General features: G+C 39.3%; 2 protein-coding genes across 7 annotated transcripts; one reads left to right on the forward strand and one right to left on the reverse strand.

The window, feature by feature from the left end:
• Positions 1-7,813: 7,813 nt before the first annotated feature.
• Positions 7,814-74,047, forward strand: si:dkey-178k16.1 (protein 4.1). 6 transcript variants are annotated; one of them, XM_059527416.1, is made up of 23 exons: positions 7,814-8,157; positions 42,511-42,578; positions 42,738-42,902; positions 49,103-49,207; positions 51,986-52,028; positions 52,116-52,191; positions 58,392-58,610; positions 59,140-59,227; positions 60,224-60,388; positions 61,313-61,410; positions 62,201-62,376; positions 63,180-63,376; positions 63,827-63,865; positions 65,206-65,241; positions 65,824-65,973; positions 66,591-67,799; positions 69,638-70,027; positions 70,391-70,636; positions 70,826-70,885; positions 71,068-71,154; positions 71,250-71,330; positions 72,897-73,013; positions 73,364-74,047. In XM_059527416.1, the coding sequence occupies exons 2-23, from the start codon at positions 42,528-42,530 to the stop codon at positions 73,367-73,369; spliced, it is 3,804 nt and encodes a 1,267-aa protein (XP_059383399.1). In that variant the 5' UTR covers positions 7,814-8,157; positions 42,511-42,527; the 3' UTR covers positions 73,370-74,047. The 6 variants fall into 6 exon arrangements, with proteins under 6 accessions (XP_059383399.1, XP_059383398.1, XP_059383400.1 ...); XM_059527415.1 differs by having other exon boundaries at positions 7,815-8,157; positions 65,821-65,973; XM_059527417.1 differs by having other exon boundaries at positions 7,815-8,157; positions 60,224-60,376; positions 65,821-65,973.
• Positions 74,048-77,408: 3,361 nt separating this feature from the next.
• Positions 77,409-178,858, reverse strand: LOC132117981 (contactin-4-like). Its single transcript, XM_059527421.1, has 22 exons — positions 178,722-178,858; positions 169,508-169,640; positions 160,894-161,069; positions 129,323-129,418; positions 120,692-120,895; positions 120,491-120,593; positions 120,150-120,334; positions 118,153-118,292; positions 102,819-102,948; positions 101,053-101,203; positions 89,186-89,313; positions 86,876-87,051; positions 86,632-86,749; positions 86,345-86,503; positions 85,433-85,582; positions 82,606-82,676; positions 82,035-82,269; positions 81,294-81,409; positions 80,767-80,953; positions 80,086-80,198; positions 78,733-78,901; positions 77,409-78,472 (listed from the first exon to the last, which is right to left on the reverse strand). The coding sequence occupies exons 1-22, from the start codon at positions 178,774-178,776 to the stop codon at positions 78,381-78,383; spliced, it is 3,087 nt and encodes a 1,028-aa protein (XP_059383404.1). The 5' UTR covers positions 178,777-178,858; the 3' UTR covers positions 77,409-78,380.
• Between the last annotated feature and the right edge of the window lie 86,779 nt (positions 178,859-265,637).

Consider the following 265,637-nt stretch of genomic DNA (forward strand, 5'->3'; position numbering starts at 1 on the left):
AACATGCTTAATGTAATTGAGCCCCGTTACAATATTCCTTCACGAGCCCATTTCAGACAGACCGTAATTCCTGCTTTGTTCCAAAAAACATAAGCCCTATAGAGAACCAATTGAGTAAAAACACACTCGATATAAAGAGTTATAGAGTTCCATATAAAAAGTTACATCTTTGTATTTGTTCATAACTAATATAACATTTTCATTTTTTTTTATAAGGAGCTGTTTTTGTTTTATACATTATGCTGCTAAGAAAACACCATAGAAGATGGGTAAAGAATAGCTCCATCATTGTTCAATGTAAAAAAACTATTAAAACTACTTTGTTAGTTTTAATAAATAAAACATTTTTTAAAAATTAAGGAAATTTATCTGCCAATTTTTTCTTTTTGCTGTATCTAAAACGTACCGAACCGTACCGAACCGAACCGTGACACCAGTGTATTGTATCGAACCGAACCGTGAATTTTGTGAACCGTTACACCCCTAATTAGAAGCTGTTGCCCACATCAAATTTAAAAAGGACAGAGAAAAATATACTGTTCCATGGTATAACAGTAATACCCACTCTCTCAAGAAAGAAACTCGCCTTCTTGAACGCAAATGGAGAAAAATTAACTTGGAAGTTTTTAGGATTGTGTGGAAAAACAGTATGTCCAGCTATAAACAGGCTCTAAAACCTGCCAGAGCCGAGCATATCCACAAACTCACTGAAAATAACCAAAACAATCCAAGGTTTTTATTTATCAAAGTGGCTAGATTAACAAATAACCAGACGTCACCCAATTTAAATATTCCCTCACAGTTTCATAGTAATGACTTCATGAATTTCTTCACTGATAAAATAGATCAAATAAAAAATACAATAACAAATGTAGATTCTACAGCGTCTAATACTTCAGTTTCATCCATCGCACCCAAAGATAAACAGCAGCACTTTACAACTATAGGAGAGGAAGAGCTAAATAAACTTATCACTGCATCTAAACCAGCAACATGTTTATTAGATCCTGTACCCTCTAAATTACTGAAAGAGTTATCACCTGCAGAAAGACCGCTTCTCAATATTATTAATTCATTGTTATCTTTAGGTCACGTCCCAAAACCATTCAAGCTGACGTTTTTTAAGCCTTTTATTAAGAAACCACAACTAGATCCTAGTGAACTGGCAAATTATAGGCCCATTTAAAATCTTCCATTTATGTCTAAAATTTGATAAAATGTTGTCTACTCAATTGTGCTCCTTCCTGCCAAAAAAGGCCCCACCATAGCACAGAAACGGCACTTATTAAAATTACAAATGACTTCTTGCGTCAGATTAAGGATGCATCTCACTGCTCGTTTTACTTGATCTTAGTGCTGCGATCGACACCATAGATCATGACATATTCATAGATTGATTACAAAACTATACAGGTATTCAAGGACAGGCTTTAAGATGGTTTAGATCATACCTGTCTGATCGCTACAACTTTGTTTATTTAAATGGGGAGTCATCTCATTTATCACCAGTAAAATATGGAGTGCCACAAGGATCTGTCCTAGGTCCTCTGCTATTTTCAATATACATGTTGCCCCTTGATAATATTCTTAGAAAATATGGGATTAGTTTCCACTGTTATGCTGATGATACTCAGCTATACAGTATATTTCAACAGGACCAGATGAAACTTTTAAATTATCTAAACTAACTGAGTGTGTTAAAAATGTAAAAGATTGAATGACCAATAATTTTCTTCTATTAAATTCGGATAAGACAGAGATATTACTTACTGGACCAAAAAACAGTACACAGAATCTCGTAGATTACAGTTTGCAACTAGACAGATGCACTGTTTCTTCCTCTACAGTCAAAAATACGTGTGTTATATTAAGACAGCAACTTGTCTTTTGAAAACCATATTTCCCATGTTATAAAAACAGCATTCTTCCATCTTAGAAACATAGCCAAGCTACAAAACATATTACCTGTTTCTGATGCAGAAAAGCTAGTTCATGCATTTATGACCTCTAGACTGGACTATTGTAATGCACTGCTAGGTGGTTGTCTTGCATATTCAACAAAAAAGCTACAGGTAGTCCAAAATGCAGTGGCTAGAGTTCTTACCAGGTCAAGAAAATATGATCATATTACCCCAATTCTACAGTCTCTTCACTGGCTACCTATTAAGTTTCATATCAGTTACAAAATATTATTATTTACCTATAAGGCCCTAAATGGTTTAGCTCCTGCTTACCTAACTAGTCTTCTACCACGCTACACTCCATCACCCTCCCTAAAGTCACAAAATGCTGGACTTTTGGTAGTACCTAGGATAGTAAAGTCCACTAAAGGAGGTAGAGCTTTTTCACATTTGGCTCCCAAACTCTGGAATAGCCTTCCTGATAATGTTCGGGGGTTCAGACACACTCTCTCTGTTTAAATCTAGATTAAAAACACATCTCTTTCGCCAAGCATTCAAATAATACATCTCATAATCTGATCTGATGTTACATCTGATCAAATGCGCATTATTATTCTTTAGCTTGGGTTTAACTAATTAATTTTACTTGGTTGGAACAGCAGCTACGCTAATTATGTCTCTATTTGTTTCTCTGTTTTGCCACGGGATGTAACCAGGGCAACCAGGGCTTGTTCATACAAGTTCCAGTCTGGATCCAGAACACCTGAGAAGAGATGACGTCACCCCCCTCAGAGGACCTCAGATGTTGCCAACCCTGAAACAACATACAGAACTAACAAATTTAGCTATAAGTGTGATTGCATCATATAATAATTGCTGTTAATAGTGTTAATCATCTGTTTAATTATGTCTTTAATTGATTTTTCTGTACATTTCTGCCATATGCACATAAACTGACAGGTACCCCCTGATAAGCTACTACTAAATATTGTAGAAATTTAATTTTGCGAGGTGTGCTCTGATTGGCCAGATATCCACTGCGTTGTGATTGGCCGAAAGCGTTAGACAGAAATGTTACGGCCCTTGTCATATTGTGATGCTTCTACTGGTCCAAACCATAGACTGTATAAAAACATGGACGTAATGTCACCCATAGGTTTCTGAAGAGAGTTTTTGAAACCAAAAGTGTGCAGAGCGGGCTGTCGCCAACTTGGCAGCGCATCACTCCGGGGTAATCGAAAATAGTCAAAAAGGCGGGAGCTGGTTGCTGAAGCCACGCCCACCTAGCGTGACGGCGGTGACATCAGTGGCAATCCACCTGTCGCTAAAGTGGACACGCCCTTAATTAATGCAGAACTTTAAGGCTTAATATAATTTAAATGGATGAGTTATAAAAAATTCACCAGCCTCACAGTTGTCATGAAGGGCAAAATTAGCCAAAATAATTTTTTGCACTAGGCTGTAAACATGTTTTTTCCTGCTTTTAAAGTTGGGCATTTTAACGTGGGCAGTCTATGGGCCTGACTCCCTTTTGCAGCCAGCCTCAAGCGGCCAGTCGATGAATTACAGTTTTAGTTCCTTGTTGGCTTCATGAGAGAGAGCGGGAGGTTGCCGCTTGGTCCGAACACTGGCGCTACTTAAAAACAATAAAACCCATTCAAACAAGCCATTTGAGCAACAGAAATACATTTTAATGTATTCATATTGACATCAGCTACATAGGCCCCACAATATGCAAAATTATTATCCTGACAGTAGTTTCATGCTGTCGTTATTTTAAACAAACCATATTTATCCTGTAATTGAATCCATATTAAATATGTCTGTTTTATTTTTTTATTTAACTTTACATACTTTCATGCAACCTGTAGATGTTGCCATCTGCCTCACTTGGCTATAGCTTCTACAAAATGTCAAATGAATTTGAGTCAAAATACTACTGGATGCTTTTGACATCAGCAATAAAAGATATGTTAATTTTTTTCTCCTCCAATTTAAAGGCTGCTAAACAAATGTATTTTATGCACATGGTTAGTTGAATTGTATTATTTGCTTTTAGCATAAATTTCCCTGCTGTGCTCAAAACCCGTGGCTCATATTTTGGTTGCAGCTTTCCATTTTAGGTGGCTTTTGAATAATGTTATGATGTTATGACAAACATCTCAAATCCCTATCTTTATTCCCCAACTATCTGATTTTATCTCTAACATGACAAATGAACTTTTCATGATATTCTCCCCAAACCACAAAGGACTGAAAACAAGGGTGTTGTTTTCCAGTAAAATACGCATAATGATGGTAATTACTCGAAAGATCGCCCTCATCGCCGACAATGATTTTACCACATATTCTGTTCGAGTATATATTTCATATCAAGCCTCTGTTAACAAAACACAAAAGCCTGTGAATGAAACATGGTCAGAAAAAAATAATGCTGCCATCCTCTGGTTGAAATATTAATAGCAACATTCCCAGCTGTACCAAACACATTGGGTGCTTCTCAATATCCCTCCTCATCTTCTCGCTCCTCCGTCCTCCATCCTATGACCCGGAAACCGATCGAGCACAGCCATCTTGAAGGACATCTCAATTCTCTAGCTGTGTCTCATTTAGAAGGCTGCGCCCTCCGAAGGTTGCATTCAAAGGCTGCATACGTCATCGAGGTTGTCTCATTTCAGAAAAGCAAGTAGCACACTCCGAATGAGACCTTCGAATGCAACCTTTTTTCACAGGAGTTCGAAGGATACATGAGGTGTATCCTTCGCTGCTACAGATAACCCACAATTCTTTGCCTTCGCAATAAATAACCGTTGTTTATTTGAAAAAATGGCGGCGGCAGATCTACACACAAGCGGAGCTGTGGTGTTTAAATGTAAGTATTTTAAAGTTCTTCATTTTTTAAAAATTGAATTACAAGTGTGGTCAACATGATTACAAGTGTTTAGCTCCTCAAACATTGAATAAAATAAAACAAGTAAAAACATTTTTTTTTCTAATTACTTTCCAAATTTAGAAATTATTTTCCTAATATTTCTTTCTTTAACAAGTGTGAGAGCGCAACGACGCTATGTGTTGGCATAGCAACGTGATCCTTCCTGTATCCTTTTCCTTCTATCCTACGAAGGCCGTCTCGTTTAATCCCAGGGTTAAGGACACTCCGTATACGCATCCTAGAGAGGAGTCGACCTCCAGAGGATGCGACCTCCGGAGGACGTGGCCTTCTAAATGAGACACAGCTTCTAATTGCACCACGAGGAGGCGAGGAGGCGAGGATCGAGGAGGGAGGAGGCTTCAGGAGGAGCGATGAGCGAGGATACACAGGTGTATCCTATGCGGAAGTCTTTTATCGACTTAACGTGACGCACGTATAAATTCTCCTCCCCCTTCACATCTGTTTTAATAATTTTTATTTATATTTTACCTTTTCACTTCAAATAAACCATTCATGTCATATATTTCTAACAAGGCATCTTGTTTTATTAATATTTATTATGAATGTCTTAATTAACAAACTTAGAAATAGAAAAATACTTTTCAGATGTATTCTTATGTGGTTATAAATTCAGAGCTCATCCAGATTTTAAACTTAAAAAAAAAAAAGAATTCAGACTGCAGGCCTTCATTTAACATCATGGTGCTTGAATGGACATTTAATAACTCTCTAATTACATTCAGTTTCATCAGCAGTGCACTTAAGACTGTTCCCTTAATTCAGAAGTGAGGGATATCTATCAGCAGCTGTCTGTAGGCAGAAGGGCTGTCAGTAAACCGGTTGTGCACACAGGGTTTTTTTTTTTCTGTTTGCGTGGGGTTGGGATTCTTTCTATGCTATAAGATGTTTGGATTTCTGGAGGAGGATGTGGATTCAAAGTGTTTGAATATGCTGAACTAAGTTTAACTAAGATTAAAGTCCTCTTTCTCATCATTTTTGCGTCATGGATGATGGATTGTGGAAATGACAGCTTTTTATTAATAATTAATAATTTTTTTGTTATTAATTCTTACAGGTGCATCTCAGTAAATTAGATTGTCATGGAAAAGTTCATTTATTTCAGTAATTCAACTCAAATTGTGAAAGTCGTGTATTAAATAAATGCAAAGCACACAGACTGAAGTACTGTAGTTTAAGTATGAGGATTGTCAAGCAAAATTGATTCAAGAATTTGAGTAAACTTCACAAGAAATGCACTGAGGCTGGGGTCAAGGCATAAAGAGCCACCACACACAGACGTGTCAAGGAATTTGCTGAACCACAGACAACATCAGAGGCGTCTTACCTGGGCTAAGGAGAAGAAGAAGTGGACTGTTGCCTAGTGGTCCAAAGTCCTCTTTTCAGATGAGAGCAAGATTTGTATTTCATTTGGAAACCAAGGTCCTAGAGTCTGGAGGAAGGGTGGAAAAGCTCATAGCCCAAGTTGCTTAAGTTTCCACAGTCTGTGATGATTTGGGGTGCAATGTCATCTGCTGGTGTTGGTCCACTTTTTTTTGAAAACCAAAGTCACTGCACCCATTTACCAAGAAATTTTGGAGCACTTCAATGCTTCCTTCTGCTGACCAGCTTTTTGAAGATGCTGATTTCATTTTCCAGCAGGAATTGGCACCTGCCCACACTACCAAAAGCACCAAAAGTTGGTTAAATGACCATGGTGTTGCTTGACTGGCCAGCAAACTCAACAGACCTGAACCCCATAGAGAATATATGGGCTATTGTCAAGAGGAATATGAGAAACAAGAGACCAAAAAATGCAGATAAGCTGTCTGTCAAAAGGCCACTGTCAAAGAAACCTGGGCTTCCAGACCACCTCAGCACTGCCACAAACTGATCTCCTCCATGCCACGCCGAATTGAGGCAGTAATTAAAGCAAAAGGAACCCCAACCAAGTATTGAGTACATGTACAGTAAATGAACATACTTTCCAGAAGGACAACAATTCTCTAAAACCAATTTTTATTGGTCTTATGAGGTATTCTAATTTGTTGAGATTTGTGTTCATTGAATTTATTTAATACACGAGTTTAACAATTTGAGTTGAATTACTGAAATAAATGCATTTTTCTATGGCATTCTAATTTATTGAGATGCACCTGTAGGTTCATTGCAGTTTGTTTGAGGCTAACTTATTTCAAATTCACTTAATTAACTCATATTGTCCCAGACCTGTATGAATTTCTTTCTTTTGTGAAAAATAAAATGAGATATTCTGAGGAAAAGTGTGTTTGTCATTGGTTACTAAAACTGTTTGGATACCAACATTCTTCAAAATATCTACTTTTATTTTAAAAGTAAGAAAATAAATGCAAGAAAAAACTAATATTAAAAATAATAAATAAATAAATTTACAAACACTACACTTCACAAGAAAGAAAGGAAATTTGTTCTGTGGAACATAAACATTTATTTTGAGAAAAGTGTGTTTTGTTTTTGGACATTCAAAGAAAGTCGATGGTTACAGACAATATTCAAAATATCTCATTTTATATTCTACAAAGATTATGCATGTATGTATTTTTATTATTAATAAATTAGTTTGTTTGTTTGTTATACTTAAATTTTTTTTTTTTTTTTAATGATTCTCCCAAATCCCAAACTCTGAAGCGCATTGGCCCTCCTGGACAAGATTTGAGGAACCCTACAGTAGAGTGTCAATACTATTTTAACTTATATAAAACTCATTTAAATACTGTATTACCACATGAAGCACATTTGTAAGTTGCCTGATAAAACATTTTTAACTTGTATTGGAGAAATTTGTCTGTAGGCTATAAGGGCAAAAAAGTATTCAATTCTATTCTGGTGTAGCCTATTTTTATAATATTTATTGTTACTCACGCACTCCCACACTATATAGCCTACAGTGTGCTCTAACATTTATATGTGTTTCTTCATTTCTTCACTGAATAACAGGAATACGCTAGTGCATATGGACGGACATAAAGCGGAACCGAGGCTCACAGCGCATTCGTGGTGATGAAATCGGTGCGTGTTCAGTTGAGCGCTGCTCTCTCAGCGGTGAGGAAGGAGTTTGGTGTATTCCAGCGCGCATACGCCCCCTACGCTCCTCTCCTCCTCCTCCTCTTCTTTTCCTCTCCTCTCATCCACCCACCCGAAAGAGCAGCTCTCCCCCCTCCGCTCATTCATCCTCTCGGACAGCCTCCATCCTTTGACGGGGAGCAGAAGCAGCAGGGCGGTGGCAATCGCAAGCCCTCAATGCTCGGCATTTGGACGGAAATCCGCGCGTCAATCCTGGAGAGACAGGTAGGGCTCTTTGTTGCGATGTCATCCCGTGTATGCTCACTATCCGTGAAGTGTGCACCGTGAACAGGCTAAATGTGTCCTCTCAGCGCTTGCAGGGGGGGCTCAGCCTATGCCCTTGTGGTGAGCCTAAAATCTTGCGTTATTCTGGCATTTTGTGCGGCGGGCCGGTCTGTTAACAAGGGTTTGCTACCGCTTTTGGTCATGTGGCCATTTTTTAACTGGGTTTAGTGGAGAGGACAGTTAAAGGATGCCGTTGTTATACTGAACAATAGCCTACGTGCAGTGTCAGTGCAGGTAGACTAACCTATGTCACTTATAGCGGAGGAGAGCGCTTATATTTAACTCAATTTATGTTTCATATATTGCATAAAGCAAGCTTTCAGTTGATGTGTTTCTTACCCGTTGGCCGTGTTATGGTATCACGTGCAGAATAACATCTATCTTCGCTGTGTGAATAGGTTACCTGGAGCTTCACTATAATTTAAATGTTGCTTATTGGTGACTCAGATGTAAGTGAGGTGTCAAGGCTGTTTAATGAAAAGAGGGTGTGGCACCAGGGGCAGTCGCGCGCTCTTCGTGTGGCTCGAGAAGTCAATTAACTGAAAGCTGTTGAGACTTGTGGAGAGCGCGGGAGTACAGTACGTATGCTCCAGTGCGCGCCGTGTTGGTTTGCTATAATAGCGATGAAGGAGCACGCTGGGAGAAGAATGAACATTTGCCAGCACATTTCCGAAAACAACTGGACTTGTTTTGTATTTGTTTGCGTGTTTGTATTGTGTGGCTTGTTTATACTACAGCATCCAAGGTTCTTTACTGGCATCGGTGGTTTCTTTGAGAAGCTTTAACATCCATGGAACCTTTCCAAATTGAACCATAAAAATATTTTTTTTTGTCTTTAATGACTTACCCTCATGTTGCTCCAAACCTGTAAGACCTTCATTCATCTCTGAAACACAAATTAAGATATATTTGATGAAATCCGAGAGCTTTCTGACCCTCCATAGACAGCAACACAACTGAAATGTTCCCAGACCCTGAAATGTAAAATTTTTCGCTTTTGTTAAAAATCAAACTTGCTTGGTAATCTCTGATTTGAATCATTATGTAAATGTTCTTATCCAGTGATCATAAATGACTGGAAAGGTCATGGAAAAGTCAAAAGGTGCCCTGGTTTATTAATCAAAGTGGATGACTGAAATCCAAGTCGGACACATTCAAGTAAACCATAAAAAACGGGACACAAATTTAGTTGAACAATAACTTAATTTTTCCTGTAAGTAATGAATGGATCTGTTGCCAAACCACAGAAGTGCATTGGTCTGGATGGGACTATCATTTATCACATGTGAATTTTGGCATTGTTCCTTTCTATGTCCAGATTAAAGTTATTAACAGTTGAAAAACACCTTCGTTTTGAACCTTTTTTAACAACCATTCATGTTTTGGACAATTTTGTTAATTGTGCTTCTTACTGCCTTTGATTTTTAATACATTTTAGCATATTCAGAAGAAAATGTGTGTTCTATTGGCCATATAAAAGTTGCCGTTATAATGCTACAGGCTTCCCATAGGATCCTATAGCTTTGTTAGCTACTGTACTGTATATGGTTGCTGGGGTATTCAAAAAAGCCCACTCACAAGTATTTAAACCTTCCTTTAATGCAAGGTATTGGTATTTTATTGTCCACCAGACAAAAATAGTAAGTCTGATCACTCAACCCTTGTGCATACTTTCACACCGGTTTTATTAGAATATCACATGACCACCTGCTATATTCCAATCTGTGTTCACCCTTTGGTGCTGAACCAAAGAGAGCCCAGAGAGAGCTCATCCCTTGTCATATATTCCAGCTGTTCAATGTTTTCACCTACATAATGTTTGTCATTTTTTCCCTGACATTTAAATACATATAAGTACTAGCAATGATGTCTATTGAAATCTTTTAAACATAATTTAATGATGTGTATTTTTCACATCAGAAACACATTGTGTAGGTAACTATAAAGTTTTCTCTATTCTACATACACATAATTGAGAAACGTGTGGATATTTTAAATTAAATGGAACAATGAAATAAAACCAGTACATTTGTTATAAAGTGTTAATGTGGCTGCAGTGTGTCATGTGACAAGCTTGAAGTGTAGTCCTAGAAATAGTAAGGTGATGCATTCTAAAATAAGTGTAACTCACTCCTGGGGCTCAGCTTGAATATTTGAAACTTACATGTGAAAGGGTTAAATAGGTAATAGCACACCTCCTCAACAAGCTGCACGATTTGAGGTATCATTTTTTTTTAGCAGAAACTGTGGATGAGTAATGTGCCAAAGTGTAATACTTTGACCTAGAGGTATGCTGAGTTCTGTTTTTTTTAAACCCTAGGAAAGAGCAATAGTAAAAAAGCATGCACCGCTAATAAGCCAAAAACCAACTGTATAATTCATGTCAAGGCTGTAGAAATACAAAGTGGCAAAAATTCTGCAAGCTATTCCTGTAGCATGTTGTTTGGACTAATTGAACACAGCATGCTATTAATGGCAAACTGTAACCGTTCCATCCTACACATGCCTCCATCATGCTCTCAGCATTCCTATATAACATCCTATGAGTTCCCCTGATGACAGTATGCTGACATGCATTGCATTGTGCTGCTTTTGGCAGTTCTGTAAGAATAAGATTCTGTTTTCACAGCCCTTTTTCCCCATGAGCACAACCGAGGGCGAATGTGTTGCACAGGTAAACTGGAGTTAATCAGCCAAACATGCACTCTCAATAAACACAACATTTAGACTGAGTCTGAAAACAAAGGTACGATGGCTGCATTGTTGGCTTGGTGGCCAGACAGTCAATGGCTCTGTCCCAAATGTTAGCTTAAACCAATGCAGTCCATTTCTGAGCCCACATTTTGGTGACGTAATGCTGCATAAACTGTCGGGTATAGCAGTCCAACATGGAACCCGCATCAGCTTGGACCCGGCAAAAATATGCATCGAGGAGGCTTATGAGAACTGTTGAGGACAGGGTTCGAAATGACTTAGGACTCTTGGGGGGTCCCCTAAAATTTAATTATTAAAGGTTCTGAAGACTACCTTGCTATACGATATATTGTAGGCAAAATTATATGGACCAGTGTTGAAGGTGGGATAATGGTCTTGGGATGTTTTCCCTTGCCCTGCTGCAAATATCTAGATACTTACATTGCCAACAACCCCTGCCATCCCACCCCTATAGGCACATAGAGTAAAATGAAATTTTGAAAAACTATCACTTCTTCTTGCTTTAATACTCCTTCCTCTTCTTCCTGAAAACAAGTTCACCTGATGATTTGAGTAGCTCTTTTTATAAAGTTCTAGGATGATTGGGGTAATTTTGTAGGGTAGGCCTAGTGCCTCTGCATAAAAAATAATAAACAAAGTACAAGCATAATAAATGCAATAGAACAAAAATACATGTGAAATAAAGCAGTGCTTTTGGTTTCTCGGGTAAGTTAACTGTAGTTACAGACATTGAATAATCAAATGTAAAATAACACTGCCTTCACTGTATACATTAAATATGGTTCATACTATTAATACAGTTTACCTATCTACAGTATTTTCTTTCTCTGACTGCGTTTATGGGGAAATTCTTTGAAACGGACACTTTGACTTATTTTTTCGAGCACATCGTTATTTTTTTTTTTTCGTTCAAACACAAATTGATAAGAAAGACAAGGGAATTCGGTATTCACGAACTTCAGGTGCTGTGACTGCGTGGCTCTGTGCGCCGACAGACAGACCAGTCTACATTTGGATGTTTAACATAAATATATAACCTACTGATACAGCAAAGACAACGTCGGCAGTATTGACGGCAAAATTGGCTACAGCATATTTTGTTCTGTATTGACATAAGCACAATTTACCCTTGAAAAAAGTCGGTGATATTTCTTTTTCCTCTTTTTCTCTCCATGTGCAGGATTCCAAATTAAGAAAAATAATATTAGCTTCTTTACCAAGCTCTCATGTACATTCATACTCAAATCACATTCACTTTAATCACCTCATAGACTTGAATTAAGTCCTGGTTATCTTTCGTAATCACTGACTGGACAAGTAGATTGTTAAGCTAGCTTTGAATAACTAGTCTAGCTGGTCGTTCTGCTGTTAGCTGGCAGATCATTTGGCTTCATACACATAAGTTACAGCTAGCAAGAAACATTGACAAACGTACTCTTCTAATCATTACACTGGGTATCTAGTTAATGCAACTTTTGATATAGGAACTCGAACTCCTAATATTTTACTATAAGCAATTATGGAGATATAAACACAATCTAAGCACTTACAGGATTTTCATTCAGGATTTCACTCTTGTGATGTCTCGTTTTGCCGCGTTCATCTAGTACGTGTCTGCGGGAGCACCACAACAACAACCTGTGATGCTGAACTCACATTTAGCTAATAGCTGCCCTGATTGCTGCCTCGCGCTAGGAAATAAATTAATTACTGTTATAAATACAAAACGTCACTAAAACCTATAATTTTCACAATAATTTTTGATGTAAAAATATTTTTTTGGGGACCCCCCAAAATCCAAAAAGGAATTCTTATAGGGGATCCCTAATGACTCATTTCGAACCCTGGTTGAGGATCAGAAAATGGTAAGTGGAACACCTTACTATCTCCTGGACTTCACAAATGGTCTATTGCAGGACTTCAAATTCACATTTCTGACAGGGCCAATGTGAAAATTCTCTCTAGGAGTCAGATTTTTGGCGCTGATTTTAAGAATTTTTTTGGAGTTATTGGTCATTTTCTAAACCAGTTTGCCAATAAAATAAATTAAAAGCATTTAAAGAGTTTTTCTCAGAGTCCTTTTTGTTAGTAATTTTGACATTTCATTTGTATACCAGACATACATATCGGTTCAAAATATTGGTTATCTGTTTACTTGATCTGTAATAGCTGTAAAACTGTTCCTGTGGCTCAGTGGTAGAATATTGCATTAACAGCGCAAAAGGTTGTAGGTTCAATTCCCAGGGAACACACATACTGATGGATGCACTGTAAATTGCTTTGGATAAAAAAATATGATAGTTCTTATCATTTACTTATCATTTTGCCATCCTAGATGTACATTATATGACTTTCAGAATGTCAATGTTTATGTCAAGTGTGAACTCATGAGCCCATGTATGACTGTTGTTTTGAAGCGATGGTTTTATACAGTAGTTTGAAAATGTAAAAATATTTAAGTAGTTTTTTTTACCTATGCCTACCATTTCTCTTTAGAAATAAATTCAGTGTTTCATCAAATGGAGTCGAATGGATATTTGTTTGTTTTGTGTAGTTTTTGAAGCATCAAGTTTGATGGATTTTTCCACTTGCATCACCGTATTTTCCGGACTATAAGTCGCACTTTTTTTCATAGTTTGGCTGGTCCTGCGACTTATAGTCAGGTGCGACTTATTTATCAAAATTAATTTGACATGAACCGAGAGAAATGAACCAAGAGAAAACATTACCGTCTCCAGCCACGAGAGGGCGCTCTATGCTGCTCAGTGCTCCTGTAGTCTACACTGAAGATATAGAGCGCCCTCTCGATGCTGGAGACGGTAATGTTTTTTCTTGGTTCTAAATAAGTGCGACTTATTGTCCAGTGCGACATACAGGTCCTTCTCAAAATATTTGCATATTGTGACAAAGTTCATTATTTTCCATAATGTAATGATAAAAATTAAACTTTCATATATTTTAGATTCATTGCACACCAACTGAAATATTTCAGGTCTTTTATTGTTTTAATACTGATGATTTTGGCATACAGCTCATGAAAACCCAAAATTCCTATCTCAAAAAATTTGCATATTTCATCCGACCAATAAAAGAAAAGTGTTTTTAATACAAAGAAAGTCAACCTTCAAATAATTATGTTCAGTTATGCACTCAATACTTGGTCGGGAATCCTTTTCCAGAAATGACTGCTTCAATGCGGCGTGGCATGGAGGCAATCAGCCCGTGGCACTGCTGAGGTGTTATGGAGGCCCAGGATGCTTCGATAGCGGCCTTAAGCTCATCCAGAGTGTTGGGTCTTGCGTCTCTCAACTTTCTCTTCACAATATCCCACAGATTCTCTATGGGGTTCAGGTCAGGAGAGTTGGCAGGCCAATTGAGCACAGTAATACCATGGTCAGTAAACCATTTACCAGTGGTTTTGGCACTGTGAGCAGGTGCCAGGTCATGCTGAAAAACGAAATCTTCATCTCCATAAAGCTTTTCAGCAGATGGAAGCATGAAGTGCTCCAAAATCTCCTGATAGCTAGCTGCATTGACCCTGCCCTTGATAAAACACAGTGGACCAACACCAGCAGCTGACATGGCACCCCAGACCATCACTGACTGTGGGTACTTGACACTGGACTTCAGGCATTTTGGCATTTCCTTCTTCCAGACTCTGACACCTTGATTGAAAAAAGTACTTTGGACCACTGAGCAACAGTCCAGTGCTGCTTCTCTGTAGCCCATTTCCTGCACACGCCTGTGCACGGTGGCTCTGGATGTTTCTACTCCAGACTCAGTCCACTGCTTCCGCAGGTCCCCCAAGGTCTGGAATCGGTCCTTCTCCACAATCTTCCTCAGGGTCCGGTCACCTCTTCTCGTTGTGCAGCGTTTTTTGCAACACTTTTTCCTTCCCACAGACTTCCCACTGAGGTGCCTTGATACAGCACTCTGGGAACAGCTTGTTTGTTCAGAAATTTCTTTCTGTGTCTTACTCTCTCGCTTGAGGGTGTCAATGATGGCCTTCTGGACAGCAGTCAGGTCGGCAGTCTTACCCATGATTGCGGTTTTGAGTAATGAACCAGGCTGGGAGTTTTTAAAAGCCTCAGGAATCTTTTGCAGGTGTTTAGAGTTAATTAGTTGATTCAGATGATTAGGTTAATAGCTCGTTTAGAGAACCTTTTCATGATATGCTAATTTTTTGAGATAGGAATTTTGGGTTTTCATGAGCTGTATGCCAAAATCATCAGTATTAAAACAATAAAAGACCTGAAATATTTCAGTTGGTGTGCAATGAATCTAAAATATATGAAAGTTTAATTTTTATCATTACATTATGGAAAATAATGAACTTTATCACAATATGCTAATTTTTTTGAGAAGGACCTGTATATGTTTTTATCCTCGTCATGACGTATTTTTGGACTGATGCGGCTTATACTCAGGTGCGACTTATAGTCCGAAAAATACGGGTATATGGGCTCAAAGAGATGGATTCATTTTCTAAAACAGGCACCTTTCAAGGAAAAATGTTGTTTAATGTGCAATCTGATGATCTACAAATACAAATTGGCTATATTAAAAAATATTTCAGAATAAAATGCGTGTATATATATATATATATATATATATATATATATATATATATATATATATATATAATTGTGTTTCAGTTCATGTTTATTTTATTTCAAGTTATGAAAATGTTTTTATGGTTTCAGTTAACTAAAATAATCCTGAGCTGCATTGTGGGGATCCACTGTGCTGCCCTCAAAACCAGACCAGACAGAGGCATCTAGATACACAGGATGTTGCACTATGACATAACGTCTTCTTCTTTTAAAATAAGCATCTTTTTGTGGCCTTTTTTCCTCTCTCGGCCCTAACCCAGTAAGATCCATCCTCTCTGCTCTGTCTGCTCTTATGGCCTCCAGGGCTGACAAACTGAAGAAATGACCCCCTCTTTTTTCTCTACCCCCATCGCACGGCTCAGCGAGTGCAAATCACTCTTCATTCATGTTTAACAGTGTCCTGTTTGCTTTGTGTGTCTGAGAGGACAGTGTCTGTGCTTTAGAGTCAGGGTTGGGAAGGTTTTGATGCTCACAGAAGAGCTGCCTCCCACGGGAGCTTATTTGCCTGTATATGAGTCGGTTGTATGTATGAAGTTCTGCCCTGATCGTAAAGAAGAATGTAAATTATTCAGAAGGCAGTTAAGCTTTGTGGTCTTGTGGGTGACAGCATGACTCGGTTTGATTTCTGTGAGTCAGCGCAGTTTTCTCTTGCCGCTTCATCAGACCCCCTTTCACATTCATTGGATTCACTGACATCTTTTAAATGGACAAGAGGTGGAAAATGAAGGAGTAGGTGGTGATGCCTTCCAGCAGACACTGATACATTGGAGCTAAAAGCAGTTTTACTTCTCTCAGTATCGAATCTGGCTTTCACTTTGTTTATTTCCTAGGAGAACCTTTTATACTTTCCATCATTGTTATTATTGCTTATACTTTGTTCCAAGCCATAAGTGTTAAACTTTAAGGGGGGTAACTCATCCTGTTTGTGCTACATGAATACATGCAAAATGAATAAAAGAAAAATCGTGAGATTGTGTTACTTTTTAGTTTTTCTGGCACAAATGATCTTCCATAGGATCCTTAGCAATATCTAGAAGACAGAGTATCATGACTTGGTGCAGTTTTGTTAGGAGCCTCGCACATGGCATGGAGGAAAAAAGTAGGCTAAATCGTGCGCACAAATTACTATTTTATTCCCTCGATTTATAAATCATCCGCACGTTTTACTAGTTCATTCCCTCGATTTGCTAATTTGTGTACACGATTTATAAATCGAGAGAACGAATTAGTAAATTGTGTGCACAATTTAGCAAATTGAGGGAACTAAATAGTAATCGTGTGCACGGTTTTGGACACAGAGGGAACGAATTAGTAAATCGCGTGGACCATTTATTTATTTTTTCTTGAATGTCATGTTCGGGGCTCCGTAGTTTTGTTATTGTTAAACTAACTATATTTAATATTGTTTTCATTCATTTAAATAATACTGAAATAAAAAATAAAAAAACAATTTTATGAAAAACTTAAAAAAAATTAAATACTAATATACTGTGAAGTACTAAAAGTATTCAAATAAAAACACTAATATATTAATGTAATTAAAGCTACATCCATCCATCCATCCATCTTCTACCGCTTATCCGGGGCCGGGTCGCGGGGGCAGCAGTCTAAGCAGAGAACCCCAGACTTCCCTCTCCCTAGACACTTCCTCCAGCTCTTCTGGCGGGACGCCGAGGCGTTCCCAGGCCAGCCGGGAGACATAGTCTCTCCAGCGTGTCCTAGGTCTCCCCCGGGGTCTCCTCCCAGTGGGATGTGCCTGGATCACCTTCCCGGGAAGGCGTCCAGGAGGCATCCGGAACAGATGCCCGAGCCACCTCAGCTGACCCCTCTCGATGTGGAGGAGCAGCGGCTCTACTCTGAGCTCCTCCCGGGTGACTGAGCTTCTCACCCTATCTCTAAGGGATCGCCCAGCCACCCTGCGGAGAAAGCACATTTCAGCCGCCTGTATCCGGGATCTTGTCCTTTCGGTCATGACCCAAAGCTCATGACCATAGGTGAGAGTAGGAACGTAGATTGACCGGTAAATCGAGAGCTTCGCCTTGCGGCTCAGCTCTTTCTTCACCACGACAGACCGGTACATCGACCGCATTACTGCAGAAGCTGCACCGATCCGTCTGTCAATCTCCCGTTCCATCCTTCCCTCACTCGTGAACAAGACCCCAAGATACTTAAACTCCTCCACTTGAGGCAGGAACTCTCCACCAACCTGAAGTGGGCAAGCCACCCTTTTCCGACTGAGGACCATGGCCTCGGATTTGGAGGTGCTGATTCTCATCCCAGCCGCTTCACACTCGGCTGCAAACCGTCCCAGTGCATGCTGAAGGTCCTGGCCTGATGAGGCCAACACGACAACATCATCCGCAAAGAGCAGAGACGAAATCGTGTTGTCACCAAACCTGACCCCCTCCGGCCCCTGGCTGCGCCTAGAAATTCTGTCCATAAAAATCATGAACAGAACCGGCGACAAAGGGCAGCCCTGCCGGAGTCCAACACGCACCGGGAACAAGTCTGACTTACAGCTGGCAATACGAACCAAGCTCCTGCTCCGTTCGTACAGGGACCGGATAGCCCTTATCAAAGGGCCCCGGACCCCATACTCCCGGAGAACCCTCCACAGGCCGCCGCGAGGGACACAGTCGAATGCCTTCTCCAAATCCACAAAGCACATGTGGACTGGTTGGGCATACTCCCATGAACCCTCCAGCACCCTGTAGAGGGTATAGAGCTGGTCCAGTGTTCCACGGCCTGGACGAAAACCACACTGTTCCTCCTGAATCCGAGGTTCTACTATCGGCCGGATTCTCCTCTCCAGTACCCTGGCATAGACTTTCCCAGGGAGGCTGAGAAGTGTGATCCCCCTGTAGTTGGAACACACCCTCCGGTCCCCCTTCTTAAAAAGAGGGACCACCACCCCGGTCTGCCATCCCAGAGGCACCGTCCCCGACTGCCACGCGATGCTGCAGAGGCGTGTCAGCCAAGACAGCCCCACAACATCCAGAGACTTGAGGTACTCAGGGCGGATCTCATCCACCCCCGGTGCCTTGCCACCGAGGAGTTTCTTGACTACCTCGGTGACTTCAGCTTGGGTTATGGACGAGTCCACATCTGAGCCCTCAGCCTCTGCTTCCTCAATGGAAGACGTGACAGCGGGATTGAGGAGATCCTCGAAGTATTCCTTCCACCGTCCAACGACATCCCCAGTTGAGGTCAACAGCTCCCCACCTCTACTGTAAACAGCGTTGGTAGGGCACTGCTTCCCTCTCCTGAGGCGCCGGACGGTTTGCCAGAATCTCTTCGAGGCTGACCGATAGTCCTTCTCCATGGCCTCACCGAACTCCTCCCAGGCCCGAGTTTTTGCCTCCACAACCACCCGGGCTGTAGTCCGCTTGGCCTGCCGGTACCTGTCAGCTGCCTCTGGAGTCCCACAAGCCAACCAGGCCCGATAGGACTCCTTCTTCAGCTTGACGGCATCCCTTACTTCCGGTGTCCACCACCGGGTTCGGGGATTACCGCCTCGACAGGCACCGGAAACCTTACGGCCACAGCTCCGAGCGGCCGCTTCGACAATGGAGGTGGAGAACATGGTCCACTCGGACTCAATATCTCCAGCCTCCCTCGGGATCCGGTCGAAGCTCTGCCGGAGGTGGGAGTTGAAGATCTCTCTGACAGGAGACTCGGCCAAACGTTCCCAGCAGACCCTCACAGTACGTTTGGGTCTGCCGAGTCTGTCCAGCTTCCTCCCCCGCCATCGGATCCAACTCACCACCAGGTGGTGATCGGTTGACAGCTCCGCCCCTCTCTTCACCCGAGTGTCCAAGACATACGGCCGGAGGTCGGATGAAACGACCACAAAGTCAATCATCGACCTACGGCCTAGGGTGTCCTGGTGCCACGTGTACTGATGGACACCCTTATGCTTGAACATGGTGTTCGTTATGGACAAGCTGTAACTAGCACAGAAGTCCAATAACTGAACACCGCTCGGGTTCAGATCAGGGGGGCCGTTCCTCCCAATCACGCCCCTCCAGGTGTCACTGTCGTTGCCCACGTGGGCGTTGAAGTCCCCCAGTAAAACGACGGAGTCCCCAGTCGAAGCACTTTCCAGCACCCCTCCCAGAGACTCCAAGAAGGCTGGGTACTCTGCATTGCCGTTCGGCCCGTAGGCACAAACGACAGTGAGAGACCTATCCCCGACCCGAAGGTGCAGGGAAGCGACCCTCTCGTTCACCGGGGTAAACTCCAACACATGGCAGCTGAGCTGGGGGGCTATAAGCAAACCCACACCAGCCCGCAGCCTCTCACCTTGGGCAACTCCAGAGTGGTGAAGAGTCCATCCTCTCTCGAGGAGTGTGGTACCAGAGCCCAAGCTGTGCGTAGAGGTGAGTCCGACTATCGCTAGTCGGAACCTCTCTACCTCACGCACAATCTCGGGCTCCTTCCCCGCCAGTGAGGTGACGTTCCACGTCCCTAGAGCTAGTTTCCGTGTCCAGGGATCGGGCTGTCGAGGCCCCCGCCTTCGACTGCCACCCGATTGTCTAAGCACCGGCCCCTTACGGTCCCTCCTGTAGGTGGTGAGCCCACGGGAAGGCGGCCCCACGTCGCTCCTTCGGGCTGAGCCCGGCCGGACCCCGTGGGGGGAGGCCCGGCCACCAGGCGCTCGCATACGAGCCCCAACCCCGGGCCTGGCTCCAGGGTGGGGCCCCGGCTGCGCCATACCGGGCGACGTCACGGTCCTTTGATTGTTCCTTCTCATAAGGGGTTTTGAACCGCTCTTAGTCTGACCCGTCGCCTAGGACCTGTTTGCCTTGGGAGACCCTACCAGGGGCATATAGCCCCGGACAACATAGCTCCTAGGGTCATTCGGGTACTCAAACCCCTCCACCACGTTAAGGTGGCAGTTCAAGGCAGTACATAGATATCTAATTAAATAAAAAAAGTATGAAAACATTTAAAAATAAAAAAGTATGTAAACTGAAAATAGAAAATTGAAACTTGAAATATTGACAAATTAGTGAAAAAGATGCATCAAGGGTGCTTATAAGAAAGGTTCAAAATAACGAAAACAAGTCCATTTTTATTTTAATGTTATTTTATATATATTTTTGTTAATCTACATCTATGTTGCCTTACCAACAAACTGAAATAAAAAGCACATAATACTAAGTTTAAATTAAAATGAAAAATGTAAATATAAAAACAAAAGCTAAATCAAAATATAGAAAAACTATAATAATATATAAATACTACTAAATGAACACTGCTTGGTGGTTGGCTCTTTTGACTTCAGTCAGAAAGCAGCATCTAAACCACACAGGACACATTAGCATTCGCATATCAATGGCCTGACCTGAGTTTTGCACAGATGAGTTTTGCAAGCACCTCTGACATTTTGTTCAGATGAAATAAGGAGCTTTATTAAATTTAAATTCTAACATTCTTGTGTATTATCATTGTGGTTAAAGAATCTAATTAAACAAGACAGACATAGTTATTCAGATTTTTTTCTGACAGAGATAGGATTCTGTCTCTCTGTGTCAGTGTGGAAGAGTGTGTTTGTTTGTAACACACACACACACACACACACACAAAACTAATTTGCATAACCCTAATGAGTCTGTCTACCTATACGCTCATTACAAAGTCTATATTTGATCTCCCAGTCTAGCATTACATCTTAGCCATTGCTGAAACTGTTGAATCGGTGAGGTAAGTGGGACAGATGTATTGATAAGTGAATGAGGCTGGCAAAAAAGAAAGGCTGCCATTTTAAGAAATTACTTTAATCAGTAAATGAGCATTTTGTTACTCCAGGATTTACTCCAGAACTGCCATTGTACTTATCAGGGACTGACAAGGGCTAATTTATGAGCTTTCATTGTACAAATCATACAGTTTCTGTTGGGTCTAAGAAGCAGACGTCCTTCTAGATGCAGCTTATTTACTTCAAACCCTTCCTACTTTGAAAATCATAGGCTTATATGTAAAATTCCAGAGTTAGATGTATTAAGTGCTTTGAAATTCATCCCTGCATGTCTATTTCAAGTTCCTCTCCATTAGAATTAACCATCTTCTGTGGTAAAAGCTTCAATGCCGCACAGTTGTTTGGGTCTTTCCGTTTACATGGCTTAGATGATTCCCTTGATGAGTCACAAGCTCATCAAGTCACTAGCAATGCTAATATCTGAAGCTCGTTTTAGATTATTCCGAGAATTAAAAAAATTATGACCCAACTGATTAACCTTTAATGTCAGTCATCAAGAGGATACCCACTGGCTGAACGCGCATTAAATTTTTTATTCGGTGGAGTTTTCTCCATAGACAGTTCGTGTTTGTATCACCATGACAACAGAACTTTACAAAGAGCACCCTTTTTTCCTCTTTACCTCGACGTTGCATATCTTTTTGCTGTCATTTTCCCGTCTTTAGAGAAGGGTTCATAAAACAGGCCACAATCAGTGTGTCAGACTGAGAGTTTGTCATTGTGTCATGGTGGATGTTTTAAAGGAGCTTTGTGACAGTGATGGTTGTGGAGGTAGTAAACACAATTTGGTCGCTCAAGCACGATTTAAATACATCGGATTGAAGACAATACTCAAAATGATTCAGCCTGTAGCATAGCGACTCAAATGGTGGCCAAGAGAGATACATTAAATTTGGGAGAAGCCTATCAAATACAGATTTAGTTGTATTTGTGTTTGAGCTCTGAGGAACGTCATAAAAAAAAGGTAGTTTTGCAGCATTGATCAATGTAGCCAATCACAAACATGTCTGTTGAGCTCATGACTGCAATATCCAGTCACTCTACACAACTTACAGAGTCTGGAGTCAGTGCTGCTTGCCAAATATCAGAGCCAGTCTGCAGATATTGGGTAGTCTAAGTACATGATGTCACAGACTTTTTAACTTAAAGGGATAGCACACTTGAAAATGAAAATTCTGTCATCTTTTCCTCACCATCCACTTGTTTCTTTCTTCTGTTGAACACAGAAGAAGACATTCTGATCCTACAATAGATATTATGTGTTGGTAACCAAACAGTTGATGGTAGCCATTCACTTCCATAGTATGGAAGAAATACTACGGAGGTCAGTGGTTACCCTGAACTATTTTGAATTGAACTCAATGGCATTTTTGCTTGAACTGTCCTGTTAAGACTATGGGTCTGTCCAGTCTGGGATAAAAATCTACCTCAGCTTATGTACTATAAGGTTAAAATTAACAACAGAGCCCAAACTTAAATTGAATTACTATTTATAAGTATAATGCTCAACACCCACCTTAAATTAAATGCAAACATGTAAATTGCATAGAATGCAGTTTTTAAATTAACTTCTAAATCATAACATGTCTATTGTTGAAATATATTGATTTATACAGTCACTTTCATAACTTGTCTCGTAACAGATTTATTTAAACATTAAATAATTAAGACATCAATAACAGGTACAGTAAAATATGAGTATATAGTCTAATATTTGGTGAAATGTCTTCTTTGCACCTCATGTGATTACATGAGGCATGAGATGTTCGTTCATGTTTATTTCATGTTAAAACTAGTAATAAAAGAAGAGATGATCACGCTCATTTGCACTGCTGCTGTTGGAGTTGAGGCATTTATACAGTGATCTGTCATGCCTCAAAGAGCCTCAAAACGACATTTATAGTTTGAATTTCCTGAAAAATAGACATAATTTGAAAGATGACACTTTGTTTCAAATCAAAAGTAACAATATATAAAACCGAATGATTCTAATAACGTTACACTCATGCAGTGGAAAAAACAATGCTGTATTTGTTCGGTACACATGCGTACTGAACCGAAAGACCCATAACGAACATTTTCAGTGCAAATACATGTACTGTTACACCCCTAATTCCCAGCTTTTAAAATCTGTTTCATTTTTAAAAGTCTTGTAATTTTTAGCCTTCAGTTCAGAATTTAGTCAGAATTTTCGCAATAGTGCAAAAGTCACGCTGAACTAAAGTGATTGACAGCGAAAGTGAGCGCTCTTCGGTTGCTTTCTTTATATAACACATTCACAATTTAAATAAAAGTTATACTTTTCATTGTACTAACAGGACCAGCAACCAAATTCAGCGTGCAAAGTGTCAGGACTGACAAAATTAAAATATCACTGCAAAATAAAAATATGTTCACATGGCAATACCAGTTTCCTCCCAAGAGTGCCAGTAATCTGGCTAAATTATATGACAGAATCCTCACCTTCTAATTATTTGTGTCCTTATCTGTTTGTGAACGTGCCATAAAGAGTCATATTTCATTAGAAATGTATGGCATGTCCTTGAAAGAGAATCTATGTCTAATTCAATATGCAGTTATCTGCATGCCCTTGAACTGCTCAGCGATGCGAGATGGCACGTTCTTAAAAGATGATGTCTGCATCTGTGGATCCTTACTTTCCCCTGCAGAATTCTCCAATAGGAAATGTCCACTTTCCTTATTGCCTTAATGTATTTATCTGTGGTACGGATAGAGGCAGATGTTGTAACACAACAAAGGCTGTTTCACAGGATTTTCCTCAACTTGCTGTGATGCTCCTGCATTTTTATCGCAGCCGAGCAATAAAAGGCCTCTCTGGTTTGAGGTTTTACACTCTCACTGAGAACCGTACATGCTTGGCAGCCTTTCAATTTAACTCCTGTTGCTTCATAGGATGCCTTTCAGAAACTCAGGCAACATCCTTCAAGTCGATTTGAATGTGTTTTAGCTTTAAACCATGGACAGAATAGTCTCATTCTTAGTTTCCATGCTGGAATGAAAGCCGCTCCATTGCATCAGCAAAATTTCACTCAGGACAGGTTGATGGATTGGAGGTAAACAGCATTAATATGAATGCTCCAATTAATTTGAGAGGGGCCGTGTATGACGTGCATGCTAACTAATGGCCCTGAAGAAAACCTGCTTGCCTTTCTTCATCACGCTCCTCCTCTCTTCCTGTATACCGCTCTCGCAGACTGATTGCACCGGTGACGTCACCACTTCTTCTATGCCACCATTTGAAGGCTCATTGGGGCTTGGGGCTACGAATGAATCTCGGGTTGATATGTTTTTCTTGCACATGAGCACCCGTGTTTTTGTATTTGTTTATTTGAAGGCTGTTCTATGCCTTATACTATTATGACAGTGCTGTTTAAACAGATTTGTTCCAAGATGGTAAGTAGATCTTGCAAAACTGAGCTGTCAGTCTTTTCATAAATTCGCTCAATTTATATAAGACCCAGCTGATGTTCGGTTGTTTTTGTTCTTTTTTTTTTTTTTTTTTTTTTTTTTACAGTGGAGTGCATTCATGCATTGAACAAGGGGGGGTTTGTGCCTTCTGAAAGGGCACCACAGCCCCCTTAAAAAGAAGTCTTGCCATCACCGTAGCTCTGTTCCAAAATGTAGTGAGCTGAATCTGTAGGCTACATTTTAACTCAAATGTTCCTATTCTCCAGCTTTGATTTTTTTTTTTTACTGAGCTTGTCGCATTACATTGCATTATCTCAAAAAACAAATATGATTTTGCCTTTGACTTTGAACAAGAGGAAGCAACATAATTATGTTGACTACATTTTGGAACAGCCATTGCATCAGGAGTGTATATAGTGCTTTAAATTATTGATTTTAGATACAATTCATGCAATACTGAAAATTATTAGTAATAGTCTATGTATACTATAAATATTTATGCAGATTAAAGGAGTAATTCACCCAAAAAATTAAGTCAGTTATTGTACTCACTCTAATGTTGTTCCAAAATTGTATTACTTGCAAAAAGTGATACATAAAAAATGGTTACACTTTATTTAAAGGTGTCCTTGTTACAGTGTAATTATACATTTATGTACTGAGTAATATTAATTAACTACTGTACATGTACTTACTATATTGTTAGGGTTAGGATTAGGCTTTGGTTTAGGGTTACTTACATGTAATTATGCACATTTGTTGTTATTATAATAGTATGTAATGTGTAACAAGGACACCTTAAAATAATGTGTTACCTAAAAAATAAATGAAAGTGGATGGGAGCTGGGACAGTTGGTTATCATTCACTTTCATTGTAAGAGCAAAAGCTTCTGCTTTTGAATTCTATGAAAGGAAGAAAGTAATACAAGTTTGGAATGACATGAAAGTGAAATTTTCTTGAAAAATGTATTTACCCCAATATATAATTTCTAATGCCTCTAAATGATCAAAACTGAAAAACATTTTGACTAAATTTTTACAGATTTTTAACCTGTATAGGTACAGCAGCTGCAACATATTTTATAATTTTTCCTGAATAAAAAGTTTTAAAATAAAAAAAATTTGTTTATGAACTAAATGTTTCCCTATATAAAGTATGAACCATAAAAAGATATAAGAAAGTGGACTGAAACCATTTTTCTTCCTCTCCCCTTAATAATTACTGTTTTTATTTAAGATCATACCAGATTTTATGTAATCAAAAAATTTATGTAGTTCATATATTTCATTTAGTATATCAGCACATGGTTTCTTTTCATTAAAAAGTTTCAAAACAAAGAACATTGTAGAAATACCAGAATAAATATCTTTTGTGTTTTTTACAAGTCAAAAAGGTTGATGGCCACTGCTTTAAAGTATTTGATCATCACTGTTGTTTCTCCTTTCATAAAATTAATAATTGACACACAGACACTCACATTCAGAATCAATCCCTAATGAGCTTCCATTGTTGTTTGGATGCAACCTAGGATAGTGTGTACGTAGGCAGTAGGCAGCTTGCCAAGTTATGGACCATAGCTCCTGTCTTCATGCATGAGAAAATATGGAGAGGCTTTCCCTCATTGCTTTTTTTCTCATGCACATTTTGTCATTTTCCTGAAATCGTTTTTGTGTGAACTGTTGACATGTTTGTCTTGAGTTACTAGAGCCTCTGCCCTGTGCCTTTCTTCTGCTAGCATGCGTTCTGCCATAAATGATGGATTCCTTTAGCAGACTGCACTACAGATGAGTGATTGTGCTTGGGGCTACGAAGAACTGGTCGCCAAGTGTAGATCCATTTTCCAACAGCAAAGCTGCAGGGAGAGAATGAAGGGGAAGATACTCAATGACAAATGGCATGGTACGGCCGTCATTTTGCAGGAAATTATGCCCAATCATTTTGCTGGCTTTAGGGGAATTTATCTAAGCAGGCTGGCATGCTGAACTACACTCCAAATGGCTGCTATAAAAAGGTTTTGGTGCTTGATTTTAATGAGTGTTATGTACAAGAACGGTGTCTTAGCTAAAAATAAGATTTTTTTTTTCTTTTCAGTTTTAGCTTTAATTACACTTTTCAAGTTAGCACATAAAGAGATAGGCTAATTGTGAAATGGCAAGTGACAGGATAAAAATAATACAAGAACAGTGAGCATTGCAGGGAACTACACTAACTTTTTCCACTGGTGGCACTTGTGCTACTAACTTTTTCATTTACTGGCACAAAACATGATTTGGTCGCACACATTATTTATAGTAAGCCACTCTGGATAATAATAAACAATAATGAAACTGTATTGCATACAGATGTGCTTTTTATTTTACTTGCCATCTTTTAAACCACATGTCTTGTTTTATTTCTTACACACAGTGCATTGCTCCGTCTTGGTACCTTAACCCAGGGCCGCAGCGGGGGTTAGCGTGGCCCCGGTGCAGGTTGTACAGTGGGCCCTGTTTGAAATGGTTTAATTTGTACTGTATGTCCATTCTGTTTATTTATTTGTGCTATTTACACAATGTTTACGTTTTTTACATTTGTTTTTGTTAATTTAAAATAGCACTGCATAGTCTTCACTGTAAAATAAAATAGACAGTTAAACCAAAATGTATTCAGACACCTTCAACATTTCTCATATTATCACAGTTTATTTGCTATAGTTTAGAAATTGGTAATAAAATATGACAAGAACTCAGAGTTAAACTGTCAGAGCAAATTCCTCTTGATTATGTCAGATAACTTTGATAGAAAGATATGTAATGGAATCAACCAAAACTTCAGACATATGTCAGTATGACAATATTTACACAACTATCCATACTTTGTTGAACAGTTACCAAGCAAGCAATGCTTAATTTTGTTCAGTCGGTGGTGTGAAAAGGTTGCATTAGCAATTAAAGAAAGCAAAACATGGTCAGGTCCCTAATTAATTTTTTTTTTTTTTTAATCAATTTCACTGGTAGTCTACAGTATGAAGAATTTCTGGGTATAATATTTCACAGATCACTGTATTTTGCTATACTCACTTACATAAATGAACTAGTGTCCTGCACCCACTAGTAATACAATATAACTGTGTATATTGACTGTGGATAAATTCTTGTTAAAACTACAAGTAATTTAATCAAGAGCAGTGAGTGATTTACTTTCATTTTCATACATTAAAGACACTGACAGCAGAGCTAGTAAATTAGACGCGGTCACTAAGAGACAATGCATCTGTTATAATGATACACATCCGATTTCTTTCCAACTCTTTACTTTCACTTAAGGCATAACCGCAGACTTTCGAACACACTTTCCAAGACGGGTATTTTGACATATTTTGTATGTATTTGTTGTCAGTACAAAAGCAAGAAGACTTTGAGATGCGTCTCTACGTGCACCCTGAACACCAGAACACCGCGGTGCTGAATTAAGCTCTTTCGCTTTTCGCTCTTTTTTCAGTTTGTTCAAACTGCGATTTGTATTTGTTCATTCAGGTGCAGGAGGACGCGAACGTCCTGAAGGAGAGCTCGGTTCAGTGTTGCTGTCCGTGAGACGTGGCTCTCTCGTGCGCACCGAACACAGCGCGTGAGTAACCAGCTGCTCAGTTCAGCTTTACCACATCTTTTATTTGAATACTTTAAACTCTTTTGAATGTTTAAATTGGCAAGCCAACTTGATGTGTTGAATGCTCGGAGCACGTTATAAAACGTATTCTTAAAATACACATTTCTGTTTTAATAAATGCTCATATTAAATCATAGCATAAAACATAAGTAGGTACAAAAATAATCAGTGATACATTTGCGACCACACAAAAACTAAGGTCGCAATGGCATTTCAGAAGGTCGCATATGCGACCATTTTGGTCGCAGTGTAGTTCCCTGCATTGGTAGCATGTGGTAGAAGATGACGTATAGCAGAGGACGCAGGTTTGAATCCAGGCTTTGTCACGTCACAATCCTGTTAATACACAACTGGAACTTAGATGTCGATTTGGCCTTACAGAAATTAGAAGAGAAAGATAATTGCCAATGCAGAAAAATTTAGCTTGCCATTTTATGATAACATATCAGCCTATTAAAGAGCTGTGCTTACCTAACAGTGTCAATAAAACTACATTTTTACATTTTATTAAAAAACGTGAGTGGCGTTAGTGTAGGGCATTACTATACAGTTGGTAGTATATATTCTTTACTTTACAAATGAAAGTGTATAGCAGGGGGATTGTTATATTTAGTTGTTCTTGGTATTAAAAAAAAAAAAAAAAAGCATAGGTGGTTACTTACTGGTCCAGATCAAGAGAGCTCACTGCCAGGAATACTGCCATATCTAGATGGAAAATCAGAGCAGGACATTCATTTTAAACTCTTTGTCTCCCTCCAAAAAAATCCTCCCGTCAAAGGCTTGTCAGATTTCACAGCGAAGGTCAATGTGCAGCATATTACATGTTGGACATAGAGTACAGTACATGCTTTAGGGTTATTTGGTTGTCCTTGAGCGTAATTATGCAGCTATCAATAGCAAGTACTTTTATCATGCTGTCCACCTTTTTTGGTTTACCAGAAAGCTACCCATTTTTGCAGAATCCAAAACTTTCATTTATGAAATAATTTATGAAATCCACACATCCCTTGGTCTTTGTGTGTTCAATAAATATTTTAGATTTTGCTTTTAGCTAGCAATATGAGTGAAGTTCAATTCACATTTCCATATTAACCCTGTAAAGCCTGACATATAAAACTATAGTCAGAACACCTGAGGTATTTATGATTAATACAGTATAGAATATGAAACATGTACTTAAGAAACAAAAAATACCCTAGTTTTATTCAGAGACATAAACTGAATAACAATATGTTCAAAACCAGGCTCACTGGTAATATGTGTCTCTAAATAAATTTTATACATTTTTATTACATTGGTACAGGCACGTATTCCTGCATTTTATTACGCTGCTTGAGGTACGTATTGCGGCTGTTTAGAATTCAAAAATCCGTGGAGTGTCGCTAAAAGTTAATGCACTATTGTTTTGGAAATATCCACAAAGGTCTGCCAAGAATATGTACTGTTGAACTTTTCCTGAGTTGTTTGTTATGCTTTAGCACATGAAGGTTGCTGTTCTGATAGCACCATTCGACTGATTAAAGTGTACGGCTTGTCACTGGTTACATCAGGTTCACTTCTCCATATGTCCATATGGGCTGGGGCAGTGCCAGCTCACTACTGCGCTCCCAATGTGCATCATGGCAGAACTGGGAAATTTAGCAAATGCCATCTTAAGGCAGGTTTGTTCCATAATTTCGGCTCTCAATAATCTCATGATCACTGCATAGATATTTTGCAGCATTTGTTAGTTCTTACTACTACTACACACACTAATTAACTGCTTTTATTAGAGCCCAAGTCATCTTCTTCAGCATCACTGAGTCACTGGGATTATCCCTGATCAAACTCGGCCTCTGACTTGATAATAAACAAAGACATGGTTACATGTACAAACAACATTATAGTTGCTGATCAGCTTTAATTCTGAGTGCAACAAGATAAGGCTGCTTGATCTCTGTTTGGGCATTTTAATTATCCATCATCGTCTGTGTCAAATGCTGTTTTGATCATGGTGAGCGCTTTAGTCAGAGGAACCACTTCACATGAAAGCTACTACCGGTACATAAAGGTCAAAGTGTGCATCTAATCACTGCTGTTCATTAAGAGCGTCAGGCAATTCATTATTTAACTTTTAATTTCAGAGTTGATGTTTTCAAAATACCACTTGTTTTAAATGTTTGGGTAATCCAAAAAAATTAAAAAATATAATCATGTTATTACAAATCTACTTTCTACCGTGGAACACAAAAGAAGCAGTTTAGCAGAATGTTAACGCTGCTCTTTTCCATGCCATGAAAATGAAAAGGTAGGGTGCAAAGCATCATAAAAGCAGTCCTTACAGTATGTATTATGCACTGAATTTCAAGTCTTCATGACATTTGTCTCATATTGTATGATATAAGACAATATGAAGATTACAAATTGATGCAGTTGCTGATATTTACAGTATATGTCCAAAAAGTAAGATGTACTTTGGTTTAAAAGTTACGGTTCAATATGCTTTCAACAGAGCTGAATTTTCAAGTCTGAATTTGAGCAAAGATTCACTTTGCATTATTTCAAAATGGAAATACGTGAATTGCAAACTTTTACAGATACAACTGTATGATGCAAGCTGTGTGCTGATGAAAACGAGTCTAAAAAAGCATTAAAGAGTTAGTTCACCCAAGAATGAAAATTCATCTTCTACTCACCCTCAAAGCATCCGGCGTATGTGACTTTCTTCTTTCAGAATAATCTAATCGGAGTTATTTAAAAATTGTCCTTGCTCTTCCAAGCCTTTCAATGGGGTAAGCGGATGTTTTTTGTCAACAGTTCAGAAGACGTGAAATAAAGTGCACACATCTACAATAAAATGTCCCTCACATGACTCCCGCGGGATAAATAAAAGTCCCCCTGTTGTGAATGCATGGATTATTCTGAAAGAGGAAAGTTACATACACCTAGGATGCTTTGAGGGTGAGTAGAAGATGGACGACTAACCCTTTAAACAACACATCTGACAGTAGGATAAGCCGCTTAAAAACTGAAGGCTTGTAAGACGGATTGAATTCCTCAATAAAGCATGTTTAAAGAAAGTAATGTGGGTTTGGGAGGACATGAGGGTAAGATAAATAATGACAGAAGTTTTCTTTTTAGGTGAACTATGCTTTTAATTCCATATTAGAAATAAATGTAGCGCATCAGTTTACTTTCCAACATGCCCCAATTTACAAGTTACTGTATATGCTATGATTGGCGCTGACATTTTGTGTATTGGCTGAGAAAAGTGTAATATAGACATGACTTATTCACAAAAATTGTGTGAATTAGACACATACGATGATACAATTCAAAAGAAGAGACAAATGATGTAAGCTTATTTGAAGTGTAAACAAATTCCACTGCCATTTTTTTCAAAGTGATTCACTGATGATCCATGAAGTATTGGCTAAATAATTTACTGTACAATCTTGCAATACTTGTGAAAAAACCGTGTTTTATAAGTTTACAAAAACCTAAGATGCCATTGATCTAAACAACATCCCCAATGGTGCAAATTTTCACACTCTGACATCAACAAGCATACATATGAGCAAACTCCTTGAGGAGAAACATCTAAACAAGAGCGAGAAAAGAAAAAGACAGGAGCAGAACCGCCCCATGTCAGATTCTTTATTATCTCTCTCGGCCTGCTGATTATGTGTATTGACCAGAACAGTCATCCATGTATAACGATCAGGAGTGAAACAGATGAAATCAGAGAAACAAATCTACTGCTTGTTATTTCATTAACTGAGAGGTCGATCTCTGACAATGCATTTTATCTCGTCGCCTTGGAATTATAAGGTTTTATCTGTCATTTTTGTCAAAATGTAGTTATTCAAATATTTTTCAACTTATTTACATTATGTGATGTTCAGTGAAACATTTTTCAATGTTTATTTAGGCTGTATAGGGTTGGTAGCAACCTGAGGTAGGCTACAAAATAGTGTAAGTATTTTATTTCTGCACAACAATAAATAAATGTCTGATGACTAAATATGTGCAATAGACCTTTTTTCCTCAAAGTGGCACTGCTTGATACACAATGATGACGTGATTTTCATTTGTAATTATCACAGGCATAAAACGAATGATATCATCTCCAAAAATGTTACTGGCTTGAATGGCTTTAGAATGGCTTTTATGCCGAGCAATTACTGTATGCAGTGAAATATAAGTGTCACTGTCATTTGATGGTGGATGTTGTGAATAGTGATCAAAATGTTTTTGAATCATTGAGAATGATAGTTTTGAGAATATGTTTGAAATCGTGAATATGAGCCAGATGCCGGATGTACTGGGGAAATGCGCTCTGAAGATGACAGCGATAGTAAAATCATCTGCTTAAATTGAACGCCTCGAAGTTTTTAAAAACTAACAACATTTTGTTTATTTTATTCTTTTATAATTGTTATTAAAATATCAGGAGTGTTTTATGCTATTGCAGCAGATAGAGATCAGTTTGTGTTAGATATAGCCTTGGTCCGGGTCCCTAAAGACTTGAATATGTAATAAATGGCAAAACATTCATGCATTTAAGTGTTAGTCTTTGTTAAACAACTTAAGCATTGTCTGTTTTCTTGCAGTTTAAAGTTTGAAAATGTCTTAAATTTTACAAGATAGACAACAATCTAATTGATGGGATCTTAATGACAACAGTGAAAGTTAGCAGTTTATCTCAGACATACTGATCTTTAGAGAGAAAGCAGATTTACCTGTTCCACTTTCTATAGAATAAAGTCCTGGTCAGGTGTATTACAGTAGCTACTTAAACAGTTCCTGCAATGATGTGTTTAATTACCCACCATATTCCTACCTACAATTAACATCTGCACTGGACAAAATATTTAGCACTGCCTTTTATGCTTAACTTGAACAAGAAAAAATGATTCATCCTAAAATATGAAAAATGTCATAGGAAGCATTAAATGTACATGTTGATACAACAATAAATTTATGTTTTAAAACAAATGATAAGCAAACTGTTTGTATTTCTTGATAATTGTTCATTAAATTAATATTTTGCAAGATAGAACCTTATAATTCCAAGTGTAACATTTTTCTAATTAACGTTTTATGATTAGAAGGCTCTATCTGCATAAAAAAAGCATGGCTGCCATTTCTTTATTGAACCTTACTTATGATGTCACTGGCTTGATGTCATACTTTTGCATTATCAGTCAAAAATGGGCTTTTCCTTAGCAATCACACCAAAGGTAAAAGCATGATTAAGGCATTTTTATGTTTTTTTTTTTTTCATCTCAGAATAATAGTAGTCCAATCAGTATAATATGCTATATGTTAATAATGTTGATTAGGGACATCAAATCATGAAAAGATATAAAAAAGATTGGTAACTCTTTAGTATGTGGACCGATTCTCACTATTAACTATAGTGCTTATTAACTGCTTATTAACACATTGTCTGTTTATTAGTACTAATAAAGCATATATTCTGCATGGCAGTTTTCCACATCCCCGATTCCTACCCAATACCTAAATTTAACGACTACCTTACTAACTATTAGTAAGTAGCAAATTAAGAATTTGAGGTGAAAGTGTCACGGCAGGGATCCAATGAGGCACGGAGATAGAACCAATTGCAGGTAAGTCATTTATTAAAGGGTAATCCAAAGGGGTAAACAGTCCAGGCAGGGTCAAAACCAGAATATCAAACATAAACAAGACACGAAGACAAGGCAAAGCAAGGCAAGAAGCGACGGACATGAATAACTATAGGACATTAAACAAGGACTCCGTAACACAGACTCAGACAGACCGGGTATAAATACACAGAAGGATAATGAGGGAACAGGAGACAGGTGGGGAACAATCAATTACTAAACAGCAGGAAGGTGACCAAATAAGGGAACAGGAAGTGATAAGGAGACAGACACCGTGAGAAAGGAGGACACCTAGTGGAAACCCAGGGAACACAACCCAGACACTGTGACAGGACCCCCCCTCTACGGAGCGGCTCCCAGACGCTCCACGACAAGACACAACACAAACCAGGAAGGAGGCGGACAGATGGAGGCTCAGGGGGAGGGACGGAGGGCCAGACTCACTGAGGGGAACAGACAGAAACATAACAGAAACCAAGAAACACAAAACAGAAATCCATAAGGACATCATGTGGCACCCCCCAGGGTGGAGCAGAAGACCGCCACAGCCGTGTGGTCAAGGCGGAAGCCCCCCAGGGCGGAGCAGAAGACCACCACAACCGTGTGGTCAGGACGGAAGCCCCCCAGGGCGGAGCAGAAGACCACCACAACCGTGTGGTCAGGACGGAAGCCCCCCAGGGCGGAGCAGAAGACCACCACGTCCTTGTGGACGAAGCCAGAGTCCTCCAGGGCGGAGCGGAAGACCCCCACAGCCGTGTGGTCAGGGCGGAAGGCCCCCAGGGCGGAGCAGAAGACCACCACAGCCATGTGGTCAGGACCAGAGCCCCCCAAGGCGGAGCAGACCTCCGTGCGGCTGGACCAACGGGACGACGAAACTCTGGTAATTCCCTGGTGTCCTTAATGGACTCCAAAAGATTGGTGCTGGCCTGACCCTGCTCATGAAGATCATTGGTGATTTGTATTTGCTCATGAAGATCATTGGTGATTTGCCTTTGCTCATGAAGATCATTGGTGATTTGCCTTTGCTCATGAAGATCATTGGTGACTTGCCTTTGCTCATGAAGATCATTGGTGACTTGCCTTTGCTCATGAAGATCATTGGTGACTTGCCTTTGTTCATGAAGATCAATGGTGACTTGCCTTTGTTCATGAAGATCAATGGTGACTTGCCTTTGTTCATGAAGATCAGAGGTGACTTGCCTTTGTTCATGAAGATCAGAGGTGACTTGCCTTTGTTCATGACGATCAGAGGTGACTTGACTCAGTCCTTGACGATCAGAGGTGACTTGACTCAGTCCTTGACGATCAGAGGTGACTTGACTCAGTCCTTGACGATCAGAGGTGACTTGACTCAGTCCTTGACGATCAGAGGTGACTTGACTCAGTCCTTGACGATCACCGGTGACTTGACTCAGTCCTTGACGATCACCGGTGACTTGACTCAGTCCTTGACGATCACCGGTGACTTGACTCAGTCCTTGACGATCACCGGTGACTTGACTCAGTCCTTGACGATCACCGGTGACTTGACTCAGTCCTTGACGATCACCGGTGACTTGACTCAGTCCTTGACGATCACCGGTGACTTGACTCAGTCCTTGACGATCACCGGTGACTTGACTCAGTCCTTGACGATCACCGGTGACTTGACTCAGTCCTTGACGATCACCGGTGACTTGACTCAGTCCTTGACGATCACCGGTGACTTGACTCAGTCCTTGACGATCACCGGTGACTTGACTCAGTCCTTGACGATCACCGGTGACTTGACTCAGTCCTTGACGATCACCGGTGACTTGACTCAGTCCTTGACGGTCAACGGTGACTTGACTCAGTCCTTGACGGTCAACGGTGACTTGACTCAGTCCTTGACGGTCAACGGTGACTTGACTCAGTCCTTGACGGTCAACGGTGACTTGACTAGCCCTGACTCTGAAAGGTCAACGGTGACTAGCCCTGACTCTGGAGAGCTCACTGGCACCCGACTCGACTCTGGAGAGCTCACTGGCACCCGACTCGACTCTGGAGAGCTCACTGGCACCCGACTCGACTCTGGAGAGCTCACTGGCACCCGACTCGACTCTGGAGAGCTCACTGGCACCCGACTCGACTCTGGAGAGCTCACTGGCACCCGACTCGACTCTGGAGAGCTCACTGGCACCCGACTCGACTCTGGAGAGCTCACTGGCACCCGACTCGACTCTGGAGAGCTCACTGGCACCCGACTCGACTCTGGAGGGTCAACTGGAATCTGACTCGACTCCGGAGGGTCAGCTGAGACTCTCATCCAGTGCAGCGGCGCTGGGCAAGCAGCCATCTTGGGCCATGACTCTGGACAGGCGGCCATCTTGTACTGTGGTGCTGGGCTGGCGGCCACCTGGGGTTGTGGCGCTGGACCGGCGGCCATTTTGTACTATGGCGCTGGACTGGTGACCAATTTGAGCATTGGCGCTGGGTTAGCGGCCATCTTGCGCTGTGGCGCTGGACTGACGGCCATCTTGTGCTGTGGCGCTGGACTGACGGCCATCTTGGGGTGTGGAGCTGAACCGGTGGCCAATTTGGGCATTGGCACTGGGCTGGCGGCCATCTTGGGCTGTGGCGCTGGAACGGTGGCCAATTTGGGCATTGGCGCTGGGTTAGCGGCCATCTTGTGCTGTGGCGCTTGGCTGGTAGCCATCCTGGGCAGTGGTGCTGGACTGGCGGCCATCTTGGGTTGTGGCGCTTGGTTGGTAGCCATCCTGGGCAGTGGTGCTGGGCTGACGACCACCCCGCCGGAAGAGACAGAAGTGGCTGGGGCATCCCACGGAAGCCGATGCTGCAGGTAGCGCACGAATTCCCAGAATTCCAGTGTCTCTAACTGCGCCATCTCCTCCTGAGACACTGGATCATCCAGCCCGCCATTGAAATAGTCCTTGAGGGCCGCATCATTGTAGCCCATGCCCTCGGCCAGGGACCAGAACACCTGAGCCAGGGCACCCACTTCATTTCCCTCTTGGCGGAGGGCGATCAACCTAAGATACTTGGCTCGCCTCTCCGCCATCTTGGCTGGGGAACGGAAAGACGACATACCGCTGGTTCCTAGAATGACGGAGTCCTTCTGTCACGTTCGGTGTTATGGAAAACACAGGAGAGAGAACCAATTGCGAGTATGTCTTTAATAAAGGGTAATCCAAAGGGGTAAACAGTCCAGGCAGGGTCAAAACCAGAATATCAAACATAAACAAGACACGAAGACAAGGCAAAGCAAGGCAAGAAGCGACGGACATGAATAACTATAGGACATTAAACAAGGACTCCGTAACACAGACTCAGACAGACCGGGTATAAATACACAGAAGGATAATGAGGGAACAGGAGACAGGTGGGGAACAATCAATTACTAAACAGCAGGAAGGTGACCAAATAAGGGAACAGGAAGTGATAAGGAGACAGACACCGTGAGAAAGGAGGACACCTTGTGGAAACCCAGGGAACACAACCCAGACACTGTGACAGAAAGTCATAGTTAATGGTTTATTAATAGCAAGAATTGGACCTTAAAATAAAGTGTGCTGTAAAGATTTTTTGCTTGAAGCTCTCAAGTGGTGAGTAAACTGAGTAGAATTGTATATTCAAAGTTATCTATAAAGTAATTACCTTTTTTACTTTTGGATGTAGTATATATTATTATAATTTTGATTACAAATTCAACAAATGTATTTTGTGTATATAGCTGTAGCTGGTCATGTATTGACACTGCTGTGCAATTATTTTAACAAGTTTTTCCCACACCAGACTGCTAATGTGTTAATCGGCAATTTTCAAATAAATCACACATTAAACAGCACATTAAAACAAAGCAAGCTGTGACTGTTTTTTTCTTTTCTCAATCAGTCTATTCCTGTATGAGGTGGTGGTTCTTGGCCCAAAATTAGCTGCACCTGAAAGAGATGATAGTCAGAAGTCTGGCTTCTCAAAGCTTGCTTTAGGCCTTTGTCTGGGGTTAAAAGATAGTTCACAGAACTTCACACCAATTTGAAAGGTTCATTTACTCATCCTCATGTTGTTCCAAACATCTATTACTTTATTTCTTTAGTGTACCTTTTGAAGAAACTGTTTTTGACCATATAATGAGAGTCACTGGGGTCTCAAGTCCTCACTGACTTTAACTGTATCGGCGAAAATATGACAAAATTAAATTTTTTGTGTGAACTATCTCCAGATAACATTCTCATGAACCGTTATTATTTCTTTTGATGTTAGAGCTAGGTTACAGTTAGAAAAAGGTTGAGGTTAATTGACTTCCAGGAGATGTTAAAGAACACATACTTGAAAAAAAGCACAGTTGGTATTTCTTTATTGAACTTTGTGTAAACTTACCGTGAGTGTCATATGTTTAATAAAGTACATCTTTATCTCAGAATAATGGTAGTCCAATCAGTATAATATACTATTGCTAACCCTATCCCCAAAAAGACTGCATATCACAATTGTGTTATATTCTTTGAACTGACGTATTTAAAGATCTCAGATGGCGCTTTACAATGGGCTGATTTCCCCCAGAACCGTCCCAGGAGTAGGAACTCAAAAGAGACCCATTACAGTCAAGATGTTTCTGCATTTGTGTAGCATTTGAGCCGAGGAGGATCTGTAGCTCTCTGAATGTTAGGAACAAGGGATGGTGGGCCAGATGTTCTGCAATTCATCCTGTGCTCTTTTCAAGAGCTGCAGTTTCCTGAATATTGGGAGTTTTTCGGCACTTATGTACATCCATACAGTGTCATCTTCTGAAGTGCTTAGTTATTGGTCTTTTTAATCTCCTCAGATATGTTTCTTGTAGTGCAAATTGACATGCATTTGGTTCGAAACTCGACAGCATTAAATCCCAATACAAGCATCTGGATGTAGAATGTTAATCTTGGCTTTTCAACACTACGGTTACTAATGCCACATTATCCTTCATCTATTCCTTCATCTATACAAGGAAGATGTAATTATGCAGAGGAATTAAAGTCTCACTTATTAGGTAACAATAATTTGGTTGGCATTTTTCTCCTTGTCTATCTGAACTGCACCCGTCTCCCCTCCACCTGTCTAGTATTTCTTCTGAAGCTTCCCATATGTTCGAAGGAGCATACATTATCTTTTTCTATTTAATGAATGCATAATCAGAATCAGAGTCATTTTATTTGTTATTGTAAGTAAAGCAGAGACCCGGGGCAAGTGCAACAGATCAAGTGCCATCTTTTGGCAAAAAAAAAAGCATTTATATGCACCAGTAATAAATAAATAAATAATAAATAAATAATTAATAAATTAATAAATAAATATATATATATATATATATATATATATATATATATATATATATATATATATATATATATATATATATATATATATTATATATTTGGACATTTTTTAAATCTATTAAATAGATTTAAACATGGTAAAATGTGTCAAATATAACTGGGTGAATTATGCTATTATAATGTTAAGCTATGTGTCTCATATGTGACATTTCATTTAGTTGCACTTTGTGATAGTGTGATCCATTTATTCCTATTGGTTTTCTTCAGGCTGTTGTGCTATGGACACATTAAAGTGTTTGCTGTTTATTTTCTTGAGCTCCAGCTGGGTTGACTTCAGCAGAGATAGGTTTGTTTCTTTAAGCCACTGGCTTTACTGAGCCTTTAGTGTATGTCACTAAAGGCTCAGTAAAGCCACACATACACTTATATATTTTTAAATAGAGGTTTTTATTTTTTCACATTTTTTTTTATTTTGTCATATAGTATAATTATTATCATTTTAGTCAAACATTAAAATATTGTTGTACAAACATTGATTTGTGATAACTTAAATGGCTAGCACATAAATTCATTTCTAGACCATAAACTGACTTTCTTAGCCCAGTAAAAGACCTCATCAATATATTGATCTGAACACACATTAACTGAAAGAGAAGGAGCTGGAAAAGCAACTGACTGTTACTCTTCTGGGGCTTCATATCTTTCTGTAGCTGCCATTTAATTCAGCTCAACTCATTTTTAGTAGATGAGATGTAACTATAGCTTATTTCTGCCATGGAAGAAAAAAAATAAATGTAAAGATAATTGTGATGTTTTTATCTCATACTGTAATTCAGACTTATATTTCTGACTTTCTTCTTTATATTGAGTTTATATCTCACAATTTGAACTTTGTTTCTCATTCTGAGAAAAAAATCAGAATTGCGATATAAAAAAGCAACTTCTCACAATTCAGAATTTTTTACCCCCATGTAAGAAAAAAACTAAAAACTAAATTGTGAGATAAAACATTGCAATTACCATTTTAACAAAACAAGCTCACACACACACACACACACACACACACACACACACACACACACACACACACACACACACACACACACACACACACACTCATATATATATATATATATATATATATATATATATATATATATATATATATATATATATATATATATATATATATATATATCATATTATTGTAACATTAGTTGTAATGGCCCATTTGAAATGGTTGGGTGTGGGTGGAGCATGTCAAAAGGCTTGGCCCAAATTTTTTTTTAAAATAGCCAATAGGTTTTATTTACATCATAACTATGACTCATGATTTGATACTTTACTATCTGGCAGCAAATGGTTTTAGAGGGAGGGGCATTCTTGTTCTAGAGAGCATTTGATTGGACAGAATTCAATATTTGTAGCCCATTTTGATGTAAATTTGAAATGTGTAATATGCTAAGTGAATTTGATCAATGTTTGGCTTTAAAGCTAACATAGATATTGTCTTTCAGGGGTTTTCTCTTCATATTTCTTTAAACTGTATCTTATTTTTGATGCTGTATCTCCCGTCAGCATGTATTGGGAAAGTCGTGGCCTTGTGGTTAGAGAGTCGGACTCGTAATTGAAGGGTTGTGAGTTCGAGTCTCGGGCTGGCAGGAATTGTGGGTGGGGGTAATGGATGTACAGTGCTCTCAAAACCACGACTTAGGTGCCCTTGAGCAAGGCATCGAACCCCCAACTGCTCCCCGGGTGCCGCAGCATAAATGGCTGCCCACTGCTCTGTGTGTGTGTTCACTGTGCACTTCGGATGGGTTAAATGCAGAGCACGAATTCTGAGTATGGGTCACCATACTTGGCTGAATGTCACTTCACTTCACTTAAACTCCCTATCAATAAACTCATGTGTGTTTTGCTCACATGGACAGTTTGTTTAGATCTGACTTGAGATATTTCACGATCTTGATCTTTTCTCCATCATTTCTTGTCCTCTGTTCTATGAATTAATGCATCAAAAAAAGCTCAAACCCTCAAGGCTGTAACAGTTCAGCTGAAATAATTAAAGCACTAAGTCCTCCATTACGGCAAAATGCAGAGCTTCAGTTAAAACCAGTTAATTGGTAGAAGAGATAAGTCAGCAACCAGAGTTAAATGTATAGATTAGCCATTTAATAGACTGGCTGTTTGTCTTCTGACTGAATCATGGGTACATTTGCCGATACTTAAATAGCGAGCGATAAAATGAGCATGGTCAAATGGGGAGGTTTGTTTGTTTGAACAGCGATGCTTATATCGAGTGATATTTGGAGAATTTCTGTGGGGGAGATGTTTGGGGCTTTTAGTAGCACAGCGTGGTGCAAGTGAATGAGATGGAAATGAAGGTAATTAGCATATTCACAGTGGTGTCACACTGTCAAGCTGCGACACCTAAACACCATTAAACACAGAGAAGTTTATTGACTAAAAAGGATTGCATATTTAGCCAGGTTTTAAGCGTTTTACTGTTTTTAGATGCATGCTTCTACATCCATCTGTCTTAATTTAACAGAGATCACAAAGATTTCTATTCTGGAGAAAGACAGATAGCTTATTTAATAAATGCTTTCATTGTACTCATAATAAATCTGTTTACTCAAACTGTGTATCACAGTTTGTTAATTTATTAATATGAGATCATCACTAGCTAATTATACTTATGCTCCAGACATGTAATGTAATGTTTTAGATGTTTCTCATGACCACATGTCAATAAACACATTCCCTGCACTGTCCTTTTACAGGAGCTTCAGTAGCTTCAAGAAACAGTCAAACAGATTTTGTTCTGGCCATTTGGTGACTAATTATGAAACGTTTGCTCTGCAGACCGCATGAACATATCGCAGCACGGCTCATTAGATAAACCCGCAGAAGTGTTTGTTTGTTCTTCATCTATTGAATCATATTAAAGGGAAAGCTCACAATAATTTAATAACAATGTGTTGCTCTAAACCAGCTTATTTTATGGCATGTAAAAGATTATTTAGGTTAAAAAAACCTCTTTAATGCTATCAAAGTGATTTAAGAGCCAGTAGTCAAATACACAGCATTTATATGTTCATTAGACCTGTTAGGCCTATAAGAAGTTAATATGAAATTAATATGGTGAAGCAAGAGGAAAGTTTAATCTGTTTATTGAGTTTTATTCAAATCTTTTGTATTACTTTAGGACTGCAAGTGATTGCTATGTCAGAGAGCAGTTCAGCCGTAAAGAATACAGCAGACGGAGGTTACACGGTAAGCCTAAGATCTATCATTTATTAAATATCAAGCCTTATAATATGTTTGACTATGCCATGAAGCTTTCTATCATTTGGAATTCATTCATGAAACCTCCTTTCACGCATTGTTTTTGAGCAGTTCATGATTTTTACACTTTTGATCACTTCTATCCAGGATCACGATTCAAAGATGTCGGATGAGCACAGAGACACAGATGATTCGTCAGAGAAAACACCTAGTAGGATGTCCAGATCGCCACAGAAATCTTCCAAAAGACCAAAGACAGTAGCTGTGAAAGTGACACTGCTCGATGGATCTGCCTATGAGAGCGGGGTGGAGGTACAGTAGTTGCTGGCGTGTGCTAAATCTAATTTGTGTTGTTCTGTAGAAACATGGTCCCGGACCTCCAGGGCTCTCGGGATTTCACATACTGTTCTCCAGTAGTGCTGTATTCCTCTGTCAAGTCAACCACATGCCTGCAGACTGCTTAAACAGCTAGATTAGTTGAGATTTTTCCAGCAGAGCCAGACAGTGTAGCTGAAAAATTCTATTGGAAATACTGTATGATGTTACATAATATTTCTACAATTTCAGAAAAAAAGGTACAAAATATACAACGTTTTTACTGGATTGATCTGTGGTACAAAAGCTAAAATGTGCATCTTTGTAATTTATTTACCTTTTTTTCTGAGAGTGTATTTGTAAAAAAAATGACATTCTGAAAAATATCAATATTTCCAAAAAAGTATAGTAATAAGAAATGTTTCTTAGATATTGATTGCTGAAGGATCATGTGACATTGAAGACTGAATTAATGATGCTGAAAATTCAACTTTACATCACAGGAATATTTTTAATGTTAAAATATATTCAAATAGAAAAGTTATTTTATTAAGTTATCTTTATTAATTTTAAAATCCAATAGTTATTTAAAATTATATTTCACAATATTTCTGGTTTTATGTATATTTGACCAAATCAATGCAGCCTTTGTGAGCGTAAGAGATTTCTTTCAAAAACATTAAAAATCTTACTGACCCCAAAATCTTTGGTAGTGTAATTTAAAATTATATATTTATCCTAACATTTTTTCAGACAAATTTTTTCAACAAATTTTTCATTTTTTCAGACAATGTCAGTTATATACAGTATTTGCAATGATGAATTCTCTTAAAAGTGTAATTATTTTTAATCATAAGAAATTGTAAGCATCATTTAGAAGTAATCTCCTCGACATAATCAAAAATGTTCAAAAATCTAGTTTAACATATCTAATCATTAGAATAAATTTGCATCAAAATGACAATATATACATGTTTATATTTACAAAAATGTTTTTAAACATAAAATTGCACAGGGACACTTCTTTGAGTTCATCCGCTCAGTTTTTTTTAAATCAGTGATTTACTCAAAGGGTTTGTGGATATGAATCAAACATCCCAACTCTGTTTGTACTTTCACTAATGATATTTAAATTAGAGTTGTTTATAAAAAATATCTCAGTTTTAGCACTCACATACTTAAGAGAGTATGTGTGAAACTTTAATTAATGGTGTTGGGTATTTTTACAGTATCTCTAATAACAAAGTACATCTCAAATATTTAATGCATTTTATGGCGCTAAATTAAGACTTTTCCAAACTATTACGTTTGACACATACAAACCAGCAGCTGTATTTACAGTAATAATATGCATAGATATTAGAATAGTGTCGAACAATAAATCCCAGTGATGTACCTCACATTTCAGTCCCTCATTGGAATTTTCACAGCTCCATGTTGCTGCTTTTGGGAATTACAGCACAGGGTGGGGGGGGGGGGTGTTGGGGGGGGGGGTCATTGATAGGTGAAAAGCCCTCCCACACTAGTAGCTCTCCAGGGAGCTCCACATACTGCTCTGAGATCAGTGCCACGTCTGCCTGTGTGCCCCAGGGGTCTGCCGGCTGATGGATTTCCAGGGTGTTTTCAGACAGGGCTGTCCTCTGGGGTGTTATTCGTGGCTCTCTGGTAGCTTTTCCCATCCGTTTGCCATTACGGATGCTGCAACACCTACTGAGAGAGACAGACTGTCCAGTCTAAAGGTCAAAGGCCGCCTATACTTCTAGTCTTCTACGCTTGGCTGAAGGGGAGGAGGATGGGAAATCTATAATGGTGACATATTAGTGGTCCCATGGAGTAAATAATAGTACAGCCTTTCAGAGGAGGGTATGCCAGGCTTGTGCGTTTGTCACCCTTGGCTAAAGTTCACGGAGATTTAAAAAATGTTTCATTTATTTCATTTCAAATTTGTGTGACTTTATTTCCTCCACAGAACACAAAAGAGGAGGTATTATGCCCAAGCTGCTCTTTTCCATATAAGAAAAAAATAAAATAAAAATTCATACTTACTGCACTTCAAAAGGACAAATAGTGACAATAGGAGAAGTGGCTGCTTTTGGACGCTCACATGCATGTTTGCATGTTAATTTTTTTAGCCATAATAAACCATCTAAATCAACGCAAAGTTAGGCTTAAAAAACAATTTTACTGCTGCGATTTTCTGCCTAGTTTCAAATGTCTGCTTTTCTGTTGTTTGTAGGCTATTTGCTTCTTATTAACCACATCATCTCTGGGGACCCACCGGTGGGTCCAATATTGCATATGCCTAACTCTCAAAAAATCAAAATAACAGCTCAAGTGGTTAACTTTGATTATTTGTACTTAATTGTAAAACATAGTCTTTGTACATTATTATTTTTACTTAATTAAAACTTGAAAGCTACAGTACATGGCGTTTTGAAGGTATAGGTGTAGTTCAAGAATGACATTTTTCATCCTGTATGACTTTCATTCTTCATTTTTTTTAGAAATGTCTTTGTTTTTGTTTTTTTTCCTGTATGTTCAATGGAAGTTAATGGCCACCAAAACTGTTCGGATACCAGGTTTCTTTGAAGCCTGTTCTTTTATACTCCACACAAGAAAGAAAATCATACAGGTTTGGAACAACATGAGGCTGAGTAAAATGACAGAGTTAGATTTTTGGGTGAACTATCCCTTTAATATATTAATTTAATGTAACAGTTGTGATAGGAAGTTTATTTATTACAATCATCAGCCTGTCCTGTCCCCATTCACTTTTAATATTTAGGAAAAATAATAAAGGTGTGCTCAAAATTCATCATACCTTAGGTAAATATGATCAAAGAAAGATCTGAAAATAAATCTGTATCATTAATCCTTTTGATCTTTTATTTAAAACATTTACAGAAATTTTACTTTTTCCTTGGAGAATAAGAATTTAAAATGGGAGTTAAATCTCATTATAAAATAAATGTTTTCCACCAATACACACTGGCCACAATAAATCAAATTCTTTTATGTTTTCAGTTTTTATTTTCTAGATTCTTCTACCAAACAACATGTGTTGATGTAGATGCTGTTTAATATGTTTTTCTGGCTTTCTGACCCCAATATTGTTTTAACTGCAGTTCTCCAGCTGTGATCCTTGGAGAGTTGTTGGCTACTCAAACTCTCCTCCTTGCCTTGCTTTAAGACAAAATAGACCCACATCCTCTTCCAGGCAGATTTGTTATATTTTCTGTTGATTGTAATTTTTTAATTAATGCTATGATGTTTTTTCCCTTTGTATTTCATCATATTTCATAATGTGATTTTGCTCCACTTTTACCTTTTTTACTTCAATTAAATGTTATGTTTTTTTATGAGATATCAAATAGATAAACAATGCAGACTTATTTTCACAGCCTTCTTTGTTCATATTTACTATGAACAATTCTGAGCATGACTGTAGCTAAATATCTCCTTTTCTGTTCCACAGATGAAAGAAAGTTGAGTTAAGCATGTGTGAACTGTTCCTTTAAATATCTGATGTCTTCGCTGGAACAATGGCTTATTCTTGAGTTGATCAAAAAGCAAAAAGAAATCTCTCTGTGAATTAAATTTCATTAATTCATGTCACATCATCAATATTAAAAATCTACCCCCTAAATAAACACAGCAGAGCACTTCTCATCACAAGCAAGTTGTGAACATACTGTACCAGCTAAAATCACAAATGGCAACAAGGACACTACTATTGTTAGTCAGAACTCGGAGTACATTTCTGCACCCGGGGATCTATCAAAATTAAGTCTTGAAGTACATTATGTTGGGTTAAAAACTATGAAATTGCCTTTACATACAAATATAATATGCTGGTGTAATTGAGGGCCTCCATGGGTAACTTAAGAAGCATTTTTATGGTAGCACACCCACTCTCTCTTTCTCTCTGCCTCTTAAAAAAACCTTGTGTTTCAGCCATGAGAGGCCAGGGAAGTGACACACACACACACACACACACACACACACACACACACACACACACACACACACACACACACACACACACACACACACACACACACACACACACACACAGACATGCACACATAAAACCTCACCACTTCTGTTGCCATGGAAACAGCTGAGCTGTATCCCTGTCGCCGCGGGAAACGGGCTCCCTGGGCGGCGAGTGATCAGTGTTTCTGTAAAAAGGCAATGCCAGAGCCGAGTCTCAAGCGTGTTGCATATGCCACTCTATTGTGCAGAATGACAGGGTGTGGTCAGAAAGACACACAGATGCTTAGCTATGACTGAAGATTATATGAATATAGAATATAAGACTGAGGTTTTCTAGAAACAGCACGTAAGTGTTCATTTCTTGAGTATTCATTGAAGCATTTAATGTAATAAAGGGTAGATGATTTCATTATTTCAATCTCTTATCTTTAAGACTGTTAAACAAATTATTATTTTATATATTATCTCCCTGCTCTTTAAATAAGATGGATATAGAAGTTATATATACACACACACACACACACACACACACACACACACACACACACACACACACACACACACACACACACACACAATCTAAATTTAAAAAGTTTAAATCTAAATTACTTGATTGTTTCTATTGTTTCAAAATATTTAACTGTACTCTTGCTTTGTAAACTCACAATAAGCGATACATACTTTATATCAGATCTCAGTCTTGATTTCTTGTGTCATTATAAAAAAATAGAAACTACATTATTATCCACCTCTAATCTGCTGAATTTGAAAGGCACCAAGAAATTGAGATATTCTAAACATCATGATTTTCATGTAAAACTGCTTCGTAACAATTTGGGGGACATTTTACTTGACTTGATTTACAGGTTCATCTCAATAAATTAGAATGTCATGGAAAAGTTCATTTATTTCAGTAATTCAAGTCAAATTGTGAAACTATTGTGTTAAATTAAGTGCACACAGACTGAAGTAGTTTATGTCTTTGGTTCTTTTAATTGTGATGATTTTGGCTCACATTTAACAAAACCCCACCAATTCAACAAATTTAAATTTAGTGACATGCTAATCAGCTAATCAACTAAAAACACTTGCAAAGGTTTCCTGAGCCTTCAAAAGGGTCTCTTAGTTTGGTTCACTGGGCTACACAATCATAGAGAAGACTGCTGATCTGACAGTTGTCCAGAAGACAATCATTGACACCCTTCACAAGGAGGGTAAGCCACAAACATTAATTGCCAAAGAAGCTGGCTGTTCACAGAGTGCTGTATCCAAGCATGTTAACAGAAAGTTGAGTAGAAGGAAGAAGTGTGGAAGACAAATATTCACAACCAACGAGAGAACCACAGCCTTATGAGGATCGTCAAGCAAAATCAATTCAGGAATTTGAGTGAACTTCACAAAGAATGGACTGAGGCTGGGGTCAAGGCATACAGACGTGTTAAGGAGTATGGCTACAGTTGTCGTATTCCTCTTGTTAAGCCACTTCTGAACCACAGACAACATCAGAGGCGTCTTACCTGGGCTAAGGAGAAGAAGAAGTGGACTGTTGCCCAGTGGTCCAAAGTCCTCTTTTCAGATGAGAGCAAGATTTGTATTTCATTTAGAAACCAAGGTCCTAGAGTCTGGAGGAAGGGTGGAGAAACTCATAGCCCAAGTTGCTTGAAGTCCAGTGTTAAGTTTCCACAGTCTGTGATGATTTGGGGTGCAATGTCATCTGCTGGTGTTGGTCCACTGTGTTTTTTGAAAACCAAAGTGACTGCACCCATTTACCAAGACATTTTGGAGCACTTCATTCCTTCCGCTGGCATTCTAATTTATTGAGATGCACCAGTACTTGCTAATCTTCACCTTATCATTGACCCAGTAAATAGATGGAAATTACATGGATTTATTACATAAATCATTGCTTATTCACAGCATATTTGGGGACTTTTTGAGCCTCTTGTACAGCACAAATATTGCATTTAATCAGCATCTTACTGGTTGAAACTTAAAATCATAAAAACACCATAGCATTGCATGATCGAAACCCAGGTATCATCATATTCTCAAGGGAATGATACCGTGTGCCAGTCAAGAGATTAGAGACACTCCCGACTTTGATTAAAATCTGAAAGATGGCATTTTCTGCATTGACAAACACTAAATCAGTCTTTTTTCTCTTGTGCTCTTTCTCTGTATTTGTTCTTCTGTCTATACAGAAGCTCTGTAAAGGACAGTTGTTATTGGATATGGTTTGTGAACATCTCAACCTCTTGGAGAAGGACTACTTTGGCCTGACCTTCAGTGACACAGAGAGCCAAAAGGTCAGAGTTCACCTCTTATGTCATCCCATTGTACTATTTTTTATATAATTGCTATAATTACTTTTAACTTAGAGCACATATTGGTGAGAATTTTTTTATTTATTATTATTCCTGCCTTGTGTAACTTGAATGTACGAGTCTAATAGTGTCATATGCTTCCAGTTATTTTACTTTTACAAAAACAGGCTGCTATGCTGTGTTATATTGCAAACTGGTATTTTTTATGTCAGAAACATGCTGGAAATTGTGTCAATAGGCCTATGTTAAACAATGCTAGCAACATCAAGAAAACTATTACGAAAAATAGAAAAACATGTTAAAAACATGTTAGCAACTTGTTTAAACTTTACAATATGTAAAATAATGCTAGAAACATTTAAAATCATAGCAAAATTGTATAGCATATTAGCAATGAGTTAAAAATATTATATTTACAGCTAATATGTTAGTAATGTTCATGTTAACAAAACATAAATAAACATGATAAAACATGTTAACAAAATGTTAAATCATGGTAGATTCATGTTAGCAAAATGTGAACATGCTAGCAATTTGCTGAAACATGTTAAGAAACTAAAACTTCCAGCAGGTGGCGTTAAATGTACTTGAGTCTTTCTTTTGATTTGTTCAAATGACTGATTTATTCAGGAATGAAGTAAACTCACTTTATGAATGGACATCTGAATCATTGATTCACATGATCCGTTCGAAATGCAGATTCATTCTACTTTTTTGAGCCCTTGAAGGGAATGTCGGGAAGGGGACGCCATTCGTAGGGATGTTCCAAACGAAATGAACAACTGATTCACTTCACGAAGGGTCCTTTCAGAAGTCCACTTTTGAAGGGAACATGTGATGGCCATTTTCCGAAAGTGATTTCCGTTTGTGATCATGACCTTCAGTTAGGAGATCTTACGATGCTTTTTAAAGCAAAGTTAGGGTTAATTTACAGTTGACATACAAACGTCAATAGAATAGGTTAATTAAATTGGTCTATTTTAATGTAAGACAACATATTTTTCGACAGTGATAGAATTATGATTTAAAATTGTTGTCATGGTCCTCCTACTGTGGTGAGCCGCAGACGGCCGACATGGTCCCGCCAGCTGGCGGAAGGGTTCTGGACCGGGAACGGAAACTCTCCAGACAGATGAATGTCTCCTGTCAGTTGAGGTCGGTGGTGTCTGGGAGCTCCGTGGGATGATCAAATGTCATTACAATCTGGAACAGCATTGCAAGGGTTTCCCCCTCGAGAGAGCTGGCGAGGGCGAACGGCACAAAACACCCTCGCGAAGAAGGGGTTGAGGCTCGCCTGATCCACGGATATGAATCTCGCTCGTTCCTCCATTCTAGCACGGCAGAACTAGCAGGAAAAACAAAAGCTTCTCAAAAAATGGAAAATAAATGCAGGGAAAGTGGGTGCCACTTACGTTCATTCTTATCTTACCATCTATATGTACAAAAGTTTATTTTAAAAATGTAAACTACTTCTTAACATCTTCAAACGTAAAGCCTTTTAAACTACTTCATACATTCAAGCCAACATAAAGTTTGTCTCCAGACTTTAGCATCTACATAAGTTTTAATTCATTATCGTAGTTGTAGGCACTGATGTGTAGTGCATATAATCTTTCTGGTTTCCTGCACTTTGTTATTATTTTAGTTATTTACCTAGAGAGCTAACAAATGAAGTCTCAAATGTTCAAAGAAAACATTACTTCCATGTTGCAAAATAAGGATAACTGCTATAGTTTAATTTATCAATTGCTCACTTGGTTAACTTTAAATGCGAACATCCAAAAGCATTCTTATGTTTTCTTCATTTGTAAGTAGGAAACGGATATTTTGCTCCGTTAACAAGAGCATTCTTGTGTTTTCCATCTATTCCCATGCACTACAGTGACCTCTCAATATACACATACACATAATTGAGTTGAAATCATGGGGCTCTGCGTCCTTGTGATTGGGACTGTTGGAGGTAGGGTTTGACTGATGGAAATGCTCTGAGGATCTCCCCAGTCCTAGTTTAACCATAAGGACCCTGCTTGCACCACCACAGCTGTCCCAGTCTAGTTCCACTTAGCTCTTTTTCCCAGCTGAGGCTCCTTTGCCTGCTGCTATGATCAGCGGGATTGTTCCCGGGCCAACAAATCTGCAGTTTGAAAGGTGAATGATTTCGGTTTGAAGGCCACATGTGTCAAGCATGGGAAGTCAGACCTGCTGAGAACTCAGGGTTTGTTAGAAACACTTGTAAAGACAGTAACAGATCCAGAAACAGAAAATGGACCATTTATCAAATGGAGAAGATTTATGTTAAAGTATGAAGACATTTGCAAGCCTGGTGGGCAGATAAAAATAACCAGGCTTTCAGTGCAAATATCTTTGGTGTGACTTGTCTGTACAGCAAATGAAAGCGATTTCTGAGATGATTTCACTCCCGGTCCTATATTTTACATGTATCGGTGGCATTTATGAAAGCTGGTACTGTGAGATGTGAATAAGGCAGTGCTTCTCATCTCCTCTGGACCGAGGTGAGCTGGCATTAAACGTTTTCGAGTGTCACCAGGTTTTGGGTGACCTTACTGGATTGCATTGTGCTGGAGATGGCATTTATCTACTCTTTAAGTGCTCCTGTGGCTGCAGAATATTAATGTACTGACCATTTTACAGAATATGTATGAGGTGATTGCTCCTGCCGTGGAGGTGACAGTGCTGAAACTGCAGCATTTGCTTATCAATTTGTCCTGGCTGATAGAGGAATTTTGTTCTTTCTTTTAGAATTGGCTGGATCCTTCGAAAGAAATCAAAAAACAAATCCGTGGTAAGTGTTGGTAAATAAGACACTTGGGCTTTGTAACCTTGGTTGCTTGAATCTGATAAATGTGAGTCTATGTCTGATTGTTTTTAGTGGGTCCCTGGCATTTCTCCTTTGCTGTCAAATTCTATCCTCCCGATCCGTCTCAGCTGATTGAAGACATCACACGGTGAGTGCATTGTTCAAACGTTTTAAAGCTGAAATGTGTAATTTCTATGCCACTACCGTCATCAGACATCAAGACTGTCTACAAATAAGTTTGTCAAACACACTCACTGTCTGGCACTGGTCAGCAAACCAAACAAATTAATGCTATTGGTTGAGCCGGTGTTGCCATGCCGGTTGGACGTGATGTTTTGATAGTGAAACTATTTGAGGAAATGGAACCAGAGCTGTCATCTGCATATTAAAGAGATCGTTCTCCCCAAAATTACAGTTGCCATCACCCTCGACTTGTTTCAAACCTGTGTGAATTATTCTTTCAGCTGTTGAATAAAAAATAAGATATTTTGAAGTATACTGGCAATCAAACAGTTGACAGTAGGGCTGCACGATGTGTCGTTTAAGCATCGATATCGCGATGTACGAATCCACGATAGTCACATCATAGTTGATCCGTTATTCATTAACTGTACGGGCCAGCTGCTCCCGGTCCTTTATGAATGTGATTCGCGGAGAGTGAGAGAGAGAGAGAGAGAGAGAGAGAGAGAGAGAGAGAGAGAGAGAGAGAGAGAGAGCGCGCGAGAGAGAATTAAATTTGAAAACACATTTTATTACAATCAAGAATAAAACATTATTTTATAACATCATTCTACCTTTAGAAAACAAAAACATAATAAAACCACTCTTTCTACTTCTATTCATGAATAACACTATAAAATACTCAATATCAAAAATTAATATCCCTTCATTCACAGAACATAAAACCTCTCCACTACACCATTTAATTTCAAAACATGGCAAATCTTTCATAGACTTGAAAAAATTAAAATCTGTAATTATCCTTGACTTGATTACATTGGAAAAAAACCCTCAGTACATCTTGTCCTGAAGTGTTTTCAATCTTATTCTTCCTACTCACATAAATAGCCATCTTTGATTGGCCCAAAACAAAATTCACCAAAGAAAAAAAAAACTGACACACCGAAGCTTTTCTTTTAACATATTTAAAACCACAAATAAACATTTGCATAGAGAAATTGTCATTAAATTCCTTAAAAAAAGACTCTACAACAGAAAATAAAGGTCTCAATCTTTCACACTCTCTGAGAGCAAAATGGACAATCAGCACTTATCTCTGGATTTATTACAGAAATAAAAGCATTCACAGCTACAACCCCATGTAAGATTCTCCATTGCATGTCACTCGCTCTCTTAGGTAACGGTGACTTATATAGTGCTCTCCATTGTGGTCTAAAAACTCTACTAAGCCCAATGACATCACGCCATGGTGTATCACTCCTTTTATGTAAAACCTTTCTGTTAAAAACTTTCACACAATTTGTATACACATCTTTCACATTAAATGAATCAGCATTGAAAAATACATCTTTCTTTTCCAAAAAAGGACCTTCACACTCATCCATTTTAGGTGACAGAATTAAAGAAAAGAAAGGGTTATCCTCGTTTGGTGTTATGACCCCTCTACAAAAATCTTTGATGGTTTTCAACTCCTCTTCCACAAGAACTGACCTCCACTTCATTAAAAGTTGATGAACCAGCCTAAAAGATTTAAGTCCCAACTTCGCCGCTGTCTTCTCAAAGTTGTCCAAGTCCTGTCCAGCATTATTTACTAAATGTCCCACTGTCGTAAAACCTGCTTTAATTAATAGTCCAGTGTTTGCATTTGAATAAGACCTGTTTACTACATTTTCAAAACAAGTTCCATAAAACAGTGGTTCTTGAAGTAACCAAAACAAACTTGAATTTGGTCCGATATTAACATCAATCAAATTCCAAACTTTAAAAATGTTCTGATAAAAAATTGGTGCCTTCAGTGTATTAATATTTGGGAGTTCTATCAAAAACAGAGACTTATCAAGACCTAGTCCTCCCAGGTTCTTCAGAATCTCACAAGCTACAACCTTCCAATTTGAATTGGATGCTCCATGCAAAAGTCTGTGTACAAAACGCATTCGAAAAGCTGCAACTCTACTTTGCACATTTATAAGACCCTGCCCTCCTTCATCCTTAGATAAAAACGTACACTTTTGGATACCCAGTGTAACTTTTCCCCCCAAAAAATCTATCAAAACTTTCTGAATATCAGAGAGTAAACACAGAGGAGGGTCCACACATGCTAAACGATGCCACAAAGTAGAAGCTACAAGGTTGTTAATAATTAAAGTGCGTCCCCTATACGACATCTTTGGAATCATCCACTTCCATTTACTCAATCTTCCTTTTACTTTTTCAAAGGCATCATCCCAGTTTTTTTTAACCATAGAATCATCTCCCAGAAATACACCCAGATATTTAAAACCTCCCGTGGACCACTTTAAGTCATTTGGGAGCTTTGGTGCACCCTGTAACCAATGGCCGACCAAAAATCGCTTCACTTTTGGCCCAATTTACCTTAGCTGAAGATATTTTTTAAAAATCATTTAAAATATTAACCACTATATCAATGTCTTTTTGGTTACTACTTAAAACCACTACATCGTCAGCATAAGCTTAAAGTGAAACAGTTTTACCAGAAAAAGGTAACTTTAAACCTTTTGTATGTTCTCTAATTTTGCATAAAAATGGTTCTATTGCAATAGAAAATAAAATACCAGATAAAGGACATCCTTGTCGTACACCTCTTTCCACTTTACAAGGAGCACATAAGCCACCGTTAACCTTTAGAATACTTTCAATATCATTATATAAAACCTTAATTTTTCCAACAAAATCATTAGTAAAACCAAAAGCCTCTAGAGTTTTTAACAGATATTGGTGTTCAACCCTATCAAAGGCCTTCTCCTGATCTAAAGAGATTAGGCCAACATCCAGCTCTTTCATTTTAGTCAAGTCAAAAATATCGCAGATAAATTATATATTATCAAAAATAGACCTCTCCGGGATGCAATATGTTATGTCAGAGTACCTGCTCTAAAACCCCTGAAAGTCTATTAGCAAGGGCTTTAGAGAGTATCTTATAGTCAGTACACAACACTGACACTGGTCTCCAACATTTAATTTCTGTGAGGTCTCCTTTTTTTGGTAGAAGGGTTAGGACAGCTCTACGACAGCTGAGAGGCAAATGGCCATTTGTAAAACTGTCATTAAAAACCTCAAGCAAGTCTTCTCCAACCACAGACCAGAAGGCTTTAAAAAACTCAACCGGCAGACCATCTATACCTGGGGTCTTCCCAAGTGCCATACTCTGAAGTGCTTTTTCCAGCTCTTCCAGACGTCGCTCACCACTAAGATCCCCATTAGACTCAATAGAAACTTGCGGTAGCTTTTAAAAAAAAAAATACTTATGTTTTGTTCTTCTTTTAGCTCACTTTTATATAAGTCTTTATAAAAACTAGAAATTATTTTTCGAATTTCATTAACATCATTCAACATTATCCCAGATTCAGATCGCAATGAATGAAAGAATCTTTTTTGACCATTCTTTTTCTCCAGGCCAAAAAAAAAACTTAGATGGTACATCCATTTGGTCCACGTTTAAATCATCTAACTTTGATTTTTTTCTCTGAAATACCCCTGATAAGGGTCCAATGTCCATTAGATTGTAACTGCTCTTGCAATTGTACAATTTTCATCTCTAAAACTTTCATGGACCTGTCTATATTTGCTGTAACCTTTTTTTTGTTTACTGCTGACTTAACTGTTTAATTTGGGCTTTTCCATAGTCCCACCACTGCTGTAATGAGCTAAAAGCTGATTTCGAGCCACTAAAATCCTTCCAAAAAAATTCAAAAATACCCTTAAATACTTTATCATTTAAAAGTGCATTGTTAAAATGCCAATAGGCACTCTGTGGTTTTACACAACTCAAGAAAACAGAACATTGAACTATACAGTGGTCAGAGAAAGAAACTGGCAAAATACAGCAACTTTTAAAACATTACTCTGATGACTATAACAATATAATCTGTCTAACCTTGCTGAAGACACAATCTTATCTCGAACATGTGTCCATGTATATTGTCTACAATCCCTATGAAAAGCCCTCCATATATCACTAAGTTCATGTGTGTTAATAAGTTTTATAAGCCTTATACGTGACAACATGTGAGGTTCAAGGTGATTCCTATCAATGTTTTTTTTCGTACAATTAAAATCACCACCAAGAATTAAAATATCATCATTAGTACACTTTTGTAAAGCCAAGCATAGGGAGTCTAAAAAAACTATTCTGTCTGTAGTTGCAGTTGGAGCATATACACACATAAAAACAAAAACTTGATTCTCTACAACAGCTCTAATTTTTAAAATTCTTCCCTTTATAATCTCATCTACTTCATAAGTAAAAGGGGTAACATTTTTGGAGAAAAGAATAGCAACTCCAGCGCTAAGTGAATTATTATGGCTCAAAACAGAAAGCCCATCCCATTCCATGGCCCAATTTACTTCATTTTGTACGTCGCTATGGGTCTCTTGAAGTAACACAACATCAAAATGTTTTTGCTTAACAAACTCGTAAATGTCTGCCCTTTTTTTGCTTTCCCTTGCACCATTCACATTCAGGGATGCTATATTGATGTTACTCATGTTTGATAATATAGACAACAATAAAAAGCCCCATACAAGCATTACAGCAGGGACCATGGAATCCAACATTTTAAACCCCATCATTGCTTCCTCTTTCCATGCTAGTTTTCCTCACAAATTTCTTCAGTCGGTACACCTCTCTGTCAGTAAAACCACCTTCACTCATTAAACTCCGCGATCTTTCCACAAATAACTGAGCATTCGGGAAATGATCTTCAACATTTACATTCCGCTCATTTTTTGTAATTCTCAGAAAATGTTTAATGTTTTGCACATCATAACCCCGAATATGATAATCCGACTGAGAATAAACACTACTAAAATCAGATGAATCATCCTCACTTTCATCTTCCTCTCCATTTGACAACTCATTTGTATCTGCTTTTTTCACCATCTTTAAGTTCCCATCACCTTTCATCTTTCTTTTCATAGGCACCTTAAAAGACTGTGAATCCACTGTTCCTGTGAGAGATATATCAGAAACCACTTCAGATGATTTTATATCACATTCAGTAGGCCTACAACTATTCTGCATTTCACCTTCCAACAGTCTAGCTATTTCTTCCATTGGTTCTTCAGCCCCAGAAAGGCTAGTCTCAGCCACCCTCTTATCAACAGCCACATCTGGCTCTTTTTCAGCACCCTCTGAAACATTCACATTGGCCCTGGACCCCTCATTTTCCACCAACGCTACTACAGATATCTGTGGTCTAACCTCATCATTCTCACGCTTATCTGGGCATGTACGCACCAAATGTCCTACCCTACTGCAGCCGAAACATCTCATTTTATCAGTAGTTGCATAAAACAAGTAATCAAAATGATCCATTCGAAAATTAAAAGACACTTCAAGTTCAGCATTAGGGCTATCCTTTAGTATCATATATGCATATCTCCTAAAGGAAACAACATGCTTCAAGAGTGGATTAACATTTCCAAGTGGAATCTTTTTAATTGGTGAAACTAACTTTCCATACCGCGACAGCATGTTTACTAAGAACTCATCCTTTACGAAAGGTGGCACGTTTGACAAAGTTACTCTTTTAGACGGCATTGAAAGCAGAAGCACGACCGTAAAAGCATCATTTATCACTAAACCACGTTCCACTAATTCATTGGCTTTTTCCACAGAGCTCATAAACATTACTATGGCATTATTCATTCTAGAAGCCGACAACACCAACTCATAACCAACCAATTCTCCTGCTGCTAAACAACACTCTTCTATACTCGACGCTGACACAACTTTCACTCCATTGCGCCGCGTGAGAGACTCTAAAACTTCTGAACCGGCGCCCGCCATGAGCGCTGTCTTGCTCTCTCTCCCTCGCGCATATTAATCAATTGACACGATGGTGTCGATGTTTAAATCATTTAAAATGAGAATGTAAGTGTGCTCACCCCATTTTTGTTTGTAAGATAAAATTCGCAATATATATCGCAGAAAAATAAAATAACGCAATGTAAAATAAAATAGCGCAATTTTTCCCAATATTGTGCAGCCCTAGTTGACAGTAGCCATTGAGTTGCTTCAGATTGATTGCCCCTTTAGCATATATATATATATATATATATATATATATATGCTGATGTTATGTTATGTTGATATTCTATTTAATTGCCAATGTAATTTTAATTGATTTACTAACTTTGGTTGGGCAGGTATTACCTGTGTCTGCAGCTGAGGGAGGACATACTGTCAGGTTGTTTGCCCTGTTCATTCGTCACTCATGCTCTGCTTGGCTCGTATGCCATTCAGGCTGAGCTGGGAGACTATGACCCAGAGGAACATGGGCCAGACTACATCAGTGAGTTCCGCTTCGCCCCCAATCAGACCCATGAGCTGGAGGAGAGGGTGATGGAGCTGCACCGCAACTACAGGTGAGACCAGCTGACCCGCATAGGGAGCAGTGATTACCAGAGCTGTCAATTAATTACGATTTTTAGTCATATTAATTACATGATATGCTGATTAATTCAATTAATCCTAATTTATCCGAGTTTTCTGAGCAAGTCCCCCAAATTAAGATAAACTTAATTCATTACATTATTATGACAGAGGATAAAAGCTTTAAATAGACTTTAGTATCTTTATTAGTTTTATATCCTTGATTATGTCAGTCTGTCCGTGTCTGTGCTCAAAATACCAAATTTAAATTTCTTTGACGGTAAGAAAAATTCCTTAATGCATAATTTACTTATGGATCATGGGGCATGATTAATTGTACTAATTTTTTTTTATCACTTAATAATGATAAATATACACAAAATATTAAATTACACTAAATTAAAACACTGAATTGATAGCTCTAGTAATTACAGATACTGATAACAAGCAGTACAACGATCAAATAATAAAATATTCTGCAACATATGTTTATTTATTAATACAATGATGACCTATGATCAGGGGCATGAGTCCTGCAGAGGCTGAAATCAACTTCCTGGAAAACGCCAAGAAACTCTCCATGTATGGCGTTGATCTCCATCATGCTAAGGTATGATGATACTATTTGTTTTTTTTTAGTTGTACTGCTAGAATAGAAGTGTCTACGTTGAACGTAATATTATGAACTGTATGTTTGGTTCCTAGGTGATTCTAGTCCTTGTTTAGGAGGGCTTCAGCCCACTGTTTTACATCTCAGCCCCCGCATAAAAATAATGCTGGGATTCTGCAGGCCTTTAATAGGCTTCATTCATTGTTCCACAATTTAAGACATTATCCACCTTATTCCTGGAGAGCCTACTGCATTTTGAATTATGGGTAGCACTTCGGTTTGGGGAATCACCATTCAAAAAGACTGAAACTAATCATATCAAATCTGTTGATTTTCCTTCATGTTTTATTTTCAGACATCAAGAGTATAACGCAACACTTGGTATTTTAAAGTGACATGTTATAACAAGGATATCTATGGCAAGAGTTCTTTACAGTCGCTGCATTCTTTTCTTTTTTTTCGCTTTGCATTACGAAGTAATAGTATGAAAAAGGACAATGTATACTGCTCATCTGTGGTCTGTTCTCCCGATTTTACTTACAATATATTCCATTAATCACTGAACTGCTCAAAGAATCTCGTGTTTTTCTCCTCAAATCCACACGTCTCTATCCAGGTTGAAAATTGCATCTATATTAGTTTTATTACTAAGTAATATGAATTTGCACCAAAATGCCTTACATGTTGATTGAACGCACCCTTTGCAAATGGGTCAAAAAACAAAAAACAAAAAAAAAACTATTTTGAATGTAGATTTACTTTTGCCACCCTAAATTGCATGATTATACAGTTATTTGTATTTTATTTTTTGGATTTAACAATGTTTTCCCTGTGGTGTAGAATGCCATTAGAAAAGACCTGTGATCCAATTATGCAATTTTACATGCTTAGACCCCTTAGGATAAAATCCTAGAATCACCCCTGGTTTGAAAGTTGATTGTTTGAAAATGTGACTGAAAACCTGAGCGTCTGAATGTATCTGTGTGTGTTTTAAAGGACTCTGAAGGCATTGACATCATGCTGGGGGTGTGTGCCAGTGGCCTCTTGATCTATAGAGACCGGTTGCGTATCAACCGATTCGCCTGGCCCAAGATCCTCAAAATATCTTACAAGAGAAGCAACTTCTACATCAAAATCCGACCTGGAGAGGTAGAGAAAAAGGTCTTTTGAGATTTTCCAGGTTTTTCTTGTTAGATTTCGCTCGTAGATGCATGTTGAAGCATTAGCTAGATAAGGATGCCGTACTGAGACTAATGCTGTGGGCGAGAAATGGGTGGATAATCTACATGATGTGGTTTTATTTGTGGTTTTAGTGCTGTGAAGACCAATGTAGGAGTTCTTCCACTGTTTTGCATAAAGAAACAGAATAATTTTAAGTGTATTGCTAATGCGTTTAAAAATGCCTTTAATTATGTCTCAACAAACACTAGTTATATTGTTTGAGGTTCTGTTCTTTAGTGGTTGTAAGCTTGGTGAGTGCGGAATGGATGAGGAGGGTTTTAAAACATTAGGCTGAGCTGTGAATTTTTTTTTTTTTTTGCCTAGTGGGCACAGAGACAGAGAGAAGCAGAAAATGATTAGAGAAGGGGTGAGGAGAGAATTCAATCCAAAGAAAGGGAAGAAAGCAAGCAAAACCAGTTGCAGAGGTCTTTATCAAGTGTTAAGGATTCTGCAGTCTACAGTTATGGGGTTATTTCTTTGATTTTCCTCTCACAATGGAATTCTCGTCTTTGTTTAGCACAAAAGCATAGCATTTCTTTGAATATGCTCGCTATGTGCGAGGGTCAGATATGAATGTTAAACAATATCTTAATGCCTTTAATCGAGATGCCTCACTGTTCTGCATCTTATCAACACAACAGGCTCCATTCTGTGGACTTTGAGCTTTTAGATATTAATATTTACTCTAATTCTTATGCAGTTTCTCTGCAGCATTCTTTAGAAATTCTGGTTACGTTCTGTTTGGATAAATAAAAGCATGCAGAATTGTGCCCTGTCAGTTGATTTGAGCTTTAGCAGCACACAGATTTTACACCTCGTCAAATCTCCTCCCCATCACATGCCCACACTCCCCTGCACCCCCAGTACGAGCAATTCGAGAGCACCATTGGCTTCAAGCTGCCCAACCACCGTGCCTCTAAGCGCTTGTGGAAGGTCTGCATTGAACATCACACATTTTTCAGGTAGGCGCTCACAGTCCTACAACTTCTGCCACAAAACTGGGCACAGTCTTTTTTAAATGTGAGAATGCAGGTGTCTTGGTCTTGTTTGTTTCTTTGTGCTTCCATTAGCAGAGTTGGAGGCTCAGAATGTGGGCCTTAACCTTCTACTGTACGTTTCATTATCTAGTGCCATGGTTTAAATCTGAAAACCATTTATTAACCATTTTATATTTTTAGTTAATTTCCAATTGATATTTTTATGTATTTAAAACCAAATAAAGAATATATATTCTTTTTAAATTCTATTACATTAAAACTTAATTGTTGGACCAACAGGTCTTGGCCTTTATGAGTCTAGTTTTAATCTGAGGGAGTCTTAATGTTTGTCTTGGAGTTTCTGGTTTGATTTCAAATCTGTTCATAGAGTTGTCCAGGTATGACATCAGAACTCTGAAGTCTGATTCGCAGCTGGTTCTTTTAAGATTTCCTTATGGGGTTAATGTTATAAGTTATGTTTAAAGTCAAGCCTGTGGTAACTAGATAAGACAGTTTGGGGTGTGAGTTTGTGCAGTTACGTTGTAGAATAAAACACCAAATTAATGTTATGTTTATCACAGGCTTTATTTTACTCATAAATTGAAAAAACCCATTATAAAACCTCACAGGAAAATCGTCATACCTGCACCACTCTATTAAAAAGTGCTGACACACTTCACTTGTGCTTTAACAATTATAATGTTCAATCCACTCTCATTCTGTCACATTTGGTCACATTTTCTTCTTGCACCATTTCTGTTTTTTTCTCCTACAGGTTGGTCTCTCCTGAGCCTCCTCCCAAAGGTTTTCTTGTGATTGGCTCAAAGTTTCGCTACAGTGGGCGGACCCAAGCCCAGACTCGCCAAGCCAGTGCTTTGATTGACAGGCCAGCTCCGCAATTTGAACGATCAATTAGTAGGAGGTACCTGCTGTCCCGCAGTATAGATGGAGGTAAGTAACTCTGACACCACCACAAAATACATTAATTGCCCAAATCATACTTCTGTTAGCACCTCTTTAATAGGTTTGATTTACAATTTTGCAAACGTATAATGTAAAATGTTATTGTTTCAAAAATGTGACTTCAAAAAGTGAAAGCTTTCACATTCTCCTGTTAATATTCTCTGTTCACAATACTTGTAAGGTAAATTTGTGTTTACTACAGTGGGATCTGGAAGTCTTAATAAGCATTAATAAAAAATGCTTCTAGAATTGCAGGTTTAATATTTAATACAGACTTTACACTGCAAATTATAAACAGCTGGAGTGAAGCACTGAATTGAAAAATAAACATGATAAACAAATAAACATTTGATTTGTCTCCCTTTTGCTTTAATAACAGCAGCCCTCAAACTGCATGAATTCCACATATTTGAGAATGATTCAAAGAACATCTGTTGCTTCAATGGAAAGAAGAACATGGAAAAGAAATAGGACAAGAAAAGTTAGTTTATTTATTTAAATCAGATTTGTCCTAGATGGCCCTGAATTCTAGATTTGTGGTCTTTGTTATTTCGATAGGATTGTGAGTTTCCTGTGGAGGTGAAATAGTTTCCCATGCAGGTTTTGCTCATGCTCAAGTTGGTCACACAAATTTTCTGTTCTTCACAAACTGACCACACTTTTCACTTTTGTACACTACTGTATACTGTATTTGTCATTTCATCTACTTTATTTTTAGATTTGAAGGTGAAAGTGGAGGAATAGGGTACCACATCTTTCTTACCCTACACAATTTGTTTCTTCTGTTTCAGAGTCTGCTTTAGGGGACACTATGGACCGAATCTCTCAGCACACCGCCAGCGAGCCTGTGCCTAGTCTTCCCAGAGATGAGCTGGACCAGGACTACCTGGAGCCCAGTCTGGATCAGGACCTGGACCAAGACCACGAACAAGCTGAAGACCAGCGACTTGAAAGTGACTCCACTCCATCTAAGACTGTGGAGCTCAAGGTTCTGTGCACACAACAGTGTTTAGTCTCGGCTTCTTCATTTAGTTTTCTAATAAGTATTTTATTGAAAAGAACCAGGTTGGGGTTTATACCATCTTTACGTTATGGGTGGCAGTATGTAACTGTTCTTCTGAGCAGATTTAAACAACTAGTTGCAAGAATTCCAAACACATTTTAACTAACACTACCCTTGCCATCCCGTCTGATTAAAACAGTCTCCCACTCCAAAACCTTTTCCTAACTTTGCCTTTCTTCTCTGCACCTGACTTAATATTAAATATATTTCTATGCCTGCCTGTTTTGTTGACATCCCCTCTGAATTTAACTTTCCAACCTCTCTACAAATCTGCCTCTACACGTTTAATTCAAATTCTGCACAGTTCTTCCTGCTTCTAACCCTTCACTGCTGTCCTATTAACTATCGCTTCTTTTTTCATCTTCTCGTGGACAGAGGGAGGAGGCAGTCTCTCCTGTAGACTCTAAGACGGAGGTATTTTTAGTGTGATTTATCTATCTGTGTGTCTAATTGTCTGTCTGGCTTTGTCTCAGTTGCAGTTTAAATCTGCATACACACTGCTAGCATGGCTTTAGAGTGCCTCGAAAAAATAGCAACATGATTGCTATGTTGTTAGCCACATGGCAGATCTAATTTTCCAGCCTTTATGGGTTTTCTTGAGATCCAGATGAGACTATTGTTCATAACTGGCTCATATAATGGTTATTTGTCAAGTATTTAAAGGAGAACTGTGATAGATAATGTACTTTGATTGGCTTTGTTTTTTTGTCCCGCTTAAGTCAATATGAATTTACTGCTGATACTGTATTTCCTTAATACACATTCCTGGTCCTACTGTATGCCATTCATCAGTGCACATTATTCCAAAAAATACTTTAATCCTAAGTCAAAATGCAAAAGGTAGCTTCATTACTTTCCTTTTTGGTTGCACAGGCTGTACTAGCGCAGAAAATAACTATTTAGGCTTTGTTTTAGGATACTGTTGTACAGAATGGAGGCTTTCAAAAACACTTACCAGTAGTTTATGCAATAATGCAAAGTATGTAGCTAACATTATATTAATTAAGATTATTATAGGTTATAGCTGTATTAATTAGTAACAAACAAAACTTATGCTTACAAATAACACTTAAAAAGGTACAGATTTACAACTTCTCCACATTCCAGTGTTTTTCCTCAATGAATATCCTGTTTCATTCCCAAATATACGGTAAAATATGTTATATGTGCAATATGCAATATGTGTTTTAAAATCAAGCACTTGATTTAAGGAACATATCTATGCATGTAGGCATCTGTTGTGAATTTGGCTGAAATTTTGCACTTTTTGTGAACAAAGTACAATATTTTTAATGAATAAGACCCACTTTTTTCCATCTGTTTTCATAAATCGAAGGAACACTTGTTGAACAGCCCATGTATTGATTTGTGCTGGAAAGGTTTTGCAAAGATTAAAAATATAATTGGTGTATCGTTTATCCATGCTCACAGATAATTTCCAGAACATGCCAGTCTGCACCTCATAAGACATGTATGATGAAAGAAAGCTCAGGAGATTTGTGTCACTGAACTTGATACAGTATGCCATGTTGCTCAATGTGACTACGACAAGCACAGTGACACAACCTCTTCCACTCTCTGTACTTCCATGGCTGACATCAACGTCTGTATGAGAGTAGCTCTCTCTGTTTGGCTGCCTGCTTTATGAATTCAACCATGCTATGCCTCTCTGTCTCCACTACCTCACTTTGCCTCTGCCTCTGTTCCTTGGCTTGCACCACCATCCTCCTTCCCCCACCACCCCTTTATCCCAGTCGGACCAGGACTTGGCCCCCCGTCCTAAACAGGAGGTACTGCCTGAGCTGTCACTCTCTGTAACTACACGTGTTGCAGTTTCTCTTTCTTTCTGTAATTGTTTTCTAGAGGAAGTAACAGAAAACAGAGCCAAGAGGGCAGTTCATCTGACATCTGTTACCAACACCAGCATGTTTCATGTTTTATGTGCTGCTTTGTTGTCTTAAATGTTGACAACGTAGTGATTCATAAAGAAGAGGGCTCAAATCATATATACAGATGTTTGTCGTGATATGTAGGCATCACCGTATTTACTGTACACAGCATGTTAAGTGTATAAGACTAAAATGATGTTGTGTCTAAAATGTTCTCTTGAAAAGAAGGATCTACAGTCTAAAGTGATGGAACTGATCTTTTTATTTATATTGGTTTATTTTTATTTTTTTATATTATTTCAACATGCTTATTCATGTATTTCAAGAACAGAACATGTGCCTGGTGTTTGCATTTGCAACTTATTATGTACTTAACACGGTTAGATAAATATTTGTAAACAGCTGTGCTCTCCAGAAAGCCCTTACTTAAGTAATTTCTGAAGGTAAGTGGTTCTACCGATTGACCTGTTTGTTTTATAGCAGTTCCTGGATAAACCAGAGGATGTGTTGCAGAAACATCAAGCCAGCATCAATGAGCTGAAAAGAGCGCTGAGAGAGCCCAACAGCAAACTGGTCCACAGAGAGAAACGTCTCTCTGGAGCCTCGTCTGGTAGCACTCCAGAGAAAAAATCTGTGAGTTATTGGTTCCTGCAAGGAATCGTATTGTGCAGTCACGGTGCCTTTTTAAAAAACAAAATGCAATATAATTAGTGTTGTTTTGGTCTGATACTGCTTTAAGATTCCTGTTGAGGATTATTCCGATTTATGTCAGTACCAGTCTCGGATTTAGTGTGCCGAATGCTTGATTCGTCATTCATGCACTCTTTTTTTATATGACTAATCTCTCTTTAAGTGGATGCTGTTGAACCATTTCATGTCATGCCTCTGGTCAAATGCTAGCAGCAATTATGATCTTTAATAGAATCTGGCTGGAGTAGTTTATTTGAACACAGAATGAATGCATTTTCTTTAATTACTGTTATAAAGACAGTGATATTGCTCAATAATAAAAGCAAATGGCATTTTTAAGTACATGTATACATGAATGTCTCCCTTTTGTTTAACTTCAAAACATCCTTCCAACATTGTACATAAAATTAAACTTTCCTCAGATCAATAAATTGTTATTTTGCATCATACAATATATTTTCAGATTCATATTGAAAATATATGCGCTATATAAATTACAGAAGAGGGTGTTGTTGGTACTGATAGGCCATTGAAATTGTTCACTCTATTGATATATATAGGCATCAGAGGATTCCCTATTGATTAAGAAGCAAGATGGTTGTCAAAGAGACCTGCCTCTCAGTAAAAAAGATGAAAAGAGTCCTAGAGTAGCTTCATTAGCCACTGGATTCAACAGAGAGACAGAAGACAAAATGAGAGGGAAAACCATCACCACACACAGTGTCATAGGTGTAGCACAAAGGACCTCGACAGAAACCATCCTATCTCCAGAGAAGCCCCTGAGAAATCATGCTAAAAGCCCTGCTTTAAGGTACAACCATTTCCAGGGTTCTGGTTCTTTGGAGGAGAAAGCATATGATAATGGGCACCCTCAGGACAGCTGTTTGTCAGAGAATGTCTTTCATACAAATGGATGTGATGAATATGCAACAGAGAGACTCAGGGGCAATAAAAAGTACATTGGGGTAACCAATAGAGAAGACAATGACTTGGCAAGGTATGTAGAGAGAAGCTTCGGAGAGGCTTCTCCAAATGCATCCATGGACAAATATATGAGAGATCGATATAATGAAAACCGGTGGGAGAGGCAATCCTGTGAAACAGAGTCAGAAAGCACCAGAGTCAGAAAGCAAACATCTAAACCGGATTCAAAGGGTAAAGGCTCAACAATCCAGAGACATGATTCTACTTCAAGCGAAACATCACAGTCTGAGGTGAAACGAATCGTTCCACTGAAGCCTGAGAGGTCAAAGAAGTTGAAAGGCAATAAAGGAGCCAAGCTGCAAGGACAACCGAGTGAGAAAAGCATTTCAGGATCATTTGATGACAGTGAAGGGACCAAGTCTAAGGAGGAGCAAGGTGGCTTTGAGAATGCCTTGGAAAGCTTGTCGCAGCCCAGAAATTCTGCAGCTTTAGAAAGCACTGGAACTTTTGCCAAGCAAGACTGGGCGAGTAATTTTCACAATAGGGAAGTCAGAGAATATAGCTGTCAGTCTCTCCAAGACAGGCCCCAATTAAGGGATCTCAAGAACAATGCAGACCACAGACACTGTATCGAACAAGATCAGTTTCTTTTTGAAGATCCATTGTTTATGTTTGACTTTCCCACCAATTCAGCATTTCCAGCATTTGACCAGATTCCCCCTTTATACCCACCTGTAAAATCCCAGAGGCTAAGAGATACACGTATCAAACCTATCACCAAAAGCGATTCTGGCAACAGTCTTCACAAGAGCTCCACAATGGAATCTTCCAAGAGAAAACCAGTGGTAACAACTGCTTGATAATCTGCTTGTCACTCACAGGAACTAAAGCATCGCATGAAATTGCATATCCATGTCTGTAGTTTTGCATAATGCACATGTCAGTAAACATAAGCAACCTGTTTCTGAGGAGAGTTGCATAGAACAGTCAGTTTTTCGTGTAATCGTAGCATTGGCTGATAGAAGTATGAGGTACTATAACGGCTGTCTGATTGGATGAGGACGTGCCACTTCCTTTTCCTCTCCTTCCTCTGCACAGCTCAACATCTGCTTGCGCATTTGAGAAACACTTAGGATCTTCCACATAATCTCCATTGCTTAAGCTTCAGGCTTCCGTTCCACTAACTTTCCACCTGATGTGTGGCCTTTCCTTCCAACATACTTTCTCTTGTTCCCTCTTACCAGGCATGTAGGGAATGGTTGTTGCAAGGAATCAAAGGCCTGTGGACCATATTGTTATGCTAAAATGCCATTTTTGCAAACAAAAGGGCTTCTGCAAGACTTTCAAAAATGGCCATAGTATTGTTCATAAGAAGGGCTCTGAAAGTTGATTTAACAAGGAACGGTTTTAGCTGTCATTTAGAATACAATATGCCCAGCTTCATTATTAAGGATTTTGAATTTGCTCTTTGACTTGGCTGGAAAATAATTGGTCAGTAATTTATTTCAAAACAAACTGCAGGGAACCTTGAGGGCTTTCTCTTTTTTATGCAAAAGCCCACTTTGCTGCAATTTTAATAGACACCAGTTTTCAAAACAGATAATACTGTATTTCGCTCAACATTGAAACTGAAAGAAACTATATATATAAAAAAACACTTGGAATAGAAGAGCCCGAGGAATAACCATGCAAAATTATGTCTAATATAGATATAATGTTCTGATTGATTAAAAGGCTCTTTAGAGGCACTTAGTGCAAAATTGCACCCAGCTGCCATAATATATTTTAACTTTCAACTGTTGTGGTGCAATATGCTGTACGCTCTAATTCACACTGTTCAAGACTCTTTATCTACATTTGTATCTGTGTCAGTCAGTGTATTCGGTCAGTTATATAAATGTCTGGTTGTTGATTCAGAGCCTAATCTGGGCTCCTTCCCTGTTATCTCAAATTTCAGTGCACTAACTGTACATTGCTCTTCCTATTATTTCATCTCATATTCCAGGAGCCCCTTCCCACTCCAGCAATTCATGCGGAGCCTCAGGAGGAAGCCCAGGTGCCTCATTTTTCCACTCATCTTAGCTACTGCTACCTCCTTGCTAACCCAAAAGCTTTGATTTTCACATTTTTGTACACATAATCACTAATATTTGCCTAATATCTTCTGCACCCATCATCACAGCATGAATTAAGTGCATGATCCAACCCATCCTACACAACAATCCTACACAGAAACGTAATTTAATGCATCCGCCACATGCATTAATTCCTTGGCACAGTTTAGGAAGTTGCCACACTTAGCATGAATTTAACATGAAGTTGTAAAAATGGCTATAAACACTGAAATTGCTGTGGAGGAATAATATATGAACTAAGCATAAAGAATTGAAGTACTCTACCCTTGGTTGAACATTTTCTATCAAGTATATTATTGTCTCAGTTTTTCCTCAGAGACATGTAACACTTCTGACATTTCAGTTAGTCTTTTGAGTTGAACTAACCCCTGCATCCCTACTAGATTCTTTAACCATCAGTCACTACAATGTTGTCTCATTCTTGTCTTGTGAAGAAGATGTACTGTAATATCCATTACACTGCCTTGTTTTACCTGTTTCTCAGTCAACATTTGCTCTTGTAGCATAGCTAGTTCCTTGCACCAAGACCTATTTTTCTGCTTCTTTAGAGAGAGCCCTGGGAGAGACGCTTAGGATCAGTGTCAGAAGATGATCCTGACCCAGACACTCTGTACCTGAAGGAGACCCACCTGGGCATTGAGCGCAAATGCTCGAGTATCACTGTTAGCTCAACGTCCAGCCTGGAGGCTGAGGTGGATTTCACTGTGCTCATGGACTTCCAAACAGGTATCGACGAATTTTCTAGAGGCATGACTGAGCTGGGGGAGAAAGACTTCTCACCTGAGTTTGGCCTCTCTGACCGTACCACCCATCCAGCCTTTATACTGGGAGCAGATCCTATCTACCTTCCAGAGGAGAGATATGTAGAAGAACCAAGGCCCATAGAGAAACCAAAGCCTGTTGTAGAACAGAAGCCACCGGAGGAACGTAAACTAGAGGTAGACAAAGTGGCTGGCTCACCCAAACACTGGTCAGAGTAAATGTGTAAATGTGCTAACTGATGCAGTCACATCCCATTTTTTATCTCACATTCTACAGGGCATCAGAGCAAAGCATGAAATTACATTGGAATTTGAGTTCATGATTGATGCTAATTCCATTCCATTTGATGCTGCCCTCCATAGTTCTGTCAGTCAGTTCAGGTTTGGTTTCTTTTGATTTAAGAATTTTATGTTTTTCATTGCTTCTTATTCTTTTCTTTTGAACCATGACTCCATATGCTGCCAAGTTCATTTATATGTTTCTTAAATATCATGATCATTCCCAGGTTTCAACTTAATCTGTTTCATTTCTTTCCCAAGCCGTTTGTACCTAAGAAAGCTCCTCGTTCAGTAAAAGCTGCCCAAGCCCTGAGGAAAGACTCCACAGAACAAGCTAACACCCAGTCGATGAGACGGGAGAGCTCAGAGTCACCCCCAATCCATCCTCTCAGCAGAGAGAGCAGTGAAATCATTGCTTCCCAAGCTCTGAGGAGGACTGAGGTCAAGATCGAGACTCAACCCAATGGCTCCGAAGTCACCACGACCATAATGGAGATTGCAGACCAGGTAAAGACATTTTAGCATATCAACTGTACTTTACTGGTGATAGGTGATACTGTACGATAGGCTATAGGAACATGCTTTGAAAACTGTAATTATGTAAATTATCATCAATTACATAAATGAGTGTAATTATGTTCTTTTATTACTTACATGCACTGTGGTGCATCCTGTAACTTTTGTTTGCTGTCTTAGGACCATGGCATCAGCGGTTTGCGAGAGGCCGCATACTCTGTGACAGAGAGAATCTCTCCTGTAGGTATTTTCCTCGGGTGAACTTGAGTTTCCATACCTCCTTCTGTCTATGCCTCTGCTCTGTCATTTTGTCTTTTGCTTTTATTTCCACCTTTAGTTCCAGAGTTTGTATAAAATATATATAACACTACCATATAGATTTCTTGTTTTGACAAGTGTTTATTCATTATATTCTTGAACAGGTAAACCTGGGATCATTAGCTAGAGATGGTTCACCTTTAATGGTCACTGAGAATGTGACATCAGCCACTACAACTCATGTTACTAAGGTATCTGAAAAAAATATCTTCTGGTAGTCAGTTTTTTAGGAAAGGCCTACTTGGAGGGTTGAAAATGTACATATATATGTGTTTCTGTTTTGTAGACTGTGAAGGGAGGCTACTCGGAGACAAGAATTGAAAAAAGGATTATCATTACTGGTGATGATGATGTTGATCAAGATCAGGTAGGTGCAGAAAGAAGGTGCTGGACATTTTTTATGAGATATATGATTCCAGAGCATTCCAAACCTGCAAGACATTCATAGTTGGAACACAGTTGTGTTGATTGAAAAATTGTAAGATTTTTTTTAATTAAACCTGAGATATTTTTGTCCATCCATTGAAAGTCTATCAAACAGGAGTAGCCTCTTACTCTGTTGTTAACAGTGCAGTGTCTGGGACCAGTTGCGTAGTGAGACAGAGATTTTTTATTTATTTTTTTCACCCAAAGCAGTTCACATTGCTTCATAAAATCTGGAGTCACATGGATTTCTCTTATGATGCTTTTTGGAGTATGAATGTTTAGACTACCTAGACTTATTGCATTGATGGACAAAAATCTCGGTCACACTTTTGTTGTTCACATTAGTTTGGGGTCCAGTTCTCACTACTATCAAATATGACTCTTGCCTTAATAGAGTCCTAATGTCCTTCTTATTAATAGTTAGTCATGTAAGTTAAGTTTAGATGTGGGGTAGGACTAGGAGGACTAAAATGTGGTCATGCAGGATAAAGGTCCTTCCACACTTGAGTCCAAAATTTCTGTATGCATTTTTTTCATATTCACCATCCTAAAAAATCATCACACAGAAAAACCTGAGTTTGATGCATTTTAATTAATTATTCATAATTATTTTGTTTTCCTCTCACTTCTAAAAAAGAGAAAAAGAAAGAGGAAATATTGGGTTAATAATATTCAACCCTGAGATAGTGTCAAAATTTACTTCAGGATGTCAGTGGCTCAATTTGATGCTTTGCTAGCAATATGATGTATGAAGGTTTCGTAGGCAGTGTGTAAATGTGATTGACACAACTTGAGGTCGTATTTATTTTTTAACATGCGGAAATTTTGGACTCCGTGTGAAAGGACCTTAAGGCATTAATATGGGCTTTATACAAATATTTACAGCTAATATGATATATTCTGCATGGTAATAAGTAACTAGTTAGTAGTACTGAGAATTGGTTCTTAAAATAAAGTATCTTTTTTCTTACTTTTTATATTTTATTTAAAAAATATTGTCATTTGTGTTATGAAGATGAACAAAGGTCTTATGGAGTTGGAATAACATGAGGCTGAGGAACTGAATTTTCATTTTTTTTTTTTTATTCAGTCACCATGAAATGGTTATTTTTTTCATGGAATATTATAGTGTTTATTTTAAATGATTTATCTATGAACATCATTATTTTTAAATAAAAAATACCCACAAGAATATTAACTTCACCTCCCCTCACAACAAAATCTCTTGAAAAGTAGTGAGTAATTCATACCCTCCAGCAATTCATCACTCAGATGAGATTACAGCAATTAGAAAACAACAACGATTCAACTGGTTCTGATGGACAAAATCAACATACATATTTCTTGTTATAGAAGCCATTTCAAAATATGTCACATTAGGAAAGAAAATAAATTTCTGTTTCAAGCTTCCTTTAAAGTGTAAATTAATTAGTCAGAAAGCATATTACTAATTCATTAGTTGCATGTTTCTCTCATTTAACTTGAGAAATAAATGACTTTCTCACAGGCGCTTGCCATGGCAATAAAAGAAGCCAAGCAACAGCACCCTGACATGTTGGTAACCAAGGCTGTAGTTGTCAGGGAAACAGAATCTTCCACTCAAGATCCACATGAGGAATCGAAGGTATTTGTCACCGCTAGCCTCTGCATGCACAATTAATTAATCCATTTTGAAAATGCATGTTATGGTTTCACTTCAGTGTTTATCTGTCATATTGAGCCTGCTGGTGTATAGCAGTTTGACAAGGGTGTAATGACAAGTCAAAACCAGTTCAGTCAGCGCTGTGTGTTAACTCTAGGTGGACGGCGCTGACAAATACACTCTTTCATTTTACTGCAAACCATGCAGTTATCAAAACTCTATGGCAAGCCTTATTGTATTCCATCTTACAACAGCAATCACTTATTGGCAATGAAGTCTTCCAATAAATGGTTGTGTTACATGATCTGTTTATTTGTTTTTTGCTCCATTAGTCCTGATCTCCTCAGTTCTCAGGACTTCAACGGGAAGCAACTGTTCCTCATTGACTGCCAGTGGGTCGCCAACATCTACAGACCTCCGCTTCCACTTACATACACCACACTAACATTTACACATGTACACAAACACATGCTGCCTCCCAGATGTCGGAACCTATTCCTTCTCATGTAATTTCTATTTTGTGTCTACATTCGCTGTGGTAACATGGACATACTGGTTCAGGAGGCGCACGGTCTCCTTGGCTGAGGACCGCTGGGGAAGGACAAACTCAGCATCCCATCGACCAGATGATTTAGCCGCCATTGTAGTCTCTTGCTTTTTCTTCACGAATGTGAAAACTAACCAAGCATACTATCAACAGCCCAATGCTAACATCAAGCATGAGGCATGGGGTTTGTTGATGAACATTGCTGAAGATTTAGCCTAGTGGAGTGACAGTAGTGTCTATTGAGTAGTTTTTTCTAGGGTTCATTGAGATATAACACAGAAGATCTTTTTGCAAAAACTGTAGGGAAAAGCCTAGCTAGCGTACGTACAATATGTCATGCTTCTCTGATCAACAAATGTTATGTTGCTGTTAAATTCTGAACCTCATCTGCATGTGGCAAAGCAGGGTTTAAAATGTTTTCGTATACAACAAAATAACTAAAACCTCTGGTCCTGATAAACCAGAAAGGAAAATGAGACAAACTGTATTAATGTATGATTGCCAATCCTTTTGATGGTCCTCTGAAAAGTATTTCTTTCCATATCAGACATAATATGGAGATAGTGGACTTGCAAATTGTTCCAGAATTTTGATTTACTGATGTATTTGTTTTTTATAGATGTCTAGATTTTTTTTGTTTATTTGTTTTATTTCAGAAGCCCTTACATATACTCAGCAGATATCATGAACAGAAAAATATTTAAAGTGCCAATTTACCGTCCAAACATTTCAAGGTACCAGTAGTAATCAAGCTTTAGTTTTTAGATTTAAAATATCCCCAAGTATGACATTGCTTTGAAATGCACGATACAAAAAGAAAGACGTTTGCTTGTCGAATGCTCCATTTCATCTACACATATTGTTAAACTGTGAAAAAAGTCCAAAGAAACTAAACCTAATTTGAGTTCAGTACATGCTGACACACTGACATAATCAATGTCAATTTATGTGCATGTGCATTTAGACTTTAAGCATTTGAACAAAGTACAATTTATTAGGACTGCAGAAAACTTTATATTTTTTTCCCCCAACAATATTTAACAAATTCCATACTGCTCTATATGTTTGAGACTTCTGTGATTTCTTTATTTATTTTTACAATGTCCCTTCCCACACAATGCTGTGCCCATGAACTAATGATTTTTAAACAATTAAAACAGTTTTGTTAGATATTAGATCTTTTTATGTGTAAATGTCATAAGCCTGTGGTTTTCAGTGAAGTGTGACCCTTGAGCCATGATTCTCTTTACAAACGTTCCTCTGTGAAAGCAGTAGAGATCCTGGATGAGACAGGACATATATGTGTTCTAGTATTGAATGGATGAATGAGCTTTGAATTGCGTGTATTGCCAAATTAAAAAAAAATTATATTAGGATGAAAGAAGGTCAGGATAGCTCTTAATAAACTTTGCTAACATGGTAAAGGCTTGTTATTGTGTAACTAATGCATTCAGGACTGTGCACTATGTGAAAATAACACTATACACAACCTGCAGGTATCAGAAGGGAAATTTGTATAGCTCATACTTCCAACTTGTACAGTTGCTGATTTTTGGGGACACGGGAGCTGTTCTTAATTATATAAAGAAAAGAAGTGCCATGCAAAGGTTGATAGTTGGATTCCTAATCAACCACAACATTCTTTCGCCAGCCCATTTGCAAAGCCTATGTCAAAGTTGTGTCTCTTTACAAGGCAATGTCCTCGTTTACGCTGTACACGTTGAATTTAAGATTTGAACTTTGAGGAGAAAAAGTTGAGAGTAGAAAAGGACTTTTAGCATCAATTCCCCTGAGATTCCACCTGCAGACACTTCTGTTTACAATGCTATCCTCTACTTTCTACTGCTTGGTTTTGTGTGTTTGCTGTACAGTGTTCGAAATAAATAAGATCCATCCATGTGGTCAAGTCTGCTATTTGTTGCATTAGTTAAACATGACATCACTGTAAATTGTGTATTATCCAACAACGGTTTATATACAAATCTTTTCCATTTTAAGAAATGTTATTATTAGTTCTGTCGCACTGCCCTCTTCTGGTCTACTGAAGAACATACAATATATATGTAGTATCATTTCCCTGTAATTTCATAAAACACTTCTGATGTTGAGCACAAAGGACAGTGTAATTGTTCCATGAAATATTAACAAGCAGTACAGAGTTGTCACCAATATCATCAGTTATCATTAGGATTAACGCAGTAAAACTTGGCAAAAGTAAAAATTGACAGATTAAATAAACTGATACCGAATAGCTAAATTCGCCGTTGTATTCCCAATTTTGCTACAAGATTGATGCAGAATCGTAGACAGTTTTTCTGGGGGTAGGATTGTCCAGTTTCACGTCCTTATATATATATATATATATATATATATATATATATATATATATATATATATATAATCAACTCAAAATGCAGTTTCTTCCGCTTCCGATCCCCGTGCTTGATCAGATGGGCTCCCTAAGTGCGCCCAGATGCAAACAAGAAAAGACTTAAACATGAAGTTACCTTTTCTAAAGGCAGGACACTTTTCTTTCTTAAATTAAACCTTTTAAACTTATATAACGAAATAACATTAAGCCAAAGGTTACGAACCACTTTAGTTGTAAGTACACAAACATATGACTCAAAGGTACAGGTTGTAGGACCTGCCACTAGAGGGCACACTACCAAAACAATAACAATCGCGTGGTTTGATGACGCTAAGAAGGAGCGTGAGAATGATGGGATTTGTTGTCTTCTACCCAACCGCTAACAGCAATCAATCAGATGGAAAGATAAATCATGGATTTAATGGATGAGGTAAAGTTTTATAAATGTTGTGTTTGATGTCATAACTTTTTTATATTGAATTAGACCCGAGTAATGGAAGTTTTACAACTAAATTTTTAGTCATATTACATACAAAGACGCGGTCAGACTATGGATCAGACGCGTCCTCGTGCAGGTCTAGAGAGACGATGCCCCGCGTTTGGCGTGTATGTCCTATAATACTAATCTTGTTGATCGTTATAATAACATATGTTTTCTGTAAAGATACGAATCAAAACAACTTACCTGTCGAGTAAAACACAAGCGAGATCAGCATCTCTTTCTAGTTGAAGTTTGTCGCGAAGCTCTCTCCATCTAGAAAATGCAACACCGACATTGATCCTCGCTCTTTCTCTCCTCTTGTCCCAAACTCTTCTTGGGTCGTTTGGTTGGCCCGTACGCTTACGTTTACGGGAGCTGTCCTTGTCGACAGAACCAGCGGCATTATCCTATCTTGCTGTTAACAGCAATTTAATAATTGGTGCTAAAAGGAGTAATCAGTGTAAATAACAGGGTAAAGGTGCACCCTGACCGATAATTGTCTTTTATGACACCTAAAGTAAACATTTTTCAGAAAGTGAAAATGTTGATGAAATGGCAAGTGATGACTAAGAAGTGTTTGCATAGACAAGGTTATTATGTCCATCACACTAGTCTCATTAAAATGTTAGGCTACAATATAAATAAATGAAATAAAATGCATGCACAATGCACTATTCCAAAAATGACCAACAACATACATTTAGAAAATAGACAGGAGGAATTTATTTAATGCTGACTAGCTTTTTCACTGTCAAAAGTATTTCAGCCAGATGCTGCCTGTTTTTGTAGTTAGCCAGTGGTATGTTTCAAAGTTTGAGTATTTTAATAATTCAATTAGGCATGGTAAGCTCATCTTCAAAATAGTCATCAGGAGGCCCTCTGACCTTCTCACCTTTTGCACCACCCATGAATTTACATCCATGATGGTATAAAATCTGCATTCTATAACATTAGAAATTACGATGACAAACTCACAAGTACCTTACGAACATTACTTGTGTTCCTTCATTTATTAAAAGCAGACAGTTCATTCAAATACTGTATTTCAAGCCACTACAGAGCCAGTTCATGCTAAACAGCTTGAAAATAGAACATAAGCATTATGTCCTGTGTATTTAATGATCACAGCAATTACCTACAGTATAGAAAGCACCTTAACGGAAAATGAAACGCTGGTCTTTTACAATCAAAATATCTGTTATACATCATCAAATAATGGAATTGTAAATTAACAAACTAAACCAGAAAAGAAATCAAGACAACTATTTAAGGCTGTTCTGGTCCTGAGGATATTTTACATACTGTTTCTCATTAAAGAGGCACACACACTAGCACAACAAAAATTTCAGTGCATGACTGAAGGAACAACCAGCTCGAGCTCTTTTATAAGTAATGCCAGCAGCATTAGCGTCGTCTTTCAAACAGACGGGGGGCATGTCAACACCGGGGGACTGTAAACTCTGTCTGATTTGAGGACAGCTGATTAAATGGGTTGATGCTGGTCTTACTCTGTGTCTGTGAGGTATGGCAGTAGGGATTCTCTTCAAAGGAGTTCATTAAGTATTCCCAAGCTTCTTGTGGAAAAGACATTTGTGTGGTTCTCCACTGCCAACTGTCTAATGCGTGAATATGGATTCACCTTATCCAAACAGATGTCCTTGTATGTGAATCCCTAAGAATGAACTGTATGTCATTTTATGCCCTTGAATATCCAGTTCCTGGTTGGAAACCACTTGGGTACCATCCATCAATACATTTATCCAAAAAAATGCAATAGCTCCTACTCCACTGTCTCAACTGCTTTGGTGTCAGTGATCCAAACTAGATTAGTAAACGTCCTCTTTTAAAAGCAAGAGGAAAACTTTCCTTCTGAAGAGTCTCTTTTGTAAAACAAACTGGAAAAAGACAAGTGGATGCACTTGTAGATGTTTGTACATTTCAGTCCATCCGTCATAAGAAAGTCCTGACCGTACAGTAGAGTGATAGTGTGATGAGGACTGGAAGTGCTTTCCTCTCTGGGGCAAATCCAATTGCATGTGCAACTGCAAAAATATATATATATATATATTTTAGCTTGGCTTATTTTAGAAGCCAACAAACAACAAAAAACAAGATGTTTACAGTTTCAAATAGGGTGTGGAAGGTCTTCTGGCTCTTCTTTAATTTAAGAGATTTTCACTTGCTTCATGTAATTTATATAATTAACAAAAACTGCATTGGCACGATAGCCTAAAAACATCAACCGGGAGTTCAGCATGCTGAAGGATTATAGTTATAAATGCCATGAGGGCTATAAGCAGACCTGCTATCCTGGGGATGGTAATCTGTTTGCTGCTGCTCCCTTCTCCACCTTCACTGACCGGTTTAATCTGGATGATGTAATCCTCGTCGACGGGCAGGGAGAGCTCAAGAGATGTGCTGTTAGTCTCCACCACGCTGGGCAGACTCTGTCTGCTTTGCTTGTACATGACCTTCAAAACAACACAGCTGCTGTAAAACTCGGTTACACTTTATTTTAAGATGTCCTTATTACAGTGTAACTATAGACCCTTTTCTGTTAGTAAACACTGAGACGTTTTTCTGTGGGCGGAGCTTAGGTGGAGGCAGAAAGATTCCCCTGGATGCTTCATGAACGCTAGCTTTTTTTACCTTGTTTTTTTAACAATGACTGGAGAAAATTAGATTTTACCTGCATATGTAAGGTCACTCACTGTCTGGGACTTTGATTGTTATTTGAAAAGGTTAACTTTAATGGATGAAACCAGATCGGCCGACCCGTACATGCTCACTCAAAGCTTGGACGATCTGACAGGATTCCCTCCAGTTGAGTGACTCAGATCTAACTCACTGTGTCTATCTAGTCATGAAGATTTATATACATTTTAATTTCAGCAGGGAATAATTTTTTACAGCTACATTAATATTCCAGTCACAATTAATCATAACAATGTATCATCAGTTTGTTGTTTCAAACACATGCACACAGACATTATTACTTTGCATACACGACATGATGATATGCATAAGAAATCTTTAGACGGACACATAACAACAAAAGACAATACTTTATTTAACAATTTTTGACAATTGTTTCTGTCCAGTCCGCTCGTTTTATTGCGTTTAACCACAACTGTCGTGGGTTTTTTGTCTGGCAGTGGCAGGTATGCAACAAAAGTCCTAATTTGAGGCTGTATTATGTCGATTCTGGCATGCAATATCACAACAAAATGATATTTTAAGCTCATGTAGCCGAATCTGTGCTGGTTTGCATTGGTCACCTCCAGTTTTCTCTGTGTTTTGTTTCCAGCCAGTGCTTTGATGTAATTGTCAGCCCTAAAAGGGTCTATACATTTAAGTTCCAAGTAATATTAATTAACTATGTGTACTTAATATATGTTTTAGTGTTTGGTTTAGGGTAACTTGCATGTAATTTTGTGTAATTCTTTGTTATTATAATAATAAGTACATGTAACGTGTAACAAGGACACCTTAATATAGTGTTACCTAAAACCCATGTAACAGATGATGGACCGTTGAATGCATGGTGTGCGTTATTCAGTATTTATGGAACATATGGTAATATGATCCAAAGCAAATATTAAACCATGTTGTGGTATAAACAGATATAGAAGCAGTGATTTTTGTAGGTTCATACCTTATAGCCCATAACTTCAGACTCATTCTCCAGAGACGTGACATGATCCCACTTGAGGATGAGTTTAGAGTCTGTGGTATTCCACGTGACTTTGACTGGAGACTGACTCGGTGCTGGAGAAATACATTCAAAGAGCTGAACGTAATACTTCAGAGCAGTTTAAAACTGCTACACAGTTGTTAAGTTTGTTATGTTAAGTTGCACACATTCAGCAGCACACATAATACATAAACTTCCTTAAATGTTAAATGGAAGCTCAGTTGTGGAGTTCATTGGTTCTTGCAAATGAAAACTAATCTCATTGGTTTTTGTGCAACAAATGATCATGTTTGAGCAAATGTTTAAGATATTTGATGAACTTCATGTACTGAATGCGAATTGATCAATGCTTACATGAATAATAGGTTAATTTAAAATAACTTATTTTAGGATTAATTTCTACGATACTTATATGAACTTAATGAAGTGTGAAAGTTTTGGGAGAATGGACATTCAGTCCTACTGGGAGGACCAAAGATGAAACAAAGTCTTTGCGGTTAAAAAGGACACAAGGTTAAGTAAATTATTTTCCTTTTCAGATGAACTATTCTTTTAATTTTCCTAATGATGAAAGGAAACACCCTGATATAGGGTGATGTTTTCAGACAATAACACAATGGCCAGGGTCCATGTCACACTTACGGGGTCTCTTAGTGGTGACGTTCACCACAACACTATCAGGTCCAACACCTGCACTGTTATAGGCTTTGAGTTTGATGTAGTATGTACTGCTGGGGTCCAGTCCACGTACGAAAGCATTCGTCCTGTTTCCCACAGTCCTCATCACACTGGCTGTGTCCGGTCTGTCCTTTGTTCTCCAATACATCAGCTGAAATTCACAGTCAACTAGCAGTCATAATCAGCATCACAAAGTGTCAATCATTGATTCAAATTTATTGGAGCTGTGGTGTTCATGTGGGTCGTCATGTGATATATTCAAGGCAGACTTGCTTACTGATTTTCTATTTCTGAACAGAACAAAATATCTGACATGTTCCTCCAATAGCTTCATTTTTATAGCATTGTTTTTTGGTTGCTACTGTATTAAGAACATGAATAAAACTGGATGCGAGAATTGTTATAACAGCACAGGGAATATATTTACACAACTTAGATGTAGAACAAACCCAGTGAGATTCATTAGCTTGCTTTAGTTGTGTTGTCCTCACCTCATAGCCCATTATGCGTGTCCTACTGGTGCTCCATGGTAAAGGCTTCCAGCTGACCTCCACTTCTGAGGCTGACAGGCTCTTGGCACGGACGCGATTGGGGGCACGACTCGGCTCTATGGTCAGAATAATCATTACAGTAATATCTCAGCATGTTTAGGCTCATTATGAGAGCACTGATGCAGTAGCAAATGTTTAGCACTTTCAATTTGCCCTAATCAACCACTGAAGCCACATAATGTTCTAAACATTACATATACCTATTCATCCTTAAAGGTAATTTCTGCTCCATTGGCACAAACTTCCATTGTGTGAACAAACAACATTGATTGAGCCAGTAGACCTAAGGGTAGTGGTAGACCTCCATTTATTTATTTATTTATTTGACAGGAATGAAAACAAGGCTGTAAGCGGTAGAAGAACAGTGTGTTAAGTGGAGTCTACTGTGTAGAAGACTTTCAATAGACAAAAACTCCATAAAACAGTTTTGCAAATTGTGAATTGTGAAAATGAAATTTAATGAAATTGTAATTTAAGACCTTCATACAGTGCGTGCCATTGTAAAACTGTAAGTCTATCCCTTGCAGCCTCCTAGTCATCTGCGTTCTGTAATGCCATGTTGGGCCACTCCAACCAGGAGTAACATTTCCGTTGCACCACAGAGACAAAGTGTTTATACTTTCTGATGGACTGAACTAGGGAATGGTCTTCAGTTGTCTTTGCATATTCAATTGGGTTTACCTTCTTCTGCCGAGTATATAGTGGTCACATGTCCAAAAGGACCTTCTCCTTTGTTGTTGTAAACTCCCACTTTTACGTGAAATGGAGAGAATGGAGGGATGCTGTCATTTTTGAAGATGTATCGGGATGCATCAGGAGACGTCACGGCCGCCTGCATCCAGCTTTGACCACCAAGAGGGCGAAAAGCAACCACGTAGCCGAACCCTGGACCGCACTGCAACTCTTCTGGGACTGGCTGAAGAGCCACACAAGTATCCGCAGACACAAACACAACATGGGTGAGAGAATAAGCAAGTGAAAGACGTATCATTATATCAGAGCAATGTTATACAAGAGGCTTTGTCTCAGTAAAAGCAGACTATGGAAAATCGCTTGTCACATTCTGAAATGTAATTGCTTAAATCCATAAACATTTTGTCTGCCTCACTGAAGAGTATCTGCCTTTTTTAAACAAGAGCTGTTTAAATCTGACAGCATGATGGGCCTGTTTTTGATGCAGGCCTGTCGATGGTCTACCACTTACAGCTACCTTTGTGCACTTAAATGTGAAAGCAAGTGCTTGCTTTGTTACCTCCCAAGTGATGACAAGTTCAGAGCGACTGCCACCTCCTCCACTGACTCTGGCTGGGGTGGTCCTTGGCACTACAGCATTAAAACAAGAAGACTTTTTCAGCCAGTTTTACAAGACGAGAAAAACCAGAAGTGCTGACAGAGCATTTTTCTCCTCCATCTGTTTAGCATGATGCCACAGAGACAGCTTCCTGGCTGCTTCTTGGTTCTGAGCGAAAAGGTTTAATATATAGTATAGTTGGAAGAGAACTATATGTCAGTCTTATCAAATCTTGGAGAAGTGCCTTGTTTTATTTTAACAATCCCTGCTGACCTTCCCAAAACTTATGAAGTTCCCAATATACCCACGGCAAAGATATTTTTTGGTCTTTGCCTAGAAAACGAAGCTGGAAATACCTTTGCAGTGGTATACAGTTATTGAACATGATTTAGATGAATATATAAATATGAGCTGCACACTCGTTTCAATTCTAAAATGAACACACAAAAAGCACTTTATATAATACATTGCATTAAAGGGGTCATGAACTGAGAAACCAAAATTCCTTTTGACTTCTGATATATAAGAGGTCATTTTTCTAATTAGTCATCTTTATAGCTTTTGAACTCAAAACTTTGGCGCTATAGTCTAAAAACAGCTTATGTCGAAGATAGCCTGGACAAACGACAGCTTTTGGAATGTTCTACTCTATGATGAAATAGTGTGACTAATCACTGCCTCTGCAGAAGATCAACGCCTGCTTCGACATCACTGCCTGTTTAGCCCCGCCCACCAATTCACACATGTAGTGTTTATGAGAGAGACGAGCGTGCAGTTCTACGCAGAAAACAAACAATAAAGATGCTCTGAAGACAAGAAGATGATGTGCCGTGCCAACCTGTGGAAAAACAGTCTTTGCATTGCCTTCCTTTTGATCCTAATATAAGGAAAGGGTGGATGAGCTTAATTTGTAATGAAGATTCAGATTGTGTCAGCAAGAACTTAATTTTTACAATGATTTGTTTACAAACAAGGCCCAATTCGACGTGGGATTATCAAAAAGATTGAAACTAAAAGAGGATGCTATACAATAATGTTGCAACACACAACCGTAAGTAATTGTTTTTATTACGTGATCACCACTATTGCTTTGTCACTTGTCATAGATCGCTTGAAATGTATTGAGTTATCTTTGCATTTTTGACCTAAAACACTGCAGCGTCCATCTATCAGGAATGTATGCTGTCAAAACATACACAAAATAAGCCCATCAAAGCAGTGGGTGTTTACTTCCGAGTCTACAATCCTCCACACCGATTGGAACATAGCGTTCTGTTGAGGGAGGTTAAAAACAGGCCAGAAAATAGATTAGTACTTCTAAATATTTTATTTTTTTGTCATAAATCTTGATAACACTGAATTAAGCCTCAGAGAACAGAACAAAACCCCCCCCCCAAAAAACAAAGGCAGTTCTTGTCATTATCATTTTTAAATGTATAAAAAATTGTTGATGTAGAATACGATTTTAGAAACATAATTAAGCTAAAGTCAGAAGTCTACTAATGCTTCATTTCGAAATTCATTAAAATCATTTCTAAAACTTTGAATTTTATGAAACATTTTCTAAGACCATGTAATGTGTGTGAATTATTATGTCAAAATGCATTATGAAGAAGAACCGCACCTGCTATGTAGCTGCATTAGAGCTAATGTTAGCATCAAGCTACATAAGACAATTTATTAAAATATTAGTACACTTTAACTCAAAACTCACTTTAAACCACCAACGAGTGTTTGTAATAACTTCTTTTTGCGATCAGATGTGGAATTTGTTTGTTTACTGTGGTTAAAATATGCTATTTATAGCCTTTTATATCACTGCACAAATTAGCATTTCATATGTAAATATTATTTATGCTTTTCAAAATGACTCAAATCTCAAGCAAATAACATACAAAGCATATCCTTTCGTAATCATGTGTTTATTATCTTTGGTCTTTGTGTGTAAACGTGTTTATCTGCGTTTGTTATGGTCAGATATGTACAAGGAAAGACACAGGAAACAGATCACAGGATGACGGGGCGGGATGAGATATACAATATGATTGACATTTTTAACAACAAATCGGCTTCTGTCTGAATCACAGTGTGAGCATGGACGAGTGTAAACACACAGAGAGCCCAGGGAGCTTCTAATCTTCATCAGATTGCATAAATCAGTGGAAAATGAATAAAAATTATGATTTTGTTAAGAGTTTGTACAAGAGTAAATATATCTTTATATCTTTATGTACATGCATTTTTGGATTATAATCCCTTATTGACGCTGTTCAGTGATGCTATGTGAACACAAATAAACTGCTGCTGATGTGACAGAATATGAATGTGTGGTGAATTTCTATTCAAAATTTGACATAATACTTATTTATTATTTTGCACTCCTGACATAAATTAATAAATTACTGTTACTGCAACAATGTTTTACCGAAACAGTGGTCAAATATCGAAGCTAGAGTCTTTAATCTTTCTAACTGATTGCACAGTTTGTCCAGAGTGTGATGTTTAACGTGTTGTGAAAGTGAAACAACAACAATTATCTGTTAACAATTAGGGATAATCATTGCGGATCATTGGTAGTTTGAAGGTTTTTTTTTCCAGCCATAATGAAGTTTTCTATGATAAACTGTATTAACTCCTCTAAAACAAACAAACAAATTTTGTTTTGGCCTGATTTTGTTTTAAATGATCACATCACAGCAGTTTGCAAGTACCTGGGATTTACTTTTTTGGTGGTGGTTTGGGGTGGGGTGGGGGGGGGGTCAAAGTAAACATGCAACTCTATACATACATGTGTCCTTGGTCCTGATTTTTTGTGAGGGTTTGCTGGGTTCCCCGGTGCCTACGGAGTTAGTGGCCAACACTCTGAACTCATATTCAACCCATGGACTCAACTCCACCACACGGGCTGAGAACTGCTGCCCTCCCAGAGACTCTGGCACTGAGAAAAGAAGAGATATTTCAATATATTGAAGATAGATTTTCAGACCCGAAACAAAACAATAATTTGAAAAACAAGCTAGAGACTGGAAACGTGGTCTGGTCTAATATGCAGCTTCTTATGGAAAAGAAACATACACATGGACAGGAATTGACAAAGTGTTTGGGATTAAAAGGAACCAACTGTTTTTACTTTCTTGTACCCTTGTTGAAAAGAACAAGAGTAATGAATGTAACTGTGATTCTATGAGTTCTGGATGACAGCCAGAGGCAGTGCTTCACACTGAATGTTATCTTCATCGCACATGCACAGGTCGAGTCTAATACAAACAAAGTCCCTCATGACCAGGATGATTCACGGTCCTCCCCTATTTAACCCTCTGACTTCCTGCATTTATTTTATTATTATTTTTGTCTGTGTGTTGTTGTTGTCTTTGTGTACTGGAAGCTTATGTCACTGAAACAAACTCTTGGCAATAAAGCTCTTTCTGATTCTGATTGCACTACTGTAGCTTGCAAACTTCAAGAAGCGTTGCAGTGAACTAACAGTTGGCATTCAGGTTCCTGAGATTAGAGGTCTGAACAAAGGAAAAAGATGGGTGCTTCGAAATAATGCTACCATAAAAGCAATGCTAAAACACTGAAAAGAATTTATAGGCCTTGTGCCAAACTAATCAAACTAACCTCAGTGGAGACTAAACAGCACCAAAGAATCATTATGATAAACTGTGCATTTTAATCCAAACTATTAATTCCTGCACACCTGTTTTGGCTGCCTGCCATCCGAGAGAGAAAGGGCTTCGGATCTGAATGTTGTAAGCAAATACAGGACTGTGGTTATCAGGGCCTGGACTCCAGGACACAAAGGACATTGTCTCTGTCACTTCATCAACTTTAATATCCAGCGGTGGGTCTGGAGGACCTGTGGAGAAATTATTATAGAATTTACTCACATTTTTAATTTTGGTAGGTTTTTACCTAGTGGTTTTTACTTTTAAACTTAATCTTAGTAGGGGTTTGTCTCTGAAATCTTGTTTGGAAAAACATTACCTAGTACCACAACATCTGTTGCTATAGACGCACTGTCCACTTTAGTCTGGACGGCACATGTGTATCTTCCTGCATGCCTTAGCTGGATGTTACGAATCATAATGTCACCAGCAGATGTCTGTGAGCAAAAAACTAAATTATATTTACAGATTCATTTTATAGCCATTTTATAGTCTTATAGATTTTCTGGTGTCAACAAATCAACAAACCTGAATATCAGAAATGCTAAAAGAATGACACGTACCCCACCAACTTTTTCAAAATATCCCCCATGGCTTCCAAAATTGATCAGCTGCTCGTTGAAAAACCAGGTGAATCTCACGTCCAGGGAAGGATCACGAGACACCTGGCATGGAATAACAACACTCTCTCCCACTGTAACATCCAGCTGGCTGGCTTTAGAAGTGATGATGGTTGGCTCTGAAATAACAATGAGACGGTCAGCAGCTAATATATAAGTGAACATTACTAGTCAGCAGTAGCTTGGTGGATAAAACAAAAGTTGTATTTAAGTACATTATGACCAGGCTTAAGATGAGACATGTATAAAATTAGTTAGTCTAGTAATTTATATATATATATATATATATATAAACCTGTAATTTGAGTACTAAGACCTCCTTTTGTGTTAGATATATTTCTCATTTACAGCCCGTGCTATCGTTTATGCTCCCAAAATACATCTCTGGTAAATCTCCCCTCAACAAACTACAATATCTGCTAAATTTGGCATCTAAAATCCTATCTGTGGCCAGGGTTGGTGACCATATGACCCCTATTTTGAAGTCTTTGCACTGGCTCCCTGTCAGGTTTTTTTTTTTTTTCAAAATCATTATGCTAATGTTTTAGGTTTTGCATTATCTGGCTCCAAAGTATTTGGCTGAACTTCACACTCCTTATGAACATCTTGCAAATTTCGATCCTCCTAGAGTGGTCTTTTATCCTGTGCTCAGAATTCTTTGGCTGACATTAGGGACGCACATTTGTTAGGTATTTTTAAATCTTGATTTAAAAAATTTCAGATTCTTTTTCTTTTTTTTTACTTGATTATGTTCTATTTTGTTATTTAATAATTTTGCATTTTAGTCCTAGTTGATTTAAATTGTTGAGCTTGCTTTTGTTGTGAAACGCTTTTGAGAAAGTACTTTTTAAAAGTGCTATTAAAAATAAATGTATTATTATTATTATTATTACTTCTACCATTTGAGCTGAGGCAAGAAGTGCAATGAGCAGCACACTTCTACCACCACTAGATGTCACTATTCTGTTACATTTTCATCTAAAAGAAGTCAGCTTTTCACAATTCTGCCAAGACTCCAATATTTCCAACCTTTCAAAATATCAATACATACATCAAATTAATGCACCTGTTATTAATATGATAGATCTATCTATCTATCTATCTATCCATCCATCCATCCATCCATCCATCCATCCATCCGTCCGTCCGTCCGTCCGTCCGTCCGCCCGCCCGCCCGCCCGCCCGTCCGTCCGTCCGTCCGTCCGTCCGTCCGTCCATCCATCCATCCATCCATCCATCTATCTATCTATCTATCTATCTATCTATCTATCTATCTATCTATCTATCTATCTATCTATCTATCTATCTATCTCTCTATATATCAAAATATCAACAAATTCTCAGCTACTTTTTTCATCATTTTTGGAAAACAAATCAAAACAATAAAATATGTTCCATATCATCACATCTGTATTAATCACATGAAGTTCATTTAGGATATGTCAAAAAAAGTATCAAGATGACAAAAACAGATAAATAAAAGATAAATAAAACAAAATGTCGGTTCATCTTTAATCTATGGGATGAATCATTACTTATTAGTAATCTCTGGATTCCTCTGTGCTGAATTATTCATGCTTTATCACGCACCTCTTGCAGAGATGTCTCTTCAATACGGCAAACACTTTTGTTAGAGCAATTTTATTTAAACTGTTTGCAAATTAACATGTCAAATGAACATGTATTCACGATTCAGGCTTTCATGTGAAAATGAGAATGAGAGAAGAAACCAGAGGGTTACTATAGAAACCAGTTTTAAAAACAAAAAGGACCACCGAACCGCTGTTGTAACAGAGCGCTGGTATTGTTCACGCCACCTTGTCAAACGGGTGAAGAATTCACAGAGTTGCAAAAAAAGGCTGTTTTAGATGGATTTTAACCCTAATGAAACAGAGCACAGATATTTCCATGCATATCATGCATCTCTGATGCTCGCCAAATAAATCAATTCCCCATTAACCACAAGCACAGTTCATCTAGCGATTGTGGAGATAAGGAGCTAGTGCTTTACTCTTACACCGGCAAAGACTGTAGATCGATAGAAAATTGTTCATTTATAATTAATATATATATATTAAAAGGTAAAATGTATTCCTGTAATGCAAAGCTGAATTTTCAGCATCATTACTCCAGTCTTCAGTTTCCTTCAGAACTCATTCTAATGTTCCAATTTGCTACTTAACATTTCTTATTCTTATAAATGTTGCTGCTTACTTTTATCGTGAAAAAAAAAAAAAAAATGTCCCAGCATACCTTTCACAACTAGTGTGCCTGCACTGCTTGCCACTCCAAACTGGTTTCTCGCCACACAAGTGTAAAGACCTGCGTCTAGTTTGGTGATGTTGGATATCCGAAGACTGCCATTATCCAGGACGGAGACTCTAGACAACAAAGTGAAAAGATGAAAGCCATACAACCCCATTCATCCATATACAAGCTTTATATTACACTGAAGATCAATGAACTTTAGTCTGGCCACAGGGATCAATAGGACTTAAATAATAAGACAATAAGCAATTTTAGAAGACATAAGATTCAGATTCATCAGATTTCAAATTCACATTGTTTTAAATTATAAATCCCCGTCATATTATAAAATAATTTGCAGTTAAAACCTGTATTTTTTTTTTTAATGTATATTTCACAATTGCATCTCAGATTATTGGGCATTTGGTGAGTCTCATATATATGCGAAATAAAACAATTAAAATGCAAACACATTTTATGAGTCTAGGATAAATTGATTTCATTAATAAAACCTGTCTTTAAACTCTTCCTTGGTGTTAAACCAGCGCTGATATATTCACTTTCAGCTGATGATAAAAGCTCTATCTTTTAAAGTATTCTTCAATAGTTTCTTCTGCAACTTTCACTAGCAAGACTTTCCACAATCACAAAACAGCAACATTCTGGCCATGGTTTCTGCTAAATAGTTCAGCCAAAAATGAACATCCTGTTAGTATTTTATCATCTTCTTATCATTCCAAACCCATATTACTTAATTCTGCGAAACACAAAAGGTGAATTTTTGGAGAACATCCTGACCACTTTTCCTTGTATAGTAAAAGAAAATATAATAATAAATACTGGAACTGTCAAGCTCCAAAATGACAAAAAGCACCACAAAAGAATTATAAAACTGAGAGTTTGTGGTAGGAGTAGACAGATAATTCCAGGATTGCCAGCTTTATGGTAAAGCAACAAATTCAAGGTTAATGCTGTACAAATGACACCTTTTCTAAACGTTAGAAACAAATGTCAATAAGACATGCTGTTTAATAAAGACTGATTGTTGAAAATCACTAAATCACTCTTTATTAAGATTCAAATAAAGTCACTGTTCCGAGCTTTATACATTATTTCCTGTGATTGTGACTGCAGTGCAATGTCATATTAACAAGTCAGTCCATAAAGCACCATTTCATGTTGTATATAATAAAGCAGAATTTCTTCGGTGTTATGGAATATATAAAACAGCATACTGTGTCCAAACTAATATATTAAGCATAATAAAAACAACATTTCCATGTTTCACCACAAGTGCAGATGAAAAATGGAGAAAATTAGAAGTATGCTGCTTTTATTAATTGTCGTGCAGGGGCCAAAGCAATGAAAAATGTTGAAGAGCAGAGCGCGGGATGTGCTTCATTTACACCGTGACCTTTCAGTATGCAGTGGTCTTCATCACAGCACTGCTGAAGATAAATAAATCTGCACCCACCACCAAGGCAAACAGCTCTTTTTTTATGGACATGCCAATGTTTGCAAGAGTTTAGTCAGTGGAATTTTTAGAAATGAAGGCATGTTGACATGAGCGCTTTCAGCAGCCATGTCATCCTCATGTCTTGTGAAATTATCGTCGATGGTTTTCCTCTAGCTGTGGCCAAAATTACACTTGCATAGAGTGGATGATAGTAGGCAGAAGAAAAAAAAGAAAATCTAGCTGAAATCTGAAAAATCTAGCTGTTGTATTATGTGTCCTAATGAACACCGTTACATAGTTTCGTGGCTTTTTGTTTACATCTGTTGGCACATGCCAGATTATTTCTAAAGGTTAGCTAAATTAAAACCCTAGAAATATGAAAAATGTCAATACCTCAAAATATGTCCTTGAACAATAAATAGGAAATATTGGAACAAGGCTGTGACTTGAAATCAAGGCTATCTATTATTTTCATTTAAAATACAATGCCCACAATCCAAAGGAAATACTTCACACAGAGAGGAAAACTAAGCTGGTCAAGCAATTTGGTAACACATCAAGCTATATGTTCTATCAATGTTAGCAATACGCAATAGCTAACATGAAATAACAACAATTTCTTTATGATTTATGAATGAACATGAATTATGAGTAATCCAGTCTGAAGCTTTTAAATGTCTGTGCATGATATGTGTTCAATACCCTGAAGAAGGCTCTTAAGCCGAAACGCATTAGTACTTTTAAAGTATTAAAGCTCCCTTCATCATTAAGTAGTGCTGTATTATTTTTTCACATTCTTGTACATAGTTTTTCTCCATGCGCCTTGTAAGTGTTTTCAGATCTCATGAACTTGAATTAACAACATTTCTAAATTTTAACATTAGCCCAGGTTTAAAAACTGTTGTTGATTATCTCTATACTGAATTCATAAACCAATTTTAGCAAATCGAAGCATTTTGTAATGTTACAGCAAATTCACTGGGTATTTGGCACTTTTTTTTTTTAATCAGTCAGCTTTATACTGTAATTATGCATGAATAGATATATGCTACTTTAACTTATTTTTGCACAAATGTGGAAAAGCTGGAAACTGTAAAAGGCTACAATCATATTTGCAAAGTACAATCAGCAGATTTCCAACAAGCACTACATTGCAAATGCAAAATTGGACATAAAGTAATGAAAGCAACTTTTTCTCTTCCCACATGATCATTATAGAAGAAGTTCTTTGGTTTTCTCTCCTATTCTTCTTCTTCTTCTCTCTCTCTCTCTCTCTCTGGGCATTCTGGGAGTTTGCACATGCGAGAGTGGTGGTAGGGAGAAGGCTGAGTGGTGGAAATTCAGCTAACCTTTTTTATCCTTCTCTTTATGCCTTTTCATTTTGATTCTAAATGTTTTGGTAATTCATTTTAATTGTTGTTGTTAAAGTGAGTGTTTACATGGAGGGATGGCGTCTCAGGTTGAGGCATTGTCCTTACGCAATGGATTCAGGTTGTGTACATGCTGATGGGGTAATGGTTGAGGATGTGCTTGTTGCGACAGGAGAGGGGGTAGGCCACGAAAATATTTCCTCTGCTTCTCAAATGAATAAGGATGTTGTAGTCTTTTTGAAAGCGCAGCATCTTGTGAATCAAATAATTGGCCTTATTGTAAATGACGATTTAGTCCAAGTTACTCCACTATACACGGCTTTTCTAAAATTCCTGATTGTTAAATTGTTGGTCCGTTTAAAACGATTTCACTGGGATGTAAACACCCAGCTCTAAAACACGTGATGTCGTTGAGGAGACAATAAACAAGATTTTGGATTCCTCCTAGCGAACGCTGGATATATCTTTTCATGTTAAACATGAAGGCAAGACATTTATGGTTTACGCAACAACCGGTAGTATGAAGTGTTTTGAATGCTGTGATTTTGGTCATTAACGTTATATTTGTCCGCATAAAGAATGTGGAATCGAAGGCAGTCTTTCGAGAGCAGGGACTGATGTTATTCCTGTTATCGTGCCTACCCAAGAAGTTTGGGATGAGATTGAGGGTCCTCCTGAGGTAAGAGTTTCGGAAGTTAGTGTATCTACTATCGAAAATACTCAAATAAGTAATGAAATAGAAACAACAACAGTGAGAGTTTCTGATTTCTGAAATATTGCAAATGATGATATGAATGGAGAAATCACTGATTCATTTAACGTTGAAAACGGTGATGTCCATGGTTTATACGCTGTACTAAGTAGGGCTGTTCGATTCCACAATTTTTGGAATCAATTCCGATTCCAATTCCTGGTCCTGGAATCAAATTGTTTTCGAATCTTTTCCAATTCTTTTTTTTTTTTTTTTTAGATTAAAAGGAACCTAATCTCACCATGATGACTGCAGGATAGGTCGTATAATGCATCCGTCCTATAATATGAAGCTGAAAAAAAATTCAATATAATATAATATAATATAATATAAATGGGGGGAGGAATATGCACAAACGTGCATTAGTATCTGAAATAATAGAGCAGAGAAAATTGATGTTATTTATCTTCAAGAAACACAGTGATGTATGAAATGAAATTGATTGGGGATTGTGGTGGAAAGGGCAGTATTTAAGCAGTCATAAAACAAATTTGAGCGCAGGAGTAGGATTTCTTTTCATCTGATTTAATTGTCACTGTTTTGAGTACAGAAGAACCAATTAATGGTCTCATCTCTTGGTAGTTAAAGCTGACATTGATAGGGAAATTTATTATTTCATCAATGTGTATGCACCAAATGTAGGTTTTGAAAGATGAAGGTTTTTTGGTGTGTTAAGTATTGTGTTTAAAAAACGCTTTAATGATGGGAACGTTATAGTAGGGGGGGATTAGAACTGTACAGAAAATTTTTACAGTTGATTGAAATACTGCATATTCAGTCAGCATCTTGTTTATCAAAGTTAATAAGGGCACATTAAGAATGTGAGGCAATATACATGGGTGAAGGTTAATAATAATAGGGTTACTGCTGCTCACCTGGATAGAATTTATGTGTCTAAACAGATGAGTAGTCAAATTATTGATTGCTCTATCAATCCAATGGGTTTTACAGACCATAATCTGGTGTCAGTTGTAATAAGTAAGTCCCATATTTTAAACAAGTCCTCCTTTTGGCATTTTAATATTAGGTTGCTTCAAGATAAAGAGTTTTGCAGTTTTATTTAAATATTTTGGCAACTGTGGAAAATGAAAAAAAAGTAGTTTTAAGAATTTAAGACAGTGGTGGGATATAGGTAAAGTTAATATAAAAATGTTTTGCCTGCAGTACAGTATACTGCTGTAATAATACAAACTTCGTATTCATCCGGAAGAAGGAGGCGGGAACCGGCGGACAATCAAAATGACATTTGAATAATTCCAAAAAAACACAAAACAGCGCACCAGCCCCTCACGGCTGACTGATGCGCTCAAATAAAAAAACAAAACATAAACTAAAGCCCAGGCCTGGTCCTCTCTCGTCCTTCACTGTCGTCGCTCCAGTTTTATATCCTTCCATCTCCTACGTGGGTCTCAAGACCGGTGGTGGGCCGCAGGTGTCGCGGATTTCCCAATCACTCCACCGGCCTTGCTCGTGTTCCCACATCCCTCGGCCCCCGCCCCACTCGTCACAACTGCCAAATCTACTAAAGTGTTAAGAGGAACAATTGAGGTTGTTGAGAATGAGATATCATCTATAGAAGCAGAATTAATTAATAGATATGATCCTATGTTGAGTAGTAAGCTACAGAGAAAAAAAGTGGAGTTGAGATCTTATTTAAATGAGAGAGTAAAAGGAGCCTTGGCAAGGTCCCGTTTTATTTCTGTTGCAGATATGGATGCAAGTGCATATTTTTTTAATTTGGGCGTAAAGTGGCAAAGCATAAACAGATGGACTGCTTATGCCTTGCTGATGGGAAGTTGACTTATGATATCAGAGATATGCATCGTCATGCAGTGGATTTTTATTCAAATCTTTATAATGCTGAGCATTGTGATGAAAATGGTTCTACAAAACTTTTTCACGATTTACCTCAAATAGACTTGGACTCAAAGACTGCTTTGGATATAGATATATCCTAACAAACACTTACTGCTGCCTTGGGTCAATTTAAATCAGGAAAATCTCCAGGCATTGATGGTTTGCAACCTGAATTCTACAAACATTTCTGGCATTGTATCGGAAAGGATCTTTGTGAGTTTTTTTTGTAAATGTGGCAAAGATGGTATGTTGCCTGTGTCCTGTAAACGAGCTGTTCTGTTATTGTTGCCTACAAATTTTTTGTCTCTTTTGAAATGCTGGAGACCAGTTGCTCTGTTGCCTTACAAAATTCTATCAAAATGCCAACCTGTCCTCCAACCAATACGCCCGTATAGGTCGTTTGTCCAAATCCCTGAAATACGACCCATCAGGGCGTATACTACAATTGCGCCCCTATTGGCAAAAGGTCGTTTTCATATTAATGTTTTGTACTCTTTTATTTGCACTCTGATTTGCGTTTCGTGTAGCTCAGTTGGTAGATCATTGCGCTATACATTGATAGGTAATCATGCTATCATGGGTTCGATCCCAGGGAATGGATGTGCACGAAAATGTATATGCTCAATAAATCATAATTTAGCATGATTTCTGTGAGGGTTAGGTTTAGGGGTGGGGTTAGGTGTGGTCATTCGAACGAATAAGCCACCTAGTAAAATATGTAGGAAATACTGTGAGATCGGTGTAAAAAGCCCACACATTGCATTTAAATAAACGTGCGTTTTGATTGGTAATGACGTTATACGTCATTTCATGACGACAGACGCAACGCGATACTGTCATTATTTTTACGCCCGCTAGAGGGCGCTTAACTTTAAAACGTAAATATAGGTCGTAATAAGGTGCTTGCACAAACGACCTATATGGTCGTTTTTTGTTGGAGGACAGGCTCCAAAATGCCTTGCTAATAGGCCAAAAAATCACCTCCATTTAATAGCACATTGGGATCCAACATATTGTGTTCCAGAAAGGACAAAATCAAATAATTAATTTCTTTGATATTTGAAAAATACATAAAATTGGCCTGATCTCCTTAGATCAAGAAAAAGCATTTGATCTCAGATCATAAATATCTTCTCAATTTGTTGGGAGCTTTTGGTTTAGGGTTTTTTAAAATTGGTGAAATTGTTGTATGCAGGTGCCTCTTGTATTGTCAAGATGGGAGGTGGTTTAAGACATCCTATTCAACCTGTAGGGGTATAAGACAGGGGTGTCCTATATCAGGGCAACTATATACAGTAGTATAGTGATAGAACCTTTACTTTGTAAATTACGTGAAAACATCTCTGGTTTTATTACTTCTGGTATTATTAAGAACTCAAGAACAGTTTTAAGTGCTTATGCAGATGATATTACAGTATTTGTTAATAATACACAATATGTTAATGTTTTGTCTGATGTACTTGATGTGTATGAGAAGGCTTCATCTGCCAAGGTGAATTGGGATAGAAGTGAAGCTCTCTGGGTAGGTCAAGATTTCTCAGAGAATCCCCCACAATTGCCTGGAAAACTTAAATGGAGCTTTGAAGGTTTTAAGATACTAGGCATTTATTTTGGTTGTACTGAATTTCAGAAATTAAATTGGGAGGGCGTAGAGGATAAAGTATGCACCCAATTGTCTAGATGGAAATGTTTGCTACCCCAGTTGTCCTACAGGTGAAGAGTTTTGGTGGCCAACAATTTGGTGGCATCCACTCTGTGGCATAAATTCAATGTGCTGCAACCACCAGCAGGTTTAATTCAAGCAATTCAAAGGCACTTAGTGACTTTTATTTTGGTCAGGATACCATTGGGTTCGATCTGCTGTACTGTATCTTCCTACATGGAGCAGTAGCTATGAACAGACGTGGTGCATCTTAATCCTAGTGTTGGGGTGGGTTGTCCTTTTTGTTCGGTAGTAGAATCTTTGTTTCATTTATTTGTGCAGTGCTCACGTTTAGGGGATCTGTTTTCCCTTTTAAGCAATTGGTTTTCATCTTTGGGGGAGGTATTTTCTTGCAAATTGTTTATTTATGAGCCTAGGTATTCAGTTAACAGGAAAAGGACTTCAGTTTTAATAAATTTTTTTATATGGCACTACAAAATTAGTAATTTGGAAAACAAGAAAAAATAAACTTCTATGGCAGGGTGCAATATGTGGTTTCTGTCTTTTTAGGGCTTATCTTTATCTTTTTTGGCAGCTAGATTAAAAGTAGAGTTTGCTTACTACAAATCAGTGGACTGTTTACCAAAGTTTATATAAATCTGGGGTGTTAATGAGGTATTGTGTACTCTATGTACTCTAAAGAATTAAATGGTGTTGACTTTTTAAACATTTATGTAAAGAATGAAATGAATGTGCATTTCCGAATTAAGTGTGAATAATTGTGTATTTTAAGAGAAAATTGTTATAATAAAGATACAATTAAATTCTCTCTCTCTCTCTCTCTCTCTCTCTCTCTCTCTCTCCCTCTCTCTCTCTCTCTCTCTCTCTCTCTCTCTCTCTCTCTCTCTCTCACACACACACACACACACACACACACACACACACACACGCACACAATCACAGTCCCAGTAGTGCAGCAGTGTTTAATGAGAGACCCTGTCCCTCTCACACCTCCGGCTCTAGATTGTGGGTGGATTGTTAGCACAAGGCTGATGGACAGTGATGGCTACTAATGATTTTCTTACAGCGGCTCCAGACTCGAGAGTTCAGTGGTACTCTCTCCATGGAGACACAGTGCCATACTGCTTAATTCCTCCATGGATTCATCTAAAGTGTATGCTAATGAAATATGTGATGCACTGCCTTACATGGATTATAAAAACTCATTCAAATATGAGTCCTTGATCGGGAGGCATTAACAGTGTCTGAGTGGAGGTTCAGAGATGTTTTCAGGTTCTGCCCAGTCAATGTCGTCACATGAGGCTTACAAACAGACCTGATAGACAGACTGAATTAATGTGCTTAGATGCTTGTTGAATTTAGCTCTGGGTAGGTCAAGCTAGAAATTCTACTATGCAAATAAAAACCATAGTCAGTGTGAATTTTGTGACAGTGTGAAAATGTGACTGAATTTCTTTGAAGTTAATTTTCTTTCTTATTCTTACTCAGTCATACTTAATTCTCTGATGGATGGTGTCCATGTCAAGGGAAGTGACATTTAAGCAATTTTTACCATTCAGGGTGTGATGTTACCTCAAATAATGAAACTGGGGACCTTCTCAGAACTTTATATGATGGTCTACTTAATATACTACTGCTCAAAAGGTTGGGGTTGGTAAGTTTGCTATATATATATATATATATATATATATATATATATATTTTTTTTTTTTTTAAAGAAGTATTTTATGCTAGCAAAGACTTAATTTATTTGAACATAAATATAATTACATAATATACATAATATAATTATATAATATAATAAATATAATACAAATATAATTTATTCCTGTGACTGGAAAGCAGAATTTTGAGAACAGTTGCATGTTTTTTAGAATTCTTTGATGAATAAAAAGTTTAAAAGAACAAAGTTTATAATTTTTTTTACAATTAATTATAAATTTCTTTCAAAAAATCTTGACCCCAAACTTTTGAATCCTGGTGTTGATCTTTTGTTTGTATATATCGTGTCCCGAGCTCTCATCAGCATCGCCCTGGAGATGGAGCAGGCACACCTGCACCTGCTCATCACTGGCTGAGCGGCCACACCTGCGCCCCATTAGCCACTGCTCATTTAAACCCCGCAAGCGGACACAGAGGTGAGAGATGTCTCTGCAAGACTCGGCTAACTCTTTCTTTCGTTGTGCCCGCAGAGAAGCGCTTGTGACCGCCAGCCCCAACGCCCATGGGAGAGCATGGACTCACACTGTACAAGCGCACCCGTATCTAGGTAGCCGAGCACCAAACCGCCTCACGACAATGCCCTTTCACCACCCTTTTCCTTAATAAAATCCACCCTTCGGGGAACTTCCCTTCATCCTCGAGTCGTGTTCTACTTCACCCCGCCACAATATATATATATATATATATATATATATATATACAAGAATATTTTAAATCTTAAGTTGTGTTCCCTTTCAATCTGTCTTTTTCGACATCATGTCAGTGATCGACGAACTGGGATCTCGCTTCGAGAGACCAATCTACTTTGAGTGTAAACTAAACGAGTCAATGCACATTGGCAAGCAATTATTGTATCCAGCTCCAGCTGATCACAGCGTGAGCAAAAAAAGGCAGCAGGTGCAATGCATACCAACTTTTCACTTCGGAGCTGAGCAATAACATCGTTATAGTCCATTCAATGTCTTCAAGTGACTACAAGTTCAACGGCTCTTGGAAGATTCTGTTACTGGCGGTACAGTGCTTCAGTGGTGGTCGTTCTGAGTCAAACGGGTTGCACACTTCAGGCTGCACTATCCCACTGACATGCTACAAGCAGGTGCTGTGTGCCTCAGCACTAAAAGAGCAATTTCCTCCAAAAGAGCAGCATCATCCAGCACTCTCGGCGGTCAGACTTGGCGGAGCAGTCTGTTGGCAGGCCCAGTACTGGTGTTAGCATGCCCGGAGCTCCGGTCAGCCCCTGTACTAGGCTAGGTGTCCATACGGCTTGATTCCCTATGGGTAATCCCATATGTGTGTACTTCTACGGTAAGGTTTCCCTCTTGGTAAACCTGTGTCTTCCCTTGACGGACTGCTCTGTCAGTCTCTTCTGGCGGCTGTTTCATCCCTACTCTAAGGTAGGATCTGCCTCAGAGACCCTTTCCATATGTAGTACTGCCCCCTGGGTCATTCCATATCAGTATCTCCACATGTCACCTCCCTACAGGTAGGATGTGGTCACGGTAGCGACCTTTTCCTAAGGCTCGCTTCCCCATCGTTTTGCCAAGCTGAAAGAACAAATAGGGAAGATTTGAAACAATCTTTCACCGAAGGTTGGAATCCCTTCCACTAACTTTTTGTGGGTGGAACAGCAGCATGGCCTTCTCCAGCAGCGATGTACTCACCCTTTGGCCCCTTCGGTACCAAGGTCTGTGAATTTGCGCTGGGGCTTTGGGAAGGTTACAACCTTAAGAATAGCTTTTTTGGCACGCCACTGCTTGTCGACAATTGCAGCACCACAGGGTTGTGATGGTGTTCAGGTTGTGGAGTTTTCCATTGGACCCCATATGTCATTCGAGATAACTCATAGAGACTGACAGATAGGGAACGTCTCGGTTATGTATGTAACCCTCGTTCCCTGATGGAGGGAACGGAGACGTTATGTCCCCATGCCACAACCTTGAACCATTCGCTGTTGCCGGGACACGTTCTCGGCTCCTCAGCATAAAACCTGAATGAGTGGATGCACCTGTCGCCTATTTATACCCGTGGGCACGGGGAGTGGCTCAGGTATGTTAAATCCACTATCCAATTTTCATTGGTGTTTTCTCTTAAACTCAGAGATGATTGGCCTCCCAAATGAGACCCCATTATGTCATTCGACATAACGTCTCCATTCCCTCCATCAGGGAACGAGCGTTACATACGTAACCGAGATGTTGCATATACATAACCGAGATGTTATGCAAAATTTAACATACAAACCGAAATGTAAAATTGCAGACTGTTATCTAATAATTTATAAAGTTATTATATTTGCAGGGAGAGACCCCCATTATTCACAATACATACATATTTTTTAAATAATTATAACTGAATTTAAAATGCATAATATAACAGTGAATTGATAAGTTTGATAATGTATTAATTGTGGTTACAATTATTCATGAAATTGTAAAATGCATTATAAGGTGCATTACAAGCCATAATTAATGCAATTAAACTTTAAGCTTAAGCTTTAAGTAAAATGTTACTGTTATTTGTATAAATTTATTGTAGGTTAATGACTTAAATGGGTATATTGCTTTCTTTGCTTACCTACAGGCTGCCACTGATTTATATTATGAGCTAAATGCACTAATAGACAGAATCTTGTAAAAAGGATTTTAAAAATCTATTTTGTTTTAATAATTTTTGCATGAGAGGCTTTTAAACCAACCACCTAAAACTATATAAATATGAAAATTTATGTTAGACAATAATAATATTATAATAATAATAATTACTCTACAAATTTTTATATTACTATTAATTACAAAAAGTTTATGAAACTACAAATTCAGTAATCAGTGGTTGATTGTTCAAGGGCCGTTGATGCTATTCTGTGACCTGAAAGAGGTTTTTTCTAGATCAAGTAAATGCAAATGCAGTGGCTGCTGTTGTTGAGACGTTTTGATGTAAATAATCAAGGCTTTGATCAGTAACAACCCTCTGCCGGACCTGGATCATATTGCTCTGTCTGTATCATTTAATAATCAGGTTCTTGGCAGACAAAGGGAAATGTGTTGGTAAAATTACCTGTGGCTCTCTCGCAGGGCCTCTTTGCCCTTCCTCCAGGAGATCATCCCGTGCGGAGACATGCGGGGCCTGCACTCAATCAAAACATCTCCACCCTGCCGAGCCAGTGTCTGTGCCTTTAGCACACTGCTGGAGAAATCTGGTGCCACTGCTGAAGAGAAAAACAAGCATCTTACAAAACTAACAGAAAGATACATTGACTGGCTTCTGAAGGTATTTGGGAAGTCCTTGTAACATGTAAAATGTCATTGCATTAGATATTAGATAAAAAAAAAAATTACACAACAGACATAAAATAAAAAAGTGGAATAAATAAGATAAATATAAATACATGATTACATTAAATCATTTCATAAAGTCTTATCAAAATTTAATTCTTTCTTTTTTCTTTCATTACAACATCAGACGGCTGTATCACACTGACATTTTTGCTTTCATGCCCCAAATAATATTTAATATAATATTAATTTTAATTCAGAAATGAATTTATGCTCGTCATAGAAGATGTTTATGCAAGTAACTGATGTATGAAGTGCATTTTTAATATACATTGCCATTCAAAAGTTTGGGTTCGATTAGTTTAATTATTAATAATTATGAAAGTCTCTTCTGCTCTCCAAGGCTACATTTATTAGATAAAAATACAGTTAAAACAGTAATATTGTGAAACATAATTACAGTTTAAAATAACTGTTTTCTATGTGAATATATTTCATGCAAAGCTAAATTATCAGCATCATTACTCCAGTCTTCATCGTCACATGATCATTCTTATATGCTGATCTGATGTTTATCTGTGTTGAAAAGAATAGCGCTGATTATTATTATTATATATTTTTTGGATTCTTTAATGAATAGACAGAATATAGAATAGACAACAATGTACATGTCTTAACTGTCACTTTTGATCAATTTAATACCTCCTTGCTGAATAAAGCATACTGACCCCAAACTTTTGAAGGATAGTGAATAATAGAATAAATGACATTACATTTTTTTATATAAATTAATAAATTGAGTGTCATGTCACAGACTCATTTTCTTCCAAACAACCTGTCATCCTGCTACTGTATATCTCTATCAGTTTCCCTCTTTCCTAAATCTCATCATCATCTCACTTACCAGAGGCATGTGAGGAGGATGTTTTTAATGCGATATCCTCACTTAAGAGCACACTCAAGAGCTCACACTATCCCCCGCACACTACTAAGTCAAACCGAGTCAAGCCAGCCAGCACAAATCTAAAGGCTCTAAAGTGTGAAGACTGTCTACCTCACATCTCCCCCAGGCAGCAATTTCAGCATACTAGACTTTCCTGCCTGTTTGGCATCCATCTGCACTCAGCGCTGACAGCATCAAAGCACCCACTGTGCTGACAAATGACAGGACTAGGGAACAGAGCACTTTTCTCATCTGCCGCATGATAAAATGGCCTTGAACATCAACTCCTTTAATCTTCAGTGCCGAGATGGGTTTGATCATTGATCCTGTCGGAAGTTATTCTGCTTCTCATAATAGCGGGTCAACTGTTTTTAAATGCAGCGTAAAAGGGTGTAGTAAGACTTATAATAAGTGCTAGCGTTTGCTTACAATGTGGTTGGCATGAGATTATGATAAAAATAAAACCCAAGTAGTGCTACACAGCACTGCTGCACTAAAACTTCAAATTTGTCAACAACCTGCATCTGGCCAACTGCATATTGGCTATATATTTCAGAATATGAGTGGCTATGTCTTTAGTAACTATGAATTTAGTTATTCCTTACCAATGACTTTGAGTTCAGCATTGGCAAACACTCGGCCATGACGGTTCTCAGCGATACACTGGTACATCCCAGTATCTGACAGGGTCAGACTGCTGATGGATAATGCCCCGTTTACCACCTGGATTCTGTCCTGGAAACATAACAAAAATCCCACAATTCAACTTAACTCAGAAACCCCCAATATATGTAATGTACTGTTTTCCTATTTTCTGCATATACGTAGATAGCACACATTTAAACATGAAATATGCAAATCTGCCCACAAAATAACATAAAATCACACCTAAACTCTTTTGACAGCTTTGATCAAGGAAAACAAACTGGAGATTTCTATAAATAATGCAAATATATCCTTGCTATTTTTTCAGAGACATTCATAGTCATTACTTTTTTCAGAGCTTTGCGGCAAGCAATATGCATTAATTATGATACATTACTATCATTTTGAACAGTGGACACATATGTTTCATGTTGAAAACTACAGAAGGTATGTTAGTGCTAAAGACAGAAATCTCCAAAATGTGTTTTCAAGGTTGTTAATTAAGAGAATGAATTTCAAATAAACAATCAAATCGGACCACAACAGTAGCTATCATTATAATGTAGCTTTTAATAATACAAATATTAATAACAACAATAATAATATTTTCGAGGCTGTTTAAGATTAAACAAATACAACAAAGAAACTAGGGGAAAAAATACACACAAAAAAACTTATTTAACTTAAAAAGTTACTCATTTATAGACAGTGTTATTTAACTAAATCTTTATTTATATTTGTATTTATTTATTTATCAGAAATGGCAAAGGGTATGTAAAATGCACAGCATGGATTTTTGGCAATGTAAAAAAATCAAATGGAAATGAATCATCGGTAGAAAATCATTTACTTGACTGAATCATACTTCTCAATGCTAATTGTTAGATAATGTTAAATATTTCATCACAACAATAAAACTGAAAAAATAAAAGGAATGGGACACCACCAAAGTATACAATATTCATGGAAAGTGGCTGCTATAACATAATAAAATGACAGATGTGAAGGGAGCAGAACGGAGGATAAATCTAATCCCAAAGTATCAGTGGATTGCTGCTGATGGGCGGTCTATAATTTTTTATCCTGGCCAAACACTTACTCGAAAAGCCCCTGTAATGCTACCATTGCACTCACTTGAGTGTGAAAAATTTGAATGGTACATCCAGATTGAATGAACTGAGATTTAAAGGGCTTAAATATCTGCATTCACTCTCTGCATGTGGACACTTCAGAGTCTGATAGCATTTGCTTTATGCCACTTGAATTCTTTGTTCCAATGCAGCTGGTGTAACTCTCTGGCCACATGATTCGCCCCGACATGGAGCATGACAGTCTAACCGATATTATAAACAGACCACTTCATATGTGTACTGTGTTGACAGAGGTAAACTAGAGAAGATCAGCAAAGCCTCTAGCAGCAAAGACAAATGGTGGCATAAATCAGCTTTATGGGGTAATTAATTAGGGGTGACATTCCACTGAAATCAGCACTTTCCCCCTCTACGGGAGAGCGCCATTTGAGTGGGCTGTGCTGCACCAGACTGATTAAGTTGCCCACCTGATAAGACATGGCAAAGATTGCCCCAACATTATGGTTATTGGCTTGGCATGTGTGATATTGTTGCTGAGGTAAACATCTATACAAGCAGAGGATGATTTGATGTAGTAGTACCAGGGAGAAAATAAAAAACTGGGAAACTGAGAACTGCTAACTTTTAAATATATTAGGGATGTCACGATTCTTTTATTAAATTAGAGTACTGGGTTATATACAATCCTTGATTGCATTTTCACTGATTATCTGGCAAAGTACCGGAAGTGGCGCATTCCACAGATGAGAATCCATGAAAAACATTATTATATCATTTTCTAAGACTGTATGAAATACTCCATTTAAAAATGATCGTAAAGCATAATGCTATTGTGAATTCACAAAGACTGCGATTTTCAAACATTTTATTTAATTTATATGCGTGTAGGTTACGTGCTTTTCAGAGTGACTCGGAGTAAAGTTGTTCAGACTCAGAGTAAATGTTGCTCCACACAAACAGTTATCATTTACATTCATCTTTACAAGTAATTAATGCTTCAGTTTATTCCAAATGCGCCGTCTACTTTCTCTTGGCACTGAGCGATGCCCATTCATGAATGATTCATTCTTTTGAGTCAATTCTGTTCAAAAGCTCAATCAAACCAGTTGACAAACCAGTGAATTGGTTCATGAATCAGTTTGAATGATTCGTTCAGTTCCCTGCCGCACGCGCTGAGCATCTGAAATGGTTCTTACAGTTGTAACAGAAAGTTTAAGAACATCAAGAGAGTTGAAGTCGTGGGTTTGGAACTACAGTCAATTGAAAGCAAATCTGAAAAGGCTATTGCATGCTAGCAATGAAGATCTTTATTAGATGACACAGTGTGTGCTGTTTATGGTTCAACAGGTTATACTAAGGCTACATTTACACGATACCACTATGACATTACCAGTTTGTTGTACGTGTAACTTATAAATTAAATACATTGTATAATTTTTACATTAAATAAGCTGTCACAGAGTATGAAATTAATACCCTCCAAGGAATGCCGTCGCCTAGACACAATTAATATTGATATTTCCACAATATTTATAGTTGCAGAAATATACATTTAAATTTTGTGGAACAGATGGAAGAAAATCCGTCAATGTGCATTTGGTTCGTTATTCAGATGTTCGGTAACTTAACTGTCGTATGAGGAGTTTTCACTCTTCTCCATGTCAGAGGTTATTTATACATAATTAATATACTTTAAAATTCTTAAATACTTTAATTCAGTGATGCAAATCAGAATTTTTTTTTTTTTTTTTTAAGTTTTGATGCTTAATATTTTTTGGAACCTGTGACAGTTTGTTTAGGATTCTTTGATGAATAGAAAGCTAAGAAGAACATCACTGATAAATCAACATATTGGAATGGTTTCTAAAGGATTATGTGACACTGAAGACTGGCATAAAGGCTAATGAAAAATATATGTGTAACAGGTGTCTTTTTAGGAAGAAGGGAGCAGAACGGAAATCCAAAGAGGGAGGTTTTATGATGATGGTGGACAAAAACATACAAAACTCAGCGACGCTTTCACAAGGACACTACAACTCAGCTGCTTAAATGATGGACGGATCTGGAGACTGGGGTGGCCATAGCGGATCTGGAGACTGGGGCGGCCATGGTGGTAGAGGTCTTCACAGTGCACCCGAGACCCGTCGACCCAGGACCTGACCTGGGAGCCGTACGGGTTTGGGTCTATATTTTAAATGATCAGCCGGGTCCGTGTCGGGTCCGAATCTATTACCTCGGGTCCTGGGTCTGATTAACATTGTGTGTAGGCTAATACCCGTGCGATCGAAGTCATCTGACTCGGAGAACAGCCGGCCGTCATCAAACACTGCTTGTGTTTTTTGTAACTTGCAACTTGTAAAATTAGGAAAAGAAAAGAGTGAGCCAAAAAAAAGCGATCTCTCTCTCTCTCTCTGCCTTTAGAAGCAGAGCGCGCAGAGTTAATGCAAGTGCACGCATGGTGATGATGCTTGCAGACTTGACACACTAATATTGAATATATTTCAAATCAGCAACACAATCTGAGGTGAACTGTCACATGAATGTTTTCTGTGACGCTGCAAATCAACCTTAAATATTTAAGGTTGATATAGCTAGCATGCATGTGCAGTCTCGAGCGCGTTTCATGTTTCTATGGCAACCAGTGAGGGACACTTCAACCGCCAAACCACGCTTTACATTTTCTCCCATTTTTATAATAATAAATTGACGGTTTAATCTTAAAGTTTTAATGGTCAGATTCAGACTCGATGTAGAGCAGAGAGCACAGAGATGATCGCAAATAAATAACGTCAGCGGCCATGGCACGAGCGATCGTTATTACAGTTCAAAAGGGCAAACAGTCAAAGTTATTATGCGAGTTAACTTGAGTCAGAATGAACATGTGCACAGTTGCATTTGTTATCCGTAACAGTGACATCAAGTGGACTTTTGAAGCTGAAATAATGAGTGGATTTAGCTTGGACTTGGAATAACATGGATAACTTTCTTGTCGGAGGATTGTAATGCATCACAGGCAGTCAGGTACATGGAAGAGAGACTACGGCTCTTTAAATTAGGTAAGACAAAAAGCTGTTTTTTTCGCAACAGGTTTATTGACTTGTAATAGCAATTTAAGGTGGAATAACAATCGGGTCCAGTGGGGTCTGTGTCTTCCCGGTGAGTTCGGGTCTGGCTTTTGAACAATTAGACGGGTCCGGGTCGGTTCATTGTAGTACATTACGGGTCTCTTTCGGGTTCGGGCATGAATTTTTGGACCCAGATCTGGAGACTCGGGAGGCCCTGGCGGATCTGGAGATTTGGGAGGCCCCCCCAAAATACTTGGGAAAACTTATGGGATGGGACTCAGGGCCTGGAGCCGACACTGGGTTTAACTGGGGTTCAGGAGCCCTCCCTGGGCTCATCTGGGAATCAGGAGCCCTCCCTGGGCTCGTCAGGGAATCAGGAGCCTCATTTGGGCTTAACTGGGGTTCAGGAGCCCCCCCTGGGCTCGTCGGGGAATCAGGAGCCCTCCCTGGGCTCGTCGGGGAATCAGGAGCCTCACCTGGGCTTAACTGGGGTTCAGAAGCCCTCCCTGGGCACAATTCAGTACAATTACAGTACAATTTCAGTACAAAAGTACAATTCAGTTACTTAAACGACGGACAAACTAGAACCAAACAGAAGGGGTTTATAAAACACAGGGTAAGTAATTAGAAGAACAGAAACAGGTGTGGAGAAATCGATTAACCTAACAAAAAAAGGAAAATGACTAAATAAGGAAAAAACTCAAAAACAAGAGAATGGCAGTTCATGATTGTGACAATATATATATATACACACACACACACACACATACATTACATACATTTTATCTATGTATCTAAATAAAAAAAGACTATAGATATACAGTATATGATCCAAAGTAACTACTTGAGTAGTTTTTTTTTATCCAATACTTTTTTTTTTACTATTACTCAAGTGACTATTCAGACTATTACTTTTAATTTTACTTTAGTAAATATTTCAATAAGTACTTTTACTTGAGTACAGTTTTTGGGTACCCTACCCACCTCTGCTTAAACCCACATGCTTTTGTTAAAGAAATGACAGTGTCTGTAGCATTTCTATCAGTGCCCGTTTCTCCATTAGGGCGATTGGGCGACGCACCACCAAAGTGCGAAAGGGAGGGATTTTTTTTCTTTCACATTCAACCACAGTGTCATGCTAGCTTTTACCATTCTAGACTGTTTGTTCTGCCTCTAAATAGTCCAATCAGCGTTGAGTCGCATTTTGTGTAGTACCGGCCCTTTTTGGGCGATTTCTGTCAAACTGAGAATCGCCCCGAGTGCTCTCATAGACTTCCATTCAAAGATCTTTTTTTTTTCAAACTGCAGGCACTGAAATGCAATCTCAATGAGTTCCGGGAGGGCTAGTCCTAACATGCTTTCGTCATCGTGCGTAACCTTAACTTGTGCAACAACTGGTGGGAACAGTACGGTAAATTTTTGGTAAATGACATAAGAAAAACAGGCGATGAACACTATCAACAGCAATGATTATATGTTGCAATCAAACTTATAGCAAAATTTGGTAGTTTAATTACTCATAAGTGACAGCCCTAAAATATATAATTTAAAAGTACATAGAATAAATACAGATTATACAACAGTTAGTTTTAGTGCACTCATAAGAATAAATAAGAATGTCATTGCTGGTAATAGCACTGAACATTTCACTGTTTGTATTACTCTGCCAGTTTACTATATAGACTTTTCACTTCTATGGTTTGCAATATTGTGACTGATCTATTTAGTTCGTGGGAGGAAAAAAAAACCTGCTTGTATTTTTTCTGAAATGTCTATTAAGTCTGTGGCCTGTCACAGTTGTGTTCAATTTCAGTACAACTAAAGTGCCTTTAAGACAAGTTATTTCACTCAACAGTAATCTTAGTAACACCCAGGGTAGCTGTTTTCTGTGTCTGCAGTAAACATAAAGGTGCAACTTACTTTAAAAGGCAAAAACGTCTCCAAAACTGTTTTTATAATGTGACAATAGTTGTATCATAAACTTAGTTTCTTTAGCTTAAATCCCACAAAATGAACCAAAACAAATGGCAACACAAAACGTCTCTAGGTTACGTATGTAACCCTAGTTCCTCGAGGGAATGAGACGCTGCTTTGAACAACGGTTTGGGGAACGCGCTTAGCATGAGCGACTCTGAATATGGTGTGTTATCAGTCCAATGGCAGAGCGTGACGTCACAGGCGGGGTGACGTAAGTGACCAGGAAGCTATAAAAGCACGAGCCGCGCAGCTGGCATCAGCTTCGAGTACCAGCAAGCGCCGGGAGGGGTGCCGGGGGTATGGCTCCGAAACGCAGCGTCTCGTTCCCTCGAGGAACTAGGGTTACATACGTAACCTAGAGACGTTCCTCTTCAGGAACTCAAGCTGCATCGAACAACGCTTTGGGGAATGAGTACCAATGCCGCCAGACTACCAGAGAGGTGATAGCCAACAGAAAGGAGGTTTTAAGTGTAAGATGTCTGTCTGAAATATCTTAAATGTGTTCAAATGGGGGTTTGCACATTGCTTCTAACACCACAACCAAGTCCCACGGGGGAATATGGGACCGTACTGGAGGTTTCAGCCTCAGCGCACTGCAGAGGAAACATGTAACTAGGGGGTGTCTTCCCAAAGACTGGCCTTTGAGAAGGGCGTGGTAGGCCGCAATGGCCGCCACGTGAACCTTCAACGCGGAGAGGGTCAACCCTGCAGAGAGCCTGGCCTGTAGGAACTCCAGAATTGTACCAACTGGACAGTTAGTTGGTTCTAGCTGACGGTCTCTGCACCATGAGGTGAAGAGTTTCCACCTTAGGGCGTACAGTTTCCTCGTTGAGGGAGCTCTGGATTGGAGGAGGGTCTCAACAACCTCGGTTGACTCGTTGTCTGTGTTTTCAAAGCTTAAGTTAACAAATGTTTTAATTTGCCTAACTATTGACCTGACCCTGTAGACACCATAATCCCACTCCGTCTCTCTCCTGCTTTCCTTTTTTTTTTTTTAATTTTTTTTTTTTATGGTGGGCGTTTACACAGCTGCCTAGAGCAGTGCTGATTGGGGAGAACGGAGGTGCCCTCACTCTATTGGTTAGTAAGACTGTCACTGAAGGCTGACAGTCATGCATATGCTGGAACAGAGTAATATCGCGTCCACATTGCAGGCTTTTGCGATTAGCAAATCGTAACATCTCAAATCGACTTCGATTAATCGCACAGCCCTAGTACTCGGTACCACCGGTACTTAAAGAAACCTGGTACCATGATATTTTCATTTTTTTAGTACCGATGGTACCGAAGTACCGGGTCTTTTGACAACATTAGATTGTGGATGTCATCACTGGCTTATTAGGCACAGGGTGTGCCCTGCCCGTTCAGATTGCGAACTAGAAGTTGACAGATATTTGTAGAGCTGTAGGCTGGGCGACCATCAACATGTTCGGTAGATTCTATAGCCTTCATGTGGACCCGGTATCCTCCTGTATTCTCACCTCAAATGGGTAGTGGCACTAAAAAGCCCTGGCTAGTGTCGGCTTGTTAAAACTACTCCAGAGTGTCCGTACTGTAGACCCTGTCAAGCTCCTCCATCCCCTCAGCAGCCAGGCATGGCGGAGTGTCTGGTGCCAGGCCTTCACTCACTGAATCCTTGAGAACTGGTACAAGGCTTGGTCCCATATGTGAGACCTAAGTGGATCCCATATGTGTCCACAGTATAGCCTCAGACCATTTGTTTCCCTGGCAGACTTCTGCCATTTCCAAGAGGGTTACAATTACCTCCAAATTTCCATATGCACCTAAACAGATGTTAATATGTGTATTTGCTCCCGAGACCTCCTTCAGGAAAGATGGAGTTTCCGCAGCATCCCTGATCCAAGTGGAAAGGGTACATTTTCCCAGTGTTATCCAATCTCACTGAATGGGTAGTGCTAAAAGATTACCAAGATGGCGGCGCATCCACACGCAGCGGCTTCTCTCTGTCCCGATAGAACGGTGACATGGCTCAGCAACGGCGTTCCAGACTGCGATATTCAGCTCGACCAGCTTACGTGCTATCGAGCGGACAGAGCTGTCGTTGCGGGAGGAAAAACCAGTGGCGGCGAGTTTTTTGTTTACATCCATGACTCGTGGTGCCACAATGCTGTTGTGATCCGCAAACACTGCTCACCCCTGGTGGAGTTTATGATTATTAAGTGCAGGCCGTTCTATCTGCCGAGGGAATATACTGCTATACTTCTTATTTCAGTGTACATTCCCCTGATCAACATCATCAGAAACAGGAACGACGCACTAAATGAACTGTACCAGCACATCAGTGAGCAGCAGACAGCACATCCTGATGCTTTTCTCATCATAGCTGGGGGTTTCAACCATGTTGACTTAAAGAGTGTGTTTCCAAAAATAAACCAACACATTAACTGTCCAATACGAGGTAATAACATTCTGGACATTGTTTACACCACACAGAGAGGAGCTTACAAAGCCCTCCCCCACCTTGGAGCCTCAGACCACATCACTGTCATGCTAATGCCTGCATACAGACTGCTCATTAAAGTCCCCAAACCTATTCACAAACAGATTAAAGTGTGGCCAGAAGGATCATCAGAGGTTCTTCAAGCCTGCTTCAACACAACTGACTTGGACATGTTTAAGCAGGCTGCCACATGAAATAACACCCCTGACCTCCAGGAGTACTCAGAGACTGTAACTGCCTACATCAACAAGTGTATTGACGGTCACATTAACGGTCACAAAAACCATCACTGTCCGGGCCAACCAGAAGCCGTGGATGATAGGGGAGGTCTATAGACTCCTGAAGACATGGAACGCTGCCTTCAGAGCCGGAGATGAGGTGGGTCTGAGAACAGCCAGGGCCAACCTGTCCCACGGCATCAGAGAGGCTAAGAGACAGCACTCCAGGAGGATAGCTCATCAATTCAGCGACAGCAGAGACACTAGGAGCCTGTGGCAGGGGATACAGACCATTACAGACTACAAGCCCCCACCACGGACCTGTGACAACAACATCTCTCTGCTGAATGAGCTGAACACCTTCTTCGCTCCCTTTGAGCAACAAAACAGCACCACTGCACAGAAGACTCCACCTCCTCCCGGCGACCAGGTGATGACGCTGATCCCAGAGAGCGTGAGGAGATCATTCAGCAGGATCAATGCTCGCAAAGCTCCGGGTCCTGACTACATCCCTGGGCATGTACTGAGAGACTGTGCAGCAGAACTCACTGATGTCTTCACAGAAATTTTCAACATCTCACTGAGTCAGGCTGTTGTTCCCACATGTTTCAAAACTACCACCATCATTCCAGTTCCAAAGAAGCCATCTCCATCCTGCTTCAATGACTACTGACCTGTTGCACTTACCCCCATCCTCATGAAGTGCTTTGAATGGCTAGTCATGCACAACATCAAGTCTGCCCTCCCCCCCTCCCTGGACCCCTTCCAGTTTGCATATCGGTCCAATCGGTCGACCGATGATGCCATCGCCACTGCCGTCCACTCAGCACTCACACATCTGGACAAAAAGGACTCATATGTCAGAATGCTGTTCATTGACTTCAGTTTTCAGGAACTGAACTGTTTCAGAAAAGATGGCGCCGGTGTACGTGGCATGCCGTCTGATGTCTCTGCTACTTTGTGCTATTTTTGTGCTTCTATCTGCATCAAACTGCTACTCGCTTCTGGTTTATGATCGCCAGTTACTTCTGGATATTCGAGACTCTTTCGTGGCCACATATAACCCAGAGTTAAAAAGCTCTGTGGCTGGTTCACAATCCTGCTCTCCAAACTCTACCTGGGATATTCCAGAGTATCTGCGTAATTGGCATCATGGTGTTCCCCGCAGAAAGCGCCGCAGGAGATGCGGCAAGTGCGGAGGAGTTGCTGTCAAACTGAAAATGGCGCTACACGCTGGCCGCACCACCCGCGCATCCAGCTTCGTCTCCATGACGACGTGGAATCTAGGAGTTGGCCGATGTGCTGCTGGTTGGCGTTTGCTCGATCCACCTGTTCGCTGGCTTCGGACCACTCTCCAGGACTCTTATTCGACGATCCCCTGCTACCCTCCGATCCGTGTTCGCCGCGGTGGAGCTAATCTACAAAATCTTCGATCCTTGAATAGAGTCTTCTCTCCCGCGATCTCTGCATCGGCACCTTCCAGGATGGCTCTGATTTATATTCGGTCGCTTGTCAATAAGACGTTCATCTTAAATGACTTTTTTACTACCCACGCATTGGATTTTATGTGCATCACAGAAACTTGGACGAAGATTGGTGATTTAAGTCCTTTTGCTGAGCTGATTCCGGCAGGCTGCACATTCTTTAACTCTCCGCGCTCTTCTGGCCGCGGGGGTGGTCTAGCGGTGATTTTAAAAAACACTTTTAGTAGTTACTGTCGCTCTGTTCCGTCTACAATCTACAGTAGCTTTGAAGTACAGCTGTTGCGACTGGAATTTGACGATCCTGTTTTGTTAGCGCTGTTGTATCGCCCCCCTCACCTAGTGAAAGATTTTATGAGTGAATTTACTGCTTTTATAGGTGAATGTGTAACTAATTACAGCAATATTCTTCTGCTAGGGGACTTTAATATTCATGTGTGCTGTCAGTCAAAACCTCTAATAATGGAGTTTTTAAATCTCATCAATTCATTTAACATGGTTCAGTGGGTGAAAGATCCCACTCATACTCGTGGTCATACTCTGGACCTGGTACTCTCACATGGCATTTCCGTTACTGATGTTCAGGTTTTTGACACTCTGATCTCTGATCATATGCCTGTACTGTTTTCTATGTCCTTTCCTCCTTCAAGATCGCACATTACTCCTACTGCACAATGGACTCGTTCCTTTTCTCCCTGTTTCCGTGATGAATTCACTAACACCTTTAATGAGGTGTGTCTGTCTCTGTCCCTGGAGTCACCCTTACCTGACTTGGATGCTGAAGAACATCTTAGTCTGTTCAATACTGTATGCTCCGAGGTTTTAAATACCACTGCTCCTTTAATAACTAAGAAGTCAAAACCTAAGACTGAACCATGGCTCAATGATACCATCCACTCTCTGAGGCGAGCATGTAGAAGAGCAGAACGTAAATGGAAAAGTGATAAGCTTCAAGTTTCTTATGAAATGCTGAAAAACTCCCTCAGTGCTTTTCAGAAAGCCATGATGTCTGCTAAGTCTAAGTATTTTTCTAATTTAATTTTAAAAAACCATCACAGTTCAAAAGCCTTATTTTCTGTGTTAAATTCTGCTCTAAATCCTCCTGTAAATGTGATTTCAAACCCCTCATTATCATTATGTGAAGGTTTCTCAAGGTTTTTCTGTGAGAAGATCACCTCTCTAAGAGCTCAGTTACAACCTTCTGCTATTGTCTCGCCTGAACTGGGTTGTTCTTCAGCCATATGGAGCGTCTTTGACCCAGTTTCTCTTCTGTCTCTCAGAGAAATTGTTGATCACTTGAAACCTTCCTTCTGCTCTCTTGATGTTCTTTCTCCCCGTATTTTGAAACAAATTTTTGATTCAGTTGGAACAAATTTGGTGTCTTTTGTGAATAAATGCTTGAGCACAGGGACTATCCCTGATAGCCTAAAACAAGCTACTGTTACACCTCTTCTCAAGAAACCTTCACTTGATGACAAGGATTTTAATAATTTTCGACCGATCTCGACACTACCTTTTATTACAAAAGCATTGGAGAAAACGGTTCTTAATCAACTCCAGTCTTTTCTTAGCTCAAATCAAATTCTTGAAACTTTCCAGTCTGGTTTTAAGCCTCTGCACAGCACCGAATCTGCTTTATTAAGGGTCTCTAATGATATACTGTTAGCGACTGACGCTGGTGACTCAGTGATCCTAATACTGCTAGACTTAACCTCGGCTTTTGATACAGTTGATCATAAAACTCTTTATCCCGACTAGAATATCTTGTGGGCATCCAGGGAACTGTTCTCAGTTGGTTTAAATCATATCTAACAAATAGAAGTTTCTCTGTTAAACTTGGTAATTTTTCTTCCTCGCCTGTTCAACTCTCCTGTGGAGTGCCGCAGGGGTCTATTCTCCCACCCTATTTTAAAATCGCTGCATTGGCTACCAGTGCATTTTAGAATTGAATTTAAAATTCTTATCTTTGTTTTTAAATCCGTAAATAATCTGGCACCAAGCTATTTGTCCGAGCTTCTCTGTCCACATAATCCCACACGAAATCTGAGGTCTGGTGACCAGAAACTTTTGTCTGTCCCCAGATCACGGTTAAAGAATAGAGGAGACAGAGCCTTTGCGATTGCTGGCCCTAGGCTGTGGAACAGCCTTCCATTTTACATCAGAGCGGCTCAATCTCTAACTGTTTTTAAATCCTCTCTTAAAACCTACTTCTTTTCTTTAGCTTTTAATACATTGTGAGCTTTTGTCATGAATGTGTGGTTATGTCCTTGCTTTGTATCTTGTGTATTGTTCAGCACTTTGGTCAGCCCTGTTTGCTGTTTTTAAATGTGCTATATAAATAAATAAAAACTTGAAAAAAACTTGAAACTTGAGTTCAGCATTCAACACAATCATCCCTCAACAGCTCATTTACAAACTGATCCAGCTGGGGCTCAACACTTTGCTGTGATACTGGCTGTTGGATTTTCTGTCTGGAAGACCTCAGGCAGTACGGGTCAGCTGCAACACATCCAGCACCATCACACTGAACACTGGGGCCGCACACTCAGCACGTTCCTCTGACCATCAATGGTGCGACTGTGGAGAGAGTGAGCAGCACCAAGTTCCTGGGTGTGCACATCACAGAGGACCTCTCCTGGACTGAAAACACTGCAGCACTGGCACATCAGTGTCTCTACTTCCTACGCAAACTGAGGAGAGCCAGAGCCCCACCCCACATCATGTACACCTTCTACAGAGGCACCACCGAGAGCATCCTGTCGAGCTGCATCACTGTGTGGTATGGCGCCTGCAATGCGTCCTGGCATCACTGTGTGGTATTGCGCCTGCAATGCGTCCTGCCAAAAGACTCTGCAAAGCATAGTGAGAGCAGCTAAGAAGATCATTGGTGTATCTCTCCCCTCCCTCCAGCACATTTACGGAACCCGTCTCACTCGCAAAGCCCTCAGCATCGCAGGTGATCCCACCCACCCGTCACACAGCTTCTTCAGCCTGCTGCCATCAGGGAGGAGACTGAGGAGTCTCCAGGCCAGGACCAGCAGACTGAAGGACAGCTTCTTCCATCAGGCTGTCAGGAAGCTGAACTCACTCCCCAACTTGCCCCCCCTCCACTCTTTTGCCCCAGGCATCACTGAACTATGAACTCCCTCCCCCAGATCTCCCCCCGACTAATATACGATGACATGCACCAGTCACTTTGTGCAGTATTGGTCTGCTCACTACCTCATTCAGCATGGACCTGACGTCATTTCACTACCTCATCAGTCAGTTAAATAAAATAACTGCTCTTGAGCCCTTTGTCACTTTAATCAGACTTTAATAAGCTTTTGTTTTTGCACTAAAAATCTTTTATCTGCATTGCTGTTCACTTCATTGATTTGCACTCTATCTGCCATTTGCCTTGCGCTGCTTTATTTAACTTTATTTTTAATGTAATTATATGTCTTTTTTACATTCCCTTATTGTATAGTTGTATCTACATTTTATATTTGATCTAGATTTTTAGGCTTTAATGTTAATGTTATCTGTATGCACCGGCTGTCTGAGAGTAACGCAATTTAGATTCTCTTTATTTATGTATTGTACATGTGGAAGAATTGACAATAAAGCAGACTTGACTTAACTTGACTGACTTCTACAACTTCTACCCTGGCCTACACCAAAAAGAGGCACAGGTGGCTTGCATAGGGTCCTGGAAAGGGCAGCATCCATGTAGCTTTGGCATCCATGGAGCCATCCAATGTGATGTCGAGAGTGACCGACTGAAAGGGAATGTCTCGCTTACGTATGGTAACCCTCGTTCCCTGAAGGAGTTAATGGAGACGTCACATCCCATCACCACGGCTGCTGTACCACCGCTGAGAGGACGGGTCACCAGCTGGCTCCACAGCGAAAACCTGGTATGCATTGCACCTGCTGCCTTTTTATACTCACGCTGTGATCAGCTGCACCTGGATGCAATAATTGCATGCCAATGTGCATTGGCTCGTTTAGTTTACACTCAAAGTATTTTGGTCTATCGAAGTGATATCCCAATTCGTCGGTCATCCAACTTGACATCAATTCCCTCCTTCATGGAAACCATACATAACAGAGATGTATTATGGTAAAATATGGTGGCTAGTTTTTTTCTGTTTATTGTAATCATCAAATAACAAACGACACCCTTCTTCTATTCCTCTGACTACATGGATGACCTTTGGTCTGAAGATTGATCAAACGCTGAAGTAGCCGATGGTGACATTTACAAAATGGTAACACCTCAGCTCATTAAGAGTGCAGTCTCACACCGAGATTGTGTTCACTATCTCTCAGAATGAAAATAAGCTCTGTTGTACATGACATTAATACAGCACAGAACTAGTCAGAACCTTACAACAACTGAGACAAACCTAAACCAGAGCTTTGGAATACACATCCAGAATCCTAAAAATAGACAAGATAATACTGAAAAAGGCAATATAAAGTCATTGAGTGCCGTCTTTTATTTTTTTATCACATCTTGTTTTTAAAACTGTTGTGCATGTGCCTTAATGTATACCAGAACAGTCTTTATGGTACCCCTAGGGAAAAATATATACTAAAATGTATTTGAAATACATTTACATATTTTCTGTATGTACTTAATAAAAATACCCTGCAATTGTACATTTAGAATACTAAACTGGTATACTTAAAGTCTACTAATTTGGAAATGCTGGGTTGTTTCAATGCAACTTTGGGTCAAATATGGACTAACCCAACTGTTGGGGTAAATTTAATGTTGACATAATTGACATTTTTGACAAAATTTAAGCTGTAGTTCCCATTTCCAGCATTCTTTGCATGAGACTTAATCAGGAGAAGAAAAATCCTGAAATTAAGTATAATTTATTTTGTGTTATTGAAAAAGATGAGAAAAGATTGAGACTTGAGATTTAGATTTCAATTTCCTTCTAGTCTTCCTAAATTGCTAACTTGCCCTTTAGGGGCACTAAAGATAAAGCGAACCGCAACTCCCACCTCAAAGGACTCGAGCGGTTCTCCATTCTTCAGCCACCTGTAGGACGGTTTGGGCTTGGCGCTTGCCTTACACTCCCACAGCAGAGATTCATCAATGGCTTTCTGCACATCCTGAGGCTTCTCCACCAGATGAGGGGATGCTGAGATCCATCAATAAACACACAACACACAGCGAGATATCAGCACCTCACAAAACGCTGCTGATAAAAATGAATTTTCAACAGCTCCCTGAATCCCAGACAGACTTAGAGTTGGTTATTGATTAGCCTCTGTTAGGAATCAGTAAACCAACCAAGCAGTTTATGAGCCAATTAATGAACAAATCCAGTTATTAATCAATCAACATTGATTAGAATGAAGAAAAAAAAGCATAATACTATATGAATAATTTATAAGGGCATTTAGTAAACTGCATTCACACTGAGCTGAGGATATTAAACTACTCAGCTCTCACTAAATGGGGATCAAATTGTATGGATTTTTAGCCTGTCTTTGGTATATTGCTTTAATATTTATTAATTTTTTATATTTATAATATTTGCTTTGAGGAACAACACACACCCTTCCCAAACATGCAAAGAGAAGACGGTGCTAGAAAAAGTGCAAATGTTACAGTTTTAACCTTGATTAAATATTTATACTAGCTAAGATGATTTTTTAAAAATGCCTTGAAAACATATTAAAATGAGAATGATTCTTGTGGGTTCATTGAAGGTCGGTGTGACTTGCATAGGTTTAACTTTTCTTATAAGATGAAAGAGAAAGGAGAATAAATCACACCGTAGTGCAAGCATAGACAAAGTAGAATGCTTTATAGGTATCAGTCACACTGCTGGAGCTAATAATTTTGACTTCAGACATTATGTTATAAACAACAGTGACCCATATTGATTATTCCATAGCTCCAACGGCAGAGATAGATGGACAATACAGTCTATGGGAGATTATGGATTTTTACCTGACAAATAATTGCAATGACAAATAATTACAACATACAGGGTTTCTCATGAAAATCTGACATCCTGGTTATAAAACATCATGGGGTTACAATTAAACATATAATATTGATCAGTGTTAAACTATATAAGCATTCATAAAAGCTTAAAGGTGCGTATTGATTGTGTGTTTGTCAGATTATGGAAAGTGTGTAGAATCAGTTGAATGTCCAATCTGCTCTTTTCTATAAAATGAAAGCAGTGTTCACCATTCTTTTACATCGCAAAGAAAAGGAACAGCTAGAACCAAAAATATTATGATCAACTAAAACTAAAACCATTAAAAACAATCAATTCTTTTGATATAATATAAAACAAATTAACTTTTTTTGTTCAGCTAGTTGCCAAGACAACTTTTCTAATGTTTGTTTATTTTAGGTTGAAGTAAAATAAAATAATAAAATAAATAACTCAAATGTATTTATTCCTACAATGGAATAAAACTAAAACTCTGAGGTTATATTTCACAATATAAACTTTGTTACTTGAAAAAAAAAATGTCACAATTCTGATTTTATATCTTGACTTTTTTCTCAGAATTCTGAATTTGTATCTCACAATTCAGGGTTTTTTTCACCATGAAATAAACAAATATTATTGTAACATTTTGTCTAACAAATCTTGCTTTCTTCTCAAAATTTGAAGTTTATATTTTGTATTTCTGTGTTTATTTCTCACAATTCTGAGATATTTCACAATTCAGACTTTTTACCTTGCAATTCTGAGGTTATATATCACAATTCCCTTAATTCAGTCAAGATGTAAACTTTATGAATAGCTAGAAAAAAGACTGAAATGTGAAAATATCAAACAAAAAATCTAAATAAATTGTAAAAATTTTGGGTAGAATCTAAATAAAATTACACTGGCGTGAACATTCTGCTAAGTATATCCTTTTTCCATGCAAACAGCGTTCATACATGTTTAGACCATTTTTAAATTTGACAGAAATTTTCCTTCAATGGAAAAGTGTATTTAGTCTCTGAAATATTTCTGCCCTACCATAGAAGGAGAGACGCCCCTTCACTGTGTTTTTGCCTCTGGAGTTCTCAGCTGTGCATTCATATTGTCCTGCGTCTTCCTGTTGGAAATAAGGAATTTCCAACACGCCACTGGATTTGCCAACATCCACTTTTCTGGGAAAAGGAACTCCGTCTGGTCTTCTCCAGGTGATCGCAGGTACTGGACTGAAAGCAAAATGTAAAGTTGATTGTTTAATAAGCTATGTTTCCCTCTAAATAATAATAGTCTATAGTATAAACTGTAAAAGAAAACCAGTGTCTAAGTAATTGTTAGCATGTGATACTGTATAAGCAGGCTTAAGTATCAGTTGTAATATTTACTTTCCCAAAGCGAAACACTCCAGTTTGACTGTCAACCCTTTGGAAACAGCCAAAACTTCTGGAAATTGGACCTCAATTTTGGGTTCATATTCTCCCATAATGCCTGAAACACAGAAAAATTGTGATTCTTCCCTATTAAAACCCCACATTTAAAACCACAAATGAGTCATTTATATGAGCTCAATACAGTAAGATCATCACCATCATTGCGGAGTACGAGTGATGTAGGAGGTCCCTGGACTCTGCTTTGGGTCACAGTGTTAGTCACAACACAGGTATAGTTTCCCACGTCTGAGGGCTCTACTTTAGTGATGTACAGGTTGCCTGTTTTCTGTGACACGAAACGCCTCATGTCTTGCTTCACGAATGAGGGATATTCATTGAAGATCCAGGAAAAGGTCAACTCTGTCGAAAAGACAAGAGGTGAAACTTGCTGTATTGTACCACATGCTTTGAATTAAAAAATTTTTTTTGGTGATTTAATACTAATCCATTTCAGAAACCCAGTGATGTGAGTAAACAGAACCACACAACCTTGAGCATGGCTTCCATAGTTTGTAAATTGGTAACTCTTTTCTAAAAGGTTCCATTTTATAAATCTATCTATCTATCTATCTATCTATCTATCTATCTATCTATCTATCTATCTATCTATCTATCTATCTATCTATCTATCTATCTATCTATCTATCTATCTATCTATCTATCTATCTATCTATCTATCCTACAGTTACCCATCCATCTATTCATCATATATTCGTCCACCTTCATCCATCCATCCAAACAAAAGTGAACTTTTATCTTAATTGCAACAATATATTACAGTTTTTCTCGATTGGTTTGGCTCATTTCTTGAAACCGAGATGACATTCTCAAAACCATAAGGTCATTTGGCCAAACAGTCTTACAGTTCTGCTCAACATTATAGCTCACTAGCAAAATCAAATATCTTTCCCCAAACTCTTCTTCCATGCTTCAAAAGCAGATTCCTTTCCCATATAAAAGGTCAGTACAGTCAAAATAGCACAGATCCTTCTCAATTGCCTTGGCACATGTGCATTCATTTAGTGCTTTTGTCAAAATAACCTGGATGGTTTAGCACAACACCATGGATCCCCTGCAAAAGCTCATATCTCTCCCAAAACAGTTTATCCATGTGTCAAAACTAAATATCCTTCTCATATAAATAGTCAATGCCCCCAAAATGCATTATACCTTTGGCATTGTTTAAGCACTGCAAGTCAAAATGCTTAGACGTTTTGTCACTGAGGCACAGGTCTAGCAACAGAATACCACTATGAATAAAACTAAAAGATTTTACAGTAAAATCAGCCTCCAATAAACCACTCATACTCAAGGAAACTGTTAACATTTTTATTCGTACAAAGAAATGTTAACATTAGAGAACATACTGTGAAAAGAAAACATATACAGGATTCTGTAAATGTGAACAGTTATAAACACAAACAAAAAAACAAAAAAAACTCTAGCCTACCATACTGTAAATAAAGTTTCAAAACTATAGTACAGTAATATTTTCAGTGGTCGCCATTGTCACCCTCTCTTTCCTGGCCACCATCCTCATCCTCCTGGCCATCGACGCGCTGCTCTCTGTTAGGCCATAAATTCTCATCCACATCGCAATGGATATTTTCTCTTGCGATGCAGCGAGGGAAGAAACGGCGTGAATGTCTCAACCATCCCCTACATCGATCCCCTGTGATGTCCTCACATGCAGCATCCATTGCATGCAGCAGGGCCCTCTGGTCTTGAGCCTGATGCTCATACACCCTCCACCTCCAAGCTGATTGATTGTCAAGTACTGTCATAAATTTATCAAATGTTCCAAGAAATTCTTTCATGGTATTATATCTTTGACTAATTTTGACAGTTGAACAGACAATTGTGCATATGATGACTTACACAATGAAACCATGCTGATATGTTTTGGAGAGAATAACCATTTCACTGAAAAATCAACTAATCAGTTTAGATCAGCAAGATCTATTTATTTGGAAAATGTGCTAAATGTGGGCTCATTGTGCTAACTGTAGCTACTTGTACATAATCATTTGAAAAAAAGCACAGAGTCACTTGAGACATGTACTAAAGCATTTGCAATTTGATAAAACCAATGAAAAATGTTGTGAACAATTGCAAGGTGGTTTGGAGATTTGTCCATGTTATTTTGAGAATGTCATCTCGGTTTCAAGAAATGAGCCAAACCAATCGAGAAAAACTGTAATGAGGAAACATTTAAAACTATTTTAAATAATTGACAGATTGAAGAATTTAGTGTTTTTAATACAAGAAAAAGACTGTAAAAATAAAACTTTAGTCCATCAGTACAAAAATATCTAATCTTTGCCCAATAATTCATGTTATTTCTTTTTTTTTTCTGATGGATCCACAAAAAACATGTGATTTTAGCCTTCAGTAAGTTTTAAAAGGTTTGGCTCCATTAAAGCAATAAGGTCTGATGTGTTCAGCCCAAGACTAAACACAGTAATCAAGACAGCAGGGGACAGTAAAGCACAACACTAATGTAGCACAGATGTGCTTACTACTTCTCATTTCAGTCAGTTTGTTGATGAGAAGTGACAGAGTAGCTGAGAATAAAGATTTCAGCATGGTCAGGAGGTCACACAGGAGCCGCACTGGACATTCGCTGCAGGAGGATAGAGGTCTGTGGGGATGTGCCCAGTGGAGAAGCTCTTACTGTGCCCTTCAGATCTCCCAGAGCTCTAGCTGGTGATCCCCTCCTCGTGACAGGGAAAACAGGATGGGTAGAAACAGAGGGTTCCTCTCTCCCTTAAAAGAGAGAGAGGTGAGATCGCATCGAAACCATGCTCATACACTCTGAATGAATGCATGAGTCAATTACGAATGCAGCTTCAGCATGTTGGATCGTGATCGTGACTGTCAACCAAAGAACAAGAGAGCACAGACAGAACAGCATCAAAAAGATGATCAGTTAAATTGCCCAGGGGAATCTTTGCTGACAGGGACACAGCTGTTTGCACCTTGATGCCAACCAGGAACAGCTGCTTCCAGTCAGATGAGTAAGGGGCTTTGTGGAGATCAAGCACTATCATCCACTCAGCTCTAAAGAAAAAATCTGAAGACTGGATGCACCTATTGCCTATTTATACCCGTATGCATGGGGAGTGGCTCAGGTATGCAAAATCCACTAGCAAAATTCCATTTTCTTAAAGACAGAGGGGATTGGGGCTCCCAAGTGAACCCCATATGTCATCAAAACATTAATTGTAGTGACTTTTATACTTAAACATTAAAAGTGTGTTGTGTGTTTTTAATGCGTTGAAAACATTACCCTACATTTGACATCTTAAACACATTTTCTTATAGGAAAATTACACTGCTTATAAGCAGTGGTGGTAAGTAACGAAGTAAAAATACTTTGTTACTTTACTTAAGTATTTTTTTCGGGGATCTGTACTTTACTTGAGTACGTTTTATTTGCATCTACTTTCACTCTTACTCCACTACTATATTAAAGACTAAGTTTTTAAAAACGTGGTTTTCTTTTGAAAAAAAGAATGCGCGAGCTCGCATGTTCTTTGCCAACATACGCTCACACAGCAGTTAGTTCGAGGTGTAAGATGACCGCTAAAACAGGTGATAGTGCAGCTCTTGCTGCCCTCAATGATCCTGAGGTTCCCGATAGGAATCACCCATGGCCATATCTCAAGTATAAGTTCGAATTCACTGAAGTCAAGGGAGATTCTTATCGGCTGAAATGTGTTCCTTGCCTGCCACGGGTGAATGAAATTTCAGCATTCAAAACTTTGCCCCTCGAATCTGAGAAAATGTACTCGCTTACTAACGTAAGCTCGGTTCCCTGAAATACGGGAACGAGTACTGCGTCGAAGACGCATATGGGAAAAACTCCTTTTTTCTCCTGACCTGAAGCCTTATTCAACCACGCAGTGAAACTGCACTGCCATTGGATCGTGCAGTGTTACTAAACCAATGGCTTGGCAGTGGTGCTGCACGAACCTATGGCAGCGAAGCCCGCCAAAGCCCGCAAAAATGGGCGGGGAATCTGGCTATATATTGGCCGCTTTGCCACAGGAATTCAGGTTACTTCGACTGAAGCGACAACTGAGTCGTGCAGCCTTTTAGCATGGCAAGGAACACAGTACTCGTTCCCTTATTTCAGGGAACCGAGGTTACGTTAGTAACCGAGTACGTTCCCTTTCAATACTTCACTCATACTGCGTCGAAGACGCATATGGGAACCCAGTTCAATCACGACATGCTCAGAAGGGGGGACGACCAACACAATCATACTTGATCTGTGAAACCAAGATATGACAATAGCAACTAGGAACATGAACACCTGATCATCCCGTGTTCATATCGCCTCAGTACCAGAGGGACCGAGTGCATACGAGTAGAGTTTGAGTCAAGGGGAAAGAATGGCCAAGAGCATGCAAATGAGGAACAAAAAAGGTGACCTTCACACAGAAAGTACCCTAGCATGAAGTGCCGGGACGTCTAGATTATAAAATCTAGCAAATGTGGACAGCGAGTTCCAACCAGCCGCCGCACAAATTTCTGCGATAGTCACACCACTAGACAATGCCAAGGAGGAACTGCTCTCGTCGAATGGGCTCTTACTCTAATTGGGCTTTGCAGGCCCAGAGAAGAGTAGGCTAGCTGGATTGCATCAACAATCCACTTTGAAAGCCTTTGCTTTGAGACCGGCAACCTTCTGGTGCGGTTTCCAAAGCATATAAAGAGCTGCTCTCATCGCATTATTGGCGCAGAATGCTCTATGTAGACTTTTAGAGCCCTCACTGGGCAAAGCAGATTCAGCTCTGGATCATCCTCTGTGTTTTGTAATGCAGAGAGAGTGACCACTTGTGCTCTAAAAGGTGTGGAGAGCACCTTTGGCACATAGCCATGCCTTGGTTTCAGAACGACCTTCGAGTCGTTAGGCCCGAATTCTAGGCAATTGGGGCTTATCGAGAGTGCTTGCAAATCGCCCACACGCTTAACAGACGCTAGTGCCAACAGCAGAGCGGTCTTTAGCGACAGGGCCTTAAGGCCTATGGACTGTAGCGGTTCAAAGGGGGCCCCCTTTAGGGCTCTCAGTACCGTGGGCAGGTTCCATGAAGGGACAGTGGGAGGGCAAGGCGGATGAAGCCTTCTGGCACCTCTCATAAATCGGACGACTAAGTCGTTTCTGCCCACCGACTGGCCTGCTATAAGGGCGTGTGACGCCGCTATAGTCGCTATGTAGACCTTGAGTGTGGAGGGGGATCGTCCCTTCTCCAAGAGCTCTTGCAAAAATGACAGTATCACTGATACGTCACAGGAGGTCAGGTTTTCACCATGGTCTGAGCACCATGTGGAGAACACAGACCATTTGGAGGCATAGAGGCATCGTGTAGACGGAGCTCTAGCCTGTGAAATTGTGTCTAGCACACGCTCAGGGAGTCCCGCGGGTTCCCATCGAGCGACCAAAGGTGCAGAGACCACCTCTCTGGGTGTTGATACCAAATCGTACCTTCCGCCTGAGAAAGGAGGTCCCGTCTCAGAGCACAGTCAGCATTTGTGACAGGTCGGCTATCCACTGCTGATTTTCCCAGAGTGGGGCTACAAGAAGAACTCTGGAACTCTGGTCTCCGACTCGCCTGATTACTTGGGGAATCAGAGAAACCGGAGGAAAAGCGTAAAGAAGACATTTGTGCCAGTCCTGGGACAACGCGTCCTCGATCTTGGAAAAATATGTTGGGCAATGAGAGTTGTCTTTTGAGGCAAAGAGGTCTATTTCCGCTTTGCCAAAGACCTCCCATATATTCTGAACTGTCTGCGGGTGGAGCCTCCACTCTTCTGAGGAGACTCCACTTCTTGACAGCATATCCGCACCCTTGTTCAGTTTGCCCGGAAGATGCACTGCTCTCAGGGACCCCAAGTTGCTCTGGGTCCATTCCAGCAGCCCGTGCCCTCATGAGACGGCTCTTCAGAATGATCACGCTGAAACAAATCCTCTCACAAATACGCTCAGGGGATTGGTTCTTTTCGCTGGATCTGAAAGACGCTTACTTTCACATCCAGATAGCCACCCGTCACAGGCCATTCTTGAGATTTGCCTTCAAGGGTGCGGCTTACCAATTCAAGGTCCTTCCTTTTGGGCTGTCTTTGGCGCCTCGCACGTTTACAAAGTGCATGGATGCGGCTCTCTTCCCTCTCAGGCAGAAGGGAATCCGCATTCTCAATTACCTCGACGACTGGCTAGTTCTAGCTCAGTCAGAGGGGGAGGCATTGGGTTACAGAACTTTGCTCCTCAGCCATCTGGAATGCCTGGGGCTCAGGGTGAATTTTGCCAAGAGGTCGCTGTCCCCCATCCAACAGATATCGTTTCTGGGAACAGTGTTAGACTCAGTTACGATGAGGGCAACAATGGTGAAGGAGCGTGCCGCTGCTCTACAGCGACTTGCGGCCTCCTCCAAAATAGGTGCTTCTCGACCCCTAAAGACATTCCAGAAGTTGCTGGGTCTTATGGCAGCAGCATCACCGGTGCTGGAGCTCGGGCTGCTACGTATGCGCCCCCTCCAATATTGGCTGAAACCGCGTGTTCCACCTCATGCGTGGTGTCACGGACACCTGAATATCAAGGTGAGTCAGGACTGCATTTTGGCCCTGACACCTTGGAGGAACATGCAATGGATGGAACGGGGTGCTCCGCTTGGTATGGTTTGCAGAAGGAAAGTGATCTCCACAGACGCATCCAACAAGGGTTGGGGCGCGCTGTGCGAGGGGAAACCCGCTTTTGGCCAATGGTCAAAAGAGGAGAGCAGGCTTCACATCAACTGCCTCGAGATGATTGCAGTTCAACGAGCCTGCCAGAGCTTCCTGTCAGACCTAAGGAGCCACCATGTGCTGGTCAGATCAGACAGCATGACAGTGGTCTCTTACATAAATCACCAAGGTGGGCTGTCATCGACGCGTCTCTTCAGACTAATGTCGCGACAACTCTCATTGCCCAACATATTTTTCCAAGATCGAGGACGCGTTGTCCCAGGATGGACGGCAAAACACGCGGGGCAGTTTTGAGGGGTGGTCCGGCCGCAGTGAGACTTAGCCACCTCCTCTTTCCTTCCTGTAGATCAGGATGATGGCGGCGGCGCATGGTCCAGCACTATCTTGGGCCGGGGTCCCATGCATTTAGGTAACTGAAACCGTCTGGTGGCCGAGCGAGAACAGTGTCGAGGCTCGGGTTTCACAGGCTGGGCCGCGGTGGTAGCAGCGGGCGTTTGCTTGGGAGGCTGACGAGTCAGCACCTGTCTGGGGTGACTGGCAGCAGCAGATAAAGCACGTTTTGGCAGGAAGTGTCGCATCACCTGGGACGACTTCTGTGCCTCTGTGAAGCGCCTTGGCTTTCCATCCAATAGCTGATGGCGGGCAGAGATGCACAGCCACAGACTCGTCCAGTGGCGGCAATCGCTCGTATCCTCTTTCTTCAGCTCCGTCAATTGAGGTGAGGAAGGATGAAGATGAAGTACGCAAGCGCGCCTAGTAGGGGGCACGCCACGATTTTGTGAGCTCGTCGTGGACCTCCGGGAAGAACGGGCCGGTTTGCTGACGAGGGGCTTGCTGGCGCCCTGGCAGAAACCATTCATCCAGACGGCTACGGGCTGGTTCCTCTGGAGGAGACCATTCCAGACCCAGCTCATCCACTGCCCTGGAGAGAACGCGGATAAGCTCGGTGTCCATCCTGAGTTTCGAGCGGCTGGGTTCAGATAACATCGAGGGGGCGGGGTCCGGCGAGCTCATCATTTGTTCAATTAAAACATTGCATATCACACCCAAAACAACTGATCTGCTTAATTATTGATAATTACAGTTCATTTGAATATTTACTTTTTACTTCCGGTACTTAAGTATGTTTTAAATCAGATACTTTTGTACTTTTACTCAAGTGATGTTTGAATGGAGGACTTTCTACTTTTACTGGAGTCATTTTTTATTTAGATACATCTACTTTTACTTGAGTATACCTTTTGAGTACTTTTACCACCCCTGCTTATAAGCTGTCTCACATTTCAGTAAATAAACTGTGTTGCCCTTATTTTGCAAGTCCATGTAATATCCTTTCCTGTGGACCTTTTGAAAGTGCCCAGTTCTTTTCTGAGTATAACATGTTCTGTTCATTAAAAATGTCCACAATCTAAGTGACAACATACTGTAAAAAAGTTATATTAATCAGTCGGTTTAGGGTTTCTTACAAAAAAAGTTTGCCTTGAATAAAATTTAACTTGTGCTCTGTAGTGTGACACTTAACAGCACTAAATCAGCAGTGAGGAGCCCTTGAGCAAGGCAGCAAACCCCTAACTGCTCCCTGGGCATTGCAGCAAAAAGCCCACTGCTCTGGGTGTGTGTTCACAGTGTGTGTTTTCAATGAGTGTGTGCACTTTGGATGGGATAAATGCAGAGCATTAAATCTGAGTATGGGTCATCATACTTGGCCACATGTCATGTCACTTTCTTTCACTTACAATATAGTGGTCATTCAAGAGTGAAGTCTACACTGAAAAATCACATAACTTAATAATCAGAATTAAGCATTCTGAAGAGCTATGTGGTACATTTTATCAATACATTGGCCATGTGCAACTCTTTTTCTCTATCTCAATATCACATCGACCATTAAAGGTGCTGTATGTAGGATTGACACAGAGTGATAGAACAAGGTATTGGAGTCCAAATTCAAAATATTGGAGAGGGTTTTATTTTTATGTTTTAGTAGAGTCAAAAACGTATCAAACTATCAAACAGCAAACAGACAATAAATTGCCTCACCTCCCATATGTGCAGGAGGGCCACAGAGGAGAACCACACCTTGCCCCTCTCTGACACTCACTGGACTTCTCCTCTTGGTTTTAAACTCCTCCAGATCTATTAGAAAAACAAATGTCAGACAGAAAAGAAAGAAATAATCAATATTGGTAATATACAAGTCCTTCTAAAACAATTTGCATATTGTGATAAAAGTTCATTATTTTCCATAATGTAATGATAAAAATTTAACTTTCATATATTTTAGAATTATTGCACACCAACTGAAATATTTCAGGTATTTTATTGTTTTAATACTGATGATTTCGGCATACAGCTCATGAAAACCCAAAATTCCTATCCCCAAAAATTAGCATATTTTATCCGACCAATAAAAGAAAAGTATTTTTAATACAAAAAAAGTCAACCTTCAAATAATTATGTTCAGTTATGCACTCAATACTTGGTCGGGAATCCTTTTGCAGAAATGACTGCTTCAATGCGGCGTGGCATGGAGGCAATCAGCCTGTGGCACTGTTGAGGTGTTATGGAGGCCCAGGATGCTTCGATAGTGGCCTTAGGCTCATCCAGAGTGTTGGGTCTTGCGTCTCTCAACTTTCTCTTCACAATATCCCACAGATTCTCTATGGGGTTCAGGTCAGGAGAGTTGGCAGGCCAATTGAGCACAGTAATACCATGGTCAGTAAACCCTTTACCAGTGGTTTTGGCACTGTGAGCAGGTGCCAGGTCGTGCTGAAAAACGAAATCTTCATCTCCATAAAGCTTTTCAGCAGATGGAAGCATGAAGTGCTCCAAAATCTCCTGATAGCTAGCTGCATTGACCCTACCCTTGATAAAACACAGTGGACCAACACCAGCAGCTGACATGGCACCCCAGACCATCACTGACTGTGGGTACTTGACACTGGACTTCAGGCATTTTGGCATTTCCTTCTCCCCAGTCTTCCTCCAGACTCTGGCACCTTGGTTTCCGAATGACATGCAAAATTTGCTTTCATCCGAAAAAAGTACTTTGGACCACTGAGCAACAGTCCAGTGCTGCTTCTCTGTAGCCCAGGTCAGGCGCTTCTGCCGCTGTTTCTGGTTCAAAAGTGGCTTGACCTGGGGAATGCGGCACCTGTAGCCCATTTCCTGCACACGCCTGTGCACGGTGGCTCTGGATGTTTCTACTCCAGACTCAGTCCACTGCTTCCGCAGGTCCCCCAAGGTCTGGAATCGGTCCTTCTCCACAATCTTCCTCCGGGTCCGGTCACCTCTTCTCGTTGTGCAGCGTTTTTTGCCACACTTTTTCCTTCCCACAGACTTCCCACTGAGGTGCCTCTGAATTCACATTCTTTGTATGATAAAAAAGCAACCTAAACATCATGCCTAAAGGCTGGAATAAACTGCACGAAAAATTTAGTTTTACCAACTTTGTATTGTGAATAGAGGAAAACTGCCAATCAAGATCACACACTTTGACATTAAAGTCGTTCCAATCACAACAAACACGTGCAGAAACTTGCACCTTGCTGAAAATTGAAAACGTCTCGGTTACGTCTGTAACCTCGGTTCCCCGAGAAGGGAACGAGACGATGCGTCGATAACGCTTTGGGAACGCATTCTGCGTGAGTGCGTCTGAAGCATCCATGTCAACTAGTCCAATGGCGAGAGTGAGCGTCAGGAGTGACGTCACGACCAGGAATTGATAAAAACCCCAACCGGAGCAACCGGTGTTAGCTTCGACAGTGCCGAAGCAAGTCGATCACAGGAACGAAGGAAGTATGGCAGGGAGACGCATCGTCTCGTTCCCTTCTCGGGGAACCGAGGTTACAGACGTAACCGAGACGTTCCCCATCGAGGGAGAGATGATGCGTCGATAACGCTTTGGGAACGAGAATACCCAAACCGCCATATTACAAGTGCCTGAGTGTCAGCCAGAAAAAAACAACGGCTCAAGAATTAAAAACCTGAGACCCGGGAGTAGCATCCATGTCTAGGCTATAAAACCTGACGAATGTGAGTGGCGAGGACCAGCCTGCCGCATCGCAAACATCCTGAAGAGAGGCCCCAGATAATAAGGCTCTAGAGGCCGCCATACTCCTAGTAGAATGAGCTCTGACCCCCAAAGGGCACAGTAGGTCAGAAGACTCATAGGCAAGAAGGATAGCCCCAACTATCCACTTACTAAGTGTCTGTTTAGTGGCAGGAAGACCTATCTTAGGTGACCCGAAACAAACAAACAGCTGATCGGATTTCCGAAAAGAAGAAGTCCGATGAACATAAGTGTCCAATGCTCGCACCGGGCACAACAGGTTAGACTTTTCCTGGTCCGACGATGCAAACGGGTGAGGACAGAAAGCCTGCAGAACAATAGGTCTCGGAACAACGGTCGGTACCTTAGGGACGTATCCCTGCTTAGGGCAGAGAAATGCTTTGACCATCCCAGGTGCAAATTCAAGGCAGGTGGGAGAAACCGAGAGAGCCTGAAGGTCTCCGACTCTTTTTAGGGACGAAATAGCAAGGAGAAAGGTAGTCTTAAATGAAAGAAACTTCTCAGAGACAGAATCTAGGGGTTCAAAAGGAGCCCTAGAAAGGCCTTCTAAAACTATAGCCAGGTCCCAGGCCGGCACTCTAGTACGAGTTGCAGGTCTCAGCCTCAAGGTGCCACGAAGGAAACGAGAGATAAGAGGGTCACGACCCAGAGATGCACCACCCACTGGGGCGTGGAAAGCCGAAATGGCCGCCACGTAAACTTTTAAGGTGGATGGACATAGACCAGAAGTGAAGCGGTCCTGTAAAAACTCAAGAACTGAGCCAACAGAGCAGTGGACGGGGTCACACTGATGTTGGTAACACCAAGAAGAAAAAACATTCCATTTGAGTCTATTAAGTTTCCTCGTAGTTGGAACTCTGGAGCTAAGAATGGTCTCCACAACCTCAGTTGAGAGACCACTCTCTATGAGTTGCGCCCCCTCAGAGGCCACACCCAAAGCTTCCAAATCTCTGGCCGGGGGTGAAATATAGTGCCCCCGGCCTGAGATAGAAGGTCTTTCCTGATCGGGATCTCCAAGGGAGGACCGTCGAGGACATGAATCAGGTCCGCAAACCAGATTCGACTCGGCCAGTGTGGAGCTACGAGAAGTAGACTAACTCCGTCCTGGCGGACTCTCTCCAGAACTCCTTGGAGCAGAGCAACAGGGGGAAAGGCGTACAGACGTAGCCTCGGCCACGTCTGTACCGTAGCGTCCAACCCCAGGGGGGCTGGATGAGTAAGGGAGAACCATAGTGGACAGTGCGTCTTGTACTGAGACGCAAACAGATCCACTTCTGCTTGGCCATAAGATCCCCATATGAGCTCCACCACCTCGGGGTGAAGCCTCCATTCCCCTGACCTCAGCACCTGCCTCGACAGGGTGTCTGCTCAAATATTCTGAGTCCCTGGAATATACATTGCCCTCAGAGAGCGTAATTTCCCCAGGGACCACAGGAGGATCTGGTGCGCTAATTTGCAGAGTGGGCGCGAGCGCAGACCCCCCTGACGGTTGATGTAAGAGACCACCGATGTATTGTCTGTGCGGACCAGCACATGATGGTCCCTCAGGTCTGGCAGGAAGTGCCTCAAAGCTTTGAAGACCGCCATCATCTCCAGGCAGTTGATGTGCCAAGAGTGATGATGGCTCTCCCACAGACCCTGAGCTGAGCGGCCTTCCATTACCGCTCCCCAGCCGGTAAGGGAAGCATCTGTCGAGATGGCAACCCGATGACAAAGAGCTCCCAATACCGGACCCTGGGACAGGAACCAGTGTTCTCTCCATATGACCAAGGTGCGGAGACACCGCCGCGTGATCTTGATCGTAAGAAGTGGGTTTCCCCCTCGGGGAGAACCCTCTGGTCCTGAGCCACCACTGTGAAGGTCTCATGCCCAGCAGGCCAAAGGGGATCACATTGGACGCTGCTGCCATGAGACCCAACAATCTCTCGAACTGTTTTACAGTGCGCGACTGGCCTAGCTTTAGCTCTGATGTGGCTGTGAGGATGTTGGCTACACGAGCGGGCGAAAGAGCGGCTCGCATCGTGACCGAATCCCATACCACCCCAAGAAAAGTGGTATTCTTTGCCCCCGAAAGAAAACCTTAGGAACTTCATGTGCTGAGGGAGGATGGAGATATGGAAGTACGCATCTTTTAGGTCTATCGTGACGAACCAGTCCTCGGATCTGATTTGAGTCACGATCTGTTTGAGTGTCAGCATCTTGAATTTTAATTTATGAACTGTACGATTCAACAGACGAAGATCTAAAATGGGACGCAGCCCTCCATCCTTTTTTGGAACAATGAAATAATGGCTGTAAAAACCCGATGCCCTGTCGGGAGGATACACCTGCTCTATAGCATTTTTCGCTAAAAGAGATTTCACTTCTTGCTCCATGACCAGAGCCTGCTCGGGATGCACTACTCTGACCAACACCCCGTTGTAGCGAGGGGGACGAGAACCGAACTTGATTCTGTAACCCTTCTCTACTATCTGCAGGACCCATTGAGATATATTCGGCAGACTTTTCCATTTTGTCAGACATTCTACTAAGGGAACCAGCCTCTCGAGGCTGGCCTCTGGTGTAATTTGAACAGCTAGTGCGGGGACCTGAAGCCGAAACGCAGGAACCACCCGAGCTAACTGCTCTTGAACCCCCCTAAGAGGGAGCGAGCCCGACGCAGCGTCTGAGAGACACAGCGCCAGAGACCCGCTGGAGACCGCTGCACCCCGAGGCACCAAGGGTGGCGGGGTTGGCAGGACGGCCCTGTGAGATCACCGAGACCGGACGGGCACCGTATACTGAGGTGTACACTGCACCGTCTCGGTTGGGGCTGCCCTCACAGGTCTGACCCATTTGGCATCAGGACCTTTTCTTCTGAGCCGAAGCTTTCTTAGCGAGCAGAACGGTCCTCAGATCCGGCTTCTGCTTAGATTGCTTTGGCTGTGAGTGCTGGCTCGGTCCCCATGATTTTTGAGGAGGAGCGCGAGACGCAACACTCTCTTTTTGAAAAACACGATATGAGGAGCATGAAGGCTGGGGCTGCCTTGCACGCCCAGCAGCATCAGGATTAGATCGGCGAGGGAGAAAACTTTTAAAAGCTTCAGATTGCTTTTTATTTTCTTGAAATCTTTCAACCACTTCATTCACAGCATCACCAAACAGACCTTCATGAGAAATGGGAGCGTCTAAAAGAAAAGATCTATCTTTATCTTTAATATCTGAAAGATTAAGCCAAAGGTGTCTTTCTGTAGAAACCAAAGCAGCCATAGATCTACCAATAGCACGTGGTGTTTCTTTAGTCGCCCTGAGAGATAAATCCGTAGCCCGACAAAGTTCGCGAATTTCGTCACGGCTGACTCCCTCACTGTTATCTAACTCCCCCAGCAGCTCAGCCTAATAAGCCTGAAGCAAAGCCATCGAGTGAAGGCAAGCTCCAGCCTGACCTGCTGCTGTGTAAGCTTTACCCACTAAATTAGATGTGATCTTTAAAGGCTTCGTGGGCAAAGTCGGGTTCTTAATAGATGACGCTGAACCAGGGGAAAGACAGCTCGCGAGCGTCTGTCCCGCCCGGGGCATCGCTTCATAACCATTTTCTTTCAGCCCTCTTATATCAGAATAAATGCGCACTTGAGGGCTGAAAAGACGTGATGAATATGGCTAATTCCATGATCTAGACAGCTCACTGTGAAGATCAGGGAAAAAAGGGAGACCCTGTGATGTAGGAGATGTTTTAGAAGACAGAAAACGCTCGTCTAATTTGCTTTTAGGACGAGCGCTCTGTTTATCAGATGGCCAAGATATATGTAACTTATCTACAGCTCGTGTTAATACATCAACCAACTCCTCATATGCTGGGGAAAGAGATGGCGAATCCTCTCCCCCCCTGATTGTGTCACCTTCACTGCCCGTTACATCTAACTCCTCGGAGCTAGATCAACGAAGCAATGAGCTCTCCCCCCGGGCGGAAGAAGCCGCAGGGCGGGCTTCCGACACCGGAGTTTGAGCAATGGATCTCCCAGGTAAGGGAGGAGAAAGAGCCCTCGGACCCGTCTCCAACCCCGCTGAGAGATCCATTTGCGAACCCCAGGAATGCATTCTCCGTTCTGCCTCGGCCTGGAGAAGTTTTATCATGCCCTGACATTTGTGCGTTTTTCAGTTGCTTATAAAAATCTAAATGGCTAAAGTCTAATATCACTGTAATCAGCACAAACTGGTCTATAATAATATGTGAGCAGCATGTATGTACGAGATTGTGTTTTTGAGAAAAAAAATGTTATGCGTGGTTAGTGAAAAACTAAAAAGTTAAATCACTTGAATAAGGCCATAAAACACATACAGAACATTGGTTCACGGGACTTTTCAGAACTGGAGCTTGTAGCCTAGAATTTTTCTTTCTAAATTATGTGAAAATCATCTTGTTTACTCACTTACAGAAAACAATATATTGATTTAAATTTTCAAAGACACTTTTTGTTTGTAAAAGTCATATGCGAGTAGGCATCAACTATCATGAATATCATTGTGATTTACACCTGAGAAGACAAAGGCCCACATAATGAGCTGCATAATGAGCCTTTCAGTCAGGCTTGTGACTGAGAAGGAAGAGTTACAAGAAAGAATGTGAGGACAAAATAATTGTATATATTGCATATATTATGTTTGTAGTTTATTTCAAATATATTTAATTATCCCACAACATAATTTAATATTCACTTGCGAGTGCAGTTAAACAGTTTATTAGGAACAATCAAAGGTGACTTTTAAAGCTGAATTTTTTTCATCATTACTCCAGCCACACAAGCCTTTAGAAATCATTTTAACAATTATGGGTGTATTCAAGCCGCGCGCTTCAGTGAAACTTTATAATCTCAAAAGCGCTTTCAGCACGTGGGCGCATTAGAGATAATGAAGGGAGACGTGAAAAACGGACATTGCGTTGTTTTCATATGGATTACTTCATCACAGAATATTTGTTTTCGGTAGCACTTGCTATCCCTCTGTAAGTGAGGGGTACTTTTTTGTGCTCCGCACACAAGTTCCACCGGACTACCCACATCAAGAAAAGTTTTCTTCCAGAATGTTCAGTCAACAAATTTTTCAGTTCACATCATCTCAATATAGAGTCCTTACAAGACATGTCTGTGAGGCCAAAATAAATAAACCGACAACTCTCTGCTATACATATGCAATAAAATCATCTGCTCTTTGGATACTGTACATATAAAGCATTCATCAAGAGAAAGACTCACTCCACTGCTTTTAATGGGCTTCTTGGTTATTAACTATACATTGAGTTCTATTCATTGCTCTCAGCAAAGTAAACACCATAAGCCCTTGTGAAGCTGCAGACACTGAATACTGTATTGTATCTACAGTAATGAATTTGTCACTTGTAAAAGAAAAAAAGGGTGATGGAAAATGCTTTTTCTAGCATCTCCATAATAATACCATAACAATGAATTTGAAAAAAAAAACAAGAGGTTAAGTGTACCAACATACTACTTCAACATTCAAATTATGTTTAATATAAAACTAATTAGCAAAAATGTAAAGCATATTTAAGTGTAATTCTGGAAATGTATTAAATCAATAGTACACAGACACAGGCCAGTGCTGCGGATCGGATGTAGGGAATGACTCTTTCAGTCGAGCCGGTAGCTTTCTTACTCTGGTGCTGGTGACATCCGAGTTGGAAATGGAATTCTTTTCCATCAGTTCATCAGTAAACTTTAAAACTTTGTCGAAATCATTTTGCACATTTTCTCTGAACTGTATATACATGTCCCTTAGATTTTTTTATCAGCGATAGGCAGTCGGTAACTGATATTGTGCTGCTCTGTAAACCCCCCTTCTGTAAAATAATTTCCCAAATGTCACCAACAGAAATACAATTTTTTTTAATCAGCTTCTAGTTTCATTTGGCCACTTGTTTCGGAGAACTCCGCCAGTGTTTCTAAAATTACATCAAACAACGTCAGTACTTTGCAGATGGAGCCAGATTTCGAGCTCCACCTTGTATCTGTAGATCGTTCAAGTTCAAGACACCTTCTGTGAGGATAAAGCTCCTTCTGGATCTCTAAAAAACGGGCATGCCTGTGCACACCAGTCATGAAAGTGTTCAAAGAGTTCACAGTATCAAAAAAAGTATCGACATGGCTAGATACCTTCGTTGCGGTGCAGAGAACTAAATTCAGCATGTGCGAGTTGCAATGCACGTACAAGGCATTTGGAAAAGAACGCTTTAGAATCAAGTGCACCCCACCCTTACATGACATAACAGAAGCCCCATCAAAGCCAAAGCCAATGCAAAGAGATGGATCCAACTGTAATGGCTCAATTACTTGCAAAATCTTAGCAGAAATTCCATTAGCACTCATATCTCCCGTTTCAACGAATCCAACCGCTCTCTCCTTAACTTTGCCTGGATGAACATATCTTACACACACAGCCACAAGCTCGGGTTTTGAAATGTCCTTGCATTCATCCGCCATAATTGCGTAGTAGGTGTATGGCGTCTCATGCAACTCAGACTTGATCTTTCGTAGAAGTAGCGAGGCTGCACATTCAAGTAACTCGTTCTGAATTTCTGCACTCAATAGTCTGGCGTTTTTTGGTATCTCCTTGAGACGATTTTGCACGTTTGTGTCATGCTTGGCAATTAAGCTAAACAGTTCCAAAAAATTGTCCTTATTTAAGGCCTCTTCATTTTCCTTGTGGCCACGTAAAGCAATGCCTTGTTTTGCGCAGAACATAACAATGTCAGTGACAACTTTTACGTGTTCGCGGTTTTGCTCCACAAACGTGCGGTCATCCCGAAAGAGCTGGTTTAAAACAGTGCCATGGGTTTTACGGGTGGCTTTATATCCCTCATATTTACAAACGGAAAGGGAATGAGATTTGCTGGCTTGGTGTCTGATACATGACATTGGAGGTGTTTCCAGTTTGTGAATCCATCGCAGATGAATGCTTTTTCTGCGCATGGATCGGGAAAATGCCGACATGCTTTGCAAAACACAGCATTATTTGTTGAACTATATTCAACCCATGTGAACTCATTGTACCATTTTGGGGAAAAGCAATGATTCTTTTTCCGGCAAACTCAGTGTAAGGAAATGCGGTCATCACTGGTTGTGAAGGCGGTTCATCAATTGCAGACAAATCATTGGGCATTATGCCAATCTGTGTCGTGGAAATCTCACCGCTACAATCCTGTGATGCAATAGGCGTTTCTGTGTCCTGAGAAGCCTCAGGTGCCACTTCACTCGCTGTGGCAGAAGCAGACTCAGATGATGTAGATTAGGGCTGGGTAAAAAAAAATAGATTTTTCGATTAATCGTTTTTTGAAATGTGGTCGATTCAAAATCGATTCTCAAAGGCCAAGAATCAATTTTTTTCCATATTTATTTCCGAAGACATTGAACGCAAGATTAGCGTTAATCTAATTACAAATCTTCTCCACTAGATGTCACCCTCTTATCTGCCTTAAATTAATTCAGTGCTTAAAGCGGTGGTTCTCAACCCGTGCCGTCACGAATTCAAATGTGGCCCACCATATGCTGAACACACAGACACAGACACACACACACACACACACACAAAACTTATGCAACTCACTTGAAGAAGTTCAAGCAAATGGAAACACCATATACTACGCAGCAATCATCCTTAAATGAAGAAATGTGGCAAAACATCTCTGGAGAGAACCTCATATTATTAAATTCAAAAGTGCTTTCCATATTTGGATCAACACAGGCTACATTTGTGAAAGCACATTTTCTGCAATGTTGCGCGTCAAGTCATACTCCCGTGTGCGTCTTACAGACTGCATCTTAAAGCCTCTTATACTTTCTGCGTCCGCGAGTGCGCTACGGACCGCTAGGTAGGCGTGACGTAAAAATCGCCATCGGAGAGCCGAGGCTCTGAGCAGATGACCGCGCGGACAGGTGCACGTGGTCAGTAGTCTTCAAAAGCACAATTGCACATGTTCAGGCTGTGTGAAGAAGCCCATTGCCAATCGAACCTGTGCAATCCATCAATAAAGAATATAAAGACAGCGACAGAATCAGGTGTAGTAGAATTATTTATTTATTTCAACAAATCTAATTGATTAGATATCATAATATTTAGGCTATAATATTATAAATCAGGTTGGTTTGTATTGGTGACGTAATGTGCGTGCGGCCCGCGAGACTTGTACTTCAATCATTTTCCTCCACAAAAACACGTAGTCCTTACATAATCTTGGTGAGTAAATGTTTTTCAAATAATAACTAAATATTAATTGAGTCTTAAATGCATAATGTAGACAGAGTAGACTATATCAGCTAATGTTGGCATTATTCTTTAATTATGTCAGCTGCTATGGTGAAGCAAATCCGGCAGAGCCTTTATCTTAATTAATTCAATGGGACTTAAGATCAGGGCTAGAGGGAGAATGGTTTCTGGAGCTGTGTGGTCTTGCAAGGGTTGGTGAAGACGGGAAAGAGCATCAGCATGGGAATTCTGGGTCCCAGATTGGTAGGTGACTGTAAATTAAAGCGAGGGAAGAAGAACGCCCAATGGGCCTGTTGAGGATTCATAGGTTTAGTATCTTGTAAGCACTCTAGATAGCGCTGGTTAGTAATGAGCTGGAAAGGATGGATGGCTCCCTCCAGGTATTGTCTCCACTCCTCCAGTGCAACAACTCATGGTTTCCAATGACATAGTTTTGTTCCGCCAGGGATAGCTTGCGGGAAAATTATGCACAGGGATGTAACTTAGGTGGCTCTCTGCTATATTGAGACGGCACGGCTCTGACACCTACGGTTGATGCGTCAACCTTTACGATGAACAGCTTCTGAGGATCGAGGGTAATCAGGGTGGGAGCATTGCAAAAAGCTTCTCGCAGCTGGTCAGAGCTTATTTGGGCCTCTGGAGGCCAGGAGAGAGTCTATGGTCTATTGTGGAACATAGAGGTGAGTGTTGCAGTGATCATGGTGAAGGATTGGATGAAACCGCGATAGAAGTTGACAAAACCTTGAAAGCAATTTAATTCTTTCACTGATGAAGGTAAGGGCCAGTAACAAATGACTTTGAACTTGTTGTCCATCTGTACTCGTTGAGGGGAGATGACATACCCAGGGACTGGATAGTAGTCCGGTGGAACTTTTCTCCAAATTGAGGTATAGGTGGTATTCTCTCAGTTTTTGAAGGACCAGCTCCACATGATGGTGATGCTCGGCCAGGTCCTGTGAGTAGATGAGGATGTCAATGTAGACAATGAATCAGTGGAGAAACTCCCAAAACATCTCATTCATCACCCAATACTCATAGTGGCCAGTAGATGTGTGTCTTCCATTCATCTCCAGGGCAGATTTGAATGAGGTTGTGTGCACATTGCAGGTCCAGTCAGGAGAAGATGTAAGCTCCAGGAAGTTCCTCGAGGACAGCCAGAACTAGAGGTAATGGATATGGAAACTTGACCATCTGTGAATTCAGGGTCCTTTAGCCAGTGCCTGGTCATAAGCCCCCATCCTTTTCACAGCTGGCGAGGTGGAAGGACTGACGGAAAGCCTCCTTGATATATTCCTCCATAGCAACTTGCTCCAGGATGGACAGTGGATACACTTTAGCTTTCAGGAGTTCAGCTCCAGGCAGTAGGTTGATTGCACAGTTCCATGGCCTATGCGGTGGTAACTTGGAGGTGGCCCGCTTACTGAAGATGTCTTGGAATACCCGGTTTTAGAGTTTTGGAGGTATGCAAGTTTTGGCTTGGGGCTCTCTACACTGGTAAAACAAATATGGATCTGAGACCTGGTAGATGGAAAATTTTGGGACAGGCAGTGATGGAAACAGCATTCACTCCACCGTAGGACCTCATTGCTCTTCCAAGCCAAGTGAGGAGAATGTTGGGTGAGCCACGGGCATCCCAGGACCACATCCGCAGTGGACTGCTCCAGCACCAAAAATGAGAGGACAGGCACCCGACATGGAGCATGATGTTAGGGGAGCAGTACCTAACCTTGTTTTGAACCAGCAATTTTTTGGGAGTGACTTTTCCATTTTAATTGAAGACAATCCATCATGTTTACTGAGATGAATTCCCTGAGGATCCAGTGTAGATGAGGGCTTGCGCTGAAATAGAAGTGTAAGGAGAACTGTATGGTCATACGAGATAGAGCACTGATTTGAGGGTTCAAGTGGATGGTACTCACCACTGGGCAGGGCGACAGATGGGACGGGTATGAAGAAGGTGGCCGCTCACCCCAGAATAAAAAAGACAGAGGCCAGAGTTTTTTCTTGCGTCGAGCTGTATTGGCTCTGGTGTTGTAGCTGAGACTGAAGGCAATGGAGAGAGTGGCATTTCTACTTCACAGGTTGTGAGATTTCGGGATTTACGAATAGCCTTTGAGATGAAGGTCTCGAGTTCCACAGTGTCATCATAGATCACCATCTGTTGGTGGATGCGAGGAATCAATCCTTGCAGGAAAGCAGTGAGGAGAGTGGTCTTATTCCAACCACTCGAGGTCATTAGAGTGCGAAAATTAACAGAATATTCCACAATGATCTTCCTCCTTGACAAAGCTGGAATATTCAATCCTGAACAGACTGTTCCGACAAAGCTTGGACGAAGACCTCCTTAAAATGACTTGTGAAAGCGTTAAGTGTTTGTGTTACAGGATGGTTGGCATTCCAGAGGGACTGCAGATCAAGCACATCCAGTCAGGAGTGTAATCATGAAGGTGATCTTTGATTGCTCGGTGGAGAAGGCTCGGGGGACTGCATTTAAAAAAACAGAGAACACTGCAACAAAAAGCCACAGTAGTGAGAGATGCAAGTGCAGCGTTAACAGCTTGAACAAAGTACTCAAGGGTGAGTGCAGGGCCGGATTAAATAAATGTATGACACTAGGCAGGCTGCATTTTTTGGGCCCCCCTCCATCGATGTTATTTATGAATTGAAATCTGAAACTTACCAAAGTTACTAGTAAAAGTTCATTCACATTTTAAATAGCCTAGTCTTTGGTTACAAATTGATTGTGTTGTATATTAAACAGTCTATCAGATTATTTTTTGATATTCATTATTTATACATCATTACACGGCTCTATTAAATGCTATTAAATTATCCTCATCCATTGGGAGTGTCATTGTTAAGGCAGTAGTACCAGTAAATAACCAATAGGTGTCAGTAAACTATGTAAACAGAGCAAATAAGTTTATCTTATTTGCTCTGTTTACATTTAATCAACACATTTGATTAAGATTTACTGAAAAATGCAATAGCTTACAACATTTATAAATGTTGTAATTAAGATTTCCTGCAAAATACAATAGCTTACAACATTTATAAATGTTGTAATTAAGATTTTCTGCAAAATACAATAGCTTACAACATTTATAAATGTTGTAATTAAGATTTTCTGCAAAATGCAATAGCTTACAACATTTATAAATGTTGTAATTAAGAACAAGAAGGCAAACATGACCCCTTCACATTCATCAAGACCATTTAGAAACTGTCTAACAATAAATAATAATAAATATAAGGATGGAGGATTTAAACTATGGAAAACTAAAGGTATTCAGACTATAAAAGACTTGTATATGGATGGAATACTTCTTACATTTCAAGAATTGTGTGATAAACACCAGATTCCCTCAAAACATTTTTTTTTTTTAATATTCACAGCTTAAAAGTTTTATGTCTTCCAGGTCTACAGATATTATGTACATTCCCAAACTGTCATTAATTGAGGAAATAATTAAAAAAGAGGTGAAAAGGGCAAATTGTCAAAATATTATAATTTAATAATGTCTAACTCTAAAGAGTCTGCTGTAGACAAATTAAACGCATGGAGGAAAGACATTCAAGAAGAAATAGAGGAATTTGAATGGACTGAAGCATGTTTAAAGGCGCAAAAACAAATCATAAACACGCGGTTTAAATTATTACAGTATAAATGGTTGACAAGGGTTCAGAGGTGGGTAGTAACGAGTTACATTTACTTCGTTACATTTACTTGAGTAATTTTTTGGGGTAACGAATACTTTTCGGAGTATATTTAAAGATGGGTACTTTATACTCTTACTTGAGTAAATTTTTGGGGAAAAATCTGTACTTTTACTTCGTTACTGTGGGCGACGCTCCTCTCGTTACTTTATCTTAATGCAATAAATGCATCAGTTTATTCCAAACGCGCCGTCTACTTTTCTCTGGGCAATGAGCGATGCCCATTCGCGAATGATTCATTCTTTTGAGTCAATTCTGTTCAAAGGCTTGATCAAACCAATTGGCAAACGAGTGAATTGGTTCATGAATCAGTTTGAATGAGTCGTTCAGTTCCCTGCCGCGCGCGCTGAGCGTCTGAAGTGGTTCACTCGGAGTTGTAACGTTTAAGAACAGAAAGAGCGTTGAAAACGTGGCTGGAACTGCACTGAATTGAAATCTGCAAAGGTTATTGTTTGCTAGCGATGGAGATCCTTATTAGATGAACACCGCGTGTGCTGTCTACTGTTTAACAGGTAATAACTTGGGCTACATTCGATTACAGTACACGATACCACTGTGACATTAGTTTGTTGTACGTGTGTGGCTTATAACAGAGGGGAGTCAAGTTGAATGCAGCTTCCAAAAGACAAAAAATAGCCGATTAAGATTTTATTAATTTTAATACAATCACACTGGTGCAAGTACGTTCAGCGAGTCATATTATCAGCTGCTAAATTCAGATCTGTGATTGCTTGCTGGCGCTTAGCCAGAGATAGATGCGTTTATACAGCGCTGCGCATTATAACAAATCACACATGATTCTTTTGAGCTTATTAAAGCATTGGCCAATCAGAGGCGTTCAGATGAGTCATCGCTAAAATGCTGGCGCTTCCTACACTCGCTCACTGACTGGAGACCTCTTTCTGGCGAATTCTCTCGCAGGAACAACAAAGTGCAGATGTGTGTACGAATCTTTAATTAAGATATTGATTTCACAGTGTTAACAGGTTCAGTGATTTTAATGGAAGTTTCCGAGAGTGATTGAAATCTAGACCGTCAGTGAAAATGATCTTTAATAATGTAAATGTTATTTGCTCTCTTTCTGAACAATGAAAGATTAGTAGCAATATTTATATCACATTAACTTTCAATGTTAAACTCACATTTAATATAAAGTCAGTCGTATTAAAAATATGTTATGGCATGACACCTATATCTGTTACTTAAGTAAACAGACAGGGTTTTATAATAAATAACATAAATTGGAGTAAAGGCTGATGAAATATATACATTTATACACGCACACATACATTACATACATTTTATCTATATATCTAAATAAAAATAGGCTCAGTATATATGACCCAAAGTAACTAGTAACTAACTACTTGAGTAGATTTTTTATCCGATACTCTTTTACTCTTACTCAAGTAACTATTCAAGACTAGTACTTTTACTTTTACTTGAGTAAATATTTCTAGAAGTACTTTTACTTGAGTACAGTTTTTGGGTACTCTACCCACCTCTGCAAGGGTTTATATAACACCTGAAAAACTCAATCATATGTCTAGCAATATTCCTTATATATGTACAAAATGCCAAAATTATAAAGAAACTCTAATTCACTGTCTATTCACTGCCGCATTTCCCGCCGCATCTTCCACCGCGTCTTCGGGCCGTGTCTCCGGGACTGGCTCGGCCTCTGGCTCTGCTGACTCGAGCAGGTTCACAGCTGTCGGACGGCTGCCCGACAGAAACTTCTGTAAAGCCCCCCGCTGTCTCTTCTTTTGTTCCTCTTCATTTTTTTTCTTTTTACGTTTTGCCGCACCCGAAAGCATCTTGAATGTTAGCCTACTCAAAACACACCTGCCTGCTAGCTTTGTTGTCCCGCTCTGACCTCTAACCGCCGCTGACGTCTCCTCGTACTTAACTGGCTGGCGCCTCCATATAAATACAGTCATGCGCTGGCGTTAATGTGACGTAATGTAACAGTCTATGTTTAAGATAAACATCGTCGCTATTTTTAGTTAATTAATAAATATTGAAATAAATTGTATGTAGGACATTTGTACATTTTATTTTATTTTATTTTTTATTTTATTTTTATTATTATTATTATTATTTTTTTTGTGCCTCAGTCTGGGCCCCATCCCGCCAATCGGGCCCTAGGCACGTGCCTAGTTTGCCTTTGCATTAATCAGGCTCTGGGTGAGTGGGTTTGGCAGCTGTGGATCCATGCTGCCGAAATCTTCTCTAGGTTTGATCTTCTGTCACGGAACAGATGACCACAAAATTAAAAAATTGGTAAGTGAGATGGTATTTGTAAAGGTGGCTTTATACTGGTCTTGCTTATCCTGACAGTGCTTTATAGCTTGCTTTTTCTTTTTCGTGTGAACTGAAAATAAAATAAAAATAAAAACGGAAGAAGGAAAAACTCAGTTGATTAAAATACCTGTATATGTGTGGACATGGCCTGAGAAGTTTTAACTGAATATAATAACTCAATATAATAACTAATTACTACCTACGATAAAATAAGCAAATTTGGGAACATAGTACTTGGCCATTGGAGTCCATTGTTAGGAGCCATAATCTTCAGATTATACCAGCACTGCCCTAGGCATACTGGAAAATATAAAGCAGGAGAAGTATCTCATTTGATTATTATGTAGGCATCACATTTACTGCACTACTGTTTGTGAAACAGTTTAGCTAACTGAAGATGTACCGATATTAAAATAATTATTTTCATGTTATGGCTAATAACAGAGGAATGGACAATATAAAAAAAATACAATTTTGTCTAAACAAATTGAAAATAATAATAATTATAATTATAATAAATAAAAAAAATATTAATTTAAATAATTATTTTTAGGGATCAACACATTATATGAACATAATGAAAAATAAATAAAACAAATAAACACACACAACCATACACACAAAAAATGTACATTTTAAAGGAAAATACTGTTTCAGTCTTTTTACTTAAAAATTTCAGATGGAATTCAGTATGCTATCTGTTATTTTTATGCGAAGTTTATTACCAATTTCTGAGTAAAACTTCTTTTATTACTTATATTATTATATTTTTTTCTCAGTGTGAACAAAACAGAGTATTGTTTTACAGGCATTGTTTTATTTGTAAAATTTGTGAAATTGAAGTTAATTTAAAGTAAAGTAAATTTAAGTAAATCCTATTTTATTTTATTTTAAATCTTGGAGTAATTCTGAAGGTTAGACTTGCAAACAATATTTTGAAACAACTAGAATTTATATCTGCACCCTGGAGAAGCTTTAGACCTTCACAGATTGTCCTCTGCTGTCTCCAGTCACCAAAAATATATAGGGTTGAGTCCATGAGCTATAGTGGACCACACAAAAGATTCTCTCCTGGGTAGCAGTGGAAATACACTGCAGCTTTAGTGATTTAACACTTTAATGGTTTGGTCTTAGATTTATAAGTCTAAAAATGCCCATTCCTCAAGTAAACATCTACTTTTGACATTCAGAGCAGTTTTAATGCAGAAAGCATGGATCGCTGTGGCTCAAATGCAATAGCCTTGTCATTTCACCATAAACTATTAAAGATGCAAGATGCAAAAAACACTTTTATAAGGTGTTTGAACACAATTGTGTGGCCACAGTGTGTGAAAACAACCAGCCTATGATGGTGAAAATCCATTCACTCATTGTTTCATAGTTCCAATAAGTCATAAACAGTCTCTCCACACAAGCAGTTCCGGGTTTGTCAATACTACGACGTCATACTTAGGGAAAGTCCTGCCCATTTGTGACGCTCTCTGCCCTATTAGCATAAACACAGCCCTGAGTTAGAAGCAGCGGTCTGCCATTACTGTTTTCTTGCTGTAGCTGCTGGAGATACAATGTCAATGCCAGAACCATTAAAAGTGTTGTGTGGTGGGATGCACCAACGTGGTGTATTGTATGGTGTATTGCTGCACACACACTCACTACTCCTGCCTGCGTTTTCTCTACTTCCTGTTGGCCTTCTGTAGCAAATCGTAGCTCCGTGTAGCTGTTTTTATTTTATTTTTTCTCTAGAATCTTTATCTATCACTCTCTGTTTTTTGAAGTGGTAAAATATATTTAATTCACACCATATTTCTGATATTATCGATCAATCTTATCAGATCAACTTTGATCGTTCACGATCGTTCACATTTTATATCCGTGAGTGGAGTCATTAGCGTTTTCATTCAAACCTATCGCTGTTTTCTTTTCTCCTCTCCTCTCGCTCCAGTTTTTCACAAGTTCATCAAACAACCGCAGTAAGAATATTTCATCAAGCACGGTGAGTAATGGCTTCTCCTGTTATTGTTACTTGCACCTCTTGCCACATGTACAATTTATCTATCTCTGTCGCTGATGAGGGATACACATGTGATAAATGTAGTGAAATAGTTAGGCTGACAGAGAAGATTTCAGAATTAGACACACGCATCCAAACTTTAATTGAGGACAGTAAGAATGTTAGGGCTCTAGATACGGCTTTGGATGCGTCTAGCTCAGGGATTCCTGCTCATCCCTCCTGGGGTGGCGCCACTCTTCTCTCTAGAAATATGGCAAATAGTCTTAGTGTTTATACTTGACTAACTGGGGCCCAGGTCAGGAAGCAGACAGACTGGCTAAACCGACCATCTGCTAGCTGCCTCCCGTCACAGAGGTCAGTTAATTCTCAGCACATAGAGACTTTTTCACCTAGATATCACACTTTAGAGACTGTGTCTGTTCCCCGAACTAGAAAATACAAAAAACGTCCAAACCAAGTTAAGATTAACAATTTAATTGAGGTTCAACAAATAAAAAACAGAAGCAATATGGATAAACAAATTATAAAGCTTGGCTTATTGAATATCAGATCCCTTTCTACGAAAACACTTTTTGTAAATAATATGATCACTGATCATAATATAGATGTATTCTGTTTGACAGAAACCTGGCTAAAACCTGATGATTACATTATTTTAAATGAGTCCACCCCCCAAGATTACTGTTATAAACATGAGCCGCGTTCTAAATGGCAAAGGTGGAGGTGTTGCTTCAATTTATAACAACGTTTTCAGGATTTCTCAGAGGGCAGGCTTCAAGTATAACTAGTTTGAAGTAATGGTGCTTCATATAACATTATCCAGAGAAATAAATGTTAATGATAAATCCCCTCTTATGTTTGTCATCACTACTACCACAAAAGACTGCTTTTTAAGTTATCTTCCTGATGTAACCAAATTCCTTAGCATATCCAAAACCTCAGAACAACTTTATGATGTAACAGAAACTATGGACTCTTTCTTTTCTAGCACTTTAAATAAAGTTGCTCCTTTACGCTTAAGGAAGGTTAAGGAAAACAGTTTGACACCATGGTATAATGAGCATACTCGCACTCTAAAGAGAGCAGCCCGAAAAATGGAGCGCAGCTGGAGGAAAACAAAACTAGAGGTATTTCGTATTGCTTGGCGGGAAAGTAACATATCCTACAGAAAAGCATTAAAAACTGCTAGATCCGATTACTTTTCTTCTCTTTTAGAAGAAAACAAACATAACCCCAGGTATTTATTCAATACAGTGGCTAAATTAACGAAAAATAAAGCCTCAACAAGTGTTGACATTTCCCAACACCACAGCAGTAATGACTTTATGAACTACTTTACTTCTAAAATCTATACTATTAGAGATAAAATTGCAACCATTCAGCCGTCAGCTACAGTATCACATCAGACAGCGCACTATAGACCCCCTTAGGAACAGTTCCACTCATTCTCTACTATAGGAGAGGAAGAATTGTATAAACTTGTTAAATCATCTAAACCAACAACATGTATGTTAGACCCTATACCATCTAAGCTCCTAAAAGAGGTGCTTCCAGAAGTCATAGGTCCTCTTCTGACTATTATTAATTCCTCATTGTCATTAGGATATGTCCCCAAAACCTTCAAACTGGCTGTTATTAAGCCTCTCATCAAAAAACCACAACTTGACCCCAAAGAACTAGTTAATTATAGACCAATCTCGAATCTCCCTTTTCTGTCCAAGATACTAGAAAAGGTGGTATCCTCACAATTATATTCCTTCTTAGAGAAAAATGGTATATGTGAGGATTTCCAGTCAGGATTTAGACCGTATCATAGTACTGAGACTGCTCTCCTTAGAGTTACAAATGATCTGCTCTTATCATCTGATCGTGGGTTAATCTCTCTATTAGTTTTATTGGATCTTAGTGCTGCATTTGACACAATTAACCACAACATTCTTTTGCATAGACTTGAACACTTTGTTGGCATCAGTGGAAATGCATTAGCATGGTTTAAATTGTACTTATATGACCGCCATCAGTTCGTAGCAGTGAATGAAGATGTATCCTATCGATCACAAGCGCAGTATGGAGTACCTCAAGGCTCAGTACTAGGGCCGCTACTCTTGACGCTTTATGTTACCCTTGGGAGATATCATCAGGAAACATGGTGTTAGCTTTCACTGTTATGCTGATGATACTCAGCTCTATATTTCTTCGCAGCCCGGTGAAACACACCAATTTGAAAAACTAATGGATTGCATAGTCGATATAAAAAACTGGATGACGAGTAATTTCTTACTGCTAAATTCTGAAAAAACAGAGGTGTTAATTATAGGACCTAAAAACTCTGCATGTAATAACCTAGAACACTGTCTAAGACTTGATGGTTGCTCTGTCAATTCTTCGTCACCAGTTAGGAACCCAGGTGTGCTATTTGATCGCAATCTTTCCTTAGAAAGCCACGTTTCTAGCATTTGTAAAACTGCATTTTTCCATCTCAAAAATATATCTAAATTACGGCCTATGCTCTCAATGTCAAATGCAGAAATGTTAATCCATGCATTTATGACCGCAAGGTTAGATTATTGTAATGCTTTATTGGGTGGTTGTTCTGCACGCTTAGTAAACAAACTACAGCTAGTCCAAAATGCAGCAGCAAGAGTTCTTACTAGAATCAGGAAGTATGACCATATTAGCCCGGACCTGTCAACACTGCACTGGCTCCCTATCAAGCATCGTATAGATTTTAAAATATTGCTTATTACTTATAAAGCCCTGAATGGTTTAGCACCTCAGTATTTGAATGAGCTCCTTTTACATTATAATCCTCTACATCTGCTATCTCTTTAACCTGGCATACACATAACATACTAATATGCTTTTAATATCCAAATCCGTTAAAGGATTTCCTTGCCGCAGTCGCCTCTGGCTTGCTTAGTTGGGGACACTTCATCTACAGCGCTATCGTTGACTTGATTGCCAATAAATGCACAGACACTATTTAACTGAACAGAGATGACATAACTGAATCCAATGATGAACTGCCTTTAACTATGAATGTTGTTCAGTTGCTTTGACGCAATGTATTTTGTTTAAAGCGCTATATAAATAAAGGTGACTTTGACTTTGACCAATGAACATAGGAGTATCCACAGACCGCTGATGACATGGTGGTTAAATTAAATTTTCAAGAAATGGAAAACTCCTATATGTTTGTGCTAACATCTTACACTGGACTGCCTCACAAATGAGGGTCAGCTCAGCGCTGGAGTTGTGCAATGATTGCTTCTGAAAGAGGGTTTGATACCTACGCTTTGTGTGCAAACATCCAGACTACAGACAAAGTAAGCATCACACATCATATTTTGTTTTCCAAAAGAGCTTCTTGGCTCTCTGTAAGGCTAATGTTGCTAAAGCTACCATTGTCTCTGCCTGTTTTCACTAATGCTTCCTTCATGTGCTACCACAATGATCGTAAATAGGAATGTGGTAGTCAAAAGCAATATGAGGTCAGTATAACACGGTCACTACTAGTTAAACTGTAACACCAGTATGCCCACGAGCATGAGCTCTTAAAGCTCCCCATTCTTCTGAAAAGGGAAGCGGGAGAAGCAGCTCATTTTAAACACAAAAAACACAGCATTAAAAGTGGCAAATTCAACAAGCTATAAAACATTATCTGTGGGGTATTTTGAGATAAAACTTTACACATACACTCTTGGGACATCAGAGAACAATTAAAAAAATTGTATCAATGCATTCTATGGCACCTTTAATGATACAAAACTTTTAACATTAAATAGTTTACCATAAATATCCCTTTTCGTCAGTCCATTCTAAGGTTGTGCATGAATCATCATGACAAAATTAATTATTAGACTACTGGTGTATCATAATAAGATATGCAGATGCACACATATAATGTACAGTCTGTCTCAAATTATTAAGCACACTCAGCAGGGAATCACTGGCTTGTGAAGCATTTTAACAACCAAAGCTTGCTAGCAACCATAGATACAGATTAGATACAGATGTCAAACCAAATGAAGCAGAAAACACAAAAGATCAACATGATTAGGCGAAAGTAGAATAAATAGCTACGCTGCACCAAGTGTCTAGAGTGCTTAAAATATCTAATCAAGCTAGCATTAATGGCTAGTAGAATATTCTAGACTAGAATGGATACTGCATTTAGAGCATATGCAAAGCAGTACAGCAAAAAAACAAAAAGGGAAAGAAAGGAAACCAAAATCACCCAATGTTATGCATATTTTTTATGTATTACAATAAATGTATGCTCTTCCTTTTTAAATCACTTTCGATCAACCTTATATACTTATCAATTTAACCATAATGTCACCTGAGTTTGAGCTGAGATTTCAGATGCTAAATGCCTTGTACACACAACTCCCAGCCACCCAGTTTTTTTCTTCTTTTGAAGGGGACAGAATCCCATTCTGGCCCAATCTAACCTTTGGCAACAGCCCCACTTAAAAGGCTGCCACTACTATCATGGACAGAAGGAATTACAAGGTGTAAAGGTGTATTTACTTTGTTCTGTTGTGAACCAAATATAGGCTGTATCTCATTCAGATATTGTGTGTTTAGTGGTATTTTAAAGGCATTTTGTGATGTGCTGGGTACATTTTTTTTATTTTTTTATTTTCATTAAAAGGTGCTTTCTGTTATACACAAAATGAAAATAAAAGTTCAGTCTTGTGCACAAATTGAAGTAGCTTCAGTTAGTTTTAGGTCTATAATTTTGTGAACAAAATGCAGAATTGATTTTACTTTACCATTAACAAAAATCAACTGACTTTTCACTGTAAACAACTATTACATTGACTATTCAACTGTACATAAAAATGTGAAATGTTTACAGAAAAAGACTGTAAAAACCCTACAGTAAAAATTATGTGTAATTTCACTGTAAAATGTGTGGATTATGGTAAAAAATAGTAAAACGACATTTGCACAAGTCCCTGCATAACACATCACAAATGATTGTGTTTTATTTAATTAATTTAGTTTCTTCTCATTTTTGTTATCAGTAATATACATTAGGATGTTTTGTGTCGCATTTTGTTATTTTATTATTAGACACGTTTCCACCACTGGAACTTTATCCAGGAACTAGGGACTTTGGGCTGGTACTCGGTGTGTTTCCACCGCAGGAACCAGGAACTAAATAAAGTTCCGGGTAAAAAAATGCCCCTCAGAAAGTCCCTGCAGACGAGGTGGTACTTTTTCATAGTTCCGGAACTTTTGGGGGTGGGACTTAGGCACTAAAATGCTGATTGGTTGAGTTCACGCAGCATTGTGATTTCAACCACCATTTATTTGGATCATTTTCAAAATATTACTATTATTGTGTCATGAAATGTCATTTTTAAAGTATTTCTGGCAAGAATGTAGTTGTTTAAAACTCAAATCTGCAGTTTATTTATAAAGACAGTGCCTATTTAAAAATGTGTTTTGCCGATTTCGGAGACGGTGAGCTCCACGCGATCAGTATCCACCGAGAGCAGCCTCACCTCGGCTAGACCTTCTGACATTCGCCGCTGGCTCTGATGTTTCTTTAGTGGTTAAACATAAAAAAATAATTAGTTTCGGGTAAATATAAAAGGTAATCTTTGGTCTGTATTCAATTTATCTATATGTTAAAATTAAAATGAAAAGCAATTGATATAATATTTTGTTTCATTGTAATGGTTGTACCTATATATACACATTTCCCTGAACTAAGTACATTTCTGCTGCTATTATTATTTTTAAATGAAAAACGAAAGGAGGCAATGGTATTTGATATCCTATTTCGTTTTATTGTAAATATACAGTGAGGAAAATAGCAATAGCCAAGGCGAGCTGACAGATGTTATCAGGGCCGGCTTTGCCAACAGGCGGCACAGGCGGCCGCCTGGGGCGCCATCTGCTGGACGGGGCGCAAAATTGCAGAATTAAAAAAAAAAAGTTAATTAAATGTATGTATCGTATAAAACATGACTCAAGAGAAAAGTGCTGTGATGAAGGATCGAAAAACAAACTGCAAACAGTTTTTGAGTGCCAATCAGAGGACATTTCACATCAAATATGTTTTCATCATGAAATCAGGTTGAATTCGTCCATGCGGATGAATCTAATGTTTTAAGGTGTGTGTGTGGGCTGTCAGTCACCAAACTGGTGTGGCTATTGTCCTTCAAAATCACAGATTCTACGTCTTGGAAGTATTATCCAAATAAGAAGTTTCATCTGTAAATTTTCATATGAACAAATAATTAACATGTCTTTTGTAATTATGTACAGTGTATCTTACATATCTGTAATCAGATGCACAATTCAAACTGGTACATAATCTATTTTAAGTTACTTCTATGTGTTTCATTACCATTACGCACTGATTAAGACTGTGAGTAAATTCAAAATGAATTTAATTATTCTTATTTTTTAATTTATTTTTAATTATTCTTATTCTTATAATTATTATTAAGTTTAAGGGAGGGGGGGGGGGGTGGCCCTTGGGCACCAAATAACCTAGAGCCGGCCCTGGATGTTATCAAGTACGCTGCTGTTTGCAGAATTACCGGATTTGCGTCGTAGCGGACATCACTCGTCTGAACTACCGAGGATGCAAGTCTGAAATTTGCATACTTTGTATTGAGAAACGCGCACAGACCTACATCACCAGACTATTTGCCTAATCTCCCTGGTACTTTAGACCGCGGCAGAAAGCAACAGGTCTGGGGGGGGGAATAGTTCCTGTGGAAAAAAGTTCCTGATACAATTGTTCCGGATAATTTCGGTGCAAACGCAGCAATAGTTCTTACGCATAGTCCTTTGCAGTCCTTACGTTTTACCTCTTTATCGCCATCTCTGTTTGAAACCTGCATTTGCAGTTATTTCCAGAATTATCTCTACCTGATCTCATGACGAAAATTTACCGTTGGGAACTATTTCACAAGATGCGAAATACTTACCAATAAGTACATATCACTGCAGTTTCCAAGAGAAATGAACATCGGAGGCAGTAAGACTGTAATGTTACTGACTTATGATTACAGCTCCATATGTTTCGCTTTCTGGATGTAACAACTTTGCATGGTAGCTCAGACTGAACAGAATTGGACTGGATGTGGAATCCTTGTGTACGAATCCCATGAAAAACATGACTCAAGAGAAAAGTGCTGTGATGAAGGATCGAAAAACAAACTGCAAACACTTTTTGAGTGCCAATCAGAGGACATTTCACATCAAATATGTTTTCATCATGAAATCAGGTTGAATTCGTCCATGCGGATGAATCTAAAGTTTTAAGGTGTGTGTGTGGGCTGTCAGTCACCAAACTGGTGTGGATATGGTCCTTCAAAATCACAGATTCTACATCTTGGAAGTATTATCCAAATAAGAAGTTTCATCTGTAAATTGTCATATGAACAAATAATTAACATGTCTTTTGTAAGTATGTACAGTGTATCCTACATATCTGTAATCAGATGCACAATTCAAACTGGTACATAATCTATTTTAAGTTACTTCTATGTGTTTCATTACCATTACGCACTGATTAAGACTCTGTTCTCAAAATGAATTTAATTATTCTTATTTTTTTATTTATTTTTAATTATTCTTATTATTATAATTATTATTAAGTTTAATTATTGCAGCTGCTCTAAGAAAAGGTTACAAATGATGTCTCTTAAACAGACATAATATGTTATACTAAGAGTAAGATACCTAGAGAAAGGTCTCAGATCAGCCTCCCCTCCCCCTTCATTACAGGTGCTGGACATTTGGCAGTGATCAAACTGGAAGCCACAGCAGTTTAGGTCCAGGTAATTGAGAGAAAACATTGATAACGCATAAAGCTTAAGGACCTGCATGAGTTCCACCTTCACGCCACAGAAGCCAGAGCTGTTGTAAAGATCACACTGGGCCTGACAGCAGGAAACAGGCTCCTGAACTCAGACTCACATCCATCACAGGGCATCATTTCTGCAGATGAACTAGCTAGCATCAAATAGATAAGCACCAAGCTCACATCGCCACCAGAGATCCAGCAGACATCACACATAGAAAACTGGTAAATGAGGCCCATGAAATAGCAGTTTCAGCATTGCTGTAAGATCTCAAAATAGATGAATATAACGTGGATCATAATGTCTCACAATAACGTCTCGGTTACGTATGGTAACCCTCGTTCCCTTAAGGAGGGAACGGAGACGCCACGTCGGTGACCGACGAATATGGGATATCGATTTGATAGACCAATCTACTTCGAGTGTAAACTAAATGAGCCAATGCACATTGGCATGCAATTATTGCATCCAGCTGCCACTGATCACTGCGTGAGTATAAGGCAGTAGCAGGTGCAATGCATTCCAGTTTTTCGCTGAGGAACCGAGTCGGGGACCCGGCAGCTCAGCGGCGGTACAGCAACCATGGCGACGGGACGTGGCGTCTCCGTTCCCTCCTTCAGGGAACGAGGGTTACCATACGTAACCGAGACGGATCCCTATCAAAGCGCCATGGGTGCTGCCCCTTCCAGTGCCCTGTGCGAGCCGCCTGCGCCCCATTAGGTGTAGGACGGGGTTTCGAACAAGTAGCTCCACTCACCGTTGTCAAAGCACTACCTCACTGGGTGAGATTGTATAACACTGGGAAAACATACCCAGTCCGCTTGGACCACATATAGCATCCATTTAGGAGTATACGGAGAAATTTGAGGTGATTAAAAACCCTCTTGGGAAGGCAGAAGTCTGCCGGGGAAACACGGGCTCTAAGGCTATACCGTGGACTATACACATACGAGTACCGCTTAGGTCTCAATATGGAACCCACCCTTCCATGGTTCTCATGGATACATCATGAAGGCCTAGCGCCGGACGTTGCGCCACGTCCAGCTGCTTAGGGTGATGGAGGATCTAAACAGGGTCTACAGTACGGACACTCTGGAGCAGTTTAAGCAAGCCGACACTAACCGGGGTCTCTCAGTGCCACTACACGTTTGAGGTGAGAACACAGGAGGATACCGGCTCTACACGAAGGCTATAGAACCTAGCGAACGTGTTAGGGGTCGCCCAGCCCGCAGCTCTACAAATATCTGTCAGCGAGGCGCCACGAGCCAGTGCCCAGGAGGATGCAACACTTCTAGTTGAGTGGGCTCGCAACCTGAACGGGCAGGGCACATCCTGAGCCTGATAAGCCAGGGTTATGGCATCCACAATCCAGTGGGCCATCCTTTGCTTAGAGACGGCACTCCCCTTCTGCCGGCCTCCGTAACAGACAAAGCTGGTCTGAGGTCCTGAAGCTTTGTGTCCAGTCTACGTAGCACCTTAATGCTCGGACAGGACAAAGCAAAGCCAGGGCTGGGTCTGCCTCCTCCAGGGGCAGCGCTTGCAGGTTCACCACTTGGTCTTTGAAGGGTGTAGTGGGAACCTTGGGCACGTAGCCAGATTTAACCTCCTGGCCCCTCTAAGGAACCTGACGATGAGGTCATGCTTACCCAAAGACTTCCCATTCACGGGGTCATGGTACACAGCAATAGCAGCAACCTGGACTTTGAGGGTTGAGGGAGACAGCCTTCGCTCCAGCCCTTGCTGCAGAAAGGACGAACAGGTTCCACTTCAAGGCGTAAGCGTGTCTCATAGACGGTGCTCTTGCCGAAGTGATGGTGTTTGCTTCCTCTTGGGATAGGTTACCTAGAACCTCTGCGTTCCGTCCAGGGACCAAACATGGAGTTTCCAAAGGTCTGGACGCGGGTGCCAAATGGTGCCCCATCTCTGAGTCAGTAGATCCTTCGTCAGAGGAATTGGCCAAGGAGGGGCTGTCGCAAGGAACCAGGTCCGCGTGGGCCAATACGGTGCTACTAGCAAGACTTGCTCCTCGTCCTCCCGGACTTTGCACAGTGTCTGTGCGAGAAGGCTCACTGGGGGAAACGCATACTTGCGTAGGTCCTGCGGCCAGCTGTTTGCCAGTACGTCTGTGCCAAGAGTTCCCTGGCAGAACAACTGGCAGTGAGAGGTCTCTGGAGAAGCAAACAGGTCTACCTGAGTGGCTCTGAACCGCCTCCAAATCAGCTGGACTGACAGGGGATGGAGTCGCCATTCTCCCAGGAGCATTGCTCGAGACAGCTCGTCGGCTGTACGACTGAGCAGGCCTGGAATGTGAATGGCACGAAGTGACCTCAGAACCTTCTGACTCCAAAGGAGGAGGTGGTGGGCGAGTTGCGACATGCGATGAGAGCGCAGACCACCTTGTCGGTTGATGTACGCAACAGTCGCAGTGTTGTCCATTCGGACCAGCACATGCTTGCCTCGTAAGAGACCTTTGAGACGGTTCAAGGCAAGGTGCGCTGCTAACAACTCTAGGCAATTGATGTGCCACTGCAGCTGCGGGCCCGTCCAAACCCCTGAGACTACATGCCCGTTGTACGTGGCCCCCCAGCCAGTGGTGGAGGCATCCGTGTAAACCACAGCATGCCTGGAGATCTGCTCTAAGGGCACCCCTGCTCAGAGAAATGCAAGATCTGACCACGGAGTGAGGGTTTGGCAACAGGCCGGTGTAACTTGGACCCGGTGAGTGCCGCGCTTCCACGCCCACCTTGGGACTCGGCCCATAAACCCAGTGCTGGAGCGGTCTCATATGTAAAAAGCAGAGCGGTGTAAGTGCCGCTGCGGCCGCCATATGCCCCAGGAGCCTCTGAAAGAGTTTCAGTGGGACCGCTGTCCTGCTCTTGAACGTATTCAAGCATGCTAGCACCGACCGCGCACGTTCGTCTGTGAGGCGTGCTGTCTGTTCGAAAAGAGATCCTCTGCCACGGCGAGAGTTTGCTCTTTTCCCAGCTGACCTGAAGGCCCAACAGGCTCAGGTGCAGGAGCACCACATCCCTGTGCCAATCATCTAAGTAGTTGAGAACGCAAACACCCTGCTCTCTGAGAGGAACAAGAGCTGCCTCCGTGACTTTCGTGAAGACACGGGAAGACCGGGACAGCCCGAAGGGCAGGACCTTGTACTGATATGCCAATCCTTCGAACGCAAACCGCAGAAAATGTCTGTGGCGCGGAAGGATGGACACATGAAAGTACACGTCCTTCAGGTGGATCGCTGCAAACCAATCTTGGGGACGGACGCACCTGAAAATGCGTTTGTGTCAACATTTTGAACGGTAGCCAATGGAGGGCCCGATTCAAAACTCAGATCCAAGGTCGGTCGTATCCCACCGCCTTTCTTGGGTACAATGAAGAACGGGCTGTAAAACCCCGTCCTCATATCGCCGCTGGAGGGACCAGCTCTATCGCGTCCTTCGCCAGTAGGATTGCGATGTCTTCCCGCAAGACAGGGACATCGGACGCTTTCACTGTAGTGAAGCGGACACCGCAGAGCTTGGGGGGATGCCGGGCGATCTGAATTGCATAGCCGAGGCTGATGGTTCGCAGAAGCCAGCGAGACGGGCTGGGTAGCGCTGACCAGGCGCTTAATAACCGTACAAGCGGGACCAGCGGAACCACAGCCGTACCCGCAGTGGGACAGCGAGGTGGAACACAAGGACCCAACTCGAGCGGCTTGTGAGCAGGCCGTAGTGTGGTTCGTGAACGGCACGAAGTGACCTCAGAACCTTCTGACTCCAAAGGAGGAGGTGGCGGGTGAGTTGCGACATGCGATGAGAGCGCAGACCACCTTGTCAGTTGATGTACGCAACAGTCGCAGTGTTGTCCATTCGGACCAGCACATGCTTGCCTCGTAAGAGCAGGCCGGAGTGTGGTGTGAGTGTGGGGTGCAGGGCTCACCTGGTTCCACGGGTTGGCAGAGGGTGCGTGAGTAGGGCCTTTGTTGACGCTCTCGAACCGCCCGCTGCTGCCATCTGGCGAAGGAGGAGGATGAGTGAGGTCCGGTGCTTGGCCGTCCGCAACTCTCGGTGCCCTTCTGGGACCCAGAGAGGGAGAAAACTGCTCTCCTGTCGAGATTTCCAGATTCTCCGCCTGGCCCTGGGCCCAGCTCCACGGCACCACTTGGAGGCTGCTGCAGATGTGGCACGTGAGCAGGGGCGGATGCAGGGGGCTGTCCTCGGCGACGAGCACGCTGGGGCACTGCGGCCGGGTGGAGGCAGCAGCTGCCCGCCGGGGCAGGAAGTGTCAGATCGCCTCAATCTGCTTCTGGGCAGCCAAGACTTGCTGGGCCAAGTTCTCGACTGCATCGCCGAAGAGGCCAGTCTGGGACACAGAGGCATTGAGAAACCGGACCTTGTCGGTGTCCCTCATGTCTGCCAGACCCAGCCAGAGATGGCGCTCCTGGACCACTAATGTGGACATCGCACGACCCAGCGAACTCGCGGTAACCTTCGTCGCTCGAAGCGCAAGGTCAGTGGCGGTTCGGAGTTCTTCCAGAAGTGCTGGATCGTGACCACCCTCGTGCAGGTCCTGATCAGCGGCGGCTGGATGTTATAATTGCATGCCAGTGTGCATTGACTCGTTTAGTTTACACTCGAAGTAGATTGGTCTATCGAAGCGATATCCCATATTCGTCGGTCACTGACGTGGTGTCGAGAGTGACCGACTGAAAGGGAACCAAAGAGCCTGGATGCTCAAAACTCTTATATAATTTCTAATTTTAGAGTTTAATCTGGAACTACACTACCATTCAAAAGTATGGGTCTCTAAGATGCTTTTAAAATATTTTTTAAAGAAGTATCTTATGCTCATCATAGCTGCACCTATTGTCTACATAGTAATATTTAGAAATGTAAGTATAAAATGTCCAGTGTAGTTACATGCATTTTGATTACCTCTAAATGTAGTTTGAGCACAAAGTGTTTTGAATCTGTTTAGAAAGTTGTAGAAATGCAGAAAAAAATATATTTAGCTTCCGTAAATGGTTATTTTGATCTCAGAAGACCAAGGGAAAGCGATTCCTCATCATATGGTTTTTTAACATAAGTGCAAATGCAGAGCAAATGCTTTGTAATTCTCGAAATACAAACCCCAAGTTTATGCTTAATTTGAGTCATCATTAATGAGTCGTTTTTATGCGATATGGATCATCTGCTCTCTGCAGTGCCATTCGCTATATTAACTTCAACTACATTCAGAGTCCATGCATTTTCTGCTGTACCCACTTTAAAATACAAGTTCACAAAGGTATAATGAAAATCCATTAAAACCACATCAAATGATGTGGAAAAGACTAACCAAGCATCACTGGTCTCAAGTATGCGTCTACAGACCCTTATACTTTCAAGTGCTTGAGTTTTTCAGAGGAGAAATTATTTAGACTCACAAGAGATGTGAAGACTAGCTTCTCTGCTCAGAATGGTCCCGAAAGAGTTGGAGGCCAGACATTGGTAAACACCAGCATCCTCTTCCTTATTGAGCTGGCTGATTCGAAGGTTTCCTCCTGAGATGCTGTATCGAGAGCCAGGTTGAGGGTAAATGAAGCTGTCGTTCATTTTCCACCTATGAGACACAGAGGGAAGTTATCAGAGGGAATGGAGAGTTTGGAGTACTAGAAGATATTTTTCTCTTCATTCAAAGTAAAACATACTGACATTTGTTTGTTATTTGTAATATACTGTATATTGGACTTTTCACATATAGAATACAAAATAAGACCTGAACTTTTAAACTAAAAGAAAAACTACTAATTAAAAAAAAATAATAATTATATAAATTAAACTGAAATAAAATAACTAAGTTGAGGTTGAAGTATAAAACTACTAAAATCATATAACAAAATAACTAAAACTACAAAAAAAATGAAAACTGAAAATATAAAAATAAAAATGTATTACAATTCTTAATAGATTTTATAATAGTATGTATATAAACAATGCTAAAATAACACTGTACCTCATGTTCAATTAGATATATGAGATGTTTTATATTTTTGTTGTTATACTATAAAGATGTTTATAAGTTTTGCAACTCCATAACTAAAATATTGTGTGATTTTATAATTTTCCAGGCAATTTTTTTTATTTTTTTTAAATTATACTTTTCAAAATTAACATTATTCAAACATGAACAAAATGCTAAATGAAATACAAATCATTTTGATCTTTTTAAAATAATACCAAAGTGCTGAGCATGGACATACAGTGCCACAAGACAACAACACTAGCTACAGCAAAGGCTGTTAAGTAGAAAGACAGGACTTTTACAATGGATCGATGGCCGGACCTGTCACCCCAAGACATCAGAAACCACAAAACCCCAGAGAGGCCCTAAGCTCCATAAGCTACAAAAGCCTAGTCTTTACGTCATCACACAATTAATCAATACAGTCAGGTAACGTAATCACTGCCTTACCTCATTATTAAATCATAATCACTGAAAAAAAAGAAGTCCTATCTGTCAATGTGGCATACAAATGAGAATAAATGAGTCTGCTGTGTGAATCCCACAGCAAATAAGGACCATTTTAATTGACAGACTGGACAAAAACAGAGAAGGGCACTATAGTGGCCATCTGGTTTTAATGTGGACAAAGACATGATTCACATCAATTACCTGTCTGATTATATGCACAATTGAAATCGATACAATGCACATAAAAACTGAAGATATCATGACGTCACGTTTCCCTCCCACACACAAAGGCCACGTCTACGACCTTTCAATATTGATAGAAATCTTTACCGTGCTGCACAAGTTAATGCAGGGGACTTGGGAGAGATATATTTGCATGAAAAGCCCACTGTTTGCTCTGCCTGTCACTCAAATTCAATGACACTCAACAAAATAAAAAAATAAACTGGTTCACTGGAAGGGAATTCTTTCAGGGAATATATGCTGTAGACATACAGTATATTATTCTGAATACATTATGTTTTCCAGTCTCCTGAGGAGGGCAAACAGTGCAGTTAGAAACATTCCACTCTTTACTCTTCCATTCAAATGAAAAAAAAATTCTGTTTTACTAATTTATCAGCTGAAAAGAATTATAAAATTCAAGGGCAGACTGTTTGAAAGTGTCTAGCTTTTTAACTTGTGCACTTACATTTAAATTTTTTAATTCATTTTAGACAGATGTCAGAAATTTGAACTAGAGGAGAAAAATATACATTTTAAATGTTTCTCTGTTACGATGAAAATGTTTAAACTTCAAGAAATGCTTGTGAGGAGTTCGGAAAATAATTTAAGTTTTGCGTTATTTAAACATATTTTTATATACACAAATGTTAAAAAGTTTGGGCTTAGTAAGTCAGTACATTTTTAAATGCTATATAAAGAAGCCTCAAGGCTGCATTTATTTGATTACTGTTTTTGCGGTATTGTCAATTTAATACTGTTTCACTAGTTCACGCTTACATATAATTAGCTGAGGTATGGTATGCGTATTTGGCGTGCTGTCCGCGGAAGGTCTCCGAGCTCGGGAATGGCCCGAACCTAGAGTACCCCCCCTTCCCCGTCTATTTATTTTGAACTCGAAGTGAGGAGATGGGGTGGAGGAGGGATGCTGATAAACCGTCAATGGATAGAGGGAAGTCAGCAATATTTATACTATGGGATTGATTACTTGATTATGGTCCACCTGTGTTGATTAGGCTAAGTATCTGACGCGCTCCTCCCGAATCTTATTAATAAAATTTAATTTCACTAGTTCACGCTTACATATAATAAGCTGAGGTATGGTATGCGTATTTGGCGTGCTGTCCGGGGAAGGGCTCCGAGCTCGGGAATGGCCCGAACCTAGAGTACCCCCCAAAAAAGCAAATGTACAAGAGGACAGTCGCCAGTTTAAAGAATGCCCCCCCAAAAAAGCATAGAGTACTGGCGGGGGCGGATTTGGTTTCCTGAGAAGTCACGTTGGCTCAACTGCTCAACTGCTCAACTGGAGCTTGTGGCGTTGGAACGGTGAGCCCTACCGGCCGATGAGGAGGAGCAGCGTGGTTGTGGTGCCCGACCGGGAGGGCCCGAGTTGCCTCGACCGGAATAGGTCACGGTGTCGGCGTACGGGTCCTACTGGCTGATAGCCCCTGCTATTCAGTGGGTGAAGGGCCTAATGCTGACCGAGAGGGCCCATGAAGCCTCCGACAGGAGATTGAGACTCAGAATGACGGACGTCTGGGTCCTCTCGGTTTGGCAGATAAAAAGCTTTGGGCTGGTCGACAAGGAGGACTCTGGTGACATCCGAAGGGAGATCCCGACTCACGGCATCGGATGGATGAGACTCACTTGCTGCCGGCAAGCATAGGCCCGACCGGGAGAACTCTCGCCAGACGTCTGAAGGGAGCACACGCATCAGACGGGTAAACCTCGCCGGACGGGGAGAGTGGAAAGGAAAACCCGACTGGGAGGACTCTCGCGTCATCCGATGGGGCATTAAACTCAGAACATCGAACGGGTAAGCCTCGCCAGGCGGGGTTAAAAGATGTGAGGGTAGCTGAGAGTTGTTGTTTTTTTTTTTTTGCAGGATTTGGCGAGAGGACGAGACTCGTAGCGTCGGACGGTTAAGCCTCACCTACCGTCAAATGGCAAGGTAAGTTGCGTGGGCCAGAGACATGTTACCGACGTCCGAAGGGAGCACACACATCGAACGGGTAAGCCTCGCCGACCGTAGAGTGGAAACGTAAAGGAAGTCTGTCCAGGAGGCTCTCGTCAGCGTCCGAAGGGAGCACGCGCATCGAACGGGTAAGCCTCGCTGACCATAGAAAAGGAAAAGGTAAGGTTGTCTAACCGGGAGGCTCTCGCCAGCGTCCGAAAGGAGCACACGCATCGAACGGGTAAGCCTCTCCGGATGTGGGACAGAAAAGGTAACGATAGGTGGCCAGGAGGCTCTTGCCAGCATCCAACGGGGACTTCCTGTTCCCCAAAAACAACTGGGTGAGCCTCGCAGGCCATAGGATGGAAAAGGTAAGTTTGTGTGGTCGTTAGGCTGTCGTCAGTGACTTATGGGAGTTTGCTACTCACGGCAAGAGACGGGTAAGCCTTGACGACCGTAGGAAGGAGGGAGGGTTTATTTGTGTGTTTGGTACCTGCGGCATCGAACGGCTTGCTTGTAGGTTTTGTAACCTAAACCACGTGGAATGGTCGTGGTTGGATGGCCAGGAGGCTCTCGCCAGCGTCCGATGGGAGCACTCGCATCGAACGAGTGAGCCTCGCTGGCCAAGGATGGAAAAGGTCAGGTTGTCTAGCCGGGAGGCTCTGACCGACGTCCGATAGGAGCTTAGCTCCAGGAATCTAATGGGTAAACCTCTCTGGCTGAAGGACGGAAAAGGTTGTCCAGCCGGGAGGCTCTTACCTTCGTCCGACAGGAGCTTAGCTCCTGGAATCGAACGGTTAAGCCTCGCTGGCCAAAGGACGGAAAAGGTAAGGTTGTCTAGCCGGGAAGCTCTCACCTACATCCAATGGGAGCCTTGACTCCATGCATTGGATGGGTAAACCTCTCCGTACATAAGACAGAATGGCAAAAGGGTAGATCGGGGCTTTCACCTACGTCCGAAGGGAGTGTGAGCTCCTGGCAACGAACGGGTAAGCCTTGCTGGCCGCAGAATGGAAAAGGTGAGGTTGTCTGGCCGGGAGGCTCTTGTCAGCATCCGATGGAAGCTCGAGCTCCTGGCATCGAAGAGAGAAGCCTTGCCGGCATCCTGTGTTTTTTTTTTAAATTTATTTATTTATTGTAATTAATTAATTTATTTATTTATTAAATTTGCGACAGCAGATGGGTAGTCTCTCCAGCCATTGGAGGGAAAAATTTAGATTGTTTTATCTGCGAAGCACCCGTTGGTGTTCGGCAAAAGCGTAACTTGCGGTATTGGATGGGTACGTCTTGCCATCGGAGGGAAAATTTGTTTTAGCTATGATGTACTCGTTGGTGTTCAATAGGTGAGTGTCGCTGACTGAAATTTTATTTTATTTTATTTATTTATTTATTTATTTATTTATTTATTTATTTATTTATTTATTTATTTATTTATTTTTTGGGTTTAATCGGGCTTTTTAATCGGGTAAGCTTCGCTGGTGGTCGGATGGAAAGTCCAAGATTGCTTAAGCGGGAAAGCATCTGACAGGAGTTTAATACTCACGATGTCATACGAGTAAACTTTGCTGATAGTTGAACGGAGAAGGCAAAGGTTGGCTCAACCGGGAGCACTCTTGCAGCGCCTGACAGGGAGTTCGATACTAAGGATGATTTGGTTGTCTACGAGGGTATACGCTGTGAGGCTTACTTGAATAAATGTTTAGCAAATCCAATAAGCTGCTTCCGATAATGAGTCTGAAAAATCTTGGTGCAGTCATTGTATTCCTAATTAAGCATGCAAAAATAAATTGGATTTCCTGTGCCAGTGTTCCCCAAATAGGTGCCATGTATCAGCGATGTGGTCGTTGTCGAATTGTCATATTGTCAGCACGTGAGATCGATGGTACATATCGACGATGTAATCGTGCATGGGTGGAGTAAGAGAAAGATTCTTTATACTTGTCTGAGCTTACTATTTGCCATTTTAACCATGCAGGTGCACGAAAGAGCTTATGGAATCACCAATAATCGAAAAATATATTTTTCGGATGTACTGATAAACTGGCATTAAATATAAAATACTACATTTAAAACTGCTAGTTCATGTAGTCGGCACTACTGTCATCTCGCTTGTCCTGTGAATTTATTTATTTTTTATTTTTTTAAACGATAGTAGATTCCATTTAAAGTCCAATGATTTAACCCTAATATGGACGTAAAAGAATGCCTTAAATATAAGGTATTCAAAAACCGGTAAGTTCATATATTTGGAGTGAGTTCGGTTGAAATTATGCCTTGGTCATACGCGCTCCGGACCACATGCCTCATGATGGGACCGACGCGCCACCCTGAGACCAGAATGAGATGCATTCTAATGTAACTGTGGCATTAAACTCCGTTAGTGAGAGCTCCTTTAAAATATGGCACGTATCGGATTTACCTGTTAAAGTACGATGGAATACCTTATATCTGCAAACGATGTATGTCTATTTGTGGATGGAGACTTCTTTGCCACCTACAGGCTCACATCATCCTTTGAGAGCACGGGCGAGCGTGAAGTGCAGTGCTGAGATGGGATAATGGAGCGGTTTGATAGCCGAATTATGGCAGGCCACCTAATAATTATAATAAAAAACGTTGGTTGGAGAATGGGCCTAATATCGTCTTGGCTATTGTCGATACATGATACTATCACCGCAACCTAGGATGCATGGCATACCTATAAGCGGAGGTGATGTGTGTGTTTTTTTTTTGTTTTTGTTTTTTCTTGCGTGTGAACAGACGCTGCTGCGGCAGTGGGGAGATACGGGAAAGGCTCCTGCGGGAGCAGACACTGCTGCGGCAGTGGGGAGATACGGGAAAGGCAACTGCGGGAGCAGACACTGCTGCGGCAGTAAGGAGGTACATGCAAGGATACTTGCTTCGGCTGCTGTAGATGTTGGCTGTGGGAAGAGTAAAAAAGGGTTAGTAACATTTGATGGGGCAAGCTAAAAATGAATGGGTAGCCTACTGTGTCACCAGCTTAGCAATTGGTTGCCTGATTTGACAATTCCTCAAGCCTTGTCCACATTATTATGTTCCTGTTGGAAAAGCATCTTTCCTCTCATTTGGCCTCCGGGCTCTTTAGACGGTCTCCCGAGCGGATACGTTTGGAACGCTGTTTTCACGTTGTAGTATGGACTGTGGAAACAGAGGCTTTTGGAAACGATGAAGCATGTTTTAGTCTTGTAAGGCGTTGTACCGAAAGACATGATTATAGCAGTAACGTTAACCCCTTACCAGTCACCCTCCATTTTTGGCATGGAGACAGAAATTACATACCCAAAATAAAGATGTTTCTGCTCATGATTCTTTCTGACTAGATCCATGATCAACATTTGTCCACGAGCTAACACTTCGACGTTTACCGTTCAGGAATAGGAATCGTTTTCCTGACATAATTACTAAATAACTGTCACTGAAATGATGTTTTATCGAAATATTGGTCAAATATCATAGCCAAAGTCTTTAGACTTTCAATTGATGCAGGGTTTATCCAGATCAAGAAAGAGAGTGATGTTTAACGTGCTGTGAAAGTGAAAAGATAATAAACTGGGGCTGTTGGCGATGCTTGCAAGCAAATGGGTTAATAGCAGTTATGTGCTATTCGCTTCCAAGTGGTTTCTAAAGATATTTACTTGCCAGTTTTTTCGTATTACGGTCCTTAAAAGGCAACAGTAATTTTACTCACACTTGCTATCCTGCGTCAAAACACGAGGCCAGATGCGTTTTAGATGAATTTTGAGTGATCACACCGGTGAATGGTGAAATAGATCCCTAAATGATTTGGTCCTACCAGAAAACTTGCATGGAAAAATTTAAAATTAAATTAAGCATTTAGCAGACGCTTTTATCCAGAGACTTACAAGCATTTTTTTTTTTTCCATGGAACTTATGTCTGTATCATTTCCGTGAGGTTTAAACGTGCAACGGTAAGGCGAATGTAATGCCTTGGCTTCGTGGTTAAAAGTGGCATCATCATCCGACGGAACGTTTGTATCTGTAGTCCAAATCTATGTGCAATCCACACTCCAGATCAGCAGGTGGCGGTAATGCACCTTTACGCTGGTTTGCCAAAACCGCCATAAAACACTAGTAGAAGAAGACGGAACTACGTCATGACGTCGTTTAACAAACTTTAGCCGCGAACCTGCTTTCAGATGCAACACTTTGGATGCCAACTGCTGTAAAAATCCAATGAAGAAAAAGAAGAACCTGTTTTTAGCGTCTTCGCCTGAAAATGTATTGGTTAACGTCGCGCGGTCTGCTCCGCTAGAGGAAGCGGCCTCAAACTGCCACTCGGCCGGAACGCCGGGGTGAAAGGCTGAGCCGCGGTGAGAACTGGGGTTCGGCCCAGGCTGGTTGGATTCTTTCTGCTGCAATCCAGCGCTCGGGGAGAGCTCGGTCTCGGGCGGCACGATCGTTGTGTCGAGCAAGGCGAGCTCGGAGAAGTCAGCGATATTTATACTATGGGATTGATTACTTGATTATGGTCCACCTGTGTTGATTAGGCTAAGTATCTGACGCGCTCCTCCCGAATCTTATTAATAAAATTTCATTTAATATTACTAGCATTTACAATAACTCCAGTCTTCAGTTCACACGATCCTTCACAAATCACTCTAATATACTTATTTGTTACTCAAGATATTTCTTCTCATTATCAATGTTCAAAACAGGAAATGAATTTTTTTTTAGAAGTCTATGAAGAATATAAATTCAAAAGAACAATTTGCAAAATAAGTATTTTACAACATTTAATGTTTCTTACTGCCCCAAACATCTGAATAGAAAATATAAAGGTTACATATGTGGTCATTGAGGAGACTCTGACAGAACATCCAAAATCCAAAACATCCAAAATGTTCTTTGATACATACAGTATATATACTGCAGTTAAAATAAAATGAAATTCTATTAAGTTCACAGAGATCAGAAATCAAGCACAAGCACAAGAGGGAGTCAAAGAAAGAGTGCAACAGCTTTTCAAAGAGAAATTAAATCCAATTAGATTTAGAATGGGTCTCCCACAAAAATAAATAAATAACTATAAGATAAGTTCAGACTGGTTTTGACTCAAGATAAGTCAAATCAAGGACTGGAATCACAATATAAAGGACTCTCGGTAATAGCAGCAATGGAGAGATTCACTCTTTGAAAAATTAATGTGTCCTTGGCGGCTTGAAAAAGAGCTCCCTTCATTTTAGAAATACCCAACGTGCTAAAAGCTCAAGAAAACTTTCAAGGTCCTTAAACTTGAACTCAAGCTTAGACTGAACAGGTTAATCAGTTAATATGGATTGTCTGTTTGTCTTTGCCACTGACAAAAATGATTAAATAAAGCTTGTATTGGCTTTTTGATACCAAAATCCACAGTACACTGGGATCTCACCTGTAGGACGGGGGCGGATGTCCCTGGGCTTCACAGCTGAAGGTGACCTCCCGGCTAGGCTCATTAAGATGGAGAGGGAATACAATACTTCCCGGCTGTTTGGTGAATACTGGCCTCAGAGGACTGCTGCCTTCTAAAGGTGAGGAGGAAAAGAACAGAAAAATACACTGTTAGTCAGTGCTAAAGTTTAGCTTAGCGCTCTTATTAGAGCAAAGCTGTTGTGAAAGGTATCCATCTGTTCACTGGATGAAAGCCTACCTGTCATTCAATAGCTGGGACATTCTACCAGAAACGTACATTTGCTGTCCTGGCACTACTATTGTTTTATAAAACTGGTGTAATCCACATATTTCCCAAAACTGTCATACAGTGAATTAATTTAGAGAGTTTTACAACAGATTATGTTATGTATTTGATTAAATTGTTTTTTATTTTTGTTTAAAAAACCCTTTTTAAAATTAAGAACCCCTAAAATGTACTGTCCCAGGTCAAATCTCAATTCTATACATCATATAAATAATAATTATACATTTGAAATTCATAGAAAAAACAATACCATAGCACATTTAAGATGTTATAATTTGTATTATTCGATTAAAATCTTCAGTAAAATGAATTAATAATAAATAAATCGATTTTTTAAAAGTGTCCCCGGGTTTCTGTCATGCCCTGTCACACTTGCATAAAAGATTCCAAGAAAAGTGTGTGATATCTCTTTAAGGTCCCAAATCACAGGAAGTGACCTCATTTGCCTCTCATCACACACTGACACCAACCAGAGGTAAGTTCTGTCCTTGAATTTTGTAATTTTAAGCCTTTCTGCATGTTTTTACCTGAGGTCGAGCTACTACGTCAGTTCCTGTCACGCAATAATGTCCCAGAAAATGTATGTCAATAGGTTTAGATTTGGAACAAATTAAATCTTTTGTGTAAATACTCTCTGAAATGTTGTCAGTTTTTATGCTAACATGCTAAATTGCTGAGTCATAGCTATTAAAATGGCTGACGGTCAGGCCCTGTCACGTCAGGCCCTGTCACATTTCACTGTGACAGGGCCTGATACATTGCTTGTTTGTAGTGAATACCACAGGTAATCTTCTTGTTTCATTGCAGATGAATATGTTGACTACTGCTAACATTTGTTTATTTATTTATTTATTTATTTATTTTGAATAAACGCCTAATTTCAATTCAAATTCAATTTAATTTTGATGCTGCAAACTCAAGGGCATTCATTTGAAAAGTTAGTCAAATACATCAATTTGTTATTAAAAAAGCATACCTAACTGAATCAGTTGTAAAAATACATGTTTAGCTATTTTAGTGCTTGTTTTAAAAGTATTTTTCTTGTTAGTGCTGATACAAATACTGAGGGGTAGGGCAGTACATTACTTACAGTAAGACTCAAGGGCATTAATTTGAAAAGTTAGTCAAATACATCAATTTGTTATTAAAAAAGCATACCTAACTGAATCAGTTGTAAAAATACAGGTTTAGCTGTTTTAGTGACTGTTTTTTAAATGTCTTTTTCTTGTTAGTGCTGATACAAAAAATTAAATACATCAATTGGTTGTACATCAAAATGGTTTTGTACAATACAATAATACCAAAGACAAGTGTGCTGTGTGTATTGTTTCTTCTATTATACAGCTCTTAAGTTACTGATTCAATAAGGAATCTGGGTAAAGATATATGATAACATATAGGATATATTAATGAATTTTACTTGTAGCATACACAGGTTTAAAGAGGCTGATAATAGGCCTATTAGAGAATTAAAACACTGTTCACTTTTTAAAATCGAGACTATCTTTTCCCATTGTTAATTGTGTTTGGTTAATTTTTATTAATAAAGACTTATCCACTATTTAAATACAGATTTTTAGTATATTACTACAAATTATAAACATTTAGTTTTTTTAGTTTTACAGAGAAAATCTGGTCATTTTAATGTAAATCGTAATGCTTGATGGAAAAAATGTCAGTCCTGTCACAACATTGTCAACCCTGTCACACCATGGTCAGTCCTGTCACAAAGTATATTTTAGTCCAAAAATGGCTATTTTGATTATAACAATTATTGAAATGGGTATATAGTGATAGTAAAGACTGGATTATATATTTACAATAATGCGTTGGTAACAAACTTTACCCAAAAAGCCCCTTATTCAACAACATTATGTGAACCTGATGGTCATTCTTTATCTAAGAGCCCACAAAACAAGCAAAATCAGCCTGATAGCTGTGTTTTTTTTAATGAATTATATGTTTCCTTCAATAAGGGACAGATCCTCATTAAAATGATGATATTTGTACAGAAGAGAGCATATTCTTTAACACACTTACAATATCAGCCATGTCTGTGACGGAGCCTGACATTTTAAAGAGTAACTGCATATTAAAATGCTTATTATTCAAAAATTATTATGTGCAGAGGTGGGATTTCAATAATTTACAATTATTCACTATCTCCTTTGTTAAAATCAGTGTTAAAGTTGAAGGTTAATACTACTTTTTGTTTGTTTCTTTTGGGATAGAAAATGTACGTTTCTGGTAGAATGTCCCAGCTCTCAAGTGAGTAGCGTAAATTTGGCGCAACCAAAGTAACCTTAAAAACACTTGAGATTATTGTTGGCAGGATCTTAGCTACGCTACACATTCCAGATGCTAATATCACAAACCCCAAAAGAGCACACATATGTTAAAATACTAAATGTTTGAGCTTAGATATTGTTCTGAGAAAGTGAATTTCTTTACATAGGCTAGCTTACTGTGTACTGCTACCATGTTATGCTATGTTTGCAAATTATAAATCTAGTCAGAGAAAAACAAGAGCTTATTAAATTTTCAAGAAACACATGGTGACCCACTAAGCTTGCTAATGTGATTACCTCATACCAAAGACACTAACTTGCAGGAAAGTAGTTTAATTGTGTGTATCGTCTAAACACTTAAAAGCTTAGAAATTGTGTGGTTTATTATTCTCCGTAATTACATGTTGATAGTTAGTGCAAACCACTTATCCTGTCTTATTAAGCACAAATGGCCTTCAGCAAAATGAGGCATCTGCCCAACAATGAGCAGGACCGAGAGTTTTTATGCGAGAGTGAATGCAATTAGCATAATCTAAAACTCATTGTGTGCCAATTAACACAGCATAGAGCCTAATGTTACTGCAATGTGTCAAAAACACCAAAAAACATCTGCATGTTTTGTTTTAAAAAACTGTGTTGAGCAGAATTTTGGGGTATTCAGATGACACTGAACTCAAACTACTCTGCATGTCTTTCTGTATCTGCCGTTTGACTTTCATGACCTTTCAAACATGTAATGCCAAGAAATTAGTTAATTTGGTTTTTCATGCTATTAAAACAACAAGAGTGGTTTTGATTTTCTAGTGTGTAAATAGAAATTAACTAATGTATAAACAGTCCTGAGCCTTTGTCTGTATAGCCAGAATATGACATGATGTTTCCCCAAACACCATTTTGTATTTTACTGTATGTATTTAATTAAAACAGTAATACATATTTTTTATAATAATTTTATCAATAATATATTAATATATTTTATGTATAAATCATTACATCAAGAGCAATAATTAAGAATAATCCTTTTTGTCAAATATTCACTTTTGCAGTGTAAAGGTAGCAATTACTGTACATTTAGAGGACTCTTTTAAAGAGGAAGCCATCCCCTTGAGAAATTAGTTCATGTTAAGCACACACTGCTGGTTGTTTATTAACCTTGTGCAGATATCAAGTTCGAGAGTGGTGCAAACTGAATTAATTCATCTGAAAATTCGTAACTAACAGTTTTTTTTTTTCATGCCAGAAATTCATAATTGTTCTACCTAGTGTTCAATTAGCATCTCACTAGTGCAGGAGAGGTGGGGTTCATTGTTATTCTGGGTGATAATAGAGCACAGAAGAGCTCTCAGCGGAGGTGTTTGAAATCTATTGAATGGGGAATACTCTGCACCAGGGCTAATTTCAATCTCACTGTCAACAAGGGCTTTAACTCTTAAATGCAACAGGAAATATGAGAAGGTGAAAAGACGTGAGTGAGAGCAAATGATTAAGTAATACTTCACAACCATAATATTGACTCGGATTTCCCATTAGCTACCACAGTGCTTTCCATTGTCTGTATCATCCCCTGGAACGCCACTCACTCAACAGTTAGCACAAGCTTTTTTTCATTGATCAGTGAGTCAACAATATGTTTCATTCTGTCAAAATTTTCAGGAAGATTATCCTGAATTCGCTCTCAAGATCTCAGACAGACAATGTTTATATATATTTAATGCATAATTAAACATTAAAAGATCACGTTAAATCGTTTAAGTATTGTTAAATTAAGTATTTAGTATTGACACTGCACTAAAAAATCTGTCTGTATCCGAGCAAGCTGTTCAAAGTCAACATGGGCAACCACAGAACAGTTAAATGAGATATCCATACCCAAAATTTGGTACAAAAAGACATGACGTGTATGTAAATAAAGACAGGGGCGAGAAAGATTTCAAAACTTCAGGTTGAGCTCTGAGGTGATGCAAACCTGAGAAATGCAGCCCGAGAGTGAATTTCTATCATGCAAGGAATTAATGCAACAATTAAAGTTCATATTTTTGCCAGAGGACGAAGAGGACAGAACTGTCTATTTCAGAAACACCATGTATTTACAAGCTTTGGTAATGCTGCAAATATTACAAGACGTTATTAAAATATTGATGGGGAGTAATCTGAAACCGCGTCGTCGCCTGCGGGTTTGACGTTATGTTGTAAAGATTCTGCTGAGGTCTTTACTGGTGCTGTGATTTCTGACAACAGACCACAGCTGTCCAAAGAGACACACAGTCGCTGAGAAATTATCTATCCCTGTTCAGCACAGAATACTACCAAGAGGTTTACAACACAAAAGCCCACCTTGGTGGTAAGGGAGGTCATTATGAAGGAAGTTGGAGAAAGCAGGTCTCTCTCTCTTTCTCTCAACCTGAGGGGAGAATTTATATGGGAGTGAATCCCCCCCGGAGCAGCACTGGAGCTGGAGGGAAAAGCCAAGGAGCAATTTGGAGGCCCAAATAAAAACTAATCTCAAATTCAATACCATCTGACAAGCCGATGAATTCGGCCAGCTTACCTCAGCATGAATATCCAGCCACAGACAGAGCACACAGGGCAAGGGAGGGAGGGAAGGGGTTTAGACGTTCGTGTGCCCTCCAATCCATTTGTTTCTGATTCAAAGGTTTTATTCATCAAATGAAAAAGCCAATCTTGGTAAGTTAAAATACACACCTGCACTTACCCACACTAACAAATACACACACACACAATGAGCCCTGAAGATCTGAGAACCGTGAATTTAAGGAGTTTAGCGTGGCATATTCAGTTGCTGATTGTAACAATCTTGTAGAAAGTTAAACAATAATAAAATATACTGCAATGGATCAATTATGCTGTCTATTATTTATGTGTAAAAGTGTATTTAAGAATTTGGTCTTTGTCTTGTCCCTGAAAGACAAACAGTGTATAAATTGTGTCATTTAATGTATTGTTTAAAGACATACCCATGTCAAAAAAAAGTGTGCTTCACTGTACTGACTGTGCAGTTGTAGAGTACTTCAAATCTTAAAAGTATTTTTTTTAAATGTACTTGTAGATAATATATGAATTAAACAAAAGGCCTCTTAAGTGCATTTAGAGTTCCTGAAGGATACTTTCTTAAGTATACTTTTAAAAAGCGTGCTTTGTAATAATGCCAAATAACGTTTAACTGTAAAGTAAATTTTTAATCTTTGTTTTTAATATTCTTTTGACGTTCTTTAAATAATTACACTTATTTCGATGTGTTGACTAGCATACAGTACTAAATAATAATAATTAATAAAGTGTAGTGAGCTATTTGACATTAAATTTAAAGTTAATAATTTTAACTTTAACATTATAAATGTATTGTTACTGTACAAATATAAATGTAAATGCATGACATACAAGTTTAGACCGAAAAGATTTAAAGTATATTTTAGTTTACCATAAATGCTGGTCAGTACATTCAGCATTACACTTATGTTTTTCAAAGATAATAGAAATAGTTATGAGATTTCATAAATGAATGCATTTATTCCCAAAACCTACGTAAGGGAAAGCACTCTAATTTTGTTAATATAATTTTCAACTTTTTAATTTAACTGAACTAACTTGCAATTGAGTGTCTGAAACATTAATTCTGTATATTTTTCTCGAAGTACTTTTTTTTTTAATAAGTATACGTTATAAACAAATCTTACAGTGTACGTTTTTCTTATGATACAATGTTGTCTAATACATACATTTTAAAGGTCTCACTATTACTTTAATTTGTGAGAGCGTTGCCATATGTTTTTATGTCATGTTGAGCTGTGGTGCCCATTTGTTCACAGGTTCAAAATGAGATTTCCCTTCATCGTACCAGTGTCTTCCTGTTTAATATGAAAATGAATAAGAGGGAATAAGCTTACCAAAATGGTAAAAATCATACAGCATCTAATTCAGTTTGGCAGCTGGAGAGAAACAAACCGTATGTTTTGCATTTAAAAAGAATTAATCAGGACTAAGGATATGTTAGGGCTTTTCTCTGATTGTGCTGTTTGCGTTTTGTGCCTCTACTCCTCAATCAAAGCACATTTAATCAAGCACAATTATATCCTTATGTACATTATGTTCTACATCAGTTACAATTACCTGACGCCATATGCTCAAAAGATAGAAATGAATGCAAACTCTTTAACTGGTGTAATTGCTCACAGGTTTTTAGTCAAGTTTTGAAGAGACAAAGCAAATGAATGCAGTTAGTGGCCATTTAGCATGTCTATTTTCACATCCAGATGTAATTTTTTGAATTTGAAGAGTGTATCAATTAAATCACACAGGTATCCAATAATAATTTCTAGTGGGTTTGCTGTTAATGTAATTAGTCATGAATATCATTACCATTTCACAGTGCTGTAAGATTTAGCAGTATCATTTATAAAACATTAACGGTTATTTTGTAACCATGAACACCACTGGTAGAAGTCTCACTGAATAGACTTAATAATAAAAAACTGACACATTTAATGCAAAGAAAATCAGTATTCAAAACAGAGCATACATTAAATACTTGTATTTTCTCTTACTCCAAAGTATATACAGTACAAGGGATGGTAAGATTCACCGATTCACATCAGTGCATCCGCATAAAGGTTAACGATGCGATGCATCGATTTAAAAAAAGTGTGCATCGGATATAAGTAGGCATTTGTATCGTGATGCATTGTTTCTAACATATTTGCAATGGTAAAAAAGTAGATGCGCAATAATATTATTATTTGGAAAATTAACAATAATTTTTTACCAATATTTTATACGTAGATTTATTTCCCCTCTCTACACTGTTTCTCAAGCGCATTCTCTCGTCACCACCACTGCTACATGAATATGATGTATCACAACACTACGGAGACCGAGGCATTAGAAGCCAGAAGGCACTTAAATTAATTTATGATTTGCTGTCTGTCTGTACCAAAAAAATAAAAGCCAACTTTTCTGTACCATACTGAATTGCAGTAGCATCATATTTTTTTCCAGTACATCGTATTGCATTGAATCACATTGTGTTGAATCAAAAATGAAATCCGATTTCACTATATCATAATAGGGGTAAATCGTATTGCATCACATCGGTAGATGCTTCATATGTTCTTTAATACATTGTATCGTTGTCTATGCATTGAGATAAGTATTGCATCAGCCTCAGTTATGGGGATGCACATCTAGTATATACTACTTATTGTTTAAATAAGAAAAACTGAGGCTGGTTGTCACAGCTGAAGCTCAGTAACAAAAGGGTTTTCAATCAAACATCCAATTACATAAATGCATGTTTTCTCTAGCATGGGGTATGTTTTTTAAACCTAGTTCAAAGCTCCAGTGTTCTAATATTTATGCTTCAGCTGTTGTGTAAGCACAATAAAACCACACTTTGGATAAATTCAGACAAGTCAACTATAAAATGCAAGTAAATTTATACTGCTAGATGTAATGTGTGTTTTAATGCAATATACAGTATTACTAACAATTTCCTTGTTTTATTAACATTTTAATTAATTGTTTTGTGCATAACTGAACATTTTTCATTTAGCAAAAAAGCCAATAACACAGGTTCCCATTATGACATCTTAATCAAATATAAAAGTGTAACAACATGCCCTGCTTTTGGGTCTACACGCCTGGCTACAATGTTTTCATTGAGCTGAACCTTTTTCCTGAATAATTCTACAACATAACACAACCCGGAAGCGAAGAGAAGAGTGCAAAAATCGAAAATCACACACAACAGAAGTGAAGATCATGTAAAAGAGCAAACAGCCCTTTTTAAAACAAAGACTCAAAATGAATTCCGACCCTCCCAGTGACTGAAAGACAATGTAACTGCTTCATCAAAAAGAGATCAATAAAGGGGCTTTTGTGCTTCCACTTGGCTAAATGAGAACATAAATTGTGTTCTCCAATAAAATAATGGCTTGTAGATTCATTTGCACATTAACCTTTTCATGTCTCTCAGAGGGCTGGTTAAATTGCATATTATCACAACCTTTCTCCAACTTTGACACAAAGCAAGGTGGTCTTTAAATCAAGTCTGCCGCCATGGTATAATGCTCAGAGTATAGGAGACATTTAGTTCAGTGACAACGAAAATATGTCAAATGTTTTACAAATTTACAAAAGCCTAAGCATCAAATCCCATAATTCCAGATAGAAATAAAATTATTTGCCAATGAGAACATATTGGCACCTTTTCACCGCTGCCATAAATGCAAAGCACCTATTCTCCAGTCTTTTTCCTGTTAAAACACAATGACCTGCACTATAAAGAAAACAACCCCACTTTCAATTACTAACCATGTAATCTTGACCACTTTATGTTTATGTAATATACATTATTGAATATAAACCACCACCCCATGGCCTGGCTATCACACTTTTTTTGTGTCTTTGCTCAACCTCATTGCTGTGCCCATTTGGAAGACTTGGGTGGCTTTAGCATTCACAAACAAAGTGAAACCTTTAATTGGTTCCAGAGATAGAAGTCATCCGTGAATGGGAGGTCTGCCCTTAATAGTAAATGACAAGGACAAATGTATTCCATAAAAACAGTCAGGAAAGTCTATAGAGGAGGTTATTAGGATGCCTACCTGAAAGGCATCCCATGAATAATTGCAGCACCAGCAGTTTCCATGACAACCCCATTTTAAATATTGGAGGTCAGCGAGAGCTCACATTCAATTGAGAGTAAACAGAATGCCGTCTTTGTCCAGACTTGATCCTCTGTGCCCTGAAATCAAAAGACAAGATGAGAAGAGTTAGAAAGAGTTAGCAAGACTAAAGCAGTCATGTTCCGCAACATTTTCTAGCTGTGTGTCATGTAAATTAATTTGTGTCTTTACGAAATCAAATTTGGAGAAATATAGCATCACATCAATTGCTAAGTAATTGATCCTCTGCATTGAATGGGTGCCGTTAGAATAATAGTCCTAACAGCTAATGAAAACATCCCAATAATCCACACTATTGCAACAATTAACAACTTGTGCAGGCAAAAGTTGCATGTTTATAAGAAACAAATTGATCTTTAAGGTGTTTTAACTGTAATGTGTAACTGTAAGGTGCATTAACTGCCAGAATATGAGTCCATAATCCAAAATAATGCTTCCTGTAGTGAAAAGGCCCATCCCTTGTTCTCATATCAAAATCCACGGACATATTTTTGTTTTAGGCTTGTTTTTTCTTGATCTGTGCATATTTCTTTTCTGATTCAGATAAGATAACTGTTTCCTCTTGAGGAAGCATAATATGGGAAGCAAGAGTTTAAAGTTAAAAACATCTTAATAATGGATATATTTCCAACAAACATGCAGCTTTTGCCTTCATATGATGGACTGGAGTGGTTACTTATTAGTTATAATTATGTTTTTTATCAGCTTTCAGTCTGATGGCGCCCATTCACTGCAGTGGATTCATTGGTGAGCAAGTGATGTAATGCTAAATTTCTTCTATTTCGATGCAGAAACAAACCGTACAAAACTGAGTAAATCTCCCACAAATTCTATTTTTGTGCATATTATTCCTGTAATGTGAACATGTAAAAAAAGAGAAGTTTTAGAGTTTAGATCAATACCTGTCAAACAGACCTTGAGAAGTCTAAGCAATGCCTTAGAAATACTTTACTGCAGGTACTATTAATTTTTATTTTCAATCTTTGATCATAAAAAAAATATGAGTATATTTACACTTGTAATACTCAAGGCTATAATTAGAGCCTTTACTTAAATAAACCTTTTCTCCCAACACACAAAAGATTTTAGGAAGGTTAAGAACTTGGCCCAAGGTACAAATCTTCTTATGCCATTCTCTGGCCTCCACAGCTATATCATCTGGAGGGGAGACTTCAGGCAACTAGCTCTCACATGTCTGGTCTAACACAAGATTACTCAAGCACTCACTGTAAAGCAGGGGTGGGAAACGTTGATCCTGGAGGGCCTGTGTCCCTGCAGAGTTTAGCTCCAACCCTAATCAAACACACCTGAACAAGCTAATCAAGGTCTTCAGGATACAGGTAGGTTTTTTTCAGGGTTGGAGCTAAACTCTGCAGGGACACAGGCCCTCCAAGATCAACGTTCCCCACCCCTGCTGTAAAGTATATTCTTTAAAGATGAAACTAAAATTAAGTTTATAAATCAGATTCTGTCAGTACAAAAGCAAAATAGCAAGAGTGATATTGAACAGCTCTGCAAACAAGAAGTTAATAGAGTGCTGCAGTGATGATGTACAGTATTTTTGTAGGCCAAACTAAAAGTTAGTATCATACCAGTTCCCCTTGACAAAAAACAAAATATTTTTTTCTTTAGGGTTACTGCAGACAATAAGCTCTGTGACCACCAAAACTTAGATTTTTAAACATTTTGTTTATCATGATAATCTTAATAATCAAATTAACACAAGTTAGATATGTTTACCTGTTCACTGAAAGGATGTTTAATGTGTCTGACAACCTCTGTAGTCCAATTTAGCTTTTTTTAATTTCGTGTAGGATGTGAAATATCTTGACTATGTGTTAACTACAGATCTTATTTCAGGAATTTAACCATTTAACCAAAAGCCCATTAAAAAAAAACAAAAAAAAAACATTGACTTCAGGATGATGGAAGCAAAGACGCTGAAATGCTATTATTATAATTATTGGCTACAAAATACAGTATGTCATTCCTGCAGCACTCTATATCAAGTATTTATTATATTATTACCGGCTGTTTTGTTTCATTTTGTTCTGCCAACAAAATAGTTCCAAAAGCAGAATCAACTTTGAATGTTAATATGGCCATGAATGCAGATGCTCTGAGAGATAAAGTGAACAATTCTAATAGAGATATTGATGGCATACATCAGTTCAGTGAACAGTTAATGTGTAAATTAGGTAAACACATTTTAGAGACAGTATTGTTAGTTACATTGTGTTCTTTGCTCTACCAACATAAATATTTCCAAATTAAGTCAACGCTAAATCAATCTGCTGCAAACAATGTTTACTTCCTGAAAGAATGGGCATCTATTAAAAAAATGTTTGAGTGAGTGATTCAATGATTCCCTCATACTTTTTCCGTTCTTGAATTAATCACACCTTGTACCCTTATATAGTGCACATTTTGATGGGATAGCCATTTGCAGTGGTGTCCGATACTGTAGTCAACATTATCTATAGTGAACTCATTTAATCCTACAATGCACCTTAATAATGTGTGTACTGTATGTACACTCAACAGCAAGCAACTCGAGAATACATGCACATAGTATCATGGCAACTCATTAATTACAGTTACGTCATGGCAGAATATGGCATCTGCAGCACTTACACCTCACAGTTACCTCACAGTTTCCATAGCCTCTTTCACACAGTAATACCAGTAAATTGCCGTAAAATTACCGGAACGACTTTACCAGTAAATTCAAAAATGCGCTGTTCACACAGTCAACGACATTCTGTCTTTTTTCCGGAAAAGCACCATTCACACATCCATTCCAAAATACCGGTAAATTCTGTGACGTCATTAACCTCTAAACAGCTGTGCTTGTATTTTTAAACATGAGGGTAATACATGTTCAGTATTTCTGTTGATGGTTTCATTTTTGTTTCAAACTTTAATATTCATGCAACTGCTTTTGTTATGGAGACATCGTATTAAACGACTGGTTTAAATAGTTATACTCACCATTAATAAAATACCCGATGCTGTCGGGAGCTGACCAATTTAGTGAAAATCGGCTTGAAAGGATTAATAGCACAATGAAGTTGCGATTTGCAGTCTGTAAGACGCGCGACATTGCAGAAAAGGTGCGTTCACAAATGTAGAATATGCTGATGCAAATTCATATCAAATAGTCTGTCAGCGCAGATAAACTGCATTCAAATTTAGTTCGAAAGATGTCGCAAAGCACCGGAAAAAGTAATTACCATGAATGTGACAGAGGGAAATAGTAAAAATATATTTGAATAATTCACTAATAAACTAGTGTTTTCTGAGTCTGTGTGCAAAGGATGAAGTTGCCTGACTCATCATCTCCTCATTAGACGCACCTTCTACACGGATTATAATTCTATTGATATTTTGTTTGTTTGTTTGTTATTATTATTTCGTTAAGTAGTAATTTAAAGCTTTCTATAGATATATTTATCATGTCTGTGAGGCATGTATTCGCTGAGTTTCGGTTTATTTTTGTAAGCTCTCCTGTTGAAGACGAGACGCCAGAAAGCATGTTTGTTTTCTTTATTTTATATTTCTTTATTTTATATTTTGATCGCGCTGGCACTTATATATCCCAAAAAAGCGTGCTTTATCTTGCACTCTCCGCCCAAAATATTCGATATATCTAGCCCACATGTATCTGGGTTTAACGTTAAAACATCGTTACATGCTTGAACTGTTTTATATCTTTAGATTTTATTTTAGACAATTTGTGATGATTTGAGAAGGCTAAACTGATTAAACATGGCTATGTAAACTCTCTGTGCTGGCCGCTTTAAAAACAAAACTTATAGGCCTGTTTAACGATCAAAAACTGCTCCAAACATACAAAACTGAACTATTTTAATAGCTGAAACAGTAGTATAAGCTGTTTTGGGAGAATTGGGAAAAAAGACTGGCTGAACATCCTCAAGTGAGTTGCGGGGCAATGTGATTTCATGACGTATACCGCGGGTTGAGATCCACTGGTCTAGAGCTACAGGATTTATGGAGTAGCAGGACCCCCAAATAGATTGACAAAAGTCATAATAGGAAAAAGAAATACTTCCAGTACTACTTCGTTTGTGATGGTCATTTATTTATTTTTATTTTAGATATTAAGACAAGTTTTCAGTTTATTGATGACCTGACTTTGTCCTGTGAATGCATTGCTCTCTGAGATAGTTAACAGTTATTTTCTCATACGTTACTGCATCAATAACAGTTTCTCTCAGATGACGACAAATTTCTTCATCCGCCCGGATAAGGAGAAGTGCTTTAATTTCGCTGTCGCTTCAGTTGGATGACATTTATTTTATTTTCTTAAACAGTGTGTGAATGCGTCACATTATTATGATTGGTCCGGAGTAGACGTCTTACGTCACTGCGTTCTGAACTCGTACGTGCTCATACCGGTAATTTTACTTCTGCGTTCACACACAGCAGAATTCCAGCAATTTACTGGTAATGTTACAACTTCTTATACCGGTAAATTGCCGGAACAAATTTACCGGTATTTTTGAAAAGATCCTGTTCACACATGATCTCTTTACGGCAATTTACCGGTAATTTTCCGTAAAAGTCTGTATGTGTGAAAGGGCTTAATAGTAGAGGAATGGAATATGGGAATAGTGAGGGTGACGATGAGGGTGTAGCATTAAAAGTGTTGTTAAAAGCAGGTGGGACCAATGCAACTGTAAAACTCATACAAGGGTGTATGTGACAATTTTGAAAACAGTCATAATGTTTAAATGAATTGTTTAAGTGGATAATTCAAAGACTCACTCATAAAGACACTTGACAAAGTCACTTGTCACCACCTACTGGTGCAACAATGTAATTTTCAGAAAGAGTCTCTAAAAAAATGCATATGGTCTTGAACATGACAACTACAGAGTAAAAAAAAGAAAAAGTCATAGTTCATGTGACTTTTATAGCTCACACAAATTTTCCTGACTTTTAAAGTAAACAAAGCGACACATGAACATTGCAAGGAAAAATATTGATCACTGGATATTATATGGTATATTAAATAAATAGTTCACGCAAAAATTACAATTTTGTAATTAATTACCTTCATGTACCCCCGGATATTTTGATGAAACCCGAGAGCTCTTAGACCCTCCATAGACAGAAACGCAACTAGCGCATTTAAGCCCCACATAGGCAGTAAAGACATTGTTAAAATAGTGTTGCATCAGTGGTTCAACATTAATTTTATGAAGCAATTTTTAAGTAATTTTATGCTAGAGAATGGCATAAAAAAGATTTGTACCTTGGGCCAACTATCCCCTTAAATTGATAAGCTGTAAACGTCACATGACAGAAACATATCAGTGCTTTTGGGGCTCTGCCTCCATGAAAAACCATGAAAATAGTTCGGGTATGTTCTGTTAATCATTTGAACACTGTTTGGCAAGCTCTCTAATTTTATGACATATTTTATTAGGTTGTGTTATCCGTGGCATAGTTTCTAAAAAGATATTCTTGATTAGCTTTGGTAACATATGGTAACATTACTATTTATCTTCCGAAAGCACTTCCAAGTGCAAATCGGTAAGGACTGTAAATGACCATGTTCAATGGGGCTTCACCTCACAATGGTCATCCAATAAGCACAAAAAATCTGAATTTATTGCCCATACAAAAATCAGATGCTTGAATGCACACCAATTGCAGACCTATTAGCAGGGACTGAAATGAACACTCCAAAAATGGCTGGGTTAAAAACAACCCAATTGGCAACCCAGCACTGGGTAAATATTGGGCAGAACACGTGCTGGGTTAAAGTAACCCAGCATGCTGGTTTACACATTTTAACCCAGCACACTGGGTTGTTGAGAAAACCCAAGATATAGTCATTTTTACCATTTGTGTGTTTGCATTTTTGTGGTTCTGGATTATTCTTGCTGGGTTATTCTCATAATTTCACCTATGCTTAACAAAACAGTTTCCATAGCCTCTTTCACACAGTAATACCAGTAAATTGCCGTAAAATTACCGGAACGACTTTACCAGTAAATTCAAAAATGCGCTGTTCACACAGTCAACGACATTCTGTCTTTTTTCCGGAAAAGCACCATTCACACATCCATTCCAAAATACCGGTAAATTCTGTGACGTCATTAACCTCTAAACAGCTGTGCTTGTATTTTTAAACATGAGGGTAATACATGTTCAGTATTTCTGTTGATGGTTTCATTTTTGTTTCAAACTTTAATATTCATGCAACTGCTTTTGTTATGGAGACATCGTATTAAACGACTGGTTTAAATAGTTATACTCACCATTAATAAAATACCCGATGCTGTCGGGAGCTGACCAATTTAGTGAAAATCGGCTTGAAAGGATTAATAGCACAATGAAGTTGCGATTTGCAGTCTGTAAGACGCGCGACATTGCAGAAAAGGTGCGTTCACAAATGTAGAATATGCTGATGCAAATTCATATCAAATAGTCTGTCAGCGCAGATAAACTGCATTCAAATTTAGTTCGAAAGATGTCGCAAAGCACCGGAAAAAGTAATTACCATGAATGTGACAGAGGGAAATAGTAAAAATATATTTGAATAATTCACTAATAAACTAGTGTTTTCTGAGTCTGTGTGCAAAGGATGAAGTTGCCTGACTCATCATCTCCTCATTAGACGCACCTTCTACACGGATTATAATTCTATTGATATTTTGTTTGTTTGTTTGTTATTATTATTTCGTTAAGTAGTAATTTAAAGCTTTCTATAGATATATTTATCATGTCTGTGAGGCATGTATTCGCTGAGTTTCGGTTTATTTTTGTAAGCTCTCCTGTTGAAGACGAGACGCCAGAAAGCATGTTTGTTTTCTTTATTTTATATTTCTTTATTTTATATTTTGATCGCGCTGGCACTTATATATCCCAAAAAAGCGTGCTTTATCTTGCACTCTCCGCCCAAAATATTCGATATATCTAGCCCACATGTATCTGGGTTTAACGTTAAAACATCGTTACATGCTTGAACTGTTTTATATCTTTAGATTTTATTTTAGACAATTTGTGATGATTTGAGAAGGCTAAACTGATTAAACATGGCTATGTAAACTCTCTGTGCTGGCCGCTTTAAAAACAAAACTTATAGGCCTGTTTAACGATCAAAAACTGCTCCAAACATACAAAACTGAACTATTTTAATAGCTGAAACAGTAGTATAAGCTGTTTTGGGAGAATTGGGAAAAAAGACTGGCTGAACATCCTCAAGTGAGTTGCGGGGCAATGTGATTTCATGACGTATACCGCGGGTTGAGATCCACTGGTCTAGAGCTACAGGATTTATGGAGTAGCAGGACCCCCAAATAGATTGACAAAAGTCATAATAGGAAAAAGAAATACTTCCAGTACTACTTCGTTTGTGATGGTCATTTATTTATTTTTATTTTAGATATTAAGACAAGTTTTCAGTTTATTGATGACCTGACTTTGTCCTGTGAATGCATTGCTCTCTGAGATAGTTAACAGTTATTTTCTCATACGTTACTGCATCAATAACAGTTTCTCTCAGATGACGACAAATTTCTTCATCCGCCCGGATAAGGAGAAGTGCTTTAATTTCGCTGTCGCTTCAGTTGGATGACATTTATTTTATTTTCTTAAACAGTGTGTGAATGCGTCACATTATTATGATTGGTCCGGAGTAGACGTCTTACGTCACTGCGTTCTGAACTCGTACGTGCTCATACCGGTAATTTTACTTCTGCGTTCACACACAGCAGAATTCCAGCAATTTACTGGTAATGTTACAACTTCTTATACCGGTAAATTGCCGGAACAAATTTACCGGTATTTTTGAAAAGATCCTGTTCACACATGATCTCTTTACGGCAATTTACCGGTAATTTTCCGTAAAAGTCTGTATGTGTGAAAGGGCTTAATAGTAGAGGAATGGAATATGGGAATAGTGAGGGTGACGATGAGGGTGTAGCATTAAAAGTGTTGTTAAAAGCAGGTGGGACCAATGCAACTGTAAAACTCATACAAGGGTGTATGTGACAATTTTGAAAACAGTCATAATGTTTAAATGAATTGTTTAAGTGGATAATTCAAAGACTCACTCATAAAGACACTTGACAAAGTCACTTGTCACCACCTACTGGTGCAACAATGTAATTTTCAGAAAGAGTCTCTAAAAAAATGCATATGGTCTTGAACATGACAACTACAGAGTAAAAAAAAGAAAAAGTCATAGTTCATGTGACTTTTATAGCTCACACAAATTTTCCTGACTTTTAAAGTAAACAAAGCGACACATGAACATTGCAAGGAAAAATATTGATCACTGGATATTATATGGTATATTAAATAAATAGTTCACGCAAAAATTACAATTTTGTAATTAATTACCTTCATGTACCCCCGGATATTTTGATGAAACCCGAGAGCTCTTAGACCCTCCATAGACAGAAACGCAACTAGCGCATTTAAGCCCCACATAGGCAGTAAAGACATTGTTAAAATAGTGTTGCATCAGTGGTTCAACATTAATTTTATGAAGCAATTTTTAAGTAATTTTATGCTAGAGAATGGCATAAAAAAGATTTGTACCTTGGGCCAACTATCCCCTTAAATTGATAAGCTGTAAACGTCACATGACAGAAACATATCAGTGCTTTTGGGGCTCTGCCTCCATGAAAAACCATGAAAATAGTTCGGGTATGTTCTGTTAATCATTTGAACACTGTTTGGCAAGCTCTCTAATTTTATGACATATTTTATTAGGTTGTGTTATCCGTGGCATAGTTTCTAAAAAGATATTCTTGATTAGCTTTGGTAACATATGGTAACATTACTATTTATCTTCCGAAAGCACTTCCAAGTGCAAATCGGTAAGGACTGTAAATGACCATGTTCAATGGGGCTTCACCTCACAATGGTCATCCAATAAGCACAAAAAATCTGAATTTATTGCCCATACAAAAATCAGATGCTTGAATGCACACCAATTGCAGACCTATTAGCAGGGACTGAAATGAACACTCCAAAAATGGCTGGGTTAAAAACAACCCAATTGGCAACCCAGCACTGGGTAAATATTGGGCAGAACACGTGCTGGGTTAAAGTAACCCAGCATGCTGGTTTACACATTTTAACCCAGCACACTGGGTTGTTGAGAAAACCCAAGATATAGTCATTTTTACCATTTGTGTGTTTGCATTTTTGTGGTTCTGGATTATTCTTGCTGGGTTATTCTCATAATTTCACCTATGCTTAACAAAACAATCATGGATTAATAAATAATGACGAATACAGGTTATTTAGACTGTTAAAAAATATTTTTAATGCCACCTGACATTCACAAATGTGTCAAAATTTGTACCAATGACAAACAACATGCAATTTTCTTTTCTTTTTTCAGCAAATGCTAAAATCACAGAAATACAGTTGCAATAAATAAGAAAATAACTTCTGAATGACCTGTGTCTTTAGCTGTTTAACTATTACATTTTGACATATTTAGCTATTTAAATACACAGTGAAATGACATTGAAAATTAAAAAGACAGAGAATGTAAAATCATTTAAAGATGTCCTAAAATGTATATCAAGTAAATAAAGACCCCTAGGTAAATGTGCACTGCTTAGGGTAGTAAAGGTATAGTTCACCCAAAAATTTAAATTCTGTCATTTATTACTCACCCTCATGACGTTACAAACCCGTAAGACCTTCGTTCATCTTCAGAACACAAGTTAAGATATTTTCAATGAAATACGAGAGCTTTCAGACCAGGGTGAATAATTAATGACAATTTTCATTTTTGGGTGAACTATTGTCAAACACTTAGAAAGCTTTGAAGCAAAGATCTACACCTGAGAGCAGTGTACTCTGCTATAGAGCCTGTCTATGGAAGGACAATTTTCAAAAGGAATTGCAAATTATATTTTCAATTGCGTTTTCCACATGTGACAAATTGCAACAAAATCCAAACACAATTGCAAATCTTGCATTACTGTTTCTGTTTTCACAAATGGACAGTGCCTGCCAAATTTCAAGTTCAAAAGCAAAGTCCATTCGCAGCTATATTTTCCATGTATTATGAGTAATAAGCCTGTCATATTGAAAAAATACAGCATCTTTACAGTTTTAAATAGGAAAATAGTGTGTAATAATGCAAAGGGACAATAGTAAACACTTAGTTTTCAGTTAAAATCAGTTCATCATTGATTCAGTGATGTATCATCCAGCTGTGCAATCAAGTCAACGATATCGCTGTAGATGAAGTGACCCCAACTAAGCAAGCCAGAGGCGACAGCGGCAAGGAACCGAAACTCCATCGATGACAGAATGGAGAAAAAAACCTTGGGAGAAACCAGGATCAGTTCGGGGGCCAGTTCTGCTCTGACCAGACCAAACCAGTAGTTCAATTCCAGGCTGCAGCAAAGTCAGATTGTGCAGAAGAATCATCTGTTTCCTGTGGTCTTGTCCTGGTGGTCGTCTGAGACAAGGTCTTTACAGGGGATCTGTATCTGGGGTTCTAGTTGTCCTGGTCTCCGCTGTCTTTCAGGGCAGTAGAGGTCCTTTCTAGGTGCCGATCCACCATCTGGTCTGGATACGTACTGGATCCGGGTGACTGCAGTGACCCTCTGATCTGGATACAGACTGGATCTGAGACTATGGTGACCTCAGATTAAGAATGAAACAGGCTAATGTTAGAGTAGATGCAATATAAGAACAAGTACATCGGGTGTTATTAATTACCATGTCTGTTTTTTTCACTGTTTCACACATGTATCACAATTCCTTTTGAAAATTGTCCAAAACAACCTTACCTGTCCATTGATTATGACATATTCCTGAGAGATCTGCTGGCATTTTTAAATATCCATGACAAAATTTTAAATATCAATGACGACTCTGGTCGGTTAAGGAATTCCACGTTTGTTCCAACCTATAAAATAAAGTAAACAAAATACAGATGGTTTTAATAGCAATGATTCAGTATAATTAACTGTGTGAAGTTTATCATGAAATTGAGTTCATCATTCATTATGAGTTAAATTCCCCTATGAGTAGGTCTACAGAAGCGGAATATGCTCTAGTGATTGGCTGAAAGGTGTGCTTTCAAACGGTGTAATCAATAGAATGTTCCAGTCAGTATAGACGGTTTCATCTGGCGCACGCGCCTGGCCCTAAGTTAACTTCCGGTCTGTGTTGAGTAAATCGGTCTGGCTGCATTGCCTTCTACAAACGCAGTTAAAGTCAAGGTGATGAGTAGACTGAAGTTGGGCTCAGGTGGTTGTGCTGCGGGATGTGTTTCCCATACATTTATTTATTTTTGGAGACTCGTCACAATTTTAAAACTGATCGATTTTCAAAAAGGCTTCGTTGAATAAACATGAGTAACGTTACTTACTGCACATTTAATAATAATAATTCCTTATATTTATATGTTTAAATATCAAAGCGAGGCACAGGTGTTTTTATATCGCTGTATTTCTGAAGGAAGACTTGCATGTTATATGCCTGATAAAGCAGCGTGTGAGCGTACCAGCTCTGCTTTGTTTACAGCTGTTACTGGGGAAACCTCTATTTCTTGCGATTTATGTCTGTGCTTTAAAACATCTCCTGCTGGCAAAGAATGAATTTGCATTTTCATTAAGTCCGCCTGATCCACGCAACAAACATATTTTGTTTGTTATCAAAAAATATCTACTCTAGAGGGACTTGGCTGTTGTTATTGATTCTATTTGGAAGTCTACCGGAAGTTAAGTTAGGTCCACAAAAGCGTGCATGCGCAGTAACGTTTGTTTATGTTGTTGCCGTTGAAACCATAGATAATCACAGTTTTATATTAATATGCTGGCTATATTGAACACACATGAACAGTCACTGACACACAGATATGTGAGATCACAATGCATAGGCACACACAGAAATTTCTGACAAGTCACGCAGCTAACGTACTGGGCTACTCTGCAGCTTTGAAATAGTCCATATATAAACACTTATAGGTGTAACGTTACCAAAGGCAAGTCAAAAACACGATTTGGAAAAATGGATTTTTGATGTAACTTATTCGCTCATTATAAATTATGTAAATTCTGAACACAAAGTTACAAAGTGCAGCTTCAACTATAGCACGAAACAAAATTAAATGTGCGTTTAAGTTACGCGAGGGTTAACGTTAGTTGATTATCACAGACAAACAATTACGTTATGTAAGTAAAATGTAAAATAAACATGAACTTACCGTTAGACGTCTCAATAAGACTGCACTCGACGAGTTTGTCTCTCACAAATGTATCCATGTGCTTTTCTGACAAGAAAAAAACAACATTTTGAATTATGACTTACCAAAAAAAAAAAAAAACGTTATTTACGTATGTAAAAAGACTTTATAAACCACACAAGCATCAAATCACCTCCCTAACGCGGCCTTCCTCACTCGCTGTGCGTGTGCGCCTGAGACGGCGATTCTTTTCCGGGAATCACTTTGTTCGAGAATTAATGAACTGGTTTATTTGAACCGGTTCTTTTAGACCTATATTGTATGTAATTTGTATGATTTACATGTCGGACAACTGCAGGCGTTTACATTAGAGCAGAAAGTCATATTATTTGAACTCATTTAACTGACTCAAATGTTAAAATCGCTTTTCAGTGCCAGAAACGACTCTTTCCTCTATTTTTAGAGATATTCAAATATTTCAGCCTTCCATCACTGTCTGAAACTTAATAAAACTGTATTAATCTGTTGTCTCAGATACCTTAATTATGCGAGTAACTTCCACGTAGAATGGCCGTTTGAGGCAAGCTGTTCATCATTTAACGTAACTAATGTTGGCCTGTTAAGTTTAACAGTATTGTTGCCGCTAAAAAAGTTATAATTCTGCCAATTTAAAATAATTATTAAAGAAAACATTAAATAAACTTACCTTAAAACAGTTGAAAGCCGTGGCTTTGCCCCGTTGTTCTTCCAAAATGACAGTTGGGGAGCGATTTAAACATCTTCAAGGCACGTTAAATAACCCAGCAGGTTTAACCCAACACCTGGTAAATTGAAACTACCCAAAAGTGTTTAAAAATTAATAAAATAACCCAACAAAATGACCCAACAGAGTCAACCCAGCATTTTGGGTTAAAAAATAACCCAGCCGTTTTTAGAGTGAAGGACAGATTAAAACTAGTATCTAACCAATAATTGTCATGATAATCAAACATCTTTACCTATCCAAGTAAAGTCTTTTGGCAGAACATGAAAAAAAAAATCATCCTTCATCTGTCACATCCAAAGATGTCAAAAACTCCTTGAGAGAATTATCCATTAGCATTGCTATTCCTCTATGGCTTGTGGATGAATTTCAAAGCTATGAACGCGACATGCAATATATGTCTAGCTGTAATGCTGCAGAACGAGCGCTCACAGCCAACAATCTGAGCTGAAAATGAGCCCACAGAGAATTTCTGTCTTTTAAATTCTGCTTGATGCCATAACTCTGCGTGATGCCATAATAAAAGCCAAAATATGGCATGTTTTATGCTTTATAAATGGGATCAGTCTGGAATATTTGCAGACATTCACATTTGCACTGCAATCGGACAAAAGAGAGCAAGAATATGCCACAGAAGTCTCATTCATACACCACAAAAACACGTCTAAGAGCAAGACTCCGGAAAGCAGAGTCTGGCTTTAAAGGAAGTGCCGACATGAGCTTGACCTTGGTGGTACCTCTGTCTAGAAATCCATCAATTTTTCACTGAAGTCTGTATTAATAGAATCTCCACTCTGCTGTTCATAGGATTCACACGAAATGTACAGTATGTGTGCTCGCTACTTTTAAAACATAAATGAGACAGACACCCACTCTTCCCAGATCTGGCACGACCGTGGGTAGAAAGTAACACTCTAAATCTTTTATCTGGTTCCCTTGACTTCACTTGATCCACAAACATCACCTTTGAGTTTCTCTGTAAACCCAAACATGATTTTACCTATAGGAAACCGGTCTCTTTAGAGTGCAAAATGAACTGTGGTGTTGTTAAAACCTCCGCTGACATGAACATTTGAGAGTAGCGGTTGACAACACGGCCGAGGAGCGTGTAAAAATTCTCCAGCTGGTATTGTGCACTCAAACTGAACTCTAATCTAGAGGGTGGGAATGAAAAATTAATGTTCAGCATCCAAAAGAGCCAAGAAACCACAGTTACAAGATGTATCTAGCTGGATATGACTGAATTTTGAATGAAGCACCACAGAGAATCTGCTGGTTTGCATTCACACTTATTATTATACAACTTTCTCTCGTAATAATGGACGTCTATGGGAAACTTGCAAACTTGGCCCGAAGACTTGTAAGTTTATAGGCATCAGCACAATTTTTTTGCTTGTTTTTACCAACATAGGAATAAACTGAAATGATTGTTGACAGCATCTGTGGCACAGGACCACAAATTTTCCATTATTCTCTCTCTCTGAGTGCACGCAGACTGAAACAATTCATGCAGTTTCTGACAAAAACTGTAATATTTAGCTGGGAAATTGGTGTTGCATAGATTTGATGCATGCATCCAGCAGCTACAGTACATCTCACACCTCAACCTCGACCTGCTGCATAAACATCAGCTCTCTGTGACTAAACAAGCAATGCTGGGAGAAAGGGAAAATGTTATATGTCACAGAAGACAAGCCTTCCTCCTTGTCTCTTCTCTCTTGTCTTGCATCAACACAGAGGTGTGTGCAAACAATCTGGCTTCCCTAATGATGCTTTGAAAAATCATCCAGTGTTTTTATTCTCTGACAAGCCAGCAGAGTGCAGCAAAAACTGCCTCACCTCTAGTGCAAATTATTGCTATGTATGAATGAGCGCTCATTTGAATTTATTCTTTCTACAAAACAATGCCTGAATTTAAACATACATTGCCTAACACTGTATATCAAGTTTTGAGAAAATAACACCAAACATGAAAAAAAATAAATACTTTTATTAGAGATTCTAATTATGTGAAGACTGTGATTACTCAAATCAAAATACAGGTTTAACACATAAAACCATATAATGACAAATGATGATAATAAAAAAGAAATCAGATGCATTGTTTTATTTGATTGCAAGGTTGGATTTAATTTTCACTGCTTCTTTAATCTTCAGAATAACTATGGAAGAGAGGTACACAGACTGGATGAGGCATTGTGAAAGACTTATATCAAGCCTATTGTCAAGAAAAACAACTTTCATATGAGATACTCTTCATGTGAAATCTTATTTCAAAAACCTCTAATCAAAATGCAGCATGAGGTTTGTCCATGAGGAAGTCAGTTTTTCAAGTAGCCAATACAAACAAAAAACATCAATCAATCAATTAATCAATAAATCAATCAAATACTGCTTCAAAAATGGGTGCAAAGTTATTTAATTCACATCATTAAATGGAGAGTAGAGTATCTAAAAATAGAGAATCTAAGAAGGTGGACTAAGTATGCAATATTAATGAAATTAAGTGGAATGGAGACCATCATTTTTAATCTGAATTATGCGTTTGCAATAGCAAAAAATAAAGGTTCATCAAAGGTTCTTGAATTGGTAATGTGGTTCTTTCACTAACATAACCACAAAACTAAAAACAAAATCTATTTTAAAATCTCCTTCTGTGAACGATCTGCCAAAATCGTATAACTATTATGTCTCACAGCCCATATAACAACAGACTGCAGAATAAATATCACCTAAATATAAAGCGTCATATATCTATTCTTCTTCTTTTTAAATAGCCCCAAACTCTTAGTGTTGTTCTGTCTCAAACTCGTTTACCTGTGGCTGTGTGACTTCCCGTAGTTTTCAGCCTCTTCGCGTCTGCCAGTGTAACAGCAGCATCTCTCCAGCCATTCCACAATACAAGAGACGAGACGAGCGCTCTTTACAAGTGCGACTGCCACGTAGGAATCTTTTCCGTTATTTTCTGCCCCCGGAAATCCAAGATACTCCTTAAGAAACGCTAAAACGCGCTGGTGACACCTGGCTAGATTACTGTTGTTGCAAACGAGAAGCAAAAGTAAATGCGTTACGCATGGAGTATCCTCAGTTCAGCCTCACAGACCAAGGTGAATGCGCGGATCCAGGCTACACTGCGCCACGCGTCAACGTGTGTGGAGCCGCTCGCGCTCACATCCCCGCTGTGACGCAACACAAACTTCACATCACTTGATCTGCTGTCACATCAGCACTGATGAAAGAAAACACCGCTTCCCGTGGAAAGAGAGTGGGAGGGATATAAAAAGACTTTCTGAGTCGTAAAAAGAGTTAGAAGATTCATCAATAATGGATTAAACGCAAGATATCAGGTTTAAAATTTCCTCAGTGTGAGACCTGTGCTGATACGCGCATTTCATATTGGGTAAAAGTTGGAAGAAGTGCCTATTAAACTAAGCAGTATTATTCTCCTCTAAAAGGAAATACATTTAGAAAACCTATTCATTTTAAAGTATCCCATGAATTAACGAGAAAATAAAATAGCCCTCGTTGGCACAAAACCCACAACTGAAGAAATGGCTCCTTTTCTCTTCATGAGTGTAAATGTGAATTGAATTGGCCCACATGAAATTGAAATTAGGTGGGTTTTTTTTAAGGGTTATGCAATAAGACTTAAATAATGATATTATTAATTATACCTGTTTATTTCCTGATATGTTGAATAACTAAGCCAGGTCCTGATTATTTAGCTGGATATATATTTTTATATATATATATTTTTTTATGCTTGCTTCTGTCCATAAACCACTGACTCATGTAACATGCATACTTCTAGATATTCTTATTCAAGGCTATGCTGTATTATGAAAATCACTCAGCTGTGTGTGTGTGTTGGGGGAGGGAGGGGGGGACTACTTACAGAAATTATATATAGTTCTTTGAATTTCATTCCATTTTAAATGTGCTTTCTTCACTTCAAAATACAGTTCTGCATTCTGAATGCATACTCACTTCAATTCCAGGAATACACTGATATTCAACATGCCATCAGAAATCAAAATCAGAGGCTTTTAGCAGCTGTTCCTCGACTTTACGCCTTTCCATTCTCATTTAGACCTGCTTAATCAGTGTGCCATGTTTCATTGCAGAGAAGTGAAATGTCACATTTTGTTAAAGTTAGCTACATAAAACCATTCAAAATTTCTCTGTTGAGATGAACAATTGTTAGAGGTCTTTGTTATAATTTTTTATTTTTATTATAATAATTTGTTCAAAATTCAAAAACCACTGTTTGACAATCACTAATAAGAGTTTTTAAAATGATTCATTTGTGCTAATTGTTGTAAAATTCTGTAGAATTAATTCAAAATTTAAATCGTGTTAAATCGAGTTTTACGCATTTATTAGTACAGTTTTGTCAAAGTAGTTAATAAACAAACAAATGGCAAGAAATGTTTAGAACTGAATTTTGTTTGAACTGTTTTGAAAATCCTTTTGTGCAGATTCCACGTGGGCCTGATAATGACTCATGAAGCTCGGAGCTGTGTCTTTGAAAAGGGGAAATGTAGCTCATGGTTTTTAAATGATGTAGCATCACTAGAATTATTTATGTTTATGTAAGATGTTTTAGATTTGCATTATGCATTCTAAAAGTCTGAAAGCTTGAAGCAGCATTTAAGCAATCTTTCTCAATCAGTCAGTTGAAACAGCAGTTCCAAGATCAAAATACCTCTTCAAATATTATATAAAAGTAAATAAAAGAACTTCGGTGAGAATGACACAACAGATTTATATAGTCTACAGATCATGTCAGAACTCAGCACAAGGTTGAAGCACTTTACAGCAACAGACCTAATCTTACACCACTTTAATGCATTCATTACATTGAATGTCTTCTGCAAGGTTGAACAATGCAGCTGAAGGATTTTTCTTTTTTCTTTGTTGACAGGGTGACAACGTCATTTTCTGTCATTCCAACAAAATCTGGCCACAATGTGACAGCAATTCTTTTTTATTTTGTCAAACATGATTGTCAAAGGAACCAGTAGCTTTCTTTATTCTAAAGTGTATTTAACTATCAGCATTTAGTTCTATATAACTAGTTCAGATTTGTTGTACTTTATTAAAGAATATGTGTAGGGGAGGTTTCAGAAGGCTTGAGGATCCCTGTCATCATATGACAGCTGTTGAAATCAGTATTTTTATGAATGTCATAATATGCTGACAGCAGTGTGGGGGAAGCATCATGCTAAAACAAGTGTTTACAGTTAGAGATGACACATTATTAGCAGTATGTAGGTATGTATGTTAAAAGGAATATTCAAAATTGATAATATTACAGTATATACTGTATATGCCTTAATGAAGACTCAAACACCCACCCTATACTGTATAAGGTTTCAACTGTCTGTCATTCAGTTTTAAAAAAATTGTGGTGCATTTTACAGTCAACATGCCAATCTCCAAACCAAAAAAAAAAAAAAGACTGAAACCATCAGCTCCAAGTAGAATGGCCTGACAAGTAATTGCTCATGCAAGCAAATACAGCTACAGTAGTTCTCAACCAATGTGTTTATTATGCAACCACACCAGACTGTAGTGAAGAAGTTCATTATGAAGAGGCAATGTGCAGCTCTGGCCTCAGTCTGATTTAGCCTCTTTGTTATGAACAAGTTTTGAAAGAAGCACTTTTTTTTTTGGTTGTTTCTCTAATAGCTTCTCAGGTTGAACTTTATTTTTGGACTGAGGCTGAGCCCTACAGTTGCAGTGTTCATGTCCCTAGAGCTTTATTCAGTAGGTCATTCCCACTAATGAATCACTGACTATCATCAATATCATCTATTATTATGCAATTATTTAAAAATGTGCTTTTATGAGACGTATTGTTCGTGAAATGAAATGATTCCTAAAGCTAATGAGGAATAGATAGCAGCGAGGAGTGCAGTTGAAGACAATGAGTTCAGTTCAATTTAAATAATTATCCGAATGAATATGTCATGAATTGCATTTAGTATCATGATAATTACTTCTGTTCTGGTGATCCAAATCAAAAAGCACACACACTTAACGTTGCATCACACTGCACCTTTGCAAAAGTATGAGAAGTTTTACTGTAGCTGCTATGCTTTGCCTCTCTCTTCCTCTAAGTTTATCTCCCCACTGACATGTGTGCACAAGTTAAATCTTTATTCTACACATCTATTTCAGACTTTGAGGCTGTCATGATATGTACCTTGGCCTTCTTTCCACCAGGTCTCAATCCAAGTAGCAGAGGGCTGGAGTGGGGTTTGAGAAGCAGGCTGATAAGAATGGCCTTTCATAGTGCAGACCCCTCCTTCAGAGTGTAGCTGCCTTTGAATAATTCACACAGAGAGACCCCTCAACTCCTGCTGATAAAACTTTTGTTCAACAGCATTGATTTCCTACCTCATCTATCTTTCTGTGATGCTGTAGAGATGATAGACGAGGACAGACAGACAGACAGACAGAAAGACAGATCGAGAAATATATTCTTCTGAATAACATTGAAATGTAAAAATGTATTTTTAAAACAGCAGCTAATTCATTTAGCTAATCCATCAGTTATATTGTAACAATTAAATATTTAAAATATCTCAGTCAGAAAGCTGAAGACAAACACATGTCAGTGCAGTTTTCTGGCATGCTCCAGCTGCACTGAAACCAGCTCTTCCTGGCTGCCGGTTTGAATTCATAATTCTTCATATTTCTTGCATCTGTGAATGTTCAAAGTAAGAGCTGCACAGACTTTCTTCTAATACGGCGATTCTTTTGAAGAAATATTGAACAGATCTGCTTTGAAATGCAGTGTTTTCTGCTTTAAATAAGGCGGTTATCAAACTGCATCCGTTGAAGCAGGAGCTTTCAAACGAATCTCCACATGCTCCTTGGCCACAGAGATGGGATAGCCTACCTGGCGTTCAGCCATTGTGACCAAAAACACTGTAGGAACATGTTTAAAGAGGTTTCGGACAATCTGATAGAATACTGATCCCTCAGAGACACGCTGAAGAAAAATGGCAACAAATGTTTAAATAAAATCCAATAATATATGCCTTTTCTCTAAAGATGGGCTAAATTACACAGAGCTGCAGAAGGTTTGGCAGGAACTCATTTACAAATTTAATCTCCCTGCATGCCAAAATCAAACAATATGGTCTCTGCCTAGTGACACCACTGCTGACTTCCAAGTGACTATTTTTCCACAACGATTCTCACCATGTTTAGTACTAGAATATAAAATTAATAAAAATACAAACAAATAAATAAAAATGCATAAATGCAAACTGTATGGTGAATGGTGGGCCTTAGTGGTCAAAAGTTTTCATGTCATTCACTCTACAGAGCATCTAGTAAATCATACATAAATATTCCAAATTATTTTCACTAAAGCCTGATGAAATGTTTAAGAGTCTCAGAGGCGTTTTAGTGCGGGGTTTTATAGAGGTCAATGCAACTGCTCTGCAGGCTAATATAAATATACATTTCAGATACTTTGCAGGGGGTCAGTGATGTTTAGGAATTTTTTCCAGAATCCAGAAACTTCAGAGAGTGTCAGATGACTCCTCTGACATGAATATATTAATATGTCAGGCTTTTAGCTTTGCTGAGAAGGATTCTCAAGAAAGTCATAGTAAAATTTTGTGACCTTGAGATTGCATTTTAACAATTTCTTCCTACAAATATATATGCAAAAACATGATTTTTATAACCAGTTTCTAAAAACAAATAAAATAAATACATCCTAAATATTAGTGCTTGGCTGCTGAAGATTAAACACCAAAGACAAATGTATAAAGAAGAAAACAAACAATTTGTATTTGTGTGTATAGTGTACACACTATATTGTGCCTTTATACACAATATGTACACATGTTGACCATGTACATACTGTAAAAGTATTGTTGGCAAATAATGACAGAAAGTCATTACTTTCCAGTTATGAGTCATGAGATACCAAAACCAGAAATTTTAAACAAACACAATACTGTCAATTATTCTATTCTGGTAAAACACAAAAGATTCAAAACTTGCCTCCACTGTCATGGAACATGAATATGACAACAATATGCTTCTTAAATCTATTCATCTCGATTAATATTCTCGAATGCCCTATTAATAACCTCTGCCGGGGAGGCTCATAGAAAGATTATTACATCTTACATTACGCACCTGTCTAAACACTTATTCATTAGAGTGAAAAACATTAATTACCCCTGAGGAAACATTACATGGAACATCTATTTTAATCAGAGTATGTGGGTTGCAAAAAAAATATGAGAGATTAAAACCACCTGCACTCAACAACAGGGTTCCCAGATGTACAGTATCAAATGTCATGTGTCAGCTCTTCAGAAACAAGCAAAAATAGGTATATTCACTTTTTCACCTTAAACAATATGTGCACCACAAGGTTGATTGCACCAAAGGCTTGAAAATAAGAAGAATAGAATTTTGCAAATGTTCCCCTTGTTAGTCAGAGAGAATGCATGTGTGATGGAGCGACTTATGCATGCACTGTATGATTATATTGGGAGTAAAACAAGTCTATCAGGATATAAGAGGGTTGGTGGAAGTGAACTAAGCTACTACAGCATGTATAATGTACTTTGAAGATGCATTGCTCACCTTGTAGTCTTCAAGGAAATGTTCAATCTTATATTAGATAATTCATTGTAATAACCAAAGCCATTTTGCTCTGGAAAAGAAATCTAGTATCGTCCTAGCATTACGCCATTACATAAAAAGTCGGTGGTTTATGTAAGAGGTTGACATTATAAGAGGCACCAAGGCTTTGCCCTTGATTTTTATGTTGTGTTCTGTGTGGCTGAATTAGCCGGCTTCACAGCATGGTGGAGTTGGAAGGGGCTGGAGTGGATGGCTGCAGAGGCGACTGAAGGGAAAGGGATTATAGATGGCACAGAAATTAAATTTTCTGCCTTCTCTCCAGCTGAAGCCACCATCTGCCACTTATTTGACAATTTTAGATTGAATTAAAGAGAATCCCTTTTCCTAATTCCCAGGCGAAGAAATCTGATTCAAAAACTAGGCTAGAGAAATGTAATGGCAGCACCATGATGCCCATTGTTTATCCATAGCGAGGAGATATCAGGTTTTCATTCAAATCAGAAGGAAAGTGTGAGGAGCAGCATGATATACAATTACAGTCAAAAACATGTCCAAAAAATGAGTTGAGAGGTTAATAATGGATCGTTTGATTCATAATACAGCTCAGTGTGACTCTTATGGCAGCATTGAGCTTTGTGGACATTTTTCCATAGATGAAATTTCTCAAACTCAGGCTTTCTCTATTATAATTAAAGGGATAGTTCACCCAAAATGAAAATTCATGAGAAATTTGAGGGAAAATATCCAGCTTGTGATAGCAGCCAGTATTAAAAAAGGATACAAAAGTGGGCTATCAGAAATGATACAACAAGATGCATGTTATACGCAAAAATTGTTGTTAAAGATATTCCAAAAACAGACCTATAGCAATGATATTAATATTGATTTTATACAATGATTCAATGAATATAATAATAATGAATTATTAATAATAATATAAAAATAATACATTTTACTAGTTCACACTAATAAGAGAGTGTTTCCAAAACTTCATCTACAGTATGGAAGTGACGGTAAATTCGACTTTGTTCTCTCTTCTTATTGCCATTATTGGTCTCTCTCTATTTTATTATTGGAATTTTTATGTGGAGTTTTTCTTTTGCTGTCTGAGCAAATGGGAATTAAAAAATCTTATGCATTGCAATCCTTTAATTTTTAATATTTGGCATGTTTGTGTGCTGCTGTGTGTCCCTGTGTTTAATAAGCAAGCAGCGTATACGCTATTTAAATAACAAAGAAAAAACATTTTGCCAGACTTTGAACCAGGTTTTAGTTGGTCTATGGCGCAGTATATTTTCAGCTCCTTAAAATAACAATGCGCCAGCAATGTGCCTGAACACACCTCTTTTTTAGACCAGCACGCCCGTCAGCGCAAAAATGAGCGCAAATGCATTTGCTAATTAAACGACATGGCGCTGGACGGGAAAATGGGAACTAGCAAACACACTTGTGCTGTGCCTTGCATCGCATTGCGCAGGGTGTATAATAGGGCCCATTGTTCTACTAATTTGTGATGTCTAAACCGCAGAAAAAAAAAAATTATGGAGGCTGCTAAATTATATAGAAAATGACTTATTAAGCAGCAAAGGGCGCGATATTTTGACAAAATAAAGTTAATAAGTGATAAAGATCTGTATGAGTTGGATCCTAGAGTAATATAATAATAAATATAGCATCATTAGCTAGTAAATAGGTTGTGGCATAATGGTTAGCGAGCTGGATTTGTAACCCGAAGTTTGGGAATTTCGTGTCTCAGTACCTGCAGGAGTTGTAGATGGGGAAGTGAATGTACAGCATTCTCTTTTCTTCTGGGTGCTGGAGAAAAAGGCTTCCCACTGCCCCGGGTGTGTGTTCACCACTCACTGCTGTGTGTGTGCTTGGATGGGTTAAATGATGAGTACAAATTCTGAGTATGGGTTGCAATACTTGGCAAATGTCTTGACTTTCACGTCTTTCCTCAGACAGTTTTTTGCACTTTTCTCCTTGTTTTCATGCTCCAACCAATTAGTATAGCTAAAAACACGACAATAATTAACCATTTCCATCACCAATAATAAGCAGAATTCTTCTAGGTTCAGTGGCATTGTTTACGTTCAATGCTGCTAAAACGGTCATCTTCCAGATTGAATACATGTCGTGAAAATGAAGTGTACCCAACTATGATGACTGAGAAACCCGGAAATTTAAAAAAGGTCCACTGCTAGTAAGTTGACTATTTTTTTCTCTGCCCCCCCCCCCCCCCCAAAAAAAAACAAAAGAAAAAAAGTGCTGCTCATCTCCAATCAACTCACAATAGTGGCATTTCTTTCCTGTATGAATTGGCATTTTTGAAAGAATTGGTCAAATGAAAGGGTCAATACTTTCTCAAAGACATTCACTTGCTGTCACCTACTGGCATAATGATGTAAAAGAAAGAGTAACTGAAAAATTAAATGCCTGGTAAGTGGCACGAAATGGTTAATGCTATTGTTTGAAAATAATGTACCACATAGTGTAAGTGAAAAGTGAGATAAAAATGTATTAACAAGCATACCATTTTTGCTTTTTTTTATCTTCTATAAATGTATTGTTTCACGAGACTTGAAACCAAGCACTCTTCATTGCAAGCACAATGCTGAACTGTACCAGGTGAGCTAGAGCAACTTTACTACCCTATATCTATCCTTTCACACTTTAACTTGTGTGAAAAAGAATAAAATTGGTTAGTTTTTTAGTGGCGCCAATTTCAGTGAACTTGTATACTGTACTAGGTAAATTTTTGGAGTTCTACAAAAAGCACCAGTGAGCAAAAAAAAAATGCTTGAAATGCTTGACTAATTTTGCTTCTCTTTCTAATGAGATACTTTACTCGTATATTTTTACCCCATTTCAGTGTTTGTGTGATTTTATGTTTTTCTCCCTGCGAGTCAGAGAAGGACACCAAGCCTAACGACAGTAATATGACAGCATTTTTCATCTCAGCTCTCGAACGGGAAAGAAAAATCAATATTTAATCAAAGCAAGATCGTGTAGACTTCACGATACAATATATTTACCTTCACTGTCATTAAAGCCTCAAAACCATATTCAAATGTGCAGCGACAGAACAAAATGGTTTCAAAGAGGAAAATATTATATGGTTAGAGCAAATATTCAGGCCCCTTTTAGCTGCAGAATATATGTATATAATGCCCAAGGTCCGCTTGCAACAAAATAAAACCATAGTGAGGAAGTGAGAAAATATTCACCACAGATATGACTGGTATGTCAGCATGCTTACTATAGAAGACAGAAGTAATTATGTGTGCTCTCTTTCTCTCTCTGACACTCTTCTCTCATTCTGCTGTCTCCTGATGTGTCCCCTGTGTGATAACAGAGTCAGGGTAATGGGCTCTATGTAAGCTAATGGAGACTACACTGCAGGAGACTCAACTGGCAGGTGAATACCAGATCTTCAGCATGGCTCAGTGATACACTGCTTCCCGTGCCGTGAGTTTCTGAACTCACAAGATGTCCATTGAGCGATTTCCTCATGCTATTAGGACAAACTGATAGTGTATAGCCTGCTATTAAAATGTTAGCGATCTCACCTCATTATTAAAATGCAAATGTAGACGTGCAACAGCATAACATTCAAATTTCAATGTTCTTCAGGAGTTGCATAAATTAAATGTCTAAACCCAATTAAGTTGAAAGTATTTTCACTTTAGTTTGAGCTAGACCCATTTTTTGGTGGACTGATTGAAGCAAATGCCACTGTTTTTTCATATTCCACTATGTTCTTCCCTCAACTTAGACGAGTTGATACGTACCTCTCCCATCTCAGTGCGTGTACTCAATCACTGTAGCGTGCGGCCACCAAACCCTTCCATGTTTTCCCTATTTAAAGACGGTTACATGAGTAGTTACACGAGTAAATATGGCGGCACAAAATAAAACGTGGCAATTTTCTAAGAGGATAAAAAAGTGCACGCACTGAGATGGTATGGGTACATATCAACCCATCTAAGTTTAAGGAAGCACATAGTAAAATATGGAAAAACGATGGCGTTTTTCTTTAAATTATGTCAGTTATTTTTAGTGAAATTGTGTTTCTTAACCCCCCGCAAATTCTAACATTGTTGATTTCCAGATGGTTTGAATAGACTGTTGGCTTTGTATGGCTGAAAGGGGACATGGGCAGCTTGGATCACAGTAAGTCCTGGCAGAGGCATGCTGTCAGACCAAAGGAAGAAAAGGTCAGGACTGCAATATGTGAGGAAACATGTCTCTTGGAACGCTGTGTGGGATTTCTAAACCATTTAATGGAGAGGAGCAAATGGTGTACTGAAATAAACAATTTTTGAGGTTGTTTTTAGGCAAATACATAAAAAGTGGCAGCTTCATTTTTGGAAACGCATAATAATGAAGGACAGAAATAATATAATGTTAACAACAACACAGCACTGGGAAATGTCAACGCGAGTTGGGAAGATAATATCACATGGATTTTATGACTTTATCTCCATCCTCAGAATGATATTATCCTGTAATCACTTGGGAACCTCGTGATCTGCTGTCCCTTAATAACTCCTTTTATCATATTAATAGCTGAGCTCTTGTAGACAAACTGACCACATGTTCTAATAACAGTGGGATGAATAATTTATGAGTGTAATGGGCTGAAGTACTTCAGACTGGAGAAAATGACTTAAATATGCAGAGCTGAGTGCATGCATCATGGTTCTAATGTCTTAGACATTGTTTGCATTTTAAATTATTTTAATTGTTTAGGATAATTCCAGTGCAGACCTACAAATCTTTACAAAATACAAAAATGTACGCTAATACCATAATGAAATCAAATCTTGAAAAAATTATATGAAACACTTACAAAACCACAAGAAACATACAAACAAGTTTAAATTGATGCACACATTTAATAGAATAGATAAAAACATTTAAACTAACAGTACATGATTGTGTTCCATGGTTTGCTGACAAAGGAATACATACAGTACACCACCGTTTGAAATCAGTGAGAACAAATAAAAACTTGTTTTCAGCCAAAAATCATTAAATTGGTCAAAAATGGCAGTAAAGACTTTAACATTGTTACATTGTTCACATGCAAAACTGTTCTCCTAAACTTAAAAGCATTCCAAATCTAAATATATATAATATATTAAAATACAATCAATTATTAAATATCCCAAAAATTATGGTTTACTTATATAATTAAGGTTACTATTTTAATATATTTTATAAGTGTTTGAAAAAAAAAGGCAAATCTTACCTTAAATGTCGACAGAAATTATATAGAAAAGGATAATTAAAAACAGAAAGTGTAATTAAATAATTGCAAACAAACAGTGTTATGGTGTGGTGGCATCCTTTAGACTAGGTCAAAGTGACAAAAACCAGCATATATTGGGCCATGATACATGTGTATCAAACCCGTATCAAATGAGGTTTGACAGGGTCGCTGATTTGCCAAAGAGGAACGTTTTAAAGAGTTCAAGGGAGATGTGGGTCAAGTAAATCTCTTTATAGGCTATAGTTGTGCAAAGCATCTCTTGAGGAAGAGCTTAGCCTGAGGCCATGGGCTCTAAAGGAAAACGCTTCAGATGAACGGAGCTCTTTCAGTCCCTGCCCAGCAAACGTATGATAATGCCTGCAGCGCTCAATGAGGCAGAGCTTCAGTAACGGTAAAATACACAAAAAGCAAAATGCCCTTAAGCAAAGCCGAGAGTAGGAAAGAATGACAAAGTCTATTTAGTAAAAAAAAAAAAAAAAATTAAAAAAATGCAAGTCAAGAGGCATTTATTTATCATTTGCATAGTTAACACTGGGGAAAACTGGGCATTGAATTGCTTGTGACGAGGCTCAGACTTCCGATTTTGTATTTCCAAGTAGAGCAGTGTCCAAAATGTCATTGTAGAGTGCCACAGAGCTTAATATTTTATATGTAAGAAATATATAGTATTTACGCTCTCTCACACACACATATGTGGAATATACATGTATTTCTGCCATGGAATAAAAATATTGGTATTTGTGACTTCATCTTAATTAAAAAGTTTACATCTCACAATTTAGATTTTTTTCTCTCAGAATTATTTTTTTATAATTTTTTTACCCTTTTACTTGGAATTTTGAGCTTATATCTCTCAATTCAGATTTTTTCCCCCTTGAATTCTGAGTTCTGACTTAAATCTCCAAATTTTCCCTTTGAATTATGAGTTTACACCACAAAATTCTGACTTATGTTCTAGGAATTCTGAGTTTAAATCTACCTATTCTTACTTTTTTTCCCCTTAGAAATTTACATCTCACAATTCAGAATTTTTTATGTCTTTTTATGTCTTGCAATTCAGGGTTTACAATTGCACTGACTTTTTTCTTCTTTTTGTTCTGAGTTGAGGTGGGGGGGTGGGGGGTTTTGGGGTCATAACTCCAAGATGAAAACTCGCAAATCTGAGGAAAAGTCTAAATTGTGAGATATAAAGTTACAATTTATTTTTCTAAAAATGTTTATTTCATGGTCAAAATAAGCAGATATGTGTGCTCATTTGTTTCTAGATTCTGCTAATGTAGAATCATTAGAAAGAAGTGTATAGGCATAGGAGTGTAGCATCTCTTGTGCACAAGGGTGAATAATATCAATGAGGTAATGACGCAATGACATTTGTGGGGCTGTTTTAGTGTCTTCAGACGTTTCAGCTCAGAAGTTTTCATTATCTTCCACTTAAGAACAGGTAACACACCCAGCAGAGTATGTGAATGGAATGACCGCAGTTTCCCTTTCCAGCTCAAAGTGCTCTATAATGACTCCGCTCCACTCCGCTCCAGGTTTTACATTACCCTTGTAATTCATTTACAGTAAACATTTGTAATTCTCCTCATGAGTGTGTACCACTCACATATTCTAAGGCATAACAGTATATTTGATGAAGCCGTTGAAAAAATGAAAGCTTTAGCATAAGTTCTGCCAGGAAGACTCAATTGTTAGCGTCACCTATTACCTTCTCAATTGTCCAATCACGTTCTAATGATAGAAGTATAAAAGAACCTGTGCTTACACTTGTCTGAGTTTGCAGATGCTGAACACTTCACTCACCACCACCCACCCCTCCACCACCAAGATGGGCTCCTCCCTCATAAATAACAAGCTTCTTCCCTGCATCTCCCTTACCACCGCAGGATGTTCTTCCCCTTCAACCACCCCACCACCACCAGGATGGCCCCTCCTAAAACCTCACGGGGGTCGGCTGCGCCCCTGCCTTCATCTTCAGGCAGGAAATACCGAATCCGTACCCCCGGACAGCTATTTACGGATGGGGCCTACGCCAAATACAACCATATAGCTTGCTGGGTCTTAAATAAATGGATGAATTGTTACAATATCTTCTCCGAGTCTTTCTGGTAGAACTTTAATTCTGGCTAAATTTTGTGGTGTAATTCCTTAGAGAAGAGAAACATTTAATCGACCAGAATATCAGTATAACATATGAAATGAGTCCAGGGGCGTAGTTTGTGGGGGGGATAGGGGGGAGATAACCCCCCCAATATTTAAATGCATTACAACCCCCCCCCCCCCCCCCCAATATTTATACCATGATCACAATATCAGAAGGCATACCAAAACTTCAACCCCCCCCAATGTTCAAACCAAATCTACGCCCGTGAATGAGTCACATTACTATGGATTACTAGTAAATGATGATTCTAATAATAGCTTTCCTCATTTATTTGTGATGTAATATACAGCATTTTTAGGTAAACATCCTCACTTTTTCCTGGAATATCAATCCAGTCAACCAGGACTCTTTTTAGGTTTATGGTTGCATTGCGTGCTTTCTCTTTTTAGATTCAGAAAACTCATTCTGCTCCTGTGCTTTGCACATTCATAGGGTTTTCGTTCTCTATTGTGTAAGTCACTACAACAGAGACGGAAATAAAAAGCAATAAAAAAAGGAAATTAAGAAAAATAAAGAGAAAGAAAAATGTTGGTTCACAGCATTGAAAGTCACTTTGTGAATTTGTGTTAAATGATATTTAACAGACCATTTCATTGCATGTGACATAAAAAGGTGCTGAAATATTTTAATCTCTGATGATTTTCTCAGACACCCAAGCAAGTGTAGAGAAGCTTCAAAATAGCACCTAACAACTCCCGTTGAAATATTATGTTGCATAACCAGGCACCAGTGGAAGGTAAACCTGTTTCATGAGCTAAAATAATTCATTTGATTGGCATTAATCTTGGATTAGGTATCGTTCTACAGTGCCTTTATGTAAGTGATTATATCCCGGCTGATGTCATTTAATCACATCACAGGGTCAAGTGGGATCTCAGATCTGTCTGTAAATGTTAGCAATAAAACAAACTACTTGGGTGTATTTTCAGAACTTTTAAATATTTCAGTTTACTTATTTTTTTCCCAAATGAGAGAATAAAATCTTTTTTAAATACAGTGTTTTTTTTAAATAACTCTGACTCTGAAATTTCCCATTCAAAGCCATCACCATGCAGTGTGTGGCTGCACATCATTAAGGCATTTTAAGTTTAAACTGTCGCTTCTGGCTAAAAATTTGAGTCCATAATCCATAATAATGCTTCTTTCGCTGAAAAAGTCCCCTTTTGTCCTTTCATTTCAAAATCCACTCACATATTTGTTTAGAACTGTTCTGGACTGTTTTTGCTTGTAAACAATGTTTGATCTGTGCATATTTCTCTCCCATTTCAGATGACTTTTTCACTAGAGAAAGCAATATTATGGATAGTCAACTCATATTTTACCCAGAGGCAGCAATTTGAAGTTAAAACTGTTTAATGATGGATTTGTTTCTTACAAATAGACTCTAGGGGAAGTCGTGGCCTAATGGTTAGAGAGTCGGACTCCCAATCGAAAGGTTGTGAGTTCGAGTCCCGGGCCAGCAGGAATTGTGGGTGGGGGGAGTGCATGTACAGTTCTCTCTCCACCTTCAATACCACGACTTAGGTGCCCTTGAGCAAGGCATCGAACCCCCAACTGCTCCCCGGGCGCCGCAGCATAAATGGCTGCCCACTGCTCCGGGTGTGTGCTCACAGTGTGTGTGTGTGTGTGTTCACTGCTCTGTGTGTGTGCATTTCGGATGGGTTAAATGCAGAGCACAAATTCTGAGTATGGGTCACCATACTTGGCTGAATGTCACGTCACTTTTCTTTTTTTAATTCTGACGGCACCCCTTCACTGCAGAGGATCCACTGGTGAGCAAGTGATGTAATACTACAACTAAATGGATTTACCATGGTTAAGGGGTTTTAGACACTTTACATTTTTCCTTGGAGCATGCATATTTCACCTATGTAAAATAACTATAATGCAAAGCCTCTTTTTGCTGTAATACAACATGCTGTTCTCACAGAATTAAACAAAAATCCATTATTTATGTTGTGTATGAGATGCAGAAGCATGGCTCAGCTTGAGAGCTCCACCGGGGTAGCCTAAGGTTCCAATGAGTGTGAGCTTTACCTTTGATGTGTGTCAGAGCGCTATGACAGTAAGCTTTGATAGTGAAAACTTAAATGATTCCCCCTCCACTGGGTGGCATTTGAGGAAGAGGCCATGATAAAAAGACAACATGTGAACAGCAACGTGGCAGAAGGGTTTAGGAACGTCAGAGACGACATAATGAGGACAATGGGGTTCATTTGCTATGCTGCCTTGGTGAGAGCATGAGGCAGAGAGCCAAAAGTTACTTGAAGAAAGTGTTGTTTTTATTATAGCTTAATGATTGCAGTGGCTTTTGATTGGTTTTAAAGCTGTTGTTTCATTGTTATTATTTCTTTAATACTGCGTCCAAAATAATCTGTAATAATTATTGTCTATAAAGTGTGTGTTGGACTAAAATATACATTTATAAAAGGGGTTTTATTGTTGTTGGCTTTATGTATGTAACATAAAGGGTGGTGCAGCAAAATTAAAACATTAAGTTGTGGTGTGCATGCCATGTTCGAGTCCCCATCCTATTTACTTTCTCTCATGTTCTATCACTTTCCATTATGTCAGTCTGATAAAAAGGCAAATGCTTTCACTTAAGATTCGAAAAGCAGCAGGTAAAGGTTATTGTTCAGAAGCTTAGATGCTAATTACTGGCAGCATTTGCCCCATTCACTTTTAAAGAGTTTGAGCCTTGTGATGTTTTATAATAGATTAAAGTATGATGAGAACTAATGGAGTTCTCTAGTTAGGTGAAATTGAAGTAAATCATGTCTTAGGGCAATAGTAAGTGTACACTGAGTCATAATCTATTAAGATTATTTTATTCAGTGATCTGCACATGACATAAATAAAATGTTGCCTCTCAATGCTACTGTATAAAGCTTACTGTATCATATTATCAACATGAAACTTTGCTGCAAAACCTTTTGAACACAATCTGCTACAGTTTCTATCACTGAGTAAATTTAAGGGTCTTTTAGCAAGTAAAAGGCCTTTTAGTAAAAAAGAAAAAAAGAAAAAAAAGATTATTTTTAATTATTAAAAAGGTCATTATTTTATTTGAAAATTTTAATCATTTTATTTTATTGACAAAATATTTTACTTTGTGACAACATGCCCTATTAGATGTTATAATGTACCTACGGGGCATGTTGTCACATTTCACTTCCATTATTTTCAGGTAAAAAAATAAATAAAATCATTTGTAGTAGACATGTGTAAATAATGTGGATAAAAAACGTCTCGGTTACGTCTGTAACCTCGGTTCCCCGAGAAGGGAATGAGACGATGCGTCGATAACGCTTTGGGAACGCATTCTGCGTGAGTGCGTCTGAAGCATCCATGTCAACTAGTCCAATGGCGAGAGTGAGCGTCAGGAGTGACGTCACGACCAGGAATTGATAAAAACCCCAACCGGAGCAACCGGTGTTAGCTTCGACAGTGCCGAAGCAAGTCGATCACAGGAATGAAGGAAGTATGGCAGGGAGACGCATCGTCTCGTTCCCTTCTCGGGGAACCGAGGTTACAGACGTAACCGAGACGTTCCCCATCGAGGGAGAGACGATGCGTCGATAACGCTTTGGGAACGAGAATACCCAAACTGCCATATAACAAGTGCCTGAGTGTCAGCCAGAAAAAACCAACGGCTCAAGAATTAAAAACCTGAGACCCGGGAGTAGCGTCCAGGTCTAGGCTATAAAACCTGATGAATGTGAGTGGCGAGGACCAGCCTGCCGCATCGCAAACATCCTGAAGAGAGGCCCCAGATAATAAGGCTCTAGAGGCCGCCATACTCCTAGTAGAATGAGCTCTGACCCCCAAAGGGCACGGTAGGTCAGAAGACTCATAGGCAAGAAGGATAGCCCCAACTATCCACTTACTAAGTGTCTGTTTAGTGGCAGGAAGACCTATCTTAGGTGACCCGAAACAAACAAACAGCTTATCGGATTTCCGAAAAGAAGAAGTCCGATGAACATAAGTGTCCAATGCTCGCACCGGGCACAAGAGGTTAGACTTTTCCTGGTCCGATGATGCAAACGGGGGAGGACAGAAAGCCTGCAGAACAATAGGTCTCGGAACAATGGTCGGTACCTTAGGGACGTATCCCTGCTTAGGGTAGAGAAATGCTTTGACCATCCCAGGTGCAAATTCAAGGCAGGTGGGAGAAACTGAGAGAGCCTGAAGGTCTCCGACTCTTTTTAGGGACGAAATAGCAAGGAGAAAGGTAGTCTTAAATGAAAGAAACTTCTCAGAGACAGAATCTAGGGGTTCAAAAGGAGCCCTAGAAAGGCCTTCTAAAACTATAGCCAGGTCCCAGGCCAGCACTCTAGTACGAGTTGCAGGTCTCAGCCTCAAGGTGCCACGAAGGAAACGAGAGATAAGAGGGTCACGACCCAGAGATGCACCACCCACTGGGGCGTGGAAAGCCGAAATGGCCGCCACGTAAACTTTTAAGGTGGATGGACACAGACCAGAAGTGAAGCGGCCCTGTAAAAACTCAAGAACTGAGCCAACAGAGCAGTGGACGGGGTCACACTGATGTTGGTAACACCAAGAAGAAAAAACATTCCATTTGAGTCTATAAAGTTTCCTCGTAGCTGGAGCTCTGGAGCTAAGAATGGTCTCCACAACCTCAGTTGAGAGACCACTCTCTATGAGTTGCGCCCCCTCAGAGGCCACACCCAAAGCTTCCAAATCTCTGGCCGGGGGTGAAATATAGTGCCCCCGGCCTGAGATAGAAGGTCTTTCCTGATTGGGATCTCCAAGGGAGGAGATGAATCAGGTCCGCAAACCAGATTCGGCTCGGCCAGTGTGGAGCTACGAGAAGTAGACTTACTCCGTCCTGGCGGACTCTCTCCAGAACTCCTGGGAGCAGAGCAACAGGGGGAAAGGCATACAGACGTAGCCTCGGCCACGTCTGTACCATAGCGTCCAACCCCAGGGGGGCTGGATGAGCAAGGGAGAACCATAGTGGACAGTGCGTCGTGTACTGAGACGCAAACAGATCCACTTCTGCTTGGCCATAAGATTCCCATATGAGCTCCACCACCTCGGGGTGAAGCCTCCATTTCCCTGACCTCAGCACCTGCCTCGACAGGGTGTCTGCTCCAATATTCTGAGTCCCTGGTATATACATTGCCCTCAGAGAGCGTAATTTCCCCAGGGACCACAGGAGGATCTGGTGCGCTAATTTGCAGAGTGGGCGCGAGCGCAGACCCCCCTGACGGTTGATGTAAGAGACCACCGATGTATTGTCTGTGCGGACCAGCACATGATGGTCCCTCAGGTCTGGCAGGAAGTGCCTCAAAGCTTTGAAGACCGCCTTTATCTCCAGGCAGTTGATGTGCCAAGAGTGATGATGGCTCTCCCACAGACCCTGAGCTGAGCGGCCTTCCATTACCGCTCCCCAGCCGGTAAGGGAAGCATCTGTCGAGATGGCAACCCGATGACAAAGAGCTCCCAATACCGGACCCTGGGACAGGAACCAGTGTTCTCTCCATATGACCAAGGCGCGGAGACACCGCCGTGTGATCTTGATCGTACGAAGTGGGTTTCCCCTCGGGGAGAACCCTCTGGTCCTGAGCCACCACTGTAAAGGTCTCATGCCCAGCAGGCCAAAGGGGATCACATTGGACGCTGCTGCCATGAGACCCAACAATCTCTCGAACTGTTTTACAGTGAGTGACTGGCCTAGCTTTAGCTCTGATGTGGCTGTGAGGATGTTGGCTACACGAGCGGGCGAAAGAGCAGCTCGCATCGTGACCGAATCCCATACCACCCCAAGAAAAGTGGTCCTCTGTAATGGAGATAGCACACTCTTCTTGGTATTGAGCCTCAAACCCAACTTCTGCATATGAGCGAGGACGACATCTCGATGCCGAACCGCCAACTGTTCTGATTCCGCTAAAATCAACCAGTCGTCCAAGTAATTCAGAATACGTATGCCCTGCAGCCTGAGCGGGGCCAGAGCTGCATCTACGCATTTCGTGAATGTGCGGGGTGAGAGAGCTAGACCGAAGGGAAGTACCCGATACTGGTATTCTTTGCCCCCGAAAGAAAACCTTAGGAACTTCCTGTGCTGAGGGAGGATGGAGATATGGAAGTACGCATCTTTTAGGTCTATCGTGACGAACCAGTCCTCGGATCTGATTTGAGTCACGATCTGTTTGAGTGTCAGCATCTTGAATTTTAATTTCTGAACTGTACGATTCAACAGACGAAGATCTAAAATGGGACGCAGCCCTCCATCCTTTTTTGGAACAATGAAATAACGGCTGTAAAAACCCGATGCCCTGTCGGGAAGATACACCTGCTCTATAGCATTTTTCGCTAAAAGAGATTTCACTTCTTGCTCCATGACCAGAGCCTGCTCGGGATGCACTACTGTGAGCAACACCCCATTGTAGCGAGGGGGACGAGAACCGAACTGGATTCTGTAACCCTTCTCTACTATCTGCAGGACCCATTGAGATATATTCGGCAGACTTTTCCATTCTGTCAAACATTCTACTAAGGGATCCAGCCTCTCGAGGCTGGCCTCTGGTGTAATTTGAACAGCTAGTGCGGGGACCTGAAGCCGAAACGCAGGAACCACCGGAGCTAACTGCTCTTGAACCCCCCTCAGAGGGAGCGAGCCCGACGCAGCGTCTGAGAGACACAGCTCCAGAGACCCGCTGGAGACCGCTGCGCCCCGAGGCACCAAGGGTGGTGGGGTTGGCAGGACGGCCCCGTGAGAGCACTGAGACCGGACGGGCACCGTATACTGAGGTGTACACCGCACCGTCTCGGTTGGGGCTGCCCTCACAGGTCTGACCCATTTGGCGTCAGGACTTTTTCTTTTGAGCCGAAGCTTTCTTAGCGAGAAGAACGGTCCTCAGATCCGGCTTCTGCTTAGATTGCTTTGGCTGTGAGGGCTGGCTCGGTCCCCGTGATTTTTGAGGAGGAGCGCGAGATGCAACACTCTCTTTTTGAAAAACAGGATATGAGGAGCATGAAGGCTGGGGCTGCCTTGCACGCCCAGCAGCATCAGGATTAGATCGGCGAGGGAGAAAACTTTTAAAAGCTTCAGATTGCTTTTTATTTTCTTGAAATCTTTCAACCACTTCATTCACAGCATCACCAAACAGACCTTCATGAGAAATGAGAGCGTCTAAAAGAAAAGATCTATCTTTATCTTTAATATCTGAAAGATTAAGCCAAAGGTGTCTTTCTGTAGAAACCAAAGCAGCCGTAGATCTACCAATAGCACGTGCTGTTTCTTTAGTCGCCCTGAGAGATAAATCCGTAGCCCGACGAAGTTCGCGAATTTCGTCACGGCTGACTCCCTCACTGTTATCTAACTCCCCCAGCAGCTCAGCCTAATAAGCCTGAAGCAAATCCATCGAGTGAAGGCAAGCTCCAGCCTGACCTGCTGCTGTGTAAGCTTTACCCACTAAATTAGATGTGATCTTTAAAGGCTTCGTGGGCAAAGTCGGGTTCTTAATAGATGACGCTGAACCAGGGGAAAGATAGCTCGCGAGCGTCTGTTCCGCCCGGGGCATCGCTTCATAACCATTTTCTTTCAGCCCTCTTATATCAGAATAAATGCGCACTTGAGGGCTGAAAAGACATGATGAATATGGCGTATTCCACGATCTAGAAAGCTCACTGTGAAGATCAGGGAAAAAAGGGAGACCCCGTGATGTAGGAGATGTTTTAGAAGACAGAAAACGCTCGTCTAATTTGCTTTTAGGACGAGCGCTCTGTTTATCAGATGGCCAAGATATATGTAACTTATCTACAGCTCGTGTTAATACATCAACCAACTCCTCATATGCTGGGGAAAGAGATGGCGAATCCTCTTCCCCCCTGATTGTGTCACCTTCACTGCCCGTTACATCGAACTCCTCGGAGCTAGAGCAACGAAGCAATGAGCTCTCCCCCCGGGCGGAAGAAGCCGCGGAGCGGGCTTCCGACACCGGAGTTTGAGCTATGGATCTCCCAGGTAAGGGAGGAGAAAGGGCAGAAGCGGGTCCCGCACCCTGAGGAGCGCGAAGCTCGCCGCTCTTCTCATCAATGAGTGACAAGCGGGAGCGGAGCATGCGAAGCGAAAGCTTCTCACAATGCGGGCAATCAGTCTCCTCGAAGGCTGATAACGCATGCTCCACTCTCAAACAAACTACACAAAGCTCGTGTGTATCCCCACCCGTTAAATAACGCGGGCAGGGAGAAACACACTGTTTGAATAGTTGTTTCGCCATGATATATAAACTTTGAACAAGACAACAGTAAATATGACAGACAGGTTTGACACAGATCGCTTGCTGAGGCACAGAAAGCTAACACCGGTTGCTCCGGTTGGGGTTTTTATCAATTCCTGGTCGTGACGTCACTCCTGACGCTCACTCTCGCCATTGGACTAGTTGACATGGATGCTTCAGACGCACTCACGCAGAATGCGTTCCCAAAGCGTTATCGACGCATCGTCTCTCCCTCGATGGGGAAATATATATACTCAGGGCCCCATGTGGACAACTGGAAATGGACCATAAAAACGTGGACCAACAAACAGCGTTGCAGATGTCCTGCATAGAAACACCTGCCAGAAAGGCATTGGAGGCTGCTACACTTCTGGTAGAGTGAGCCTTGACCCTCAAGGGGAAGGGGAAATCAGAGTACTCATAGGAAAGACAAATGGCATCCACTATAAATAACGTGAACACGATCATAATGTGGAGAAAATGTGTAATTAGGGAGTGTCTGCCCACTGACTGACCACAGAGAGGTGTGATAGGTTGCAATGACCACCACGTAGACTTTTAAGGTGGAGTGGGTCAACCCCTGGAGAATTGGGCCTGCAGGAACTCAAGCACTGTACCAACCATTTAGTGCCTGCCTGACCTGCTGTCGTGTACCCCTTGCCCACCAGCACTGAGGGGGTCCATGGCGGCTTGGAGGGCAATGGCGGAGCCTTCTACGACACTGCCGTGCTGGGGGACAGATAGCTCGCAAGCATCTGCTCCCTCGAGATCTGACTTTGCGTGCTTCACTCTCAAGCAGACGACACACAGCCTGAAACACTTTCTGCTATTGCCCAAGTGTTTAATCTTATCACTCTAATTTGGCATGGCTTATAGTGAGGGACAGACAACTCTAAATAAGACTGACAAACAGATCACAGACAGATCACAGACACACACAGAGCACTTGCTGAATAACAGAAAGCTGCCGCTGTATCCACCTCACCCCGCCCGTGACTTCTCGCCCATCCATTGGACTGATTACACATATGATTCAGAGCGTGGTCACATTGAATGCATTACCATAGCATTTCGAAGCAGCTCGAGTTCCTGAAGGGGAACCCCTTATACTCACTTCTTCTGGAGGTGAAGCTGAATCACGAATGATTCACGCGAACATAATTATATTTACATAGATCGGGAATCGACACATTTCCCGTAAAAAAAATAAAGTACTTCACTGCGTCTTCAGCGGCTCAGATGTCGGGAGTAAATGATGAATGCTATGCTCATTATTACATACAACAACAGAGCACCTCAATCGCTAAGGAGCCATTCTTGTCTACATATGCTCCGGTGTTGAAACAATGGCGGACTGATGACAGCTCACTCGGGCCGGTGTTCTGTCGATTTGTCCTACCCTGTCAGATTTTGCTACTTACCATTAAAACAGTGGGTTGTATAATTCGACAACAAAAAAATGCTACCTGTAAAGTTATGGTTTATTAACGTCTACACATACCACAACCCTAAACCTAGCCTTACAGTAATGCAAATACAGTAATTATGTGTTATATTTGCAGTTGTAGCTAAAAGGGATACAGCTACAGGGAACCAACAATAAATATATTTTTTTCTAACTATTAAATTGTGTTTTATTTAAGTCTACACCTACCCCAACCCTAAACCTACCCTTACAGTAATGTAGATACATTAAATATTGTTGTTCAGCATGAGAAAAATGTGGAAAATCTGAGGGGTAGGATAAAATGTCAAGACACCTGGTCTAAGGTAAGTGTACTCAACTGTGCTATATTGGAACTGTATAATTATGAACTAAAATGTGCTTCTAACATACGTTCTCTGTATTACACGAATGTATTTAGTTACCACTGGTAGTACACTTGAACCCATCTTTGTGGATTCAAGTGTACTACAAGACAGTAACTGCAATCTTGAATTGATGAATTTGTGTATGTTGTTACTTCACCACCAGAGCATGTCTTATTGCATTTAAGCAGCGAGTTACAGCATTGTACTGTAGGTGAAAAGCACACCTAGTTGAGATGATCAAAACATTAAGTTAGTTTTTTAATAGTGCCGCAGAGTTAAACTTTTTGAGAGTCAGTTTCTGAATGGTTCAATTTAAAGTTGTCTCTGCATATTAAGCTGGGATACAATAGAGTATTCTGATGAAGACAAATGCATCTGAGTAAAAATATTTTTTTGTGTCATTTTCATTGGCATACTTTCTTGCAGTGGAGTAATACATGATACATCTGTCATGTTGTGTAAAGTTCCATGTATACTATTCTAATAAAATAATCAATAAAATAACAACTGTTAAAAGGATGAATGCCTATCGATCTCCCAATAAAACATTTGTCTTACCGCTTTTATTGGATGCAGTCTCTGGCAAATGAATAGCTCTCTGCAGCCAGTCAGCCACATGGTTAACATCACAAATCCATTTTTCTCTTTCTTAACCTTTGATTTGTGCCAGTGGTCGACTGGCTGCATTTCCTCAGTGGAAAAGAGGCGGAATCAGGCTGTATTTGTTTGTTCAGCAAAACCTTGCTGTGCCAGTCCTTCTCTTTGGCTGCTCTGCTCTCACCTCAGGTTTCTGTCAGATAAAACAAGATGGAATATTACCAAGCCATACAATTAAAAAAAGAAAACAAACTCAAACGGCTTCATTCTTATATCTTTCATCCACACACAGTTCCTGAATGTTGAAATATACCTGTCACTGTGCCTGCTTTGGTTTAGTTTCAGCTTTTTTGTTTAGTTCATTTTGTGTCCTTATTTATCTACAAGTATGAAACATTGTTTGTAAATGTTATGTCAAGCGAAATGACTAAAATAAATATTCATAAAACATTCAATGGTTAAAAATGCACACATTTACTGAAATTGTCAAATATAATTAAATGAACGTAAAAGATTTGATTTTTACTCAACAGGTGTAGAGTATACTATTTTTATATTGCTTTTTGTTTAAGGTTTGCTTCCAACAAGTAATCTATTTATTTTCTAATTTTCAAATAGAATTCACATTAAATGAATGTTTTCAGTACCTAAAAAAAGCTACTATTAAAATTAGCTACTAATTCAACCAATATTAAAGCACTAATCACAACCTTTCATCTATTATTTGATTTCATGGGTTAGGTGTTGTAACTGTCAAATTAATCTAGATAAACCATTTGTGAATGTTTTACAACACAAAATTAAACATTTTGGAACTTAAAGAGTTAGTTCACCACAAAATAAAAATTAGCCCATTATTAACTCAGCCTCAAGCCATCCTTGATGTATATGACTTTCTTGCTCAAGGTCACCTCAGTCTTGGTAGTGAGGGTGGAAGAGAGTGCTGTACATTCACTCCCCCCACCTACAACCCCTGCCAGACCTGAGACTCAAACCCCACAACCTTTGGGTTACAAGTCCAGCTCTCTATCTATTAGGTCCATGCAAATCCATTTCCTGGATTCAATTCCAAATCACGTTTTAAATATGGATATTTTTCTTACAAAAACGTAAGAAAAGTATCCATATTTCAAATGTAATAAACACCTTTCTCTCACTTCATCTAACTGAGGTACGTTCAAGCTGTTCCGGCGGATGATGCAGGACGTCGGCGCATGATTAGTGATGAACACGGAGTGAGAACAAAACAAAATGCCAGTCATTAATTAAAAGTTCAAACCAAGGATTTGTAAAGAAAATTGTATATTGTGTTGTATATCCAACGATATTGTTTATAACTCTCATGGGTTTACATGTGATGGCCGGCATTGCATCTTGATTACTTGCCCAAAATTTGACAATCTCTTCTCCGAATTGAAATGGTCAATAATTGTTCCAGTGGTGTTAATGTTGAAAGCTGTTCTGTGAAAGAGTTGGTTGGTTGGTTATCTTGCTTCTGACTTGTGGCACTAGGAATGATTTACAACATCATGTTGCCTTTCTGAGGAATTCGGCTCATATTTCAACCATGATCCCGATCGACTCTTTAATTTGTCTGGTCTGATACGCTACAACCATTCACTGCAGAGGATCCCTTTTTGAGTAATAGAATTTTTTTCCGACTGATCAGATGAAGAAAAACTAATCTAAATCTAGAATGGCCCGAGGGTGACTTTCACATTTAAACATTTGCTTAAATGTTTAGCCAATTTTAATTTATGGGTGATCCATTCATTCAATGCTCATCAGCTCATTAAAGTACAAAATATATTTTATACAACATCTTTAAATAACAATGAGACTGTATAATCAGACTCCATGCAGTCACTCACTGGACCCCTGCTTTATAATTATTGAGTAACAATTACAACCAAACTAACCTTTTTGACTTATTTAAAATATAGATGTTCAATTAGCAAGTGAAATGACATTTCATCTTATTAAGGTTTCCAATTTAAGTTTCTTAAAATAGTGTAAAATCTGGCATCTCACTGGAAAGAGTTGGAAGTCCCAGTCTATTTTCACATGTATTGGAAATCTCCAAGCTAAATCCGTGATCTGTTTGACTAAGCCTTCTTAGTGTAGAGTACTCCATAAGCCTCCATCTGCAACTCCATGAGTAACATTTCTCCCTGTCACAGCAGATTTTGTACAATTTTTTTTAATTCATATGTCTAGTTTGTTCCACTGAGGTCCCATCAAATATCATCTTCCAGTAAATGGTTCTTATACATGCACAATTTTCCTTAATTGCTCACACACACACACACACACACACACACACACACACACACACACACACACACACACACACACACACACACACACACACACACACACACACCCATATATATATATATATATATATACATACACACACACACACACACACACAAAAGGTTGTACATGACAAAAGGTATATGACTTTACTTGTGCAACAACTGTTTAAAGACTTAACAAGAGTTATCTGACTTGAATAAATCTTCTTAAGTAAGATATTAATTATTGCAAATCCATCTATAATATAACAATAAAAAAGTTCTATGTTCTTGACCCCAGTACATTGGAATATGTTTTTAATCAAGAGTTTCACCACAGCTGTTGATAAAGAGACAATGCTAAGATTATTAATGCAGACTACTGATGATCTCCCACCTTCTTCATATTTTCATTAATTTAAATACACCCACTCACATCTTTGCCACTAGGCCACTTATAAAAATAGATGAACTATTTAATTGCTAACTGAAATGCATTATTACTCCATCTAATTAGCATCAAGTCTTTTCACTTGCAACTTGTGCAACAGACACCCTGCTTTAAAAAAAATACAATAAAATAAAACAATATATATTAATTTTATTCCAGCTTCATGCAATCATTGTTATTATTATTATTTTTATCATCATTTGATTGTGGGTAAGTTTCATGAAAATGGCAAAACCTTGAAGAAAAATCTGGCAAATTCACGTTTTTGAAAAGACTAGTCTTGGCCATGTCCTGGAATGTCATTTAATTTGGCAAAATTATTACGTTTTGATTTATATGCTGTTTAATGCTTAATGATTGCATTATTTTACATATGCATCTGCACATGTGATCGCCTGTTTCTGCTTGTTGTGATCAAGATGTTCAATACTACTTCCGAAGATGAGTAACAGCACCTCCTACCATACACCAGTGAAAACACGGAAAGCTGGAAAATTCTGTCACTGGCAGGAAAAGAGTTAATAATGAATGGTTTGAATCTTTCACTCTAAAGAAATGTTCAAAATCTATGCATTCAAGATTGAGTCACGGAATCATTAATGGAAAAAATGCTGATTCATCTAGAAATATTTGCTCTTGCTCATGTATACTGTAGATCCACCAAATCTAAATGCACTGTTAACACAAGCACGTTCACAAGATTGTGAAACCCATATCAAGGACTATACACACAAGACTGTAATGTTTTTGCACCCTCAATGTCACCATCTGTTCTTCACAACATTTTAAAAGCGATTTCCCCTTAGACAGTTTGTTGAACATCTAATCGGATCTAATTTTAGCATAGCAATTTTCAGTGTCTTTCTCGCATTCCCCTGCCATTACACAGTTATCGCAACCTTACAACCTACATTCAATTAGCTGCTGCAAGTCAATTAGCGTCCTGGAGAAATCACTATGTGCTTATCAAAATTCTGAAGATTGAAGGAAAAACTGAAAAGACTGAAAATACAATGAGTGGAATTATGTCAGATAAAGAGGAAACATTGTCATGAATGTGAAACAAGAGGAGGGAGTTTGATATTCCCCAAATGGGTCGCTGCTGTCTTCAATATCAGATAAACAGGAAGGAAAAATTATGCATTATGCTAGAGGCTTTGTCATCGAATTGCCTGCCAAAATCATGATGAGCACAAGCTTTCAAAGTAGGAGATTTGAAATAAATACTTAGCTTTGTGATATAATCATTTGCTCTATAAAAATCCAGACATGTGGCATAACATTGTGCAATAATATAAATTGTGCGGACAACTTTTTTTTTTTTTTTAGGATGAATTAACTGGGACAGATGGCTCAGACCTGCACTAAGCATGAAATATCTCAAACAGGTTTTTCTCTTATGGATTAAAGACAATGTATGAAGAACTGGAGCAGCACAGACAAACCATTTGTTCTGTACTTGCAAAATAGCTCTAAACTATGTATAATACATTGAAACTAAAATCAATTATTTTATTTGGTACCATTTGTGAATTTAAGCATCAAAACATTATAGTGTATAGTATGGAAACAATTTTCATTTTCAGACTATCTAAATATTACATTAAGCTAAAGATTACTTTTTAACATAATTATTAACTTATTGGTGTTTCTAAAGATTAAGTGAGCGTTAGATGATGGCAAACTAGTAATGAAAATCTGAAAGTACAAAATAACAGAAAGAAGCATGCACAATTAAATCTACCAATTGTGACTTATTAGAAACTAATTATATCTGATATGGCAACCAGTATGGTACTTCTATAGTGTGCATCTATAATTTTTGGGTTTAAAATATAAAATATTTTTCACTTTAAAAATTTAAAAATGTTGCATGCTGCATGCAATATCATCTTTTTTGTGCTCTCTCAGTATTCACACTCACTCTTGGGGCTTGTTTATGTTCTTTTTGTGGCTCTTTTTGAGATTGCAGTGTCCATAAGAAGACATACAGAAGAAGCAGCAGACCTTTTACTCCCACAGCGTGCCCTTAAACATGCAATCTAATTCTTGTCTTGCATTTTATGATGCAAAACAATTTCTTAGTCACACAAAGTGATTAAAATATAATAAAGAAACATCGCACAGCTCTTCTCCAGATGTCATTTGGACGTATCTAGAACACTTTTGTGTTTCTCAGAGGATGCTGCTTTCATTTTACTCCAACTCTCTGCAGTCAAACTTTCTTCTGCTTTCCTTTAGATTTCAGGGCTCTTGTGTTCTGAATCACATCTAACTTTATAACGGCAGTCCCAGCGAGGGATGATCATCTGAAGTGTCCAGCTGTGCTTAAACCCTACACTGCTCACTTATTAATGGGCTTGCATCAATTACCCAAATGCACAGTGATTTTATGAAATATTGAAGTGAATCAGAAATCCTTCTTGCGGTCTCAGGCCTCTTGCCCATATGTTTCACAGCTTGCCCGTTCAGCTTCTACAAAAAGCTTTGCTCTCACAAACAGTTATGCAGATTGTAGTGGACGGATGGCTGCTGATTAAATCTGGTTATACAAAGGTCTCTACCTTGTTATTCATGAGTCTTCCTGGCAATTCTAAATTTATAACAGTTTTACATTTGAATAGCCTCACTTTTCTGTTGTAAATAACAATGGGTCATGTGATAAATACGTTTGATGGAGAAAACATTGTGGTTCATTGGGCACAATTTCTCCAACCAAAACTAAAAGTACACCATAACCCTAAATAGCAACTGAATTGCTCCATGTTGTAATGTGTCTTTATGCCACGGTTTGTCAAAATGGGAACACAAATGGATGAAGCAGGAAGACAGGGCAGGGTACATGACATGAAACAGGCTGGTCAGGGATGGGGGTAGCTCCAGACAAATTAAGATAGTTTTGCTGAATTTGATGAGCTTTCTGACCCTGCATAGACAGCAATACAACTACCACTTTCAAGGCCCATAAAGTTATTAAAGACATCGTTAAAAAAAGGTTGAACTCTAATTTTATGAAGCTATATCATTTTTGTGTGGCAAAAAGTAAAACTAAAATAAAACACTTCTCGATATGTTCTATATAATCGTATATGTGACGAATAAAAATCTTGAATCTTGAATCTTTTCTTCCGTGTCAGTCTCCCCCACACTTTCAGGTACCACGGCATGTAAGAAATTAAATACATGTATTAAGAAAGAAAATTTCCTAATGTGAGGGCAGAATATTTCATAATAAAAATTTTATTTTATGTTAGGTGATGTATTATTATTATTGCGGTTATTATTATGGTATTATGGTTTCCTTTGAAAACACTTCCAAATAAAATAGAGCTAAAATATTACATAAAATATTGAAATGTTTGCAGTTTTATAGGCAATCAGACCATAACAGAAATGATGATGACAACTTGCCTTCTCTCCATCCTTTGTGTCAAAAAGGTCGCCACATGACTCAAGGGCATGTGGCTTTGATATTTCACTATGTAATTATAGTACATGCCTCAGCCTAGCTCTTCTTTGAAGAAACAAAAGTGTCATTCTCAGACTTAATTAACCTTTGGGTGGGCTGCACATTTACCTCATTACGAGCAACAAAGCATGACAGGTTCCTTTTCTGATGTTCTTTCTGAACGCCACTTTTTGTTTTTCCCAGTTCCTTCGACTTGTTTAGTTTTCTAACGAAGGTAATTCCAACCTATTTTTGGTCACTTGCTCATTATTCCGATTCTGTTTTAAATAAATTTTTGTCCAAACGAGAGCTACGTTTTCTATTATTAACAAAGAGAAACTAAAACCACGTGTAATAAAACTTTGATACGGCCATTTCGAAATCGTCTTAATAAGCTCTGGAGTCTTTCGTATCTTTCGCGTGGCCTCCAGGGACACGTCACGTCGAGATCTACTGATCTTTGGCAACATGCGAACCAGCAAGGGGGAAAAAAGCCCAGCATCCTCCTCTGCAGAGCTCCGAGAACAAACACACATACAAATCAACTCGACTCAAATGAAGACCCCAGGGACACATGAATCACGGGCAAACGGCCGCCCTGCCTAGTGTTTTCTCCTTGCCTATGGCAATATTTGTGTGAATGAGTAAAAGCCTTATTTGTAGGTCTATCATAACTTTATATAGCCAGCCCATACAATCCTACTGCTCTTTTTGGAATTATAGCCATAATAAAAGTGGGTGTTGGCTTTTCCTTCTATGTAATTAAAGATAACTGACCTGTGTGCAGTACAATCATAGCTCGGCCCGTAATGGGCTCTTTACATAACTGGCAGTATTTGAGACGATTACAACATTGTGTTTTAAAGGCCCTACCTGATGCAGTCATTTGCTCGGTATGATGGGATGCAGTGAAAGGAGCTAAATAAGCATTGAGAAGCAGATACGGCACATTAGGTTTATAAATTGAAGGGTGGTAATGATGAACTCAGCTGAGGGCGTCTGATGGACAGTGATGGCTCCCCAGAGTGAAGGCTCTACTGAGTTTTTGTTGGTATGTATGGCAGTGATTGAGGGTGTATCGTGCCCTTTGTTGTTAGAAGATCTCATGGTGCATTGAGAGAATGGGAGCAGGGCTGAACATTGATAGCACTTAAGTAGCTTATCGCATCTGCAGAGCATTTTAGCTGATGCGCAGTGAAAGAGGGCCTCAAGAGCGAAAACTTATCTCACGCTCCAGTGAAATATTGTCGTAGCTTCCTCACTCAAGGGCTTTCTTACAATAGATCACCCCGGTGCCCTCTTTCCACAGTGTTTGTAGTATTGACTGACTTTAATTTACAGTTTTTCTCGATTGTTTACACACATTTTCTGGTACTTGAGACACAATGACCACAACATGTAACTCATTCACCAACCCCCTGAGACAATTCTGCTAAACTACAAGCACAATTCCTGCTTTACACTCAAACTGCAGTTCTAAAACACACTTTTTTCAAAACACTACACACAATTATCTGCTTTAGGCACAATTTTCATGCAGAAAATTTCTTGTTTTCACAAGGAACACACTGCCATTCAGATATGCACACTGGCTCATCACATGGGCAAACACCCGTCACACAGTTTTACAATTAGCAATCAGAGCTTTAGCATAAAAGGGCAACAGGTGAGCTCTTCAATGGAACAATGGATGCCAACATTGGAAACAGAGGCAGAGCAAGAGGAGTGAGAGTAGGAGGAGGAGGAGGAGGAGGAGGACGGGGACGGGGACGAGGACGAGGAAGGCCAAGGAACGTAATCTCTGATGAGATCCGAGCCACTTTAGTTGATCATGTGGTCAACCATGGTCTAACAATGAGGGAGGCTGGGCAAAGAGTACAGCCAAATCTGAGCAGGTATACTGTGGCATCCATCATCCGGACTTTCCGAAATGAGAATAGGTAAGAAATCTACTCTCACTAGAAAATTGCAGTACTACATATACAGTTTTTTATGATTGTTTACACACTAAAATTAAAATTTCCACACAATTAGCAAAATTTTACTCCAATGAGCAAAACACCTGCACATATTTGCACAACATTACACACAATGTCTGTTTCACCCTTTTTGCAAAACATTACACACAGTGATTTGTAAAACTCTACACACATTTTCACACCTTCGACACAGATAAGGATTGTGAGGTTACTTCCTTGTAATTACAAAGCACCGGATTGCCAATAACCACACTAATGAATGAATTGGATAAACACATCTACCAGGTGTGGAAGCACACATGTGCTAATTTGAAAACGCAGCACTCAGGTGTGCTATAAAAGTTAGAAGAAGAAGAAGAGTGAGAATGAGAGGGGAGCTCAAAGAGGAGATGAAGGCGGTAGAGGTAGAGGAAGAGGAGAAGGAGGTAGAGGAAGAGGCATAGGTAGAGGAGAAGAAGGCAGAGGAAGAGGAGAAGGAGGTAGAGGAAGAGGCATAGGTAGAGGAGAAGAAGGTAGAGGAAGAGGAAAAGGAGGTAGAGGAAGAGGAGAAGGAGGTAGAGGAAGAGGAGAAGGAGGTAGAGGAAGACACCTAGGTAGAGGAAGAGGTAGAGAAGGACTTGAAGAGGTGATAGAACCTGAACAAAGAAGACGAGGACCAAATTTGACTCGAGAAATCCGTGCAACACTTATTGACCATGTGATTAACTATGGACTGACACTGATGGAAGCTGGACAAAGAGTTCAACCAAATCTCAGCAGAAATACTGTTGCGTCAGTAATTCGGACATTTCATCGAGAAAACAGGTAAGCTAACCACACAGTATACATTGAAACTGAAGCTTGTATAATCAATATTGTTTACTGTGACATTTGACAGTAGGCTGCATATATATATATATATATATATATATATATATATATATTAAATTAATCAAAATAAATAAAAATAAAATTTTTTTTTTTACATAGGATTGAGGGTCAAGGACACCAAGGTGGAAGGGGCCCTATGTTTAGTCATGCACAAGAGGCCGCCATTGTGAACATGATTTTGGCCAATAATTGTATCAGGCTACGAGAAATCCAAGCCAACATCAATGATGACAATATTTTCAATAACATCCAACGAGTCTCTCCGTCAACATTAGGTCGAATCCTAAAGAAAAATCAAATATACATGAAGCAACTGTATCGGGTACCATTTGACAGAAATTCAGAGAGAGTGAAACATCTGCGCAATGAGTATGTGGAGGTATGCATTGTTCATCTGACTATGGTGTGGTATCATGCACTGCTCATAATGTTCTGTCACAAAAAAATACTGTGCTATAGATATTGAATAGCATCCTATTTTCTTTAATGTGTTTCAGAGAGTCTTGCAAATGGATGCTGCTGAAATTCAACATGAATTTATATATGTGGATGAGGCTGGATTTAACCTTGCAAAAACAAGAAGAGGTAGAAATGTAATTGGGCACAGGGCAATCACCAATGTGCCAGGGCAGTGAGGGGGTAACATCACCCTTTGCGCTGCTATCACACAAAATGGGGTCCTCCACCACCATGCAAATCTGGGACCCTATAATGCAAATCTGATACTTGCATTTCTTGACCAATTGCATGAGATTGTCACAGCATTACACCAAGTGGACCAGATGCGGTACATTGTCGTTTGGGACAATGTCTCATTTCATCGGGCTGCTCTGGTCCAGAACTGGTTCCATGATCACTCTGATTTTGAAGTTTTATACCTTCCCCCATACTCCCCCTTCCTGAATCCTATAGAAGAATTTTTTTCAGCGTGGCGGTGGAAGGTATATGACCTGCGGCCTTATGACCGTTTGCCCCTCATTCAGGACATGGAACAGGCATGTGATCTTATTGAAGCAGCTTCAGTGCAGGGGTGGATTCGTCACACAAGGCGATTCTTCCAACGGTGCCTTGCCAATGAAGACATAGCCTGTGATGTGGATGAAATCTTATGGCCTGATCCAGCCAGACGGAGAGACGGATAGTTACAGTATTCTTGTTGCTTTTACAGTAGTTTTCTTTTATTTCTGTTTACTTTTACTTTACTTTTCTTCAGAGTCAAAGTGTATGTACTGTAATTCATGCAGTAATTTTTATTTGTCTATAGATTTTATTTGTTTACAGTAATTGATATCATTGTTGGTTGATTTACTGTAACTGATTATGGTAAGAAATACTGTAAGTATTGAAATAAATACTTGAAATATTCTGTCTACAGCATTAAGTGTTGTGCAGTGCTTGGTAAGGTTATAGTAGGCCTACAGTATTTGTCTACATTCTCCTTATATCTCAAAACAAATCATGAATAATGTTGTGAGTTTCTCACTATTTTTTGTCACCTAAATTATCTCTTACATACAGTAAGAATGTCTGGCCAAAAATCTACTTATTTTTTTTTACAAATGTGTTTTTTATTTATCACAGCAGTGTGAAACTGGCTGCAATAGTGTATGATCATTGATGACTGTGTTGGTTAAATGAAAACAAATAGCATTTTCACAAATATGTGTATATGTTTTGAATGAAGTGTGTATGTTTTGAATGAAGTGTGTCATTTTGCAAACAATCTAGGAATTTTGCTAATTGATTGTGGTGTTTGTATAATTGTGATTATATTTTGACAAAAAGAACTCTGTTTTCAAAATTGCGTGTAAGCAATTGAAAAAAACTGTAAATACAGTATTCAATGAGTACAGTAGTACAGTATTGCCTGTGGACTGTTCTGTAGGACTGTAAAAATGCTGTAAAGTATGCTTCATGTATATAGGAAATGTATACCTACTTTGTATTTACACTATTTTACTATGTATTTGTTTGGCAGAACTGAAAGATTACCAATACAAGGCGGTCGGGAACGTGTTCTGTCTCCTGAACAGGAAACTCAAATCATTAACATGGTCCTAGAAAACAATGCCATAACATTACGGCAAATACAAAGAAAGATAATAGAAAACAATGACATATTTCAAAATATTGATAGGGTAAGCTTATCAACACTGGACCGTGTCTTGCGCAGAAATCATCTCAGGATGAAGCAGGTCTACAGGGTGCCATTTGAACGCAATTCAGAAAGAGTCAAAGAATTGCGACATAACTATGTGCAAGTGAGTCCCACAATTGATGCATACTCTCAACACTGTATACATTACTGTAAATTATACATATTTCAATATTGTAATCATAATGATTGAGCTTCACAATAGTGACCACTCCATGTCTATTTCTGATATTGTCATGTGTGTTTCAGAGAGTCCTTGAGCTAGAGGTGGCTGCAGTGGAGCACCAGTTCATCTTCATTGATGAGGTTGGGTTCAACCTCACAAAAAGACGAAAGAGGGGAAGGAATATAATCCGCCAGCGTGCCATTGTTGAAGTCCCTGGCCAGCGCGGAGGGAACATCACAATGTGTGCAGCGATTACCCATCACGGCGTCATCCATCACCATGCTACCCTTGGCCCCTACAACACCGCCCATCTGATCACATTCCTGGACACCCTACACAACACACTCATTCCACCAGATCAGGTAGATGGCCCAGAGCAGCTCAGGTACGTTGTCATTTGGGACAATGTAAGTTTCCACAGGGCTGCTCTGGTTCGTAACTGGTTCACTGCCCACCCACGCTTTTTAGTTGTTTATCTCCCTCCATATTCTCCATTCCTCAATCCTATGTATGTAGACCACTGTATGTCCTACTTTGTGTTGGTTGGGATGTACACTGTGTACATTGTTTTTGTGGGAAAAATTAAATATATTCGTTACCGTGTATTTGTGTGTTCTGTAAAAACAATATTCTCAAATATTTTACAACACACTTATGTATGTACTGTCTGTAGTAAGTGTAACACTGATTATGATGAATGGAGAATAAGTGTTTTCCATTCATCATAGTGTTTTACACTGAGCACATCAGTGTTCAAATGGTTCTTATAAATGTCTATTCATATGATGGTTTGTGTGTGTCATTTGAAAACAAAATACCATTTTGAGAAGAAATAACATTGTTTTGAATGTAAAGTTTCATTTTGCAGGAGCATTGAGGGGTTTTGCCCATTGTGTGTGTGTTTTTGGATTTGTGTGTAGAGTTTTGAGAATATGAGGCATGCTTTCAGAAAATGTGTGTAAACAATCGAGAAAAACTGTAAAATGGACCTTGTCATAGAAATGTAAAACCATATTTCGTTCACAACGCCCAAACTGCCTTTAAAATTCAGTCCGTATTCAAAACTGCAGATCATTCTGAATGTCTGTTAAACTGATGAATGTACTAGAAATTAGCGCTATGTATAGTATGCAATTATATGCTGATTAAACTGGTTATTCTTTATTTAGTGAATAATTACTCATTGGGTAGAGGGACATTTTTACTCTAATTCAAAATTGAAACACTAATTTAAACATGAAATTTGTATTTTAATCAACATATTTTTATGCTTTGATGAAGGCTGCAACCCAGAAGGGTTCATATCTGACACTAAGTGCCTTGTACAAGTGTTTGTTATAAATATAAAGATATCTGAAAATAATTTGGTAGACATTTCTAATGAATTATATTTTTAAATGACATGGTCCACTATTGTAGCTCTGATGTCATCAGTTATTCTATTTCTTACTCTTCTTACCCTTCCTCTTTCCCCTCCTTGTCCTCTTCTTGCTCCTCCTTGTCCTCTTCCTCTAACTTCCTCTATCCCTCTCGCTTCTTCACCTCCACATCCTCTTCCTCCAACTTCTTCACCTCCACGTCCTCTCCCTCGGCCTCCTCGGCCTCCTCGGCCTCCTCTGATTCTCACTCTTCTCACTCTTACTGCTCCTTCCATTGTACTCCACACAGACAGCTTACCTGTGGCTTATTTATAGTGCTTAGGCTGATTGCAAAGTGAACTAATTATCTAAATCAGTTTTCACATGTGAAAGTGTGCCAGACAGTTGGCAAAATAGTGTTAATGATAGCCATACATGTGTATAATTTTGCTAGGAGTGTGTTGGAAATGTGGTAATTGAGTGTAAGCAGTGAGTTGTGTTTAAAGTTCTGCAAAAAGAGTGTTGTACAGTGAATTGTGCCTACAGTTTTGCAAAGTGTGTGTTACAAAATTGCAAACTGAGTGCAAAGCAGTGTTTGTGCTTTTAGCTTTGCAAACTCAGTGAGGGGTTTTGCTATACGTATTAATAGTTTTAGAAATTGTGCTACAAGAATCACGATTAGCGCTTAAGCATTCAGAAAAAACTGTAAAGACCAGAAGCCATTAAAAGCATGTGTGCTGTATTTGCGCTGAACTGTGCATTTCAGAGTGATGTAAAACAGCCTTAGTCCACCGCTTGTGTCCATGGACATCAGTCTTATTTGTATTTAAGTGCAGCTCGCTCTCATTTACTGTGACTCTAAGGAGCTGTGACTCAACCTCGACAGACAGCAGAGCTGACTTACTGTGAAAGTGGAAATGGCACTTGCGGGGCTTTGTGCAGTAATGGTATTTATACTGCAGTATCCTGCGCTGAGTTCATATGTTTGCATCTTCCTTACTGTCCGCTCATTTCATTGGCCAGCTTAATGCTAGTAGGTGCATCCGTTCTTTGTTTATAGTTTGGATTTTACTTCTGATAGATGTGGTATGCTTTGCAATAACAACAAAGACTAACAGTGAGGGCAGTTTTGCAGACTAGTAAGTACAAAGGCACAGTAGGTGTTTTCATGCTGTGCTGCTCAAATTAGTTTATTCATTCTGTCTGTTTCAAAAAACATCCTGCAAGATTCAAAACTAATTTCTCAGGTTAAAATATAAAAAAAACACCCAGATTTGAAATTTGGGGAATCGTGATGTACCAATTCTTCTCATCCTTATAAATAATAAAGGATGAATGTTATGAACAAATCATGTCTGTCCATCAGTTACAATAGTAATACTGCTGTTAGGGAAAGAAACATCAGTAATACAACTAAATCTCCACAACACAACAACAAAAAGCCACAAACCCAACAAAATGTGTATAACACAATGAAAACAAGCCACAAACCCGACAAAATGTGTATAACACAATGAAAACAAGCAACAAACCCGGAAAAATGTGTATAACACAATGAAAACAAACCACAAACCCGACAAAATGTGTATAATACAATGAAAACAAGCCACAAACCCAACAAAATGTGTATAACACAATGAAAACAAGCCACAAAGCCGAAAAAATGTGTATAACACAATGAAAACAAGCCACAAACCCGACAAAATGTGTATTACACAATGAAAACAAGCCACAAACCCGACAAAATGTGTATAACACAATGGAAACAAGCCACAAACACAACGGAAACAAGCCCCAACACAACTAGATATGCACAACACAATAAAAATAAGTCCTATCCGTTGTGTTGTGGTGATTTCATTGTGTTGTGCACTACTGTGATTATTGTATGATCAGTACAAGTCTATTAGTTATTTGATTTATGCATTTTCATGAAAACGTCTCGGGTTATGACTGTAACCCTTGTTCCCCGAGAAGGAGGAACGAGAACTGCATCGAACGACACTTTGGGGGAAGCCCCTCAGCGTAGCGCCTCTGAAGTATGAATGAAACTGAGCCAATCTTGATTGGTATTGCGTCATGATTCAATGTGTGACGGCATACGCGGAAGCTATAAAACAAGGGTTACGAGACGTTCCCCTTCGAGGGAACATCAAACTGCGTCGAACGACACTTTTTGGGGGAACGAGTACCCACTATGCCACAACGAGCCCTGCCTGACTTGTGTGAAGCTGCACACCGGCACACTTAGGACGAGAGCACAAGGGTGCCAGGTGTCGAAGGAATGTCCATGCTGTAAAATCTAATAAAAGTGTGAGGGGTGGCCCATCCTGCTGCATCGCAGACCTCCTGGATGGGGGCCCCTAAAAGGAGGGCTTTAGAGGATGCCATGCCTCTGGTAGAATGAGCCCTCACGGCCAGAGGTGAAAGCAAATTGCGCACCTGGTAGGCCATAGATATAGCTTGAACAATCCAGTTGCTAATGGTCTGTTTGGAAGCAGGAAGCCCCTTCTTGGGTGACCCGAAACAAACTAACAAATGGTCTGACTTCCGCCATGAGGAGGACGTCTGGATATATATTTTCAGAGCTCTGACAGGGCAGAGCAGGTGAAGTCTCTCCTCATCCGCCGTCACGTGAGGTGGAGGATGAAAAGCCTGCAGAACCGTAGGCCGTGCCACATTAGACTGCACCTTGGGAAAATAGCCTGGCCTAGGAAGTTGGATGGCTTTGATGTCGCCTGGAGCAAACTCCAGGCACCCGTCAGATATAGAGAGTGCCTGGAGATCTCCTACCCTCCTCAGAGAGGTAATGGCCAACAAGAAAGCCACCTTAACCACATCAACTCTGGGGACCCACCGGTGGGTCCAATATTGCATATGCCTAATTCTCAAAAAATCAAAATAACAGCTGAAGTGGTTAAGGGAAAGGTTCTTGGCCTCAGCCGACTCCAGCGGTTCGAAGGGGGCCTCAACCAACCCTCCGAGAACCACCACTAGGTCCCAAGTGGGAACCCTGGTACGAGCCGCAGGTCTCATCCTCCAAGCCCCACGGAGGAAACGTACGACCAACGGCTGTCTCCCCAGAGGCCCATCACTCAGAGGAGTGTGGAAAGCCGAAATGGCAGCCACGTACACCTTGAGAGTGGACAGGGTAAAACCAGGTGAGGAGCGATCTTGGAGGAACTCCAGCACTGAAGCCACTGGGCAGTTAACTGGGTCCACCTCACGCTCTCTGCACCAAACGGTGAAAACATTCCATTTACAATTTCCTCATGGAGGGAGCTCTAGAGCTGAGGCCAAGGGTGAAGTATTGAGCCCTCTGTCTGTGTCAGCAGGTCCCTCCTGATACGAAGCTCCCATGGAGGGCTGTCCAGGAGTAATATTATGTCTGAGAACCATACTTGGGCCGGCCACGATGGGGCTACCAAAAATAGACTGATGCCGTTGCGACGAATCCTCTCTAGAACTCCCGGGAGCAGAACAATCGTGGGAAAGGCATACAGACGCAGCCTCGGCCACGTCTGTACCATGGCATCCAACCCCAGTGGGGCTGGATGTGTGAGGGAGAACCACAGTGGACAGTGAGTCGTCTCGCAAGACGCAAATAGATCCACTTCCACTGGGCCGAACCTCTGATATATTGACTCCACCACCTTGGGATGGATTCTCCATTTCCCGGGCCTCAGCCCCTGCCTCGACAGGATGTCTGCTCCTTGATTCGGATTCCCTGGGATGTATGTTGCTCTGAGAGACAAAAATTTCCCCTGGGACCACAAGAGGATCTGATGTGCCAGTCTGCATAGAGGGCGAGACCTCAGACCCCCTTGATGGTTTATAAAGGCCACCACCGACATATTGTCCGTCCTCACAAGGATGTGATGACCCTTGAGATCCGGCAGGAAGCTCCTCGGAACACCACCAACATTTCCGGGCAGTTTATGTGCCAGGAGGAATGATGGTCCTGCCATAGACCTCCCATAAAGCGGCTGTCCATGACCGCTCCCCAGCCCGTGAGGGAGGCGTCTGTCGAGACAGCTTTCCGGTGACATGATGCTCCCAGCACAGGACCTTGTGACAGAAACCAAGATTTCTTCCACAAAGATAGGGAACGAAAGCATCTGCGCGTAACACTGATAATGCAAAATGGGTTTCCCCTCGGGGAGAACCCCTTGGGTTTCAACCACCACTGCAAGGGTGTCATGTGCAGGAGACTGAATGGAATGATATTGGATGCTGCTGCCATGAGACCTAACACTCTCTGGAGATGTTTTACAGTTATGGCCTGGCCTAGCTTTATCCTGGTCACCGTGGCCAGGATGGATTCGATCCGTGCAGGAGACAATTGTGCCTGCATCGTGACCGAATCCCACACCACTCCCAGGAATGTGGTTCTCTGGGCTGGTGCCAACATTCTCTTTTTCATGTTGAGTCTCAACCCCAGGCTCTGGATGTGGGCAAGGACAACATCTCGATGCCGAACTGCCAGCTCTTGTGACTGGGCTAGAATCAGCCAGTCGTCGATATAATTGAGAACCCTGAGACCCTGAAGCCTCAGCGGTGCTAGAGCTGCATCCATACATTTTGTAAATGTGCGAGGGGAGAGAGCTAGGCCAAACGGAAGAACCCGATATTGGTACGCCTCATCCCCGAAGGCGAACCTCAGGAACTTCCTGTGAGATGGAAGGATGGAAATGTGGAAGTATGCGTCCTTCAGATCTATCGTGACAAACCAATCCTCGGAATGAATTTGGTTCACGATGATAGGAATAGTGAGCATCTTGAACCTGAATCTCCTCAGAGACCGATTCAAGTGCCTGAGATCTATTATTGGACGCAACCCCCCATCCTTCTTGGGAACTAAGAAGTAGCGGCTGGAGGAGGAATACGTTCTTTAGCCTCCTTTACCAGCAGAGAGTTTACCTCTTGCTCCAACATCTGACTGTGCTCTGGGTTGACTACAGTCCAGACCACCCCATTGAACTTTGGTGGGCGGGAACCGAACTGTATTCTGTACCCCTTTTGAATGGTGCGCAGAGCCCAAGGAGAAATATTCATGCATCGAAATACTCTACTAAGGGGACCCGCCTCTCGAGGCTGGCCTCGGGTATTACTTGGGATTTGTTCTTGGCCCCCTGAAGCGGATCTCCGGCAGGTTTTGACCGAAAACAATTCTCGATGTGCGGACGCGAATGCTGCCTGGCCGCAAGCCTGTGAGGCGGACAGTGCAGGGCGTGTTCGCTGGAGACCGATGCGTCCTGAAGCACACTTAACGGCGGGAAGTCGACATGGATTTCCTGCGGGCTCCGCGGAGGAGGCGACCTCGATCGCTCCCCCACGGGTGGGGCCACCCGCAGAGGGCCTAGGCTGGCTAGGACCTCTTCGTTGAAGCCTTCTTCGCCTGCAGGATGGCCCTCAGATCGCCTTGCTTCGGCTGAGGCTTCGGCTGAGAGCGTAGTCTATGCCCCCAGGCTGCCTGAGGGGGGGCTCTAGAAGCGACGCTCTCTTTTTGCGACTGTCTGTAGGCGGAGGAGCTGGCGGATGGCTGTGGCTGCCCGCTTGGGGCAGGCTTCTTAGGCCTCGAGGGGCGAGGGAGGTATTGTTTGAAGGCTGCAGATTGTTTCTTTGCCTCCTGAAACCTGTCGACGATGACATTAACTGAGTCGCCGAACAGGCCAGAAGGCGAAATCGGGGCATCAGGGTGTAAAGCCCTGTCCTTCTCCTTGATGCCTGATACCCTCGCCCTCATCAATATCTTTAAGAAGGTCGGCCTGGTACGCTTGCAGTACTGCCATTGTATGCAGACTAGCGTCAGCCCGACCCGCAGGCATATAAGCCCTGCCCACTAATGCAGATGTATCACGGCACGGTTTAGTGGGCAGCAACGGGGTTTTTAGGGATGATGCCGACTCGGGGGCTTAATAAGTGGCAAGCGGCTGTTCCACCCGAGGCATCATCCCATAACCGTTCTCTCGCTCCCCCCCAAGATATTACTATAGTTTAACACAGGGGGGTTTGACACGCGAGATGAATGTGGTTTGTTCCACAATTTACACAACTCTTTGTATAAATCTGGAAAGAACGGTAAACCCCGATGACGAGGTTGCTCTCTGTGCTGCAGGAAACGCTCGTCCAACTTGCTTTTAATAAGCGTTTCCTGCCTCTCATGTGGCCAACTGATATTAAGACGGGCTACTGCATGAGAGACAACCTCCACCAGCTCCTCATATGGAGGGACACGGGGTGGCGAGTCATCCCCAAAATCCCTGCCTTCGATGCTGAGCACGTCTACTTCCTCGGAAGCAAACAGCTCAAGAACGGGGCTCTCCACTCGTGCGGAAGAAGCCGCGGGCGGGCTTCCGCGCGAGGTGAGAGAGCATCGGAACTGGTGGATGAATCGCGAGAGCGTGCCTCGGCAGTCTAAATCAGTAGATTTAAATATAATGCTATAACTAGTAAAATTAGTTGGCAGGTGTTAAAGTTAAAATTCAGTAAAAGTTTAAGAGAGCTCCACATGTGATGGTCATATTATATGCAAAGATGTTAGCCAATCATAGCAGTGGTCATTTACACTGAAGTCTCAGCAGACATGGCCCTTCAAACACTGCGTTCAAATTGGAGGATTTATTCAGGGGAGAAAATTACTATTTATATTTAAATTATGACAGTTTTTAGAGCATACTAAGATTATTAGTGCACTCATAAAAAAAAAAAAAAAATTATCAGGTATACCTGCCAAGATTTTTTTTCCATCATAATGAATAAGCATGAATAATATTTGTGCATGTTCACAGAAATGAACTGCAGGCAGGGGCATACTTTGTGGTGGGGACAGGGGGGATATAACCCCTGACGACTAAAACTAGCATGTACAAGGCCCCTAATATTTAATGGAAACCTTGAATCAGGCTATTAATTAATTATTTAAATTGTTCCTTTGGCGCTTTTATTAGTGCTAACTTTACTTACTAACCGAATGGAGCAGTGCTTAGCACAATATGACTTTAGTGCATGAGCGGCGTGCAAAGTGTGATGAGATTTGCACGAGTCATTCCTATCGCGAAGCTGATGGTCAAATATGTGATCTATTTATATTATTTAGAGAAACAGCCACTTTAAAATGCTTTGGAGAAAGTCGAAAAGTATTTAAAAAAGGCAAATAAACAAAAAAAACTGATGACAAGAAGAGAAAACAGTCTTAAATATACTAAAATCTTTTTATACTACTGCACCTTTACTAGACTTTATCAGCATTTTATTGTATTTATTGTGTAAAATGTAGTCTGACTTGTAGAATTTCTTTTAGATAAACTGTTAAGGGACTATATTTTTCCCCTATAATTTTTTATTACTGTTTTATTAACTGTGGCATGTTGTACTGTAGCTATTGATTCTAAATGTGCAGGTGGTTGTTTCTTAATAACAAATGATATATTGATTAATTAAAAAGTCATTATTGGCCTGGTAATGATTAATTGTCGTGACTGCTACTGTGAGGAATGAGTATACAAGGATACTTAGGAGTTACACCACATGAGAGTCTTTAATAATCCAAATCAAGGGGAAGACAGGGAAAAGTGCACGCAGGGGACACACATAGCACCGATAGACGTGTAACACCGGACGGGGGAAAATAGAACCAGACACTCTTAAATATACAACACTAAACGAGGGGATGACGAGACACACCTGGAATCAATCAAAGACAATGGTAACTAGTGATGTGTCGTTCGTGAACGAATCGTTCTTTTTGAACGAACCTTTTAGGTGAACGAATCGTTCTCGTTCACGTAATCCACTGACTCATATTTCTTGTTCACTGAAGTTCCTCCCTCCACAGCAGCGCGGCGCTATAAGCAACACATGCGCAGCTCAGTGAACCGGGTAACTGAACCATTTCTTCCTGTCAAAGAATTACTCAACCTCGAGCCAATAGCCTTCAAGTATGAGATGTGACAGAGCATGTGATTTGTTGAATGAACGAGTTTCATAGGAGTCTGAACTAGATATAGAGATCTTATCGTTCGTGAATGAAATGACTGAACTGATACACATGTCATTCGTGAACGAGCTGAATGAACAGATACATGTCGTTCGTGAATGAAATGAACTGGTTAATAGCTTATCTCGTTCATGAACGAAATGAATGAGAGTAAACCGGGTTAGTCTGCCATTTAGCATGTCAATCTCGGAAAATGCAATGCACAGTTATAGGTACAGTACTGTGCACATACGCTTGTTTTGATATTTAGCAACTCCACATTTAATCCCCGATTTATGAATGTGAATATATAATATACAAATTGTCTGACCAAACAATTAAAATGCTAATTAGGCAAGAAAACCTTGTGCTTTGTTCATCTAAACAACTTAATTAGACTTTATATATTGAATGCGATTATACACACATTTTAATAAAGCCAGATCAGTTTTTGTAACAAGTGAATACGTTCGTTGACTAAAGACATAACACATAATACACACTTTTTTTGCCACCTGCTGGCATATTTTGTGTAATACGAAGAAATGATCACTGAACGAATCAGTGAACGATTCTGAATGAATCATTTTGGTGAACGAACTGAAAATGAACGAATCTCTAGAAAGAATCATAATTTCCACCACTCATGGTAACAGGAACATGTATGGGCATGTGCATGTCACACACGAGGGAAAACTAGGTCAATGGGAGCACAATCGGGAGCAAAACACACACAGACAGTCCATATTCCTGACATTAATAGGCTAGTCTTATTATAATAACTGCTACAGTTAAGGACTATGGTACATGGCCTTCAGATATTCCAAAAGATGGCATAGATTAAATCATTTATTGTCTGATGAACTGTTAAGTAGTAAGAAATAAACAATATTACTATATAAGAAAATATTAAGTTAGTTAGGTTGACTTCCCATGGCATGTTGAATTAGAACATTCTGCTAGAACTATAGCCTACAAGTGCCTAAATTATATGCAAATTATATCCTATGTAAACAAGTACATTGTACCCCCCAATGTTCAAACAAAAACTACCCCCTTGACTGCAGCTGAATTTTAAAAACTGCTATAATTCACTACTTTCCTCTTACTTGGTTCTGTTAACAAGAACATGAAAAGCTCTCAATTTGTTTGATAAAATGGGATACAGTATATTGGAAAAGTATTTCACATAGAGCTAGCTGATGTAAATTCATATCTCGCCTCGATGTAAGCCACCTTTTTGAAGTTCTACAGCTTTAAGCATAATCAATGAAAAGGCTTCGTTTTGTACCAAAATGATACATTCCTCTGGGGCGCCGCAGACACGCTGGGAGTTGTATTACCATTTTGCTTGAGAGTATAAATCATCCAACACTTGTACATTCTTTCCAATACTGCTGATGAATATTTCATGAACGAAATTGCACTTTCACTGATATTCAATTGTGCCAACCGTCCCCCTCCCCACACCACTGATCACATCCACTAGGACTGAAGAACACCTTCCTTCAGGCCAAGGCTACACTCGTGTCCTTAAACTCATGGCGAGTTTGCTGATGTACATCACATTCAATGTAATCAGAATCCGAAAACTTTATTCTCCATTTGCACATTTGTACCTTGCGGTCAGATCTGCTGACTGCTTTCTGCATGGTGTTTGTCATTATTGTGGATGATAACTGTGGTGTCATCAGCGGTTTAGTGAGCTTCTGCTGAGCGTACGGTCATAAGAGTTAATACAGGCAGGGTGTTAAAAACCGCCTGGAGGATTTCGAGTATTTTGAATCACTACCATGAGACTTTAGTACCCATTACCCATTTAGTAGCGCTTATGGGCTACCAGTCTGACAATCCTGTTTAAACGTTTAGAGAGTATTGCGCACACTGAGATCTGAGTCTGACGTGGATGGCAGAGCCTGTGTTGGTGTAAAAAAAAGAATCATGGCCAACAACAATATCCTGATATAGATGTGTCACTTACCGTGAGATGTTCATACAAGAGAGATGACATTACCTGCAGATACCTCTGTGGGGAATAAAACCAAGAGTGAATCCACTCCGACTAGAAACAGTAGTGGGAGGTCAGCTATTGCTTCTGCTTGGGATGGATTTGAGTTGGAATTTGTCTCAAAATACATATAGATAGATGTTGTGACTTGTTGTGAATCTTGTACCATTGAGCTCTAACCACAGGACACAACTCGCAGGTCTCTGGGTTTAAGGCAAAACAACCTTACAGTATGAGCAAATCAAGCAGCTCAACTCTGTAATGCCCTGTTGCCATAGTGATTCTGTGTCACATAAAAAAAGAAGAAATTTCAATGTGATCCAACACTTGATTCCAGATTTTAGATTTTTAGGCACATATGGCAACTAAACATTGCTAAATACTAAACATTCCATGCCAAGCAAACATGAACATTTCATATAAACGTGTGTGAAAGGCTGGTCGCACTCTACTTTTCGTTCCATCGACTTCCATTCATACACATACAAATGCAGGAGACAGGAAACACAATCTCATGTGAATTCTGTTACGTTTCAATTTTGGTACACTCTGCGAAATCATATCGGGTGAATATGTATGATCAATAGAAGATTGATATGTCATGGATATGATATGTTACACGAATTAAATAGGATTGCAGCACTGCAGAAAGGTTAAGTAAACTGAATATTTGAACACTTTGGATGTATTAGGTGTTTAAAAAAACTCTGGGCATTTTTATAATTCTGAAACCTAGTGTACTAAAATTATTTTCTTACTATATTCAGTACTAATGACAAACTTGTCATTAAAAAAATATCTGAAAATTCCATGTTTGACAGTTTTATTCTCTATTTCTTCATTATTATTTTTTTGTGTGTGTTGAGAGACAAACTATCGGAGATTTTGATTGAAGCCTTGTTTTTAGTTCAGCTCCTGTATGCCTTTAAGTTATTAACAACCTTATTTTAGTGTCGGTTTTAGGGAAACAGTAAAATAACACGCATCTTTAGGGAAGATGATTTTAAGAGAAGGAGTTGCAATGTTATCAAGAAACCCAGACTCTTTCAATTAACATATCTCTAATTAACATATGCCGCAACTCATTCTGCTTATTCGGTCACTTTCAGTGCTAATACCCCAAATATATATTTTACAGCTACAATTAATGTCACTGCTAAACTGTGATTATTTATGAAGGAAAGTCTTACAAACTAAACAAAAGAGATTTGTGTTGTCACTGCATTCCTTTTTCGGACATCACACATTGCATGAAATTTATTTTGCAATATTGTTTCAGCATCACCTCATGCCTGAATGTTGGATATTAATCCAAAGCACACAGCTAAACTTTCTGTACAGTATGTCCAGGTTTTTCTCCAGGTTTAAAAGTTTGGGTTAAAAATGCCCAGAGTGGCATAAACCCGCAGGGATATTTACAATCATCTGCCAGCTTTAAGAGCTTTCTTTGGGGTCTCATTCGGTCTGACAGATGCTCTTTTAATTCCTGTGGCTCTATCTCCTCAGAACAGAGCGAATCCTTCTGCTGCAGTCAGCGGCTTTGGCACCTCATTTACACTTTGAACCCCCTGCAGTAAATCTCGACAGGTCTCCGTCCCGTCCGCACAGATAACTCTGTCTTTCCAGCCATTGTCTACACATGAGTACTAACTGATTGCAAAGCAAACAGGCCCTCTGCAGTCCCAGCCCAGCCTCCCGGTGAAACTGTCTTCATGTAATAACTGAAAGGTTGTTGAATTAACCCTCTGGAGTCTAAGGGTATTTTTGGGGCCTGGAGAAGTTTTGTCATGCCCTGACATTTGTGTTTTTTTTCAGTTTCTTATAAATATCTAAATGGGTAAAGTCTAATCTCACTGTAATCAGCACAAATTGGGCTATAATAATATGTGAGCAGCATGTATGTACATGATTGTATTTTTGAGAAAAAAAATGTTATGCGTGGTTAGTGAAAAACTAAAAATGTTAAATCACTTGAATAAGGCAATAAAACACATACAGAACAATGGTTCCTGGGATTTTTGAGAACTGGAGCTTGTAGCCTAGAATTTTTCTTTCTAAATGATGTGAAAATCATCTTGTTTACTCACTTACAGAAAACAATATATTGATTTAAATTTTCTAAGACACTTTTTGTTGGTAAAAGTCATATGCGAGTAGGCGTCAACTATCATGAATATTATTATGATTTACACCTGAGAAAACAAAGGCCCACATAATGTGCTGCATAATGAGCCATTCAGTCATCTGTGTGCCACTGTGAGGGAGGAGTTACAAGAAAGAATGTGAGGACAAAATAAATCTATATAATTTTATGCCTATATACATGAATGTCTAGGCTATAGGCACTGTAAATATTTCAACTATACAATCAGTCTCATCCAAGTAGGTTATGAAATACTTTTAATCTACATAGTAGATGTTATATGTTATAGAGTGCTTTTATAAATTAATTTGAATCTACATTAAAATGTATGTTAGACCTAAATTTGTTCTATAGACAAAATGTTTGATTTATTTTATATAGAAAATATACTATTCTAAGAATATTTTGTATAAATATAATTGTATTTATTTATACATACATACATAATACTGTTTTGACTTGTTAATGTTATGTGCTCACAGCAAGTCCTGTGGCATTAATAAATTATGGTTTTGCATTTTCTTTTTCTTTTTTTTGTCATCACTGTTGTTAGTTTGTTTTTTTTTTTGTTTTTTTGTGGTGATGTTAGGAGCTCATCTTTTACTTGATTATGTTGATTTTCACCGGTAAGAGATTTGTGTCTTGATTGTTGATGATGTGTGTCTGTATAATAATGTATTTATGTTCTTTACTTCAGAAGAAAATATTGTGTTTACTTCATATAAATTGTTTAGTGAAAATTCTTGTTGCTAATTGGTCATTACCTACCTGAACTAAAAATATAGTTATTGTGACAATAGTCCATGATGTTTACAATACATTTTGCATTCAGCGAATAATCAAATTAGCTTTATACAAAGGAGTATTAATAGAAGCAACTATTAAAACAGTTAAACTCATCATAGTGCCTTGCTTTTTTAGTTTTAATTGTGTAAACAGAGGCATAACCTTTCAAGTTCAGAAGTTTTCGTGCCTTTTTTCTTTTTTTTTTTTTTTTTTTTACCAAAGTAGCATTTAACTGATCAAAAATACAGTGCATATTATTATTTGTTGGCCCTATTGGCCCCATTTTCAGCAACACTGACTCCAGTATAGTAAAATAACAATGTGTTGCATAATCCTTTCTCATGCGCTGATTGAGTTCTCATGAGACCTTTCGTATTGTTTTAACACAGCTGTGCTGCTTAATGAAGTGTGGAAATAACATACAAAGCCCTTTTCAGCTGCTGAAGTACTGCATACATTTTGCATGTCAGAAGTCAACTCCCCCAACCCCCCCAAAAAATAAATAAAAATAAAACTGTTTTCTTCAATTTGTACATTTTTTTTTTCTTATAAGCAAGGCTATTTTCTATACAAAGTACACATATTCTGTAATGATAGAAGAAAACAAACTTGATTTAACTAGGACAGTATAGGATATAAAATGCCAGAATCTGTGAGTTCTGCACAGCTGACATTAGAGACAGGAGAGCAATGGATGCAGTCATTTATATAATGTCTTTACAGTCGTTTTGATCAATTTAAACCATAATACAAAAAAATAAATAAAATAAAAAAAGTGATTACAATATTAGAATGATTTCTGAAGGATCATGTGACTGGAGTAATGATGCTAAATATTCAGCTATGAAAATAAATTACATTTTTAAATATATTCAAATACAAAGCATTTATTTTAAAAAGTAAAACTCTGTCACAATATTACTGCTTTTGCTGTATTTTGGATCAAATTAATGCATTTTGTAGTGTACATTATGTTCTGTGACATTCTGAAGTCAGAAGACTATGAAAGTTAGATGGGATGATACACAATGAGAAACATAAATATTTTACAAGTTAGCGATTACAAATTAATTTGAATGATGTTATTTGCTCTGAAAATAATGAATGAATAGCTGTACTTATGCAAAAAAAAAAAAAAAACCCAGAGAGACAGCAATAACATAGCAGCTATGATTTGATTGCAGGTTTTTGCAAAGTAAAGAAAAACAAAACTAAAATACCATTGTATCATTTCAAACCTAAGACTAATATAAGACTATAATTTCTGAACCATAGCCGAAAAGAAAACATGGGTGGTGGTCACAAGTCCTCACATCAAATCAGATTTTGTAAGACATTTGCAAAAATGCCTTGATCTGACTCTTTAATTTGGCAACACAAGTAACAGCATTGCATCGATTGATTCTGGCAAGGTTTGGGTGTTCCAGAGTAAATATGTGGGAAAGTAGTTTGTGAACAACAGTTATTCAGTGTGATAACCGAATGGGACTATCGTGCAGACTAGCTGATAGTGGCTGTAAGTACATCAGGTGACAAATGCTGCTCTTCATTGATGCTCAACTACAGTATAGTCAGTTATGAAAATGTATAGTGCATTAAAATAGACGCCTTCAGCAAATGGCACTGTGAATAAATAACTCTAGTGGGTTGATCATCACTAAAAGCTGTTCAGAAATGCCTCACGGTACAGCTTATTCAGAAGAAGAGGAAGAATGGCACGCTTTCTCAAAACGCCTTTCTGCAGCCCACATGTCTGGTCTTCTCTCATGCTGCTTGATTTAACCACAGCTCAGTAGCTCTACAGACTGAACAGAAGCACTGGTATAAGCAGCAGTCAGTCAGTTGAATCTAAATGTTAGATGTGCATCATATAACTGTGAAGGTTTTAGGGGATATGCCACTTGGTTTAATTCTTTTAGCTCAGCGATTCTTGACATTTTTGTCTTGATTTTCATCAGGCGAACCCCTTTGTCCTAAAATATTTACTAGAAGTGCCATCTTAGATTTTAAGTTTGTATTTGAATAGTTTAACAACATATTAGCATGTTCAGTTTTTATTTTCAATCTTTTTGTTTTAAAATGATTTATTTTACTTTTTGGGGGGATATAATTAATGAATTATTAGCTTGCAAATTTTTTAATTAATAAATTATTAACTTTAACTCCTGAACCCTTTTCAGTTTCCTCACAAAACATCAGGGATTGACGAACCCCAATTTGTGAAGCCCTATAATGAACTTAAGTAGTTGAACAAATGAACATTTGCTGAAAATGTATTTATCATCAGGCCAATCGAGATGTAGATTAGTGTTTTTTTTTCTCCACGGAAACAAATTTGCAGAAATTGCATCACTTGCATCAATGGATCCTCTGCAGTGAATGGGTGCCATCGGAATAAGCGTCCAAATAACTGACTGAAACACTGTGATAATCCACAAGAAATCCACACAACAGTCCATCAATTAATGTCTTGTGAAGAGAAAAGCTCTATTTGTAAGAAAAAAAATATCTTTAGGATGGCACCCATTCACTGCAGAGGATCCATTGGGGAGCCAGTGATATACTGTAATGCTAAATTTCGCCATAGATTTTGATATATGGCTTTCCATTGATGTATGGTTTGGTTATGATGTGATCATATTTGGCTGAGAAACAACTATTTGAAAATCTGGAATCTGAGTGTGCAAAACAATAAAAAATTACTGAGAAAATCACCTTTAAAGATGTCCAAATTAAGTTCTTAGCAATGCATATTGCTTATTGACAAAAAAAGTTGTAATATATTTACAGTAGGAAATTTACAAAATATCTTAATGGAACATCATCTTTACTTAATATTCTGATTATTTTTGGCATGAAATAAAAATCTATAATTCTGAACCTTGCAATGTATTTTTGCCTATTGCTACAAATATACCCCAGCCATTTAAGACTGGTTTTGTGGTCCAGGGTCACAAGTGTGTTCCAATGAAGAAATACACTCATTGGTCCAAGAGTGAGTAAATATATTCAGCAATTTTTTTTATTTTTGGGTGAACTAGTAGAGCATGATTCGAAAAGGAAGCTAGACAACTTGATAATACTTAGAAAAAGGTAATTAATGTACAATTCTTTGTAAAAAGGCAGGTTTTGAAATGACATGCTGCAGTCTATTGATGTTACAAGTGTGAAGCAAAATGAGTCTTTACTGAGCAAAGGTGGCAGATTTTAAAGTGCTCTGTTAGCAGAATGTGTGCAGAGACGGATTCACAGTGACTCATTTTAATGTGTCAACCTACCATAAGGAGATTTGTTCTTTCTAGGTATTTTGGGAACAGTGTGTCACTACTCTTAGGTTTTCTTTATTGCCTCACACATTTGAAACGCATGACCAGAGAAAGCTCAACAAAGAATTGAATATTCATGATTACATGAAGTAGGTGCATAGAACCAGAGGTGGGTAGTAACGAGTTACATTTACTTCGTTACATTTACTTGAGTAATTTTTTGGGGTAACTAATACTTTTCGGAGTATATTTAAAGATGGGTACTTTATACTCTTACTTGAGTAAATTTTGGGGGAAAAATCTGTACTTTTACTTCGTTACTGTGGGCGACGCTCCTCTCGTTACTTTATCTTTATGCAATAAATGTTATAAATGCTTCAGTTTATTCCAAATGCGCCGTCTACTTTTCTCTGGACAATGAGCGATGCCCATTCGCGACTGATTCATTCTTTTGAGTCAATTCTGTTCAAAGGCTTGATCAAACCAATTGGCAAACGAGTGAATTGGTTCATGAATCAGTTTGAATGAGTCGTTCAGTTCCCTGCCGCACGCGCTGAGCGTCTGAAGTGGTTCACTCAGAGTTGTAACGTTTAACATCAGCAGCGTTGAAAACGTGGCTATGAAACTGCACTGAATAGAAAGCAAATCTGCAAAGGCTATTGTTTGCTTGCGATGGAGATCCTTATAAGATGAACACCGCGTGTGCTGTCTACTGTTTAACAGGTAATATTCGATTACAGTACACGATACCACTGTGACATTAGTTTGTTGTACGTGTGTGGCTTATAACAGAGGGGAGTCAAGTTGAATGCAGCTTCCAAAAGACAAAAAATAGCCGATTAAGATTTTATTAATTTTAATACAATCACACCGGTGCGAATACGTTCAGCAAATCCAGCTGCTAAATTCAGATCTGTGATTGTTTGCTGGTGCTGAGCCAGAGACAGATGCGTTTATACAGCGCTGCGCATTATAACCAATCACACATGATTCTTTTGAGCTTATTAAAGCATTGGCCAATCAGAGGTGTTCCGATGAGTCATCGCTAAAATGCCGGTGCTTCCTTCACTCGCTCACTGACTGGAGACCTCTTTCTGGCGAATTCTCTCATCAGAAACAACAAAGTGCAGATGTGTGTACGAATCTTTAATTAAGATATTGATTTCACAGTGTTAACAGTTTCAGTGATTTTAATGGGAGTTTCTGAGAGTGATTGAAATCTAGACTGTCAGTGAAAATGATCTTTAATAATGTAAATGTTATTTGCTCTCTTTCTGAACAATGAAAGATTAGTAGCAATATTTATATCACATTAACTTTTAATGTTAAATTCACATTTAATATAAAGTCAGTCGTATTAAAAATATGTTATGGCATGACACCTATATCTGTTACTTAAGTAAACAGACTGGGTTTTATAATAAATTACATAAATTGGAGTAAAGGCTGATGAAATATATACATTTATACACGCACACATACATTACATACATTTTATCTATATATCTAAATAAAAATAGGCTCAGTATATATGACCCAAAGTAACTAGTAACTAACTACTTGAGTAGATTTTTTATCCGATACTCTTTTACTCTTACTCAAGTAACTATTCAAGACTAGCACTTTTACTTTTACTTGAGTAAATATTTCTAGAAGTACTTTTACTTTTACTTGAGTACAGTTTTTGGGTACTCTACCCACCTCTGCATAGAACATAGCATATTTAAATCTGCGCTATTAACACAGAGCCCTTTACATGGTTTCAATAACTCTGTACTTTCAAGAAATAACTGTGCAGTGGTACAAACAGTGGAATGTTAATCCGCTGTTGTACTAAATATATTATTCTTGGAATGCACTCGACCAGTCAGATCAAAGGGAACTAAATGGTACTGTTGTCTACTTATGATTAGTTCTAAAAAAACTATTAGAAATCTCTGTGGTCTAATCTTTACTGCAAAACATGATGATATTTTATTGAGAATGACTGCCATTTAAATGCAAATATTTCATAAGGATAAATGCATTTAGAGAGACCTATCATCTGATTCTTCCTAATGTTTCTCTCAATACTTTTTTCATTTACAGAACAGGTTAAGAATCATGAGTAATTCCTACCATGCCGTAAAATGATAATATATGGATGAAATATTAAAAACACAAGTTTACTACTTTGGTTTGAGCAGATGGTGAGTTTATTTATGAAACAATAGCATCCTCCAGGAAGTGACAAAAAATTAAAAGACCAGTTTTATGTATAAAAGCTTGACCCAGATTTACATGCAGTGTTATTTTAGTTTCACTGATGTGTTTTACTGGTGATGTGAATTTTGGTATTATTTTTCATTCTAATTTTATATTATTTATATAATCTGTTTTCATTTTAGTTCAAGTTTTAGAATCTTTTGTGTTTTGTTTTATTTGACATGATTTATATATTTTTACATATGTCCATAAAGTTTAAATGAAGTTTGAGTTTTTAGTTTGATTTATTTTAGTAGTTCATCTTTAAATAAATAAGCTGATGTGTAAAAAAATGTGTTAGATCAAGTAGAACATTATATAAGAGGAAAAACGTCCAATGGAGGAGTTCTGCAGAGTTAAGACATTTCATGTGGGCATTTCAGTGCCAGACAGAGGACTGAATCACTGATACAGTAGGTGTTATTGTGAGACCACAGAGGCTGTGTTTCAAAGGTAAATGCTTTTTGATGGAGAGAGCTTTGTGGGGAAGATTGTACAGACCCTATTACTGCGTTTTAATGGGTGACAGTGGTGCAATTAACTGCATTTTATTCTACCTCAACATTACAAGCAGTGAATGCCCACGTCTCTGATCCTATTAAAACTGCTGGAGTGCAGTAGATTTAAACACAACCGACCAATCTGTTATTAATCTTTTTGATTAAATCTCAGCTTTGCTGTTTTCCTTTGCCTCCTCTGATCATCATGACATTTCTCCAATATGTAACAAAATATTCCATAACTATTCTGAACCCAAAGGTTGTTAGTCATAGTCTGGAAAACTAGACCACAAATTAAAAGTATTAAAAATACTCTAGCAATGCTAATCCTGAAAGGGAGAGCATTTTGAAAGTAATGTAAGCTCATAAAAATAATAATAATAAATCTAAAGTCAGCATTCAGAAGACTAAAAAGCAACATTACAGTTCTTAAGTAATACTAGAATTACTTATTTGACCATTTATCTTTTCTGTTTTATGTCCAAACATGCAATTTTGTGTGTTCTATTTTATTTTCAGCTCGCATTTCCCCATTCACCTTGCTTACCACAGCCATGTAGAATAAACCAAATATATAATGATCAAAAGTTGTGCTTTGCGTCATATGCAAATGAACGTGTTTATTGATGCCTTCGTGCATTTTTAATGAATGTTATCTGCAAACGCTGCATGACATATCAAAAAAGCCTGAATGTATTCAGACTTGAACACTCACATCTCATTGTAGGAGGCTCTTTGAAGTAAACTCTTTTTCTTGTAATCTTCTCAGTCAGATCTCATTAGGTCCTGTTAAGAGTGACCACATTAAAATTGAATATTGGCTCGTCCATCAAGCCCCTTGCTGTTGAGTATTTTTAATTAGCCAAACACTTTTTGGCAACTTTAGCATTTGTTAATTTGCTAGAGGTTGCTCTGTGAAAATCCGCTATAAATACACTATAAATAGGAATAGTTCGCTCACAATGAAAATCTGCAGCAAGAGTACTCACCTTCAGGCTTTTAGCTTTTTGAGGTTGCTTTTTCATGGAAACAGATTTGGAGAAATTCAGCATTACACCACTTGCTCACCTATATATATATATATTGCAGTGAATGGGTGCCATAAGAATTAGAGTCCAAACAATGGATAAAAACATCACAATAATCCACACAACTCCGGCCCATCAATTAACATGTTGTGAAGTGCATGTTCCATCATTAAGGGCTGTCATTCTGATGGCACCCATTCACTGCAGAGAATCCACTGATGAGCAAGTGATAATGGTAAATGTATTTTGACTAAAAACAAAATTGGATTCCCTGAGGGTGATTCAATTTTCAGCATATTTTTGTTTTTGGGTGAAGTATTTCTTTAAAATGCTTAATGGGATTTAGTTTGCTAAACTTGGACTCATTTTAAAAGGACAAATAAGAGTTTGAAGGTTTCAGTTATGTTTCGCTGGCTCTTCTTTTCAACTGTGATGGACTTTATGCTGACACCTACTGGCCTGGATGCATCACTTAAAGTTGTTTATCTATTATTTTTCATTTTTGTCTGAATTTCTTCATCACAAACTGCATACATGTATAAAATGGTCATTCTTGAATTCAGTCCTAACATATATTTGCTAGGTGGACTGTGCTGGTGTGCAGCTTATTCAGGCAGTCAGAGTTTGGCTGTTAGTATGGTATAGATAGCCCAGCTTTTTCTAGAAGACTGATCACATGTGTACAGCAAGGTTATTATCGTTAACTATAACTTAAAGTAAAACCTAAAAAAATATATGTAATATGAATTAATATTAATATTTCAGATAGTTGTCAAAACAGGCATTTCTCATTTTCATTTGGTTGAGATAGGCTACTAAATTAGTTAAAACTGATAATGAAATTAAAACTATACAGAAATAAAAATCAAAAACTATTAAAAATGACAAAAACACAAAGCAAAATTACTAAAGCATTTACTAAAATTAAAACCTCTTTAAGAAAATACAAAAATATAGTTTTCTGTTTTCTTTTAGGCTTTAGTGTATCCAAAAGCAGTGAAAGATGCACAACATGTGCTTGTCCATACTGTGAAGTACCTCATGAATACTGAATGAGCAATAAACAGTGATGGTAGAGGTTCTCACTCCATTACCCAGTGGTGCTATGTAAGCTTATTAACATCGTCCGGCTCTCATTATTTCTTTTCTGGCTGAGAGTTTCCTTGTTCCTGCTGATGCCACAGCGTTCACTCTGATTGGCTTGCTGACATGTGCGATCGCGCAGGCACAAGCTAAAGTGTTGTACCAGGAAGTAATGACTTCTTACAGGCGTCTTTGCATAATTGCCTTTCTAGTGAGACAAATTAAGTTTCAGTCTAATGTGAGAACAGGACCAGCAGAAGTACAGAGGGACTACGATCCCTAAAGGACGTGGATGTTTCTGTAGGACACATTTAAATGTCACCCAGGCTCTATTCCAAAACCTTTTTAAATTTTAAGATATTACAGGCAGTCCTGATTTAAAGCTTATTAATAATGTCTTCTAGATACCAGATTCAGAGGCAGTTTATTTTATTTTATACAGTTTGTCACAATTTTCAACATCATTGATTTTTCATTTTACACTATTTAGAGATTAAATCTCGAAATTTGTGTCCACTGGCTTTAAATAAAATATATTTAGATCTGCCTATTCTAACCAGTTATTAAAGGTATTCGTTTTGTGCTAAATTTTGGTGTTTTTATATGAAGTGTTTTGTTAAATGAAGTAGCTCCCCAATGATGGTAAATACGAATTAGTGAATGAACTAGTGAAATATTAGTGAAAAAATAATTTATAATTGTGAAAACCAATCTCTAAAATGTACTATTATCAGCGTAATTTACATAAAACTCAGAGATGATCCTACTGATCAACTTTGATATTTGGTAGTGCAACATCTTGCAGTATCAGTACTTAAATTACTCTGTTTAATTATAGCAGTAAATATCTAAAGTGAATATCAAAAATGGCAACTTTCATAACACCAGTTAGTCTCATTACAACTGACTTGCTGTTATTTAATGAGACAAATTAAAGGGTTAATTCACCCCAAAATCTAAATTACCCCATAGATTACATCCTTCTGTAGGTGTAAATGAATTTCTTCTTTCAGACAAATCAAGTCAGAGCTATATTGAAAATTGTCTTTGATCTTTCAAGCTGTTTAATATGGGATGATTATAGTCTCATTATGATTAATAAATGCACACACAATTATACACGTACTAGATACATTTTGTGAATGTATTTTAATAACCACAAACAAATGCCATTTAATTTGAATCTGTGGAATGTGGAATTGAATGAGTGTGCAGCAATTTGTACAATTGCAGACACTTTTGCGAATAAACATGTTCTTTTATCCATTAATAAATCAAAAATCGCTCATTCAAAAAAATGAATTCGTGCATTTGTGGATCAGAAAACATGCGTGCATTAATTGAAATCTTGTTCGAATCGATCGTGTTCGGTTCATTTAGATTTTGAGACTTCCTTTTCGCAGTTTACTGTCACGGCAGGGATCCAATGAGGCACGGAGATAGAACCAATTGCAGGTAAGTCTTTATTCAAGGGTTAATCCAAAAGAATAACAGTCCAGGCAGGGGTCGAAACCAAAACATCCATCCAAACATAAACAGAACAAGAACAAGAAGACAAGGCACGGGCAAGACAGATTGACGGACATGAATTCACAACGACTCCGTGACACATACTAAGACAGACCGGGTTATATACACAAGGAGAGACAAATGCTAATGGGAAACTGACAGGGTGTGATGATAGGTAATTAGTGACAGCTGGGTGCAATAATTAAGCAGGGACGTGAGGAATGTGATTAATGAAGTGAAAGACACCGTGGGAAAAGAGGACATCTAGTGGACACCCAGGGAACACAACCCAGACACTGTGACAGTACCCCCCCTCTACGGAGCGGCTCCCAGATGCTCCACGACATGACACAAAACAGAGACCAGGAGGGAGGCGGACAGGTGGAGGCTCAGGGGGAGGGACGGAGGGCCAGAAAGGAAACATAGGAAACAGACACCAGAAGTGTAAACACAAAACAGGGAGACCAGGAGGGAGGAGGACCGGAGGAGGTCCAGGGGGAGGGACAGAGGGCCAGGCTAACAGAGGGGAACCGACAGCAAACACAACAGAAAACGAAAAACATAAGTCCATGAAGGACTTCACGTGGCGCCCACCAGGGCGGAACAGAAGGCCACCACAACCGTGTGGTCAAGGCGGAAACCCTCCAGGGCGGAGCAGAAGACCACCACAACCGTGTGGTCAGGACGGAAGCCCCCCAGGGCGGAGCAGAAGACCACCACAATCTTGTGGTCAAGGCCAGAGTTCCCCAGGGCAGAGCAGAAGACCACCACATCCTTGTGGTCGAGGCTGGAGTTCCCCAGGGTGGAGCAGAAGACCACCACCACCATGTGGTCAGGGCGGAAGGCCCCCAGGACGGAGCAGAAGACCACCACACCCCTGTGGTCAAGGCGGAAGCGCTCCAGGGCGGAGCAGAAGACCACCACATCCCTGTGGTCGATGCACAACGCCCCCAGGGCGGATCAGAAGCCCACCACTTCCGTGCGGCCGGATCAACGGGAGGACGAGACTCTGGTAATTCCATGGTGTCTCTACTGGACTCGAGAAGATCGGTGCTGACCTGGCTCTGCTCATGAAGATTATTGGTGACTTGCATCTGTTCATGAAGGTCCCCGGTGACTTGCATCTGTTCATGAAGGTCCCCGGTGACTTGACTCAGTCCTTGAAGATCACCGGTGACTTGACCTGACTCTGAAAGGTCAACGGTGACCAGCCTAGTCTCTGGAGGATCAGCGGTGACCAGCCCTGAATCTGGAGGATCAGCGGTGACTAGCCCTGACTCTGGAGGATAAGCGGTGACTAGCCCTGACTCTGGAGGATCAGCGGTGACTAGCCCTGACTCTGGAGGATCACCGGTGACTAGCCCTTACTCTGGAGGATCAGCGGTGACTAGCCCTGACTCTGGAGAGTTCACTGGCACCTGACTCGACTCTGGAGGGTTCACTGGCACCTGACTCGACTCTGGAGGGTTCACTGGCACCTGACTCGACTCTGGAGGGTTCACTGGCACCTGACTCGACTCTGGAGGATCAACTGGCACCTGACTCGACTCTGGAGGGTCAACTGGCACCTGACTCGACTCTCGAGGGTCAACTGGCACCTGACTCGACTCTGGAGGGTCAACTGGCACCTGACTCGACTCTGGAGAGTTCTCTGGCACCTGACTCGACTCTGGAGAGATCACTGGCACCTGACTCGACTCCGGAGGGTCAGCTGAGACTCTCATGCTTTGCAGCGGCGCTGGGCAAGCAGCCATCTTGGGCCATGACTCTGGACAGGCGGCCATCTTATACTTTGGTGCTGGGCTGGCGGCCATCTGGGGTTGTGGCACTAGACTGGCGGCCATCTTGTACTGTGGCGCTGGACCGGTGGCCAATTTGGGCATTGGCGCTGGGTTAGCGGCCATCTTGTGCTGTGGCGCTGGACAGACGGCCATCTTGTGCTGTGGCGCTAGGCTGACGGCCATCTTGGGCTGTGGCGCTGAACCGGTGGCCACTTTGGGCATTGGCGCTGGGCTGGCGGCCATCTTGGGCTGTGGCGCTGGAACGTTAGCCAATTTGGGCATTGTCGCTGGGTTAGCGGCCATCTTGTGCTGTGGCGCTAGGCTGACGGCCATCTTGGGATGTGGAGCTGGGCTGGCGGCCATCTTGGGCTGTGGCGCTGGGCTGGCGGCCATCTTGGGCCATGACTCTGGACGGGCGGCCATCTTGGACCGTGGCGCTGGAATGACGGGCATCTTGGGCAGTGGCGCTGGATCGGCGGCCATCCCACCGGAAGAGACAGGAGTGGCTGCGGCATCCCACGGAAGCCTATGCTGCAAATAAAATACAAATTCCCAGAACTCAAATGTGTCCAGATGGGCCATTTACTCTTGAGGAACCGGGTCATCCAGCCCGCTGTTAAAATAGTCCTTTAGGGCCGCGTCATTATATCCCATGCCCTCTGCCAAGGACCAGAACATCTGTGCCATGGCACCCACCTCATTGCCCTCTTGGCGGAGGGCGATCAACTTCAAATATTTTGCTCTCCGCTCCACCATCCTGGCTGGGGAACGGGAAGCATCAAAAGACATACTGCTGGTTCTTACTGTGACGGAGTCGTTCTGTCACGGCAGGGATCCAATGAGGCACGGAGATAGAACCAATTGCAGGTAAGTCTTTATTCAAGGGTTAATCCAAAAGAATAACAGTCCAGGCAGGGGTCGAAACCAAAACATCCATCCAAACATAATAAGAACAAGAACAAGAACAAGAACAAGAACAAGAACAAGAACAAAAACAAGAACAAGAAGACAAGGCACGGGCAAGACAGATTGACGGATATGAATTCACAACGACTCCGTGACACATACTAAGACAGACTGGGTTATATACACAAGGAGAGACAAATGCTAATGGGAAACTGACAGGGTGTGATGATAGGTAATTAGTGACAGCTGGGTGCAATAATTAAGCAGGGACGTGAGGAATGTGATTAATGAAGTGAAAGACACCGTGGGAAAAGAGGACATCTAGTGGACACCCAGGGAACACAACCCAGACACTGTGACATTTACAGCATTCCACCCACCCACACACACAAAACTAATGAACATGCAGTGCTATTCATTAACGTGAACACGATTCGTAAATGCATGTCATTATACAATGAAACAAATGCTTTTTAACTGGTGTAAGAATTACATACATGGGCATCAATTTGTACAAATAAAGTCAAGTTTGAGTATAAATGTTCTACTTTGTATTAACGTGTGACCATTTCCGTGGGTTTCTGGACCAGGCGACACACATGCATTTATTGATTCCTTGTTCGAGTCGATCCTATTCGATCCTATTCGGATCATTTGGATTTTGAGACTTGCTTTCCGCAGTTTTCAGCATTGACGATTTACACGCAACTGAAAGGTAAGGCAAGTGGAATTACCGAGCTGGGCTGGGCTGCCCTAGTTTGACAACCGGTGGGTGACAATGGACATTGTTCGCATTCTCCCGAAGAAACTTTAAAACATGGATAATAACGTTACCATTTTAAACCAACAAGCTGGTTTGGTAAGTAACAAATTTTAAATACATAACTGGATGACAAATCTAACCAGAACATGACTAGAATGCAGTTAGTCAAGACCAAAGTTAGACCAAATTCCGTCATCACCTGCATCGTAGTTTAATCTTAACCCGTTTCATCCCAAATTTTTTCTTGTAAGTTGAGTACATTCATTTTACCCCTTAGACCTCCCTAACACACAAACGTTATGCTCTCTTTGATTTTATGATGTTTAAGTTAGTGAAATATTAGGTGTTTAAGAATTTATACAAAATCTTCAATTAGACCTATTTATACAACACATTCCAAGACATCCATAACCTCGTTTTGTCATTTCATGAAGGAGACTAAGTGGAAGGTCTAGCCGAGGTGAGGCTGCTCTCGGCGAATACATGATCACTGAGCTCCTGCTGATCGCGTGAAGCTCACCGTCTCCGAAATCTGCAAAACACTTTTTTAAATAGGCGCTGTCTTTATAAATAAACCACAGATTTGAGTTTTAAACAACTACATTCTAACCTGAAATACTTTAAAAATTACATTTCATGACACAATAACAGTAATATTTTGAAAATGAGCTGAATAAATGGTGGTTAAAATCACAATGCTGCGTGAACTCAACCAATCAGGATGTTTAGCGCCCAAGTCCCGCCCCCGAAAGTTCCGGAACTTTGAAAAAGTACCACTTCACCAGCAGGGACTTTACACTGCTTGAACTTTACCCAGGAACTAGTGACTTTGGGCTGGTACTCAGTGTGTTTCCACCGCAGGAACCAGGAACTAAATAAAGTTCCAGGTAAAAAAAATGCCCCTCAGAAAGTCACAGAACAATTTGGTTCTATAAATGTAGTTGCTATCCTTGTTTATTATCTGTGAACCTAACTACATTTAGGACTCTAAAACAACACTGGCAACCATATTCTGCAGCTGTGTGAACAAATACAATAGTCATACTATTGAACAACTCACTGAATTTGACAATTTGACAGTTTTGTTTGAGAAAAGTTATCTTAAAAGTCCTCTGTTTATAAAGAAAGCAACTCAGGAATCTTGAAATATGACACCTGTCCTATTTTACCTCCCCGTGAACTACACGTTCATTATTAATAAAAACTCCATAGCGTGTGTCCTCCACCGTCTTGTACACTCTGTGACTGCATTGCTGCTCTCTGGAATAATTGGTAGATCAAACCTTGTCTTCAGCAAGCTCTGGTGTTTTGATTTAGAAGCTGATTTCTTTCTTTATTAAAGCTCTGAGAGCTGCTGCGTCTGAATTTAATGGTGTTGGGGTCAGGGTTAGAGTCTATGTTTATGTTCAACACGTGTAAACAGTGTTTGTGTTGACCGAAGAGAGGGTCACTGTGCATTAGTTCAGGATCATCTGAGGTACTTCCCAAAACATTTTAACTACAGCTGTGTGTGTGGTAAACGTAACCTCCTGTACCTAACACTCCTATATAGGGCTTTCACAGAATCCATTCACAGTGGATGGACTATGTGCTCGCAAGTTTCCTTAACCTTGGTGCTTGTTTTTTTTTTTTTTTTTTTTAGACAGCTTGAGCATTGAAAGGGCTTTAGATGGTATGTTTCACTTGTGATTTTTTTTTTTACTTGTTTTATGGTATCTATGTGAGCTTGGCCATGTATTTTTGTAATCTAATTGACCAAACAGTCCGACTAGATGTTAATATTACTCTTTTGTGGTACAAATCCTTGAGCTTGCCTGGGCTTCTGTGGTTTCATGTTCTCATTTGTCAGATCTAACAGAAATAGTCCATCAACAGTGTCAAGTTATCAAGTGTCATGGACAGGAAAATGAAGGCTGAAGATTGAATAAAGATATAGGTAAACATCACTCTCACTATTGCTAATACTTAGCATAGAAATATTAAACTTTCATGAACTGTTTGTTCTAGTAAATGTGTTAGGAATGCTAAAAATATAAATAAATATAAATGCAACATTGCTACTCTAGCAGTCAAAAGATTAGAGATCAGAAAATGTTTGTTTTTGAAAGTCTCTCCTCACTAAAAATACAAATTCCTTTAAATATGACTGTCTTACTGACTGTATATAGAGTAAGTTTGCTGCACTGAAGTTACCTTTTTCTGATTTGATATATTGAAAATTGTATGCTTAATTTTGTTCAAATGCCTGTTTATTGCAGTGTTGGTGAAATGCATTACTAAGTTATTATTTACTGTATTTATTTTTTTCTCTGTGAAAGGGTAAAGTAAGGGACTTCTCTTAACCTCTGTAATTTAATTAGTTACTTACGATGTAATTATTGTATAGACTGAGAGTTTAGAGTTCTGAGCTTAGAGTTACTTGGATTTAATAATGCATAATTTATTGTTATTACTGTAAGTTAGTGTAAGTGCATGTAACGTAACAAGGACACCTTAAAATAGTGTTAGCAACAAATCTATATGAAATAATATAGGATTTAGAAAGTAATTAGTAATAAGTAAGTAACAAGTACAGAGGTACATCTCATTACTCTATTAAAGATGTAATTAGTAGCTAGCAATTAATTACTTTTTAGAGTAACTTGCCTAACACGTTTATTTAAATAATAATAGTAAGAGTTTCAAACTATTCTGACCTAAGTCACTTGAGTGAGTCATTGGTTAAAACTTACTGATTTAAACTCCAAATAATTTGTGACTTGATGATTCATGCCTGGTTTTGAACAATTCATTGAAATGAACTGAATAGAAAGTGATTCATTCATGCCATATCAGACATTGTTCTGATTGCTCTGATTCAAAAGATCTTGGAGACTTGTTGAAGAGAGGTGTGCTATTATTTGTCTAATTTATTCAACTTTTGATTTTGACTTTGAAGACATGAAATAAAACAACTCCCAAAGCACAAATCAAATTTTCTTCAGGAAAACAAAAGTAAGTCTATTAAGTCTCAACTCAAAATGAAAACTTGTGACCTACTGATTTATGCTGGTTTGACCGATCATTGAAATCAACCTAATCAAAAATGAATCATCTGTGCCATATAGGACATTCATTGATTGTTCTAATTGAAAACATCTGGCAGACTTGTTGAATAGAGATGTACTATTACCTCTACGGTAATCAATTTTGGAATTTTAACTTGCGGAGGAACACAAGCAAAATAATCCCAATCCCCAAGCACACATTTTCTTAAGAAAAAATAATAATCTTAATTTAGTCTCAATCACAACATGCCTGTGGCAGTCAATTACATAAATAACAACCGAGCAAATCATATCACCAAAAGAACTGGAAATGGATGGAAATATTATTGACAAGGGTCAACAAAGTTGTTTTATGTCATGTATAATTCAGGTGCACTGACCTCAGGTGCTCACTGTGGTTTACAATGGACTTTACCTATCTGTTACACACTGAATCTGATAGCCTTGAATGAGACGATTCATTTTGACAAGGCCAAGGTCTACTGATGGGACTGGGGGGGGGGGGTCTCTTGTTGTTGTTTAGTGTTTCATTGTTCTACAGAAAAAGCAATTTTAGAAAGGATAAAAGAATAATCCAGCATGAAGCAGGGATTATCGGTGTGAATGACCTTTATTTCAGCAGTAAGCATTGGGTGCTTTTCAAGTGCTTTAGCCATGGAGTCATCTGATTATAGCTGGATGCCTATTTAATCTTGAAGAGCTTTGGATGGAAGAAGGGCAATTCACCTGCAAAATCTGCATGAGATCAGATACTCACATGGCTCGAATAGCTGAATACAATTGAGGTCATTTTCACTCAGAAATTGCTTGTCTTTCACAAATAATTACAAATATATAGCAAGTAACACACTTAATTAAAAGTAGAAAGATACCTATCCTGTTTTCATAGAATTTACACACTTTGTTACCCTATTAGCAAACTTCTTCATTTTTGGGGCAAACTTTAGGTCTGGGACCAATTATTCACTAGACTTTTGCCTCAATAAATTCTTAATTTGATGCTTGTTAGTTAGTAAAGTAGTTGAGTTAAGGTATGATTATGCAGTATAAGGCATTAATATGTGTTTTATAATTAACAGCCAATATGCTAGTAATATGCATGCTAATAAGTAACTACTTAATAGTGAGAATTAGCCCTTAAGGTGTTACTGATGTATTTGTTTTAAAAGCTAATAGTGTATTCTGAGATCAATTTTAAGATCTTAAAAATATTTGAAATTTCTGTTTCTTATTTTTATTTTTCCAGTATGCAGTGGTTGTTTTTTATATTTTCTCTTTTTGAATGTAGCTTTGACACTTATACAAGCCTTATAGTAGAAACAGTAGGGTGGATTTACTGTTGACAGCTTCCTCCTCCAATAGCATATTCAGTTTGTAAGCGAAATGAGTCACCTCTAAGGGTAACAAGAGCACTGCAAAATTGCCCTGGACATTTTTTTTTTTTTTAAATTGGGATTTGTGATGAAAGGAAAAGCATTTCTGTGATTTAAAAAAAAAAAGTAAGAAGAAGAAGTAAGGGCCATAGCAGGTATTTTGCCTTATTTCAGTTGTCATAAACATAATTAAATTGTCATAAAGTAAAAGTCTAAGACACTGTAGTAGGCAGAGGTTACCATGACAGCTTGACATAATAAATCAAGTATTTGTGCACTGAAACACAGCAGATTTTTTTTTCATCCTGGACTTTTATCCTGGACACAGAAATTTAATTAAATGTGACTTTATTTTCTACTTCTGTAACATTTGTTATACACAAATGTTACACACACACACACACACACACACACACACACACACACACAAATATATATACTCTCTACCTACTATACTGTAGGTCTCCAAGCTTCTTCAGACTCCTTGGTTTATAGCGAGATGGAGATAATTTTTATAGATTGAGTGTTGAATTTAAAGTGTATTGTATTTTATGATGTACATTGTTACTGTACATACTGTACATCATGTTTTAATCTTGATATACCACCCGAATTCCGGAAAACGTTTTTTAAATTTTAATAAAATGAAAACTAAAGGAATTTCAAATCACATGAGCCAATATTTTATTCACAATAGAACATAGATAACGTAGCAAATGTTTAAACTGAGAAATTTTACACTTTTATCCACTTAATTAGCTCATTTAAAATGTAATGCCTGCTACAGGTCTCAAAAAAGTTGGCACGGGGGCAACAAATGGCTAAAAAAGCAAGCAGTTTTGAAAAGATTCAGCTGGGAGAACATCTAGTGATTAATGAAGTTAATTGATATCAGGTCTGTAACATGATTAGCTATAAAAGCTTTGTCTTAGAGACGCAGAGTCTCTCAGAAGTAAAGATGGGCAGAGGCTCTCCAATCTGTGAAAGACTGCGTAAAAAAATTGTGGAAAACTTTAAAAACAATGTTCCTCAACGTCAAATTGCAAAGGCTTTGCAAATCTCATCATCTACAGTGCATAACATCATCAAAAGATTCAGAGAAACTGGAGAAATCTCTGTGCGTAAGGGACAAGGCCGGAGACCTTTATTGGATGCCCGTGGTCTTCGTGCTCTCAGACGACACTGCATCACTCATCGGCATGATTGTGTCAATGACATTACTAAATGGGCCCAGGAATACTTTCAGAAACCACTGTCGGTAAACACAATCCGCCGTGCCATCAGCAGATGCCAACTAAAGCTCTATCATGCAAAAAGGAAGCCATATGTGAACATGGTCCAGAAGCGCCGTTGTGTCCTGTGGGCCAAGGCTCATTTAAAATGGACTATTTCAAAGTGGAATAGTGTTTTATGGTCAGACGAGTCCAAATTTGACATTCTTGTTGGAAATCACGGATGCCGTGTCCTCCGGGCAAAAGAGGAGGGAGACCTTCCAGCATGTTATCAGCGTTCAGTTCAAAAGCCAGCATCTCTGATGGTATGGGGGTGCATAAGTGCATACGGTATGGGCAGCTTGCATGTTTTGGAAGGCTCTGTGAATGCTGAAAGGTATATAAAGGTTTTAGAGCAACATATGCTTCCCTCCAAACAACGTCTATTTCAGGGAAGGCCTTGTTTATTTCAGCAGGACAATGCAAAACCACATACTGCAGCTATAACAACAGCATGGCTTCGTCGTAGAAGAGTCCGGGTGCTAACCTGGCCTGCCTGCAGTCCAGATCTTTCACCTATAGAGAACATTTGGCGCATCATTAAACGAAAAATACGTCAAAGACGACCACGAACTCTTCAGCAGCTGGAAATCTATATAAGGCAAGAATGGGACCAAATTCCAACAGCAAAACTCCAGCAACTCATAGCCTCAATGCCCAGACGTCTTCAAACTGTTTTGAAAAGAAAAGGAGATGCTACACCATGGTAAACATGCCCCGTCCCAACTATTTTGAGACCTGTAGCAGAAATCAAAATAGAAATGAGCTCATTTTGTGCATAAAATTGTAAACTTTCTCAGTTTAAACATTTGCTATGTTATCTATGTTCTATTGTGAATAAAATATTGGCTCATGTGATTTGAAAGTCTTTTAGTTTTCATTTTATTAAAATTTAAAAAAACGTCCCAACTTTTCCGGAATTCGGGTTGTATTTTTATGTGAGATACACAATGAAATATTTTGAAACTTTAGCATATTTAGTATAGCTTGGGTTGAAATTATTATTTTTGTTTTAGATTTTAATTTTTTTCACCCTTTTGAAGATTTCTGATCTAAACACTATGACAAAAGTACACCAATATGTATACTAATATATGCAAAAGCATATTGAATGGCCAAACCGTCATTAAGCCAATTTACTGTCTACTTCACTGAGGCTTGGCCAGTGTGTTTTATATGTAGTGATCCTGATCTGCTGACCTTCTTATACATGTTTTGGTTCTTCCCAGTCGAGTGGGACGTGTTCAGGCCCATCAGGATTTGCTTTAACACTGGCTTTAATTATAGAGGTTGTGCCCTTAAAACCACTGTGTGTCTTTTAATTGGTGTGCCGCTGGCTGTATTGTGGAGATGCACAAGGTCAAAGGTCAAAGGTCATAAGGCACTCTCCTTAAGAATGTGTGTCAGCTTAATACTAAGGAAACAGTTTACTTGGATTTCTGATGCATACTTCTTAGCTGTGTTGGAATCACAAACTGCTAAATGCTAATAATGAAAAAAACTCAGACACAAAAAGTTTCTATAAACTGAAAAATATTTCTATAACTTTCTTCAAAGTAATTTTTATTGACCTGTGTGTTTCTGTGGTGAACACTGAAATCATTTAGGTTCATTGTAGCAAAATGTGTTGTGATAGTCAACATTTCATTGAATTGTGAATGACAAATATAGCAAAACATAGTAAATGTGGAAGTAAACATTTTTCAGGTCAGAAGATACAAGAATTTGCACAGAATGTTCTATTACAAAATACCTCCTGAGTCTTTAGCATAAGCGAATATTTCAAGCAGAATGAAATGCAAAAAGAAAACATAAAAAAATATTATCTACAGATATATATATACAGTGCAAGGACAGAAGAGTCTCTTCAGCGGAATCTCTCAACTAAATATTTCTAAAAATAGAAAAAAAGAACATAAAGAAAAAAAACTGCATGTCATATATCAGCAGAAGGGCTCTCTCTCTCTATCGCTCTCTTTCTCAGTAACAATAAATATGTTAATGGGATTTCAAGTTGGATTGACATTACATTGGATTGCGGCCCGGATATAATACATTATTAGGAACATGGATTTTGGAGGCAAAACAGAATTACAAAATATAAAGAATTTGCTGAAGATAACAAAAGTATATTGAGGGACTTGATCATACTCGATTCTCATAGTTCAAAGAAGCTAAGGCAATCTTAGTACATTGCTGATAACATAATAATAATATCAGTGCATATAGAAAATTATGGGATCTAATCATTCAGTGTAGACCTTTCTCTCCGGTTTCTTTCCCATTGAACCGCCAACGTCAGTTTTAATCAAATATGTGGTTAAACAGAAATATGTTTTAGTAGATATATTAAAGAGTCTGAACATAATTGTTTTGTTTCACTGTGTCAGTATCTTGCTGAGAGGCGTGCAGAGAGGTCATGTGCCCACACAAGAGAGCATGTAACGAAAATTGTGCTGTCAAGAAATCGGTTTTGTGACAGGCCATGAATTATTTATTTCTTCTTCAGCAGGAATAGTGGAAACGTTACCTAATCTGACCGCATGCGTGCAATCCGCATTAATTCTAAGGTACACAAACCTGATTGTTTTGTTGTTGGGCAAATAATGTTTCATAAAACCAAAAATGATGTTAAATTTGCTTACCCAACAGTGGATAATTCTGTCTTCATTTACTCACTGTCAGGGTACAGCTGTACAACTTATTTTTTCTTCCACTATGGATATAAAACCTGACATGTTTTGTCG

Source organism: Carassius carassius, chromosome 37 (genome assembly GCF_963082965.1).
Source record: "Carassius carassius chromosome 37, fCarCar2.1, whole genome shotgun sequence".
Classification (NCBI taxonomy): Eukaryota; Metazoa; Chordata; class Actinopteri; order Cypriniformes; family Cyprinidae; genus Carassius; species Carassius carassius.

Excerpts from the sequence above, each read along its gene's own strand:
- LOC132117981 (XM_059527421.1), bottom strand. The coding sequence starts at position 178,776 with ATGGGGTTGTCATGGAAACTGCTGGTGCTGCAATTATTCATGGGATGC. Across the intron at positions 82,270-82,605 it reads AACTTGTCATCACTTGGGAG|CCAGTCCCAGAAGAGTTGCA; the intron begins GTAACAAAGCAA and ends GTGGCTCTTCAG. Across the intron at positions 80,199-80,766 it reads CGTCACCACTAAGAGACCCC|CACCGAGTCAGTCTCCAGTC; the intron begins GTAAGTGTGACA and ends GTATTTCTCCAG.
- si:dkey-178k16.1 (XM_059527415.1), top strand. The coding sequence starts at position 42,528 with ATGTCAGAGAGCAGTTCAGCCGTAAAGAATACAGCAGACGGAGGTTAC. Across the intron at positions 65,974-66,590 it reads GCACTCCAGAGAAAAAATCT|GCATCAGAGGATTCCCTATT; the intron begins GTGAGTTATTGG and ends TGATATATATAG. Across the intron at positions 71,331-72,896 it reads ATGATGTTGATCAAGATCAG|GCGCTTGCCATGGCAATAAA; the intron begins GTAGGTGCAGAA and ends ACTTTCTCACAG.